Source organism: Elgaria multicarinata, chromosome 8 (assembly GCF_023053635.1).
Source record: "Elgaria multicarinata webbii isolate HBS135686 ecotype San Diego chromosome 8, rElgMul1.1.pri, whole genome shotgun sequence".
NCBI lineage: Eukaryota > Metazoa > Chordata > Lepidosauria > Squamata > Anguidae > Elgaria > Elgaria multicarinata.
In genome coordinates this window covers 105261640-105505614 of record NC_086178.1, presented here as the reverse complement: position 1 = coordinate 105505614, position 243975 = coordinate 105261640, and the positions used below count along the sequence as shown (strand labels likewise).

General features: G+C 43.9%; 1 protein-coding gene across 1 annotated transcript; it reads left to right on the top strand.

Moving 5' to 3' along the window:
• Positions 1–66728: 66728 nt before the first annotated feature.
• SH2D4B (SH2 domain containing 4B) lies at positions 66729–202450 on the top strand. The gene is made up of 8 exons (XM_063131661.1): positions 66729–67002; positions 107713–107872; positions 108901–109048; positions 126514–126661; positions 142500–142710; positions 153047–153174; positions 193320–193540; positions 202190–202450. Exons 1-8 carry the CDS (start codon positions 66819–66821, stop codon positions 202280–202282), a joined length of 1293 nt encoding a protein of 430 aa, XP_062987731.1. The 5' UTR covers positions 66729–66818; the 3' UTR covers positions 202283–202450.
• Positions 202451–243975: the final 41525 nt, after the last annotated feature.

Sequence of the window (243975 nt, the reverse complement as noted above, 5' to 3'; positions counted from 1 at the left end):
CCAATCTTTAATTAACCTGTAAATTGGATTAACTGCCCATGCATTTCTTGGACTTCTTAAAAGTAATCTGCCTCTTCCTGGCTCAGTTAAAAACTGGCCAGCCTGCTTGGCATGTTCAATGACACTATCAGGCATTCAAAGGGCTCTAAAGGTTTCCCTGTGCCATGTGCTTGTCATATCCAAACTGGGGCCCCTTTATTGCCCGCCCCCACCACTCAAGTACTGTGAACTGGGATGGCAATTGATTTAGTGGAGTAGGGTGCAGGCTACATGGAGCCCCGTATGTTCCTTCAACTGGCCACTGATGTTATTAGGCATGCAAAGGGGCCTTAAAGAGACCTGGCCAGATCTACACTAAGCCGGATATAACACTTTGAAAATGTTTTGAAGACAGTATAGGGAGTGTGTCCTGGGCCTAGACAGTTGTCACTACTGTTATAAACCATTATGAAGCAGTAGTGTAGATCCTGCCCTGAACTGTTTCAGATCTTTTGAGGCTAATTTCAAGGAGTGGGCATTTTTGCCTGTTCTACAAAATGGGTTAGAACTAGGGGTGTGCACGGACCCCCCACTCCGCTTCACTTTAAGATCCGCCATTTTCGGATCGGCCCGCTCCGCCCCGCCCCCACTCCGCCTGTGCCCACTCTGCTCCGCTCGGAGCTCCGGATCCGGATCGGAGCTCCGCCCCCCCATAGGGGGGGTTACCGGGCCCTGCCACCATCACCGCCCATGCGGCGACGGCGGCAGAGCCCGGTAAGGGACCAAGGGGGAGGGGGCCTTACCTGCCTCCATCTGCGGTCCATCGCCATCTTCAATTGAGCCCGTGGTTCCACCAGGAAGTCTGGGCCGCAAGTGCGGCCCAGACTTCCTGCTGGAACCACGGGCTCAATTGGAGACGCTGCCGGACCGCGGATGGAGGCAGGTAAGGGAGAGGAGGGCGGGGGGGTTACCGGGCCCTGCTGCCATCGCCGCCCATGCGGCGACGGCGGCAGAGCCCGGTAAGGGACCAAGGGGGAGGGGGCCTTACCTGCCTCCGTCCGCGGTCCATCACCGTCTTCAATTGAGCCCGTGGTTCCACCAGGAAGTCTGGGCCGCAAGTGTGGCCCAGACTTCCTGCTGGAACCACGGGCTCAATTGGAGACGCTGACGGACCACGGATGGAGGCAGGTAAGGGAGAGGAGGGCGGGGGGCGTTACCGGGCCCTGCTGCTGTCGCCGCATGGGCGACAGCGACAGCGGCAGGGCCCGGTAAACCCCACTTACCTTTCCGGCGGAGCTCTGGATCGAGGCGAAGGATCCGCCTTCACCTTGATCCTCTTCGCCACGCTCCGCCGGCCCCCCAATCCTCTTCGCCTCCGCCTTAAGGGCAGGCAAAGCCCCCCGCTCCACTACTGCTTCTCCGGTCCGATTAGAAGCGGAGCACATCCCTAGTTAGAACCCCACCACCACCACCACCTCATATTCAATGCCAAGACCACTAATTGTGGGATTTGGCACTACCTTTAATTTTAATTGAACCTACATGGGGAAATGGGGTCTTGCAAAGAGCTTGGGTTTGACTCTGCAGCTCAGACATTTCTCTTGCTTACAAATAACATCGTTCAGGAAATGTCTAGCAAGGAATCAACATCTTGAAACACTTTTGGTGACTCTGATTGAAGCCAAACCTAGGTCCTGCCTTAACATGCAGCATCCTGGGGCCTTAGTTCCCTGGTAGAGCCCACCACACTGATGCTTTGGGGGCTTTCCTTGAGGAAATTGAGCGCCAGATGCCATTGTTTGTCGGGCAGCCACCATTTTGTTTTTCTCAGACCTCCTCAGAAGTTGCATCAGTCTGGGGTATTGATCAGGGGTGGGGAATGTGAGGAAAACCATTGCCAGTCAGGTGGCTGCCATTTTGTTTTCCCCACAGGCCAACAAAACATCTGTGCCATTGTGGGGAAATGGCTCTGCTGACCCTGACAGTTTTTAAAAGCCTAAAGTACTATAAAATAAGCTCTCTGCTGGTGAACTCCAGGGAGGGGCATTCACATAATGTAGTGTGTGTGTGTGTGTGTGTGTGTGTGTGTGTGTGTGTGTTAAACCACGAGCCATCTAGCTGCAAATGCATAGCTAGAATATAGGAGAATAGTTTGGTTCCCTTCAATGGCAGCCTGTCATCTCTGAGGAAGTGCAAGCAGGTCTGAAAGGCAACTGTAAGCTTCACAGAAACAGTGCTAATGAACAGATTGCTACATTGTAGGTGTCTGGGAATCCTGAACAATCAATTCCCTTTCCTAAATGTCATGCCACATACCATTTTTAGCTATCTCTGCCAGCACCTGGGCTGCCTTTACTGCATAAAGTGGGTTGCTTTGCAGAAGTCTGGCTATAGCTGGCAAAATATCGCTTTCAGCAAGAAGGCTGGAGGTTCTGTGCTCTGCAACAATAAAGGACACAATTGGGTTAAAGGGTAGGGGAATTGGGAAATTAGGAAACCAAGGCTGCCAGGTGGTGATGTGGAGGATAGATGACCAAGCTGTGACCTGGCAAGTCTAATTTTCAATAATGGATTGAAACAACCTGGCTGACATGTTAAGAGGTGTGTGTTGAAGGACTCTTCTTTAGACTTTATCATTTAGTATTGCTACCCATTCACTCAGAGTCAGGCAATAGGTGCTGGGGGTACCACCACACATTGACAAAGCTTTCAGGGTTTCAGGCAGTCTTCCCCAACCCTACCTGCCAATGCCAGGGATTGAACTTGGGACCTTCTACATAGAAAGCATGTGCTCTATCACTGAGCTAGAATCCTTGTAAGGAATGGGGGAAGCAGGATTGCGGTAGCAGACGCCAACCTGACTTATGTGCATTCAGTGGAAAGCCTGATGAAAGCCTACAAGTGTACGACTCCTTGTGTCCTGGTCTCTTTCCACATGATTGAGAGCCCTGCAGAAATAGGGGTTTGTGTACCCAGGGAGAGCCCTACATGTGTGTGCATAGGCTGGGGACTCTTGTCCAACCTTCAGATGAACACATGCTGCAATTCCACTCTTCTCCCAGAGGCATGTGTTTATTTACATGTAAATGACATCCGAGAAGCGCCATAATAAGTCATCAGTTACGCCACTGCAGCATGGGAACGGGCAAGTCACGCATGACTTGTTCTCATGCGTGCATGTTTACATAAATATACATTAAAGATTAAATGTATCTGCCTCCCTTTCCTCACCTGCTCTAGCAGGGGTAGAAACCTAAAGAACAGCAATTCACAATAATAAAATGTTTAAAGGGTGTAACCAAAATGCAAAATAGAGAGCCGTTTACCAGGGACAGGTACCAGAACATGGAGCTTTATCACACCAGCGTTATACTGTGCAATCACTGCGAATTGCATGCAAAGGACTCGGAAGTTTTCCACCTTATAATCTGCTTTGATTGTGAAGTACTCCCGTGCATCCTGCCTTAATTGTGCAATAAAGCCAAAAGATTCGCCCTATTTAGCCCCTACTTTTTGAGCATATCTTCTGAGCCGCCATTGGGGTGCAGGAGCAGGATTTTAATGAAATGCTTACATCTGCGTAAGCTTTAAAGATAAAGACACCAAAATTGGCACAGCAATAGATATTAGGGAGAGCTTTAAGCGTACCAAATTTAAATTGAATTGGGTCATCCATTGATTTTTTTAATGATTTTTTACATTTCACCCCTTAAACTCACTTCCTGGTATGCAAAGGATCGCTGTCGCCCAGTAGCAAAAACAACAACAACCGCGAAAGCTTAGCGCTATGGGGATAATCCGAGGGAAGCAGGTACATGGGATGAAGCTTATAGGGTCTGTCCTTGGTAAAAGGGACAGCTACAGCACATGCAGGAAGCCTTAGGTTCAGCAATATATCCTAAGTTCCTGCTGTCTTGTTAAGTCTACAACTCTCATCCAGTTACTGGAACCGCGAGAGGGTGGTCACCTGGACCTGGATAGGCTGCCTTTGAAATTCGTATAAAAGCTCCCATGTCTCCTTCCCTTCTTTAGAATTCTCTCTCCCATTTGCTTTTAGGGAGGGGCAACTTTTTTCATCATCTGCTTCTTTCAGTCAGTTTCAGTTGCCTCTGCAGTAAACAGCTTCCATCACTTACACGTTTGCTTATTAGAAAGGAAGGCTGAATTGGATTAGGTGTGCATGTGTAAGTAATTGATGAACTGGGTGTCACCCGTGATGAATTTCCATGATCGTTTCTTGCCACTTCACTGCACTTCTGTGTCTGAGGAGGAACTGGGGCAGATGGAGAGGACTACGGAACTTGTGGCATTCACCTGAAGCCAACACTGTGACGTGCATGTATCATTCTTTCTAATAGCAAACTCAGCTGGTATGTGCCAAAAAATTTATAGCCAAAATGGAGCCACAGAGAGAGAAAAAACGGGAGGTATTGTTATGTTTAGGAAAACTCCATGGTTTGCATAAGTGCAAAAAATAAAAAAATAATTTAAAAAATTCCTGCCCCCAATAGCCTGATCAGGATTGAGTATGCTCAGTGACTACAGACTGCTGAGAGTTGTTGTTGTAGAGTGGGGAGAGAATGAAAATCCAGAGGGTGGATTACAATGGGATATCCTGGAGGAAGGCACAGTTAGTTGGCTGCATGAGCAGTATTATATGAGGCACGCCCCCCCACATTTCCCTTCTTGTTGCTGTGCCCAACTCTCCCTTCCAAGCTCAGTAGCCTTGCAGCAACTAGGTAACCTTAGGACACACTCCCTTAGCAGGACTCAGCCATCTCACCTCATAAAGTTAATGTATATACAACCCTCCCATACCATCACAAGTAGGGATGCCATATTCTGAATCCACAAAACCGGGACAATTTTTGGGGGGGCGGTAGGATTTTTTTTATTAAAAAAACTGAGCAATATATAAAGGTCTAGGGAAAGCCCAAGTCTTGCAAAGCCCAATTTTTCAATTAAAACAACAACTGTAGAACGAGACATTTTAAATTCACTGCAACTTACTTCCAATTAACAGATTTGAGGCTTGCAACCCAAATCCAAGGAGGTGGGTTTTTGAAGGGCAATTTTTGGGGGAGTGACTTTCCTTTCCTTTCTCCTCTCTCTCCTTCACCCCCTCGTCCCCCATCCACTCCCTCCCTCCTGTCCCCCCACAAAACTCTCTTTCTTCCCCCACAAATAACCCAGCACCTCTGCCCCAAACTTACCCTAAAGGTCTGACCACAACCAGCCAAGCTCACCAAACTCCTTTGCATTGCCTGGGACTCAGGTAGCCTGAGGAGAGCACGTGCGCCTTTCCTCGCTGATGTTCCTCTTCTATGCAGCCACAGGAGCAACAAGGTGAGTCACGGTGAGTGACTCAGATGAGCCTGTGGAGGAGCGGAGATGCTCTGGAAAAGGCGCCAGATTGATGCGTCTTTTTTCCTGCTGCCGCTGTTCCACTGAGCAAGCTCAAGGCACCATTTTGGAGGTCACAATTTCTCCGGCCAGCTGGACCAGGAATCCAGGATTCTTGCCCAGCCGGTCAGGACATTTCAGAATCTCCTGGAAATTGAGACATTCCTGGTTTTCCGGGACATATGGCAACCCTAATCCCAAACCCAATTCTTCTGAAGTGGTAACCCCTGAGAAGAGACATTTGACTTGGGGAATTCTCTCCCTTCGTCCTCCATTTCCAATAATCATTCTTCTTTTAATCTTCTTCCCCCACCTCCCTGTCTCCTGATCTTCCTTTCTCTTCTTTATTCCATTCAGAGCAAGTCTTGGGGGATTCTGGAGAGGGGAGAGGGGTGGGTAACAGAAGTTCTGAACTGTCGTTGACTTCATACAAACAGCCAAGAGAACTAGTTTTTCTCCTCTTCCGTGAGACTTCATGAGCCATCAAGGGATTTGTGACAAGATTTCCTGAAGGAAGAGAGATGTAACCCTTCCTCTGTGCCATTTTCCCAAACTTAATTGTTCCCCTACCTGCAAAGATACTTCACTCAGGAGGGAAATCATATAAATGGTTTCTGTATACTCCCCCATGTAGGGTGATTAGGGGATTTAGATTAGGAAAATGGCATTGGTGAAAGAGTTAAACCACCACCACTCCCCCAAATTGAATTGAGGATCTCCACAACTTAAAATCATGGCAGATCCAATCACAGATCTCTGGATGTCTCATCTAGTTTAGATCTCAGGCTCACAAGCACAGGGTCCTCCTGTGTTCATTTCTTACCCTGGTGATGAAATCATGCAATTCCCCCCTGTTGCAGCTTTCAACTTGGAAAGAGGGCTTCATCTTAATGCCATCTATGGAATGCCATCAAACTCCAGTGCCATATTCTCAGTGGAAGCCTGATGGATATGGGGCTCCTCTTCCTGGATACTCATCCAAACCCGAGCCATTTTCAAAAGTGTTGTAAAAAATTAACTGTTTGGAATGGCTCTTTGGTGAGGGATCAGGGTTAAGTTGAAAGATCATTGCATTTTTTTTTATTTATTTTTTACAAAAAAGGTACATCTATTTCAGTCTTGTTGAATTTTATTTTTTTGCATTTCAGTAGAATTTTAGAATATATAACTACATATGCTTTCTTTATTGTTTCTTTATTGTTTCCTTCGGATGGAGCTTTGTATGTCCAATGGGGCTTTTATGTTTTTCAAACACCACACCGGTACGTATCCAGCAAACATCTTGTGAATGGTGCAGGAGCTGCGTTTCTGAGTGGTGGTGTTTTGGGGAACCAGAAGTCCCACGGTGCAGGTACAGGCCCCTTGGAAGCAGATTTTGGAATCAGTGCTTGAATTCTGTGTGTGTTTAGAGGGGCCCTTAATCAAATCTACAAGCCCCACTAAATACTCTATAACTTTAGGCAAATTGTGGCCTCCGATAGCCTTCTAAACAACACGGAAGGTAAAGAGGGCCAGGTGCCTTCAGGCCTCCTTACCATTCAAGCAATAATTTGAGCTCATGTATGGTGGGCCGCATGACAGCTCTTTATATCTACATGGAGGCTTCTAGTAATGAGCACAGAACGATGGTATCAACGGTTTGTTTCTGAGCTTATGGGTAGAATCCCCTGTGCTGACATGGTGTTGCAACCCAGCCTCCATCCTTGGTTGTTGGTAAGGAGCAGGGCCTCCCTTGGGGGCCAGAAGGGCTTCTGAGTGGTGGCTGAGAAGAAGGGCAGTGCTTTGTGTCAATGCTGGTGTCAAGAGTAGGCAGAGGCCCACACTCCAGCAGCGGCTCACTGACAAGAATCCCTTGGAGCTGCTCCTCATTACCGTTGCAACTTGCTTGTTCACCTGCCTGTCATTCTGGACCAGACAGTGGTGGTGATGAGAAGCAGCAGGACATGACGCTGCCTACTTGCACACTTGCTCAACGGCTCTCTGCCTGTCAAGTAAGCAAGTGGTAGCAATGTTGAGGAAGACAGTGAGGAGCAACAGCAGCTAGTGACAATGGCAGTGAGAAGGCAGGCTCACTGAGGGAAGGGACCCATTGAAGATGTCTTGCCCAAGGGTGTCTTACCTCAAAAGCCTGGAGCTGGCACTCCTTTGCTTCATCTTGTCTGTTCAGTGGCCTCCAGCTACTAGTATGGGCTCACACTAATGACATCATCTTCTGGTGCTAACTATTGAGGTCACTCACAGCATGGGTGTAGGTCAACCTTTGTGAGTATTTAGACACTGGAAAGAGGCAGAGCTTCCCAGCTTTGACCCCAGTGCAAAAGGGATGGTATGTATCCACCACATCTGCAATGGCAGCAGTATAGTTCAAATTGGGCCTGCTATGAGTGGCACATCCTTACATAACACTTGTCAAATGTTGCTCTTGGGTGGGGCAAGGAATGCTTTGTCACCTTCAATGCCAAGTTATTTCATTATGGCACCTCCCTCCTCTGAAGAGCAGATGCCAGTTGCTTAGTGAGAGTTGACAGGTAAAATAACCTGCTGCCACCTCAGTGAAGCATACCTGGTGCTGCAGTTAACAATAAGTCATTGAACTGCCTCAGCAAAGCTTCCCTACTAACTAGCTACAGTGGTATATTATTTTATTCTATTGTGTTTTCCAAGGATCAAAGGCAAAATAGGGGCATGTACTACTACACCTAATGGTAGCTTAAATTCTTAGTCATTGTAGCTTTCAGATTAGCTGACATGATTATGGGGCTAACATGGGCCAAAAGTTAAGTTTAGAAAAAGTGGGCAATTATACATCTTCTATTTCTTTGGGGGCTGGATAATTGAGTAAAGGGGCAATGCTTGATAAATGGGGACCACTGCTGTGAATGATATAGGGGTAAACAGGAGGTAATGCTTTCAGTTTAAATTTAATTTCAGTTTTCCATTGCCTTTTATGAGAACAACTGCATCCTTTTCCAAGTTGGCTTTCTAATGTTCTCCTGTCCTCCAGTGATGTCTGCTAACTGTATAGTGACTCCTATTTATTAAGACAAATCTACACCTTGTGTCAAATGATTACGAATGTGGAATAAAAAGCAGGAAATAACACTATGAATGAAAGCGGTATATGGAATGGGCCCCAACAGTTATCAGTGCACTTAAGTACCACTATAAAGCTGTAGTGTAGATCTAGCCTTAGAGTGCAAATATGCAACCTGGTGCCTTCTATTAAGTCCCAACTAGCATGACCAATGGTTAGGGATTCTAGGAATTGCAGTCCCAACCAGGTTCGCTGCATGAGAAAAATGCCTAGAAGGCAGAAAGTGGAGCGAGCACAGGTCTGAGCTTTGATGGGCAGTGGTGTTTGCCTGAGGACAGACGTACATTCAGGAGTAAGCAAGAAAGGTCCTCTCTGGTCCAGAATACAAAGGCTGGCAAGATGTGGTGGTGGTGGGGCAGTCTCTGTCTCTTTCAGATGACCACAGTCAGCATGAGATCACAATGGCTAGTCTGCCTCCCCTTCCTCTCTGAGATGGGCACAGACTTTCTTCCTTGTATTGCTGTGGCTAAGAGCAGTGTGTGGCCACAGTGGCCACAGTGTCTCTTACTGAAATGGACAGGAGCCAGTGAGCATAGGAACAGCAGGCAACGAGAACAGGAGAACTGGCAGAGAGGCCCCTCTGCCATAACAGGGTTTCTACTTCCAGCACGTACCACAGAGGACCAAGGCCCCCAAAACAGGTAAAAATAACAGCGGTGGGCACCAGAATGTTAGCAGTACCCCAGATATCATAGGGAGACTCTTCCAGAGATGAGCACAATTTGAGAGTCAAAGGGTCAGGTTGCAGGTGGGGAGAATAGCAGTCATTAGAAGGACACCCTAGATACAGGCTTAAAGTTTCAGCATGTCTCCAGGTGGCTGTTTAGGAAGGGGCGAAAGAGAGAGCAGAGGGTCATAGCAGGAAGTGAAGATGAGATGGGAGAAGGACAAAGGCAGGGAGAAATCACAGGGGACCTCAGAGAGGCCCACCAAGGGCTGGTTAGCCCTCAGGAAAAACAGCTGCTCCACCATCCCAAATGTCATCTGTGAATGGTGCATGGCTCATTTGTTACACTGGCTAGAGAACAAGACAGGAACAAAAGAAATTATTTCTACCAGGTCATACTAGCTGTCCATCCAGCCCAGCATTGTTTACACCAGCCTTTCCCAATCTGGTGCCCGCCAGATGTTTTTGGACTACAACTTCCAGCATTCCTGACTGCTGTCCATGCTGGCTAGGGCTAATGGGAAGGCCCCAGTTTGGGGAAGGTATGGTCTGTGCTTATTAGCAGTGACTCTCCAGTGTGTAAGATCGAAATCATTCACATTGCCTGCTGCATGGTCCTTTGGAGATGACACAGATTTAATATCACTGTTTGGGAGGCATGTAAAGCCTTTCTCTGAGGCCAATTTATCCCCATAGCATTCCCCCCCCCCGTCCCCCTTTGAGGAAGAGACGAGATACAGAGATTCCAGAACTGATGAAAATAATGCCTGAGTTAGAACAAAAGTATACGGTTATGGTTCAAATGGGAGTGCATAATGAATCAGTAGCAAACAGGAAGATGCTGGGATTAAAAGAAAAAGTGAGAATCTACAATGTATAGTAAACATTGTGAGTGTGAGCACGGGTTTTCAGAAACGTGATAAGTTTTTCTGCCTGTGACTAGAACTATGCAAGTGGGGAACCATTCTCACTCAACCCTAATGCAATTGAATCAATGCCAAGCTAGTTGTTCCAATGAACAGATGGTTGTCACCAAAACCTGCAACTGGATATCTAATCTGGCTTCCCTCCATGTCCAGCATAATTTACCCATGTCCTGATGTCATGAACCTCTTCCCCATTTCACAACATGAGCTGTTGCAGGTAGGGCTAAGAACACATACAGCCTCGTGATGCCATGACAGTTGCAGAAGACATTATGAAGGTTGGGCGGAACTGGACCTGTGCTGATGGCAGCCACTTGCTCATTGCAATGTCTACTTGGCTTCTCACATATTCTAGACCAGTAGTTTTCAACCTTTTCATACATATTATCCACCCATTCTCCAAACATGCACTATGGTACCCACTTCTTAATTTGTTTTACATAGATATTTATGGAACCCACATTAGATCAGGCTGCAAACTGATTCTTAGTCCTAACCTACTAGCCAAATATCTCAGCTTTGAATACAGTATGTTGGGAGGTAAATAATACTTTATGCTATTGCCTTCATTTATTTGTATTTATTTTTTATTTTTGCATTTATATCCTGCCTGTCTTCCTCCAAGGAACCGAAGGCGGCATACACAATCCTCCTCATTTTTATCCTCACAACAACAACCCTGTGAGGTGGGTTGGGCTGAGAGTCTGTGACTGGCCCAAAGTCACCCAGTGGGTTTCCATGGCCGAGTGGGGACTAGAACACGGACCTCCCAACTCCCAGTCTGACACTTTAGCCACTACTGAACACTTCATCGGCAAAAAAAATTCTGAAGCACCACATCTCCCATCATCCCCAAACCATTCATTATGCTGGCTAGGGCTGATGAGAGCTGTTGGCCAAAACATCTGGAGAGCCAAAAGTTGCCCACCCCTGCTTTATGGAAAGGAACCAAAGAGGGTTTTGAGGGCGAACAGATTTGCAAAATAAAAACCGTATTTTAAAGATGACATGAGATATTGCTATAGAGCATATTTTGTGAATTTGAGTTCAGGCTGGGCCAGTAGAAACTATATTTCAACAATACTTAACTGTCTTCAGCCAGAGCTTCAAGAATTCCATTCAGACTTCGGATAATCTGATCTTCACCTTCGGTGTCCCCTCCACCAAAGCGAAGACATTCCAGGTGTAGATTCAGGGCCTCTGTTCAGAAGGCAAATGCAAATGATGACGATATTCATTTACAAAGTTAGTCCTTTATTAAAGATGTATGGGATGTTGCTGTAGGCGGGACTTTGAAAAAATAATGTATTTTCATTTAATGCCCAATCATTTATAAAGCTACTGACAATTTAATTCCCCTTCCTATTTCACCAGTAATTAAACAAAAAACCTGCACGTGTGTTCATCATTGGGGGGGGGGCAGGTAAGTCCAAATTTTATGCCAATCCTATGCGTGTTTATAAAGAAAAAAGTCCTATAACTGGCTGGATGAGGAATGCTGGAAGTTGTAGGACTTTTTTCTGTATAAACATGCACAGGATTGTGCAAACTATAAATAATACAAACATAGACGATTTGCATAATTTTGCTCCACCTGAGATCCAAATCCATGCACTTACCTGGATTTCTGCTTCCATTTTTTGATTTAGGAAAATATGGCAATTGTCTCTTGACTCAAATGACGTTGTTGTTTTAAAATAGCAAGGCAGAGAAGAAATAAGACCTTGGAATAGTTGTAAAATGTAGATGGTGTTAATTTAAGGGGGAAATCCAGGTGTTTCGTTATTTCCCTAGTGATTGGATCAGTGAAATAACACCATATGCACAGTGGTTTTCAAAGACCTTGAAAGACATTGACCAGATGGAAGAGTGTCTTACGATGGTAAGAAAATGGAGAAATACAGAGGAGAATATAATAATTGGTAGAGTGAAAGTTGATTGAAGAAAGATTTGTCTATACATGCATAGAACTGTATAGATTTTAAGCCAACCACTTTCCTCAGAAATTGCAGTTATGATTACAAAATGTTGATAGTAAACCAGGGTTTCCAATAGTGGAACAGGAAGGAATTATATTTGTCTCCTGAAATATAGACAAATGATGTTTAGTTGCTTGTTCAAAATCCTTGTTAAGTAAAGAATCATATATCTATTCGTACCCTCCCTGGGTTCAGATAATCTTGCATGCTTGAACAAAGTTACACAATGCCCCTTCTCCTAAACATCCGTGAATTGTGTCTCTTAACAATATCATCCGACCAGAGTGTCTCAATCTGAAGGCCCCAATATGTAGGGTGAGTGCTTCCAAATGCTATAGAGAAGAGAGTCATTAGTCCACAGGAAAGCCAGCTCTATGGAAAAAATAATGTGTACCGAACACAAGGGCATCCATACTGAATTTGTAGAGTAAATAGGAGTGTTTCCAGATTAGCACAAGTTGTGTGGAGCCTTGTAGTCTCCAGGTTGGAGACAGGAGAAAGGGCATAAAGTATGTGGAGGGTAGAAGTTCACCTAAGGCAGGGCTGGAGAGCTGCTCTGAGGAAGGCATTGGAGCAGGGCCGGTGCCAGACTATTTTGCGCCCTAGGCAAGACGAGCTACTTGCACCCCCCCCCAAATTGCGCGGAAGTCCGAATGTGTGCTCCGAGTGGAGAGCTGGGACTGGCTCACTTCGATTTGGGACCGAGCCGTCTGGAATTCACCGGGACTTACTTCCGTGCGAATGCAATCCATTATGCAGCCTGGCATCCCGATCCCCTCCACACGTTTACTCAGGGGAATAAGGCTTCTGAGTAAAGAGGCATAGGCAGATCAGGCTGCACTGGTGCCTCCCGGTGCAACGCTTTCTCAATGCAAGTCCCATTGTTCCACGCACGCAGGATCGGGAAGCAGGAGAGTTTGCCTTACGAGGAGTCCACAAGTCCCTAGCTTTCCTGGGGGAAGGGAGAGGGAGTCCCACTTGCACGCCTGCCTGGACATCACGGCCTATTTGAGGAGAGAGGCGAGGTGACCCAGTGCCCTTTCCTCGGGATTAAGGCAGAGGCTGGCATGGGCCAGGGTCGAGCCCGCCACGTGCTCTGGGAGGGCAGCTTCCGGGTGGAAGTCCGAACGTGAAGCCGCCCTCCCACCCCAGCGTCCCTGGCTTTGCTTCGGCTGGGCGGGCATGGGGCACCATCTCGGCTGTCCAGGCTCAGCTGAATCCTTGGGCTGGGCCGGCTCACAGCCAACAACGCGTGTGAGTGCTGCGCTGCACGGCGCACGGCGCCCCTCTTAGCTTGGTGCTCTAGGTGGCTGCCTGAGTGGCCTCTATGGTAGCGCCAGCCCTGCATTGGAGTGGAAGATTGATAGTCAAGGAGGAATGCCAAACAGCTCATGAGAGACAACTGTAGTGTGAAACTCGTCCAGTCTGAATGTACACATTCTACTTCCCTAAGGCTCTGACTGAATTGTGAGAACATAATGAGAACAGGTAGCCTATGGAACTCTGAAATAGTTCCAAGTACTATGGAAGTTGAAGGCCATATGCAGGCAGATGAACATAAAAGATAAAATTGACAGTCCCTTTGTAACTGGTATAATGAGGCTAAAAATGTATTGCTATAGCAATAATGGCTTTACAGCAGTCCTTGTACAAAGGAGCCAGCTTAACCGCTTCAACTTGCAAATACAGAATCGTTAAACAAAGTTAGATGGCTTCATCTGGAAACTCATCCCTTTCAGCTCTTTCGTAACAGAAGTCAATAGCTAGCCAGTGGCAGCTGTCACTCGGATATCTGAGAGGAGTGACATATAATTTAAGTTTTGGATTTTCAGGGGATGGTAAGTTGGTTTTCAAAGGAGCCCACTGGAATTCGCTGGAAGTCAAGGGCCTAACTGCTACTACCTAAAATTAGGGCTGACTATAACTGTAGTTGATAAATTATCAGCATGTTAACTATTAAATGAAAACCTCAGTATAGGAAGGACAGTGAGTATGCTGACCTTCTGAAGGAATCAGGAAAGGCCCAACAAGTCAAATTGGGTGCAGAATTCAGAGGATAAACTCTAGAAATATGGACAAAGGACTCAAATTATCTGCTAATTTTTGTTTTTCTGCCATTATGAACAAATACCTGAATTGTGCCCATGGCTTTTTTTGCCATTAAGCAACATAGCATTAGACTATGTACTATATAAAAAAGGGGTGGATGTAATATTTTGGAGGGTACAAAAGTATTAGCATTTGAATATACACAATGTGTATCTTTATCATTCAGGAGTCATGGGGAAAATAATGCATCTCTCGTGGAAGGAACTAAGATTTGCTAGTGATTAGCGTTTGAATGAATTGTTTTCAAATGTTTCCTCTGAGGCTTTTGATGTAATCTCTCCATAGGATATCCTCTTTCAGTATTTGAATACTGGTTGAATACTTATTGAAGATCCAAAATTGATCTTTTGACATATGAAGATATTTCATATCAATTTTGCTTCAGTATTTGGTATTTGAAAGCTGATAATATGTAGTCATATTTATTATTTGATGGTATATGGCAGTACATTAGGTGGTGTTAATAGTATTTAATGATTATGAGAATTCTTATTTGAAACCCACCCAAATCAAAGTGAATCAAGAGATGCTGGCAAGTTTTAAGGCGTTGAGGTAAAACTTCCACATTCAAAATTTCCCATTTGAAACTTGAATTAAGAAACGTGCAATTTTGTCATATTTTGATTTTTTGCAGACCCTTATTTCAGGTGTAGACACCATAACAATGTATCACAACATGTCATCAGGTTTTGTCAGCTTTTCCTGGCACTCTGCATGATGCTTGGGTCGGTATGTCCTGCTAGGGATACCCTCCCACTGCCATCCAGTTTGAATTCATGAGTGCTCCTTCATATGTAGAAGCTGTTCATTATGCTGTTGTAAACAGCCCCAAAGAACTTGAATATTATGTGAACAGATGTCTCAACCAGAGAAGACTAGTATTTATAGACAGTATAAGAACCTACCTGTGTGCTGAGATTTTCATCAGAGGCCTTCCTGAAACTGTCCCTACCATCAGATGCAGGGTAACCAGTGAGAGGGCCTTCTCTGTGTTAGCCCTTAGACTAGTAATGTTATTTTGACCTCCTCCTTTCTCTCTTTCTCTCTTTCCAATGACAGGTAAAAACAATTTTATATAATTGAGGAAGGGAGGAGGACAATGCTTTCTAAGATATAGGATGTAAAAAACCACTTCCTTACCGGGGTTTCTTCTTCTGGAGCCTTTCCGCATTTGCGACTGGCTTCTTTAGACAGTGACCATGTGATTTGGAACTGAAAACTTTCCCTCTCTCAGCAATGCTAATCTGTTAAATGAAGCAGTGCCATCTAGTGGTGAAATTATAACACTACTCCGGTTTTACATGCTGGAGAAATCCTGTGATAATTTAAATACTGCATTATCTCAGTTTTTTTTTTTTTTAGAAAAATGAGATTATTGGGGGAAAGCATGGGAGACATCCTGGAAATTGATGGCATCAGGTAAAGGACCCACAAACTTCTGTGAGTAGCCAATCATGAGTGTGGAATATATCACTCTTGTACAGGAGCTCATGGTCTGATGTTATTTGATCCAATATTCCTTATTGTTTGGAACTTTGTATTTTTATAGTTTTAAATTGTTTTTAGTGTTGTCCTGTATATTTGATAGAGAAGTAGGGCATACATAATTTAAATAAATATACTATACAGAAGAAATTTACATAATACTGAAGTTGCTATCATAAATCAGAATCAACAACAACAAAAAAAGATATGTGTTAATTGAGCCAAAATGTAAATCATCTCTACGACAATACTATTTGTATAGTCTAGACAAAAATTAGGAGCCCATAATTCATCCTTGCTTAGATGCTAAATTTGGGGGATAATTAAGATAAAGTGCATAAAGAATGACCAGAACATTTACATGCAGCAATTGGTACAGCAAGATGTTTTTCCTCAGCTGCTTAGTGGTCCGTTTGTGCTATGCACAAAATATGTGCATCGGCAGTAAATCTCGGCTCCTGAACGGTCTGCACGGTGCTTCTGAAAACACCGTTGGCATGAAATGATGTGAGCTGACAGGACTGCATTAATTTGGAATTTCAGGCCATCCTGGAGTCCATACTGCTGCCTTTAAAGCTTATTTAAACGTAGCTGATTACTTTGCAATTGCGTTTAAGTGACCAGCTGCGTTTTGTGTTTTAGGGAAATTATAGCTGGGATCACTGTGACTAGTATTCCTAATTTTAGGCTCCCTTGTTGATTTTTCTGAGTGTGTGTATGAGAGAGGGGTGGGAGGGGAGAGAGAAATATCTTTGTCAGGCAGACTGTGACTATCTGTCTTTTTAACATGCAGCCCAATCATATGCATGTTTATTTGGAAGTAGGTAACATTGAGCCCTGTGGAACTTACTTTCAAGTAAGTGTATTGGATTGCATCCATATGCAGGTGTCTTGCAAAGCAATTAAACAATGCAGTTATTCAGGTAGGCGTCAATCACAACATTATATACACACACGCACACACACACACACACACACACACACAGTTGAAATAAAATGGAGAGGCTTAAAATTACTTAGTTAAATATTTGAGCTTTCATTTTTTTCGGCAATACAGTTGGATTTTCGAAACAAGTATTCAGGAGCCAAGGTGACAATTTAAAAAATGGCGATGGGCAGAATTCTCACAATGTTGACATCTGCTATGCAAGTGCAAGAGAGGTTTAAGAGAGAATTAAAAGCAGAGTCTAAGTATTATCCTATAAGTAAAAGCAATGAGTGTTTGGGTGTTCAGTTCGTATCCAGACATTCTCTGTATCCAGACATGTTTCTAGGGTTGGAGTTTCTAGGATTTTTTGTTTTTTGTAATAGGAAAGATTATGATCTATGTTAAAATATCTTGCAATAGGCAATTCAAAGTTTTTGTTTTTTAGGGTTGTGACCCCCTCCCAAAATAGATACAAAGGTCTGTAGTCTTCCCAATATTCTACAGGCGACATCCAGGATACTTTCTTCTATTTCATAGATTTCATTGCTGGACTTGGAAGGTGATATTCTGTTTAATATGATGGGTCTTGCCAGTCATTCTACTTCTGAACATGACAGTGCAAGCTTTGATCAGTAGATTAATCAGCAACAGCATTAGCTGATTAATGGATAGGGCTGAAAGTTAAGGACACACTTGTTCAAAACTATCTTGGGTCTAGTGTGCTACTGTAGACAGAAATGAAAACAAAAATGTTTTAAAAATACATTCTCTTTCTACAATGAATGATATGTTTTGTTTACTAAATTGAGAGGTATCTCACTTTTTATTCAATTTCTTAAAAAGATGCCTGTATAGCCGATTTGGTAATAGGCAATTTTTAAAAAGTGTAATCGATTTAAAGATGGATGATTAATCAACTAATAATTTGATCTGTGGCAGCCTTTCTCTCTATAAAACTATATAAGGGTATATATAAGAATGGGTTTTGTTTAAAATACAGACACGCGTACACACACACACCCCACAATAAATTTTGCACCTTCTACAATATGAAGAAAAATGATCTCCCTTATATGAAATGCCCATTTACTGTCTATATTTAGCATGAGTTTTACTCACCCATGGACGCTGCTGCTTTCCAGTCTGGAGATAATAAGGAACACACAGTCTGTGAGGCTCTCTCCTTTACAGCTACCAAGCTGTGAGCAAGGAGAATTTTTTATAACTCTCCAGCAGCCTGGCAGCCCACAGCTTCTCTTTCCCCCCTCACCTCTTTCCCCCTGTGACCCTGGGCTTCAAATGCTTCTAATACTGCTTAATTACTTAATCTTCGGCACTGCTTGTGTTTCCCGTTTAGATGTCATTAATAGAAAAGGAGACATAGTAGTAAGGATCATACTAAGTGTGTGTGTGTGGCTTTATGGCGTTTTCAATTGGATTTACTGAAATTCTCATCTTGGGGATAGACAAACTTCCCAGACTATCTAAGCATCTACGAGTGCATCTACAGGCAGGTTCAGTTCTGCCTGCTCAAGTTGACCTTGGCTTCCACTTAATACTTTGCTTGACACAGGGGAGCTAGTGTTTGGACCAGGGCAGACCTGAGTCAAGCGTGGCCTTTAAGAACAGTACACTGAAGGATGTCCAACTGTGTGGCTCTCTAGGCTGCCACCTGCCACGTTAGGTGGCAGCCTGGATCACTTTGAATAGAACTGAACTAAGCGCATGAAACACCGGTTGCATAAGGGGATGATCTAACAGTTTACCGAGAGAGACTTCTCCAGTGTATTATGTTGTAAAATATTGGAACAGGTACCAGGGATGAGGCAGAAGGAGTTGTAAAATTAAAATACTTTACAAACTTTTGACATCCAGGGATTGTGAACATTTATGATGACTTTGTTTCAGTCCTTAAATGAAAGGTACTTTGGGCCTTGAATTGGGGATTTTGGTGGTGGGGGTTTATATCCTGCATTTATATCCTGCCTTTTTCCTTCAAGGAACCCAAGGCAGCATACATTATTATTAATATTATTAATATTTATTTATATAGCACCATCAATGTGCATGGTGCTGTACAGATAACACAGTAAATAGCCAGACCCTGCCGCATAGGCTTACAATCTAATAAGTTGTAGTAAACAATAAAGAGGGAAGGAGAATGCAAACAGGCACAGGGAAATCCTCCTCCTCCTCCTCCTCCTCCATTTTTATTTAATTATTAAATTTATATACCGCCCCATAGCCAAAGCCAAATTTTTTATCCTCACAACAACAACCCTGTGAGGTAGGTTGGGCTGAGAGTCAGTGACTGACCTGAAGTCACCCTGTGAGCTTCCATGGCCAAGTGGGGATTAGAACCTGGATCTCCCGAATCCCAGTCCAACACTCTAACCACTACACCACACTGGCTCTCTTGTTCCCTGTACTACTGTGGTGGCTTGCTGGTGCAGCGCCAACTCAGGCTCTTCTCTCAGGTGCAGGCTGAACGGCTTGTCCACCTGCTTGAAAGCACTTGCTTCCAGGTCATAATTCCTAGCCCTGAAGAGGAAATATGTCAACATATGAAGCTACCTTATACCACATCGAACTGTTGGCTCATGTAATGCGATATGGACTACTATGATCAGGAGCACATTTTCAGAGTGTCAGGGCCTGTCTCCAGCCCTCGGCTCTTGAGTATATTGACATTCTGGGTTCAGTGCTGATTATCTGTCACAACAGTTTTACTGGTTAAGATAGTAAAGCACTGACTGGTAGCAACCTGAGTATAGGTGCAGGTTCAGATAGAACTGTTTCTAAGGGGATGGTGGAACATTTTATTGTAGTTTGTGAATTGTATTTGTGCCACTTTGCCAAACTATGAACATAGGAACTTCCTTGCTAGGCTAGACCAGTAGTCCATCTAGTCCAGCATTTTGTTTTCAATATTTGCTGGCCTGATGATTTGGGGAAAGTTCACAAGGAGGGCATGAAGCTATTGGCACCCCCTCTGTTTGTCTGCAACATGTGTGCTGAATGTGGAGAATCCATTTAGCTACCGTGGTTAATAGTTGTTGGGAGACTGATCTGTCCTCCATGAATTTGTTGAAAGAATATTAGAAACTTTAATTTGATACATTTGCTTCAAAACTTCCCCCAGGTCAGAATAGTCTATCACTGCGCCCCACCTTTGAAAAGCTAGCCCCAGTGAAACCACCTCTAGGCACGGTAAAGAATAAAACCAAAAGCAGCAGGCATAATAAAATTCTATGGTCAGTTTAAAAAATTAGCAGAAAACCATAAAAACAAGCCTTAAGTACCTGTAAACAAGTTACAGTTGGTGTTATATGAGGTGGTGTGTGTGTGTGTGTGTGATTTAACAGCCCCAGAATATAGTGACACTAATCCAATTGACTACAAGGAGGACTGGATTAGGTAGAAGGCGATCTGTATAAACAGAACAATTTGTTCTTTGCAAAAGGCTGCAGAAGCAACAAAATGAAATACTGAGTTTATGGGTAAAGACAAAGAGGAGAATGGATGCGATAAACTCATCTTCTGCACTATAGATCATTGTGCATGTGCTGTGAATGCCAATGACAAACTCAAAGTTGCTTTGCAAAGTATGGGCAGGCCGGCAACGAATGTCTGAGGGAAACAATCTCCATTAAAAAAAAAGCAATGTCAAAATCAGCTGCAAAGATCATTGCCCCAAAAGATTGGAGGGTAGCGGTAGTTTTGAACCTACTATGAAGGGCTGGTCTATGCATAAATGTTCATGGCAGTGACTGCGACATCAGGTTATGAGTTGTACGTGAAAATTGACCATCACAGGTAGAAATTTGTATCAGGTCACATCAACTCAAAAGCAATGCTTTCCCCAGAAGTCAGTCTACACCTTCAACAGCCGGTTATCAATATAGTAACCAAGAAATCTAGTGATGGATATGCATGTATGAGATGGCAATGAGCTCCTATAGGTGTATCTACATTTATTCAATGCTTGTTTGTGCAAGAAAACTATGAATGTCACTTGATGACAGCAACATGTACTAGTTACATGTGTCTATAGGTCTTCGCAGAGAAAACACAACAGGTAGACCTCTTATAGCAGCTTACAGCATCTCAAACAAGTGTTTTTCATTGGAAACCATTCCCTTCCAAATGACTGCTGGCTTTTTATATTTTGAAATGGAAAAAAGCTGTTGCTTTTATTTAAAAAAAATTTTTTTTTACCAGCATGCTGTGGTAGAACCTGAGGCACATTGACCCACTTAATCTGCAAAAAAAGCTTTCTGAATGGGGTTTCTACCATGCCATTTACCTACAGCAGTGTAGTTAGTGCTGGACTTTGGGTGCACAGTTCAGGACCCCCCAGAGGATGGCCTAGAGAGTGACAGGTGATGTGGGCCATGCAAACAGGCCTGGCTTCAGCACTAGGGCTGGCACGAGCATATCAAGGGCCCCCCAGGGCTGAAGCTGCAAAGCTCAGCATCCTTTCTTACTTTCATTTTTTTGAAAAACCAAACATATTATAGTCAGGGGATGACCAGGCAAGGATGATGATGATGATGATGATGATGATGATGTTGATGATGATTTGTATCCCGCCTTTTGCCCAATACTGGGCCTCAAGGCGGTCTTACAAAGTTTAAAACATACATTGTAAAACCTAGGAAAAGAAATGTAAAAAAGCAAAAAAAAAAAAAACCCATTTAAAATACACAACAAAATTATAAGTCATTAACATAGATGGAGGACCAAATTACTCTCCAAAGGCCTGCTGGAACAAACAAGTTTTAGCCTGCTTCCGAAAGCCCATCAAGGAGGGAGCCAGCCTAGCTTCGCCGGGAGGAGACTTCCAAAGCACTGGAGCAGCCACCGAGAAGGCCCTCTCCCATGTTTCCACCAAGCGCACCTGTGAAGATGGCGGGACAGAAAGAAGGGCTTCTCCAGAAGATCTCAAAGCACGGGCAGGGTCATAAGGGAGAATACGGTCTTTCAAATAACCTGGACCCGAGTCATATAGGGCTTTATAGGTCATAACCAGCACTTTGAATTGTGCCCGGAAACAGACTGGAAGCCAGTGGAGCTGTTTTAACAGGGGAGTTGTGTGCTCCCTGTAACCAGCCCTGGTCAACACTCTGGCTGCAGCTCTTTGAACCAGCTGGAGTTTCCGAACACTCTTCAAAGGCAGCCCCACGTAGAGCGCGTTACAGTAATCCAATCGGGATGTAACTAAGGCATGTGTCACCGTGGCCAGGTCCACTATCTCTAGGAATGGGCGCAGCTGGCGCACTAGCTTTAACTGTGCAAATGCACATCCAGGCTCAGGGCTGAATCCAGAAGTACACCCAAGCTGCGGACCTGTGTCTTCAGGGGGAGTGTAACCCCATCCAACACAAGCTGAATCCCTATTCCCTGATCTGCCTTTCAACTGACCAGGAACACCTCTGTCTTATCTGGATTAAGCTTCAATTTGTTCGCCCTCATCCAATCCATTACTGCCAACAGACACCGGTTTAGCACAGAAACCGCTTCCTTGGAATTGGGTGGAAAGGAGTAGTAGAGTTGGGTGTCATCAGCGTACTGGTGGAACCACACCCCACAACTCCGGACAACCTCTCCCAATGGTTTCATGTATATGTTAAATAGCATGGGGGACAAAACAGAGCTCCGAGGGACTTCACAGGCCAAGGAGTCAAACAGGAGTCCCCCAGTACCACCTTCTGGGTCCATCCATCCAGGAAGGAATGGAGCCACTGTAAAACAGTGCCTCCAAGTCCCATCCCAGCATGGTGGCCCAGAAGGATACCATGGACGATGGTATCGAACGCCGCTGAGAGGTCCAGCAGAACCAGCAGGGACACACTCCCCTTGTCCAGTTCCCGGCGAAGATCATCCACCAAAGCGACCAAAGCTGTTTCTGTCCCATAACCAGGCCTGAAGCCAGATTGAAATGGATCAAGATAATCTGTCTCATCCAGGAATCCCTGGAGTACACCCAAGCTGCGGACGGGAAGCCACCACACACTCCAATACCTTGCCCAAAAATGGAATGCTGGAAACTGGATGGTAGTTATCCAATACTGTGGGGGTCAAGGAGGGCTTTTTCAATGTGGGTCTTACCACTGCCTCCTTCAAGCAGGCTGGCACCCTACCTTGGTGAAGGGAGGCATTGATCACTCCGCTTACCCACTCGGCCAGTCCCCCTCTGGCAGCTTTTATAAGCCAGGAAGGGCAAGGATCTAGTATACACGTGGTGGCTCTCACCAATCCAAGGACCATGTCCACATCATCGGACTGTACAAACTGAAAGGAATCCAATAATACTGGACAAGCAGGTGCCAAAGTTACCTCCACTGGGACTGTATCAACAATAGCATGCATGTCAGTATGGATCCGAGCGATTTTGTCTGCAAAGTGCTGGGCAAATTGGTCACAGCGGTCTGTTGAAAGGTCTGAAATCTCCTCTTGGGGGCCAGAGTGTAGAAGGCCCCTGACCACCCTAAACAGCTCCGCTGGACGGCTCTTTGCAGACGCAATAATGGCAGAGAAAAAAAGTTTTTTCGCTGCCCGAAGTGCCACAGAGTAGGCCTTCAAACAGGCTCTAGCCCGTGTTCGATCAGATTCACTCCGAGTTTTCTGCCAACGTCGCTCTAGCCTCCGTCTCACTCGTTTCATTGCTGCCAGCTCACTGGAAAACCAGGGGGCTGGTGTGGCTCCACAACGTGAGAGAGGGCGCTCAGGAGCAATCGTGTCCACTGCCCTGGCCATCTCTGTATTCCAGAGATCAGCCAGGGCATCGACAGAATCACCTGCTGAGGCAACAGGAAAATCCCCAAGAGTCATCAGGAAACCATTCAGATCCATCAGCCTCCTGGGGCGGACCATCTTAATCGGTCCTCCACCCCTGCAGAGGTTCTGAGTGCCAGCAAGTCTAAACCCCACCAGGTAGTGATCTGTCCATGACAACGGAGCTATATAAAGTTCCTCCACTCTCAGATCCCTGTCACCCCATCCAGCACAGAAAACAAGGTCCAAACTGTGCCCAGCAACATGGGTGGCGACAGATAGTATTTGGGACAGACCCATAGTTGTCATGGCGGCCATGAAGTCCTGAGCCGCTCCCGACAGGGCAGCCTCAGCATGGATATTGAAATCCCCCAGAACAACAAGCTGGGTGGATTCCAACCCCAACGCCGAGACTACCCCAGCTAGCTCAGGAAGGGAGACTGTTGAACAGAGGGGTGGACGGTACACCAACAGAATCCCTATTCTATCCCGGGCACCCACCTTCAGATACACACATTCGAACCCTGCAGACTGTGGGACAGGGCACCTGGTCAGGGGGATGGAATCCCGATAGACCACAGCCACTTCACCTCCCCGCCCTCCAGGCCTTGCTTGCTGCTGGACAGAGAACCTTGGTGGGCAAAGCTGAGAGAGATTAACTCCCCCCCCCAGCTTCATCCAACCAGGTCTCTGTGATACAGGCCAGGTCGGCATGCTCATCCAGGATCAAGTCCTGGGTAGCCGTTGATTTCCCATTAACTGACCTGGCGTTCACCAGCAGCAATTTCAACCCAGGAGGTCTGTTGCCAGAGTCATCCAGGTTATTTGAATTGGGGGAAAGTTTGGGGATAACCAACACCCTGTCGTTCCACCCTCTCTTATTACAGTGCAACTCCCCCCCCCATCTCCCTCTGCCCTGTCTAACTGTGATGGCTGCTCCTGGACTCCCATCACCTCCTCCACTCCCAGGAAAGCAGATATTCATGACAGGCTGGCAGAAACCTCACACGATATAAAAGGAGGCAGTCCAGAAGGCGCAAACCCCTTTGATGTCGCCCCTTTGGCAGCGACCCCACCGGTAGTGGACCCACCCAAAGGAGCCTGCCTCTTAAGCTCCCAGTCCCCAAAAGATGTTGCAGCTGGGAGATGAGATGGTTCTTTTTTACTTTACTTTTACTCTAAAAAACATATCATCCCTTTCTACACCAAAATGGTGCTTTTTCCCAGGTAAAAACGTGTATCGTCATGGAAGCAAAAGCAAACTCCATTTTATTCCTGGGTTCAAGATGACGCTGGCAAATTTAAGCAGTTGTAATGGTGGTAGGGTGACCCTATGAAAAGGGGGACAGGGCTCCTGTATCTTTTAACAGTTCTATTGAAAAGGGAATTTCAGCAGGTGTCATTTGTACATATGGAGAACCTGGTGAAATTTCCTCTTTATCACCACAGTTAGAGCTGCAGGAGCCCTGCCCTCTTTTAAATCTGGTCACTCTGGTATAGCTCCTGCAGCTTTAACTGTTGTGATGAAGAGGGAATTTCACCAGGTTCTACATATATACAAATGACACCTGCTGAAATTCCCTTTTCTATGCGACCGTTAAAGATACAGGAGCCCTGTCCTCCTTTTCATAGGGTCACCCTAAATGGTGGGGGAGGAGGAGAGCACTACCAACTTTAGATCAATTACAAATGCTGGGGTCTAAAACTACCCCGCCACACGTCCACCTTTTTGTTTAGGGAAAGAGCTCCCAGTTAATAGGACTGCAGCCTGCACTTTTTGGTCTGTGCAAACCTTGAGCTGCTATTCATTAAGAGCAGCACAATCAAGTGACTTTCATGTATGCATGTATGAACCAGACCCATTCTCTTTGACGGGATGGATATATTATTATTATTATTACTAGCTGTACCCTGCCACGCGTTGCTGTGGCTCAGTCTGGTTAAATTGAAAAGAAAGAAAAGACAAAGCGGATGTTTCTAATATGTTTAATTTCACAATGCTTGTGGATATACAATATTTTTAGTTGTTCCATTGTCTGTGTAGATATAGAGATTGTCTGGTTTGCCGACTCTAGAACACACAACATATAATTGTCCATGTGAGAAGCAATCTGTGTCTAGATCTAAACCGCACAATTCTAAAGATTGGCCCTGAGCTTTGTTGATGGTGATTGCAAACGCCAATCGAATTGGGAATTGCAATCTCTTAAATTGAAATGGCATATCTGTTGTGGAATCATAGGAATGCGAGGAATGAGGACATCTTCACCTTTGAAAGGTCCTGTCAAGATTGATCTCCGACTATAACAATTGCCACTTCGTCTATAGTTGGAGCATTGAATCTTCGCACATGTTCTCCAGCAGGCGTTTTGTCAGCATGAATAACAATCTTGTGTGTATCAGATGGCATCATGTCAATTGCTGTTTTGAACAAATGTACTAAATTGTTTTTTTTGTGAAGTAGCTGTTGCAGTTTTGAAACGACGGACCTTTTTATGCCGGTATAAATTCCGCAGCGTGCATTCAATTCATCATTGCCATCACCAATGAAATACATTTGTAGGAATTTATGTTGACTATCTTGAAACGGAAGGAAGGAGCCGGCTTTATGATAAATTTGTCCTTTGACTTTGAAAGTTGGCATAAATGGAGCTGTGATGATTTCTGCACCGAACGACATCATTTGGAAGCATGAGTTGTATTTCCTGATGTTAGATAGGAAATGCTTTGATTCTGCGGTATATCCGGCAAGCAAAGTTTGTAATGGCTCTGGTGGTTCTCCAAGTTGAGGCAGTTTAATTTTTCCAGCAGCGCAACATATTCCTTTTGTTTCTCCATTAAATTTAAGAGCCTTGCAATAAGGACACACTTCAGTCATAGTGCCAATGAGAACATGCTGCCTCAAACTATAATCATCAGCTGGGTTGTACCGGAATGCAAGACGATTGTAATCGTGTGATTGTTTACCACGGAGTCGTGTTTGACATTGATGTGCTGTTTCTCGTTGACGTCTTTCAGCCCCTCTCAGCCTTTCGCGTTCATTCTGTTGAGAACAAAGCAGATCTGTAGCTGTAGTACGCGATTGCCGTGCTCGCAACCGTGCATCCTCAAGTCTGGCTGAACGTTGCTTGGTTGATTCCTTGGCACGTATTTGAGCCATTTTTTCTTCTTTTTTTCTCATTTGCTGAAGCCCATTCTTCCTGAGTCTGATATGCAATTTCTCGTCGCAGTGCTTCCGCTCCGCGAGTACGATGACCTTCTGCGAGGCATTATTTGGATGAAGTAAAGCAGTTTGTTTGGTTTTTAAAAAAGGGTTTTTTTACGTTGAGGAGGTTAGTGGAAACTCCTGGCAGTTACCTTTCTTCAGAACGTGTAACTGTCACAGATGTGACATCTATATTCACTCAGCCAATTGCGAGAGTACGTGCAAATAGGAGAGGAGGCAGAGGGAGCGGATTGGCCTACTGGTTGGTGATGTCACAATGATCAGCAGGACTGGTTTTGAGGAGGCCTATTTCTTCGATTTTAAGACAAACCTTTGACCCCATAGAGAACATAGTTACATAACAACGTTCGCGTATTCGAACGCAACGCTGTGTCAAAATTTCAAAGCAATTGGTGAAGAACTTTCGGAGATATAAAAGCATGTTTTTACGGTGAGGAGGTTACTGGAAACTCCTGGCAGTTACCTTTCTTCAGAACGTGTAACTGTCACAGGTGTGACATCTATATTCACTCAGCCAATTGCGAGAGTACATGCAAATAGGAGAGGAGGCAGAGGCAGCGGATTGGCCTACTGGTTGGTGATGTCACAATGATCAGCAGGACTGGTTTTGAGGAGGCCTATTTCTTCGTTTTAAGACAAACCTTTGACCCCATAGAGAACATAGTTACATAACAACGCTCGCATATTCGAACGCAACGCTGTGTCAAAATTTCAAAGCAATTGGTGAAGAACTTTCGGAGATATAAAAGCATGTTTTTACGGTGAGGAGGTTACTGGAAACTCCTGGTAGTTACCTTTCTTCAGAACGTGTAACTGTCACAGGTGTGACATCTATATTCACTCAGCCAATTGCGAGAGTACATGCAAATAGGAGAGGAGGCAGAGGCAGCAGATTGGCCTACTGGTTGGTGATGTCACAATGATCAGCAGGACTGGTTTTGAGGAGGCCTATTTCTTCGATTTTAAGACAAACCTTTGACCCCATAGAGAACATAGTTACATAACAACGCTCGCATATTCGAACGCAACGCTGTGTCAAAATTTCAAAGCAATCGGTGAAGAACTTTCGGAGATATAACGACAGTAACGAACGGTCTTTTTCATTTTTATTTATATAGATTATTATTATTATTATTATTATTATTATTATTATTATTTTAGTTTTTACATTTATATCCTGCCTTTTTTTCCTCCAAAGAATCCAAGGCAGCGTACATAATCCTCCTCCTCTCCATTTCATCCTTACAACAACAACCCTGTGGGTAGGCTGGGCTGAGAGTCTGTAACTGGCCCAAAGTCACCCAGTGGGTTTCCATGGCCGTGTGGGGACTAGAACCCGGATCTCCTGACTCCCAGTCCAACACCTTAGCCACTACACCAGTGTATTCTGGGTATATTCCCAAGTGGCAATGGTACTATTTAAAGAAACAGGAGCCGAAACAAATAATCAGAATTCAGAATATCCAAATTCAGTGAAATTTCCAATTTTACCACTAACATTTTGAATGTGAATTGCCTTTTGAATGTGAAACTGAATGTAAATCCATTCTGGGTTTCAGTCAGAACCAACCACAACACTAAAGGAGATATCTAAGGTTATGAAACTATTTTGGAGTGGGGTGGGTGGGGTGGGGGTTAGGGTTCAGCACCTTCGATAGGTCCTTTAGGTTCTGACTGAAACTCAGAATGGATTCACAACCCCATCAAAGTAAAAGCCTCCACCAGAGGAAATGGTTTGGGAGCCGTTTCATTTTTGCTCTAAGGGAAGTGAAGGACTTTGTGCAAGCACCCCTTGTATGCCCATTCAGTAAGCATGATGTTCATGCCAAAGGGTCTTAAATAAATAAATAAATAAATACGAATAGGAGGCCAAGACTCATAAGAATGGGAGCAGAAAGGAGTGATTAGAGGATGGAACCAGAGTACTTGATCATACTTTGAGGCCTGCATTAAGGAGGAATGTTTATTCTATTGATGCCCCCAGAGAGAGATTTCATCTTTCTAATGAATGTAATATGAGCCTCATGTGGTGCAGAGCGGTAAAGCAGCAGTTTCTGCAGCTGAAACTCTCCCCCCTGGCCTGAGTTCGATCCCAGCGGAAGCTGGTTTCAGGCAGCCGGCTCGGGTCGACTCAGCCTTCCATCCTCTCGAGGTCAGTAAAATGAGGACCCACTTAGCTGGGGGAAAGGGAATCATGGCCGGGGAAGGCAACAGCAAACCACCCCGCTATAAGACCTGCCAAGAAAACGTCAGCAAAAGCTGGCGTCCCTCCAAGAGTCAGTAATGATTCAGTGCTTGCACAAGAGGTTCCTTTCCTTTCCCAATGAATGTAATATGCCAAGGGTTAAAGATGGCTTCTCTGCCAAAGGTGGCTACAGGTGGCTACATGCCAGATTTGCATTCCTTAATGGTGGACATTGTGAAGGACATGGGGCCTTGCTGGTTTGTGGGCTGTACTGGCTCTTTAATTGTACTGGCATTTTAATTGTATTACTCTTTCTGCTTTGTATCCGTTCTGGTATGTGTTGTGTAGCTATGATGGTATGTTAAGTGGAGGTGGGAGTGTGGAACTCTCGGCACCGATACTCCAAGGTCAGATTGGGCCTCTCACCTGCAGGTTATCTCCATGGTCGTTAGGATAATTGGGTTTAGTTGTGAGAGAAAGGGTGAAGCCCTCCCTAAGAGGGGAGGGTTGGTAAGAGCCAGGCCGAGCTGGGGGTTGGTTCAGTGAGGTCATGGGGCCCTAAATTCAAAAGGGGATAAAAAGGGTATCCTGTTTGGGATGAGAATCTTCTGTTCTGGTTTTGGAGAAGAACACCCAAGTCAGCCTGGGATGGCCGCTCGGAGTAAACTAGGGTCTTTCGTTTATTTTAAATGTCTGGATTTCCTGAGACAAGGCTAGCCGCTTTTATGGCTGGGGGGTGGGTTGTGTGTTTGAAGGTTTTAGATGGAGCCGTGGCTTCTAGTACATTACCCTTTTGTGATCCCTCCTTTAACTCTCCTTCCTTCCCGTCCCCTTCTCCCATTCTTCCCCATTTGCTGCTACCTCTGGCCAAAACCTTACGTGTTAGTTTTAGCTGAATGGTATTAAACTTGTTTTGGCCCTTAAGCTGCGTGTGTGTGATTTATTCCAGGAATCTCTGGCTCATCCCGGTTGGGAAGAGCGCTAGGGCGAGGGGTGGCCGGGGACAACAGGACGTTTGGTGTAGGGCCTACCTTTCAGGAAGGCTGGATCGACTCCAACCTTTGTCTACGGACATCATGTCCTAGCAGACAAAGGGAAAAACTTTCAACCAATAGAGCATTGAATGTAACCTATGACTCGTTGAGATTGTGCACCTTAACTTGAAAATTGAATGTAACTTAATTTGCTAATCCAGAACTGACCAATAGAAGGGTTAGAAAGAGACTAGCACCCTCTTGTAGTCAGGGCCTATATATACTGTGAGATTCCTTTGTTCTGGGTGCCTCCATTGTGTGGAACCGGAGAGCACCCCCATACTGCAGTATTGAAAGTAAATGGATTGAGTGTATTCTCCAGCCTCATATGTTTGATTGGCTATTAACGCGCCGGGGAAGCGGGCCTTTAAATCCCTGGTTAAGGGACAACGCTATGAGATCTGCTTTCTTCTTTTCTTGTCTTTTTTTTTGCTCCTTGCTGCCATATGGCAGAGAGCACTGGCAGGCAGAATGCAAAGCTATTCCTGTCTAAGCAATTGAAAGTCACTGTGAATAACACCTCAAACATGTTTGCTGTCTAGATTTTGTATGCCCAGAGATTGTGAATGCTGCAGTAGCTCAGGACCATCTTTCTCCCTTTGAGCCCTGATTAATCAGGGTGAAATAATTCTGCTTGAAGATCGGTAATGGAAGTTAAAAGTTGGTTAAATTGAGTCAAATTGAGTCCTCCCCACAATGCATTTTGTAGGATACCTAGTGTGATGGTATCATTAACTGACAGAAGACAATATAAACTCATTTTCACCCCTTGTTTAAAGCATAAAACTTAGTGTTGACTCGCTCTTATTTTCACGCTTTGTGTATGAGAGACCTGGATAGCTAAAAAGACGCGATACTTGATACTTGTTGGGAGAAATAATAACACATTCTGTTGAAGAGGCGAGAATCATTCCTGTCGAAGGAAAATTGTAATGTCCTATCAAGAAGAAAACAAGTGTTTTCAGGGGCAAACAAGGAATCTGAGCTTTTTTTTTTTTTAAAAAAAAAATCTGTCTTGAAGTTAGCTCTTTTCAGGATGGGTGCAATACTGCAAACTGCTCAGCCTCTGTTGATTTCTCAGCTCTGGTGAATCATTTCTTTACGAGGTCCTCATGCTGCCATTTTTTCAGAGTTGTCACAACATTATTCTTAGCCTGAGTTGCTGTTTATGGAGGATTTCACTGAAGACGCTTGGAGACTCTTTATTAAAGGCAGTCACCCCGGCATGTTGGGCAAACTCCCATTTTGAGAACACTTTCTCTGGTGTATTATATTTGCAGGCCTCATTTTCTCTCTCCCAACTTTAAAGCTCTGCGGGGTAGTTTTTCCAAGGCAGCCTAGTAGCTGCAATTTCTTTGTGCAACTTGTTGGTTTCCTTTGTTCTCCACAACCACTCCTAGCAGTACTAAAAGGGACCCCGCAGTATTCTGAGGGACTCCTGTGTGACACTGTCATTACCCCGATGTCCTGAGATAGAGCTGCAAAGGGCCATAATTTACACTGCAAGTACATTTGCTTTTTCTTGATGCATTGTGAGTTGAATAAATTTAATCCAATTTGGTATCACAGAATATTTGCAACTAGCTGGCTCCTGCTCCCAGTGCTGCTGTGTTGAAATTGTATCCTGTTCTGAGACAACTGGGCTGTCCTTTGGGATGTATGGCCATGGTCTTTGATTTCTGTCATATCTATTTCTTTTCATTTATTACATATCTATACCACCCAACAGTCAAAGTTCTCTGAGCAGTTTGTGAAGTTTAAAATATTAAAAATACAATATAATCCTGTATTATTGTCCCCTTGGAATGCTGTTAGTAATTTCACCTGCTATGTTTTCTGTTCCTCAGATTCCCACGACTGAATTGTGCAAAGTATGATTGGCGAAGAAGAGCAAATGGCAACCATAAAGCAGCCTTCTCTAACTTGTTGCCCTCCAGATGTGTTGGGCTACAGCCAAACTACAATAAAAGTATTTGGTCAATAGAACTGAATGATACAAAAGATGTTAAAAGAAAATAGAAGTTGCAAAAATACATGTTCTTTTACCCTAAGCTGTTTCTTTCTGCTCATTCCTTATGGCCCTGTCTTTCTCTGGCTTTGATCTGGCTCTGGTCTGGTTCCTAGCTGCCTCATCCACTTTGAGAAAATGAACCATAACTGGAGAAATGAAACTAGTGCTCTCAGGGATACCCCTTCCCAACAGAAAACTCTAGGTCTAAGGCCTGACTTTACTACCTTTCCTCAGTAGGCCTCAAACTCACAGCCTTACATTAATGGACCTTAAGTTCACTGTTTCTGAATCCTATTTCATTGTTTTCCAGTGGGACACAGTTGCTAGTAACTTCTGCTTGCTTGCACTCCCTATGTTTGAGGAGTGAGCAAGAATGATTATCCAACTAATAGCTGAATTGCTGGATTTTGGAAATTTTCCTTGACACACATTTTAGCAGCAGCATACTTTGAGGAATGTAAAGTTGACAGTAAACCAAGTACAGTCCCCAGTGTGGTAATGCTGTGCTATGCCTTGCCTTCACCAATTTCCCATATGTTGTCATTGCAGCTTATACAGGTCAGGTCCCTCGTGGGATTTGAGTGAAGCATGTCAAATCAAATAGATGTTTACTGATGTCTCAGAATACATGCGAGAGTAGATATATCTAAAGAAGCCACTGCATAGTGACTGAGTAGTCTGTAGGATCAGGGAATAGTCTGAGGAACATGTGGCCTTCCTGAGGTGTTGTTGAACTAAAACATCCTTCATCTCTCACCATCAGGCATGCTGACTGAGGATGATGGGAGTTGAAGTGGGATACTTGGCTCAGCAATACTACAAATGAGAAGGATCTTGGAATTGTTAGATCACAAGCTGAATATGAGCCAACAGTTCGATACGGCTGCAAGAAAGGCAAATGCTATTTGGGGCTGTATTAATAGAAATATAGCTTCCAAATCATGTGAGGTACTGGTTCCTGTCTATTCGGCCCTGGTTAGGTCTCATCTAGAGTATTGCGTCCAGTTCTGGGCTCCACAATTCAAGAAGGACACAGACAAGCTGGAACATGTTCAGAGGAGGGCAACCAGGATGATCAGGGGTCTGGAAACAAAGCCCTATGAAGATAGACTGAAAGAACTGGGCATGTTTAGCCTGGAGAAGAGAAGATTGAGGGGAGACATGATAGCACTCTTCAAATACTTGAAAGGTTGTCACGCAGAGGAGGGCCAGGATCTCTTCTCGATCCTCCCAGAGTGCAGGACACGGAATAACGGGCTCAAGTTACAGGAAGCCAGGTTCCAGCTGGACATCAGGAAAAACTTCCTACCTGTTAGAGCAGTACAACAATGGAACCAGTTACCTCAGGAGGTTGTGGGCTCTCCCACACTAGAGGCATTCAAGAGGCAGCTGGACAACCATCTGTCAGGGATGCTTTAGGGTGGATTCCTGCATTGAGCAGGGGGTTGGACTCGATGGCCTTATAGGCCCAACTCTGCTATTCTATGATTCTATAAGGTAAACAAGAAACAAACATGAACAAATCCAGTTATGTGGATTGTTTTGGAATGAGAACTGAACACAGGTTAAGCAAAAAGCTGCTATGAAGCAGGGCACTGCAGAGAGCTTGAGTGGATTTTATTCCCAAATGCCTAGGTTTGTAACAGCAAGCATATCAGGGAAAAAAGAAAGATAAATTCTGCTTCTTGGCAATTAGCCCACTTATAGCTCAAGGGGAAAGTAGCAGCGCGAATGTCAGTTTCTATTGGTTCCCATTTATCTCTATCAGGTTCTTCACAGTCGTATTTGGCACTCTGGATGTCAGATTCAATTTATTACGATGTCTCTCCAAAGATTCCTTCTAGTGATTTGGTGTCCTTTATGTAATCTATTAATTACATTTTTGGAGAGGAAAACAGCAGCAACAGCCCTGCCTACATTTCTTTCTGTTGCACTTTTCTTCTTCAAATAGAAATCATCTGTTTTTCCCCCCATGCTGTCCACACGGAGAATGTGTATCACAGTGGCAACAGAACAGTAGCTGCATGTGGATGATCATACTGTGAGGCTGCTGAGGAGCCTTTTCCCTGACATGCACATGTTGTTTGTATGAGGGAGCATTAAAATGCTTGAGATCCCCACTTGCAGTCTAAGATGACAGAGCCCAGCAATACATATCATAGAATCATAGAATAGTAGAGATGGAAGGGGCCTATGAGGCCATCGAGTCCAACCCCCTGCTCAATGCAGGAATTATTATTAATAATATTTATTTATATAGCACCATCAATTTTCATGGTGCTGTACAGAACAAAATAAAACAAAATACAAAACACACTAAAGCAGGGGTCCCCAACCCCCGGGGCCACGGACCAGTCCCAGTCTGTGGCCTGTTAGGAACTGGGCTGTGCAGGTGAGCTGCTTTCACCCCCCACCCCCACCCCAGCATACCTGGGCACAGGGCGCCATCTCGCCTGTCCAGCCGAAGCGAAGCCAGGATGCTGGGGTGGGGTGGGGCGGCTTCGGAACGGCGCGCCCGGCCGGAATCTGCTCTGGGAGAACAACTTCCGGGCGTGCTGTTCCAAAGCCGCCCGCCCCAGCATCCTGGCTTCACTGCGGCTGGGTGCCCACCCAGCCGAAGCGAAGCCAGGACGCTGGGGCAGGGGACGCTTCCCAAAACCATCCCCTCAACACCCCCTCCCTGGTCTGTGGAAAAATTGTCTTCCACGAAACCGGTCCCTGGTGCCAAAAAGGTTGGGGACCACTGCCCGAAAGCATCCCTGACAGATGGTTGTCCACCTGCCTCTTGAATGCCTCCAGTGTGGGAGAGCCCACAACCTCCCTAGGTAACTGGTTCCATTGTCGTACTGCTCTAACAGTCAGGAAGTTTTTCCTGACGTCCACCTGGAATCTGGCTTCCTGTAACTTGAGCCCATTATTCCGTGTCCTGCACTCTGGGAGGATCGAGAAGAGATCCTGGCCCTCCTCTGTGTGACAACCTTTGAAGTATTTGAAGAGTGCCATCATGTCTCTTCTCTTCTCCAGGCTAAACATGCCCAGTTCTTTCAGTCTCTCTTCATAGGTTTGCCTCCCAGTGTTGGACTTCTCTGAAGCTGGACCGTGGAGGTGGTGGCTCCAATTTTGGTGGGGCTGTGAATCCTCTCTGGTTTCAGCCAGAACTAAGCAGAACTCTAAAGGAGCTATTCAAAGTGCTGAAGCTAATTTTGTGTGTGGGGTGGGGTGGGGGGTTTCAGAACCTTGGATAACTCCTTTAGAGTTCTGGCTGTTTCTGGCCAAAACCCAGAATGGATTCACTGCCCAACCAAAATGGAGACACCAATCTCTTCTGCATCTGCTGCACGGCTCTGCAACAGTTGCCTGATCCACCAAGTCACCCCTAAATTCCGTCTACATCTGCATGGTGTTCCATTTCAGGTTTTAAAGGACTGACAAATATCCTTACCAGGATGAGCTATGCAGCAGCGAAGGCCCTATCATGTCTACAGTTCTTCGGCATCTCTCAAGTAAGTCTGCAGTCTGGTTCAGAAGTGCCTGTTCATCACTCGATCAGTGCAGCATCACGTGGTTGACGTCTGGGATGACTTTAGCCACAGAAGAAGGAAGGAGAAGGAAAAAAGCACCTCCGACCCAGCCACAGCCAGGTCAGGAGACCTGCAGTGGTGCACAATAAGTGACCTGTTCTCTCTAGAGGGAGGGAGAGAGAGAGAGAGAGAGAGAATGGGTTCTGGTGGGAGGGCACCCCCCTCTGCCTGTGCTCCAGGTTCTTCCCCCCTTCCACAAGACACATACACTGCTTGTGGACCAATTTTGTCAGGGTGCAAGAGGTCTCTCGCATGGCTTTGGGAACCTTATGACAGGAGATGTGTAGGTAGCCCTCGCCCCACTCTGTTCCCCACATCCCCCCACTGGCCCATTGCATAGTATTTCTGGACCATTATGAAGCTTCAGCCCAGGGCTAGCACTGATGGTAGCTGCTCTCAGCACCAGCGTTGTTATGGTCTAGCAGAGCATTTGATGGTCCAACACGCAATGTATTTTATTGATTCCACCCCACCACCCACCCCGGTACTATGAATCGTTTTCTTTCACAACCTTCATTCTTTCACCCCCTATTCCTATGACTTCATCCCTCACTGTGGCCAAGGCTAAGTTCGTGTAACTGCATCTGGTCACATTTCCACCTTTCTCCTTTTCCCTTTCCTCCCGCGTTTGATTGTAAGCTCCTCAGAGCAGGGACCTGGTTCTCCATTTTTGCTCATGATTTGCCATAAAGTTCCGCTGATGGTGACGTGCCTCTGAAAATAATGCAAGGCATTTGACCAAGAAAGGCTGCTTGAAACAAGTAAAGATGGTCCAATAATAGAAAGCATCCTAGTGTTTATTTTTAGCCATCTCCTGAATTTCACAGCCTTTCTTATCAACCATCTGCCAGGCTGCAGCTTAAACCTTTAACTGGCCTATATAACATAGACTGCATGGAGGGAAAATGGAAGCAATGCTAAGTCCGTCCCCCCCTCCGCCCTACACACACACACACACACACACACACACACACACACACACAAACACAAACACACACTGTGCTGCAATTTCTGGTTTTGGAAATCCACAGCATCGTGTAACATTTTTGAAACACAGTTGAATAGCTTCTGAAACGCAGGCCCCTCTGAATGCTTCTAGACATGAACAGTGCAGTTCTGTTAAAATTAATGGATGCAAATCAAGCCTGGTGTCCACAGTTGGCATGACTGGGCAAATAGCAACATCTCTGAGCCCCCCCTCCCACAACAAAGGAGCACCATGGGGGGCATTTGGGGTAAAGAAGATTGCAGCCAGTTTAGCTGCCTGACCCTCCACCATTTCCACTGGAAGGAGAAAAAGTTGTGCTGGGCTAGGTGGGATTCTCATCCACGCATCCAGTAAGCTTGCCGGGGGGGGGGTCCTGGGTGGTGTTTTGAGGTGGGGGATGGCCTCCCCAGTGACCCACTCTGGGTCCTCTGGCAGTCTTCCCAGGGGTGATGATCCTTCCTGTCCGGCTGGCATGATTTTCACCCCCTTTCAATGGTCTGGCACTGAAATAAGGTGGCCATATGTCCTCTTTTACAGGGCTCAATGCTCTCTTTGAAGGGATTCCAGAGGACTGTCCACTGATGGCATCCTATATTTGAAGGGCTGTTCAATTCCACTTCCAAGATAAAGAACCCTAAGAACAGTCGCCCATCCACAGTACAGCCTTTTTCACTATGGTGGAATGTCCTGTATTTCTCTCTAAATCATAACACATATTTGTAAATGTGCATCTATACATGTAAATCAGCCTATGCAGTCTTTCTTCAAATAGACTTCTTCTTTTTTCTGCATTTCTTTTCCTGCATTTTTGGGTTGTCGTAAGTGCCACCTTATGCTGAAAAGGGAAGGGCTGGGCTGGGCAGCTGCAGTGCCCACTCCTGGTTGTCTCCATCACATGGTCAGCTCACGGGGCTGGAGGGGAGGCTGCCCAGGAAGCCCACGGCAGGAGGGCCACCTTGGAGGAACTTGGGCAGGAAGAAGGCATCTTGGCCAGGGCCTCTTCAAACTTGGTGCAGGTTTGGTATGAATCGTTCTTGGTTCAGTCATCTAGAGTGGTGTGATAGCTAAAATTGGAAGGATGTTATGTTGATACCCATGCTTAGTTCGATTGATTATTATTTGTTGTGGCTTATAGCTTTTACAAATACGTCTCTTAATTAGCAAGAAATCAGGGGTTTCTCTCCCAGCAAATTCTCTCTCTCTCTCTCTCTCTCTCTCTCTCTCTCTCTCTCTCTCTCTCATAGCACTTGAATTTGAGGTCAACCAATAAAATGGATTAGGAGTAGATTCAGGTCAAATGACAGTACTTTTTCATACATCACGCAATTAATTCAATGCCACAAGCAACTAGGTTGCACCTCTCATAATTCCCAGCCAGCATAGTGGAGGCCAGCGGCTCCATTGTCAACGGGGTGGTGCATCTGCTCTGTGTTTCAGTCAGAACTCTAAAGGAGCTATGTAAGGGTGTGTAGCACTCTGGATAACTCCTTTAGAGTTTTGACTGATGCTTCTGATTGAAACCTGGCATGGATTCACTGCCCCACTGATATCAGAGCCACCAGCCTCTACTGCGGTTGGGGAAGGTTAGATTAGCGAAAGTCATATAGGTCTTTCAAATGGCTACTGGCCATGAAGTTAGATGGAATCTCCTTGTTCAGGAGAAATATGAACCTGAATACAAATTGCTGGAAGACAAGCAATGTGGGAGGCCTATTGCCTTCATCCCGGGCTCCTGGGCTTCCTGGAAGCACCCTTCTGGCTGCAGTGGAAAATATGATGCTGGTCTAGATGGACCTGTGCTATGATCCAGCAGGGCTCTTGTTATGTGATGTGCAAAATAGCCTGGTTGCTCAGATTCTGATTTCTACAGGCCTCCAGACTTACTGATGTCGAACAATCTCACTGGTGTTACGAAACGGCAAAGAACGCGCAGAGCTCAACATGAGCCAAGTTGACCTGCATTCCACCCACAGTCCATACCTTATTTTTATTATTCTCCAACTGTGACAGAAGGTGCAGAAGGAATGTGCTGATGCTGACCAAGCTGCAGGCAAATCTGATGCATCGTAAACTGCCTTGTTTCCATTCCTATAACTGATATTGCGATGACGATGAGCCTTATCTTTTTATGGGACCAAAATAAAAACGAAACAAAATTACCAACCCAAGACTATTGCATTATCTCCGTGCCTCCTGGCAGCTATTTGCCTTGTAGTGATGGCAATTGTGTTGTTTGGTGACATCCCATTTGGAAACAGCCTGCCTGGCTTCCGTGGGAGCTCATTATATTAGGCTAGAGCTGGAATATATCAATGCTATAGTCGCCCCCTTAGGTTCTTGAGGCTGGAATCGAACCCCTGGAGTTTCTGGGGCTTAGAGTCGAGCTCACACAGTTCATATTCAAAGCCACCAGTTGTGATGTCAGGAAGAAGGGCATGTGATGACGCAGTTGAGGAAAAGGAATGAACGAGATGGGTGGCATGGACATTTGGGGCTGTTCTTGTGCTTGGTTCCCTATCTTTTCAATGGGGGTTGTACAGCAGAAATTCCTGGTGAACTCTGCCCATAGGTTACATCAACTGAGGGCCAGAAAAGCCATTTCGTTTAAATCCATATCCAGCAAAGATGTCTTACACCCCCACACACACTTTTACTCTAGAGCAGACACAGGGCCCCAATCCAGATTGGGATTCTAGCGTGGGGGATAGGGAGGCTTTTAAGAGTTTAAGATCCCTGTGTCTACTCTCAAAATGAAAAGAAGGCATTGCTCTTAATATTTATTTATTTATTTCATTTCATTTCATTTCTATCCTGCCCAATAGCCGGAGCTCTCTGGGCGGTTCACAAAAATTAAAAACATTCAGACTATAAAACAACAGTATAAAACCATAATATAAAATACAATATGAAAGCTCAACCAGATAAAAACAGCAGCAATGCAAAATTACAAATTTAAAACACCAAGTTAAAATTTATTTATAGACTGTTAAAATGCTGGGAGAATAAAAAGGTCTTCACCTGGCGTCTAAAAGCATATAACGTAGGTGCCAAGCGAACCTCCTTAGGGAGCTCATTCCACAGCCGAGGTGCCACAGCAGAGAAGGCCCTGCTCCTCCTGGTAGCCACCTGCCTCACTTCCTTTGGCAGGGGCTCACGGAGAAGGACCCCTGAGGATGACCTTAGGGTCCGGGCAGGTACATATAGGAGGAGGCGTTCCTTCAGATAACCTGGCCCCAAGCCGTTTAGGGCTTTAAATGTTAATACCAGCACTTTGAATCGGGCCGGACCTGGACTATCAGCCAATGAAGCTGGAAAAGGACTGGCGTAATGTGGTCTCGTCAGCCAGTCTCTGTTAGTAAATATGCTGCCCTATTTTGTACCAGCTGAAGCTTCCGGACCGTTTTCAAAGGCAGCCCCACATATAATGCATTGCAGTAATCCAAACGAGAGGTTATCAGAGCATGGATAACTGTAGCTAAGCTATCTCCGTCCAGATAAGGGCGCAGATAGTGTATCAGCCTAATAAGGATTTAAAGTAATGTCTGTTTTGACCCTAAATCCACAGGTTTCAGTCATGTTTTATTATTTCTCTATATAGTGCCCTCAATGTACACAAGACTGGCAAAACAAAACAGAGACAGATCCATGCCCAAAATAGAGACAGGTTATTATTCTGCAGGCCGTCCATTCCAATTACATGTCAAGAAAAGCTGGGGGTTAACTCCAGTGTGGAGTGAGTGGGCTTTTGCTCAGGCAACAAAGCTTCTCCTTGCTCTCCTTCCCAGTAGAGCTTCCTGTGCACTCCACAAAATCTACTCCAGAATGTCCCCTAACCCTCTAGAGCAAATTTGGGGCAGGAGCTGCAGGGGATTTGCACCAGTGATTTGCCTTCTACTGACAAAAGGACACCATCGGAACCATTTCTGAATTCTGCAGCCTATATAAATTATGAAGATTAAACAAACCCTCCTATTTTGCATAATACATTCTGTTTTTCTATGCAGGGCACTGAAGTCCCATCCTACCTCCTAGCCCATCAGTAGACTTTATTTATTTATTTATTTATTTATTTATTTATTTATTTAAAGTAGTTTTATCCCGCTCCTCAGTGAAAAGAAATCTCCCAGAGTGGTTTACGATTAATTATCAAGAAAGAATCTGTGCCCGCAGGCTTACGATTGAAGAAGATGATACACATAGAAAAAGGGATGGGCAGAGAAGAGGAAAAAATTAAGTAGACTGTCTGCAGGGCTGCTGGAATGACTCCGCTTCCTGTTTCATCTGGGTGGGTCAAAGTGGCAGTCCAATTGAAGTCAGCCCTGTGATGGGGGGGAGGGGTGGAATAGGGGAATCCAAGTGGAGCAGGCCATTATATTTCCTTTGCTTGCTTCTGTCTCCCTCGCTAATTCTTATTTTACTAGTGCAAATCCCATGTCACCACAAGGGCTAATAGTTGCAAGGGAAATGTCTGCCTATTTTCCTTGAGACTGGAACAACTTTACACTTTTAAAATAAATGTACTACAAATACACCAGCAAAGGTAAAAACAACAACAACAAAGGATGTTGTTGTTGGTGTTTTTAAAATAATTGAGGCCAAAAACATGTGATGTAAGTTTTTCTCTCTCTCTTTCCTACTGGTGTCCTTTCAGTTCTTTCTTCTTTGCTTTTCCTCCTCCTACTCCAACTATCAGCAACTGTCTTTTCTTCAGTCCCTTTCCCAACATTCTGTGTGTGTCCTTTCATTGGCCCAGCTCATGAGAGTAAGCACACACGGTGTCACATGTTGCATTAGAATCATAGGATCATAGAATAGCAGAGTTGGAAGGGACCTACAAGGCCATCAAGTCCAACCCCCTGCTCAATGCAGGAATCCACCCTAAAGCATCCCTGACAGATGGTTGTCTCTTGAATGCCTCTAGTGTGGGAGAGCCCACCACCTCCCTAGGTAACTGATTCTATTGTCCTACTGCTCTAATGTCCAGCTGGAATCTGGCTTCCTTTAACTTGAGCCCGTTATTCCATGTCCTGCACTCTGGGAGGATCAAGAAGAGATCCTGGCCCTCCTCTGTGTGACAACCTTTGAAGTATTTGAAGAGTGCTATCATGTCTCCCCTCCATCTTCTCTTCTCCAGGCTAAATGTGCCCAGTTCTTTCAGTCTCTCTTCATAGGACTTTGTTTCCAGACTCCTGATCAACCTGGTTGCCCTCCTCTGAACACACTCCAGCTTGTCTGCGTCCTTCTTGAATTGTGGAGCCCAGAACTGGATGCAATACTCTAGATGAGGCCTAACCAGGGCCGAATAGAGAGGAACCAGTACCTCACATGATTTGGAAGCTATACTTCTATTAATGCAGCCCAAAATAGCATTTGCCTTTCTTGCAGCCATATCGCACTGTTGGCTCATATTCAGCTTGTGATCTACAACATGCATAGTGTGGGGCATATACATTAATCTACATTTTGCCTCATCCCTCTCCCTTCCTCAGCTGCCCAAAGCTCAAGCTTTGAACTTTTTCAAAGTTTCAAATTTTTCTGCACATCTACACTGCTTAAAACAAAAACGAGCAGAATCGATGTGGTAGAACTCTAGTAATAAGCCTTATACTACTGTATGATTTTATAAGATCCACACAGCCTTTTGACTTCTGAGATCACAATAATTGCTGATACCTTTTCAAAAATGTATTTGCAAATGTAATGGTTAAAACTTGATTTAAAAAGAATAAAAGCTGCAGTAGCAGTTGAAATAATCAAGGGATGGAATTCTGTGATGCTGTAGAATCTTTCTATGATGATGATAGAATTCTGTGATGCAAACACAGTTTCCTGACATTCGGTGGCTGAGGATGGTTGGGGGAGCAAATGTCTTGGGTCAGAGGTCTAAGAAGAAGGAAGCAGACATGCCTCAAGTCATAGTTCCGATCAACCTTAAGAGGATGTACTCTTCAAGAGCAAGACTACTATATAACCAAATTTTCATTGGCAAGATGGCTTAGGTGGGGGAAATATTATGTACAGAAAAGCAGCAGGCACACAACTAATTCAGTAAACGTCTTCCATAAAACTGCTGGGTCATCTTGATTATTAACTTTACCCCCCTATCGGTGGCCTCTAATTACACCAGTAATCAGTTCAGCTGCCTAACGTGATGTGATGCTAATGCAACATGACTGCTGCATTATATATAATGTAGCCAAAGTGTTCTAGAGACTGTATTAAAGGAAATTAGTGCTTGCATAATGTACAAGTTGACACAGCTAGAGGGAGAAGAAAGTTTGCATATACCTATCCAAAAGCAAGTTAATTCAGGTAACTTGCTCTGCTTGGACTTGTATTGAAAATGATCTGGAAAATTCTGCACGGCTTTGTGAAGCAGTTCAGAAGGATGACATGCACAGACTTGGGAGACATCTGGAACAACATTATGGAGCATGTCTGTTGGTATGGTGGGAAGAAGGACAGAGGAAGTGCCCCTGGTGGGAATCTACACTGATGTTATTCTAACGTTTTGAATGGGTTACTGTGACGCACAGCGTCACATGACCCTGGGTCTCCAACGTTGTAAATGAGTTGTACTTACTGGTTCTATTTCTTAGTTGCAGCGCGGCTACAGATTCATGTGCCTCCTTCTACCGGTAATTTTCCTCTTCCTCTTCTCTGAGAGTAGCAGAGCTGCTGGGTTTGTTCCGCCCACTTCCTGTTCTCTTTCCTTCGCCCCGTTTGCTATCTTATCTGCTACAGCAGATAAATCACACCAGCGTTATACCGTGCAATCACTGACAATTGCATGCAAAGGACTCAGAAGTTTTCCACCTTAGAATCTGCTTTTATTGTGAAGTACTCCTATGCATCCTGCCTTAATTGTGCTCCTTTTGCAAAAGATTCGCCCGAGCCGCTGCTGTGGGCGCAGGATTTTAAACAAATGCTTACATCTGCATAAGCTTTATAGATAAAGACACCAAAATTGGCACAGTAATTCAAATACCAAATTTGAATCGAATTGGGTCATTGGTTGATTTTTTATGATTTTTTTAAAAACATTTCCCCCCTCTTTGCAAAGAAGCTGAGGAGCGCTCAAAGGATCACTGTAGCTCCGTGTAGGAAAATTAACAAGGTCTCTGCTCCCAGTCCAAAACTCATGACCAGCGGGGCTTAAATGGTGTGTTTTGAAATAATCTCAACAGCTGGGGCTGCTGCTAAAACTTTTCAATTTGGTCACCCATCCAAACCCTGACCAGACCCAGCCCATCTTAGCTTCAGCAAAGTGGCTGACTCCTATGCATTCAAGCTATTTTCTAGGACTTGTATTAAGATGTTTTGTGAGGGAGTTTGTGTGTGCTTATGACTATTGCTGGCTAGGAAGGAGGCAGGAAGTGGGCGGAGCAAACTGAGCAGCTCTGCTTACTCTCAGAGAAGAGGAAGAACGGAAAGGATTGAACAGTGTGTCCTGAAGTACCGTTGCAGCTAAACATAAGTAACGCTAGTGTGCCCCATGATACAGAGAACCGATACAGAGAACCGATACAGAGTTAGAAAGGGACACTAGCAACGTTCTAAGACTAGTGTAGATCCGGCCCTGGAGAGCAAAGCTATTAGTAGAAACTGGGGGCGTTACTAGACGAGGCTCTAGCGCGCGTTACCTTCCGCAGTCACGTCGAGGCTTCCAGATGACGTTCACGAGGATCCGCCGTTATCCTGCGGTGAAGCCTCTTTCTCCCGACTTTAAAAAAATGAGTTTTAGGGCGCCTTTTCCTGCCGTCCCGCGGTAATTCGGAGTACGTGTGGGAGGATGTGAGGTCACTGCGGTCCGCACTGGGCAGGAAAAGGCGTGCTAAGGGGGAGTGGTCAGCGGCTTCGGTCAAGCCGCCTCCGCCATTTGCGCGCAGTCCGCCAGCTGGGGCAGCGCGGCGGAGCGGCTTTTTTTTTTTACTCCCCCAGTGACAGTTTGCGCAGGAACGGAGGAACGGAAAAGTGGCTAGTGTGCTGCTGGGGTATTTGGGGGATGGGTGGGGGATGTGCGCCTGTTCTAGTGGTTTTTTTTTTATTTCCCCAGTGACAGTTTGTGCAGGACCGGAGGACCGGAAAAGTGGCTGGTGACTCCTTGTGGTGGGCAGCTACCGTGGCCGCATAATGGCGGTGCTGTACGCTGCCTGTTAGTGTGGGTACCAGGCTGGCAGAGGGCAGAGCTGTTTGTGGGCTGCTGCCATGGCTACGGCCAGATGTGGGTTGGCTCCTTGGGATGGGGCACAGGGCACAGAGGCGATCATCGCTGCCGACACCTCAGAGGCATGATGGGAGATGTAGGCACAGAGTGGCCATGCAGACGATTGACCTCAGGTCATATGACACCCGCCACGACCCCCATCAGGAAGTGAGCGCATCAATGTTGACCCTCAACAGCACCAGCAGCACTTCAGCTGGCACTGGCACTGCCGCCGCTGCCGCTGCCAGGGCCGGCGGCGGCATCGCTGACGGCTGCGCAAGTTTGCGGTCTTTCGGACGTGCGCAAACCGTGCAGCGAGCGAAAAAAAAAGCCGCGGCAATCAGGCCGGTGTGGCTGCGCAACCGTGCTCGCGGCGGCAGCAGCACAACCGGCGCAAACTTCCGCCACAAATCGAAGGCAGGTGTGGATCATGTGGCGTCACGGCTGAACGGGAAAATCCGCTTTCACCGCTCTTCAATGACGGAACACCCGGTAGGTCTAGCAACGGCCTGGGTCTCCCCCAAGCAACGCTACTGCTTTAGAACAGTTGATAATGGTTTTGATAACTGTTGGGGCCCAGGACACTCTCCATACACCATTCTGTGCTGCTTGGTGTAGATTTGGGCTGTGCCTTCGACAAGTGTACCTTTTTCCCCCATAAGATTAAATGGCTCCCATTCACTTGGATGAGATAAAGTACAAGAGTGCAGATAGGAACATCTTTGTGGTAGAGGCAAAACCTGTCATCAAAGATTCTTGGTACGTTTCCTTTCCACTTCAGTTTGGGTTGCTGTGTGCAGTTTGTTTATTTTAACCCATAGAACTCAATAGGAGCCATTGATAACTGAGTCTGCCTGTATTGGCAGAGCTTCACCACTTAATGTACATTGCCTTGCCATGGTTCAATTTCCTGCCTGTTTCTTGGACTAGGGCCAGATCTACACGTCGTTGCGAAGGCGCTTCTGTGCGCCTTTTTTAAAGACGTACCTAAAAGAAGCGCCTCTTTCTTTACTGTGTGTACTGTAAGCTAGGCAGCGCCGCCTGCGGAAGAATCTCTACCCCATTCGAAGACACTGCTCTGGCCGCTTCCCCCTCGCATGTTCTTCCATCCGAATAATCCCCCCTCCCACCCAGCGGCTCTTCTGGCGCGTCCCGGCGGCAGCTCCTCCTGCAAAACACTTTTCTCCCTCGGTGTGTTTGTATTTGCATTTGCGTGTGCGTCTGCGAGCACACACCGAAGAGAGTCCCGGGGAGATAACACCGCGGGGGAGAGTGAGAGGCAGGAGCTGAACTCGTCCGCCGCACGCAAACGCAAATACAAACACACCGAGGGAGAAAAGTGTTTTGCAGGAGGAGCCGCCGCCGCCGGGATGCGCCAGATGAGCTGCCGGGTGGGAGGGGGGATTATTCGGATGGAAGAACACGCGAGGGGGAAGCGGCCAGAGCAGAGCAGCGTCTTTGAATGGGGTAGAGATTCTTCCGCAGGCGGCGCTGCCTAGCTCACAGTACACACAGTAAAGAAAGAGGCGCTTCTTTTAGGTTACGTCTTTAAAAAAGGACCACAGAAGTGCCTTCGCAATGACGTGAAGATATGGCCCAGGTTGTGACAGATAGAACCTGGGCATTTAACAAGACTAGAGAAAGGCCTGAGACATTCCATGGGCAGGTGAGCATGGAGAGTTTCAATCCTCCCTCAAAGATACCTTCTCAGTCTTTCCCATCCCCCACTCTTTCTTACTGCCCAATATTTCGCGATATCCTTTGTATTCCTGTCACTGCCACTGCCGCCGCACATAGCCAACATGGCATCCCTGGTAAGGCTTGCCTGGGCTTCCCTCCTGCTGCTGAGGACAGCCTGGGGCAACACGGTTCTTGGCCAGAAAGGGGCTCCCCCCCTCTGAAGAGAAGCCCTATCCTCATGCTGTCTTTGCTTGTGCAGGTGCAGCAGCATCAGTGCATCCTCCCCAACCCTGCTCAGGCTCATCCCGGGTCTATGCTGAAGCCCTGAGCACAGCTGGGTTCAGAGACGAAGTCCCCCAAGAAACCATCCACCACAGAAGAGCCACAGCCAGAGGAGAAGCTGGTGGTGCACTACAATTTGGCCAGCCCCATTGACAAGAGGCTGAGGTAAAGCTGTCAGTGTGAGTGAGGGAGCACAAAGCACTCTGGGAATTGTAGTTTATAGTGGGGAGGCTTATGAAAGGGGAAAACGAGCCTCAACCCCCCACCCATCCCAAAAACTATTTATATTCATAATCCTCTGCCAAGGGACATACAGAGAGTTCTGGGAATTGTGGTTCTAGAGTTTAAACTTTCTACTTAAAGAAATGGTAAATGTTCTTTTAAAAAGTAACGACTTTTTCGTTTTCACCTTTGCCAGTTTAGTTGTAGTAGATTTATTTTAAAAGTGAACAGTTCTTCCAGTCACAATGGAAACAAGTGAACATATTTTTATCCAATCACTCTCAGGCCTTAGCTAGACCTAGGGTTTATCCTGGGATCATCCTGGGGTCATTCCTGTTCATGTCAATGACACACAGGCGATCCCGGGAGCAGGCAGGGACGACCCCAGGATAAACCTTAGGTCTAGCTAAGGCCTCACATTACTAACCCTTGCGGCAACGTGAGGTTTAACCTAGTACAATAATAGCAACAGATTTAGGAAAAATATATAAACATAGTTAAATCAAATAGCCCCTAAAAGTAGGTAAGGTTGAATTCAGTTCTGGTTCAATTCTTTTATAAAATTATTATCTATCCACCACCCTTCTCTAATTGAAGTTACATTCATTTGTTTCATGATAAAGGCCATTTCCTCAAACCTTATACATCAGTTATTGATTGTAGGTGGGAAGACACTCTTCCATCCATAACTAATTGCCACATGTGCATCTGCCAGCTGCAACTATGCCCTTAATATATCCAAATTAAAATTATTATTAATTAATTTACTTATTTATATAGCACCATCAATGTTCCAATGGATCTAAAAGAAGCTCCATAGCTTTGTGTGCTTAGCAGAGTGGATAAAGACTTATTTTGTAACATACAGAAGTTTCTGAAACATGCACAAGTTTCACAAAGAAGTTTGTAAAGTAGCATAGGTATCTGCTGTCCCCCACCCTCAAATGAATTGACTAGACAGGTGCAAGGCTGAACGTAGCTCTCTGGATGTTGCCGCATGAGCGTGAAACGATGACATCTATGCTTTCCAAAGTATCTGAAAAATAAACCCCATTGTGCAACCCTGAATAAGCCTAATAGCAAGGTATGCCCCATATAATATTAAAGTGGAGTCCATCTATCTTGCTATAGAAAAAGAGAAAATTACTGGAAGTGGGTAAACTACAGTTAGAAAAGTTCACCTAGTTGTATTAGCCTCCGCCCTTTGTAATATGGGTCAGATTTTCAAACACCATCCGCCAATTGAAACAAAAATTGGAGTCGTGCCCTTTCTGACCAGCTTGTCAAAGCTTTAAGAAATTCTGCTGAACTATGCAGGCCTTGCCAGACTCCAAAGTAATCATATGTAGTACAAGGGCAGCAAGGGACAGAAATGGACAATCTGAAAAACTGTTTAGTCTGGCCCAGGTGCCAGGCTGCATGGTGAAACGACGGGGGCCTTTAAACGTGATGCTGGCGCTTCATCCCACAACGTTAGTTTGGTTTTTGCAGGCCTCTCATGATGTTCACAGAGTCCTTCCTCTGGAGTTGCCCCCGCCCCGCCAAAGTTGGCAAGGTCAAACTTCATTTCTGGGAACCCAAGGGAGGTGCGATGGAGCTGATTAGTATAAAGCTGCCCCTCCCAGTGAGGAATGTTTATAAAAGTAGAAATGCTCTCATGTACTTGTAACTCTTCTACATCATAATGCCTGAATGTTCCTCTACCCCACTATTTAAAAAAACAAATCAACGTTTAAAAACCCCCAACATATGCTATGCAGTATTAAAAGGTCTTATTAAAAACGGGCAAAGAAATCTGACAAAAGCCAAATAAAGTATCATATCAACAACAATAACATTGGCCAATTGCAACCAATTGCAAGTCCTGGCCAATTGCAAGTCCAGGTAATTTTTGGAACTTCTTGTATCACATTTTCATCTAGTCTTAGTGTATTCTAGTATCAAAACGTAAATAACCGTTTTCCAAAGAAGCTTTACGTGCTGATGAAGGCTTTTGACTTGGCCGATACTTCCTCCGCGTGCTCTGCAACAGACCATCCAGCATTGGCTTCGAAATCTACAACAAATTAAGAATGTCTAATAGATTGTTTAAACTTAGAATAGATCTTGTTGTACTTAGGACAGAATAGCAGTTGCGGAATGTGGAGTGTGGAAATAACGAGGCGACACAAAATAGCTGGGTTTAAAAACTGGGCCACATTTTATTAAATATAAATATCTCTCTCTGCAGAGGGTTGAACCTAAGCGGACATCAGAACATGAGCGGCCTCCAGCCGCTAACTGCTAGGGCAAGCTATTCCTGGCCTTAGGGTGGCGGCAGTGAAGTCTCCACCCCCTGGTACCCCCTTTTGGGGTGGGAGACCTTCCGGTGTCACTCCTCCCCATGACGCTAGCTTCCGGGTGAGTGAGAAAGGTCGGCCTCAAGGGTAACCCTTATCTCGCCAGCTGGGCCGCTAGGTTCACAGCTGGTGAGCCTCAGGCGTTTACCCCTCACCGTTAGGTGCCTTGGAATGCTCACCAATCCTCGTGATGTGAAGATGTCCGCTTCCCTGCCCACAAATGTGACCAAATTGGAATAATTAAATTGAAATAACCTATCAACTTATTTAATACTACCCACCTGTCTTGCAGTGTGAAATAGGCGAAAAAACTCACTACCTTAACAGTAGGTCTTCAGTAAAAAATTCCTACTTGGTCTCCTAATGATGACCAGATAACTCACACTGCCTACAGGGAAAGGAGGGAGGGAGCCGCTTTTCGAAGCAGGGCGAGGGAGGGGGTGCACATTCTTACATAGGCTCCCCCTCCCCTCGCTCCAGTGGCACCGCATGAGGCCAGCCAATAGGTGGCCTCCACGCCTCTCCTCCGCCCCCACCCACAACAGCCGTACCACGGCCAAGCTTTGCTGGGTATTGGTTTTAAGGCGTTTGTTATAAACTTGGGCTACGTGTTACACTCATCACGTGAATGGTAGTTATGTGTAAGCCAGGCTCTGACAACTAAGAATTTGGAAGGTTGCCTTTTTCTATCCATTGTTAGCAGCTACTTTTTGCTAGGGGTTTATGGGGTGGGCTGGGGTGGGAAAAACAGGGCTTTCTAAGGAAAGGTAAGAGAAGCCTAGTTTTGTCTGCTGGGTGCTCAGCCGGACATGGCTGGATGAAAAGCAGTGAGAGCCTGCGACCTTGATACCTACCCAACACATATCAAAGCCACACATGATGGCATCTTATGAATCGCCAAAGAAAGAGAACAAAAGAGGAAAGCGATTTGCATAAAATTTGCACATGCTCATTTATATGTATAAATGCGAATTTAGACCTAATTATAATTTAAATATAAATACAGTTCATCTCTCCATGGTGTGGAAGATGGTAACCCAGTGATCTGTGTGCCTGCCCGCTTTTAGTCTGCTTCCTGGGTGCGAACTGTGGATGGGCAGCAGTTCTGATGGTTCTTTATCTTTAAACTGGGATTTGACTGGACAGCCCTTCAAATAGAGGACAGTCCTCTGTAAAAGTGGACACATTGGGGGGGGGCGTTAACAGACTGGCTGGCAGATAAGAAAATCATACAATTGGAAGGAACCTCAAAATGTATCTAGTCCATCCCCTGCCTATGAAAGGAGATACACTACCACAGCATCCCTGCTAGGTAGCCACCCAGCCTTGGCTTTGACCTCTGCCGAAGACCTCTTCTGATGCAGTCTGTTCTACTGTCAAATGGCTTCTGCCATCTGGAAGCTCTTCATAATGTTTAGTCTAAACCCTTTCCCCTTATAATTTGAACCTATTAGTTAGGGTCCTGCCCTCTGGAGCAACAGAAAACAAATTTGCTCCATCACCTGTGCGATCAAAAGATTTGGAGATGGCCACCATATTGCCTTTTAATCATGGCGGACCTTGTCAAAAAGCCTTGCTGAAATCTGGACATTCTATGTCCACAGAATTCCATGCTGGTAACAGTATCAGAAAAGGAGGTAAGGTTGGTTTGGCATGTGATCACAGCTGCAGGTTACCCTAGGGTGCCATTTGTCATGCCCTGAAAACCTGGATTCATTCAGAGTCACGAGGTGCTTCCAAAGGGAAGTGCTGCAACTCCATCTATTGTTGACTCTATGTTTGCTTGGGCGGGCAAAGCTTCCCTTGCGGGGGAAGACTGAGGCAAAGTAGGGCTGAACAGTTTCCCCTGCTGAAGCCAGAGGGGTTGTGTTCCCAAAAAGCAGCAGGAGAGCAAATAAAAATCCCAACACTCATTTAAAATATTTATGCCCCTTCTCTTAAAGTCACTATTTCCAAGACAGCTTACACCATATCAACTGTGGAGCCACAATTTTAATAATGCTTCTGAACTACAGCCGAAGAGCCTAAAGGGCCTTAGTGTGGAATTGGCTTTCGTGTGAAAATGGCTTTCGTGTGGAAAATGGCTTTCGTGTGGAAATGGCTTTCGTGTGAAAATGGCTTTCATGTGGAAATAGCTTTTGTGTGAAAATGGCTTTCGTGTGGAAATGGCTTTCGTGTGGAAATGGCTTTCGTGTGGAAATGGCTTTCGTGTGGAAAATGGCTTTCGTGTGGAAATGGCTTTCGTGTGGAAAATGGCTTTCGTGTGGAAAATGGCTTTCGTGTGGAAAATGGCTTTCGTGTGGGAAATGGCTTTCGTGTGGAAATGGCTTTCGTGTGGAAATGGCTTTCGTGTGGAAAATGGTTTTCGTGTGGAAAATGGCTTTCGTGTGGAAAATGGCTTTCGTGTGGAAATGGCTTTCGTGTGGAAATGGCTTTCGTGTGGAAAATGGCTTTCGTGTGGAAATGGCTTTCGTGTGGAAAATGGCTTTCGTGTGGAAAATGGCTTTCGTGTGGAAAATGGCTTTCGTGTGGAAATGGCTTTCCTGTGGAAAATGGCTTTCGTGTGGAAATGGCTTTCGTGTGGAAATGGCTTTCGTGTGGAAAATGGCTTTCGTGTGGAAAATGGCTTTCGTGTGGAAAATGGCTTTCGTGTGGAAAATGGCTTTCGTGTGGAAAATGGCTTTCGTGTGGAAATGGCTTTCGTGTGTAAATGGCTTTCGTGTGGAAAATGGCTTTCGTGTGGAAAATGGCTTTCATGTGAAAATGGCTTTCGTGTGAAAATGGCTTTCGTGTGGAAAATGGCTTTCGTGTGGAAATGGGCTTTCGTGTGGAAATGGCCTTTCGTGTGGAAAATGGCTTTCGTGTGGAAAATGGCTTTCGTGTGGAAAATGGCTTTCGTGTGGAAAATGGCTTTCGTGTGGAAATGGCTTTCGTGTCCTCCCTTTCCCCTCTTTGCCAACACAATCTAGTCTAACCATTAGAGGGCACCATAGACTTAATTTTGTTCTTCGATGGGGGGGGGGGAATGAAATTGAAAAAGAACGAATGAGGCAAACAAAACATCCATAATTAAGCGGGGAAACAGGGTTTAGGTATTCCATTTTTTAAAAATCGACAGTAACGTTTGTGCAGATCAGACGCAGAAAAGGTTTGTTTTGATGAATGCTCCCCTGCATTTCCCCCCTTCCTATTGGCACTTCTCTGTGTGGGAAGACAACCTCAAATAAAACATTAACCACCAGCCCCTCCCTGTACTATCAGTGTACGGTTTCTGAGAGCTCAGTCATATTTAATGTTTTGTCTGTGTTTAGCCTGTAATAAAATGGAAGCAATTTGAGGGGGGAAATCTGGACTTTTTGTACACGTGGGTGCTGCACATCTTTATTGCTGTTTAAGCCTGGGTAATTCATCTATCTCAGAAAAATGTCCAGCATTATACTAAAGAACTCTGTTTATATAAAAACATTTCCGGCCATTTGAGTGCTTTGGGCCGAGCTGTACACTGTTCCCCCCCTCCCCTTCCACACACATAGAATCATAGAATAGCAGAGTTGGGCCTACAAGGCCATCAAGTCCAACCCTCTGCTCAATGCAGGAATCCACCTTAAAGCATCCCTGACAGATGGTTGTCCAGCTTCCTCTTGAATGCCTCCAGTGTGGGAGAGCCCACAACCTCCCTAGGTAACTGGTTCCATTGTCATACTGCTCTAACAGTCAGGAAGTTTTTCTTGATGTCCAGCTGGAATCTGGCTTCCTTTAACTTGAGCCCGTTATTCCATGTCCTGCACTCTGGGAGGATCGAGAAGAGATCCTGGCCCTCCTCTGTGTGACAACCTTTCAAGTATTTGAAGAGTGCTATCATGTCTCCCCTCAGCCTTCTCTTCTCCAGGCTAAACATGCCCAGTTCTTTCAGTCTCTCTTCATAGGGCTTTGTTTCCAGACCCCTGATCATGCCGGTTGCCCTCCTCTGAACACGCTCCAGCTTGTCTGCGTCCTTCTTGAATTGTGGAGCATTTTCCCTTCCTCTCAGGAAAGCTTTTCAACATATCTACCAAGAAACACCTTTGCATTTCAAAGGATCATAGGGCATATTTTCTCAATGAGGATCCATTAATAAAGTGACCAGGACAGGCAGGTGTGAGGGGTGCCTCTGGTGCCCCCCCCAAAGGGCTTGCAATGGGGTGGCAGCAACCGTTGCAGCACTCCAAGCACTGTGGCAGTGGTGTCCCTGCAAGCATCACGAAGGGTGTTCCAAGTGTGGAAACAGCATAGTGTGGCCAACAGCACTCTATGCCTGCAGGCAGCACCAGCTGCAGTTGGGAGCAGGTCAGGCAGCGGCAGTTGTCACACTCTAAAGGCCCAGTCTGCCAGCATTTTAATTTCCTGCAGTTTCCTGGAGTAGCTTTCCTCCAGAAACAACAGTATATCCAGAGAACTGTAAGTAGTTAAAATGGTGGTCAACAGGCCATGTGTAAGGGGACCATATGAAAAGGAGGACAGGGCTCTTGTAACTTTAACAGTTACATAGAAAAGGGAATTTCAGCAGGTGTCATTTGTATGCATGCAGCACCTGGTGAAATCCCCTCTTCATCACAACAGTTAAAGCTTCAGGAGCCCTGCCCTCTTGACCAGAAACACAAGAGAACAGGGCTCCTGCAGCTTTAACTGTTGTGATGAAGAGGGGATTTCACCAGGTGCTTTATGCATACAAATAATACCTGCTGAAATCTCCTTTTCAATACAACTGTTAAAGATACAAGAGCCCTGTCCTCTTTTTCATATGGTCACCTTAGCCATGTGGAACTTGAATTGCCAGGAACAAACAAATAAAGGAGAGAAAAACACACACCAAGGGGGGGGGTATTTTAAAGGAGGACCCACTGCCAGCATTCACAGTGGGCAGTGCCTCTACACCAGGGCACCTGCAATTGGCCAAGGATGCCACATGGTGGTGCTGTGTGTGCACAAGGAACACTGAACCCCCATAACTACTGTTTATTACAGCAAATAGGGATAATTCATTTTATTTGTATGTGCCTCATGTCTTTTCCAGAGAGCCTGGAGAACATTCCTTAGAAGCCTTTTGCAATAGGTATGAATTGTCCTTGAGACAAAAGATATCGCAATCACAGGCGTAGCTCAGTATAAGCAGTCCAAGACCAAACTCAGTTCAGACTAGAGTCCAGGTAAAATCATTCACCCGGTTTCCAGTTTCTTTTGGATTTCAGTTCTGCAGTTAGCAAGTTTGTTCATTCTGGGCAAATGTTTTAATTGTGTGAACTTTAGTCAATATTATGATGCCATTAAACCATGAATGAATATGTTAAACAGCATCTCCCAGCCTAGCATTCTCCAGATACATTGGAATACAATTCATAGCATGCACCAGTGAGCATGGCTAGGGCATGCTGGGAACTGTGGTCTAACACATCTGGATAGCACCACGTTGGGGAAAGCTGATGTAAAGCTGTCACAGGCCTTTGCTAGACCAGGGGTTATCCTGGGCTGATACCCGGGATCGACCCTGTGTGTCTAGATGACGCACAGGGGATCCCGGGCTCAGGGAGGGATCATCCTGCCCTGGCCCTGGGATAAAGCCCTAAACTTTGGGCCTGTTTTTTCTACCTCAGAAAACACTGAGGTAGAACAGGCATGTGGCCTGTTTCCGTGGCTTTCCCCATCTCTGTGCGATTACTCTTGCGGAGCCAAGAGCTGCGCCCATCAGGGCTAGGGTGGGGGAAGAGGGGGAAGTTGGTAAAATAAATAAAAAAAAACCAAACCACTTACCTTTGCGCAGGTTCGATGGACCGCTCCTGCCTCTTTAAGAATAATTAAAAAAATGGCGGGCGCAACAACTCTCTTCTTGAGCTCATCGCACCGCGCATGTAAATGAGAGCAAGATCTCATGTTATTTATAATGCAAGGCCTCCCCTCCTCTCCCCCAGATTTTCACTTAGGTCTAGCAAAGGCCACATTCACTGTGGGATATATGACCCGCTATGCCAAAGGACCATCAGATGGTTTGCTTGTTCAAGTTCAGTGATGTCACAATGTCAGTGCCATTACACACTGACAGCCACCTTCTATGCCTGCTAGTCTTGAGGGGGCCCTGTGATCAACACATCACATGATGACTGGACTAAAAGAGGTTAGAAACAGAGCATGAAGAGAATTGCTGAACAATGGTACAAAGAGGTGTCAAACCAAATACCGATATTTTCAGAAAATTGAGCTACCAATTTGGCAGATGTTTCAAAAGTACAGATTTCAATGCAAAAATGGGGGAAACGCTGAAAGATCAGAATGGTTTTAATTTCTCTACAATAACAAAACACCACAATTAGTAAAGTGATAATTTTAATCCAGAGCAATAATTGTAAATAGAAAACAAGGGGTGGTAGCAATTCCAAGCTGTTAAAGCCTGGAATCTCTCCCTTCCAGCAAGCTTTTAATTCTGTTGCTGTTTCAGTTTTTAAGTGTTATTTATAGAATGGCTTTCTAAGTATTATTAATTGCATAGCTTTCTAAGCTTTTTTTCCTTATGCTGTTTGAACTGGTTGTGTTATGTATTTTGTGATTTTAATGATGTGGATTACTATTATTTTAATTCTAATTGTTTTCCTGATTCTGTTAGCCTTATTATCATCATCATCATCATCAACATCATCATCATCATCATCATCTTATATGTGTCATATAGATTAGTGATAAACTGTATACAAAAAGAACATAGTCTGGGATGTATTATTATTATTCCCGACCCACCCCAGTCTTGAATTCCATCTGCTTGAAGAAGTCTTTTTCATCCTTAACATCTTCCACACCTCAGAGTTTTTATATAAATTTCACAGCTGAGGTGGGTGCCAACTATATCATAAACTCTGAATGAAAATCCTTTTCTGCTGCCTCAGCACTCTTCCGTTTTAACCAGAGAGCTGTTTAGTTCAGGAATAGGACATCAAGTGCTGGATGGATTCTAAGAAAAAGCAAGATGAGAGAATCTGGCAGATAACCAGTTAAATGCATTGTACTTCTCTCTCTCTCTCTCTCTCTCTCTCTCTCTCTCTCTCTCTCTCTCTCTCTCTCTCTCTCTCTCTCTCCCCACATTATATTCTTGTCACTTTATTTATTTATTCATTTATTACAATACAAAGACTATTGAGCATGCGATACCAGTCTTATGCTCTCTGAATGATCTGGAAATGTGCTGACCATAGCATATCAGTGACTCAAATCTCCTGTAAAGCTGCGGCATTAGGAATGTTATCCTGAGATGTGGACTGAGGTGTCATCAATATGCAGATGATACCCAGCTCTACCTTTCCTTTTCATCAAACCCAGGTGAGGCAGTGGCTGTTCTGAACCAGTGCCTGAGCATGGTAATGGACTGGATGAGGACTAACAAACTGAGACTCAATCCAGACAAGATGGAAGTACTGTTAGTGGGTGGTTCATCTCTCTGGCGAGGTGATGTTTACCCTGTCCTGGACGGGGTTGCACTCTCCCTAAAGCATTGGGTCCATAGTTTAGGGGTGCTCTTGGATCCAGAACTCTCACTTGAGGCGCAGGTGAACTCAGTGGCAAAGAGCACCTTTTATCAGCTTAGGCTGATATACCAACTGCGCCCTTATTTGGACAGAGATAGCCTAGCTGCAGTTATCCATGCTCTGATAACCTCTCGTTTGGATTACTGCAATGTGTTATACGTGGGGCTGCCTTTGAAAACGGTCCGGAAACTTCAACTGGTACAAAACAGGGCAGCACGGTTACTAACAGGGACTGGCCGACGAGACCATATTACGCCAGTCCTTTTCCAGCTTCATTGGCTGCCAGTCCAGGTCCGGGCCTGATTCAAAGTGCTGATATTAACATTTAAAGCCCTAAATGGCTTGGGGCCAGGCTATCTGAAGGAACGCCTCCTCCCGTATGTACCGTAAGGTCATCCTCAGGAGTCGTTCTCCGTGAGTCCCTGCCAAAGGAAGTGAGGCAGGTGGCTACCAGGAGGAGGGCCTTCTCTGCTGTGGCACCCCGGCTGTGGAATGAGCTCCCTAAGGAGGTTCGCTTGACACCTACGTTATATGCTTTTAGACGCCAGGTGAAGACCTTTTTATTCTCCCAGTATTTTAACAGTCTATAAATTAATTTGAACTTGCTGTTTTAAATTTGTATCTGTATTTTTGCACTGCTGCTGTTTTTATCTTGGTTGTGCTTTTATATTGTATTTTATATTATGGTTTTATACTGTTGTTTTATTCTTGAATTGTCTTAATTTTGTAAACTGCCCAGAGAGCTTCAGCTATTGGGTGGCATAGAAATGCAAAAAATAAATAAATGTTGATAAAAACTGATATAATCAACTATATAGAGCAATGGCCTTAGGATCAGGAGCCCTGGGTCTAAGGTCCTGCCAATACTGTGGACTCATGGTGCTATCTTGGAGAAATTATTGTCCCTTAGCATCTGATCTCCTCTTCTATAAAATGGGAGTAAAAGTGTGACCATCACAAAGGCTGCCAGATACAGTGTCACTATGGCAGGATCTACACTACTGCTTATAATGGTTTATAAGGGTTATGACAACTGTTCAGGTCGAGGACACATTACATATACTGTTTTCATACCATTTTAAAAGTGTTATATCCTGCTTGGTGTAGATCGGCCCTCAGTGGAAAGGAAGTCTCTGTCCAAAAACTCACTGAATATTATCAGACAAGCCGCTATCTCTTAGCCTCAGCTTCCCTATCTGTAACATGGACAGCTGTAATATGGACAGCAATAAAGCATTACTGAAACAATTACAATGATAATGTATGCATAGTATATGACTAGACATTAAAAATGCTATGTAAATGCTTATCATCGTCATCATCATCATCATCCACGTAGATCTGTGTCCCCAGTAAAGGATGTCTATGAAAGTCCACATTAAGCCAAATCTGGCCACAACACTATGATGGCTACTGGGACAGGGTCAGAAATGCATTGGGCTAGATCCAGACTAGATCCAGTGCAAACCTAATAGAAATCTACTCAAAATTAAGTCCTATTCATTTAAATGGGACTTACTCCGAGGTAAGTGGGAACAGGGTTGTAGCCTGTTAGTTGCACTTAATTCCCATTGAAATCAGTGGATCTTAAATTAAGTCAGTCCATTGATTTTAATGGGATCCAAATGCAGTTAACTTATTCTGGATCCAACGCATCACCTTCTGGATGGCCTGGAAAAACAATATTAGCTAGGGGACTAAATTGTGTCTTTGAAATGCTATTTTTTTTACTGATGCTTGAAGAGCTTGGCTGTAGCTAGACCTAAGGTTTATCCCTGGATCGTCCATGAGTCAAACCTGTTCATCTAGGTGACACACAGAGGATCCAGTGCTCAGGCAGGGGCGGACCCTGGATGATCCCAGGATAAACCTTAGGTCTAGCTGTGGCCCTTGTGTCACTGATTTTCTACAGTGTCCGGTTTTACTGTCTAACCTTGCCAAAGCCTGCCTTATAAGTTCATGCTTGAGGTGAAGTTGAGCTCACAAACAGCATCAGCTACTACATTTCACCCTCTTTCGCTTGGAAGAGTTGTGCTTAGGCATACAACCATCTGGTGCCAAGCTGGAAAGAATGGTGGTGTATATCTGCTACCTTTCTTGAAACATTTTGATTTGAAAGCATGATGAGTTTAGGGGAGTTGCAGTGGTTCCTCTAACACTTGTCTCTCAGACATATGCATTTGTATTCTATTTCCTGAAGTTACTAGGTAGTGTGTATATATGGCTGAAGTCTCAACAGCTCAACTTGCAGCCAGTGAAAAGTGGCATATAAACAACTGCATTCTAAGTGAGACGTGCAGTGACAGCAGCCGAGTGAATATAACATTCCTAAATATTGCTCCAGAAAGAAAGAAAGAAAGAAAGAAAGAAATTTTATAGCAAAGGCTTATCAAATGCTGAGTGATGACAGCATAGTAGCAAATAGCAGCTAGAGGCCTAAAGTCAAAGAATTGACTGGCTGTTTCAAATTGACATCTGAGCTTCAGCTTTCATCCCTTCTATGGCTCCTGGGTTCATGCAGCTCTCCTTTCTGCCCTGTCTCTCTTCCTTCCTCTGGAATTCTCTTCCTCCCTAATTCTTTGGACCAGCCTTTCCCCCTCCAAATGTGTTGGACTGCATCCCCTATAATCCACAGCCAGCAGGCCAGGCCATTCTCTCTGCCCTGCCTTTGTGTTGGATCACAGAAGATACTTCCAGAGATTCTTCCACCTGTGTTGCTGCTCTATGCCATGAGGGCTACCAGGGGCTTCACTGCTTCAGTTGTCACCACCAACATGAAATTGTTCAGTGCAATTCAAGAAAGACAAGGGCAGACCTCCCATGACATGCTTTCACAGAGTGGTGAGTGCCTGAAAGCAGTCTGGATCAACCAGTAGGTACATATGCATGTGATGACGTTTTTCTTTTTTTGTAAAGAGATACATATGTTTGTCCAGCAAAAACGTGTTTTCTCCCTCAGTTTGGCATTTCTGCCTGTTCAGCTTAAATCACATTCTGTGGCAAAATTGGGGACAAAAATGGGTTGACACTTGACTTAGCCCAACCTTTTGAAGCTTGAGCTTCATTGGCATTACTGAAATGCTGATAAAGAGGTTTAAACAGCAGGTAAGTCAGAATCCTTGCGACCTTCCATTGACTTTCGGATGCTTCCAGTGGAGAGATCTAAATCGTTGCATTCCAAAGAATTTGCAGAGGAACTGCCTGTGTGACATGTGTGTCATTGAGCAAGAAATGTGTGTGCATTTGTGTGTATATGTGAGAGTGAGTGAGGGAGTGTAAAGTATGAATGTCTCTTTATAGAGGCATCAGATTAAAGATTCACCTGTTGTCTCCTCAAATGGCTTGCGGGGAAAACTGTTTCACTTGCACTGGTTGAATCTGGGAGTTACGATCTCAACGTTACTCAAAAAATTAATGAATTCTGCCTAGCAGGATAATGGAGGCTCTCAACATCAAAGACTGGGGGTTACAATTTGGGGCCCAATGAAGGACCTTGCTGCCAGGGGAAAAGGCACCCAGATACTGGCTGACAACATTTATACTGTTGTTTTTATATTTTTGATGGTTTTAAATTTTGTATACTTTTTTTTACTGTTCACTGTTTTTAACTTTTGTAAACCGCCCAGAGAGCTTCGGCTATGGGGCAGCATATTAATTAATTAATATGCATGCATGTGAAAAGATTGCCTTTCCACCAATGGTGTCCTCATGCTGTCAGTGAATATTAGTGGCAAAAGTCTCAGGGAGAGCACACAGTGTGGAAGAGACTAGCCACACTGGGGCATTTGCCGTGGTAATAGAATTTCCAAAGTGTGCATCCATGAACAGCTTCTTCCTATCCTCGTCTCTACTGGATAAGTAGTTTTCTAGTGGCACAAACTGGCTGTTGGATTATACCAAGAAAGCTTTTGCCCCCAAAATGTCCTTGACAGGACAGAGTCATTTGGAAGCAATTTTCCCCTTGAATAATCATCAGTAAACATCCACCTCTTGAAACAAACAAGCTGTTTTATGGAATTTACACAGATCTTGGGAAGAATATGTGAAGGTGGGGAAGTATAGGTGGAGAGTTTCTGTCATGGAAAGAGTTCTATTAGTGGCTGCTAGCTGTGATCAGTGATGTGGGTGTTCTGGAAAATTTTGAATTGGATATTTTTCTGATGCATAGGGACATTTTCATTTTAAAATATTCAGTTTGCATTGGAAGATCTCTAGGCAGTGATCTAATTTAGCATGTTTACTAAATACAAGTAAAATAAATAGTCTAAAAAAGTACTCCCCTTTCTTTCTTTCTTTCTTTCTTTCTTTCTTTCTTTCTTTCTTTCTTTCTAATACATCACAAGTATGTAACCAGACTTACCTAATATGATTTAAATGTTATATTAAGTAGACATTTTAATTGGAATACTTATAAAAAAAAATTAAGACAAAACATATACTTCCTGTTTAAATATAAGAGAGAAACAAAGATACTGAAAATTCTTGCCACTCTGGGCTTGTTCAGAAGACACCTTAAACCCTGCTAGTTAAGGCTTTTCGTTAAAGCAGCAGCATTTAAGGTGTTGTGTTCAATGCGTTCTGCTAAGCCCTGGTCACTTTCTAACCCCAGTCAGACCATGTGCAGCAGGGTTTGCAGCTCTAACCATGGCTTAAAGTGTTGTGTGCGACAGCACAGCTTATGGTTAGTGCTAACCCCAGAGAACCACAGTTAAGCTAAACCCAGAGCCTGAAGTATCATCTGAACACGGCCTCTAATTCAACCTTCACCAAGCTAGTGCTCTCCAGACTACAATTCCCAGCATCCTTCAGTCAGCAGCATGGAGGACACCAGTTGGAGAAGGGTGCACTAATTAATTTTAGCAACCCAAACAACTGTGTAAGATATGCTCAAATCCACTCACCTATTTCAACAGAGTTCAACTCTCTTCCACTAAGACTGTTGAGACACCTTCAGTTTTGCTGTCAATACTTATTAGTTCCATTTCACACAGAGATACACATCTATTTCAGTGACATATATGCATTCTCTCACATGCTTGCTAGGGATAATCACATGAAAAAATATTAATTACAACTTTGAAACTTCCAAGCTTGTCTAATATTGTTTTTGTGATTGGCCCCTTTTCATTGTTACTAATGAACTTATGAAATGAAAAAAAATGTGGAAAAAAACAGTACTGGGGAAATTTAAACCCTACATTATTGGCTATGATAACTAAATGGAACCTCCAAGTCAGGAAATGATTATCAGGTAATGGAGGCAAACCGGGGTAGTGAGTACATCCTTGTCATATCTTCTGTTGCACATGGCAGATATTTTGGCTAATTTATGGGTTAGAATAGCTGTGCTCTTCAACTATGCTTCTCAGTTTGCTCAGAAGATATGATAGTTTGTTTTTAAAATGGAAGTTAGAGTATAAGTGGGAACTGCTGTTACAACGTTGTATTTACCTTCTTGATCAGGGTGGGCAACCGGTGGCCTCTCAGATGTTTTGGCCTACAACCACCATTAGCCCTAGCCAGTATATCTGATGGAGAGGGGCGAGGGGAGTTATAGGCCAAAACATCTGGAGGGCCTCAAGTTGTCCCGCCCAGTTCTAGGTGGCTGGCTGGCTAGCTGGGACCCTGAACAAGTCCACTCTGCTTAGATGTGGATACAGTGCAACATTTGGTCTTTATCCCCATTATGGGGACCTATCCCTGGGGACCCCTCCTTAGGTGATGGAGAGGCCTGGATCTTCATCCCCAGTGTGCCACAATGTAAAAGTGGTAGGGTTACAGGAAGGGGATATTCCTTGCCAGAAGAACTTTGCAGGCCAGATTGGGGAGCCTTGTAGGACGTTCCCCATGGCTGCTATAAGCTGAAAACAGCTTATACAAATAGTTGAATTCACTCTTTCCCAACTCTGGCTTTACATTTTCATTTTCCAATTGACAGTGAACATTGACAATGGATACAGAGCAAGCTCAGTGCTCACTGGGGTCTTTTTAACTTTTTTTGGGGGGGGGGGGTCCTCGTAGGTTTTCCGTTTTAAAGATTGTTTTTGTATCGTTCCGCAAATCTCACAGTTCAAACATGTTAATACCTCCGTGTTGTTTCTTGATGGTCCTGTTTGGCTCCAATCTTCTTGGCATTTATCACTTGTGTTGGCCATTAGAGGGAGTGAAGTTAAACTGAAAAGGTTTTGCTCAGTGGAAAAGATCAAGGTACTGAGAGATACAAATGTCAGAGAAATCTGCAATGGAATCAAATAAGTTCAGATTTTTAGGACTCCAGATCGCAGATTCTGCAGTGGACCAGCCTTTTCCCTGTCAGGCATATTCCATGGATGTGTGGACCATTTTTCCCACCTGTGGAATTTTGTGCACATTTCATCATAGAAAAAATTATGCATTTTTTAAAAATGCCATCCGAAAATGTGCATTTTGGGGAAATTTGCACATTGGGGGATTGCACTTTTTACACTTGCAAATTTGCACAAATTCACATTTGCATAAATTCAGAAACTAAAAAAAAATATGATCCTATTGATGGGCGGATGATGGAACAAAAAGCGCTTGACAATCTGAAACACATGGAATGGATTTTATACAATCCATACATGCTTACTGAGAGACACTGGAATTGTTCCAACCTAAAGGTTAAATGTGGTTAAGGTGTCACTCCACTACTAGATGCACAGTGGATTCAGATACAAGATGACCAATGATGTGGTACGAGCTGATGGAGATCGTATGTCAGCAAGCTAATGTTAACACCTTATGGCCTTTTCAATTGCTGGTTATCTTGATTTTCCAGCACCCCCCTTCAAGGCAGTTCTTTAAAATGTCTGTGGGTTCAACAATGGACTAGACGCTTGGATTCACTTACAATTATATATTCAGCCAAAGAATTTGTTCTTTCTGCATTCAATTTAATCTGTGTAACTTCCCTTTGTGAAAATTTTAGTCACCTAGAAACTGAAGATATTGGATTGCTCATTCAGATCAATACACTTTGTTTTCCCCTTCTTACTGAAATTATGCTAAAAGTGGTAGGATATCTTAAACCTGTATCATCATTGTTGGAGCAGAAGATTCTGGATACCAAAGCAGCATTGAAACGTATTGACTATATTGGGAGGGTTGCAAGAAATCCAAAATGATACTGTTTTCAACAACATTGTTGAAGCAGCCAGAAAAGCATGAGAATCTGCTGACTGCACACCATCCAAATGTCTACATAAACTCCCTTGGGCTTCAGGAAAGCTGATTTTAATAAACTCAGAGCACTGATTCTGTAGCATTCCATGGAGTGAAAACTCAAGGGGAAAAGAAGTTCCAGAGATGGGAGGGGCAGACGCTTATCACATTTGCAGATAACACAAAATTGGGTGGGATAATTAATACCTTAAACGTCAGAAACAAAATTCAAAACAATCTTGAGAGGATAGATGGCTAGGCAGAAAATAAAAGAATGGAGTTTAACAGAGACAAATGCAAAGGTGTTTTTTTTTTAAGAAAAAGAAATAAAATGCACAGGTATAAGATGAGGGATACCTAGCTTGTTAATAGTATGTGTAAAAAGGATTTTAGAGTTGTAGACAGTCACAACCTGAATATGAGTTAGCAGAATGATGTGGCTGCAAAAAGGGTAAATGCAATTTTAGGTTGCATCAATAGAAGTATAGCTCCAAAATCACTGGAGGTGGTCATACCTCACCTCAAATATTGTGTCCAGTTCTAGACACCACATGTTAAGGAGGATTTAGATAAATTGGAATGAGTTCTCAGAAGGGCAGCAATGATGATCAGGGGACAAGAAACTAAGCTCTACAACAGTGGTTCTCAACCTGGGGCACTCCAGATGTGTTGGACTGCATCTCCCAGAATGCCCCAGCTGGCTGGGGCATTCTGGGAGTTGTAGTCCAACACGTCTGGAGCGCCCCAGGTTGAGAAAGGCTGCTCTACAAGGAAAGATTGAAGGAACTGGGTATGTTTAGCCTTGATAAGACTTAGGCCGTAGCTAGACCAGGCTTATATCCCAGGATCATCCCTGTACAAATGACACACAGGGGATCCCAGGAGCAGGCAGGGACGACCCCTCCATTTGCCTGGGATAATCCTTAGGTCTAGCTAAGGCCTGACGGGGGATATGGTGGAACTTTTCAAATACCAAAAGGGTTACGACACAGGAGAGGGACACAACCTGTTTTCTGTCATCCAAGATTGTAGGATATGAAATAACGGGCTTAAGTTACAGAATGTCAGATTTTTGTTGAACATCAGAAAAAAAAGTGTTCTAACAACAGAATCAACTGTTTGATTCTGGAGACGGTGGGCTCTCTGTCACTGGAGGTATTCAAGCAGAGACTTGATAGCCGTCTGCCAGGGATGCTTTAAACTGGATCCCTGTATTGAACAGGGCCTAAATAGACCCTTCCAACTCTAGGATTCTATGAGAAGAATATTCCTGTTGTAGCTTATTCTTGATTTTCTACTAGTACCTTATTCTTGATTTTTTTTTAAAAAAAACTTTTTATTAATCGGTGGCAAAACTTGTAACTTGTTGAAGTGAAATTTTTTGAATGTACATAAATTGCAGTATAGCTACAAAAACAAGGGCTAAATAAAAACAGAACCTTCTCACCTTGCCTGGCCTCCTGCTAGCAGGGCATAGGGTAGGCAGAGGGCTCGCAATCCATAGCATTGTGGCCTAAATTCATGTTTACTTGAATTATAACAGGTATGCTGGAGACAGCTATAGGTAAAAGCTGGGCTTAATGTTTTCCAAAGTGGGAGTCAGCCATTGCCTCTTGTCTTAGAATCTTGGGTGTAACCTTATACTTGCACCACCTAGCACTGACTAATTCATTCAGTGCATTCTCCATCTTGAGGCTGCATCTAAATGCAGACCTCATAGCCACAATATCTAACCTAAGTTTTGTATTTCATTCTCCCCCGCCCCCACCTCCCCTGCTTTTTGTCCCAACCAGCCTGAGGACATGTTCTGGAGAAGCTGAACACTCAATCTTTTGTGACATTCTGATCTGTCCTAATAAAGGCCCAACTGTGGATTTTGGAGTTTTAAATCTGTTGTTATGCATCCAGGACCTTTGGGATTGGACTGGGCTATGATTATTTACATATAAATTATCTCAATGGAAACCTTAAAGAGCTAACAATTGTGTTTCATAGGGAGCAGGAAAATGCCAGTAAACAGCAAAAGGTCACAATTTGCTTAAAAAGCAATCTCCTCTCTTCCCACTGCTGAATGGAAAATACATTGATGGCAAGAGGGGTTAATACAGTCTGCTTGAACTGCCGAGGACAGACTTTTGCTTAATTAATATTAATGAGCTGCCTTAAGAGGTTTCTCGTGACAGCTTTAGGCTGCCCTTCCATTCCTTTTTTTGCAAGTTTGAAAAAACACACACCCTTTAATCAGTTACTGCTGAATCACCATGTCTGTTGGCAGTAACTAAACATGACCCTGGATAGAGCTGGGTGGTGGTGTGTGCTCCACTGACCGACTAAAGTAAGCAGAGCTGGAGTTAATGTGTAAATGTGTTTTGCCTCTTATCAGAGATCAGTTCCCAAAGGTCACTGGAATGATATAGATATCACTGGTGTAGTTGTTACTTTTAACCATGACATCACAGATTTAAAAATAAGCCAGAGACACGCATTCTCAACACTACATCCGGAGTATATCAACGGGAACACATTGTCATGGGTATGAGAATTCAGGAAGCAGGAACACCGTGCCATAATCAGATTGTTTTTTTAAAAAAATACTGAGTTATTTTCTGGTATTTAGGTGGCAGCTGTCAAGAGTTACCTCTCCCATTTTGGGGGGCTCATTTGCTTTTAATATTACCCAGCTGGCCCATCCTCGTTTGTATGCCTCCATCCTGCTGGTCTCCTGTTCCATCTTTCCTATTGAACACCTGTTGATCGGTGACTCAACAAGGTATTATTTTTGTGGTCATTAAGGGTAAGCGATCAGACCATGAAAGAGAAGCCAGCCTCTCAGAAGAAGGACCGTTTCTTTTGCTTCAAGTTGTTTTGAGAAGTGCTGAAGTTGTTATTTTGCTGGCTTAGGCAGAACTTTTTTTTAAAAAAAACAGTAATCTTCATTTATTTATTTTTTGCAACTGCGTGTGTGGGTGCTTTGTTTACCAATTTGAAATGCTGCAACAAATTCTGCGGGATATGTATATTGATCCGGAGTTACTGGCTGAACTGAATGAAGAACAAAAGCATGTCCTCTTCTACAAGATGAGGGAAGAACAGGTCAGGAGATGGAGGGAACGGGAGGAAAAAGCCCATGAGGGAGAGGCTGTGCTGAAGAGGACAGCAAGACTCAAGCAGAGTAAGATTCAGAGGCTTTTCTGACCATTACTGCTCAGTTCCACAGTAATTTTAACGTGTGAATGTCTGTCTATTATATTCTTTATGCTGTTTGCTCCTGATATTGTCCCATAAATCTCAGAGAAGGTGGATGGATGTATTGGTCTTGAACCCAGGCTGCCTAAGTTTAAGCTTAGCTCTCTGGTCGATGCATCACAATGGCTCCAGTCCAGAGAACACAAGAATGGAAATTAAGTTAGCCGTGATTAATTTCTTTCACCTCAATGGGCTTAAGCATGACTCCATCCCATTCCTTGTTTCTAATACTAGACCAGAAACATGGGAGGCTACTGAGCAATAACCACATATAATATAAAATACCAGCATGGGGAGAAACTGGACTCAGGGTGGAAGTTAATTCCCCCACCTCCTTAAATGGTGCCACAAATCCCTCAACATCGTCAAGAACATGATTTCACCTTAATACAAGGAGTTACAGTCCTTACCCAGCAATAAACATAGGAAAGTCTATGAAATTATCAAATGCTTTAGAAAAGTGGGGTAAGAACCAGCAACATGTTAGGGAGGTCGCTACGACCACAGATGTGATATTAAACAGGGTGACCCTATGGAAAGGAGGACAGGGCTCTTGTATCTTTAACAGTTGTATTGAAAAAGAAATTTCAGCAGGTGTCATTTGTATATATGGGGAACCTGGGGAAAATGCCTCTTCATCACAACAGTTAAAGCTGCAGGTGCCCTGCCCTCTTTTAAATCTGGTCACTCTGGTATAGCTCCTGCAGCTTTAATTGTGGTGATGAAGAGGGAATTTCGCCAGGTTCCCCATATATACAAATGACACCTGTTGAAATTCCCTTTTCTATGCAACTGTTAAAGATACAGGAGCCCTGTCCTCCTTCTCATAGGGTCACCCTATATTAAAACACACAGGGAAAATGTTCAGAGAAATGCAGACCCAGCCTATAGATCTCGGCAAGAGTCTAAAATGGCCTATTCACACTAGGACTTGAAGACCTTCCTATATTTCATTCGCAGTGTGAAGGGTATCCCCTGAGAAGAACTTTTGCAGCATTTTTTGCAGTCCCTCCCCAATACTCAAATAAAAGCCTCATTCAGGTGGGTTGATTGGTAGATTTTTGGGGCAGGGGGTACAACGTTGTGAATGCAGCTCTTCTCTGTGTACCAAAACAACATTAAGAGGATGGAAATTGTCTTGTGCTGAAGAGGAACTTAATGCACGCTAACTCCAAGAAATGTAACTGCAACATTTTTATATAGTAATTTGTCACCCTTTTGACAGCTGCATTTCCATATATAAATTATACATTAAACCTATTCTGCTTTTTAGTGCACGGAATTGTTTTCCGGGTAATTAATTTTCTGGTTTACAAAGAATGATGAAAAAGAGGAGAAAATGATCACAAGAAACTCTATACTGTCTGTCTTTCTAATTCTGGATCCATGCACTTCACCTGTGTGCAGTGTTTTATGACAGTTTGCTGCTTCCAAGTTTAGCTATAAGATTTTTTTGCATATGAAAAGTCTTATGGGAGGGTGAATAAAATTAAAAAAAAGCAACAACAATAACCATCCACATTATGATACACATTGTCCCTGTTCAGACAACACGCTAAATCATGAGGATTAAGTGTTTTGATCTAAACATTATGGCTTAGTGTGTTGTATGAACCATTCCTAACCATGGTGGCTACATAACCACAGTTTAAACATGCTCACTAACCACTTGCTGCAAAAGGGTTAGTGGCCTAACCATGGCTTAGTGTGTTGTCTGAACAGGCCCATTCAAGCCAGCCAGATAAACTAGAAAAAGATACTTCTTTGGAGGAAAAATGGGATATATATCTAATTTAAAATACTCAAATAATCCTGGTGACTATCAAGAGTTTTTGGAATGTCACAGGGCCGGTATTATTTTATATGTGTGTTGGAGCCATCACAGGTTACACACCACAGTTGACAAACCTAATTTTTTTGTCCTAGGATATACATCCAGAAAGTATTTCTGCCACCTGAGTTTTGGCAACTGGTTACCGGATCTAGGGTCTTCCTATGAAACTCTCTGGCTCTAATCCAGCTGTAATCACATTTAAACAAGTTACCAATATATGATTAGTAGCATAAGAATGTAGTTCGGAGTGCACATTTCAATACACATTGCAATGTGCTTCCCAATTCAAAGCAATGCTGTGTAAATAGATTCTCTTTGTACTGCACCTGATTTTGGCCTGTTATTCCCAATCAATCAAGTGATGCATATGTCAGACTGTTTACACAAGTAGAGTCCCTTAGCTGGATCAGACTATCTATCTACCCAGAGGCACTGGCTTGGACAAGTATCTCCTGAAATTTAAGAAGTTTGCTTAAACCTTTTGATTTAGACATTGGGGACAATGGGATATTGCCTAGGACCAGGCTTTAAATTAGTTGAATTGTTGGACTCTACTATGCTGTTCCACTATTGTGATTTATATTTTATAACTTTTTAGATGTTTTGCATTTTTCTTCCCAACCCCCCTTTTAAAGTGAATTCCACATCACAACAAAAAACCTAGTGTCCTGGGAGGTAGAATTGAAATTTTAGATATTTATAAAATGAATAATGTATATTTTTAGTGCTTTTGGTAGCCAAATACTATGTTATTGATCAAAGCCTCTGCTTTAACCACATCTCCATTCACTGTCTTCTTAGAAAATTTCTACATCCGTTTCCCCCCAAATATACCTGAATTCTAAATCATGTTTTTATTCTCTATTAAACTGGAAGAAACTTCACTTGTACACCCACATTTTAAGAGTGGGTGAGAGTAAGAATTACCCACCCTCAATGAAGTCCACCCCTGTTTCTTCATGAGATACTGTTCTAAGCATACATCCTAGCCCCCATCTTTACGGTGGTGCTTTGGCGCCGTGAGACGCCTTGCACCCGCACTTGCGTTCCTTCCTGGCATCTGCCTAGGAAGGAAGGCAAGTGCGAATTTTCCAGCCCTGCGCCTCTGGAAAAGTAAAAAAAAAATTTAAAAAAGGGAGGCGAATGGAGCTGTTCCTTCCCCCTTTTAAATTTTTTTATAATCTGTATCTGCAGAGCTTCACCGATACAGATAATAATAATAAAAAATAGGGGGTAGAGAACAAGGCAGCGAAAGGAGAATGCAAGAGGGACTGGGTGAACCACGTCTCCACCCTCTGGCGGCCCGTTCCTCCCCACTCACCCTCATTTCTTTTTATTTTTATTAACTGTATCTGCGGAGCTCTGTAGATATAGATAATAAAAAATTTAAAAGGGAGGGGAGGAATGGTCCATTCCTCTCCTCCCCACTTTTTTTAAAAAAACTTTTCCAGAGGTGTGACCAATCAGGGGGCGCCATGGGCTCCGCTGTCAAAAAAGTCAGGGTAAGTGCCCAAATTTTTTGGAGTGGAGTTTCCAGGGTTTGCCTCCAGATGGCTTCGCAATGGCAGCTGCATCATATGAATGATGTGCCGCTACGTGAAGCCACCCTGGGGCAAACCCTTCAAGCAGACATGCCCGTAATTGGATGAGCAACAGACAGCTTGCTCTCATTCTGCCTCAGGAGAAACTGAATGTCCCCATTAAACCTGATGAAGAGACGGGGCAGAATTAACTGCCCCCTACAAATTGGAAAGAGGCAGGACCTGTACTCTCAGTGAATCATGTTGAGGTGGAGTGGGCAACCTCTTCCATGGATGAGAACTTTGGATCAAGGGAGTCTTTAATTGTTTTATTTATTTATTGTGGCAAATGAGTGTTACATATTCGATATGATCTCAGTAAGCTGTATCACTTTCCCATTTAACAGAAGAAGGGAATAGGATAGAACTTGGCTTCCCAGGATCTCCAGTTTAGGAGCCATCTAAATCACAAGGGTGAGAAGAGCAAGCTGAGAAATTGGCCACACATTATGATCAAAGGTTGATGACAGAGCAAATAGGATCAATAGAGTAGTATCTTTTCCCACAAGGCCACAAGTAGAGCAGCAGCACTGTCCCCAGGTTGCAAAATTACTAGCATCCCCCACACTTGGCTAAAGCTATAAAGTCTAAATGTGCCTGAAGATACGTACAATAGCTACCATACATGAAACAGCTGCTCTTGTTTCATGGGGGCTATCACATGCTGGCCCCAAGGACGTTGTAGAACCATCTGAGGTTCACTGTAATATATTTACTAGGCACTTCCAGAATAAAATCTCTTGCATCCTCCAGGACTTAGACTCAGGCAAGGTATCCAGAGCACAACCTTGTCCAGTTTTTTTGAATGAATTTCAGTTGGTATAGCTCGAGGATGTTGACAAGGTGCTCGGACAGGTTCGTGCAACCAGCTCGGTATTGGATCTTGGCCCCTCTTGGCTAATAAAAGCTAGCAGGGAGGGAACAGCTGGCTGGGCCAGGGAAGTGATTAAGGCTTCTTTGCGAGAGGGAGTAGTCCTGGGCCACCTGAAAGAGGAGGTAGCGAGACCACTCTTGAAGAAATCTTCCCTAGACCTGGAAATTCTTAATAACTATAGGCTGGTGGCAAAAGTTCCATTCCTGGGCAAGGTCCTTGAGTGGGTGGTTAGATGAGACTGATTATCTGGATCCATTTCAGGTGGGTTTCAGGCCCGGTTTTGGCATGGAAAGAGCCTTGGTTGCTCTATATAATGTTCTATGTAAGGAGAAAGACAGGGGGAGTGTGACTTTGTTGATTCTCCTTGATCTCTCTGTGGCTTTCGATGCCATCGACCGTGGTATCCTTCTGGGATGACTGTCTGAGTTGGGAGTGGGAGGTACTGCTCCGCTCCTACTTGGTGGGTCAATTCCAGAAGGTGGTGCTTGGGGAACATTGCTCGGCCCTGTGGATTCTCCAATATGGGGTTCCGCAGGGGTCAGTTTTGTTCCCCATGCTGTTCAACATCTACATGAAACCATTAAGTGTGGTCATCCAGAGTTTTGGAGTGTTGTCATCAGTACGCTGATGACACATTCTCTTTCTCATATTCATCAGGTGAGGCTGAGGATGTGCTGAACCATTGTCTGGCTGCGACAATGGACTGGATGAGGGCTAATAAACTGAAGCTCAATCCAGAGAAGACTACGATGCTGTTAGTGGGTGGTTCTTCTGGCTGGATAGAGGGTGTTCATCCTGTTCTGAATGGGGTTGCACTCCCCCTTGAAGGAGCAGGTTCATAGCTTGGGGGTTCTCCTAGTACCATCTCTGTCCCTTGAGGCTCAGGTGGCCTCGGTGGCATGGAGTGCCTTCTACCAACTTCATTTGGTGGCCCATAGGGTGACCATATTTGGGAAACCAAAAAAGAGGACACCTAGTGTGTGTGGGGGGGGAGCAGCTTTCTGAGTCCTGCAGAAACTACGTTATTCCCCCGCCACCTTAAAGAACCCGATTGGAGTGGAGGAGGGGAAAGGATTTCATTCTGCACCACCACCATCCACTCCAATTGGGGCCTTTTCTATAACGTCCACGAATGACCCACTTTCCCCTTTAAGACCTCAACTGGAGCTCGGGGTGGGGGAATGATGTGCCTCAAGAAAGCATGTCATTCCCTCCTGCCATGCTAATGGCAGCCTTAAAGGGGAAGGTGTGTCATTCCAGGACATTATTGAAAATTATAGAAAATCCCCCCTGACACCATGGAAAGAACAAAAACCAGGACAAATCCGGGGAAATCCTGACAGTTGGTCACCCTAGTGGCCCAGCTATGCCCCTGTCCGGAGAGGGATAACCTGGCTTCAGTTGTCTATGCTCTGGTAACCTCCAAGTTAGATAACTGCAATTCACTCTATGTGGGGCTGCCTTTGAAGATGGTTCAGAAGCTGCAGCTGGTGAAAAATGTGGTGGCCAGATTGATAATGGGGACCAGGTTTGAACATATAAGACTGACGTTGCATTGGCTGCCTGCATGTTTCTGAGCTGGATTCAAGGTGCTGGTTCTAACCTATAAAGCTTTACACAGCTTGGGACCACAATACCTGATGGAACGCCTCTCCCGACATGAACCTACCTATATACTATGCTCAACATCTAAGGTCCTCCTCTGGGTGCCTACTCCGAGGGAGGCTTGGAAGTCAGCAAAAAGGGAGAGGGCCTTCTCGGTGGTGCCCCCCCTCCCATTATGGAATGATCTCCCCGATGCAGCCTGCCTGGTGCCAACATTGCTATCTTTTCAGTGCTAGGTCAAGACTTTTCTCTTCTCCCAGGCATTTAACAGCATGTGTTGAGTTTTAATCGATCCCATATATGTTTTTAGATTTGGCTGGCAGCTCACTGTTGTTTCTAGATGTACTTTGTGTATATTGTCTGTTTTACGTTTTTATGGTTTTAAGTTTTGTATATCATTTTTAATGTTTTAAACTTTTGTAAACCGCCCGGAGAGCTTTGGCTATGGGGCTGTATAGAAATGCTAATAATAATAATAATAATAATAATAATAATAATAATAATAATATCACCACTGTGCAGGAGCTATTGGCTTAAGACACTGACGTGACATTCAGTTGTACATGACCTGGACGCTTGTGCCAAAATAGCAGAATCGTCAAGAATTAGCCACTTGCCTCTGTCATCAGAGCATTTGTGTTATTCAATTATGGATAATGCATTCTTTCATCAACTGTAAAAAAAACACCCACCTGACCCTAAGTAGTGATAATGTAAAATCCCACTTCCAAGAGGATCAAAACACCTTGATTGATGTGAAGAGAACTACTGTTCTGGAAAATAATCTTGTGGAATTTAGCAGCATCTGGCTGTGCTCCTTTGATTACCTAAAAGGTGGAAGCTGTCTGAGAGAACATCTTCCCTCTATATGAATGTTTCCATTATATGTAGTCACGGGTGGGAGACCATTTCAGAACACATGTCGAGCAGTGTTGCAGACCACACATGATTATGCCTCAGAAATTTTTAAATTTGGATCTCAACATTGGTATGTATTTAAATTTCGGTGCAAAAATACGGTTTAGTTTGTGGGATTTGTGACCTAGTTTGTAATCTACATAGTGGTCTGCACAGTGAATGCCACCTGTTAGGCCACAAGCATTAGCAATTTTAGGAATGTAGGAAGCCGCCTTATACATAGTCAGGCTATTTGTCCATCAGTATTGTCTATTCTGGCTGGCTGCAGCCTTCCACATCCCTGGCAGAAGATCTCCTGGTGCCCCGATCTTTTTTAACTGGAGAAGCCAGGGATTAGGCCAGGGATCTTCTACATGCAATGCCGATGATCTATCCTTGATATATGGTCCTCCCCAATTTTCTGTTCTTATTCTTCTAATTATGTATTCATCACATTGGTATCCTACCTTTCTTCCAATGATCTCAGGAAAAGGTACCCAGGGTGATCCCTTTTTATGATCACAACAGCATTGTGAGGTAGGCTAGGCTAAGAGGTAGTGGCTGGCTCAAGACCACTCAGGGTGTTTCATAGATGAGTGGTGTATGCCACCTCCCTCTACTCCAGGGGTGCTGAACCTCTGGCCCGTGGGTCAAATCTCTCCCCCCCCCCAAATTCCCAATTGGCCCACAGCAGCAGCTTGCAGCAGAGTGAGGATATTATTATTATTATTATTATTATTATTATTATTATAGCACCAACAATGTACTTGGTGCTGTACAGAATATACAAATAAAACAACAATACTCTGCCTAGACGCTTACAGTCTAAAATCACATTAAAACATATGAAGGGGGGAAGGGGTTACACAAAACAGAAATAAAGGAATAATCATAGCAATGAGAACAGTAAATCGGGCTAAAATACCAAAAGCGATGGAAATCAGATGAGTTTTCAAACGCGTTTTAAAAACTAAGATGGAACTCGTAGTTCGTAGATAAAAGGATAGAATCAGAAAAAAATATGTGAGAGAAGAGACTGTATCACACAGAGTATAGCAAAAGCTACAAAAGTAGGAGTGAGAGAAGTTAATTTCAGATACATTGAATGTCTCACTTGTTCTTTATTTCAGTGATTTTAACAGTAAGCTGTTGTGTAGAACAGGTTTGTCTTAATTGTGTGCTGTAAAACCAGACATGGGACCAAGGCTATGTTTGGGTGGTCAGCCCCCCTTGGTGCTGGACACGGCCCCTGGGGTTGGACATATTGGTGGGCACACCCCCTTGGGGGCCGACCATATTGTCCTCCTTTTTGGTTTCCAAAATATGGTCATCCCACCATTGGGCCTTCTCTAGAGGCCCATCTGCCCTTCCACTGGCCTCACCCCTTTTCCCCTGGTGGGCAGATTTTTGGTGGTTTCTTGGCTTTTGCAGGCTGTCCTTCTTCCGCCCCAGTCTGAAAGGTTGAAATGCCACTCCAAAGGGATTGGCAGTAAGAGCTATAAGTTGGTATTTTGGACACGCTGCTTTTGCCTTCAGCCCTGCTCATCCCTGGAATGCAGCCCGCAAGAGCTTCTTCAAAGTTTGTTGGCTGCCTCTCATGCTCAAAGAGGTTAACCCTGAATTCATCCAAGTCTAATGCTCTGTACCACAGAGGCCTAAACACAGAAATCTTGAGTCTATGGTCTTTGCCACTGGTCTTACTTTATCCTCTGACTCACTGGGTTGCAAAAGTGCACATTTTGAACTCCAATTAGACCCACTGGATTAACAGGCATTAGGACAAGTCCCGTTTTCTTTTAAAACAGAAGGACAAAGGTCTTTCCTTGTTCATTCATTTCAAGTCTGCTGTGGTGCCATCGTTGCCAGCATCAATGTTGTCCTTTCCCAACCTGAATGTTATTTATTATTGTTTATAAAGCTTGTTAGCATTTCCTCTATAAAATGCCCCAAAAGATGTACAATGAAACAAAGAATTAAAACGACGTATCTCTTAAAAACAAACATTTCAAGCCAGCAGCAGTTTAAAACCAGAATCTATAAAACAGTGATATAAAATCAGCCTCAACTCCATCTGACAATACTCTTAAAAGCCTTTGCTGAATAAACCTCTTTTTACTTGCTGGGGAAAATAGTACAAGCATGGACCCAGGCACATTAGGAGTCTGTTCCATGGCAGGGTGGACCAGAAAGCTCTACTCTGTGCCCTCATAGTACTAACTTTGAGCAAGGCCCCAGTTGCTGATCTGTTTTTGGTCTCCCAGATCTTTTTTGTCGTTATAACCCTAAAATTGTTAGCAGCAAAAGAAATGAACAATGAATGCAAGACTGAGGAAGAAGTGTGTGTCCATATCATAGGGCTGCCTTTGAAAACGGTCCGGCAGCTTCAACTTGTACAAAACAGGGCAGCCCGTTTACTACCAGGGACTGGCCAACAAGATCACATTATGCCAGTCCTTTTACAACTTCATTGGCTGCCAGTCCAGGTACGGGCCTGATTCAAAGTGCTGGTATTGACATTTAAAGCCCTAAACGGTTTGGGGCCAGGTTATTTGAAGGAACGCCTCCTCCCGTATGTACCTGCCTGGACCTTAAGATCATCTACAGGGGCCCTTCTCCATGAGCCCCTGCCAAAGGAAGTGAGGCAGGTGGCTACTAGGAGGAGGGCTTTCTCCGCTGTGGCACCCTGGTTGTGGAATGATCTCCCCAGAGAGGTCCGCCTGGCTCCTACACTGTACTCCTTTCGTCGCCAGCTGAAGACTTTATTTTCTCAGTATTTTAACACTTAATTTTAACTTAAATTTAAATTTTATTGTTCTAACTCTGTATTTTAATCATATATCAATTTTGCTGCGTGGTTTTATCCTGGTTGCGCTTTTTATACTGTATTTTGTATTTGTGCTTTTAACCTGTTGGTTGTTTTATTATGGTTTTAATTTTTGTGAACCGCCCAGAGAGCTTCGGCTATTGGGCGGCATAAAAATGTAATAAATAAATAAATATCCTAACAACAGCCACCTGGCACTCTTAGGCCTAATCTATACCAAGCAGGATATTCCATTATCAAAGCGGTATGAAAGCAGTATATATATAAGGCAGGAGCCACACTACTGCTTTATAGTGGTACTGAAGTGTTCTGACAACTGTCGGGGCCCATTGACACATCTACACCAAGCAGGATATAGCACTATGAAAGTGGTATGAAAGCATTATATGATAAGTGTCGTGGGCCCCAACTGTTGTCAGTGCACTTCAATACCCCTATAAAGCAGTAGTGTGGCTCCTGCCTTTTATATACTGCTTTCATACTGCTTTCATAGTGAGTAACCTGCTGGGAATACATCATACTTTGGTACATTCTCTACAGGGAGATCCAACAGTTTGTTTATATATTGATTATTCAATTGCACCCTGCTTTCCTGACAGTTACTGGCCCATCGACAATCCCCGTTGGAGGGCCCCTGGCCAGCACTCACTTCCCAGTCTTGCCCCCTGGGCTTAATCTGCACCACTTCCCAGAGGGAGGAGACAAGGCATGTAGAGGTTGCAACTTCTCCTTGCACCTCTCATGGGCTGCTCACTAGTTGGAGGCAGCAGGAGAAGATGCACCAACAGAAAGGGCCAAGGCCAGGAAGCTCTAGCCTCAGACACCAGTCCTGCTCCTTGGCTTACAATCAAGATTAATAGCACCAAAAAACTAGTTCCTCCTAGGTGAAGACTTTCCTTTTTTTAAAGACCATTGACAGCAGTTTGTTTATTTGTTATTTATTTATTTATTGCATTTGTATACCGCCCCATAGCCGAAGCTCTCTGGGTGGTTCACATAAGATAAAACATTTATGAACTACTAATACTAAATTCTGAGGTCTCTAATATTTTCACTATATATTTAAAATTTCACATTCTTCAATAAGAACTAGGAATACGTTGACATATATTTAAAACAGGACCATTATTGGGGTTTCTTTCTTTTGCCTATAGAAGACCATTAAGATAATCATTTCACTATTGTTTGGTGCCAGGAAAAATACTAACTGGTACTAAGAAGCAAAACCAAATGAAAGAAGTAGGCCACGTCATATTGAAATAGCACTTGTTTGTGACTAGATATGAGAATAATAATCATTCTTGTGTAAGGACAATAATTTTATCACATTCAGATTTATATTGATTTTTATATTGGATGTTACTCTTCTGAGTTTTTATCATTTGATTTTACATTACTTCGATTTTTAGCAGAATATTAGATTCATTAACGAATCCAATTAAGGTATTTCCCCCATGCCCTGGATTTTCATCAGGATTTGTGTCTGTTTTCCATTTCTTTTTTTATTTTATGAGATCATTTTTCAACTATGATTTTGAAAATGTTGTTTAATGCTCTTCAGATGGAAGCGGACATGTGATTTTTCATTCTCCCGGTAGTCCATTTATTAGTTTGGTTGAAATAGGATGACATGAGGTACTTTCTAGTTGGCATGCAGACATCTCTGAAATATACAAAACCAGGTCTTGGAGCTGACAGCATAGCAGCAATGAGATTTCAGAATGTTTGGGGCCCTGAAGAGCTGAAATTGAAGGACAAGTTGTAGGATGCAAGAGAACATCGGAGTGCAATTGCTTGCTCTGATACTTATTTGTTGTGAGCTGCTGCACTTAGGGTTAAAATGGAAATTGTGTGTTGTCTTTATCCTTGAAACTCTTGATGGAAACAACAACATTAAATAACATCTGCCATTGCGCCAATGGGGCACTTATGCCATAGCTAGACGGGGTGATATCCCAGGGATCCCAGGAGCAGGGAGGGATGATCCCTCCTTTTCCCTGGGATATGGCCCTACAGTTGTAGCCCTCTTTTTCTGTGGTCTTGGGATGATCCCAAGACTGTCGAACATGTGGGCAAGCATCACAATTTGTCCTGGCTCCTTGTGGTTACTTGTGAGGAGCTGGGAACCGTGCACGGGGCACAGAGCTACTCAGGAGCTCTGTGGCCATCGGGGGTGGGGAGCAGAGAAACTATGTTTTTTAAAGAAACCTACTTTTCAGTGCACGAGCACTCGTGTACTCCTTCTGTTTTTTTAAAAAAACCAAAACGGTGGGCGTGACATCCTCTCTCTCCAAGATCATTGCACGTTGCGTGTAAACAGAGGGGGAGATCTTGTGATAACAATATCGTGAGATCCTCACCCCTCCGTCATGCCAGACCCATAGATCTAGCTGAAACCTTATCTTATTTTATTTATTACATTTTTATACCACCCAATAGCCGAAGCTCTCTGGGCGTTTCACAAAAATTAAAACCATAATAAAACCAGTCTAAAAACACAAATACAAAATACAGTATGAGAAGCACAACCAAGATAAAACCACGCAGCAGAAATTGATATAAGATTAAAATACAGAGTTAGAACAGTAAAATTTAAATTTAAGTTAAAATTAAGTGTTAAAATACGGAGAGAATAAAAAGGTCTTCAGCTGGCGACGAAAGGTCTTCAGCTGGCGACCTCTCTGGGGAGCTGATTCCACAGCCGGGGTGCCACAGTGGAGAAAGCTCTCTTCCTAGTAGCCACCTGCCTCACTTCCTTTGGCAGCCACCAAGACGGTCCTCTCTTGTGTTGTCATAAAACATGCTTCTCATGCCAGGACAAACCCCACTTCAAGTGACGCCCTGAAGTATGTGGAACCTCTGGCTCGCATCCTATCACCAGTTTCCTGTACTGAGGAGATTGCATTATCTTCATCCTTGGATTCTGAGGACTCCACCCCAGAAACCTTAGTTGAACTTCAATCTCCCCCCCCCCCCCCCATGTCATTGGTGCCAACACTTACTAAAACGGTCAACATACTGCCACTGGGAGCTGTCCAAGGTCCTGCACATGACTGAATTCCTGGTTGCTCTGGACCTTCTGCTTAGGCCTGAACTCTTAATTGAATGCCAACTCAGGCCTGGAGTCCAACCTGGTCATACCTCCAGGAGCGAGATAGAGATAGTCCCTGATGCTGCCTCCATCAACAGCTATGAAATCTGGTGAAAAACAGCTTTCTTTCCTAATAATTCCAGACAGTCAGAGAATACCCAGATTTACATTTTCCCAGCCACTTGCTTCACATTGACATGTAAAGCAAATAGAAAGGTTCGAACAACTGGAATCTGAGAAATGGCTGAAGGAACTTGGTGGCAAAGGGGGACAGAAAAGTCAGTATAGCAGCTGGAGAGAGTTGAACCTACTGGGTGAAGAACCTGGCCAGTGCTCCTTTCATTTCCCAACGGCTGGGTGCCTGCAAAGTAAGAAATAGTACCTCAGGTTTGTTATGTGGTAGAAGCTAAGTGCAGGGGTTGAATTCACTTGTTGGCTATCTGGATTATAGAAATGTCAAAGCAGAGTGACACACTGAGGAGATGAGATAAGATTTTCTGGAGCCATGTTTATTCATTCTTTTTTAGTTATTACATGTCTATATCTCCCAATAGCTGAAGTTCTCTGGGTGATTCACAAAGCAATACTTAAAAATCATACAATACAATAACATAGTAAAACATGATATAAAAGCCTTCCATTTCAAACAGACTAAAACCAAAGAAGTAACCAAGATAAAAGCCAGCAGCAGTGTAAGATCTAAAAATGCACCGACACAATTTTTAAAACAGAAGGACCAAAAAGCCTAGGAAGTTGGAGAGGTCTTCACCTGTCACCTAAAAAACCACAATATAGGTGCCAGTTGAACCTGTCTGAGGAGAGCATTCCACAACGGGAGTGCTACCACTGAAAAAGGCCCTCTCCTTTTTTCTTTTCTTTTTTTTTACTTTTAATATAATTTTTATTATTTAACAACAACACATAATAAATCATATACATACATAACACAACATTCCTCTTATTTCTTAGCTATACATTCTACTTCTTAACTAATTCACATTAATAAGTGCCCCCTCCCCCACCCTCGGGATCTTATTCTAGTTTCCAAAATTACATTGAATCTTCTGGCAGTGTTCTTCCTCTCCCTTTTAACAATACATGTTCTAGGAACAATTTCCATATCTCTTCAAAATCATTGTTTTTTATTATCTCCCTTCTAAATCTAATATTACATGTTAATTTATCATTTATAGCAATATCCCATATTTCTTTATACCAATCTTCTATATCATAATCTTGAACCTTCCAATTTCTGGATATCATTAACCTTGCAGCTGTTAACAGGTTCATTATTAATTCTTTTTCCATCTGGTTACATTTAAGATTTCTATACATTGATAACAATGCTACACTTGGTGTTTCTTCTAAATCCATTCCAGTTATTTCATTTATTTCTTTATACACCATTTTCCATAATTTTTGTACATGTTCACAATTCCACCACATATGTATATACGTTCCTTTCTCCTGACATCCTCTCCAACAAAGTAACGAGTTCTCTTTATTTATTAAGTTTAATTTTATTGGAGTTAGATACCATCTCCAAATTATCTTATAATATTTTTCTTTTATCCTTACATATTTTTCAACACTCTTTGTTTCCATATCCTCCCCCAGTACGGTTGCTTTATTTTCTCATTCAAATCTGTTTCCCATACCATCCTAACAGAATCTTCTTGAGTTTCCATTTCCAATAATATCTTATATATTTCACTCATTAATCCTTTTATCGATTTATTTTCTTCTTTTTCTTTCTCTTTTTGTAAGATCAAATCCTCAAATTTAGTATTCTTTCTGCAATCTCTATTATCCTTTAGCCATTTTTTGGTCCATTGTTCCATTTGGATACAATTGAACCATGATATATTTCCCCCTTTTAATTTTTCTTTTATTTCTTCCTTAGTTCCCATCTTCTCCATCCAATCTCTTATTTGAAGTACTTTCTCACCTTTTAATTTCTTTACCAATCCCTCTTTTAAATTTTCAGGAAACTCCCTCATTACCACCACCGGTGTTATTGGGGAAATGACTGGAACCAATTTCCTTTTAGGAAAGGCCCTCTCCTAAGTAGCCATGTACCTTACCTCATTCTGGGAATCACCTCAAAAAGGGCCTCTGAGGATGAGCTTAGGATCCAGATAAGTATACATGGAAAGAGACAATACTTCATGTTGGGCCCATCAAAGAAGGCACACAGAACAAGTGAGAGTATCTGTTATTATATAGGTGGGCAGCCTCTGGTCCATGGGCCTAATTTGTCTCATGGAAGTTGCCCATCTGGCTTGTGGAAGGAGGTGTGGGCTCCTTCTCAAGCCATGCCCCCCTTGTCTGGAGACTATGAGAGGCTTGAGAAGAGGAGGGGAGAGAGCCTTTGATCTGTGACTGGAGGTTTGTCTGCCCTGCATCCTCTCCCCAATGCAGAAGGTAAGGGGCAGGTGAACAACCCCTATGGCCAATGTGCCAGGTGGATGATCCATCCAGTGTTTTGGTCAGGGTTGTCTTTGCTGTGCTTGTGCTTTCAATCTGCTTACATTGGCCCCAGTTCCCAGCCAATCATCCACTTTGAATGTCGGCTGGAAACCAAATGACGTTGGGTGTGTGGCTATACCCCCCTGACATCATTTGGCCCATGGAGGGTCAGGGTGGAGAATCATCTAGCTCCCCTTGATTTATTACAACCACTTCTTTTTTGCAAATGCTGGAAGGAAATTTGGGAGTTTTAATATTGGGTGCCTTTGTCTTCTGTCTGACAAAACGAGGAACCAAGAAGTTAAAACAGACATATGGTCATCATTCTCTGCCTCCCTTCTGTTTGGAATGAATGACATCCATTAAGCTCTGAAAATCTGTGAGGCCATATACTACAGGGCCATTCCATGTGTTATTTTGGAACCTATTCCCGGCCATGTTAATAGCGTTATTTATGAATGGCATGCATGTATACAAATTGCACTTTCCCAGGAAAAGCCTTGTAAGCAAGACCAGAGCTTTTTCCAGGGCACTGCTTTGCAGGTATTTTACCAGCAAGGGTCATAATTTATACATGTGTGAGTCGATCTTCAATAATGCTGTGTGTACTTTGTACACAGAAATAGGTTCCCTGATAGGGAAAATAAAAATGAATTAGCCCTAAGACATGTCTTTTATAATACAACTCACCTAGCAACCTTAACTCCAAAGGTTCCATAGGCTGCAATGGGATGATTTTGCAAGTATTCATAAATGTTTTCTATTGAAAGAAAATGTTATAGGCAAAATGTTGGGCAAAAATGAATGGCCAAACCTATAAGAGAGGGGTAAGCAACTTGGTGTCCTTCAAATGTTCTCCCATAATCCCCAATAACTGGTAAATTTAGCTGGGGCTTATGGGACTTGTAATTTGAAAACATCTGCCCACAACTGCTGTAGGAGTTGGAAAAAAGGCATTTTGAATCAGGAGCAAAAAACCCCTAACTGAATTTCCAGCGAGGAGGAATGAGGTGGGGTGGGGATTATTACTTTTTTCTTCTTTTTTGGAGTATCTGGGGTGTTACAAACTGAACAAGGTGCAACATTGACATTAAATGTCATGTAAAATGTCAAACATTATTAAAATCATGTTCAATTATGTAGTATTATCAAGATGGAGAGCCAGATACATCCAGGAACTCAAATTCGGATTTGAGCACAGTTTTTTGGGGGGAAAGTTTCATGTTCCTGAACTTGTGTTCAGGACCATGTTCGCTTTTACACTTCAGTCTGTGGCAGGGGTGAGTGCACATCTGGGCGCACACTTCTAAAAAAGGTGCACCCAAATGCACACTTTCCCTGCTCAAACAAACAAAAAAGCTCACAGTCGAACATGAAAACGGGACAAAGTAAGCTACGATGGGTCTGAAAATCCGTCCCTAACTATTACTGCTGATGGTGGTGGGAAATAAAATTGCAAACCAGACACGTGACATTGGAAGCAACATCTGACACTTTTCCCCTCTTCAGAGTGGGAATACCTTGGACAGTGAGAACTTTAATTTCATCAACAACTCTCTTAAACTCACTATTGGTTTATTGGGAGGAGGGAGATCTATCGAAGCAGCGAAGCTCACATCCATTTCGCACATAAGCCCTATTCAGGTGTTATATTGTGTCAAAATTCACCACAAGAGCTGGAATAGGGCTGTGCTGGTTAGCCCTGTCCATACAGTGCTAACCATGTACATTGATGGTGCTATATAAATAAATAATAATAATAAGTGCGTAGGCTTCCACACAGTTTGGAAGACTGCGTGATCAGGGTTCCAAATCATGTGGAAACCTATGCACATAGAGCCCTAGGCACAAAGCCTTTCCCCTACTGCCGGTGATAGCAGGGCCGGGCAAAGCTGGTAGTAGGCCCGGGCCAGATGGGAAATGTAGGCCCCATTTTAAACTGCTCATTAAGTATTTTTAATCAGTTCTAAATACATATGAACTAGAACGATTTATATATAAAAAAGGTAGTGGCAAGCACTTTTATTCAAGATGTATATAAGACATCACTTCTTCACATTCAGAAATGCTTTACATGCTTTTCTTTGGGCAAATTCATCATCAACAACAGAATTTGTGCCCAGGGGGACTCGGAGTAGGCCCCCTCAAAATCATCGGCCCATGCCAACTGGCCCCACTGCCCCCTCCCTCTGCCCAGCCCTGGGTGATAGTGCTGCACTTGCGAATGCCTATAGGGCATCAGGAGCAGGCCTGTTTCACCACTGAGTATCATGCCTGAATAAGGCTTTTCATATAAATCATTCTTCAACTTCATTGATAATACAACCTGAACTGCAAACTAATAAAAGCAGAGAATCAAATGCTAACTTGTCTGTGGAAGCAGGATAAATGGCATGTTTAAGCAGGTTGAAATAAAATAAAGGATTGGGATGAGAGGAAAAAGCAATGCAAGGCCTGGCCTACCACCAGGCTGCAACTTAGGATGGCAGAAAACCATGCTACAGGAAGGCTTTGTTTCTACTGAGAAAAAAACTGGTCTAAAGAGGACTAAACATTCTTCCTAGGACAAAACAATCAGGGCATGATAACAGATAGTCAGGCCTGATGAGTGAAGGAAAAATAAAGCTGTTCTAAACACAGAGACTAGGGAACAATATAACAATATAATAAATGACACTATATCCAGTTGGGAGGGGGAAGGGGGCATACAAGTGGGTAGTTAGGGCACTGCTACTTTTCTTTATAGGCAGGGAAGATTAAGGGCTTGTTTCACAGCAGCCAGATGAGAAGGGACTGCTTTTGCCTATGGTAGTTTGACTTGGGTTAAATGGCGACAGAGGCCTTAGCTAGACCTTCCTCATAGTCCACGCGGAGGAGGGAAGATCTCACATTGTGATTAAGGTGAGATCCCACCTCCATTTACACATGAGGCACAATGACCTCAGGAGGAGAGGCGTCACGCCCGCCATTTTTTATAAAGAAGAAGGAGCGCACAAACGCTCATGCGCTAAGTTTTTTTAAATTTTAATTACTTTTCCCACTCCCCCAAACGTGTGCGGCTCCGTGTAAGGAATCGCGTGGAGCTGGGTCAAACTGCAGCAATGGGCCCCATGTTCCGTGGTCTCGGGCTCAGCCCAGGACTGTGGAAAAAGTGGGCCCAAAGGGGAGGGCAAGATCCCGGGGGAAGGGAGGGATCATCCCTCCCTGATCCCGGGATCCCCTGTGCATCATGTGGATGCACAAGGACGATTCCAGGGTTCGCCCTGGGATTTCACCCAGTCTAGCTAAGGCCACAGTTTTTTTAAAAAATATATATGTCAAAGCTACCCATCGATTATTAGTATTTGTGACAATTGTGCATATTGCACATGTAGGTAAATATGGTGGTGGCAAATAAGCTAACTGCAAAACTGGAGCCATTGGAATTTAGCAAAATGGGATGGAGCCAGCATGACTAACAATGTCCTGCATGACTAACAAAAGAGTCGTAATGAAGATGCCCAACTCTGAATCCCAGAAGTCAGAGGCAGAACCAAAATACTCTTTCTTTTGGTTTTCCAAGGAAGGCTAGCAGGGATAACCTAACACAAAGCTTCAGCTCTTTCAAATCTTTGCATGTAGTACATTTTTTGTTTAATCTGATTTTTTTTAAAATTAGGAGTTGCATTATGAAACTGAGGGCCTTGCTAGACCAGGCGTTAGACCAGGTGATGCACAGGGGAATCCGGGGTCAGGCCGCGCTGAAACCTGCCTTAAGCCGGCATAAGCGAATTCGCTTATGGCCCAGCTTTTCCGCAGCCCCGGCCTCAGGCCGGGACTGCGGAATGTCTAGCAGAGTCCGTGGCTTTTTACGGCTGCTCGCTTACTCGCGAGTAGCAGGGGAAAACCACGGACTGGGCACAGCGCTCATACGAGCACTGTGCCCATCGGGCCAGGGGGGGAGAGGGGGGGAAGGCCGGACCCAGCAGGAGAGAGGGGGGGAAGGCAGGACATTGGGGACAGGGGCGAGGGAAGGAGAGCCGGGGACAAGGCATCGAGGATGGCGCGGGGGGGGAAGCCGGGCATCGGGGATGGAGGGAGGACGGGCGAGCAAGGGGGGAGGGGGTCATCGGGCATTGGGGGGGAATCAGGGGCAGGGGAAGGGGGGCTTTATTGTTTTAAAAAGAAGCACTTACCTTCTCCGGCGCACATGGTCCCTTAAAAAAAAAATGGCCGACGCTATGGGGCTTCCCGTTGCCCCGTCACGTCGTGCGTGTAGAAGCCAGTGACGGCATGTGCTAGCTCTAGCGTGCCGTTGCCCCTCCTCCCTGCCGTCTTATCCGGCAGGTCTAGCAAGGCCCTGAATGTGAATAGTATTTATCCTGCAGATTTTCCAAAACCAGGCGAGAACCTTTAAGAAGATGTAAAAATTCATCAACCGTGAGAAGTGATTGGAAATTTAAGTGGCAGTTAAGCCCGTTGCCCAGCTCCTATGCCAAACCGCTACGTTTTAACTCAAGAAGCATCAGGCTGCTAAATGGGGTTTTGGGTGGGGGGGGGGGAGAAGGGGAGGGAAGAAAAGAATCCTTCAGAAGCTGTAGTTCGTCTGAAAACTACAAAGAGGAATGATTAGGTCTGTGCTGGATCACTGAATGCTGATGGAGCGTATTTCAAACACACACAACAGCTGCAAGAGAATGTAGCAGAACAAAAAAGAAAAAGCAGCAGCTTAAAATCTTTTAAACAGCAAGGATGAGAACACAGTTTTCTAAATATGAGGTCAGGCAGCTTGTTTGACTAGCTCATTTATTTGGGCTTCTAGCCCATCCATCCTCAGGGCTCAGCTTGGGTTAAACACAAGCTATGATAAAAAATGCATTATTTGCTGGAATGACTGATATCCCAGCAAGTGTGCCTGTCTTTATTTACCTCCTGAACTGTTTTGCTATCTGAAAGGGAGGGGGAGGAACTAGCCTGGGTTTGGGGAGCCTGCAAGGTTTCCTCTGGGAGATCCTCAACTCCCCCTTTTTCCTAAGGACTATATAAAGCAGGGCTAATAAACGGCGCGCAGCCGTCATCCATTCCTGTGCAGCCTGCAGGAGCTCAGGGGAGCCCAACCCATGTTTCCCCATGGCACAGCTGGGCTGTGGGCAAAAGACAGCTGTTCCAGCACTTCTATTAGCACCACCAAGACAGCAGTCCTGACTTGAGCTGCCAGGAAAGAAGGAGACTTTAGCCTCTCTCTCCCTCAGCAACCTCCAAACAGCCAAGACCACTGCTTCTACATTGCTAATGGATAGGTGGTATGGAGAAGGCTAGCTGGATCGCTGGAATGAAGTGAGGTTAAAGTCTCCCCTCCCATCCCAGCAATTTTGAGCAGGATCATTGGGATGGGGTTAAGGTGTGCGCACGCATATGTGTGCACACATGGATGTGGCCCCCAACCCACCACCTGCCATTGCATGTGGCCCTCAGCACCAAAAAGGAGTGCACCCCTGTTATACAAGAATAGGACTGGTTGCCATTGTGATGTTGGCCATTACACAAATCTCCAAACTTGTGCCTACCTGATAACCAGGCACCATGAAGGAAAGGAGCAAAGTCCTCCTAGAGAAGAGTGGGGATTGGTTTATTGGCTGTTTATAGTACACAAAGGTACAGCTTTCCCCTCTAACATGGCTGCAGGGATGAGCTACAATAGAAGAGAACTGAAGAGTCCAAGGAAGCAAAGAAGCTGAGGCAAGGCTGCACTGTCCTAAAAGACAGTGAGAGGCAAGGTGTCCATGAGCAGGCAGCTGAAGGTAATGGCTTGAAGGGATCTTCCAGGCAGCAAAGGCCTGAGAGAAGATGGAGGGCTTATATGCGCACTGCTAAGGAGAAAGGGTCTTCTGGCAGCCAGGCAGGCACTCCAGTGGCTTGGTCTGCCACTGCCTGTGCTCTGGAGAGCTATGGGATGAGGGCAGAGAGTCAGGAACTCAAGATGGGGGTCAAAGAAATTCTGTGGAACCCAAGGCAAGGCATCCCTGTGACAGGACTCTTCAGGCTGTCCTGTGTCTTTTCTGGGAGTGGAGTTTGTGGTGGAATACCAGTCCTCCTCCTCCTCTTGAGCTTGGTTCGGCCTAATTCCAGATATCTTTGGTTGTTAAAGGCAGCCTTAACAGAATTCTGTGCTTCTGAATGGAACTCCAGGAGGAGCAGGAGATCCCTTACTGTAGAACAAGCTGCCGAGGGCAAATCTAAACATTTTACAAATTTAAGAACATAAGAAGAGTCGTGCTGGATTAGACCAAGGGCCCATCTGATCCAGCACTCTGTTCACACAGAGGCCAACCAGCTAACAACCAAGGACCCACAAGCAAGACATGGTGCAACAAAAAGAGATGGTAGAATTTTGGACTGTACCACTTTGGGTGGCAGGCGTGTGTATGTGTGTCATATTTTTTAAAGCTTCCCCATATTAAAACAAAGAAACAAACACTCTCTGCATGTAGCAGACTGGCATGTCAGGAGAAAATGTCTAGGGTAGCCCTCTTTCTGATGTACGAGTTTAATGCATCAAGAGAGCTTTATTTGTGGAGGACCTTTGATTTATCAGGAAATTGGGTTAAGTAAGCAGAGTTTGGAAGTATTTTCATGTCTCTAAGATTCCAAAGCAATGATCCACTAAAACTATAATTAAATTAGCTATTAATCTGCCACACAATAGAGTGACTGAGAGGTACCTGAATAATGTGGTAGGCTGAGCATGATACAACTCTTGTCTAAAAATGGTTTATCTCTGAGATTTGATATCCAGTTGGGTTTGCAATGGACTTTGGAGTAGCTTCCATGCAAAAATGAATCAATTTCTAAAGGCTGTGGTGATGGCTAGCAATTGGAAATTGTCGAGGGTGCCATAATTGCTAAAAACAATGATAAATGAGCCTGCATGCAATGAGCTGATGCCAGCAATATCCCATCAACTGCAGCCCCAGTTATTTTAAATAGCTTTTAATTAGCAGCACAAATGCAAATGACTTAGGCGTCAAATGAGTGATACACACCTGTACCTGCCTGAATTTTTATTAGCGATAGATATGTGGTTTCCTATGTATATTCCTATATTGGTTATATGACTATATCGGTGTATGTAATTTGCACCCTTAATTCCAATAATCAAAGCTGATGGGTCGCAAAGTATCTATTACAAGCTCTCACAAAGAAATCTCGGAGTCATGTTGGACAACCAGACCCAAGAACTTTACCTTGTGTATGCTCAGTCATCAAATGGTGGACATACATATGTGAATGTATGTCCCTTGATGCCTCACAGGTGAATGTCCAAACTGCTGCTATTGAAAAGCATTGTTCTTGAAATAATATCAGGTATTTAATTTGTGATGGCTCTGATATGTGATATTTTATTTGTGACATGCAAGTTATCACTTAATGCTACAGCCATGAGCATGCATGTGTGAACCAGCGCTCAGTCAAACAATTTCTGCCCCATGTCCTGTTGAGACCTGGCCCCTGCCTCTTCCTCTACAATTGCTATAGCCTTGCACTTTTCCGTTCTTTCCCCCCACTGGTTGTCATTGCCTTACTCCTTGCTACTATGGTTCCTTATAATTACAGTCGATATGTGACATTCACGTTATGTATGGAATCATGCCAGCCAGCGCTCCATTCACATTATGTATGGAGTGCTGGCAGCCAGTGAGAACAGGTGTATGGGGGACCTGTAAGATATAAAAGAAGCTAGGAATACATGCTGTGCTACTACTAGAGAGATTGATAGAGGTCACTCCAGATTGCATGCTAAGAATGTTCTACATAAGTTTGTCACAACCAGTAAAATCACTTATCATGTCATGTAGTCCAAGAACTGCATTCGAAACACCAAATACTATAGCAGAAGCAGTTTGGCTAATATCAGTGTACTTTGTTGTATAGTTGTAACCCAGGCTCCTGAATGACAGGAAGGTGCAACTGTGTTGTGACTCTTAGCTTTGTTGTGACACTGATTCTTAGGACTATTAAATCTCCTCACAGACAATACTGATTGCCTTGTAGTCTACTATGGGTGTGTATTGGGCATGAAGCAGTGGTCTAGTATGTGCTTCTCCCTGATTTGATAGAAGTATTGTGAGTTCTCCAACATTGTCCCGAGTAATTTGTTAGCAGTAAATCTCATATGCAACTGATACGATTTTCCCTTGTATTTTTGGTTTCCATTCTCCAAATGGGAAGGTTATAGGATTTGTGTTCTTGAATGATCCTGATAAGAATCTTCACCTCTGCTGTATACTAAAATGTACTTGAACTGTGAAGCACCATTACCACATCTGTATATTTGTCATCCTGCATTCTTTATTGATACAGTCCAGTGTTCCTCAAAATACAACGTCGATCCTTTTTCTCTTGATGGACAGAAGCCTTCCAAACACATTGACTGCTACATCACAAAATGTGACATGGTCACAGTTTGTTTTTTGTATGATGCTCGTGCAATTAAATAAACCTGCTGAACCTTCTGGAAGAAAAATCAGCAAGTTGTGCTAGATTCTCAAATTCAGCAGCTAAGGTAGATTGCGTTGTTTTTTTTTCTGAGTTAACCGTCACATGTTGCAAATGACCAAGACACTGACCTAAGCAGATGTTCCAGGACATCTCTCATTAAAAAATCACAGCTCTGCCCAGAGGCCTGTTGACTTTCAGCATAAGGTCCTTTCTCTTAGCTACAACTTGTACTGTTCTTAAGGATAAATTTTTTTTTTAGTTGTAATATGGGAATCCTGTCATTCCATTCTCTGACAGTCTTTCTGCTTGAAACTTGCGGCAAGCTTCTTCTCCAAATTTCTTTGCGTTTAAAAAGTCACTTGCATCTGGCGGGGGCAAGCTGGCCAGTGGCCACGCTACTCAGTTCTTGCTTTTTGGAAATGAATGGATATATTTTGCCAAGTGTTTTGGAAATGTCTATTATGCATGTCACATCTGCTTCATCACATTCGATTCTGGACCTTATGAGATCTGGATGAGAAAACCTTTTCTTCATAACATCAATCATCTAATGTTGACAAATGCATGCACTTTTGTAGTCTATTGCAATGTAATATCAGGTGACTGTTCTTTTATGCATACTGAAATTCTTTGTCCCACTTGGTGTCTATGTGACTTTATTAACTGTTTCCTTAGTGGCTTGGCCCAAAGTTATTATGTTGTTTAATTTGTGCAGAGAATCTACCATTTCAAAGTGCTCACAAAAGTTTGGGTGATGTGATGATAAGTTGAACATATTTCAAATACCGTATTTCTTTGATTGTAAGACGCCATCGATTGTACGACGCACACTAATTTCAGTACCACCAACAGAAACAACAACAACCCTAAGACACACCCACGATTCTAAGATGCACCCCATTTTTAGAGATGTTTATATGGGGAAAAAAGTGCGTCTTAGAATTGAAGAAATACAGTACCATGAAAGGTCATTAGAGTAGTTGGTCCTGTTATATGCACAAAGCCAGGGAATATATGTGCATTTTGAATGTTTTTGTGGTTTTTATTTTTTGTATATATATTTTAATGTGTTTATCTTATGTGAACCACCCAGAGAGCTTTGGCTATGGGGCAGTATACAAATGCAATAAATAAATAAATAAAAATAAAAATACAGACTTTATGGTTTCAAGGTACACGTTCCAATTCCTTTCCCTTAATGCACAAATGATTTTAAATAGGTTTGCCAGGTCAAAATATGATACCCAAAATGAAGATGTTATGGTTGTTTTCTTGCATTGCTGCAAGTACTATTCAAACAAACTGTTCACACAGTTTAATGTGTAGCTGCACTTTTGTAATTGTTTTCAGACATATTGCTCTTTAGGCTTCTGATCATTGTCATTAAGTCTTCAACAGCTTCCATGTCTTGCCTACGTGTTTCCTGAACCCAAATGAGAAATCCATCCTATAGCAATTTCATGCAGGCTTAATTCATCAATTAAGTAATGTAGTAATCTCCTGGCAAAAACTCCAGATTTAGGGCAGGCATCTCTAAGGCCATAGGTAGACCTAAGGTTTATCCCTGGATCGTCCAGGGGTCAAACCTGTTCATCTAGGTGACACACAGGGGATCCAGTGCTCAGGCAGGGGCGAACCCTGGATGATCCCAGGATAAACCTTAGGTCTAGCTGTGGCCTGTGTTTTGGCATCCGCAAAATGCTTGCCTATTATGCTCCCCCAACCTTAGTATATATCTTTAAACTGGTTTGGGCTCTTCCTATATTTTTAGAAGCATTACTCGATTGAAGACTAGTACTACATCCAGACATGGCTCATCCTAATTAGAGCCTGCAAAGCACTTCATGCACAGTAGACATTGACGTTGCAGGAGCATCAATTGTAGGAATGTAGCCAACATTGTCTGGTATAACATTAACATCACTTCTCACCTATATGTTAAACTCAAACCAGCTACTTGTTGTCTGGTGTCCAGTGTCCAGTTGATGTAATAAGATGCATTTAGATTCCTACATAAATCTTCCTGCATTGCAGTTTCATTGTTTATATTTGAAATTGCCAATATGGAAGGCTTTGGTCAATCGTTATATGAGGGAAGAATGAAGGGCTCCATTCAAGAATGTACTTCTTGGTTTTATAAATGAAAGAGCATCATCACACAAGGGAAAATTGCTTTTCCTTACTGTTGCTTCTCCACCCATACATTTGTCCCTCATTACTTCCTCTTTTGAAAGAGGACGTAAACAACTTGCATGTGGCCCATTCAGTGGGCTGTTTTGATTGCGTTGCTTCTCCTGCACACAGCAGGAGATAGTGACCACTTCCATCTTTAAAAATAAGTTGGACTTACTAGAGTGTTTTTTTCTCTCGAAGGAGGAGGCTAGAAGGGATGGGAGGCACGTGGGAGGCAGACGATGTCATGAGAGGGACCTGCAAAAATCCGTGAATGCCCAGTAACAAGCATGCAATAAAATGCTTATCTGATGGAGCTCTTAGGGCCTTGCTAGACGAGGCCTTAGGGCGCTTTGTGGGCCGGTTTCCCTGCTGTACGTCCACATGACGCACAGGGGAATCCGGCGGCAGGCCGCGCTGAGGCCTCGTCTAACACGCCATAAGCGAATTTGCTTATGGCGCGCCTTTTCCCCAGCTCCGGCCTCAGGCCGGGGCTGGGGGAAGTCTAGCTACTTCCGTGGCTTTTTGCGGCTACTCGCTTACTCGTGCCAAGGGGGTGTGTGATCCGGGGGAGGGGAGATGGCAGAGGGCGACGAAGGAGACGGGGGGGAGATGGTGGAGGGCGACGAAGGAGACAGGGAGGGGATGGCGGAGGGCGACGAAGGAGACGGGGGAGATGGCTGAGGGAGATGAAGGAGACGGGGAGGGGATGGCGGAGGGCGACGAAGGAGCCGGGGAGGGGATGGCGGAGAGCGCGAACGGTAGACGGAGATGGAGAGGGGGGCGGATGGGGGGGCTTAAATAAAAAAAACCCCTTACCTTCTCCGGCGGCTTCGGGGCGCACGCGGCCCCTTTAAAAATAAAAAAATGGCGGACGCTGCAGGGATCCGACGTCCCTGCGCGTCCAGCGTCTGGAAGCTGCGGCGGCGCGCGCTAACGACAGCGCGCTGCCGCCCCGCCTCCCTGCCGGCATAAGCCGGCAGGTCTAGCAAAGCCCCTAGTCTTTGGATTTTCTTCTTCCGGCCCAATAATTTTTGGCTGCACTATTCCATTTTCTCTCTTATCTATCAAAGTTGTCAAATACAAGGCTTGTTGTTGTATGTGGGTGAACGTTTTCAGGTAGCACAATGGCACTGTCTACAACTATAGAAAGTTCTTCAATGGCTAGTGAAAAAATCTATTTCCATAAGTTTCAAAACAAGACATAACGCGTCTCAATCAATTCAAGATATGTATCAATTGCACATTTTCTGTAAACAACATCACTGCTGTGGATAAAACCACATTGACTCAATAGATAAGATCTTGAATGAAGAATTGGATCTTTTGTGCTGTTACTTCCGATGGGATCACTCCTCCAGTATTGCTGGTTAACATATACTCCATAAATGAAGATAGTAGAGGAGAGCGTATGGCACCTTCAGCCACTTCTGATAGCTTGGGTGGCCATGAAAAGAATGCTGGGTAAACGTTGTTGTTAATGACAAGATGGTTTAGGCCTATGTATTTATTTAATTTATTTATTATACTTATATACCGCCCCCATAGCCAGGGCTTTCTGGGCAGTTTACAGAAATTCTAAAATTAAGATAAAAATGAGTATACAAAATTTTAAATTCTAAAACACAAAACATATACACATAAACCATTAAAACTGTTAAAAAACTAAACACGTGGGTGATTAAGATGTGCTGCCATATGCCTGGCCAAAGAGGAAAGTCTTAATCTGGTGCCAGAAAGATAGCAGCATTGGTGCCAGGTGAGCCTCGTCAGAGAGATCGTTCCACAGTCTGGGGGCCACCACCGAAAAGGCCCTGTCCCTCGTTGCCACACTCCAAGCCTGTTTGTGACTGTTCAGAAACTGAACTGTTTGTGACAGTTCAGAAACATAACAGGACTGGTTATAATCCTGAGAGAGTAGATCAGGGAATCGGACTTATTTGTGTATTGAAAATGTTAATATCATCACCATAGAGCAGTATTATTCAGTTGTTTCCCCCTAATGGTCTCATTTAAAAAAAAAAAAATTCTTGTGCTGGCACTAGAAAATAATATATGAGGGGCACAGATAGGACAAGTTACATTTTTGAAAAAGAAATAATTTATTTCATATCAATGACATTATTATTATTATTATTATTATTATTATTATTATTATTATTATCATTTGTATGCCGCCCCATGGCCGAGGCTCTCTGGGCGGTTTACATAGGATAAAAACACTTAAAAACAATATACAAAAATTTTAAATCACAAAAACATACAGAAACAAACCCAGGCTACTTACATATTGCTAAATGCCTGGGAGAAGAGAAAAGTCTTAACCTTGGTGCCGAAAAGATAACAATGTCGGTGCCAGGTGGGCCTCGTCAGGGAGTTTGTTCCACAATTGGGGGGCCACCACAGAAAAGGCCATGTTTTCTCTGAAGTAAGTCCTTTTGATTTTGATGGAGTTAACTTTCCAGTAAGCATGTAGAGGATTGCAGCCTGATTTTAACTTCCAGTTTGTGATTCTGTTATAATTTCCCAAAATTCCAAAGGCAGCAAATGAAACATTTTAACCTGTTGGGTGTTTTACTGTGGTTTTAATTTTTGTGAACTGCCCAGAGAGCTTCGGCTATTGGGCGGTATAAAAATGTAATAAATAAATAAATAAATAAATAAAATAAATAAAAACATCCTAATTAAAAAAGCCGAATGTCACAAAATATATTGAGTCATTCTTTCATAAAGCTTCGAATCAGCCAGATTAAAATCAAAACATTTATGAAATGATGCCTCCACCCCTTTTACTTGAACATTTCTACCATTTCTCCTCCTTCTTTCCCCTGGATTCTTGCAACTCCAGCAGAAATTTACTCAGTCTGAAACAGAGGAACGGAAATTATGGTGGAAGCCTCGAAAGGATTCTTCACCAAAAAAGGGAAATGAGAGCCAAAGATAAGTGGTATGGAGGGAGTGCTACAGGTCCTATTTGCTATTGTCCATTCGAGAGTTCCCTTCATATGAGCCCATGGGGAACATTGCTTTATATATACTGGCGATAGTAACGAAAACTCCTGCCCAATTACTATGATCAACTTCAGAGGCTCTTCTCCAGATGCCACTGGCCACAATGGTTCAACATGTGGCTACCAGGGAAAGTGCCTTCTCTGCTGTGGCCCCCAGTCTGGGGAATACCCTTCCCAAGGCAGGCTTCTCTGTTTACATTTAGATGCCAGGTAAAGCCCTTCCTCTTCCTGCAGGCATTTAATCTTTGTTGCTCTGATTCTTTACTTTATTTCTGGCTCTTTAATATCTTAATCTTTTAATATTTTCATTGTTCTATTTATTGTTCTGGTGCTTATGTTGTTCTTGTTTTATTTTCATGATTGTAAACCACCTTAAAGGTATTTGCCAGTTATAAATTTAAATTACAAATTTAATAAATGATAAAGTATGTGAACCGGCCAGAGAGCTTCAGCTATTGGGCGGTATAAAAATATAATAAATAAATAAATAAATAAATAAATAAATAAATAAATAAAATAAAAGTGCATTTTCTTCAAGTAATCACAGGGGTCCACATATGGGTGGATGAGGTGCACCATTTATTTTTGGCTGGGAACAGGGCTTCCCTCCTTACCCTCCGTATACAAGACTCAGCAGACAGCATGGCTGCCATGATATTGTTTTCACTTTAATCCATAAATTAGCAAGTCAGGGGTCTTCTTATCAAAAATTTTATGTGTTGTCCTCCCCCACTTTTTTTGCATAACGAACTGGGTTTTTTGTTTTTTAAAAAATTTCTGGCCTTTTGAAAGCAAGAGGTTGGGAACAAACACTCCAACCCATCGTATATATTAGACTGGCATTGCAGATCATTGGGGACTAATGATTCTTACAGGCCAGAGTCCTAAGCTTGGAATTGCTCTCTAAGGCCTTGTTCCCTGAGTTCATTGCTGTGAACCTCAGCCAGAAGCGGTTTCTATTAATCTGTCATAGAAGGCACTGGAAAAGCACAAGCAAATATTATGGTTCCAGTGCTAGCTCAGTGTGTGTTTACGAGTGATAATAAGTATACATTTTCAATGTTATATTAGTCACAGCCTTCTGCCTCTTGGAAAGCTGCCATTGAAGCCATTTCGTGCTGCAAAGGTAGATTGTACTTACGTCAAGGACATTGTTTCAAAGCATTTGCATTGGGAGTGTAATTGGCGCAATCCTTAGGCAATAATAAGTAATATCCATTGGACTTTCTTCCTTATTTAACAGTGCAATCATATACTATGTCAACTCAAAAATAAGTTCCATCAAATTCAGTGAGACTTACTCCCTAGTAAGTGGGTAAAGGACTGAAGCCTTAGTTGAATACATTTTAAAGTGTACAACTTCAAAACTTCTTTGAAGTGTACCTTCATATTTGAAGTGTACCTTCTAGCTCATTCTCCTTTCTTTACAAGGGTGTTTGCAACAGCTGGATTTTTAAACCATCAAAAGATTACAGTCTTGGACATACCACATAGTATTGTCTGTGAACAAAACCAAGTTCGGATCAATGCAATCCAAATGTATTGCATTTGACCCTGACATTTGTTGATTGTCAAAGCAAAGGCAACACTTTTTAGAAATGGTCAACTTTACATTTTGAAAGAGAGAGACATTTCTGAAGTTATTAAGTCTATTCAAGGAGGTAGTATTATTACTGGCTGGTGCTCATGTAATAATTTTGAGATCTAAACTGAACTTGTAGTCAAGTTTCATCCAAGTTTGATGTGAATTTTCCTTAATGATATTACAACCAGTAGCCGCTGGTGCCCACTGGAAGTGATGGGGCAAAGGGCAAGGTCATCAGAGGCAGAATCACTAGAGGTGGAACCAACCACATCATTTGCTACCCAACTTCTTTCTTACAAAGACCTCAAGGATACTAGAACAACAAATTATAGAGTAATTAGCATCAAAGTAAACTGAAAAAATAGTTCCTTACCTTGGCCAGAAGGATTGCACGTTATCATATTTGCTTTTGTCCTGGGAGAAAATACGTGTGGCCTCTACCTCCCCATACAACCATCCCTGACCTCTAGGTCTCAAACCCCAATGCTAACCCCCAAAACATTAATAGAGGGATCAAACCCCAATGCTAACCCCCAAAACATTAATAGAGGGATCAAACCCCAATGTAAACCACTGCTCTGGCACACATGCACACACTTCAAAAATGTTTTTCAATACACTCATGGACTGATGGTCTACATAAACACTGGAAGTGAAATTAATGTTGCTCAGCTCTGCTGCTCATAAAATGGGATCTGAACCAAATAATCAATATCATCATTATCATCCACAAAGGAGATTAAAATAGCCCCCTTCCTCACAAAAATAGCCAAAAATAATATTTAAAAAACCTGCATTAGGGCAAAAAAATCCCAGCTTCAAGTATAAGCTGATGGGATCTGAGCTAACCGTGACTGACCAAGAAAGATCTTGGGATTGTGGTGGACAGCTCAATGAAAATATCAACATAGTATGTGTTGGGGGGAAGGCAAACTCCATGTTACCCATAATTGGGAAAGGAACTGAGAATAAAACTGCCAATATTATTCTGCCCTGTGGTGCAACCATACTTAGAATACTGTGTACAGTTCTGGTCACTGCACCTGAAAAGGGGCATTGTAAAGTTGGGAAAAGTGCAGAAAAGAGCAACTAAAATGATCAAGGAGCTGGAACAACTCCCCTTTGAGGAAAGGTTACAACAGCTGGGATTGTTTAGCTCAATGAAACCGCCAAGTTAGGGGAGACATGATAGAGGTGTTTGACATCATGCATGTGTGCCAAAAGCATAAAGCGAGACATTTTTCTCCCTCTCCCTTAATACTAGGGTCATCTTATGAAGCTGATTGGTGGGTGATTCAGGACAGCTAAAAGGAAGTATTTCTTCACACAGAGCATAGCTAAACTATGGAATTTACTACCACAAGATGCAGTAAGGGCCATCAATTTGGATGGCTTGAGAAGGACAGGGAGAAAAATTCCCGGAGAAGGCTATCCCTGGTTAGTAGTCCAGATTGCTATGTGCTTCCTACATTATCAGAGGCAGTATGGCTATGTACACCAGTTGCTGGGGAACATAGGCAGGAGGGTGCTGTTGGACTTATGTCCTGCTTGTCATTTTTCCTGTGGTTTGGCCACTATGTGAACAGAATGCTGGGCTAGATAGACCCTTGATCTGATGCAACATGGCTCTTATGTTCTTACCTTCCTTGTTTTCCCAAAATCTAGATCGAAGAGCTGGCTTGTGACTGGCTACCACCCTGTTGTTCTCTCTCACACACACATATAGACACATACACTCACATTCATTTTCTTTGCTCTCAGATTGCTGCAAATTTCAGAAATAAAGAGATGCTGACTAGAGAAAAAAAGGCTGTTCAGGCTGGAGCTTCTTCTGAACCACCATGATGCTCAGGAAAAATGTGGTCTGCTGCGTGTCCTTGTGGAAGAGAAAGAAAGGGAGGAGAACAGCAGCCAGCTATCTTTTTCTGATTGTGTCATGTTCATGCCTGTTCCCTCTGGCGTTCACACATGCTGGCAAGCTGATACGAGACATTCACACCAGTGAGACTTCTTTTATTGAGGAAATCACATGGTAGACAAGCTTAATGGTTACAGAGTTTCCAAAACACACTTAAAGTTGAATGATGGTTAGAAAGCTTTAGGCTCCTTTTCGTGAAATTATCCCCAATAACAGCTTTGAGCTTCTCCAGATGCCACATATGTTGGCACCTCAAAGGGACATGGCCGATCTCCTAAAACGAAGTCCCAGGAAAGGTTGCTCTGAGCCACCAGAGCCAGACAGAGAGATCCGTCTCGCACTTGTCAATCTCAGCCTACCACTACTGAGCTGACCCTGTTACCATGACTTCAGGAAAGGTTAAGCCTCAAGCCCAGGAGTCCCATCTGCTAAGGACTGGGACCTCCCCGCCACCTGAGCCTGGACACAAACACAGAATCTACAGCATACACAAGTCCAAGTCTACGAAAAGCCTCACTACTTTTCATGGCACAGTTCTTAGACATCCAAAGTCCATATAGCAAAGTGTCCATGTGCAGAGTGGTTTCAAAGTCCCAAGTGGAGATGGAATCCAAAGCAGGAGGGAGGTCAGGCGTTGCATCGAGAGTTTTGCACCAGCCTTTAAATCCTATTCAAAGCCACTTGACAGACAGGTCCTCTGACCTGTAAACCATGCCCACGTGCCTAGAGGGCGGGATGTTACAACCCACTTCGCTGCCCCCCCTTTTCCAAACCACTCTGAAGTTCCCAGAGAACTAGCTGCTTCAAGGCTGAGATAAAGGACTGACCAAGTTACTTCTATGGGAACTTATTACAGAGATAAGCTTGCAAGAGAACATCTGACATTCTCAAACTATTTCCTAATAAATCTAACCGCTAGGTACAAGACCGGCCTTGTACCTAAACCTGACAGATTGGCTGTGAATGGGCTGTAGTAGTGCCCATTTCCCCACTTAAATATTCAGTTTCCTGTGCAGGAGAATTTAACAAACTGTCTGACATTCCAGAGAGATTTAGAATAAGCAGAGGATGAGAAAGAAGCACGCTGAACTCTGCTTGCTCCAGAATATGAACACCAAACACCTGAGAGGCTGGCGTATACACAGCCACTCTCTCATTGGGCACTGTGGTACAAAGGAGAAAAAGGAGAGCTCTTTGTCAGCTGGTGTGTGTGAGGGGGTGTCCTTTGCCCTAATGAATGGATTACCTCTGATGCAATAGCTTTCTTTTTCTATGCGAGCTCATGTAATGGGCTACATCCAAAGTATTGAGAAATTCTACTGGGCATTTTATTCGTTCACCGACATACTCTATCGTGATTTGGTCTCCATTGTTGTAACAGATTTCTCTTTGTTCCTCCATTTTTAAAATGAAATTGTTGTTAATGCTGCCAAGGCGCGTGTACTTATGAGACCGAGGATTACCAGACGTGGAGTGAGGAAGAACAGATTCTTCAGAGAATTCTGTTTCATGCACTGCAATTGTTATATGTTAAACACATATCAGCAACACTTATTGCACTAAGTAGATCTGCGTATAGACGCGGTTCTATTGGCAAGGGTGTCTTTTGCCGTTCTTGAACATGCTCTCAAATTTGAAAGCTGAAGTACACCATAAGCGAACAGTGCTGCATTTTCTAGGTACTTTGTTTCAGCACTGTTGAGAGGCAATGAAGAGATGGGGGTTTCTGTAAACATAAGAGGAAACATAAATCGTCCCAAAAGTATATTTATCGAAGTTGATTGACGAACATGCACATATAAATCTGCTGCATCCAAAAATATGAAGTCAAAAACTTAAGAGAAGTCATGCTGGATCAGACCAAAGGCCTATCTAGTCCAGGAGTCTGTTTGCACGTTGGTGAAACAGATGCCTCTTGGAAACGTGCAAGCAAGATATGACGGCAAAAATCCTCAGCTAGAGAGTATTTTGCATTGCAATAATGGCAGTCAACTGCATAAAAGATTTCCATTACCATTTGCACCTGTGCTTTTATAGGCAGTCCAATGCATAGTTTGGCTCCTTGGAGCTATTTCCTCTTCTATTAATCTGATTAAATTTTGTGGGCTGCAGAACCCTCACAGACTTATTTGTGAAACAACATGGTCCCCAAATATCACTTAGCTTTTGAGACTGTAGTCAAAACCAAAACTTTTGTGGGTGTGTAGGTGGAATACTCATATATTTCATTTTTAAACATTTCCCGCACAGGTCACTTGCAATATATGGTTGCTTAGATGTCCAGATGCAGGCAAATATATGCCTTAATAGGAAATGTGTTCTGGAAGATGCTGCTTGCTCCATCTTTCACAGCCTTTTCCCATTCAGGGCCATGCTCCAAACCTCTTTTTATAGCAGTGTCTTTAAATGTTCCACACAGTTGTCCCTTACAGTTCTCGGGCTTCAAATGGTTTTACTTCTGAAACTTGCAGTAAAATACATTTGGAGTAAAAGTGCTCAGTATCTGTTGGAGAGATAGGCCTTAGCTAGAATGGGTGAAATCCCGGGGCGAAACTTGGGATCGTCCCTGTGTGTCCACATGGGATCCCAGGATCAGGGAGGGATGATCCCTTCCTTGCCCCGGGATCTTGCCCTCCCCTTTGGGCCCACTTTTTCCATGGTCCTGGGCTGAACCCGAGACCACGGAACATGTGGCCAGGGCTGGTGCTACCATAGAGGCCACTCAGGCGGCTGCCTAGAGTGCCAAGCTAAGAGGGGCGCTGGCCACAGAGCAGCACTCACGCGCGTTGGCTGTGAGCCGGCCTGAGAATTCAGCTGGGCCTGGGCGGGCGAGATGGCACCCTGAGCCCACCCAGCCAAAGCAAAGCCAGGGACGCTGGGGTGGGGGTGGGGCGGCTCCACGTTCAGACTTCCGGAATACGCCCGGAAGAGAGAGAGAGAATGTATGGGTGAATGGGGTGCATGGGGTCTTTGAGTGAATGCATGTGTTCATGTGTGTGTTTGTTTGGAGTGAGTGATGCTGAGTGTGTGTGTGTGTGCGTGCGTGTGAGTTGGGGGGGATGATTTGGAGGTGATATTCCTATTAAATAATGCATTTTAGACCCATAGACATTCCTTTCCAATTTGTTTGCTATAATTGGCATGACGTATTTCTTGCACTTTAAAATAAATTTAGCAGTTTCAAGTTTTGTGCCTCTTATTTTTTCCAGGAAACATCTGTTCTTAAAAATCAAAGTTGGCATTTTTGGTGGGGTGGAAGTAGCTCACCTTGCCTAGGGCGCAAAATAGTCTGGCACTGGTCCTGCGTGTGGCCCATTGCCGCGGTTTGACCCGGCTCCGTGCGATTCCTTGCGCGGAGCTGGGAGCCACACACATCTCAGGAGCGCTGAGTCTGTCGGGGTAGGGTGGGAAAATGGAAAAAGTAATTAAAATTAAAAAACCTTACCTTTAGTGCACGAGCGTTTGTGTGCTCATTCCTCTTTTTTTTTAAAAAATGGCGGGCGCGATGCCTCTCCTCCTGAGGTTGTCGTGTCTCATGTGTAAATGGAGGAGGGATCTCATGTTAATCACAACACGAGATCTGCCCTCCTCCATCGCGGACTATGAGGAAGGTCTAGCTAAGGCCACCGTGTACAACTTTCCAATTATTGTGCCTGTGTTTGACCCTTCTTTTCTCATTTTTGTAGCTGCACCATTCCATGTGTAATGTTTGGATATTTCTGGGTACAGATAATCCCTTAGAATGTCATAGCATCTTCTGCCTCAAATTCCCCTGCCCTTTCCTGCCTGACCTACTCCTTTTTCTTGATTACTTTTGAACCATGTGGTTTATATGGATCCAAGAGTATAAACATGGAATGATGACTGGCATAAAACACAACTTTAATTGACAGAGAGTCAACAGTTCATACAGCAGCCTCATTAGTTCTTCCTGTGCTCCAACAAACTCATGTGACCTTAAGGCACGCCCATAAATTACCAGATTCTAAAAAAGAATCTACTAGTGTCCGAAATAAGGGAATATCTCTACACCGCAAACTGTAACTATACATGATGTTTGTATGATTCCTAAAGCCCAGGTCCTCAGTACCTTCTCTGAAAACAATTTGCTCTTCCACTGGAACATAGGTAGGGAGTCTAACTACTGTATATGGATTGCCATATAATGGGTATTTGGATATTATTGCCGTTAAGATGCCAAATTAAAACAATTCTGTTTCAGAAGAGCTTTGGTCAGCCATTTGATTACTGTTGCTGATGTGTTATCCTGGTGTTGTTGGCTGTTGTATTGGATTTCTGTTTTTGTTTTAATTTTGTGATAGCTTATGATAATTTAAAAGAAGAACAAAACTTATTTAAAAGATAGCTGGTAGAGGCTGCTCTTCAGAATACAAGTTTGTTAAGATAAACTTGTTTCCTGTATCTGAAAACAATATTCTCCATGTCCGTATAGAGTTTTTAAATTGGCGTCCAGAAAAAGTGCACTGTTATCACTATCTTTGCTTTATTGTTTCTGCCTTTTGGGGGATACATGAACAACTTTGCTTATACTTTGCTGACATGTGGATTTTCCCCATGATTTTAATATTATACATGATACTTGTTCCTACTTTCTCTCACCTTACCTTCTACATTGTTGTTAGTATAGTTTCAAACATTTACATAGTATTTTCCCTCTTAGATCCCCCTGCAAAACAGGCACACACATAGATTGCTTTATGTGGGTTTTTTTTGGGGGGGGGGCTGGTCTTCTTGTTTGAGTCCTCGGGCTCAGTTGAAGCCGCCGCCAGACTACGGACGGAGGCAGGTAATGGGGGAGGAGGAGGGAGGGGGCCTTACCTGGCGCTGCTGGTGCCACTGCAGAACTCTGATTCGGATCCGGAGCTTCCCAGTGAAGCAAAGCGGACCACTGGCGAATCGGCGCAGAGCAGACCCGATCTGGAAGTTGCGGATCGGGGTCCGAAGCGGATCTGGGGTGTGTGTCTGTGCACAGCCCTAGCTGGAACTGCTGTCAACTCCCCTTCCCCCACCACATATAGTGGATTTTTTGTTTAATCACTCCAGAGTTGGTTCTTTCATTTCTTCTTATGTCCCCCCTTTTTCTTTACTATTTATAATTGTTATTCTCCTTGGACGCCATTATTTGTAGTTTTCTAACTCCTAGTTCCTTCCACCTCCATCACCCCGTTAAATGTACAATATTTCTTCTTTAGTGTTTTTTTTTTTAAAAAAATTGCTCCCTGTATTTTTCTATTTGTATGATTTCCCCCTCCCCCAACATAGACTGCTGCCTGTCTTATATCACTATGTTATATTTCCCCCCTCAGTCTCAGAAATTGGTCTCTGGTTCAGTCTGTAATCATCTTTCCTCACAAAGTCTGCAGTGGTTGTGAAGGGTTAGTTGCACTTCCCCCCCCCCCAAATTTATATGCCTTTCAAACCAACTGTCACTTCCCCAACATTCTAATCTTTGCCCAAACTTTCCTGCCACCATTTTTCTTTCTGCCGATGTTCCCATATTTAATTTTCCCGTATCCAACACTGACAACTTTATTTATCCCTCTGTGTGTGTTCCGAAATACAGGCATGCAGACTCCCAGTGTCCTGATAATTTGTCTATTTTCCATTTTAAAGAATTCTGCAAACTCTGTAGGCATTATTCTCAAGTGACAGTCTAACTTTCATGGACTATAGTTCTGGACAATATATTCTGGACTATATATTGACAGAGATGGGAAAGGTCAGAGACCGATTTTCGAACATCAAATGGGTTTGAAATGATCCATTCTGCAATATAAGTTAAGTGTAGGATCAGCAGGACATACATTCACTTCGTCACGGTAACGGACCCCAAAACTGTGATCACAAATTTCAGAGCACAATTGAATACATGTCCTGTAGTGCAGATACTCCCTGTGATACTGTGCTTAAGGGTGGGATCACATGAAGAAACAAGGTAATTATTATTGTGAAAACACTCATTTCATCACATTCTTCACCCGTCGTCTACTTGTGGCAGCAGTTTTGCCATAGCACCACCTCATACCCCTCTGAACCTCCACCATTGTATAGCTAAGGCCAAAGCAGATGGGTTTTTAAGATCTGGAACAGGGGGCCCTGCATCTACTCTATACCTGATGGAACGCCTCTCCCGACATGAACCTACCCATACACTGCGCTCAACATCTAAGGTCCTCCTCCGAGTGCCTACTCCGAGGGAAGCTCAGAGGATGGCAACAAGAGAGAGGGCCTTTTCGGTAGTGGTCCCCCGACTGTGGAATGATCTCGCTGATGAGGCTCACCTGACGCCAATACAGTTATCTTTCAGGCGCCAGGTCAAGACTTTTGTCTTCTCCCAGGCATTTAACAGCTTTTAACAACGCTAAATTTGTTTTTTAATGGACCCCCAGAACTGTTGTTTTTAAATGGATATTTTTTTATACTGTTGTTCTTATGTTTTAAATTTTGTATACTTTTAATGTTTACTGTTTTTAACTTTTGTAAACCGCCCAGAGAGCTTCAGCTATGGGGCGGTATATAAATATAACAAATAAATAAATATAAATAAATAATACTCTAGAGTAACCAGTAAAAAAAGACCTAGCTGCTAGGCACATATTTAAATAATATCTGTTTTCTGCTACCTTAGTGGAGTCAACAGGATGAGGAGAAAAAGAAAAAGCGTAACACATTCTGACAAAGCATACCCCCTCTCAGCATTTTCTCCGCTCCCCTCAGTTCCTAGGCCAAGCAGAGAGAGGCAGCAAATTCTGAGGAAGAAAAACAGTCCGTGTCAGCCCGTGTATGGAGCTGATCTTAATCCCACAAAGAATCCAGAGCAGAAGCCCCAGTAAACTGAAGGATAAAAAACCTGATGTGGTGAAGCCCTATGCCATCCTTCCAGGCTCGTCTTCTGCAATGCGCTCTGAATAGGGCTACATTTGTGCCTAGTCCGGAAACTTCAACGAGTTCAAAACATGGCAACCAGATTGGTCACTGGTACATCTAGGGGTGACCACATTACACCAGTTTTAAAATCTCTTCACTGGCTGCCAATTAGTTTCAGGCGAAGTATAAAGTGTTGGTTATCACCTTTAAAGCCCTAAATGGTTTGGGTCCAGGTTACCTGTGGGATCGCCTTCTCCCATACAATCCGCTTCACACACTCAGGTCCTCTGGGAAGAATGTACTTCAGTCAGCCAAAACTGGGCTGACAACCATTACCCAGAGGACCTTCTCTTCTGCCGCTCCCAGACTGTGGGAGAAATTTGTCAACTTAACCATCTTTCTGAGTTTAAAAAAAGCTATAAAGACTGATTTCTTCCGGCAGACCTACCCAGTCGAATGTTAAGATGTCTGGCTGTTATTTTAATAATGTATTAGTTTTATATGTTTTTAATCAGTTTTATGTATTTCATAGTATTTTTGTATTTGATGTTGTTCCCAGCCTCGATCCAGAGGGAGAGGCGGGTAAGAAACTTCTACTTCTTCTTCTTCTTCTTCTTCTTCTTCTTCTTCTTATCTTGAAAAGTGTGTAAGGGGATTTTTTTAACCACACATCAAGTGAAGATGGGTGGTAACAGAAATGGTAAAGTAGTTATCTATACTCACCTTCAATCTCTTCCGCATGAAGGTGTAAATTCATACCTCAAAGATGATAATTTTGACCTTCACCTATGTATTGTGATGTCATTCTGACTGATCAAAACCACCATTATGAAGTCAGCAGAGTAGTGCTTTGTGGCACAAGACTGAGGGCACATCTACACCTAGCAGGATATTCCACTATGAAAGCGGTATATAAAAGGCAGGAGCCACACCAAGCAGCATATAGCAGTATGGAAGTGGTATATAGAACGTCTCAATGGGCCCCAACAGTTGTCAGTGCACTTCAATACCGCTATAAACCAGTAGTGTGGCTCCTGCCTTTTATATACTGCTTTCATAGTGGAATATCCTGTTTGGTGTAAATGAGCCCTAAGTCTGACAGCAGGAAGAGGATATTTCCATGGGAACAGGAAAAGGTGATAACCCATCATTACATAGAGGAGTGGGTGGTGCAAAGCAGAGAGCTGATAATGCAGTGATGGCTCAGGAAATGAGGCAGCAGCTTTGCTTCCATAAGGTCAGTGGCTGGTCCTGATGCTTATTCAGTGTATCACATGAGCTGCCACAAGCAAGCATAAGGTTGGTGCAACATGTTGTGGTTGGGCTCCTTTCCTTGAAACAGCTCATGTGCTCAGGTCTGTGGTTTGTATTTGATATGAACTTTTGTCTCTATTTTGGTGGCTGTTACAGATAATGGGAAGCAAGTACAATGGCTCAGTGGGACTGACGGCGAAGTCTGGGTTTGGATTATGGGAGAAGCTGATGGGGACAAGGCATATGAGCAGATTTCAGAGGAACTTATTTCAGAAAGAGCCAGACATCAAGCCCAGAAAGAAGCAGAAGAATTATGGTGAGTGTGAAGGTTTGAGGCCTATAGAGGCAAAGTAAAAAGTCAGGCCTTGGAAGCCTGGGGTTTTTTTTTCCTGTTGGGAGGGTTATCCCTGAGAGAAGTAGCTTCATTTCTCCAGTTAAGTTTCATTTCTCCAGTTAAGTTTCATTTCTTCAAAGTTCAAACATTAGTTTCTGTTTTGGGGGAAGAGGGTATAAGAAGAGAGGAGAAAGAGCATGAGGAGAGAGCAGGAAAAGATGAGAGCAGCTGGAAAAGCCTAAATGCAGCAAGGGTAAAAGAACTTGTGTTTTGCAACTTATATTTTCTTTTAATGCTTTTGTATCAGTCAGCTCTATTGAATAAATACTTTTAATTGTAATTTGCTCATTTTAATATATTAGTAAACTGTTGGGTTATATATAAAGTGTCCAGTGTGTCAATCACCCCACATCTACAGCTTAAACCTCACATTACTGGAAGGGAAAAGTTAAAAAAAAAAAAAAAGGAAGGTGGGATTCTTATAGAGGAAAGAGATCCTTAAAAGAGTTGCTCAAGGGGTCTAGGACATAAAAGGAATCCTGGCAGTAAATTCTAGAAATCACTGATATAGGTGGTGTGTTGGATGAGGATTTTCAAAGTTCAGTAACCTTTTCTATTAAAAACATAGGGCAATGCTTTCCTTTCAAAGCAATTTTCAATTTTAATACCAGAAATATGTAGTATATTTCTGCTTTTTTATTTATCTTGTTTTATGAAGTAACTCATTTTTTAGGTCCGAAATGTTAGAATTTTCCAAAAGGAAACAATTTTAAAAATAAAAACAAGTATGACTATTCAATTTGTATTTGAAATGGGAAAAAATACGTGAGAATATTATGTCTTACTTAATCAGGAAATCTCACTTGTTCCAGTGCACAGTCTCTGATCGGTATAGATGGGGGGTAGCTGGAAGTAAATAGTCCACAAAAACTTACGCTATAATAAATCTTTGAGTCTTTAGGTTGCCATAAACCTCTTTATTGTTTTTCCATTCTCTCTTTTTAATAAAGGAAGCAAAAAGAAGCTGAAATTACAAAGAAGTTCCGGGATGCTATGGCTAAGGAGAAAGCTCGAATAGTGGCAGAGAAGTGGAAAACAGAGATAGATGATCGCAAAGCAGCCAAATTGATGGAGGAGAAAATCCAGGAGGAATTAAAGGTTTGCCAATTCCTTTTCACTTATCCATTTGCATTCTACTGTTGAGCTGCTAGAGAACAGAGTAGCTGCCTGCCCCTGGGAAGACAGGATGCAATTATATGCTGTCCATCCCTTAAATGTTTCATTGAAAAAAGATGGCTGGTGCCATGTAGGGAGGGGGGGGGGAAGGCCAAAAGGAAAATTGTTAAGCTAGAAGCTGTTTTTCAAAGGAAGTGTTCTGTTTGGCCTCTGTCATGGCAAAGGTTTAGAGTTGTTGGGCATGAGTGACATCTGGGTTTTACTATTCATCTGGAGTTCACCAAGGTTTTGAGCTAGTCAGGTTTCTCAGGAAGGCAGGAATAGGAACAGAACAGCACCATAGAAAGCATCAAGTGGAGCTGGGGCTGGAAGCCAGGCAAGCTTGTCTATATCATGTTCCAACAAGCAGCAGGTCAAGACTGAGCCTTAAGTAGGGGATTTTGCTTTCTTTAAGCTGGTTGGCCCTGTCTCCACATTGGCAGCAGCCTTTTCACTTAAAGGGGCCTGTTTAGCAGCCTTGGGCTGTGCTGATGCAGGAGTGGCTATTACATGCTAGTTAGAGTCTTTATGGCTGGAATCCTCAGAGTCTGTGGATGACAATGTGAACTCCTCTGGACATAGGGGACGGATCCCTGGGTTTTGGGAGATGGAAGCCTTCTGATGCATTTCTGTGAGGTCAGGCCCTGATCCATGACAGGAAGGAAGGCAAGTTTAAAAATGTGGACTGAATCTCAATCCCAACTTTCACACAGGTCCAGGAGGTGTGATCAAGCACAGTTCATTCCAATATACAGAGCAAACAAATTCCTTCCCATCCCCGATTGTAAGGTCCTAATTCTAAGTAGTTCCTACTGAATCTCAAATAGGTGGATAAACATTATACTTGTGTGCTTTATCTAGTTGGCTGCATTTAAATGCCTTTGTCGTCTGTTTCAGTTCAGTTTCTACAGCTTTCTTTGGAAATGTGGATTTGGGATTTCCTTCTGTTGCAACAAAGCTGCAGCTTTGGGGTGAAGGCAGAAGGAGAGGACATTACAGTGTGGTTGGGAAGTGGCAGCAAAAAGAATGTGGGAAATGGCAGGGCTGCCAGAGTGAATCCAGGTTCTGAAGGTTTCCCTAGTGTAGCTTTAAATGTGCCACTCAGCCAAGAATTCCATGTGCTTCTCTCACCCACCGGCAGTGTGGCATCAGCCTTACTTGCTATTTCAGGCATTGGAGCAGGTGTGGCTGAAAGAGCTGGAGTGGGTGGGGAACAGACAGAAGCTGCAGCTGCCTCTTCTAATTAAGTGTAGGTGTAATTAAGGCAGATGTAAGAGTAGAAGGGGAATCTCTAGGTTGCAACCTAACAACCCTCTCCATTTGTTAGAAAGTGCTGTTGGGTAGTTAGAAAGTGTTGCTAGTCTCCTGTTTCCTAGGACTTAACCAATAGAAACCTAAGTCTGGCTGGATGACATACGCGGAACAACAGTGTCTTTATCTGTTCCTTTTTGCATGACTGGTCCGTTCAATGAATCTGCAATTATTCTTCCTGTGCTTACTGAAATAAGGTGCTCTGTACCTTTTTTCTTTCTTTCTGTAGACGAGAAAAGAGTGCCATTATACGTATTCAGTGGCTTCTTAAAAACTGTACTTCAGACGTACTGAACATTTACTATCAGTACTACACCTCTGCTCCCTAAAGTGCAAAAGGCTCTTTATGTTTGACCCAGTGTACCCTTAAGGGTCGGGTGACCCTATGAAAAGGAGGAGAGGGCTCCTGAATCTTTAACGGTTGTATTGAAAGGGGAATTTCAGCAGGAGCGTGTCTACGTGAAGGGTTTGCCCCGGGGTGGATTTGCAGTAGCGGCAAGTCATTTATATGATGCAGCCACCATTGTGGAGCTATCCAGTGGCAAACCTAGAATCTCCGCTGAAAAAGCGCCGGGCACTTACCCTGACTTTTTGTGCAGCGGAGGCTTGTCACAGCCCATGGCACCCCCTGATTGGACACCACACCTCTGTAAAAGTAAAAAAAAAAAAAGGGGGGGGGGGAAGGAGAGAAATCAGGCCATTCCCCCCCTATTTTTTAAAATATTATTTGTATCTGTGCAGCTGGGCAGGTACTGATAATTAAAAAAAATTAAAAGGGGGGGAGGAACAGGCAGCCAGAGGGAGGTCAGAGGGAGGAGAGGTGGTTTGCCCAGAGTCCCTCTCCTTGCGTCCTCCTCTGGCTGCCTCGTTCCTTTCCCCCTTTAATTTTTTTTAATTATCTGTATCTGCGCAGCTGTGCAGATACAGATAATACATGTTTAAAAAGGGGGAGGAATGGCCCCATTCCTTTCCTCCCCACATTTTTCTTTTTGTTTGTTTGTAGAGTTCACACTTGCGTTCCTTCCCGTGCAGATGCTGGGAAGGAACGCTAGTGCAGGAGCCAGGGGCCTCGTGGTGCCTAAGTGACGCCGTGAAGATGGGGGGCAGGTGTCCTTTGGATGCATGCAGCACCTGATGAAATTCCCTCTTCATCATAACAGTTAAAGCTGCAGGTGACCTGTCCTCTTGACTAGATACAAAAGAGGGCAGGGCTCCTGCAGCTTTAATTATTGTAATGAAGAGGGAATTTCACTAGGTGCTGCATGCATCCAAAGGACACCTGCTGAAATTCGCTTTTCAGTACAACTGTTAAAGATACAGGCGCCCTGTCCTCCTTTCCATATGACCACCCTACTTAAGGGCAGCTGCTCTATCTGTATACTAGAATCAAAACGCACTCTCACCTCAAGCACGGTCGATAGAAACTTTTCATACTTATCCATCTTGCAGCATCTTGTTGCAGCATCTTGCAACATTTTTTTGTGTCATGCCTTTTAGACTGTAAGACTAAGGCCAGGAACTGACTTATTATTCAGCTGGTACAAAACAGGGCAGCCCGTTTACTAACAGGGACTGGCCGATGAGACCACATCTGCTGCAAGATGTTCAGCAGGAAACCACACACCAATTCCCTTGCCTCCAAATGTGGAGTGGTCAAAGGCCACCATCCACAAACGTCGCTATAACTTCTGACATCAAGGGAGTTCTTTCAGGTTTACCCTAGGGCCATTGGCCTTACAGGTATTTTGCAATCCTCATTTACAAATGTCCAGTTGCAGCTTTTCCCTTTGGATGGTGTGGGGAAGGAGGGGAGTTCCTGATTCTTCTCTTCATGATTAATACAAAAAAAAGAGCTATAAGGAGGTTTACCTTTCAGTACAAAACTTCTTGGATTTTGCCTTTTAGGATTGCCACCCCTTTCTGGGTATGCTTTAACAGAACATATAGAAATTTGGAGAGTGCTCAAGAGGTGGTGGTGACAACGATGATAATTTTTACCCTGCTCTTTGGCAGAAACGGCTCCCAGAGGCTTAGAAAGATTATTTATTTATTTATTTATTTATTTATGACATTTCTATACTGCCCAATTGCCGGAGCTCTCTGGGCGGTTCACAAAAATTAAAACCATTCAAAGTAAAAACAATAGTATCAAGCTATAATATAAAATACAATATAAAAGCTCAACCAGATAAAAACAGCAGCAATGCAAAATTACAAATTTAAAACACCGAGTTAAAATTTATTTATAGACTGTTAAAATGCTGGGAGAATAAAAAGGTCTTCACCTGGCGTCTAAAAGCATATAATGTAGGTGCCAAGCGAACCTCCTTAGGGCGCTCATTCCACAGCCGAGGTGCCACAGCAGAGAAGGCCCTCCTCCTGGTAGCCACCTGCCTCACTTCCTTTGGCAGGGGCTCACGGAGAAGGACCCCTGAAGATGACCTTAGGGTCCAGGCAGGTACATACGGGAGGAGGTGTTCCTTCAGATAGCCTGGCCCCAAGCCGTTTAGGGCTTTAAATGTTAATACCAGCACTTTGAATCGGGCCGGACCTGGACTGGCAGCCAATGAAGCTGGAAAAGGACTGGTGTGATGTGGTCTCATCGGCCAGTCCCTGTTAGTAAATGGGCTGCCCTGTTTTGTAACAGCTGAATAATAAGGCAGTTCCTGGCCTTAGTCTTACAATCTAAAAGGCATGACACAAAAAGAAAAAGGATTGGGAGGAAGGGGGGGGGGATAAAAACTCACGCACCATTTTTGCATTTTGAATATTTCATAGATGTTCTTTCTGGCAGGGAAGAGTGAAAAGAGGTAATGAAAATTGTAAAATAGATTATATCAATAAGATAAAATGGTGAAACTTCATTAAAGACAGATCACTTTGGAAGGCTGGCTTAGATTGATATATATCTCAGCCACCTCCTGCACCCCAAACCTTCCATGTATGTACTTACCTCACTGCGGTCAATACCTTGCATTAGGAACATTAAGCAATGACTGTGAACAAAGAATTTATTAGCTGAACCTTGAATCCTACTTTACCAGGAGGGTCAAGGTGTGACTGCTCAAGTTGTGACCTACTAAGTCAAACGCAGCTCACTAACCATGTATTGTGACTCTTAGCTTCATCCTACGTACCTGTTTCCCTCGAATTATCCCCTACAGCGCTAAGCTATTGGCGTTGTTGCTGCTAAATCACACCCTGGGCAGCAGCGCTCCTAAGATCTTTTGCAAAGGGTTTAAGGGGGGAAATGTAAAAAAAAAAAGTTGTTAAAAATCAACGGATGACACAATCTGATTCAAATTTGGTATGCTTAAAGCTCTCCTTAATATCTATTACTGTGCTGATTTTGAATTCTTTATCTTTAAAGCTTACGCAGATGTAAGCATTTGTTTAATTCATATCAAATCCTGCTCCTGCGCCCCAGTGGCCGCTTGGAAAACACGCTCGGAAACTAGTAGCAAAATGGGGCCAGGGCCGGTGCCAAACTATTTTGTGCCCTAGGCAAAGTGAGCTACTTGCAACCCCCTCAAATTGTGCGGAAGTCCGAACGTGTGCGCTGAGTGGAGAGCTGGGACTGGCTCACTTCAATTTGGGACCAAGCCGTCTGGAATTCACCGGGACTTACTTCCGTGCAAACACAACCCGCTATGCAGCCTGGCATCCCGATCCCCTCCACACGTTTACTCGGGGGAATAAGGCTTCCGAGTAAGGAGGCATAGGCAGATCGGGCCACACTGGTGCCTCCTGGTGCAACACTTTCTCAGATGCAAGTCCTGTTGATCCATGCGCGCAGGATCGGGAAGCAGGAGAGCTTGTCTTGCGAGGAGTCCAGAAGTCCCTAGCTTTCCTGGGGGAAGGAAGAGGGAGTCTTGCTTGCCCGCCTGCCTGGACATTGCAGCCTGTTTGAAGAGAGAGGCGAGGCGACACGGTGCCCTTTCCTTGGGAGTAAGGCAGAGGTTGGCTTGGGCCAGGGTCGAGCTCACCACATGCTTTTTCTTCTTCTGGCGGTGGTGGCCTCCCGGCTCTGGGAGGGTGACTTCTGGGCAGCTAGAGCGGCTCTGGGAGGGCGGCTTCGAGCCAGAAGTCCAGACGTGGAGCCTCCACCCTAACCCAGCGTCCCTGGATTCGCTTTGGCTGGGCGGGTGTGGGGCCCAGGCCCAGCTGAATCCTTGGGCCAGGCTGGGCTGGCTCACAGCCAACAACTCGCATGAGTCCTGCCCGGCGCCCCTCTTAGCTTGGCGCTCTAGGCGGCCGCCTGAGTGGCCTTTATGGTAGCACCAGCCCTGAATGGGGCGGGTCTTTTCCCTTTATAGCACAATTAAGCAGGATACATGGGTGTACTTCACAGTCAAAGCAGATTATAAACTGGAAAACTTCCGAGTACTTCACAATAAAAACTGATTATAAGCTGGAAAACTTCGGAGTCCTTTGCACGCAATTCACAGTGATTGCACAGTATAACGCTGGTGTGATAAAGCTCAGTATTTAGGAAGCCTCTGGCCGTCAGTTAACTACTTACAGCTGATCAATACATTTTAAACAAAGCATAAGCCAAAATTGTTTTAGATGGATTCAATTTTGGGTTTGTTGTAACAAGAATTGTAAGGTCTTTTGATCCATTTTTTTTTTAAATTGAAATATACTTGTAACATCACATTAAAATATAATGCATAAAATAAAATAAAAATTCTTGTTGTTAAACATGGCACTGCTAAAGATTCTTAGATTTTAATAGCTCAACAGGAAATAGAATTCCCTAAACATTTCTTGTTCTAGTCCTAGTAGCTTATAAAGGAGAGATCTCATCCTAAGTACCAAGTTAACAATTCAATTCTGAATTGGCTATTCAGGTGGCACAGGCCTGGTGAGCTTTTAATAAGAAGCTCCTTCATTCCAGAATCAGCACATATTGATACCATTTTGTATAGAAATTTCAACATAGCTAACATTATCTACTGTACCATAATTTAGGATTTACAGTCGAGCAGGGGGTTAGACTTGATGGCCTTATAGGCCCCTTCCAACTCTACTATTCTATGACTCTATGAATTATATTATTGTTACTAAACAATCCTTAAAAAATTAAACATTAAAAAGGCTTTCATGTACACCTTTTAGGCCAATTAAACGAGTCTAATTCCTCCCCATAGACATTGGTATATCAAGCTCTTTGATGTGTATGACTTACACATTTATTTATTTTTATCATTCATTGATAAGCGAAAAAACTTACATACAGTTTTGACCTGAAATAAAAGTCATACATCTGTTCATTACTCAAATAATTCTTTGGCCCAAATGATAGGATTTCAACTCAGCAGTATCCATTTGGATACCATCCAGGTTGTCTTGACAACTGTTTTTTGATGCCAGTTACCAGAATTCATTGTGAGCCTGCTTGTGTTTGTGTATTTTTCTTTTAATACAATTATTACTTTTTACCCATTTACATTTCAAAATTCTTAATCATTTATCATTAAACATGTTGTATTTGCATTTCATAATAAGACATCTATTTTTTAAAGAGAGGTGAGATAGCAGTTTTTCAGTAGCCTTCCCAGCAAGTCCAATAAAGCAAAATCCAGACACAAGCATATGCAGGAACCCCTGGTCCTCATGATCACCAGTAGGTGAGTATTTCAACTCCTTCTAGAATCATGCCAGATTGAGGACTCATCTACACCTATGAGCCTTCCAGGACTCAGGGTGGGGTAGATGGGAAGATCTCAGGCTTTACTGCTTCCAGGATCCTTTCCCTGGATCCATATGCCAGTTGTCGTCCGGGAAGCCAACAGGGACGTTCTGGCATGGCGTGGATTTTTTAAAATAAAAATTTAAGGAGAGCCATTGCAATCCTGTGCAACAGTAAGTGAACGAAACAAACAAAATAGGGAACTCAGTGCTGCCATCCAAAAGATGCACCCCTTCATAGAGTCGGAAGTCCTAAGGACAGTAGTGCATGCACTGGTAACTTTGAGGCTCGACTTCTGCAATGCGCTGCACATAGGGCTACCTTTGTGCCTAGTCCGGAAACTTCAACTAGTTCAAAATATGGCAGCCAGGTTGGTCACTGGTACAGCTAGGAGGAACCATATCACATCGACTTTAAAATCAGTACACTGGCCGCCAATTAGTTTCCAGGTGAAGTATAAAGTGTTGGTTATTACCTTTAAAGCCCTACACGGTTTGGGTCCAGGTTACCTGCGGGATCGCCTTCTCCCGTAAAATCTGCACTGCACACTCAGGTCCTCTGGGAAGAATTTACTTCAGTCAGCCAAAATTAGGTTGACAACATTACCAAGAGGACCTTTTCTTCTGCCACTCCCAGACTGTGGAATGGCCTGCCGGGAGAGATCTGCCAGCTTAATAGTCTTTCTGAATTTAAAAAATGCTTAAAATCAAGAGATGAACCAATCTGATTCAAACTTGGGTTGGCTAAAGCCTTCCTTAAGAACTATCACTGTGCCAATTTTGATCTCTTCATCTTTAAAAATGAGGGAGCTGTGGGCAAGGGGGTTGCATTTTCCGCATTTCTTTTAAGGTGAAAATGCCTACTCTGGAGTAAGAACATAGAGTTAAATGGGACCTCTCTCCCTCCATGGTTAAGTAGAGAACCACCCTGCTCTCTTCTTTTGTTAGCAAGACCGCCCTTAGACACACATGCCCCCAACAAAGAACAGGATGGTCAGATAGAATGCAATGACACCAGGGAGGGAGGAGCACATTTATTTCACAGGGAGGGGAAATAATCCAGACTTCCCCTGCTCCAAAAAGAAACCAAACATGGAGGGGAAGAGGCAAAATGAGTGCAGAGTGTGGATGATGTTATGTGAGTACCGGGCTGAAAAACTGCATTCCAGGCATGGCAAGTGTGCAATAAATCGCTGGTGTGATGGAGCTCTAAAAGCCACCAGTCTTGAAGCACTTGAGATGGTTTTTACTTCTCCTGGAATGGATGCTAATAAAGGGACATGCACAGGTACTTCAGCTAAAAATAGTTTCATGTTTGACTGAAGTCATTGAAGCCCTGAAGAAATGTAACTTTTATGAATGATTCAGGGGGATGGAAATAGATGTAGACCAGTTAACAAGCTCACTTTACCAAGTTTAAAATATTTAACACATCATTAATTATTATTTTTTTCCTGGGAAGATGACTGGGCAATATTTGAAACAGTCTTGGCAAGAGTGAGAAAACTGTGAACTCCATTAAAGTTTCATTATCTGGAAGCATTTTGATTTGGGAAATTAAAGTATGCTATCCATTTTGCTGATGTGCCTAACCTTTAATCATAAAAGCGTCACCAGGCTCCACTTATAAAAATAACTTTTATTCCTTTTGACTCACATCAGGACTCCATAGGTGGCCAGTTCAGGAAAAAAAGTAGTTTCACTTATCAGAGTGAATAGTGATTCCTTCTTCCTTCTGCCAAAACTAGGCCCTGTCTACATGCCGTACTGAAGGCGCATGCATGCGCCCCCAGTACAACCCCAAGACGATGGTGTAGATGGCAGCCCAGAAGAGACGGAGGAGGCGGCGGCTGGGGACCCGGCCGTGTCCTTGCCGCCGCCTCCCCGCCGGCCTCCTGCTGCCGGGGTAAGAGTGACCCAGATCTGAGAGCTTGGCTTCTGCTTCCGCCGAGCTCTCCGACCTGGGTGGCTCTTACCCCGGCAGCAGGAGGCCAGCGGGGAGGCGGCGGCGGCAAGGACACGGCTGGTTCCCCAGCCGCCTCCTCCTCCGTCTCTTCTGGGCTGCCGTCTACACCATCGTTTTGGGGTCGTACTGGGGGCGCATGCATGCGCCTTCAGTACGGTGTGTAGACAGGGCCCAAATCTATCCCTGGCATTTCTTAAAATGAGACGTATTTAATTACGATGCCAGGTTAAGTGGGGCAGGCTCTAAATTTGGTGTTACTTTTATGCTTTTTTTGTATTTTTGCTGTGAGTACGTAAGCAAGGTCTTTGCTTACAAAATGTTCTGCTAATTCATTGAATCAGTGGGAGACCCTGCACTGCTTCTGCAACTGATAGGTTGCTATAGCTTTTCTTGCTGGCAATTTTCAACGTGCATGTAGAGTAGGTAAAACTGATGGGGCATTCAAACTGGGTCAGTGATACAGCTGAATCAACATTCTCTTCTTTTTCTTTTTTACATAAGCAGGGAAACCTCAAGGTTACATATTTCCAGGTGTACTTTTCGTCTTGGATCAGATTGTTCTGCTTAACATTCATACTTTCGATCACATTTGGATAATAGTATATTATTTCATGGCATCCTCACAACAATGATGAAAGAGAGGGAGAGGGAATGACTGAGAGGTACTTGCCTAAGGCCCAGAGACCTCATGGCTAAGTAGGGATTTGAACCCAGGACTTCTGAGTCCACGTTAAGCACTCTATCCAATACAATACACTTTCTGTCTTTCTGTAACTTTAATGGATGTGGAGAAGTATGTTGTCTTGGTGCAGGGACAGCAGAGGCATCTCCCCATGAGACAAATGTGTGATTTCTCTTTTTATATGCATGACCATCTTCCTGCTTCCATACTTCATAGATGTCTAAATCTAAGAAGTTCTCTAGACACACAGCTTATCATGGGGTAAAACTGTTCCTAGATTCAGTCTCACTTCAGTCTGTCAGGTGGAGGTCACATGACTGAATGCTTCCCCACATGTAGGAGGCTACCAAGCTACTGACAAGGACGAAATAGAATCCAGTTCTTTTTTATTTATTGGTTCATGAATTCCCCCCCCCCAAACTACAAATTCCTCCTTCTCTTGTCTGAACGGTGGCCATGTGTCCTCTTTTACAGAGGATAGTCCTCTATTTAAAAGGCTGCCAAAGGATCATCCTCCATTTGAAGGCCTTCTCTATTTGAAAGGCTGTTCTGTTCCATTTCAATTTAAAGGTAAACTTTAAGAACTGCTGCCCACCAACAGTTGGCCCTGAACAACATACAGGCCACCTGGACACAGTCGTCCACAAGATAGTGAGATGAACTGTATTTCTCTGTAAATTATAATTTGTAAATTTACACCTGCACATATAAATTACCATATGCAATGTTTGGCAAATTGATGTCATCTTTTGTCCTATTTTGGTGATGCATTTCCTCCCCCCCCCCATTTTTTTTTTAGTTCTTAACTGGCCATCCAGTCATAAAGACGTACAGTCCAGACACAGTTTTACCATTAGACTCTCTGTTCAGGCAGAGGCTAGAGTCCAATGACAAAGGAATGCTAGACATATCTGTGTGCAATGCTTAATTTCTTTGATGGTTGTACACCTGATGACACACGGAGGGACTGTACTGAAATGCATTGTGGGTGAGGGGATATAAAAGTTGGATTTGTGATTTGAACTACTATGACATATTCACACACACTGGCACAGTCACCAAGTGATGAACATGTGTGTGCGAACCAGCCCAAAGAATTTGGGGGAGGACTCAGCGAGTCCAGTTACCTCAGTGGATTGAATGTGCGTTCACAGGTGTTTGCTACGCTAAAGGAGGCGCAAGAAACAATTTCTTACAGCATCAGAATGGAGTTGCACATTATAAAGGATAAAGGTTTTTTTTAAAGAAGTATTATTATTGTACACATTTCTCCTTTGACTTTAATTAAAACTCTCTCCATGCTTGAAAAAAGGCAAACAGTTTTCTCGCTAGGAAAGAATTATTTTCCAGGCCCCCTCAGGACTCTGCGGTAGTTTTTATAGCTGTATTGTTACTTGATTAACATAACAAATATAAGAGGAGCCTGCAGAGACATGTCTATAATGTGACAGGTCTTGTCTCCACGTGTAGCAGATTGCATCTGTTTTATGACTGTAAAATGGGCATAATGCTCTCACTACAGGAGTATTAATGTCCTGGCGACTGAAACAGAACTACCTTTCATTGTTGATTTTCTTTGGTGCCTAGAATGAATAATTTATCTTGCTGAAATATAAAATCCAATGCTGTTGTTTTCTCTCCCAGTGTGTGTGTTCTGTTCCTTAAAAATGAGCAGTACCTTTGCCATAACAAGTTTTGTTGTTGTTGTTAAAAAGAAAACTGTGATCATTTGTCTTGTTACCCATTCTCACATCTGCAACCCTGTTCTAGCATGGGGAGAGGCATACGCATTCAGTCAGAGATGCTTTTGAATAAAGCCAGTCATGGGATATATCCAGATCAGGTCTGAATTTGCCCACTGAGGATCCATTTTTTGAGCCTTTTTTCCAGGCAGGATCTACACTATTCATTACACCATTGTTTAAGTGCATTGTTGCGTCCTCCCTTGCTACGTTACAAAATGCAACTTGAGCCCAGTCAATCGAAATACCTTTTCTTCTATCGTTTTACCCCGGCACACTCTTCTTTAGAACGTTCTTCATTATGCTCATACCGGCTCTGAAGTAAACCTCCTTCTTCCGGTGACTCTGAGCTAGACCTGCCGGGATAAGCCGGCAGGGAGGCGGGGCGACGCGTAGGGACGAGGGAAGCCCTGCAGCGTCTTAAAGGGGCCACGTGCGCCCCGAAAGTTAAGCGGTTTTTTAAAAAAATTAAGCCTCTGTCCCCTCTTTCACCGCCCTCCCTCCCCCTCCTCCTCATCGCGTTGTGCCAGCTCTCCCTCCCCTAGAAAAGCCCTCACTTGTCCTAATCAGGAAGCAAAGACCATGGTCACGAGACATGACTTTGAAAGACGGCATTGAATACAACGAAAGGTTGGGGCACATTGTTAGTTTTAAAACGATTTTAACAGAAAGTGGAACGGTTTTAAAAGTCAGAAGAAACGTAACAACAACAGCATCACGTGACTGCTGACGTCATCTCTGCCAACTTGTTACGTTTCATCTAGACAAGTGTAGACGGGCTCCCGAATTTGGGTGTAGGGTGTGCACTTTGAGATGGGGCTGAAATAACTGAAATAACAGCGTGTGACTCTTCCAGCTCAGTGGGAAAGAGGCCTGTCCAGATTGGGAACTATGCAGGCTACAGAAAGGTTATGGACATGATATAAAATTCTTACACTGTAGGGTGACCCTATGAAAAGGAGGACAGGGCTCCTGTATCTTTAACTGTTGTATTGAAAAGGAAATTTCAGCAGGTGTCATTTGTATATATGGAGAACCTGGTGAAATGTCCTCTTCGTCACACCAGTTAAAGCTGCAGGAGCTCTGCCCTCTTTTAAATCTGGTCACTCTAGTGTAGCTCCTGCACTTTAACTGTGGTGATGAAGAGGGAATTTCACCAGGTTCTCCATATATACAAATGACACCTGCTGAAATTCCCTTTTCTATGCAACTGTTAAAGATACAGGACAGGAGCCCTGTCCTCCTTTTCATATGGTCATCCTATTACACTGGTATCAATGGACACCCAGGGCTCTGTGGAATAGATTCGGGCTTAGAGACCCGAGGGCCCAGAAGTAACATTACCCTTAATAACCATTAAGGTGAGTCCCACTCTAAACAGGTTGTTTTTTTAAAAGAGATGATCACCAAATTGGCAAGATTTCTAATCTTGCCAGTTTGGAGTTCATCCATTTTTTCAACCAGCAGCACAACACTCTGCTTGGTTTTAAATCTCCATTGGACATCATCTAAAATGCTAAATAAACGAGACCATTTGTTTTGGATCCAATCCACACTGGAAGGGCAGGTGTGGGGCAGCAGCAGAAGCTGCAGTCCTGGCTCATTGCTACGTTTTACGGCAGCTAATCACCTGGCATTGTGGGCCAGGCACTTTCAAATCAGCTTGTCTGTTCATTTGGGTGAGCAGCTGCAGTTAACGTGTTCAAAAGCCACAAAGTTGCGTGCACGCTTCTCCCTCGCCTGCGTTATGACTGTCTGGCATTGCCGCCCCTGTTGTCTTCCGCCGTTCTTTAATTTTCCGAGGAAGAAAGAAATATCCAGCCTTAAACCAGATAAGACCACCATTAATTTCCCCAAGGCTTTCCGATGGAAGAAACTGATATTGCTGGCATTATTCTGTTGTATCATTCTTAGCTGATGTATTATTTTTAAACTGACAACTTAACCACAGAACTGAATCTGTTTAAAATGAAAGGACTGAAGTAGGGCTAGAAATACAGGGACCCCCTGTCATTAACATGTACAATGAATATTACATTAGCTGGTTATCAGCATGCAAAGAGCCCTACTGTACCATGCACAGGCACACAATTGCCTTATGCTAGCAAAATGCCCCTTATAATGACAGTGATGTCTTTTTGTGTGAGGAAAGGGAACCTGTATCCTACCCCCACCAGAGTGCATGCGCTTTTACAAATGGCACGGCAGGCAGAAATGTAATAGGTACAGCAATTCCCAACACTATAATCTATCGGCAGCTGCGTTTATATTATGCCTATCACACTGCTTTTGAAGGCACATCAGCCTGTTTTTTAAAGGCAGCAACCCTAATTCCAGGGACCCTTGGGTGGATACAATCTGCTCCTATTGCATCTCCTCCTTGAGTCCCTGTTAGTGGAGACAGGGCCAAGGGTGATTGGAGGCTTTGGTTCCCACTGCAACATTTTATTTATTTCTATATCTTATTTTAGGGTTTATATCCTGCCTTTAAAAAAAAAAAACCTAAAAGAAGTTTTGCGGTCGTTGACAACAGAATAATAAAACAATAAACAGCATTACAAAAAATAAAGTAAAAAAATAAAAAAAGCAATGGCAGCACAAAATAGGTTTGATTAAAATGACACAAAGACACAGACAAAAAAAGAAAAGAAAAAGCAGGTCAGATACCAAGAATGCTGGACGGATTTCTCCTGGTGCCCAAAATGTATTATTTAAAGCATTTCTATTCCGCTTTTCAGCCAAAAAAGCTCCAAAGCCCTGTTGACAGGCTTGCAATGAAATAGCAGGGTTCTTCCAGGCGGAGGGGTCCTAGTGATGACCATTGGAAGGCTTTGTGAAGCTGTTCCGTCTTTTCTTCCTTAATGGGTTTTCCACCGTAAGAAAATGATGGAGGAGGCAGTGGAAAATATGGGAGGGTGGTGACAGGAAGATGACGATGTCTCTCTCCCCCCCCCCCCTATAAAATTCGAAGCGTGAGCAAGGGCAAGGCATTGTACAATAAACGTCTTTTGTAGAAGCACTCATATGAATTAAGGTGTCGGGCACGCATCTTTAGGACTTTCCCCTCAAGTGTAATGATTGGTTCTCTCCCACTCCCCTCAGTGAGGGGATGTCAGCCATTCTGCCGTATAGGAACACCATGGTGGCAATGGTGGGGAGGTAAACCTTTTGTCCTTGGTGACTTCAATGTTTGAGGTGTGGGTGAATGTCAGGTTTTCCTGCCTCTCAGCTCTATCCCAAATTGCAACGGAGTCTATTTTGTCCCATAGAACTCAATGGGAGCTACTGGCCCATCTCTTTGGCTGATTATCCCTGCTCCGGGTCTTGTTTCTTGATGTTACCCTAAACTTGAGTGTGACAGAACCCGAACTCTCTTTTCTATTGATGGTTTCTGAGGTAAAGGGTTTGAATTGAAGGTTTCTAACTACAGCTCTCTGGAAGGACAATGTTCTTGTCCTTTTCAGGCATATTATTATTCTATAATTTATTACATTTATCTACATCCCCATAGCTGAAGCTCTTTGGGTGGTTTACAAAGATTAAAACATGGATATGTTGAAGGGAAGTGTCTACCCAGGGCTGACAAATCTTACCATTTAAGCAACTCTTAAAGCACTAAACAGTGTGTCAGGGTACACTGGAGTGTTGTAAGAGGAGCCTTGAATCATAGAATCATAGAATAGCAGAGTTGGAAGGGGCCTGCAAGGCCATTGAGTCCAACCCCCTGCTTAATGCAGGAATCCACCCTAAAGCATCCCTGACAGATGGTTGTCCAGCTGCCTCTTGAAGGCCTCTAGTGTGGGAGAGCCCACAACCTCGCTAGGTAACTGATTCCATTGTCGTACTGCTCTAACAGTCAGGAAGTTTTTCCTGACGTCCAGCTGGAATCTGGCTTCCTTTAACTTGAGCCCATTAAAGGAAAATGAAGCTGCCATGGTGGTTGCATCCACCACTGTTGGGGTGAGGAAACCACATGCGGCATCGATTTCCACCCTTAATATAAGGACAGTGACATCATGCCGAGGGAGAGATAGACAGGGGATTTCTTGGCACAACTGATTCTCTCCGAGGCCTGCCTGACTGGGCAGAAGCAGGGTGAGATGCTAGGCTAGAATGCATTGAAGAGGGTGTATTGACTTTGGGGGACCTGAGTTACTTAGGTCCCAATCAAACCAGATTTCTGAGTGCCAAAGGGACATCACGAATTGGTCAGCCCACTGCCGTGAGCGATCACACAGTTACAAGGAAGAGGCCTTGCTTGCCAATCGTTCTCAGAGCGGATCAAGTATATATAGCTTAGGATTTGGATGTGGCAACCCTGCAGAGACTTATTAACTTTTGTGGGCCTCTTGCACCAAAATCCTTTGAAAAACAACTCAATGAGTTCCCACCTGGTGTCAACAGCAAGCATGGAATTTAGCAATAACTGCTCAAGCTGCAGCTGAGTGAGATGTTGCCCTTATAAAAGATTTTCCCCCCCCAAACCACCTGGCAAAGCACCTTGATTACTTGCCAAAGGTAGAAACCTGCATTCGCTCCAATTTTATATTCCCTGACTATGATAATTGCCTGTAATTAGCAAATTGCTTACTTTATCCCAATCATTTTTGAAATGTCAATGGACAGAAAGCATTTAGAAGATCGTCAGCTGGCGGGGGTAGCACGAAGCAAACCATGCTTGTGAAGCCCAAGACACCTGTCCTTGTTTATTTACACTTGACAAAGTATGTCTGTTCTTCCCCTCTCCTTGCTAATAGGAGGTGCCAGTTCTCCCTGCCCATATCCTTTCTTTAAAAGTGTTTCTTGCCTCCGAGCAGTCAAGCAACCTCAGTCCTTACTGGTATCTTAAAGGTCATGAAGAAACATTGGAGAATCTTCCTCTGAAAGATCTTCAAATTTTGACAGTATGAAAACTCCCACTATGCACCCTAGCATTTCTCAAGGTGCAATGAGGCTGAGTACAAAGCTGTTTGGAAACAAAGAGGCAAAGCAGCTCACGGAAGCAACATGATTCCCTAAGTCTCATGGGGAGCCTCCTGTATTTTTTCTGCTGTCAACAGTTCATCTGGGTTGCTTGAGAATAACAGTGATTTGCAGAAACTTCTATGACAAAATGGGCAAAGAGTTAGGGTGCACTCCTGACACTACACTTACCAAGTGATAGCACAGATCAAATGTAGCCCATTTATTTGTCTGTTAGAAAACGTGTTGGGCACGGATCTGGGGGCCCTTTGGATCAGTCTTTACTCAGTGTACGGCATGCCCCATCTTGTTGATTGTAGGGTGACCCTATGGAAAGGAGGACAGGGCTCCTGTATCTTTAACAGTTGCATAGAAAAAGGAATTTCAGCAGGTCTCATTTGTACATATGGAGAACCTGGTGAAATTCCCTCTTCATCACCACAGTTAAAGCTGGAGGTGCCCTGCCCTCTTTTAAATCTGGTCACTCTAGAATAGCTCCTGCACCTTTAACTGTTGTGATGAAGAGGGAATTTCACCAGGTTCTCCATATATACAAATGACACCTGCTGAACTTCCCTTTTCTATGCAACTGTTAAAGATACAGGAGCTCTGTCCTCCTTTCCATAGGGTCACCCTATTTAATTGGACTTACTTCCAATTACATGTAGATAGGTTTGCAACCATAGAGTCAAACTGTGCTTTATTCATTCTTTCTGGAATGTCTTTGACAAATGGTTCTCTCTCCGATGCAGTTGTTCCCAGTTTTGCCATATGACTCACTAAGGGAGCAGGCCTGTGAAAGTTATCTTGCCCAAGGGAGCCCAAAAACTGACTCACACCTGGGATCAATTGGGACACCAGCAACCTGGGCTCTTTTGAATTTCCAGATGTGTCATCTATCATAGTGCAGGGTGGTTTGGCTGCCACAGTACAATCTTCAGGAATCTTGCCAATAAAATGATTTGGGCAGTTGCATCCCATGGCATAAGAGGTTTCCTTATATGCTGTTTCCTCCCAGTGTTGACACCCTCCTCAACTTTGTTTTGTTTAGAAAAGAGAGGAGGAAGAGAGGCAAAGAGGTGAAGAGCAGATACGGCTCCAGGAAGAACGCAGAGCTCAGGAGCTGTACCTGAGCCTCAAGCAAGACGAGCAGGATAGCCAACATAATGAAAAAGAGGACCATGAATGGGAAGCACAGCGTGAGTGAACTTTAACCTATCAAGGCTTTTCAATTATGCCAAGGTCTTGAATTTAGCCTGAGCAATCTGCAGCACGAGGCTGTAGGATGTGTGAGCTGGGCTGTCCTTGACTGAAAGCATTCCTCTCTGGAGAAATGAATAAATTGACGAAGGGAAGAGGCCTTGTGCCTTCCTAAGTGACTCAACAGGGGTGGGGGGAACCTTTCATGGTTTGTATTTTATATAGTTCCAGAACATGCATTGGATACTGATCAGGTCTGACCAAGATACATTTCTCAAGCCATATTGATGCCGTTTATCCATATTTTATTTGGTCATCAGAAGTATTCCAGAAACCTAATAGTAAGATTATGTGTCTGAAGCACAGAGGCCTAGATCCTAGCCAAGGGACAGATGTGGGTAGAAACTGCCTTCTGTACAAGTATCTCTGGCTGGATGAGGAATCCTGCATGCAGCACCTAATTGCACAGGTGGTTCCCAGCCCAATGAAACAGCCAAGGTGGAGAACGGTGGTGCCAATTAATTGTTTGGGAGCATGGCAGGATGCTTGTTTAGTGCGCCCATTCCCCTCACTCCCCAATCCAGCTTGACTGCTGGTTTTCTGGCAAGGTCACACGTGCATACAGTGTTTAACATCTCGGCAGAGAGACAGGAATGCAAGTTTCACCTGCACAACCACCGTCAATATAACATTATAAACTATTAACTTTTCAGGGGGTAAAACCACCAAGACCATTAAAATCCAACCCCAAATGTCAACTAAAGCCAGTGTCACCAATATACTGGAAAACTCAGATCTTCTTCAAAATGTAAGATCTTGCCTTTCCCCCCCGCTAAAAGCCATTTCATGTAGCACGGGAAAGGGAATTCCACAACACAGAGGTAATAATTGTGTAAAAATCCCAGCCCTATCTGACGAAATCTCTCTAAAAGAGGGGACCCCTTCCTGCTGATCATAATAGACAGGAATCTCTGAGAGTTTTGCACACACTTTACTCCACTATTTGAGCTTTTTGTTGTTGTCAGGCTTCTGTGATTTATTGTGTTTTCCACATATTTTCCTGTTTTCTTTGGGGTGAGTTGGCTTTGCTTATGAATTTTATGTTAGGGAATTGCTACTTACTGCTTCAGCCTCAAAGAATACAAAACAAATTAGTTGACCCAGTAAAAGATACCACCTTACCTAGTTTCATTTTCTTTATTTGGTTTATAAAGAACGTTGGTAAAAAGCACAAGAAAACACAATACGAAAGTGAATTTTATCTACATTATTATTAGGTGCCCTGTTTTAGACCAGAAAGGGCAACATATTGTTATATTGAGAATCTCATTCAAAGATATATTGCAAGCCCAGCTGAACTAGTTGCAATAATTGGGACTTGCTGCCTTGCAACCTTAATCTGTGGTCTAGTAGCAGAAGAAGTGATAAACTTGTACCAGGTCTCTACAACTTGTCACTGCAAATGGAAGCTCAAATGACTGAATTCTTCTGCCTAGAAAACTTCTCCCTGACCTGTTCAATGTTTATGTGCAAGACCGGATCTTTTTTGAGCATTCAGCTAGGTGGGCCCCCACCGGTAGTATCAAGTGGTACAGCCCTGTCCAAAGTTTAACTATCTGCTGTTTCTGAAAACTAGGCTGAAGTTCCATTTGCAGTTTTTTTTGTGGAGCTGGAAATCAAGACAGCCAGTGTGGCGCAGTGGTTAGAGTGTTGGAGATCTGGGTTCTATTCCCCCCTTGGCCATGATACTCACTGGGTGACTTTGGGCCAGTTACTGACTCTCAGCCTAACCTACCTCAAAGAGGTGTTGTGACGATAAAATGGAGAGGAGGAGGACTTTGGCCCTTTCTGCACCAGCTGTTTTTCCAGGGATCATCCCAGAATCATCCCTGGGCTTTGCTAGACGTGCCGGCTTACGCCGGCAGGGAGGCGGGGCTGAGGCGCGCTAACGTTAGCGCGCCTCCCCCACACTTCCAGACGGCGGAGCTGCAGGGAGGACGGAAGCCCTGCGGCGTCCGCCATTTTTTTTGTTTGTTTAAAGGGGCCGCGGGTGGCCCGAAGACACCGGGAAGGTAAGGGTTTTTTTAAAAAACCGGGGGGGGGGGGGAGGATGGCAGGGTGGGTGGCAAGGGGGGGCGGGTGACAGAGGGAGCGCCACGCGCCGCCGCCGCCGCTCCCAAGCAGGCGAGTGGCGCTTGCCCGGGCAAGCCCCTCCCCTCTCTTTCCCCTCCGCCCCCGGGCCGATGGGCACAGCGCTCATACGAGTGCTGTGCCAGGCCGGTCCGTGGCTTTTCGCGGAAGTCTCCACACTTCCCCCAGCCCCGGCCTGAGGCTGGATTCCCCTGTGTGTCATCTGGACGCACAGCAGGGAAACCGGGTTGGAAGGCGCGCTAAGGCCTGGTCTAGCAACGCCCCCTGTGTCCAAATGATGCACAGGGGATCCTGGGACCAGGGAGGGATGATCCCTCTATTTTCCCGGGATAACTGAGACCTCAGTTATCCCGGTTTTATATGCGGTCCCGGGATGATTTCGAGGACCACAGGCAGTGTGGGTGCCCGTGCTGGCTTCTCCCCTCTTCTCTGTAAGTAGTGGGGGTCATCAGAGAGAAGGAGCCAGGACGGGGGGAGTCCAGTGCCCTTGGGGGTGGGGTCAGGGCTTTTCATTTTTTTCCTTACCTTTTAATTTTCGCTGGCGCACAAGTGCGCTCCAGCTCTGACCCTTTAAAAAAAATGGTGGCCGCAACAGGCACGATGCCTGTGATGTCGTGCGGCCTGTTTAGATTGGGGGCAATGATCCCAGAAGCAGGTATGTCAGGGATCACCCCCTCTCCCTCCCTCTACACCCATAGGTGTAGAAAGGGCCCATGTGTGCTTCCTTGGGTTCCTTGCAGGAGGAAAAAAAGGTGGGATATAAGTGCAATAATAAATATGTCAATAGCTATGAGAACAGCACACCTTGACCTCCCTTTCCCTGTGTTAGGGACAGTCCAGATATTTCTCATAAAAGCAAATAAAATGTTTTAATTCAATATATACTAGGGTGAAAAATGCCTGTTGTCTTTTAAAATACTGGCATTATACTACAGAGAATATATAAATGTACATAGAGTTTGTATGTACATTTATATCAACATTGTAAAATAAGCCCATGACAAACCTGCAGGGTTTTTATTTGTTTGTTTTACTAGCCTGCTAGGAGTAGCCTTTGTTTCCATGTGGACTTCAGAGGAGGGGAATGATTCCCCGGGGGCAAGTACAAGGACATATGGAGTGTTCTTAATAATTTTAAAATGGGAGGGGGTAATTGGAGTGTCTATTCTGATCCCCTCCTCCCTATTTCCCTTTTGTGTCTCTGGAGAAAAAGCACGCCCCCTCCCTTTCATCAGCAATACCACCCCTTTAACACACGCCCTCAGAGCGTCGGATTGGGTACGATCGGATAAAAATACATGTTGAGGGTTGAGCGCATTGCCGGAAAAACGGTTCTTTCCCTGCACCAAGAAACCTTGCAAAGATGGGGTGGGGGGAGAGTTGAGATCACGGCAGGACATGGACGACGACGACATGTGACATCACAGGAAGCAACGCACGACAAAAGTGGGCTACAATGCTGGTGTGATGGAGCTTTCAGTCAGCATTCAGTCCTCACTGGGCTGTTTTGAATCCCTGCCCACTTAGGATATTTTTTTCCCCTAAAGAATTTTTGTATATCTGCAAGCTTCAGGTTTCTCTGAGCTTGCTGATAACTTCCTGTGCATGGATGGTGCCATTTTGGCGACGTAAACAACAGCATTTGGCTCTGGACATCAGAAGCAGAAGGAGTGATAACACTGCCTTGGTTTGTGTGCCATTGTGGATTTCACTCGTCTTGGAGCAGGGGCCATGCGTTACATTAATATATCCTTATTCATAGAATTCAGAAGAATTTCTTGAATGTCAATTACCCAGAGTCTGTGACCTGCCATTCATATGAGACCAGGTCACTTTGCACCAAATTAATTTTGCATGTGACAAATGATATTCCCACTAACTATGATTGTACCTGGCCTCTAATGTTTCTGATAAAGTAAAATCCTGAATAATTAACTTTCAGTGAAAAGAGGGGGAAATAATAATTCTCTGTAGAGGAATGATAAGCCCTGTCTTATTTTTTCAAATGAAAAAGGAGACATGACCCCCGATGCACGGGAGGAGCAGTAATATAGGAATACACCCTGATATCTGTAATTGGTTTTCTACTGTTTTCTACTGTTTTTATTTTGGTTTTTTTTGTTAACAACTTTCTATGTGATATGATGGACACAGAAGAAATTGGTGCCCACGATGTCAGAAAAGAAGAACTTCAATTATAGCAACAAGCCTTATTTGGGTACTTGAGAGCAGTGGTGTGTTTGGGGTCACCTGTAAGCAAGACCTGGCCCCAAATGCCTTGTTTAGTGGAGACATTGGGACACTGCTAACTCATGTCTCCCTGGTAAGTGCATCTGTCACTGTGCACCATTTTTGTGCTAGTATTTCCCCACTAACCTGCTGTTACTCATTGGCAGGTGCTCGCAGGGTGCGGGGAAATGCTAAGATGAAGATCTCATAGAATCATAGAATAGCAGAGTTCGAAGGGGCCTGCAAGGTCATCGAGTCTAACCCCCTGCTCAATGCAGGAATCCACCCTAAAGCATCCCTGACAGATGGTTGTCCAGCTGCCTCTTGAAGGCCTCTAGTGTGGGACAGCCCACAACCTCGCTAGGTAACTGATTCCATTGTCGTACTGCTCTAACAGTCAGGAAGTTTTTCCTGATGTCTAGCTGGAATCTGGCTTCCTTTAACTTGAGCCCGTTATTCCTGTTGACCTTCAAAGCTTTTCACGGTCTAGCTCCTGCCTATCTCTCCTCTCTCATCTCACACTATTGCCCCACTCGTGCTCTCCGCTCCTCTGATGCCATGCTTCTCGCCTGCCCAAGGGCCTCTACTTCCCTTACTCGGCTTCGTCCTTTTTCTTCTGCTGCCCCTTACGCCTGGAAAGCTCTTCCAGAACACTTGAGAACTACAAACTCAATCACAGCTTTTAAAACTCAGCTAAAAACTTTTCTTTTCCCTATAGCTTTTAAACATTGAGTTTTTTCTGACCCTATACTGTCAGCTTCACCCTACCCGGTGCCTGTTTACACTTCCCTGTGCCTGTTTGCATTCTCTTTCCCTCCTTATTGTTTACTACAACTTTATTAGATTGTAAGCCTATGCGGCAGGGTCTTGCTATTTAGTGTGTAATCTGTACAGCACCATGTACATTGATGGTGCTATATAAATAAATTAATAATAATAATAATAATAATAATAATAATAATAATAATAATAATAATAATATTCCGTGTCCTGCACTCTGGGAGGATCGAGAAGAGATCCTGGCCCTCCTCTGTGCGACAACCTTTTAAGTATTTGCAGAGTGCTATCATGTCTCCCCTCAATCTTCTCTTCTCCAGGCTAAACATGCCCGGTTCTTTCAGTCTCTCTTCATAGGGCTTTGTTTCCAGACCCCTGATCATACCATGCTTCTTTCCAGCTACAGCAGGCAACATTTTTTGTTCTGTCAAGGACCACATTCCTTCATGCGCAACCTGTTGGAGACTGCATGCTGGCAGTGAGCAGAGCCCAAGTCTGTAATGGGCAGAGCCAGAGCCAGAAGTGGATGGGTCATCCCTTTTCTCTTTCTGCCACCAACTGTTCTTTTCTTTTCCCTTCCCATGCAGTGGGCTACCAGGGGAGGGACATGTTGCTCTTGCCAGAGTTCTGCACTAATCTCGAAATGGGGCTGAGGAATGCAGGTTGATCATCCCTGAACTCGACATTACTAGGGAGAAGTGTGGGGAGATGGGGTTTGGTGATGCTCAGGCACCTCCCTAAAACATGGAATTCAGACTTAAAGCTAAAGTAGACCATGCTCCGATGTGCACACTCTACATGTGTGCATCAAAAAATGAGATCAAATTTGTCTGTCAAGAACAAGTCCTGTCAGACAAATTTGATCTCATTTTTTGATAAGGTAACCTCCCTTGTGGGCCGTGGGAATGCTGTGGACGTCATATATCTTGACTTCAGCAAAGCTTTTGACAAAGTACCACATGACATTCTGATTAACAAGCTAGCTAAAAGTGGGCTAGATGGAACAACTATTAAGTGGATTCGCAGTTGGCTACAGAATCGGACTCAAAGAGGCAACGAGTGGGGTACTGCAGGGCTCAGTCCTGGGCCCAGTGCTCTTCAACATTTTTATTAATGATTTGGACGAGGAGGTGCAGGGAACGTTTATCAAATTTGCAGATGACACAAAATTGGGTGGGATAGCTAATACCCTGGAAGACAGAAACAAACTTCAAAGTGATCTTGATAGGCTGGAGTGCTGGGCTGAAAACAGCATGAAATTTAATAGGGATAAATGCCAAGTTCTACATTTAGGAAATAGAAACCAAATGCACAGTTACAAGATGGGGGATACTTGGCTCAGCAATACTAGAAACGAGAAGGATCTTGGAATTGTTGTAGATTGCAAGCTGAATATGAGCCAACAGTGTGATATGGCTGCAAGAAAGGCCAATGATATTTTGGGCTGCATTAATAGAAGTATAGCTTCCAAATCACGTGAGGTACTGGATCCTCTCTATTCGGCCCTGGTTAGGCCTCATCTAGAGTATTGCGTCCAGTTCTGGGCTCCACAATTCAAGAAGGACGCAGACAAGCTGGAGCATGTTCAGAGGAGGGCAACCAGGATGATCAGAGGTCTAGAAACAAAGTCCTATGAAGAGAGACTGAAAGAACTGGACATGTTTAGCCTGGAGAAGAGAAGATTGAGGGGAGACATGATAGTACTCTTCAAATACTTAAAAGGTTGTCACACAGAGGAGGGCCAGGATCTCTTCTCGATCCTCCCAGAGTGCAGGACACGGAATAACAGGCTGAAGTTAAAGGAAGCCAGATTCCAGCTGGACATCAGAAAAAACTTCCTGACTGTTAGCGCAGTACGACAATGGAACCAGTGACCTAGGGAGGTTGTGGGCTCTCCCACACTAGAGGCCTTCAAGAGGCAGCTGGACAAGCATCTGTCAGGGATGCTTTAGAGTGGATTCCTGCATTGAGCAGGGGATTGTACTCGATGACCTTGTAGGCCCCTTCCAACTCTGATATTCTCTGATTCTATGTGGTAGGTGTGGCATGAATGAGCTGAAGTCTTCCATGGTCTCCTCACAGTGCGAATAATGTCATGTATGATTTGGTTACAGTCTGGGGCATGGGGCAGAGTTCTGAGGAAGGGGTCCAGGTAGATACTTGGTGATCTCAGGTGGAGCAGCATCTAAATTGAAATAAAATTTTGGTTTGCAGCACAAGGGAGAAAACAAAGATATATTAGACAACATACTAAGCCCATACGGACATCCAATCCGTCTTTAAACAATTGTATTGATTACTGTTCTAATGTTGTTCTCCACCTCGATCCAAAGGGAGAGGTTGGTAAAAAATAAAATTATTATTATTATTATTATTATTATTATTATTATTATTATTATTTAGGTATACATGTAGTCCGACCTGCCATTGACCATGCATTTAAGGTCCTATCTGCCCAGGAGCTGTGTGTGTACAATCCAGTGCACGTGGGCTCTATGCATAGTACTTGTAGCTTCCAGTTTTGCAGGTCACAGATTGCCTAATCACGAGTTACACACATTGGCCCCTGTGCAGAAGGGGTCTTGAATGTTTGGAGGTCAGGGACAGGCACAATCTATTCCCTGTGTTCTGTACATCCCCACATACTTTGGAGTGTTATATATATATATATATATATATATATATATATATATATATATAATGTAAAATCACCAGGTTATTTGGGAAGACATTTTGAATTTGTGGGAAGGATCCGGTGGAGGAAGGAAGTCTGGCCAGTGGGTTTGAAAGATTTTCCAGGGAGCAAGAAGAAATCCCCAAGAGGATGAGAGGAAAGGATCCTTCTCTCTCTCTCTCTCTGGCCATGGCTAGACCAGGCGATATCCTGGGGATTGTCCCGGCTCCGTCCCTGTGCATCCACATGAGACACAGGGCATCCCGGGAGCAGGGAGGGATGATCCCTCCCTTGCACTGGGATATCTCCCTACCCTTTCCCCCTGCTTTTTCCTGCAGTCCCAGGATGATCCTGGCACCATGGGATGTGTGGCTTTCCGTTGTGGTTTTGTCCTGGCTCCTCGCGAGTAAACGCGAGGAGACGGGAACCGGGCCTGGGGCACAGAGCCCCTCAGGAGCTCTGTGCCCATTGAGGGTGGGGTGGGGTGAGCGCAAGGTTTTTTTTAAAAAAAAATACTTACAGTTTGCGCAGGAGCACTCCTGTGTTCCTCTCCGATTAAAACAACAAAACAAAATGGCGGGCACGATGTCCTCTTCCTCCTGGGATGCTGCACACCACATGTAGACGAGGGGGACGATCTCGTGATTATAAAACTGCGAGATCACCCCCCCAAAAAACCCTCATCTAGCCATGCCCCCCCCTCTCTCTCTCTCTCTGTGTGTGTGTGTGTGTGTGTGTGTGTGTGTGTGTGTGTATATATATATATATTATATATATGACAACATTGCTATAGTTATTCGGAGATAGCAAAAGAAAGAAAGAAAGCGAATAACCACAAACTATCTCAAATCAATTGCTTTTCAAAAATTCATTCTTGAGTTTCCAAGTGTGCGCTTGGAACCTTAGTGTGACTTTCCCCTCATCTATTGGAATTCACAACTGTGCGGCTTGTGCATCTTAGGCTTGTGCATTCACATGGTCCAAGAGCGTGTGGACAAATGCTGCCCCATTGTTACTCCTCAACTGTATGGTAATGATAACCTGGCTTCTCTCTACCAGCATCAGAAGCCAGGAAGGTGCAGAGATGTCATTTTGGTATTATGTGCTGGCTGCAGAAGCCAAATTATCCATTAGGAGCAGAGCCAGGTCCCATCATGTCTTGCCATCACTGAGTCAGCCGCTGTGTTGACCAGTGCCAAGGGTCGGTGGGGTCGAAGAGGCGCATTGCTAGCACAGCTGCTGTGGGGGGTGAATGTTGCAGTGATATTGATGACACTACTAATTTATTTAGTAGATGGAATTTCCAACTGAATGAGGATTCATCTCATCACCCCACTGCTATTTATTGCCAAGTCAATAGGCGAAGCGTTACTAATTTTAGTGTTCGGCTTAATTCACTGCTGTGCTTCCTTTCGTCGAGCTAAACAAATAACAACACTCTCCTGTAGGTAATTGAGATACGGTGCTTTTAAAAGAAACATATGACGTTAATGTTTCTCAAATGTGGACACTGGGGTGTCATTGAATTGCCACATGAGAATTACACTTCTGGGTCAAAACAAGATCCGTCTAGTTCAGCATTCTTTCAGTGGCCCAGGCAGATATTTCTGATTCCCGCAAGCAGGGCATGGTGGTATTAGAACATAAGGACCTAAGAAGAGCCCTGCTGGATCAGACCAAGGGTCCGTCTTGTCCAGCACTCTGTTCACACAGTGGCCAACCAGCCATCGGCCAGGGATGAACAAGCAGGACATGGTGCAACAGCACCCTCCCACCCATGTTCCCCAGCAACTGGTGCCCACAGGCTTGTTGCCTCGAATACTGGAGATAGCACACAACCATCAGGGCTAGTAGCCTTTGATGCAACCTCCTTTTAAAGCCATCCAGATTGGTAGCCATCACTACATCTTGTGGTAGTGAGTTCCATAATTTAACTATGCGCTGTGTGAAGAAGTCCTTCCTTTTATTTGTCCTGGATCTCCCACCAGTTTCATGGGATGACCCCGGGTTCTAGTATTTTGAGAGAGGTATTGGCTTTCCTCTGTGGTCTTCTATTCTTTTTTTTCTTTTTCTTTTTTGTACATGTGGATTCCATTTAGTTGTCCTGAATATTAGCCTCCTGGGGTGCCATTTTTCTTGGTAAAAAATGGGGTACAAATCAAAACAAATCAATCAATCATGCCTACCAGATACATTGGACTATAACTCCCACTATCCTCCAACCAACATAGTTGGGATGCTGGGATTTGTAGTTCAACACAGGTTGTGGAAGCCTGGTTTAACCCTTAAAAAACAGACAAGCTCCAGTGTTATGGGAGAGGGAGGAAAAATTGTCTCGGCCCCACGTTATTCACAATTATCTAAATGACTGTTATACCCCCTGGACCTCTCTCATTCTTTTTTCTAAGCCAAAAAGCCCCCTACATTGTAACCTTTTTTTCCCCTTTGTGGAGAAGGTGCTCCTTCAGCGGCAGCCTTGTGTTGTACATTGACTGGATGTGGGAGTGCTTGAATCTGTTCTGAAAGAATAACCTAGTGAACTGAGTTCAGCCTATCATAAGCTTGCAACAAGGATGGGGAATGTGTCGCTCCCCAGACATTGTTGGACTTCATTGGTGAGGTCTGATGGGAGTTGTAGTCCACCAACATCTGGAGGGCCACATGTTCTCCCACCCTGGCCTCCAATATCTGTGCTAAAAAATTCTGGAGAATTTTTTGTAGGCATAGGGTGGTCAGTTCCCAGGCTCTAGCCTCCTAGTCTTCAGGGGTTATATATTGGGGTTATATGTCAGGCTGAGGAGCCAGAAGCAAGGGGCCAAGCTATTTTCCATATTGCCCATTCTCTTCTCCCAGTTCAAACATATTATTCTATTCCTTGTATCTTTCGTATCAGTGTGATTTGAGAGGTGGATACCAAGACCTCTATCAAAATTATGCATTTTGCAAGCGTATGGAAAAGAGGACAGTCATCCTGCACAGGAGATCCATTTGAAGGAGAGGCTGGAGGTATCCTTTTAAAAATGCCACCCTGCTCTTAGGCTCTCCCCTCTGCAACAAATATCAACCTTCCAGAGACTGAGATTCAGGAAACCAGAGGAATGCTTTAGAAAAGGAATGTTCAACCTCTTTCATCCCAAGGGCTGAATTTCATTTTGTAGAAGCAATTGGGGGGGGGGGGCTGCATTTCATTAGTGGGCGGGGTCAAAGGAAAAAGGGGAGGGCCCCCATTGGCACATTAAAAGGGCCTTTAAGAACCGCATCAGCGTGGTGGTGAGGAGACACATGCTTTCCAGGGCCTCCGGAAAGTGCTCATTTCCCCCTGCTGAGCTAATGATGACCGGCATTAATGCGTTGGGGGGAAATGGGCACTTTCTGGAGGCTTCAGACAGGGCGTGTCTCCCTCCTGCATCGATGGGGGCCTTGTCTTCAGAATAATAGATTTACTTGTGACACCATGTTTGGTACTGCTTCCCTAGCCCATGGAAGACAGAGGCCTACTTGCTGTGATTAAAGCTTTATTCAGAATGAGACAGGATTTGCTGAACATTTCAATAATAGCACTATCCCTAGATAGAACCAGACTTGATCTTTTATGGCTGAATCACTAGTGCTGGCAAAAGGTTTAGTTCCTACCCATTCCCAAGTATTCCTCTCTACTTTCCCCTGTAAGTGAATGACTGCCATTAATGGTTACCATACATTCCTATGGAGAAACATAAAGTGCTGCATTTGGACACACTGTTGTGATGTGGGCAAAACCTGCCTTCCACACCTGACATGAGATCTCACCTGCCCTCACTAACAGAGGTTGTGCTGGTGTGTGTCTCCGCTGAAAGAGGACACATACACAGAATTCTAGTCTCTACAACATACAAGCCGCCCCCACCCCCCACCCCCCGGGCTGCACACACTCCACTTTTCATAATTGTGGCTATTTTACTAGTTGTTGGATATTAGCCACATGATACTCACACTTTCATTGATGTGATCTTGTGTTGCATATCTTCCAAAAGTCATTCCCCCCCTCAGCTGAAGAACAGAAACATATCATGCAATGTTTGCAGTCAAATATCATTTGAATCTTGATTATTTGTTGTGAGTTTGTTCCCAAATTAGCTGCAGACCAAGGACTATTAAGAAGCACGCAGCTGGAGCAAATCATTTAAAAACAACAACACTGTGATACATATTCATGGGACATTCTTAGAACATGCATCCAAACCTAGCCCTATGACTCACAGCTTTTCAAAAGAGACTATAAAATATGGAGATCTCTTAATCTATCCCAAGTGATGTGACTTGCTCAAGTTCATTCCTAATGCAGGAGGAATTCATTCTTATCTTTATCAAAGAACTCGCAGTTAGAAATCCCACCAGAGAAGACAATATGTTTTGCTGTCACAATAGAATTACTCTGCATGTTTATTTTCTAGGCCAATACTTCATCCTGGACCACTGTCATCTCTAACCTATAAAGCAGAAAGTCTGTGTGTGCAGTGTATGTTCGGAAATGTTTACCCACTTCTATATGAATTCGAAACTTGAAATTTGGCACACTGATAGGTCTGGCTGTACAATGTACTAGAAAAATCTAAAAACATGAAATTTGGGGGTTCAATTAATAATTGAATTCATAATTTAATAAAAACTTAGGCTTATGCCTTGGGTGGAACTCCCAGCATGCCTTGGGCAGGAGGCCAGATTTACCAGCCTTTGGCAGCCATGGTGATTGTGCAGGTGGGTGGCCGCTGCTTGGCTTTCACAACCCAGACCCCTTGAGTAGTCAACCCAATTCCGCGTAAAAGGAAACAACCCACATTAATAGGCTGCATCCATTTGCAGTGTCTCCTCTTGCCTGCCATGCATGGTTTTAAAGCCATAACTAGATACAACAGTGTGACTTTGAGAGGCCAAACGCTGAACATACTCAAAGGCACCCTGTCCTGATATAGCTGTTTTCTCAGAATCTGGGGAGCCTTTGCCCTTAAGATGGGGGGAGGAAGGGGAGGGACTCTGTGCATGCCCAGAAACAGGACCGATGAAGGGGGGCAAGTGCTCAGCCTGGCCCCAGCCCTTCAGTACAGACTCCTAATGGAACACTTGGTGGATGAGAAGAGCAAGCTGAGGCAGTCTCAGCAGGACATGGCCAGAGCTGGGCATGTCCACTGACAGCCACTTACCTTCCCTTCTTGGCGATGCTACTCCTCAATGCTCTATCGAGGAGCAACATGGGCAATGAGAGGAGGCAATCACCTATCAGAGGACATGGACACCTGCAGGCTGCCAAAGGCATGCTGGGAGGTGTAGTACTGGCATGTAGAGTGGCTGATTTTAAATAAAGCATAGGTTAGCAAACCAGGTCACTATATGCTAACCAGGTCACTATCTCTTAATCCTAACTCCACTCTGCCTGTGGGAAATCCAGAAGCAGGGCATGAGGGCAATGGCACCGTCCTGCTTGTGTCGCCCAGCAACTGGTGATGCACAAAGGCATATGCTGCCTTTAGACAGCATTCAGCCTTCATGACTAGTACAGCCATGTACTATCAGCCACTGATAGCTGTATTGTTGGGCCTGGCTGCCTCGCAACGACAGTACCCAAACATGTGTTAAAGAAACAGTGAACTCCTTTATTATTACAGCAGACAAAACCAGAGGCACTTCACCAGAGTCTACGGATCAGAGTGCTTCATGAGCTCAAGTTTAAATAGACTCAGATAGTCCAAACAGGAGCTAGGAACAGGGATTTAAAGTTCAGCGGAATAATCCAAGACAGGGTCTTAAGGCATGAGATTCAAAGCATGAAATAGTTTAGGGTTTAAGAGTAGTCCAGCAAAGAAGTGTCTGGAATTACCAACATTGTAGCCTCAAACCTCTTTTGGCTGGGCTTCACCTTTTATGTGGGGGTGTGCAAGGTGACTAGAGTTCTTCACTTATTAATTCAGTCCTACAGCAACACTTAGACTGGAGTCAAGAACTTTGCCTGACTGTTTTCCCCCCTCTCACCTTTTCAGCCACTGGTGTTGCCTAGGAGACATGCCTAGACCATGCTCCTTCCTCAGCTGAGACTACCTCCTGGCCTCTTATCAAAAATGTTCCTCATCCTGGGGTGATTCAGATACTTTTTCCCAGGCTAGTTCTGGATGTGGTTGATGAGGAGTAGCTGGCTTCCCCTGACTGCAATCTGCTATGAAATCAGACAGAGATGAGTTCCCAGAACCCTGACAGTCCATAGTTTGACTAGGCCCTAAATCAGATTCTTCTGTCACTGAATCAGACTCTTCTTCTGAAACCACAGCATCAAGGGAAGGCATGAGACTTAGGGCCTGTCTACACCTAAGGGTATAGAGGGAGGGAGCAGGGAGGATTGCAGACATACCTGCTTCCGTGATCCTCCCCCAGCATCTAGATGGCTGTGTGACATCCCAGAAGTAAGGTGGCCACCATTTTAAAAATCTATTTTTAAAGAAGAGAAGCCGTATGCACGTGCGGAAAAAAAGGCAAAAACAAAAAAAACCATGCCTGCCCACCCCATCTCAGGGCTGGTGAAATTGCTGCCCCCCACTGATTCAGGCCCCGGGACTGCACACCAGCTGCGGTCCCCGATTTTCCCAGGACTGCTGGCAAAATCAGGATAACTGGGCAACAAGTTATCTTGCAAAAATGGAGGGGTCATCCCTGCCTGCCCCCAGGATCCAAAGCAGGTCTTAAAGTTACTCCCTTGCTCAGGGCCATTTAGAGGTTCTGTTAAAAAATTACATGTGCATACCCCATCCTGCATTGAGCAGGGGGTTGGACTTGATGGCCTTATAGCCCCCTTCCAACTCTACTGTTCTGTGATTCTGAAAGGATGATCCAGGTATGACCCTGGGGGGAAAAAACCTGGTTTAGACACGCCCTTATTCTCCATGAATTTGACCAGTCCTCTTTGAAAGCCATCCAAATTGGTGACCATCACTACATTTTGTGGTTGTCAATTACGTAGTTTAACTATGCACTGTGTGAAGAAGTATTTCATTTTATCTGTCCTGAGTCTCCCACTGATGGGATGATCCCGGGTTCTAATATGAGAGAGGGAGAAAAATATCTCCCTATCCACTTTCTCTATGCCATGCATAATTCTGTCCACCTCTATCATGTCTCCTCTTACTCACCTTTTTTCTAAGCTAAATAGTCCCAGACATTGTAACCTTTCCTGATATGTTTCTACCGCCTTTTCTCCCCCATGTGGATATGTATGATTTGCGACTCACTTTTGTTTTTCAAGACAGCAAGAATGACATATATAGAGTTCATCCAATTTCCACATCCCAATAAACCTATGAGGAAGGTTTAACCTAAGTGATAGACATTTGAACACGGTTCTCCCTATCCAGGTTCAACACTATGTCCGTTGCATTGCACTGGCTGTTGGTGTTAACATATGGAGGAGAGGTGAATATGTGAACCAACCTGGATTAAAATATATTAATATAGTTGAAGGAAAGGAAGGCATTTTAATCATTCACCTACAAAGGAAGAATGCAAATCTTTTAAGAATACCTATTAATTCTTCCAAAGGGTTGTTGTTGTTTTGCCTTAATATTTATTTATATTTATTCATTATAAATGAATAATGTTGTCAACTGCTCTCTGGGCGGTCCACAACACTCACCATCCACTATCTCACTCTGAACCCACAATTGTAAACAAACAAGATTATATACAGAAAAGGAGCAAACCTGATAAAGTGAGGTTAAGATGTCATTGTGGCGTAGCTGTATCTATTTTGAAAGGTTCCAAGAACGCCAGCAAAATGCTATAGAATTGTTGGGTTCCATCAATGGCATCTTCAGTATGTTCTTGGACTGCTAGGTCCACCAGCTGCCAACCTTATCTTGGTGTGTGGGTTCTGGATTGCTCTAGTTGTTGCAGTATTCCTATCATGGTAGCTCTCAAGGACTACATATACTAGAATGGAGAAAAAATAAATGCACTTATGATTCTCTACTTTATCTTTCTTGCAGTACGGCGTTCCAAAGCTGCTGATGAAGAAAGGAGCCATAAAGCACAGCGTGCACGGGATGAGTATCAGCGGCAATCCTTGCGGGCCATTCAAAAAGGAAAAGTGGCTGGTCTAAGTCACCTGTTCCAGGCAGCTGGTCTGAATATTGAGCAAGAAGCAAAGTTGACCAACATCTGTCCCATCCAGCCATTGACTGTGATGGTCCCAACGAGGTTTGTTCATATTGATAAGGTGACTCAAACCTAGGACGTTGCCAAAATCCACAATGGCATCAATTGAGATGGATTTCTGTGAATCTGTGAATTGCTCAGCAGACCGTTTTCTCCTGGGTTGCACAGATTCTGTGGACTTGTGGACTGGTTTTATTACTTTCTGAAAATTCACGCAAATTTAGTTGCAGAAATGTATGTGAAATAAAAAAGACCTGCCACAAACATGCATTCCCCCCCCCCTTAGGTTAAAGCATGAAAATGGGCATTTTGGGGGGATTTGCCCAATTTGGGAAGGATTAGTGCATTTGGGGGGATTTGTGAATTTGCGCAAGGACGAATTTGCACAAGTGCTAATTTGCACAAATTTGGGAAGTTGGAAAAATCAGTTCTGCCAATGAGTGAACAACAGAACAAACAGCACCTGACAATCTGAAATGCAGACGGAATGGGTTTTACAAAATCCGTACATCCCCACTCAGACCTGATCTTTTTGTTGCCAGAAGCTTCCTTTCAGATTTCACTGGGATAGTGGGGTAAGCAGGGAGATTCTCTTGAATATATTGATAATGAAATTTCAAAAAACCCACCTTTTTTTTTTAAAAAAAAGGTGCATCTTAAGAGCACTGTTACTTTTTGATGTCTCATGACAACTATAACTACCTGGTCAATACAAATCAAACACTCTTGCTTGTGTATGGAGTTTTCTGGTTTTCACATTCATGCCTAGCAAAATAGATTTATTTCGGGCACAATCCTATGCATGTTTAGACAGAAAAAAGTAGCTGGTTGGGCAATCATGGGAGCTGTATGACTTCCCCCCCAATCTAAACATGTACAGGATTGCACTCTTAATTGTTTCTAACAGAAGTCATGTAGTGTGTCAAACCAATGAGTTGTCCAGAAACATAGAACCATATTCCTGGGGATAATGCCATGTGATCTGAAATGTGGGGCGCAAGGGGTACACAGTCCCTATGAGAGGCCTTAAGCTGAAACATGCAGTGTTGCTGACCACATATCTTCTTTTCTTTTTTTTAAATTTTATTTATTAAACTCCATTTAACAAAGCAGTTTTTAAAAAAGTTAAAAATACATATAAAAACTTACAAGTCAGACAGCGTTTCTAATAAATACACAAACACGATTTCTGTAGTTGCCGAACCGAGCTTGTTTCCTTCAATTTACTGTGTTCAGAGGAAGATCTGTTAAACCAGAGTTGGATGCCACATCTATACCATTGATGTAATTGAGAAAAGGAGACCATATTTCATTGAATGGGTCATAGCTAAGTTGACCCGACGAGACTCTGCGGTGGTAGGTTAATTTTTCAGAGCAGGCTATATCCCACACTTTCCCTTTCCATCCAGTGAGTGTAGGGCCCTTCGGATCCTTCCAGTGTTCGGCTATTTCTAAACGAGCTGCCGTAAGGAGGATAAATACCAATTCTTTATGGGTAAGGGAGGGGTTTAGAGCGTTGGGCAGGGACAGCAGCGCCAGGCTTGGTTCTGGGAAGATTATCTGATCAGTGGCCTTAGAAATTATATTGAAGATAGTTTCCCAGAACTGCTTCAGGGCCTTACACTCCCACCACATATGTAAGTAAAAGCCCTTTTCATCGCATCCTCTCCAACACAGTGGGGAGATTGAAGTCGTTGCATGCGAGAGTTGAATTGGAGTTATATCTTCTTAATGCATGGAGAATTTCCACATATGTAGATCACATTTCTAGCAGCTCGTACTATTGCTGAGATTCTCCATGCAATATAGAGACTCTGGGTAGTAAGCCATGCTATGAGATTTTCTGCAGCAAGCATTTATTGTTATTCCATACTGACAATTGTTTATGGGTTCTTTAGACAATGTCATGACTCTCCAGTTTTGTTTCTGTTTTTAAAGAGCAGTTTCTGCAAAAAAAAAAAAAAGGGCAGGAAAAATGTGGTATTATTTATGAAGGTGAACAAAAATGCCTTTGTCACTTGTGTATTTCCACTATTCTGCTATACCACAGTGCCACCTAGATGTTATATGGCAGAAAAGCAGGAAAGGAACCCTCTCTGTGTAGTTCTTGGATCCCAATTCTGTGATGAGACTGAAAGTCGATATAGCAGATTAGCAGCCTCATGTAGAAAAGCCCTTCATATTACAGCTCCCATTTGGAGCTGCTGTCATTGCATTTTCATGACTCCCACATAGGAGGCTAAAAAATATGTGTATTCTCTGACCGCTAGTGGTGTATTGCCACTGTTGTTTTTATTTTGCATTTCTCACCCATGGATTCAGCTTCCTCTCAGTGTTGTTCTCCGTTGCTACAATCAAAACATATTTGAAAACTGATTTATTTGGGCTAAGCAAAGTCAACTTTGTAAAAGCCGAACTGCTAGATGGTACCAGAATTCTTTGCAAGAGCTCCCTACTGGGTAAACATAATTTAGAAAGCTGTCTTAATGTTTGCAGTCTTTATAAAACATAGCAGCACAATAACCACAATTATTCTAATCTATCCTTTTGTTCTTCCCCGCCTCGATCCAAAGGGAGAGGCGGGTAAGAAATATATTATTATTATTATTATTATTATTATTATTATTATTATTATTATTATTATTATTATATATTCATATTATCAGCAACAGAGCCAGTGTGGTGTAGCAGCTAAAGTGTTGGACTGGGTCAGGAGATCTGGGTTCTAGTCCCCACTTGGCCATGGAAACTGACTGGGTGACTTTGGGCCATTCACAGACTCTCAGCCCAACCTACCTTACAGGGTTGTTGTTGTGAGGCTAAAATGAGGATTGTGGCCTCGATGGCCTTGTAGGCCCCTTCCAACTCTGCTATTCTATGCTATTCTATGTATGCTGCCTTGGGTTCCTTGGAGGAAAAAAGGCAGGATATAAATGGGATAATAAATAATAGATAATAACAACAGATGAAATCCATCGGTGTCTGCCTGCCAGCAGAACAGGCACCATTGGTGGAAAAGATTCTCCTCCTTTACAGCATCCCACATGTTTCCAAAAAAAATTCTGGAGTTGGGGGACCCTCAGGGGCAGATTTGAGGGAATGCTGGGGGAAGAGAAGTCAGTTGCATAAATGTAGGTCTGCTTGCATGATGATGGATGCTGCCCTATGGATAAGTTTTAAAATCATTGTGCAAGTAGAAGTCCCCTTGCACAACACTGGATGCACACTATAGATATACTTGACAACAATATAACCAAAAGACACATTCATGCATCAAAGAGCTTACAAAGACAATGTAGGCCGTTGGCCATGGGGAATGACTGGTACGAAAGACGTGTCGCTATGGATGCCTAGACTTCGTCTTCGTTGAGAATTAGGACTGTGGGGTTCAACCAGATGGGCAATGGAGAAGTCGCTTTGGGGCTGAGATTTGGAGGAAGAACAAAAGGTGGCACCATATCCGTGTTCCAGAGAGTTCCACAAATAAGGGGAAACACATAGAATCATTAAATGGATAATCAGATCGTCAGGAAGCTGAGGGAGATAGAGATGGAGGCATGAGCAAATTGGTTTATAGTCAGAGTCACTTTTGCATTGTTGACTCATTCTCTCCCATGTCCTCATTAATCTGTAGATTTGTTTTAATCCACGTGAAAATATACATTGAAATAATATTTTATGATGCATTTTCTCCCAAAATACTCATTTTGACACTTTCTTAAGCTGAGGACTACATTGGAACATTCTGGAAATGCAAAAACTGGTGGAGAACTAAGTTCCAATCTGCACATTAGTTTGGGATGTGCTGATCGTGTCCGTTTGTATTGGAATCAACAGATAATGAATTCTTCAAGCATCCCTAACAAGGATGTGAAGGTAGAAACATGAATAGGTTTTGAGAATAGAGAGTTTTAATTGTAAGGAGAAAAGGCAGTATCATGGTGTCATTCCACAATGTTGTCGAAAAAGCTGTTTTTTAGCATTTAGCATTATGGGGAAAGGAATTTGTTGTTGGTCTTGCTTTTAATAAGCAAATACACAAATGTCTGGAGATCCATGTAGCTCAGCTTTCTGTATTCCAATAGTAACCAGCTCCCATAGCTCAGATGCAGAGAGAAGCTCATAAAGAGAGCATAATAATGTCAGTATATCTTTAGTTTTAAGTCAGACATGAATCTGGTTGTGCTTCTAGCTATTATGGCTAGCAGGTACTGACAAACCTGTCCTCCATCTATTTTTCTAATCTTTCTAAAAGCATTTTTGCTCTCGGCCATCACAATATCCTGTGGCAATGAATTCCCATCAGCTGATAATGTGTGTTGGTATGAATGAATACTTCCTTTTATTTTTCACAAACCTGCTGCCTCTTTCACTAGATGATCTCCTGACTGAGTAATTTAAGGAGAGTGAGCAAGAGTTAATCATATTCCTCTGTTATTTGCTGTCTCCACACCTTACATAATCTTCAAAATCTCCCTCCAGTTCTTTTCTTTTTGAATATAAGACACCCCAAGTACTTAAAGAACCTCCACAGATGCAGGACATTCTGTGTGGAGACTTTGACCCCAGGGGGCATCAGGCCAGTCAGGGTAACATGTTTCTAAGCCTTCCTGCTGCCGTTTGAGACAATAAAGAGGTCTTCCAAGTAATCTACAAAGCTTTATTCAGCAAATAAACATCTCTTCGCACCTAAAGAGAGCATAAATACTAGCAACTTTTTTCTATGCAAAACTTGGCTAACTAAGCGAGACAGTTCTCCCTTCAACAAAAGGGAAGGTTTTTCCCTGAGACCCTTTAACTTAAGGGAGGATTCCTCTGAAGAAGCCTTTGGTGAGAAGCTAGCCGAGCTGATCACCTCTTGGCTATGTTTAGCTCTGCCCGTTTGAATCTGCAGTGGACTCTGGGATCAGCCAACTAAGAAGCCCTTTCCCCCTTTGAGGACTGCTGAGTTCCCACAGACTCTGAGTTGTTAACATTTTCACTGATACGGTCCAGTGAAGATTCATCCCTGGTGGGTGAATAGGCTGTGAGAATCACCGCTCCCGCTTCCTGTGTAGGCTGATATATTTCTAGTCCTGTTTCTTCAGCTTCAGAATCTGATTCTGATTGATAGGCTGAAACTCCTTCCCCCATACCAAGGGGAACAGGCCTGATCATGACACAGGGGTGAATGACAGGTTTTGCCATCAACCGCAACAGTGTCCCTTAGTGCAACACTTTACTTCATAACAACTAGTGCCGAGCCAAAGTATTTTTGTAAGTTATTGGGGATAGGGCATGAAAATATCCCCCAAGATTGAATAAACCTTCAGGAGGTTGTCAAATTTTAACCCTGGGGGTGGGGAATCTTATCTTTAAAGATGAGTTAGTCAAAGATCCAACTTACACACCCTCTTGCACTCAGTCACCTTTTCTTTAAAGACCCTTCTGAACATTCTTCGAATTCACCCATCCTCAAAAGTTGCTGAATGTTCCCCCCACCCCACCCCACCCCACCCCACCCCACCCCACTTCACTTACACAGGTAACAAATGGCCTCATAAAGTGAATAGAAGACGTTCAGCCCAGCTTTACTAAGAATATAAGACATCCCAGCATAATCAGAGCAAAAAAGCTTCACCTAGTCCCATGTTCTCATTCCCACCATGGCCAAACAGATGTTTCCAAGCAGCCTACCAGCAGGACGGGAAATGCAGCAGCTTTCTTCCCACTGATTGTCCACCAGCAGCTGATATTCATAAGCATAATGTCTCTGAACCTGGAGATCCCATATAATATATGGCCACAACTGGCAACCTGGTGCCCTCCAAATCTTTTGGACTATACCTCCCAGCATTCCTGACCATTGGCTGCCACGGAGGCCAATTGGGGTCCTTGAGGGGGCTCTCCTCTTCCTCCTTCCAATTAAACATTATGCACTAGAATGAGATGGAGACTTTGTGGACCTCACCTCCTCATCCCACTCCACATTGTCCACGCAAAGCCTCACCCCAATCGGTTCACCAGGTAGGCAAATTCCAATAGGCTCACTTGGTCCTTGGATTGGGATTGGTCTCAGGATTTATTCTTGGAGACATATTTTTTCCTGAATTCTCTGCAAGCTACATTAACAATTTTCACCCCTGATGGAGGCCCAGAAATATATGGTACAGGGCCAAAATGTATTATTATTATTATTATTATTATTATTATTATTATTATTATTATTATTATTAATAGCATTTATATCCTGCCTTTTTTCCTCCAAGGAACCCAAGGTGGCATACACAATCCTCAAAGGAATAAAACTACTCTGAGGAATAAAACTATTTTTTTTTACATCCTGAGATGTTGTCTCTCCTTTTCACTGCCTCCCTGTTCCAGCCACCTTGCATCTTATGAGCAGCAGGTCTCCTGATACCTCAACGCTGAAGCCTCTTGTTGTAGCCCAGATAACAGCAACCACCACCCTGCTAAAACAAATAATAAGGCAAAGCTAGGAAGGCCCCGTGGAGAATGAGCAACTACTCCAGAGAGAGAGAGAGAGAGAGGTGTGGAGAGCCCCACTTGAGCTGATTGGGAGCCACCAATGGCTTTCGGACCTTGCAGTGCAGAACACTGTGGTAGGGTATGATGGAATTTTTGAGAAGTGCTTTTTCGATACATAGAGTTCAGATTCTTAGAATAGACCCATTGGAATCAATGGGACAAGTGAACATAAGAAGAGCCCTGCTGGATCAGACCAAAGGTTTATCTAGTCCATCTTTCTGTTCACACAGTGGCCCATGGGGAAGCCCACAAGCAGTGCAACAGAACCATTCTGCTCATGTTCCCCAGTAACTGGTGAATCATGACTAATGTATGTCCCATTGATTTCAGTGAGTCTTCTTGAACTAAGACTAAGGCTAGATCTACACTACTGCTTTATAGCGGTATTGAAATGCACCGATAACTGTTGGGGCAGAATCCAAAGTCCATATACCGCTTTCTTAGTGTTATTTTCTGCTTTTATATTCCACATTCATAAGGATTTGACACAAGGCGCGTCATCAGATGAGCGTTTTATCGCACGCTCGATACTGGCCTCTCACGGGTTTTCGTGGGTCCTTTTGACAATGCCGTCCACCTCCTGCACATCTCCCTCTCCTTCTGGTCTTTTTTCTGCAACAAAATAAGACCCAGTAAGTCTGGTGTTTTTTTAAAAAAATTAAACTTGCCTCCATTTCCTGCTGTGTGCAGGAAAAGCAGCGTGATAAAAATGCCCACATGGTCATTGCTACTTCCTCTTTCTTCCCTGTGTGAAGGAAAAGTTGCTCATTCCTATTGTGGGACAGCAGCAGGAGGCGAAAGCGATGATAGGGAAACACAATTTTCCTTCTGTCTGATGATGCTCAAGGTATAGATCTGGCCCAAGTCTAGATTCAACCCATTGTGTTTATTTTAATATCAACATTGCAATATGCAAAACAAATATTGTTATCTATCACATGCATTCCCCCCCCCATTCCCATTTAATTTCCCAACCTCCATTTCTCTCTTGCCCTTCAAAACTTTCCTTAACAATGTCAAACTTCCATAAAAATGTCCTCCCTATTAAAAAGTTTGGGTCTTGTTGGCAGCCCATTATATTTGCAATCACACTTCCAGACCATTGGTCCAGTTTGCATTGCAAGATAAAACCACACTTTTTTTAAAAAAAAACCCGAGGATTACTGTGAGCGAGGCAGCTGGCTGGTGCGTGCTGCCTAATTGCTCCTGCTGTAAAATGGAATGGCTGAACAATCCACAGATTTCCCATACATAATTTGTTTAGTGTTACAGGTGAACCAGGAGCCAGGTTTATGTCTCTCCCAACAAGCCAGGAAATGGAACAAATTAGGAGCTCTGTTTCAAGCAAAACCAAATTGGCAGATTTTGGTTGAGAATTTCCTCCCAATGTTCATTTTCAACTCTAGTTGTGTGAGTTTTCTTTGGACAAAATTAATGCCTTCTTGATGTGTTTTTATTGATCCCTTGCCTGTCTGGTAAATTCCGTAAATTTCCAACAGTGGAAAAGAAACCCAGCACAGCATATGGAATTAGGCAAAGTTTTATCAGTGGCTCCTCCTGGGTTTACATGGCACCATATGATATTATTAATTAGTCTTGGGGTTATGAACAAGCTAGTGTGAACTATAACATGCTGTTCGTTTATTTTTTAAAATTTACAACCACAAAAAATGTCCTACTAAGTACAAGCAGGTCTCTTTGCGTCGATATGTATTTTCATTTTTAATGCCAAGAATTGTGATTGTCAGTCTTTGCTCTTGTGAAGTCTGGCAACCCAGCAGGACAAAAGGAACCCAACTCCCTTCCTGCTCAGCGTTTTGTGCTCTGCTTTGACAAGCAATCTCTCTGACTCGCTGCGTTTTGATACAGAATCTTGCCTCTAATGACTGCTGGCATTCCCAGCGTGATTAGGGAATTTAAAAAAAGTCTCTAAAAGGCAGAGGATTCGCTATGTTTTGCTTGTGAGTTGCACTACTCTCATTATTTTCTGATTGTAAATAAAGGAGACTCCTCAATAAACACTGATAAATTTGAAAGACTGTGGAATATAATTAATCTTCGAGTTCTTAATCTTCTAAAGTGTTGCCCTTTAGTGTAGAATTTAGCAGTAGTAGTTAATTCTTAAGTGAGGCCAAAAAGATATTTTAAAGGGGATGACAATTATTCTGTACTTATCCAAAGCTGTTTGTCTGTCTGTAAGTGATATTACGATATGATCCCAGAAGCAGGTAGGATGCTTAATCTGATTCTTGTCCGGAGCTGAATATTGAATCTGTTTGGATGCTCACAAAGGGAAAGGTGGATTAACAGTCCACTTAAATAATGTGTCGATCATCTGAGTGGTAATTCAGGATTGATGAAGATTAAGTATTTCCTTTATCGTAATATGTTGCATGGGAATGATTTCTGACCACACTTCTGCCAAGGCACCAAACATGTCGATGAACGTTCCGGTTCCACCATACCATTGTGGAGAGGGTGAACCTGGAATAGGGATGTACAAAAATTTCGTTACTGTTCGCAAATCATACAAACATCTCCCGTTCACAACCCTGAACATGAGCAGGAGCAGGAGCGCTTGTGTTCAAAAGTTCACACTTGTGCAAATGTGCACTCTTAAGTAATGCGCTTTCCTCCCCTGCCCACAAGCTCTATTTTTGTGATTTAGCATATGGGGTGGGGAAGTGCACATTTAGGGGGGATGCTTGGAAAACTGCACATTTTTTATGTTAGAAAATTTGCAGTTTTCCTGCTCAGAAAAAAAGGCTCCTGCATTTGGAAGTGAGAACAAGGTGAGAAACATTTGGGTGGAAAACAGAGAACTTTGATGAGCTCAAACATTGCTTGTTCTACCACCTTTAACCTGGACATCACCTCAGTGTGCTATTTCCATGAAATATAGGTACAATTTAAAATTACTCTCCACTTAGCATAGTGGCTAAGTTGTTAAACCAATACCTGACTGGGGCATTAAAGGTAGAGCTGTATCTCAATCAAAGGCTTTTAAGTTGATCAATTGCTTGGTTTCTAACTGATTAATTGATTAAACATGTTTACCTATTGCAAACCTTTAATGAGGAAGGACATTTTCTCATAATTGTAAAGGTGAGTACAGCCAACAGTTGACTAAGTGGCCACTTACTGCAGTGAACTCGTAAGTACTTGGGGTAGTATCCAACGTTAGTCCTACATAAAGTAAACTCATTGAAGTGGATACTGCCCTTGGTTCCAAATGGAGAAGAAAATTCTACCACCTCTCTTGTTTCTTAGATTTCTGACTGGGAGCAGATGTGAGGTGTTATTTTCTTTATCCTTAGCAGGATGTTACGGATGATCAGCTTAGTACATGGTTTAATGTGTAGTGTGTGTAAGTTATTATTTGGTAAATGGTAAGATAAATTTACAATGTAATAAATGTGAACCACTAGAGAAACCTGTCTTGCCAGGTACAATGGCTTGTAAAAGTTATCAGAAAGGCAGCAACCATTTCCCACAGGAAAGTCATTTTTGGACAGCATTCCTGTGGTTACTGTACTATGTCTGCCAAATGTGCTCCATAAGCAGATACATAAAACCTTTCGTGAAAACTACTCCAGAGAGGTTCTCAATATATTCTCAGAGAGATCCCTAATTTACTTCATTTTTAGACATAATACCCAGTTACAACTTTATTTTGCCTCACAGACTAGAGGAGTCATGTAGAAGGTTGGGAAATAGTATTTATAAGCAATAATTGCCTTTTTTTTTTAAGAGGGGAAAAACTCTTTTCTTTTGTAGCTAGAGTACCTTTTTTTCTTGTGCAGTAATCTCTGCATGGCTTTAACCTCCTTTTCTTTTTAATTTAATACAGCAAAGCCTGGGAACGGCCTTCAAGGCCTTTCTCCAGAGAAGTCATAATTCAGTGGTTCAAAGAAGAACAGCTTCCACGCCGTGCTGGATTTGAAAGGAACTCTAATACTGTTGCTCCTTGGTTTCATGGTAAAGCTGATCTCTACTGGCATTCTTAAGTGTGAAGTGTGTTTTCAGGAAGCTCTTGGTGGCAGTGGGTTCTTGGAGAGGTTTGTTTTCTGAAGGGAACTGGAACATTTGAGATGTGCTCAACCTAAGACTGAAAGCATAACTGTCTGTCTATAAAAATAATATGAAATGGATACATCTCTCTCAAAATGGTACTTATCAATCTCTGAGGTATTTATTAGCTTGATGCAGCATACTGTCTAAGGCCCAGGAATGGCTGAGGTGGTATACCTGTGGCAGGGCTGTACCACTTCACACTGTGCAGGCTCTTACTTACATACTTACTCACTGCATTTATATGAAGATGCCAAATATCATTGTCTTCTGGGTCGCTAAGAGCACAAAATTATACGATATAATTTAAAAACAAAATAAAACACATAAAATAACACTGATCACAAGTTATAGTGTAGTGGGGAGAGTGTTGGACTGGACCTGGGTGCTTGTTCCCACTGGGCATGAAGCTTACTGGGACTGGGTGGCTTTGGGCACAAGCACTGATTCTCAGTTGAATCTACCTCACAGGGTTGTTGTGAGGATAAAATGGAGAGGAGGGAAAAGGCGGGATATCGTTTTATGAACTGTTGTAAACTGCCCAGACAGCTTCAGCTCTGGGGTGGTATAGAAAAGAAATTAATAAATAACAACAACAACAACAACAAGAATAACAACAATATAAATAAATCTAATACTAAATAAATAAATAAATAAGAATTTGGAGTTTAAAAATTGCCACAGGAAATAAAAAAGAGGTAACTACAGATATTCACACCCACAATGACTGAGAATATTAAAAATACATATTTTGTTAGAAGTCTGGGAGAATAAAAAAGTCTTCACCGGGCACAGAAATGACCATAAAGAAGGTGTTAAATGAGCCAATTAGGTTTGTCTATTTGATGTTGTCACGAGACTGAGGAAGGGACAGTGAAAGCAGCATGAATAAATAAGCAAACATTTTCACTAAGATGAATAAATAAGCAAACATTTTCACCAAGATAGAGGCATTTTGCAACAAATAAATACATGAGTTGTTTCAGCTTAGCTCTAGCTTGATTGCATTTGAGGCAGATATGTGCAGATTGCGTAGGGCAGGGTTACATTATTATTTTATTTCATTTATATCCCGCCTTTATCCAGCATACATAATCCTCCTCTGCTCCATTTTATCCTCACAACAACAACCCTGTGAGGTAGGTTGGGCTGAGAGTCTGTGACTGGCCTAAAGTCACCCAGTGGGTTTCCATGGCCAAGTGGGACTAGAACCCAGATCTCCCAACTCCCAGTTCAACACTTTAGAAAGCTTTGTTGGCAAGGCTTGGGTGAAATTCCCTTGTTCGTGAAACTACTGAGTGATTCTCTTTTTAAGATGAAATTTGTGGAGCATTTGACCCTAAGTAGCTCTACTTCTGCACTTGAACTGTTCAGTCTCTATTGATTGCATACAATTGTTGGCTCTGTCTCAACAAAGCATAAGAAATTCCTTCATCCATGGCTTGAACTTGGCTCCCAGTGGGTCTCAGCTTAAATTAAGCCCTTCAGCCCTGAGTTTATGTTGGAGGCATTTATGGGGATGTGTAGTGGAATTATGCTTCTAGAATTTCTCTCTTTAGAGTCCCCTGTAGAAATGAAGGTTAAGTATGTATAGTATTAACATAAACAGCCAACTAGGACTTTTGTTATATTCGAAATAAAGGTAAATTCAGTTACAACCTGCTCACATAAACATTTGCCGCACGCAACAAAAAATTGCACAAAACAGGGAATAGACCAACATTAAGAATAGGTAAACTATGCCTTGTGCTTGCATATAACTATGATAACAAGGAGAAATCGATTAATACAGGGTCAAGGAATCAATAGAAGTGTTCTTGGTGACTTGTAAGGACTTTGAGTGGAGTTTGTTTGAATTGGTGAACAGAACAGCACAGAATACTTGAATCAAGTATCCATTGTGTGTACTAGTAGCTGACATGCATTATCTAAAAAAGAAAAGTACACCTGTGTGTACCTAGAAGACATTTGTGAATGTCACGATAAGACATCAGGGGGGAAAAGAACATCAGAGGAAGACTCCTTATAGTCAATAGTGTCATTGACAAGGTGTCATGTGCTTGTCCACACTGACGTTCCTTTCTGTGCCCTCCATATTGAAGTCAGTCACTACACATCATGGGTAGTTCAGATAAAAGAGCTGTTCTAATATGCTACAGCTACATAGACAGAACTATCTTCTCAAACTTAGTAGTGTATTCTTTTTTTTAGGGTGGGAGGGTTTCCCCCGCCCCACGATCATCCTTCTCCTCTGAAAGTCCTATGCATGAGTTCTCACTTAAATAGGAGTTATTGGTGGACTGTACCTTAAATGTCCAGAGTAAGAATGGGATATAAGCTAGGGATGGAGAAGAAGTTTAAAACTCGTATTTAAATGCTAAGCTATCTAATATGCACTTTCCCAACCAATATGCAAAGACAGGCCAGATCTACATCAAGTAGGATATTGCACTACGAAAGCGGTATGAAAGCGGTATATGGCATGTGTCAATAGGTCCCAACAGTTGTCAGCGCACTTCAATACTGCTATAAAGCAGTCGTGTGGCTCCTGCCTCTTATATATTGCTTTCATACTGCTTTCATAGTGCTATATCCTGCTTGGTGTAGATCTGGTCCTAGCCATCCTTCCATTTTTGTACTTCGAGTTTTGCGATCTCCCATCAAAAAAATGCATACAAAATTCATATGTTAGGGAAAGTGCATGCAAGAATGCATATATTAGGGAAAATAATGTACAAAATACACTATATTGGAGGAAATTGCTTGCAAAAATGTACATATTAGACAAAAATGTTTACAAAATGCATATATTAGGAGAAATGAATCAAAGTTTTATACAGGATCTTTTTAGAAGTGCAAACTGATGCAGAGACAGGATGGCATAGGCTAAACATCTGGAAAAAGAGCACTTGGGCAAGACCCCAGTTGACAGATGTGTCCATTCCTAATGCAAACATCCACAATGAATTTGATTCTTAGAGCTGCTGTGTCGAGCTCTTGTGGGACCTGGACGAGTTCTCGCAAGAGTCCTGCAGCTGCTTTTCCAGCCATGCGGCTCCCCATAGAGCTGATGCGGTGGGAGCATCAAAAGTAGGGGGGCATGCACAATGAGGGAAACAGAGGGCAGGTGGCTGCTCCAGTGAGCCCCATCTGTTACTCTGTCACTGCAACTCATGCCACAGCAAGAGAACAGCTAACGGGGCTCTCCAGAACACCTTCTTTTGTGGCAGCAGACCTTCCTGAAGGGGAGCAGGAGCAGCACGATTTGGCACTCATCCCCTTGCACCACCTGATGCAGGGGCCTCACCCTGCTTCATGCGAGGGCCAGCCCGGATTCTCAACGCCTTTCAGGAGTGGGGAAAAGGGAGGACAAAAATGAGCGCAGGAGAAAATTGAACAGTTTTCAAGGGAAGGCGCTTACTAGAGAAGCTGTGGCAGCTGTTTTGGTGTGTGTGTGTGTCTGTGTGTGTGTGTAAACTTTAAACCATTCCCCCCCCCCCGGTATGCTTCAAGCATCACAGAGCTGCTGCAATCTGTGCCCAAGCTGGCCAACCTATTCCTCAGTGATGCCTTTGAAACGATACTACATCATGACAGTGTGTCATCTTGACTGAGGCATTTCTGGGGGAAAAAATATGGCAGCAGGCCGTCTTTTCCCCCAACTATGCCTCAGTTGGAATGGCACTATATCATAACACAGTGTCATTCCAGAGGCATTTGAATGAAACATGGCAACACACCTGGTTGCAAATGGTAGCAGCTCTGCATGGCTTGAAGCCACCAGAAAGAATTGTTTTAAACTTTAAAAGATCAAAAGATAAGAGAAGAAAAAGAAACCGCCACCATAGCCAAAAATGCCCTCCTACCTTTTAGGCTGCTCCTGGGCTGTGAAATGGGGATGGGGTGGGGTTTCCCAGCAATAGGATTCCACCCTACCATTGTTCTGAAGTGGTAAAGTCCGGCAATGGATTCATTATGTGCATCTGCTGGTACTGAGATCATCCAGACTTCCCCTCCGGCCCCTAAAAGTGCAACATTCTTTCTAAACCTGCTAATGGGATGTCCCAACAGGGACAGTAAATTAGGGTTGTACTGAAAACTCTGTCATTTTAATATTCATTTTTAAAACAATACATACAACCCAGTGAAACAAGTTACAGCTCGGTGAAACAAATCCACCTTGCTGAGCCCTTCCCCCCCATTTCTGTGCCATTTTACTTATCCTTCTTTGAATTCATTGTCCTTAGAGCATTTCTACAGGAGGTTTTTTATTACATGCTCATGATTGATGACTCATGAATGTTTGCAGGTCTTTTACACAACATCATCAACGTCCAGGGCATCGCCTGCACTTTCTGTCCTTTATTGCACTTTTAAAAGGATAATGCAGTAATAAATGTGAATCCTCTTTAATGGCCGAGTGAAACTGTACAGTTCTGCTGTAACCACAGTGTCATCTAGTGGCTGTAAAATGAAAAATACAGAACTTGCCAAGAAAGGAACCTGATTCAAAGCATGTGTCCACCCATGTAAAAGGAGCTAATCTTAATCCCGCAAAGAATCCAGAAACAGAAGCCCTGGTAAGGATGAGGGATTTTAGCCTCATGTGCTGAAGCTCGTAGGTGAAGCTTCATTTGGTAAAGCTTCATTTGTGTACACTGCTGTGAAATCTGATTGGATTCACTGTGTCATCTTCTCCGTGAGCACCCAAGATACAGCACTGCAATGTCCTTGATAAATCACGTGTTATCACAGCCAATAGGATTAAACATCTATCTGGGCAAATGAGTCTGAGGACTTGATGGTGAAGAAGGAAGTAACTGGTCTTAACAACGTCACTGGAACAATTCAAATGTGTATGCAGTGAGTGCCAAGAATCACAGATAAGGTGAGGTGTTTTTTTTTTTTTGACACTTAAGAAAATGCATACAAAACCAAGGCCAAATCTACACCAAGCAGGATATGACACTTTGAAGACTGCATAGGGAGTGTGTCCTGGGCCCCAACAGTTGTCACTACTGTTATAAACCATTTTAAAGCAGTATTGTAGATCCTGCACAGGTAAGGAGTTTCAACTATGCCTTAGCAGCCATCCTCTAAGGTGAATGAGTGCAAAAATAAGGAAGCATTTGGTTAACAGTTCCCCACACACCTGTAATCAGTGTCTCTGTGGCTGTAGAATACACCCAGCAATATCACAACGTTTGGTGATGTATGATGCTATCTGCAGATGCTTATGGCCATTTTCTAAGTCAGTCAGTCTTCAGTAGTACAAAGAAAAGCTGATTATCTTGTTGACTCCAATTCTGTTCCCCTGGGAAGCCACTGGGATGGTTCCCTCCTCCTCTTCTGTTCTCACAAATAATTTGAGCCTTCAAACTACACATCCCTTCGCTTTAGTTTTAATAATTGTTTAAGCTCTCCATCCTTTTGAAGGCCCAGTGATTGTTGTTCTAGGGCCATTGTAGTTGCGAAGTGTCTGCTTCAAGGCGTTATTAGCAAACATGATAAATGTTTCAGAGCCATGGCCTCCCAGAGGAAGAAAGTAGAGTATCCAAGTTAGGTAACATGAGCTGGGGCATATGGCAAGGAGAAAGGAAGCAAAAAAGGCCAGCCCTGCTATTGCTCTGAAACCGGAGAGCCAGCAAGCTGAATAATTCATGCCAACGGTCTAATCGCTAACGTGAAAATAGGCTTCACTAACCCCCCACAATGCGCCAAACATCTTTGCTTTGTGTTTAAGTGGGAGTCAAGTGCTTATATACACCAAGGCTGTAGATGATGGATGGAAAAAGATTGCTTTATTGGACAGCTGTTACTGATTCAAAAGGTTGGAAATGTGATTACACCGTGTGTTAGCACAGATGTGGAGAAAGACTTGCTTGCTAAATCAGGATGAAGGCTTACGAACTAGAAGCAGGCCCTGTATTTTGGATACAAGTTGACCAGGGCATGGCGATTTTCAGTTTCAATGTCAAATCATAATCTAATCTTAAGGTTTAAGCAATATAGGACTGTCACTAATTAAGGATATGTACCAGTGCTGGGGCATGTGGATTTGCAGATGCTTTACTTTTTATTCCCATTTTGTTCTCATCTGACTAGTGGGGAATCAGAGCAACAAGTCATGGATGTGTGCAAGAGCCTCTCCCGTCTGTTGTGGCCTAATAAAGGGGCAAAATGGATATTTCTCAGTCTGATTGGTGGAGCACAATTAAACCCCCCCACTAAGGCTTGGTTGGAATCCCTCCCCTATCCTGCTTGCTCACCCATCATGGCAGTGCAGAGCTATGGGTTCATGCCCCTGAACTCATCTTAATTATGCAAACCCTGTCACCCACATGCATATGTAGTTTGGAGGACAGCTCACATAATTAAAGGCCGGGGTGATTAGCAGGGCCGGCGCCAGACTCCACTGTGCCAATGGCATAGTACTGCCAGTGTCCCCCTGCTGCTGCCATGCCCCATATCACCAAAGCCTCCCAGCTGCCCATCCCCTGCTCACCAAAGCCCCCCACTTCAGGGAGAAAATGGCCAGTTCTGAGGGTGGTCATAATAAGAAACATTTGTGTGTGCGTGCTGGGGAGTGCTTTGATAGTGAAGACATTCACCTTTCTTTTCAGTGCTATTGTGTTCCCTAGGTGCTACTGCAGGATGGGGGCAACTTGTGGACCTCCAGGCATTTTGCCCTACAACTACCATCAGTTCTAGCCACTATAACCAATGCAGAGGGATCATGGGAGTTGAAGGCTACAACTTGCCAACTCCTGTACTACTTCTTTGGAATCTGCCCCTCCCATCTTTTTCCTGGCTATTGCTTCTTCCTGGATTAGTGAGATGGGGCATCCAAGCCAATCAGGGATCACATCATGAACAGGTTGATGTTATACTGCTTCAGACCCAACCATTGCTGAACAATCATTTAAAAGGGTTTTTTTTTAAAAAAAACAAAAAACGTTGAAAAGGTTTTCCCCAAAATACTGAATGCTTTTGCCTCAGTTCTATAAATGAGTGCTCGTTATCAAGTATAACAGATGTCAATGTTCACTTTCTTACGTACTGAAGTTTAATTAGTTATTTTTGTATTTCTCATTTCATCCAAAGAGGAATGCTGTGAATATTATGGAAAAATGTTAAACCTACAGGCAAGTCTTTTGCAAATGGCCTTCTTACTGACCCGTGTTCTCACTGTGTTAAGTACAGAGACTACTGCCTTATTGATTCAGGCTCTAGGCGGAAGCCACTGAAGCTGTCAATCTGAAAACTCTGGAATTATGATATTTCTGGGGCTTGTCAAGGCAAAATTATGCTCACAGATGGGCTCTCACTGAGGTTGCAGTCATACGAGAGAAAAGGATGTGATTATACTGAAATTCGTAGAGAGATCAGACGGCAAAATTTTGTCACTCAGGAAGCAGCGGGGGGCAAGACTTAACCTACTGACATTACAACAGAGAAACAGCAGAGTGAGTTCAGAAAATAAAGCAGGCTTTTTTGGGGGGGATGGGGGAACTTTCTATTAGCTCTGACAAAACTTATGAGTTTATTTCTCTGGCTTTGAGCAGGAGTGGATGGAAGGCAAATCTCCAGATGTTTTGGATTTTGACTCATGGCATTCCTGACTGCTGGCCATGCTGGCAGGGGTGCCTGTAAGTTGAAGTTCAAAACATCTGGAGATTTACCTTCTGCCCATCCCTGGACTAGATGGCTCTGAAAAGGAAATGTAGGCCAGTGATAAATAGAAATGAGTGAACTCTCTTTATGGCATTTCTCACAGGCTTCAGAGACCTCAACACCATTCCCAATAGGGCTATGCTCCGCTCTGATTCGGATCCCCAAATCGGGAGCGGAGCAACCCAATCCAGACCCGCTAAATTTGGATCGGAATCAGGTCTAGGGACCTTTGGATCAAAGCAAAGTGGTTCACCTCATTTTGGATTGTTTCGCCTCGATCCAGAGCTCTGGACACCATTTTGAGCATTTTTCCCATTGATTTTTATTGGGCGAAAAAATGCTTATAACTTCCTTATTTTTAGAGATAGAGCCCTGAAAATTACTGAGCTTAGAGATTGCTCATTGGGGGTCATTTGTGTAGATTTTCAGAAATATCTGTTTAGCGGTTGGGTTACAATGAATTTTTTTTAATGGTAAGCGGGAGGGGGAAATAAGCCTTTTTCAGCGTTGATAGACAGCTTCATCTCCCAATCATTCTGATAAGTGATCACCCCATGTGAAGCATCCTCCAATACCAATGTTGGAGGAGGGACTAAGCCAGAGGCATACAGAGACACTTTTCTTTCTGTCTTTGTGGGGTAGGACTTCGGTCAGTGAGGACTGAAATTTTCTGGAGCTGTGTTTAGAGGCATTAGTTGGAAATATTTTTTTAAATCCCCAGAAATCAGGGGATGATCCCATTTCCTTCAAAGTGGCCATGACTAAGGATCTATTTAGAAGCTATCATGGTGCCCATTTTCATGTTTGTAACTTAAAAACTAAAAAAGTTATAGGCATTTTACATTTGCAATGCAAGTCTAGGGGGGGGGGGAAATGGAGCTCAGGATCCGGATCTGCAGCGGAGCGGAGGCGGATTGATCCGAAGCGGACGCGATCTGGAAGGTGTGGAACTGGATCCAGAGTGGATCGGGGGGTCCGTGCACAGCCCTAATTCCCACCATTGTCTATTCTATGGCTAGCATTTTTAACTACAGTGGAAGTTCATGCAACATGCTGCAACGTCCGAATAAAAGGTAACAGAAAACCAGCTCACACACAGGGACAGCACAGGCCTGGAGGGATCTTCAGACTCATGCAACCCCTTGACTGTGAGCATAGTCCATGGACCCAATTTAAAGAGGGCCAGGGCATAATCTCCCCATGTTCCAGACCACCTGTAATTATTCTTCAGCGGGAAGAATCACAGGAACCACGTGTCTGTGCAACTGGGCATTTGTATTTAGCACACCTTTCCACAAATTGTGCTCAAGGCAGCTTACAAAAACACATTTAAAACGCATCACAGAAATAGTGTCAATAAGCTAGTAGGCTAGCAACAAAGAAAATGAAAGACATGTGAGAGCTGGGCCATGGGCGGCAGCCTGTAGGGTGTCAGGAGCTATGGACAAAGCCCATAGTCAGGTCCGAAGAATAAGTTGGAACCACAAACCAGGAGGCAGGATTGAAGAGCAAGCTGGAACCAAAGGATGGCTAAAGGATACAGGAACTTAGGATAACTGAGGAAGACCTTGTTCCTCAAGCAAACCTTAATTAGAATAGGAAGACCTCCTATATGTCATTTTATCCAGCAGGGTCCAATAGCACAGCGAGGCTTGGTGAGGAGGGTCAGTCTAGGGCCTGAAGATACCAAACTGCTTAGGCCAGTCTTTCCCAACCTGGTGCCCTCCCATTGTGTTTAACTACAATTCCCATCACCTTCAAGCAAAATGGCCTGGAGGGCACCAGGTTGGGAAAGGCTGGCCAAGGCAAATGCGGCAATGCAGTTCAGTGGCTCTCCACATGGGAAAGCCACACACAAACCCGAAGACTCCCAGTTAGAAGAGGGTGAATAAACTGAGATTAAATCCAGGAAAGCCAGAACAGCTGTTGGGAAGTAAAAAGCCTGACTCGAGGGCTTGGAGTCATTCTGCTTTGGATGCAGTCGCCCTCCCCCTGAAAGATTAGGAGGGGATCTACAGTAGTATATGAAACGTTTTTATAGTCATTGAACGTTTTGTTTTTGTACAATTTAAAACGTAGCAGTTTTTAAAACGTTTACTTTTCTCTTTCTGTGGGAATGCATTCCTTTTAGCAACACTAAGAAAAGAAATCCGTTTGTTCTTTTTCCCCCATCTGCCAATTTCCCCTCCCACTTCCTCTTCTCTCTGAGAATCCTCCACTTACAAACGATCCAGCCAGCAGCCTCCCAAAAGTGAAACTAAAAGTGTCTGCAAAAAAGAGGCTTGAAAGAAAAAAAGATGGCTCCAACTTTGGGCGCGGAAATTACATAAACATGCCCCCCAGGAATGCGTTTGGCTAATTAAGAACTACAGGAAACCCATTTAATACGATGAAATCAGCCACATCATACCAAATAGAACGACTTATTTCAGAGAAGTTCAAAATAAAAACTGGAGAACAGACAACAATAAAATGTCACAAACTGAACGACATGTGGCGAAATACTACCAAACGCACACTTAAAAATGGTAAGACACATTCTAACTTGTCTAGTGTAGATCCCTTCCAGGTTTGCAGCTTGCTGGATCCTACACTGTCCCTGAATCTCCAGGACTCAGCAGTGGCACACAGTGCATTTGCACAGCTACGTCTAGTGCTTCAGCTGTGGCTGTTCCTGAGTCAGTCTGATCTGGCAACAGTTATCCAGGCCTTGGTTACATCATGGTTAGACGATTGCATTGCGCGCTATGTGGGGTTACCCTTGAAGAATGTTGGGAAACTTTGAGATACTGTTGAGGGCACCACCACAAAATGCCTAACCAGTAGATTGCCACTTTGGTACTTACCTGTCATGTCTATGGATCTTAGGCTGCATCTTATTCAGCACAAATGTTTGTTTCATGTCTATTGGGTGCCACAACATCTCTTTAATAGGAGATTGTCTAATTTGGTTAGTTGCTGGTGATGCAATCCCCATAGGCCACCTCATCTCATGGTTCTTGTGCATAGGTTTTAGCTGTGCTTTCTTGGGTGCAGCTTAATGTTCTTGGCTTCAAAAGAAATGCCATTGTAGAGGGGGGAGTGGATAGCACATCCCTCCTGGGTCTGCTTACACGTCACACTGCAAATGGTAGCAGTGCTGGAAGTGAGAGGAGGGGTTGCTTGTTTGAGTGCTCCTCATATTAAAAGCCCCCGTTACCTGCCAACCCAGAACCTCAGGGGAGATGGATTCTAGGCCAGCCCTCTCCCAGGCATGCTAGTGTTCTATATCCCGAAGTAATACCATCCCAAGGGGACTGCTCCACATGCATTTCCTGAACGTTTGAAATGACTCTTTGTCTTATGCCTTTATTTTAAAGCATGTCCAGTTCTTAATGTCAAACATAGGCACATATTTAGGCTTGGGACTCATTTGCTGTCTCCCTGACACCCAGGCTGAGACTAACTCTCACTGGCTTCTACAAAGAACAGTTCGTTATTTTCACATTAACAACAAATTGCAATTAAGCAGGGCAGACACAGTTCAATGTAAGTTGCCACCAACAGAAAAGCAGCGAAGGGTAAAAAATAGGTATCAGCATCTCTAGTAAATGAGTAACTTGTCAATGACGGTAATATGATATTTTGTCTTCTTCCAGGCTGCCCAATTAACCTTTAGATGATTCAATACCCATAAGCCAGTCCAATCTTTTTACTCTTCCATCACTAAATAATTGAAATTATGTCAAGAAAGTGTATCATTGAATAACTGAAGTTGTCAACGAAATATTTACACTCTGTTGACAGTAAACTCAGAATGGAAAAGAAACAAAGCCAATCAAATCAACCATATTCCTCCCCTTAATTATTGATGTTGGACACTGCTTTAGGACTGACTTCACACAGTGCATTCATAACAATGGGAACTATTAACACAAGAGGTGCTGATGGATTTTGGAAAGGATTAGACAAACTAAGAGAAGATACAAGTAGCAATGGAAGGAAAGAATGTGGGGAAATGGTGAAGCCTGGTTCAAAGGAAGCCTCACACTGCCCAGATCTTTCTTTCACTAGGAAACCTAGAATTTGTACTCTTCTGATAATCTGAGTAGTGATTTGGAGGATTTGGCTGGACAGGGCTGGACCAGATTTTGCTACTTGAGACAAAAGGAGAAGATGACACCAATCCCAAGTCCACGTACAGAAGCTGACTAGACCGCAGTTCAAACACGCTGCAGCACTAGCGATAGGGTTAGACGAATCTGTCAGTTTTGCTTTTTCCCTACGTTTAGCCCCCACACATCCCACAACCATTAAGTTCTTTTAGTTCTAAATAATAAGAAATTTGCAAATTTTGGTAAATTCTTATAAGACGGAAAGGAAAGGAACCTCTCGTGCAAGTACTGACTCTTGGAGGGACGCCAGCTTTAGCAGACATTTTCTTGGCAGGTCTTATAGCAGGTTGGTTTGCCGTTGCCTTCCCTGGCCGTTATTACCTTTCCCCCAGCTAAGTGGGTACTCATTTTACCGACCTCAGAAGGATAGAAGGCTGAGTCGACCTGAGCTGTCTGTCTGAAACCAGCTTCCGCTAGGATCGAACTCAGGCTGTGGGGAGAGTTTCAGCTGCAGAAACTGCTGCTTTACCGCTCTGTGCCACACGAGGCTGTCTTATAAGAACTGAACTGAAATTCTCACCCAGCTGCACAGGCACAGCTGTTTCCAGCATGGAGAGGACTATGGGCTTCTCTACATTAAGCAAAAATCCCACATCCTTACTGGGGCTTTGTCTTCTGGAGGCTTTGTGGGTTTTGTAGAAGGCATTCTGCACCGGTGGAACCATTAGAGTTAAGCAACCCCTTTCAGCTTCTGGAGAATGAGACTGAAGGACAGTTTGCAGAGGAAGAAGTACAGGAGACACCATGCAACAGTGACCAAGAGGCAGAAGGTAGGTCAACCAAGAAGAAGAGAAGAGTAGTCATTGTGGGAGACTCCCTGCTGCGTGGGATTGAAACCCAAGTATGTCGTGAAGACCCATGGACTCGCCAGGTGTGCTGTCTCCCTAGAGCACAGATTAGAGATGTGACTGAAGGGTTACCAAAGCTCATAAAGCCCACGGACACATACCCCTTTCTTCTCATCCATGTGGGAACAAATAATGTTGCCAAGCAGAGCTACGAAGAAATCATTTCAGACTTTGAAGCTCTGGGAAGGAAACTGAAGAACTTTGGGGCCCAGGTAGTTTTCTCATCCATCCTCCCGGTTCTTGGAAGAGGATTAGAAAGGGAAAGAAAAATACTCCGGATGAACGACTGGCTTCGAAGGTGGTGCCGTCATGAGAGTTTTGAATCCTGGGACCACGGGCTACGCTACTTGGAACATGGACTGCTGGCAAGGGATGGGTTGCACCTCACAAGGGCTGGAAAGAATGAGTTCGGCCACAGCATGAAGAACTTGATCAGGAGGGCTTTAAACTGAATCTTACGGGGGCGGGAGACATAAATTTCGAGGCAACAATGGATGAAGGCCAATGCACCACAGTACAGAGAACAGATCCAATAGTATCCCAAAATAGTGTCTGCAACAAGGTAGGAACAAAGCCAGACTATAAAACACATGGTCTTTGATGTCTATATACTAATGCCCAGAGCATGGGAAACAAACAGAATGAACTTGAACTCTTATTACATGAAGGCAAATACAACTTGATAGGTATAACTAAAACTTGGTGGGATGACTCCCATGACTGGAATATAGCAATTGAAGGATATAACTTGTTCAAAAAGAACAGAAGAAATAGAAAGGGAGGTGGAGTTGTACTATATGTTAAAAATACCTATCCCTGCACAGAAATACAGGCGGATGAGACTGGGAGCCCCGTCGAGAGCGTCTGGATTAAAATAAATGGGGCTAGGAATAAAAAGAATATGATAATCAGAGTCTACTACCGACCACCCAATCAAGGAGAAGACAAGGACGAAACTTTTGAGAAACAAATTGCCAGTGTTTCAAGGAAGTGTGATGTAGTAGTGATGGGGGACTTCAATTACCCTGATATCTGTTGGGAGACCATTACTGCCAAAAGCGGCCCTTCCAAGAAATTCCTGACATGTATGGGTGATAACTTTCTCCTACAGAAAGTGGAGGAAGGAACTAGAGGATCAGCAATCCTTGACTTGTTATTGACCAATAGGGATGACTTAGTGAATAAAGTGGCAGTTACGGGAACTCTAGGGGAAAGTGACCACGTCATACTTGAATTCTTGATTATGAAGGAGACAAAAGTTGAGCGTAGCCATACACGTACTCTGGATTTTAGGAAAGCTGATTTTAATAAACTCAGAACTATAATAAGTAAGGTCCCGTGGCAAGTGAGCCTAATGAGAAAAGGAGTGCAGGATGGGTGGGAGTATTTAAAAAAGGAAATTTTAAAGGCACAGTTACAAACAATTCCAACAAGGAGAAAAGATAGAAGACAACAGAGGAAACCAATGTGGCTCCACAAAAAGCTTAGAGATGACCTGAAAACAAAAAAGGATACATATAGGAAGTGGAAGGAAGGCCAGGCTACAAAAGAAGAGTACAGACATGTGGCTCAGAAGTGCCGAAATGGCGTCAGGAAGGCTAAAGCTGTGAATGAGCTGAGATTAGCGAGGGATGCTAAAAACAATAAAAAGGCTTTCTTCAGATATGTGAGTAGTAAAGGACAGAGGAAAGAAATGGTGGTTCAACTGCTTAATGAGGATGGCAAATTGATAACAGACGACAAAGAAAAGGCTGAAGTGCTCAGTTCCTACTTTGCCTCGGTCTTCTCCCAAAAGCGGGTCTATGACCCCCCTGGAAAAAGTGAAGCAGAAGTTGAGGGGGCAGGATTGCAGTTTGAGATTGATAAACAAATGGTCAAAGAACACCTAATTTCCTTGAATGAGTTTAAATCTCCAGGGCCCGATGAACTGCATCCTAGAGTAATGGAGGAGCTAGCAGAAGAACTCTCAGAACCTTTGTCTATTATCTTTGCAAAATCATAGAAGACGGGTGAGGTGCTGGACGACTGGAGGAGGGCTAATGTTGTCCCTATCTTCAAAAAGGGCAAAAAGGAAGAACCTGGGAACTACAGACCAGTCAGTCTGACATCCAACCCTGGGAAAATTCTGGATCAGATTATAAAGAAGTCAATCTGTAAACACCTTGAAATCAATGCAGTGATTACTAGAAGCCAACATGGATTTGTCAGGAACAAATCCTGTCAGACTAATTTGATCTCATTTTTTGATAGGGTAACCTCCCTTCTGGACTGTGGGAATGCTGTGGACGTCATATATCTTGACTTCAGCAAAGCTTTTGACAAAGTACCACATGACGTCCTGATTAACAAACTAGCTAAAAGTGGGCTAGATGGAACAGCTATTAGGTGGATTCACAGTTGACTACAGAATCGGACTCAAAGAGTACTTATTAGGGGTGTGCACGGACCCCCCGCTCTGCCCCGTGGGCCGATCCAAAAATTTCGGATCGGCCCGCTCCACTCCGCCCATACTCCGCTCCTCTTCGCTGCAGAGCTCCGGCTCCGAATCGGAGCTCCGCAGTGGAGGGGAGTGGTGCCAGGTAAGGCTGGGAGAGGAGGGCGGGGGGGTTACCGGGCCCTGCCGCTGTCGCCGCCCATGCGGCGACGGTGGCAGAGCCCGATAAGGGACCAAGGGGGAGGGGGGCCTTACCTGCCTCCGTCCATGTTCCGTCAGCTTCTTCAATTGAGCCCGCGGTTCAACCAGGAAGTCTGGGCCGCAAGTGCGGCCTAGACTTTCTGGTTGAACCGCGGGCTCAATTGAAGAAGCCAACGGACCGCGGATGGAGGCAGGTAAGGGAGAGGAGGGGGGGTTTACTGGGCCCTGCCGCTGTCACCGCATGGGCGACAGCGACAGCGGCAGGGCCCGGTAAACCCCACTTACCTTTCCGGCGGAGCTCCGGATCGAGGCGAAGGATCCGCCTTCACCTCGATCCTCTTCACCACGCTCCACCGGCCCCCCAATCCTCTTCGCCTCCGCCTTAAGGGGAGGCGAAGCACCCCGCTCCGCTTGTAATTCGCCGGTCCGATTAGAAGCAGAGCACATCCCTAGTATTTATCAATGGAACCTTCTCAAACTGGGGAGAGGCAACGAGTGGGGTTCCGCAGAGCTCAGTCCTGGGCCCAGTGCTCTTCGACATTTTTATTAATGATTTGGACGAGGAGGTGCAGGGAACGCTGATCAAATTTGCAGATGACACAAAATTGGGTGGGATAGCTAATACCCTGGAAGACAGAAACAAACTTCAAAGTGATCTTGATAGGCTGGAGTGCTAGGCTGAAAACAACAGAATGAAATTTAATAGGGATAAATGCCAAGTTCTACATTTAGGGAATAGAAACCAAATGCACAGTTACAAGATGGGGGACACTTGGCTCAGCAATACTACAAACAAGAAAGATCTTGGAATTGTTGTAGATCACAAGCTGAATATGAGCCAACAGTGCGATATGGCTGCAAGAAAGGCCAATGCTATTTTGGGCTGCATTAATAGAAGTATATCTTCCAAATCATGTGAGGTACTGGTTCCTCTCTATTCGGCCCTGGTTAGGCCTCATCAAGAGTATTGTGTCCAGTTCTGGGCTCCACAATTCAAGAAGGATGCAGATAAGCTGGAGCGTGTTCAGAGGAGGGCAACCAGGATGATCAGGGGTCTAGAAACAAAGCCCTATGAAGAGAGACTGAAAGAACTGGGCATGTTTAGCCTGGAGAAGAGAAGATTGAGGGGAGATATGATATCAGTCTTCAAATACTTAAAAGGTTGTCACACAGAGGAGGGCCAGGATCTCTTCTCGATCCTCCCAGAGTGCAGGACACGGAATAACGGGCTCAAGTTAAAGGAAGCCAGATTCCAGCTGGACATCAGGAAAAACTTCCTGACTTTTAGAGCAGTGCGACGGTGGAATCAGTTACCTAGGGAGGTTGTGGGCTCTCCCACGCTAGAGGCATTCAAGAGGCAGCTGGACAAGCATCTGTCAGGGATGCTTTAGGGTGGATTCCTGCATTGAGCAGGGGGTTGGACTCGATGGCCTTGTAGGCCCCTTCCAACTCTGCTATTCTTTGATTCTATGCAGTTGGCAACCCTAATTCAGGACTAACGTGAATACACAGGAATTCAAGCTACATAATATAAATCCTGGGTCTGGATGAACAAAACTATTTCTATCTTGAACATGAAGAAATTTGCTGATGTCGGTAAATTCATATAAAAAAATAATTGAAACAAAATCCCCCGCCCCCAACCGGCGATGGCATAGCATCCTCTACCACACCTGAAGCAGCAAGCTAGTTTAGGAGGCCCAGGACAGGTTGCATAACGTAAACAGCTCTGCCCTCCAACAGAAGGGAACAGCTGGAAAGTTCATGAAGAATAGCTGGAATGCTGCTACCACCAGCGGCCCTCAGCATCTCTACACTTCATAAAGTTAGTGTCAGGAATTTTCTTCTGGATTAGGCTATCACATTGTCCTTGGAGTGTGAAATAGAAAAGGCAATGTTGCATTAGGTTGGCACCTGCCTAGATCACCATGTGGCCATGTGAAGTCTTAGGGAAAGCTGCTTATTAGACTAGTGTAATTCCTCTTGATATTTATGGTTGTTTAATTATCACAAAATGCCCCTTGGGATTTACATTTCAATGAAATTAAACTGATGGGGACCATTTTTACTAGTATTGGCTGGGTAAGTGTTAGTGGAGTATATGTGCAGGGTTTTTGCAGGTTACTATCTCAAAGTTTACATGGTTCCCACCCTATTAGCTATGCTTGCTAGGACTTTTGGGAGTTGTAGGCTAAAACACCCAGAGGGCCACAAGTTACCCAGCCCTGTCTTAGTGTGAGGGCATATATAAATATTTAAGGTAGGCTTTTTCAAGGGAAGCATCTGAAAACATGTGGCCAAGTATTTGATTTAATGCACTCTGTTACTCTGCTCTTTGATGTTTCCCTTCTATGTCTAAATGTAGAATCTAAGATGGCTGCATTTTTTTTGTTACTCTGTAAGGTACAATATGCATTGCTAGTGCTATATAAATAATAAATAATATTTAGTTCAAGTATCTGAAGAAATTAGCACAATGTCCTCTTGTTATAGCTGCCTCTTCACATGCCCTAATAATGAGTGTTATGAAAAGCAGAGCAGGTATGACTGCATATGTATTTAGCGTCAACAGTATTCTAGGCACAGTACAGAGCATAGAAATGTTGTGATCCCTGTCCAGAATATTTAGAATTCCAACATAATTTTTTTAAAAAATAATTAATATGCATCATGCATCCTAATTTAAATTGAATTTGAGGAAATTATTTATCAGTGACTAAAATAGAAGAAAGGCTTTGTAAGGTAAATAAAATGGCAAGGCCCAGGTGTACAGGACAAGACATGAGATCTGTTCATTCTTTAGGATTTTTCCTTTCTTATCCTTTCTTCTTCAAAACATTTCAGCATGGGAATCAGTTCATTTGAAATGACTTGCAAATCAAAGCAAAATGCTGAACAGACTTTAAATTTAAATGCAGTCTTATTAATTCAAAAATGGAAGATTTACATTGGAATGGGGTCAGAAACCAAGGAACTCCTTTTTAGTTGTGTCTATGAGTGATCGTGAAATCTATGACATCCCTTGGGGGTTATTTCAAAATCCCTTGAAGACCTTTCAGGGGAAAGATCAATGAGTCAATATGTGGTGACTCAGGTTATATCACAGAACATACAGTTCTGTTGAGTTAATCCATCATGGTGGTACACCGCTGAGCAGTAACGCAACCCTGCAGTGTAAGGAGACAGCCACCGAGACATACATTCATAATACTTTAATATGTGCCAAGGGTGATTTTTTTTGGATGTGTACTGCTCTCAGCAGGGTTTCCTAGATGAAACTTCTCAGAGTTTTTAAGAGTGAAGGCGTTGTTTTCATATACACTTGGTTTGAGGCTAAGGAGATTTTCTTTTGCTAATAGTATATTAGTAGTACTTTGAGGTGTTTGGTGATAAGGAAAAATGAGAGGTACAGACTCTGTTGTAAACCAAGTTGGAGCTCACTGATGTGGTTTTTTTTTTTAATAATCCAGGCCTGCAGAACCCATAGAAACTAGGCTCACGTTATGTGGTGGTGGCTAGGATGTGCGGTGATGCAATTCATTTTCCAATTGTCATTCTTTAGGTATGATCTGCTAATGTTTGTTTATTATTTTATATACTTAGAAAAAAATCTCATGATTTTGGTCCTAAAGGACCACTGCCCTGCAAGGCAGCTTGCAAGATAAATTAAAACAGCAAGATATATATATATATATATATATATATATATATATATATAAAAAATTCAAAAACCATATCAAATCCGTATAACTAAACCCAATCCCTTCCATAGGGACAAATTACAGTGCTAAAAGTGGCAGTCTTCCTGCAAAGAGAGTTCCATGGAGAGGTTACCACCGGTGAAAAAGTGTATATAATACCTAACACTTTTACTGTTCATGCATCTGGTGAAGGAGGCTCTAGTAGTCTGTGAAACTTCATGCCACTATATATTTTTTATTAATCTCTAAGAACAACCAGATGTCTTGTGGCACCATAAAGACAAATTTATTATAGCATAACTTTTCATGGACTATAGTCTATAAAGGTTTATGCCATAGTAAATTCATTAGTCTTTAAGGTGCCGCAAGAATCTTTGTTGTTTTTGCTGGAAGAGAATAACACGGCTGTCCTTCGGGGAATTGTTAATTTTTAAGGTGCTGCAGGACTTTTCAAAAGACTGATATGACTGTTCTTCTGGAATTTGTCCTTACAGATAATTACAACTCCAACTCCCCCGTACACTTTTTATTCAAGACTCCATCTCAAAGTCTTTGTCAAGTATCTTTCAACTTTTGACATGGGAATGATTCACACCTGATACAGAAGCAGAAAACATTGTGTACAACTGACCCAACAACAGCTTTCTTAATTATGAAATGCAGATAGAAGCTTTGCAACACACCCATGTTTATATCCTTCTCACATAGACATTTTTCATCTTTGGATGCTGCAATCCTAAACATGTACTCAGAAGGAAGCCCCAGCACATTCAATGGGAGTTTAGGACTTCCACCTATGGCAACAATCCTAAGCATGTTTAACTGGGAATAAATCCCATTGAACTCAGTGGGGGTTACTTCTGAAGTCGTATGTGTAGGGATTGCTTTATACGTTTGCTAAAATCCCAGATACCCAATCTACCTGTTCATGATGCAATCTCAGGTATGACTTCTACACTCAGTCAAAAATAAGGTGCTGTAGCGACTGGGAACTGAAGGGGGGGGGAAACATTCATTTTTTAGGCTACAATTCTAAACACAATTCCTAGGGAGTAAACACTAGTGAATAAAAATGGGGCTTACTTCTGATTAAGCATGCATGTATTGTTCTGTTAATCTCATGGCATTACAGTTAAGGACAACAGTAACCATGCATCACATTTAAGTAGGGGTATACATTCAGTTATTTTTACAGAGCTGGAACTTGGAAGTCACAATTAAATCTATAGTCAAATTCTATTGGCTTCAAGGATCTTAGGTTTCATCCAAAGCAATTTGAGTAACCTTAAGCAAATTAATGGAATTTACTTAGACAAAACAAATGGACTGTTTTGTTTTGGCATTACTTACGTCAAGCATTTATTTATTTATTTATTTATTTATTTATTTATTTATTTATTTATTTTATATGAGCACTTAAAAAGTAATCAACTAATTTAAAACAGAGGTTATCTACATGGCAACAGAATCAGAAGTGCTTCCTGGTTATTATGGGTTTTCTTGAAATCGCTTTGTTCCATCCGTGGCACAAGAGTACACAGGACTTGAAACTTTGGGGTTGGGTGGGCACAGTCAGGGAGGAGTGCTGAATGTCATCGCCACTCAGCAGATGGGAGGGGTTTGTTTCCCACTGCTGTCCAGGCTCCACACACACACACACACACACCCGCTGCTGTGTTCCTCTGTATGGGAACTGCAGTCTAGATTCTCCGACTGGGAAAGCAACTACTTCACAATTCTGGAGGCTTTATGAATGAATAGGGCAGGGTAGATACTCTGCCGGATAAAAGCTAGAACTGCACAATTGTGGAGGCTAGGGATTAGGCTGACCATATGAGAAGGAGGACAGGGCTCCTGTATCTTTAACAGTTGTATTGAAAAGGGAATTTCTGCAGGTGTCATTTGTATATATGGGGAACCTGGTGAAATTCCCTCTTCATCACAACGTTAAAGCTGCAGGTGCCCTGTCCTCTTTTAAAATGGTCACTCTAGTATAGCTCCTGCAGCTTTAGCTGTGAAGATGAAGAGGAAATTTCACCAGGTTCTCCATATGTACAAAGGACAACTGCAGAAATTCCCTTTACTATGCAACTGTTAAAGATACAGGAGCCCTGTCCTCCTTTTCATATGGTCATCCTACTAGGGATAGCGCTCTAGCACTTTTATGAATTATAAATGCGGGCTAGATACCCTCCATGGGGAAAGCAGCGACTGCTCAATTGTGGAGGGTAGGATAGAGCTGTAGCAGTTTCATGAATTGGAAGGGCAGGCAAGTTAAGCTGAGTGGCAACAGTAGTGCCATAGGGAAAAGAGTGAATGGGGGGGGGAAGGGGTGGCCCCATCCCTTGACCACTTCACTGCCAGGTCACAGCCAGGTCACAGAGGCATGCCTAGGATTTAATGTGGAGGGATGGGGTGCACTGCAGTGGAACTGCCTGGGAGCCACTTCTAAGTGAAAAATATAGACTAAAAGGACTTTCAGAAAATGTGGCTTTCCAAGAGGAAAGCTGCTGGTTGGCTGTGGATTGACAACAATGTCATGCGTCAGAAAGGACCTCAAAATGCTCACACTAAATTGCTGGTGTGGATTGGCTTGCAAACTTGTCACTCCCATGACACATAGTTATTTCAGAACAACTAGAAGATATTGGGGCAAAAGTGGAAGGCCAGACTTCTAGCTTTTATACCAGCCTTCTTATTGCCTGCCAACCACCAAAGCTGATGTCTCTAATATCAATAGATATTAGAAACATCAATAATATCTCACAGTATTATTACAGTATATATCTCACTTATATCTCACAGTATCTCCAATATCTCACAGAGGAATCAAGGGGCCCTGCCATGAGGAGTGGTGTGTGGTAACCCAGAGGGCAGGTCCAGGGTTTGAAGAATTGCAAGTTAGGGTCCAAACAATCCAGACACAATAACGTCTAGATCTACTAGATGAAACAACTGCAGCATGTATCCACTCACTTGGAAATTAAGGAGAAGAGATTAAGAAAAAGAAAGCAGTACAAAATTCAAGTATTGCCCCAAGTTAGTCTGGTGCCTCCTTCAGATTCTAACTGAAGTGTCTCACCCAAAGGTGAGACTGTGGGCTTTGCTAGACCTACTGCCTAATCCGGGCGGGAGTAGCGGTGAGCCCGTGCTACAAGTAGCACGGGTTGTCACACCTTGCTAGACGTGGACGCGACAGGGGAAAGCAAAGCCCTGTCTCGTCCGCCATTTTTTTATTTTTTAAAGGGGCCGGACCCAGGAACGCTCCTGCGCTTAGGTAAGGATATATATATATATATATATATATATATATATATATATATATACCTTCTCCCTGCTCCCCCCTCCCTGGCCATGAGTTCCCCCCTCCCCCCGGGTTTGTTTCCCCCCCATCCCCCTCAGCTCTGTCGCCCGTCTGCCAGCCCCCTTCCCCCCCTGCCTCCAGTCTTTCCCCCACCTCCCCCTGGCTCCGCCGCTTGTCCCAGCTACTCGCGAGTAAGCATGGTAGCCAGGAAAAGCGGCAGAATGAGCTAGACGCCCACAGTCTCGGGCTCAGCCCAAGGCCGCGGGTAATACTGGGCCAAAAGAGGTTCCGGTTAGCCCGGGCCGAAGGAAGTTTCAGCTCCTGAATGACCCCAGCATCTGGACGCACAGAGGTGAGCCCGGGGTCAGCCCGGGCTGAAACCTCCATCTAGCAAAGCCCTGTGACCACCAGTACTTGAGCCAGCAAGTAGAAGGAGCTTCAATCCATCTAACATCTCCCTCTCCCCATAGTTCTGGGGCACCCCCTGACCTTATCCTATATTTTGTTCCCCCACAACCCAGGGGATTCCCTCTGCAATTACAGAGACTATCACAACTCCATACGTACATATCAGACTACACACCTTCCATGGCCTCTTCTTTGGCCGTTTTTACACCTACAGGTGTAGAAGGAGGGAGAGGGGGCAATCCCAGACTTACTTGCTTCCAGGATCATCATCCTCAGTCTAAATGGGCCGCACGATGTCATAGGTGTCACACCAATCGCGGCTGCCTTTTTTTTTAAAAAAGGGACAGAGCTGGAGTGCACTCGTGTTCCAATGAAAATGGAAAGGTTGGGGAAAAAGCCCAAATCCCACTCCCCACCCAACCCCCAATGGCCCTGGACTCCCCCATCCCAGCTCCTTCCCTCTGATGACACCCGCTACTCACAGGAAAGAGGGAAGAAGCCGGGACGGGTGCCCACACCGCCCGCAGTCCTTGGGATCGTCCTGGGACCACATGTAAAACCAGGATAACTGAGGTCTCAGTTATCCCAGTTAAATGGAGGGATCATCTCTCCCTGATCCCAGGATCCCCTGTGCATCATTTGGACACGAAGGGATGATCCTGGGATGATCCCTCCAAAAAACGTTTGTGTAGAAAGGGCCTTTCACTCAGATACAGCAATCCTTCCCTCCTGAATGATCTCTCCTTTGTACTCCTCCTGTCCCTTTCTTAGAATTCATAGAGTCTCTACAAATAGGGGATGAGTGGAAAGGAGAAAGCAGGCAAGTTCCTCTACATCCCCATCTTACAGCCACCTAAAGACCGTAATGTCTCATCCTTGAAGGCCTGCAGTGTAGAGTCTGATCTATCAAGAGAGAGCGGGAGAGCAACTTTCTCACCTTAAGAAACTGACAAAAATCTGAGACTTGCAAATCCACAGCAAAGCTATCAAGGAAAACTGGGAAGAAAACAGCTCTAACCTCTCTCCAACTGTAGCTGGAGGAGCAGACCAGTGATGTCATAATAGTCATATCAGCCACTCAAGAGATGTCTTTCATGTTTCTCTAGGTCAGCAGTGGGAGAGCGTTTGGTCCTCCAGATATTATTAGACTGCAACTCCCATTATCCCCTGCCAAGATGGCCACTAGTAAGGATGATGGAACTTGTAGCCCAACACCACATTCCCCATTCTTACTCTGGGTGTCAACTATGTAAATGGGACTGGCAACCATTTTTGAGATTTAGGAACACTCCCGCTCAGGCCAAGCTCTGCCATTTTGCCTGGGGTGGGAAGAAACAAGGAGGAAGAGGAGGAGGAGGAAGAAAACATGTTGTAATTGAGACATAATATCCAGCCTTCTCTATGGCAGGCTTGAAGAGAGTCTGCAGAAACAGCAATCCAGTTAAGGTAAAGGAGAAATGGAGAGTCAAGTTGGGTTGGCAAAAATCCAGGGCTAATGCCAAGCATAGAAAGCTTCATCCCACATACCTACTTCCTTCAAATTATCCCCGTAGCGCTAAGCTTTTGCCGTTGTTGTTGTTTTTGCTACCCGGAGGCAGCGATCCTTTGCATACCAGGAAGTGAGTTTAAGGGGGGAAATGTAAAAAAATCATAAAAATCAACGGATGACCCAATTCAAATCAAATTTGGTATGCTTATAGCTCTCCCTAATATTTATTATTGTGTCAATTTTGGTGTCTCTATCTTTAAAGCTTATGCAGATGTAAGCATTTGTTTAAAATCCTGCTCCTGCGCCCCAGCGGTGGCTCGGAAGATACGCTAAAAAAGTAGGGGCTAAATAGGGCGAATCCTTTTGCTTTATTGCACAATTAAGGCAGGATGCATGGGAGTACTTCACAATCAAAGCAGATTATAAGGTGGAAAACTTCTGAGTCCTTTTTATGCAAATCACAGTGATTGCACAGTATAACGCTGGTGTGATAATGCTAAGAATGACAGAAATGAAGGAATGCATAATTCTGTCTATCTAGAACAGCCTCTTCTAACTTGGTTCCCCCAGACGTGTTGGAATACAGCTCCCATCATCCCTATCACTTACGGCCAATAGCCATGCTGGTCAGAGATGACTGGGGTCATGCCACACATCTGGGGGGTGCCAGATTGGGGGAGGCTGATCTAGAACAGGAGTCAACAGTAAGTAGATCTCCTGATATTTTGGACATCAATTTCCAGCATTCCCGATCATGGGCCATGCTGGAAGGGGCTTCTGGGAACTGAAGTCCAAAACATCTGAAGTTCTCCCTTCTGACTACCCTTGTTCTCCTGTATACATGCAACAGCCAAAATCAAATCCTGTTGACTGAATGCAGAATAGAGGAGGGATGCGTTGCAATCTCTCTTGGCATTGCACCAAATGTATGAGCATCTGAAGGAAATAAAATTGTCTTTTTTCCTTTCCACAAATGAATTAACTGGAACCAAGGCTCTGACAGCTTCACGCGAAGCATAATAAAGGTAGCATCACAAATTACATATTTTTCTTTACAAGCGTGCATAACACAGTCTGTACAATGGGACACATGTTTAGGTTAATAACCGGTTCCACACTTAGGAAAGAGCTGTGAAATGAAACACAATCTTGTTTGCTTGTTCTGTGTATTGTTCTATACGTGCCAAAGGATGGTTCTCTCGGTTGCTTGAAATGGAGATTGGTTTAATTTCCTTGGCCAGGAGACTGTCTGAGTCTCTTTCTCTGCCTCTTTCAAAACTTCAAGCAATTTTCTGGTTTTTATGAATGAAACTGAGAAAATATTTAACCAATCCTCATTAAAATCTAGTAGGGTCATTAGGGGCCAGAGAACATTACCTCGTGCACTGGATTGGATGCACAGGCTGCCAGTTGGAGCTCTCTTTCTACACAGATGACATTTATATTCATTCATGTACCTTTTTTGCTGATTTGGGATCCATATTTTACATTAAGTATAATTATGAGATGCCATAACCTTTGTACCGAGTAAAATTAGTATAATTGTTATGGTGCAGTTCTCATTCACTTCAGTAGCATTTTTACACTCATTCCCATTTGATTGTACCTAGTGTTTTAGGAGAGCTATACCTGCAGCACAGGAAATTGGTAATAATAATAATAATAATAATAATAATAATAATAATAATAATAATAATATTTATTACCTGCCTCTCCCTCTGGATCGAGGCAGGGAACAAGATGTTACACTATTCTTGTGCTCCATTATTCCAATGAAATCTAACACAAATTATGTCCTTTTTTATTTTTGCTTTTTGCCAACCCATCGTGATACCCATAAAAGAGATCTGTAAGATATAGGTAAATGGCATCATTTCATTTCTTTAGAAAAAATATATTGGCAAAGATTTCTATTTTTCTTTTTCCTGTTTCAGGCCATTTTCTCCAGTAATGAGACAAATCTAAAAAAGAAAAAGAAAAAAAGGCAATTTCCTATGAATGCGGATGAAATGCATAGGTGCTTTAGAAAGAGCTGAATAAATGAGGCTACATTTTCAGTGTGGAAGTGGTTAGCGGCCCACCCACCCCTGGAATGATTTAATGTAGACATGCTTCTTGATACTGCTGGAACAATGCCACTGAGTGCAGCCAGTTCTAGGTATGGTGGGACCCGAAACCACGGGTCCCTGTGGTTCGCTGAGTGGTGGTCACAGACTCTCAAGACACAACTTCTCTCTCTTTAGAAGGTTTATTACAAGCAGCGCTGCAGGGTGACAGTCTCAGAAGACCTGAGGAACTGCCCAAGAATTTCAGGAAAGGCTAACATATTTATATGGTCAGTTCCCCCTAGATACAATGGCAGAACTTTCCCACCAATCATAATACATCCCTGAAATACAAGAACCAATGAGAAGCCAAGCATTTAGGCATGTACAGAGTTTGAATACTTCTCTGACTAGAAGACACCACATATATGGGTATTGCAACAGTTACAGGAAAAACATCTCTTTCTGTTTCCTTTTTCGGTTATCTTGCCTTGCAGACACCTTACTCCACCCTCTAACTGCCGGAGTGGACTCCGCCTGTCTTGTGACACAATTTCAGCATCAACTTAATTGTGAAAGCAATTTCAGCATTAAAAATAAGAGCAGGAAGCCATGAACTTTATGGTTTATATAGCTAATGATTTATAGAGCCATTTTCTTATACCTATGGGCATAGTAAAATAGGGTGACCAACTGTCAGGATTTCCCCGGATTTGTCCTGGTTTTTGTTCTTTCCGTGGTGTCAGGGGGGATTTTCTATAATTTTCAATAATGTCCTGGAATGACACACCTTCCTCTTTAAGGCTGCCATTAGCATGGCAGGAGGGAGTGACATGCTTTCTTGAGGCACATCATTCCCCCACCCCGAGCTCCAACTGAGGTCTTAAAGGGGAAAGTGGGTCATTCGTGGACATTATAGAAAAGGCCCCTCTTGGAGTGGATGGTGGTGGTGCAGAATGAAATCCTTTCCCCTCCTCCACTCCAATTGGGTTCTTTAAGGTGGCGGGGGAATAACGTACTTTCTGCAGGACTCAGAAAGCTGCTCCCCCCCACTAGGTGTCCTCTTTTTTGGTTTCCCAAATATGGTCACCCTAAGTAAAAGAACCACCCAGCTTGATTTCCTCGACATAGGGCATCCGCTTTTGACCAGAGCCCCCTTTTCTTAGGAACACCCTGTATGCAACTTATTATTACAGAACCTAAAATGGGTGCAGAACCTCAGATCTTGGGGTCCAAATCCAATCCCCAGACAGCCACAAGCCCTTTCCTTCTCCTACCAGGTTTTTTTTTTTTTTTTTTGGTTTCATGGCTTTTGCACAACTTCCCCCCATTCTAAAATGCTGTGATGCTTCTCCTAAGTCTTAGATTCTCGCGGTAATTGCTTTAAGCTAAAGCACGTTGGCTTTCCTCCCCCTTTACATTTTGTTCCCCCACTTTTTTGCCTTTGGCCCTGCTGGAATCCCAGGAGTCTCTCTGAAATGGAATTTGGGCATTGGGCTGGACTAGATCCAGCGCTCCTGGCTTACAATGTGGTGTTCTTAAAGGACACAGGGCCTATCAAAATGCAGGGGCAGCTTCAGATGGAAGATTGTGGGTGTCAGTCTAAGCAACAGAGTCAAAGGGCATGGCTAGACAAGAGGGATGATCTCACGATTTTATGATCATGAGATTGCCCCCCTCATCTACACGCGGCACGCAACATCGCAGCCGCCATTTTGGATTTTTTTTTAAAAGGAAAAAGAGTGCACGAGCGCTCGAACAACACGTAAGGGGGGTTGTTGTTTTTTTAAAAAGCCTTGCCCTCACCCCACCCCACCTCTGATGGGCACAGAGCTCCTGAGGAGCTATGTGCCCCGTGCCCAGCGGGCCACACGTTCTGTGGTCTCGGGATCATCCCAGGACTGCAGAAAAATCAGAATTAATCTGTAGGGCGATATCCCAGGCCAAGGGAGAGATCTTCCCTTCCTGCTCCCAGGATGCCCTGTGCATCATGTGGACGCACAGGGATGATCCAAGGACAATCACTGGCATATCGCCCTGTCTAGACATGCCCAAAGAGATCTATAATGCACCAGGAGGTGCTCTTGTGCAAGCAACACTGAAATGAAACACAACTTGTGCAGCTCGTACCCAATGTTACAGTCAGAGTATCCATGGCACTTTTCGGTGTTTATTTTTTCAGTTATAAATAGGTGCATGTGGGAAGCTCAGGATCAGAACTGCGGTACGTGAGAAGAAAGGGTTAACTCTTTTCTTCCCTGCCATGGTCCTGACAAAAATCTCCCTGTGCTATTAGCCCTGGGTGGAATCCCCCATTGACATTCAATGACCAGGTTCGCATGATCTCCACAGCCCACCATGGCTTATTTAAGCTACAGTGGGATGGACGCGTGACGGTGGCCATTCTGAACATTCAACATGGTTTGCTGTGTTGTCTGAACCCAAGTGGTAGAGGTTGTTGGAGGGGGAAACAACCCTTAAATAACCATAAAACAGATCACCCACCGTTGCTTAAATAAGCATGAGAATGGTTGAGACTTTGGTTTTTCTTTTCTCTTTTTAAAATGAACTATCCATGATTCACAAATGTCTTCATAAACAGGACAGAATTGAACTTGGGATTCCTTTTTAGAAAAGAAGGTGGGGAAAAGTGAAACTGACAGATCTATCGTACAGGCCGAAGGCTTTAGTGCTTAGCTCTTAAAAAGTCTGGATTTGAACCCCCTGTGTATTGAGCCATGTTTGTGGAGCTGAATTAGGGTTGTCACCTCTTTTTTTCTGACAGGCTCCTCATCTTCAACAGCCAGATGGCAGGCAGGTACAACATGGTCTTCTCCATACTGGGAAAAGCTGTACCTATTGAATGTGGCTGGTGCAGATGGGTGAGAATATTATTCGGTTCATTTATTGCTAAGAACTTGCCACATTCACAATGCTTTTTTTCCATAAAGAGGACAATAAGAACTTGAGATGTTAAAAAAACATCAACTGAATATGGGGGGAAATGAAACTACCAGATTCACCCATCTCCAGCACTTACTATCAGACACAGGAAGAGAAGGGACCCGTCTTGTAGCAGTATGAACTGAAAGACGTGTGTGTGTGTGTGTGTGTGTGTGTGTGTGTGTGTGTGTGTGTTTCTATAATATATATAGATATGGAATATAGATATGGTGGATAAATTTTAAAGTATAAAAAAGAGCTGCATTTCCTACATTTCTTGTTTTGATCAGTGACTGATACAATAAAACAAATTATGGGTTTGAGATCTTTGAATCATTTTGTTATTTTGCCTAAACTGAAACGGGATAAAAGAAGGCAAGAATAAAAGGAACCAACAGTGTAATTCAAAGAAGCTTTAATTTGCAGCTCCACTTTACAAGGAGTAATGCCACAGCCTACCTTGTTTGTGTAGTGCATCTTGTTAGCAAACGCAGGGAAAATATTTTGACTGCAATTTGAAAAAAAAACTGGTTTACAGTACTTGATAAGAGGTTCAAGGAGAGAACAAAGATATTAACCATGAGACACAGCAGTGGGCGTAGAGCAGCTAATTCTCAGGGAAAATGCTAGAAAATACATTCCTTAGCTACAGATGCATTTTCAGAGAGGGACTCTGGTAATCAGCTTCTACTGAAATTTCAAAATGATTTGGGCAGCTAATTCCTTATAGGTTTTAGTAGTTTAAGAAAGCCTTTTGGAAAATGTTGTGACCCAAAGTGTGGACAGGGCCACAGTGCTAGTGCAACAAATACTGATCAGTAGAGGACAGAACAAAGCCATGATGACTGATGTAGAATGGATGCTAAAAATGGCATCCCAACAGCAAGTTCCTACCCCCACCACAAATTCAGTTTAGTCTGATTTATCTGTGCTATTTCCTCCCATAACCCCTTTCCCTGCCTCCAGCCCACATCATTGTCATGGTGGAAACAACACGGGGTTGGTCACATCTAGGGAGGATCTGGGGCTCAGTGGCAGAGCAGTTGCTCTGCATGTAGGAAGTCGCAGGTTTGCTCCTCAGCATCTTCAGGTAGGGCTGGAAAAACTAAGAACATAAGAAGAGCCATGCTGGGTCTGATGAAGAATCCACTTAGCCTAGTATTCTGTTCACACAGTGGCGAACCAGTTGTCGGACAGGGACTCACATGCAGGATACGGTGCAACAGCACCCTCCCACCCAGCAGCTGGTATATATAGGCATACTGCCTCTGATATTGGAGGTAGCACAGAGCCATCAGGACTAATAACCATTCATAGCCTTCTCCTCCAGGAATTTATCTAACACTTTTTAAAGCCATCCAAATTGGTGGCCATCACTACGTTTTGCAGTAGCAAATTCCATGGTTTAACTATGAGCTGGGTGAAGAAGTCCTTGTTTTTATCTGTCCTGAATCTCTTACCAATCAGTTTCATGGGATGACCCTGGGTTCAGTATTAGGAAAGAGGGAGGAAAAGGCCTCCCTATCCACTTTCTACACAAAATGCATAATTTCGACGCCGCTATCATGTCTCCCCTTACTCGCCTTTTCTCCCAGCTGTGTAACCTTCCCTTTTAGGGGAGATGCTCCAACCCCTTGATCATTTTTCTTGCCCTAAAGCCCAGGAGAGGCTGCTGCCAGTCAGTGTCAACAATACTGGGCTAGATGGACCAGTGGTCTGACTCAGTAGAAGGCAGCTTCCTATGTTCCTCTCTTAGGACAGTGTGCAGCCAGTTGAGCAGCTTGTCATTTCAATCAGGCACAAGATTTGGGGCGCCCCTGCATCCAGGGGGAATCGTCTTGGAAGCTCCCTTTCTGTTCTGTTTCTTCCTCCAGACTCATCATTACGATTTCCAAGCAAATAGACCTGGAAAGAGAGACTTGTGTCTAAGACGCCAGGAAGTACTCAGCCACTATCTAGCCTGCACTTCTCTTCCATGCCTCCAGTCAGAGCCCATTGACGTTCCTGAATTGTTGAAACTCAAAATCTTGAGTTTCAACAATTTTATTATTTTCTACAGAGAGCAAAGCACAGGGAAGAGGGGGAGAAGGAGGAAAAAAAACATTACAAAACATCACATACTTTAATAATAGGATACACTACATCTAATAAAACCACATATACAAAACTTAGAAGGCCATATTCCATTTGAGGCAATCTTCATGTCAGACATATAGAATGTCCATTACTTCCCTTTCGCCAGCCCAATGTTATGTAAAAACCACAGATTATATATAGAATCCACAAACAAATAGATCATTCTTTTATAACTTTTGTATATACTTTCTCAGAGGTTTCAGTCCAGTACAAATGAGGTTGTGGATTTTTCTCTTACTAACGCCGTAAGTTTTGCCATCACCACCTTGAGCAGCCATTCCTCCATTGGTGGTACTTGAGTTCCCCCCCGCCCCCAGTATTGTGTGTATAGTAGTCTAGCAGCTGTTGTCACATACAGAAACAACAGTCCTCCTTTTTCTTTACGTTGATCATCCATAAGTCCCAGCAAAAATGCTTCTGGTTTCATTTGTATATTTATCTTTAAAAAAAAGCATTAATAAGTGAATCTGAGACCAGAAAGATTTTGCTTTTTTACATAACTGTCACATATGGTAAAAGGTTCCTTCTTGTTCTTCACATTTCCAACGGTCTCCCAAACAACCCCTGTACATTTTAGCTAGTTTTGAAGGAGACATATACCATCTATACATCATCTTATAAAAATTCTCCTTAAGTCTGGTACTTAACGTATATTTTAAACCTTTTACCCTACCCTTCCCATCTTCGATAAGCTAGCTATCCCTACTTTTGATGTACAATGCATACCTTGGTACTTCCTCTCTTGTTGAGCCTCTCCAAGCTCTCTGAAGTCAGGGAAAGGTCACTGCTCTTGAGGGCCAAACTAGATGCTAAGTGTGTGGTTACATTTAAGATGCCTGGGTCTCTCCCCCAATTTATATAATCACCATTGTGAGTCTGGGGGTGGTATTGGGGTCAGGGTCATGACTGTGTTGAGGGTGAATTAAAACACTTCCCCTTCCCTAGAAGGGAAGCTACTATTGATACAAATGGCAGCTTCCGTCCTGAGGCAAATAGGATGTTGTGTTCATGCCTGTTCCCCCTGGCATTCACATGTGCTAGAAAGCTGACACGAGACACTCACATCAGTGAAACTTCTTTTATTGAGGAAATCACATGGTAGACAAGCTTAAAGCTGAATGATGGTTAGAAAGCTTTAGGCTCTTTTTTCTGAAATGATCCTTAAGGCAAACACTCGGAGAGGGGCGTGTGTGAATAGGGTACACCAGTAACAGCTTTGAGCTTCTCCAGACGCCGCAGATGCTGGCACCTCAAAGGGACATGGCCAATCTCCTAAAATGAAGTCCCAGGAAAGGTTGCTCTGAGTCACCAGAGATGGGCAGAGAGATCCGTTTCGCACTTGTCAATCTCAGCCTACCACCACTGAGCTGACCCCATTACCATGACTTCAGGAAAGGTTAAGCCTCAGGCCCAGAAGTCCCATCCTTCTGCTAAGGACTGGGGACTCCTTGCCACCTGAGTCTGGGCACAAACACAGAATCCACAGCGTATGCAAGTCCAAGTCTATGAAAAGCCTCACTACTTTTCATGGCACAGTTCTTAGAAATCCAAAGTCCAAATAGCAAAGCGTCCATGTGCAGAGTGCTTTCAAAGTCCCAGGCGGAGATGGAATCCAAAGCAGGAGGGAGGTCAGGTGTTGTGTCGAGAAATGCAACCTAGCAAAGCTTTTTCAGCTTTGCACCAGCATATAAGGCCTATTCAAAGCCACTTGACAGACAGGTCCTCTGACCTGTAAACCATGCCCACGTGCCTAGAGGGTGGGATGTTACAACCCACTTTGAAGAGCAGCCCCCACCTTTTCCAAAACACTCTGAAGTTCCCAGAGAACCAATAGCTTCAAGGCTGAGACAAAGGAGTGAACCAGCTACTCCCATGGGAAGTTCTTACATAGATAAGCTTGCAAAGAACACCTGACAGTCTCAAACCATTTCCTAATAAATCTAACCACTCCTGACACAGGATATTTGGGAGGGTGTGATTTTTCTTGGGTCTGGGGCAGTGAGAAAAAAGGGATGAATCCTGTGTGCCGCCATCCCAGTCCTACCCCTTCCCGGGGGAAGTGGGGAATAAGTACATCAAATACAGCCATGGCATTTAATGTATCATCTGGTTCTAGTTTGTCCCGAACATTTTGCACGGTACGTGTCCATGAGGAGTTTGTGTCCTGCTAGGAACCTCCCACACCTCTCTTGGGAGGTCTGGTTCTCATTTCAAGGACTGTTGAAGTTATCCTTGAACATATAGCTAACAACTCTCTCTTTTTTCCTGGGGTCTCTCTCTCATTTATATGTTTGACCGCCTGAGAGGATTTGTTTTCTTTTACCTTTTATTCATGTCCGTTAATCCGTAATGCTTGTTCCCAGCTGCAAATTGTGCTTCTGCTACCAGCAGTACAAGCACGTCTGCTGCTCTTTCTTGCTAGTGAGTCTGTGAATTCAGCCTTCAGTATCAGCAGATGGTGAATCCCTCCAGCAGTTGAGTTTCCAGCTCCAGCTGTCTTTGATTTATTTTGTACTGCCTCTCTCTCTCTCTCTCTCTCTCTCTCTCTCTCTCTCTGTGTATGTGTGTGTTTAAATGCTTCAAGTTAAACAATCATAGCCTAGTCATAGTAATATTTATAGCCATAGTCATTCATAGAATGTTGGACTTGGATCAGGAAGACCTGAATTCAAATTCCCACTCGTCTGTCATTGTCTTAGCTGAAACACACAATCAGGAGATCACATGGTGTAGCTTTTGCTGGGTTGTTATCACTTCAGCAGGGCTGGTGCCAGACTATTTTGTGCCCTAGGCAAGGTGAGCTACTTTCTCCCCCTTCCCCAAATGCCAACTTTGATTTTTAAGAACACATGTTTCCTGGAAAAAATAAGAAGCACAAAACTTGAAACTGCTAAATTTATTTTAAAGTGCAAGAAATACGTCATGCCAATTATAGCAAACAAATTGGAAAGGAACGTCTATGGGTCTAAAATGCATTATTTAATAGGAATATCACCTCCAGATCATCCCCCCCAACTCACACGTGCACACACACACACACTCAGCATCACTCATTCCAAACAAACACACACATTCACTCAAAGACTCCATGCACCCCATTCACCCATACATTCTCTCTCTCTCTCTCTCTCTCTCTCTCTCTCTCTCTCTCTCTCTCTCTCTTCCGGGCGTGTTCTGGAAGTCCAAACGTGGAGTCGCCCCACCCCCACCCCAGCGTCCCTGGCTTCACTTCAGCTGGGCGGGCGCGGGGCACCATCTCCCCCGCCCAGGCCCAGCTGAATCCTCGGGCCAGCCCGGCTCACAGCCGATGCGCGTGAGTGCTGCGCTGTGCCCGGTGCCCCTCTTAGCTTGGCGCTCTAAGCGGCCGCCTGAGTGGCCTCTATGGTAGCACCGGCCCTGCACTTCAGACAACAATGGGGTGGGGAGACATATTTGAAAGCTCCACCATTAAAAACAACAACATTTCTCTCTAAGTATATACCAATCTAGCATGTCAGGTATAAGGATAAGCTATGCCTTTCCCCTCTAATATGCTAGTTTTGAATGTCGAGGGAGAGCATTCAATCCTGTGATTTCCCCACTTACAGTCTGAAATGGCCTGGTTTGGCCAGATAAGTTCAGGGATTGTTCCCAAAGCTCAGGAACTTCTCTGAACTGTTTGCAGTGGGCCAGTTACTCAAAGGCCATTTCCACACCTGCCTTTTTTTCCCAGGGATCATCCCTGTGCATGCAAATGACACACAGGGGATCCCAGGAGCAGGCAGGGACGATCCCTCCATTTTCCTGGGATAATCCTTAGATGGGCCAAAGACTGTACAATTCTCCATAGCCTTTGTTCTCCTAGTGTTCAGAGCTTCAAGAATGGTAAACAAAATAACAAAGGGGGTGGGGCAACTGAAAACATACCAAAATAGAGATAAGTTTTCACAATGAACATCTGAATGAAACTAAAAACACTTGTTGCTCAGCTCTTGGTATGAACACAAACCTTCTGCTCTTCAAACCAATTGCATACATGGAAAACCAAAGGATTAAAGAAATCAGTAGGAACAATGGAAGGGGAAAAGGTCAGTGCTGCAGATCTCTGCTAATAACACATCCTAAATAACACTAGTGAAAGCATCAGTGATTCAGAACAGGAAGCCTCAGGAGGCAGAGAGAGAGAGGAAGCCAGCTCACTTGACTTGAATTCAAACTGTTTCAAATGTTCAAGGAGGATTTCCACAGATGTTGTTTATTTTTCAATAACCATTCCGAAGTGAGCGGCAATACTTCTGTGAGTTTCCCCCTCCTCTCTGTTTGCTTTCTTGTTGTCATGAGAACCGTACCTGGGGGCTGGGAGGAACCTGAAGCAGGGAAGATGAAGTTTCCCTTGCTGTAATTAACACATGCTTGGTGAAGGACTGGTAGACGCAAAAATACAGAGGGGGCGAAAACTGAAAAGGAGAGGGGGAGGAGTATTCTCTGAGAGCTGTTGAAGGTATTGGGAGACCTCCACCCCAAAAAAACAAGAAATAGCAAGAAAGATGCCTGAGAAATTGTTCCAGTTCATTTGGAGGGGTGGGTGCGGGTGGAGGCAAGGAAGAGAATGAAAATGAATACGAGAGTTGCTCTAAGCTAGAGCCTTTCTTAACCACAAATTAACACCAGGGCCTAGGAATGAAAGATATACTCTGGCATGAAGGACATACTCTACTGAAGCTTGCAATGTTTTTCTTCCAGTGGTGGGAATAATAATTATTATTATTATTATTATTATTATTATTATTATTATTATTATTATCCCACCTTTTCCCAAAAACAGCTTGCATGGAACAGTACAACCAGTTTTTGACCACATGTGGTGGTGTTTACCTGATAAGGTGGGCCAATGAAGACCTGGATGACTGCCAACTTAGTCTTCAAATTTTGATAGGCAAGTTCCAGTCCGCAATCCAGCTGGAACCATGTTTGCTCCGGTCGTGTTAGTCTTGACAATATTTTGAGAAGAGTGGCATTGCTAAGGACATAAAACCAGAGAGCCTGTGTGGTGAAGTACGCAGAGCCTTGGATCTGTGCTGGGAAGGCTCAGGTTCATATCTCCATTTGGCCACGGAACTTTCTAGATGTTCACCGTCTTTCTGCCTAACCTACGTCTTAGAGCTCTTGAGACGATGAATCAGGCAAACCTCTTGAGTTCTTTGATGGAAGGGCAAGCTGCAAATTTAACTGACAAATAAAATACATCTTAAAATGCACAATCATAGTTGCTTCTACAGGATAGTCATTTTAAGCAACTAGGGCTGTTTCTACACCTGCCTTTGCCCCAGGATCATCCCTGGATCATTCCTGTGCATCCAAAGGATCCTGGGAGCAGGTAGGGACAATCCCTCCATTTTCCTGGGATAACCCTTAGGAGTAGAAAGGGCCTATGAGAAGCTGCCAGATCAATGGTCCATATAGCCCAGTATTGATTGTTCTCATGGGCAACAGATCTTCAATGCCTCAGGCAAAGGTCTTCACCACCTGTGCTACCTGATGAGCTTTGAATTGATGCCAATGAGTGAACCTCAAATCGTATATATACACACAGAGCAGGTATTCCACTATTGAGCTGTGGCATAATATGCATTAAAACTGAGTCAGACTACTTGCCTACTTGTTTGTTTTTACAAATCTTGAAAAGTGCCTCCTGTTTTTGATTTCAACACTCCTTGGGACTACATTCATGTTGTTCCAGTTGCTGTTCTCTTTGCCCTCTCTGTTCTTGACTGTATTGTCTGCACCGCCGTGGAATCTCATCCATTGTAGCAACCCGTGTTTCGTTAATGATGTCGTGATGTCTGCTATGATGACATCTTGGACTGTCATCAACAAAATCACCTGGAAATCAAGTTGTGCAAATGAAACCAAGGGCAGTGTGGGCAAAGGAGAAGGGGAAAGGCCCACAAGGAACAGATGCAAAAAGGCACAAAAGAACTTTGCAAATTTTGGTAAATTCTTATTGAAAATTAATTGTACAAAACCCCCACTTTCTGTAATAGTTGTGATTTCAATAGCTGCTTGGCGTTAGCCCTATATGGTCAGCAGTGCATGCTGTTTTAATGCTGTTTGCTTGATGGACAGGTAAAGGCCCCCTTGTAGAAGCATCACCGTTAGAGAATAACAAGGTTGCCAAGCAGAATGCCAATCATTGCAAAATCTCAGCAGCTCTCTTGGAACTGATGGCATTACGCTGGCCAATGCAATACTCTAGACTCAAGACAAATATGCCTGATCCATCTGTGTTTATTAGTGGAGCAACTGTCAGTTAAAGGCAACATTCTATAACCACTGTCAGCTCTAATATTTGCTAATTCAGAGAAAGAGAGAGAGATAATCCAAACTGTGAAAGAGGCAAGGACTTGACATCTCACAGTCACAAACGAAGAGCTTATTTCCAGTATGATTCTTCTTGGCGTGTGGCGCCTTGTAGTAGAGATCTAATGATGCCGCTTCACGCAGCCTGTGTCACACGGGGGGTTCGCTAGCAGTTTGTTCCCGCCTGCCTTGCAAATGTGCAACCAGAATTATGCAGATCTAAATACTTCCTGTGCACTTCTGGAATGTTTAATAATTGACTGCTTTGGCTGATCCTTCAACTAGCAATTCTGTATTTACATGCATGGATGGAGAGAAGGCTGGCTGTTGTATTTTTCCCTTGCTGGGAAAAAAATGACAAATTGAACTAATTGGGTGCTTAATATGAATGTAATTTGCAGGTGATACAAACTGCCAGGCCTGGTGCTGCCATAGAGGCAACTCAGGCGGCCGCCTAGAGCGCCAAGCAAACGAGGGCGCTGAACAGCGTACCCGGAAGCTGCTCTCCTAGAGCGGCTTCCGGGTCTGCTGTTCCAAAGCCGCCACCCCAGCCTCTGCGCCACTCCAGCCTCCGCCCAACCCCAGCGTCCTGGCTTCTTCGAAGCCAGGATGCTGGGGTTGGAGGCAGAGGGAGCAGCAGCAGCAGGGGCAGCTGGGCGGGGGGCAGCCTCGGCGGCCCCTCAGCAGCGGCGGCGGCAGCTCCTCATGTCCAGGAGGCGGCGGCGGCTGTGAGGGGGTTGGTGGGCCAGCCTGCGTCGTCGGCGTCCCCACCCTGCGTTGTCAGCGTCTCGCCCCGGCCCAGCTCTCGCCCGTGACGCGCTCCGGCTCCGCGACCCAGGCGCGCCGCTTCAAAGCCTCTGCCCCGCCCCCCAACCCCAGCGTCCTGGCTTCAAAGCCGGGAGCGGGAGGGAGTGGGCGGGAGAGCGGGCGGGGGGGGAGCAGTGAGCGAGCGAGCGGGGGGGGGCTTCAAAACGCGCCTGCCTAGGGCGCAATATAGTCTGGCGCCGGCCCTGCACACTGCACTTTCTGGGAGGGCCACCCTACTACACTTCCAGCCAGCATGGCCATTGGGAATGATGGGCATTGCAGTCCAGCACATCTGGAGGGCAACAGGTTGGGGAAGGCTGCTGTAGGTCCATAATTTGGACCTCTGATATCCTGCCTCTGCCAAGGCCAAAGCAGCAATTTCAGAGTTGCAATTCAAGGGTTTCTGCCTTACTAGGATGTTAGAAAGGACAGAGAAGAAGGCAGCAGGGCTCTGAGACTTGAACCAGAAACCTGAAGCTGGGGTCTAGCATATTGACCTATTTGGATCTGCAAGTTCTCAGGCCTCCGATGCAGAAAGGAAAAGAGGCTTGCAGCACCAGCCTTTGATAGGCAACAAGGGAGAGTGCCTTTTCAGTGGTGGCCCCCCAATTATGGAATGATCTCCCCTGGCACCAACATTGTTATCTTTTCGACACCAGGTTGACCTTTCTCTTCTCCCAGGCATTTAACAGCATTTAACAACATGAGCTGAGTTTGTTTGTTTTTAACAGAGCCCAGAATAGCTGTTTTTATAAGGATACTGTTGTTTTTATGCTTTTTATGTTTTTAAACTTTGTATATTTGTTTTTAATATTTACTGTTTTTAACTTTTGTAAACCACCCAGAGAGCTTCGGCTATGGGGCGGTATATAAATGCAATAAATATATATGAAGCCTCTTGATTGGCACGGCCTCACATAAATGCGGCAAGCCCAGACTTCTGCCTAGCCCCACTTGTAAGTTGCCAAAAAAAAAAAAAAGATGACAGAAGGGGGCTTTGATTTGCATAAAATGTGCATATGCTAATTTCTATGTATAAATTACAAATAATTATTATAATTTAAAGAGAAATGCAGCCTGTCTCACCATCGTGTGAAGGACTGTGGCCCAGACCTGTGTGCCTGTCTGTTCTGCAAAATATTGATGGGCAAGATTGAGGGTTCTTATGGTTCTTTATCTTAACTGGAATTGAACAGGGCAGCCTTCAAGTAGAGAACGGTCCTCTATAAAAGAGGATACACGGCCACCCTATCAGCAGAGCATGACCTCCTGTCTTCTAATCTCCTGGCAAAATCCCAGCCAGTGGTCTCAAGGACTCTGAGCTGGAGAACACACAGTCTAGATCTGGATATGGTAACCCACAGTCCTGAATGGTCCAGACATTCAGAAGTTCAGAAATGAAAAGGGTTGTATGAAGACAAGATCCTGTGCAGTGACTCAAAGGCTAAGGCATTTGCTGCATTATAAACATTTGTCGGCAACAGCCTGCTTCCTCCAATGCCACTTACATTTACAAATCCTTTAGGACTGCTAGCTGCTTGACACCATTTTTTGCTCTCTTTTTGGCAGGCATTATTAGTCGCCAAGAGGCAGAAGAGCTGCTGATGAACAGGTCTGAAGGAGCGTTCTTGGTGCGGGTCAGCGAGAAAATCTGGGGATACGCCTTGTCCTACCGCCATCAGAGTGGCTTCAAGCATTTCCTGGTGGATGCGTCTGGAGATTTCTACAGCTTCTTAGGGGTGGATCCTAACCGCCATGCCACACTCACAGACCTTATTGATTTCCACAAGGTATTATTTGCTCTGCACAGATTAATCACTGAACTTGAGAGATGAATAGTTCAAATGAAAGGAGGAGCGTGCCTGAGTATTATAATACACAAGAACAGTCTTTACAGGCAAGACCATCTTCAAGTTTGAGGAAGGCATAGGCAAAGCAGTGCTCTCACCATCACCAGATGGTCAGCTACCATTTTAATTTCCAATAATGCTCCAGAGTGATGTTCTGGCAGGGACATTCTGGGATATTAATATGGCAGCTGGACTGAGTAACCCATCATCGCTCAATCTGCTGTACCATCATTATTTTTCAATGGAGAGCCCATAGAAGGCATTGCCCAAGGATACCAGGTGCTACTTCTGGCTAGCTCAGGGCACCAGAACAGGAGAGAATGAGGAAGAGGGTGAGAAGTTAAAATGATGCAACTTCTGTTTCCTCTCAGGAAGGTCATTCCCTCTTGCCTTTATGGGATAGGTGAGGCAAAAGGAGGGCTCACTTAGCCTTGCAATTTGTAGAGAGCTGTTTTCCATTCAGATGTAATGTTTCTGGAAGAAGAAGATGGGGAAGTGGTTGTAATATCCACAGGAGCTTTGTATTCTTTGCACTAATCCACCCCACCTCAGCATCCCCTTCTGAAAGTTCTGTGCCCAGGCAAACCAGATTCCGTACCAGGAGAAGCTGAACTGATCAGACTGGCACAATGGCATCAATTGAGTAAATTTATATTATTTATTTATTTTATTATAAAATAATAAAATAACAGACATTCTCTGGGTGGATTACAAAAAGCTAAAAGTATGAAATTCTATACAAAACTTTTTCTCATACTTTATAATGCAGAATTCTCCCTTCCTCATTTTGCATAATATATTATGGTTTCATTTATAATGAGGGGTAAGGACTCTCTAACCACGTCCCCGGTTGCTGGAAGACTCTTTCAGACACTCCCTCTGGTTTCTGAGAGCCAAATTTGATATGTTGATGTTCATGTAGTGCGGTGGTGACTGATATTTTTAATAAATAGATGGCATGGGAGGGCTGGACTGGGAAAACCAGATGGATACCCTAATATAGAAGGATGGGGTTCTTTGACCCTTTGACCCACCATTGTCCCACTCAGAATCAGCCCTCTGCACCTGCTAATTGGTGCTAATGTGATCTTTCCTCCCATTGCAAATAGAAGGTTGAGGGGCAATTCTAATCAAGACCATGGCAGGGGCAATTCCAATCAGGATCATGGGGCAATCCCAATCAGGACCAAGGCAGGGGCAAAGGGGTAACCTCCTATTCTATGGTCCCAATCCATTTCAGCTCTCCCCAATGCCAGATATTTATTTATTTTTTGTTTTTTAAAAGACACAAGGCCAAATTTCAGGACCGAAACATCTAGTTTGGACCTGAGATTTCACTAGGTGTTGCCCACACACTTTCAAGCTTATAAGTGCAGCCAGAAAGGCTAGAATCTGTTTGTAATCTTATTGAACAGATTAGAAATGGAATAAATAAACAATCAACACAAATAAATCAATAGAACCTTGCCTTAAAAAAGGAATGAAAAGCAAGGAAGCTGAAATAGTTGGGAAGCTGAATTCTGGGATCCACCCTGCTGTCTGCACTCCTGCAGAATTACAGCCCTGGTTGTATTTCTAGGACCGACCACAATAAACCCTTCAGGTATCAGATTCTCTCTGTGTGTGCGTGTGTGTGTGTGTGTGTGTGCACGTGTGCGCTCTGTTGTGGTGCTGCATTGTTTAAATGATGCAGCCGCCAACTCACAACCACATTGGTATTCCACCCACCCACCCCCAAAACTGTGCACTTTCAAAGTCCTGATTTACAGCGACTTTTACATTTGCTCTGAGTTATCCAGTGGGCATTGCAAAAAAACTCCAGTTGGCTACTGGAGAGAGAGGCTGAATCTTTTGTTGTTGTTGATGGGGAAGAACGGAAACACAGGACAGGGGGCAGGGCGGCTTTTTCCAGCTGAGTAGCCCGCACTCTTTCCTGCCCTGTATAACTTTATCGATTTAGCTTTGCAGGAGTGATTCTGTGGGCTTTTGAGCTGACGCCCTTCCAAAATGGCCTCCTATAGACACCCTCCGGGAGCACCAGATGTCCGTGCTCACTTCTGTCTCCAGCGGATCTCAGCTTTGAAATAAAAGTTTTGTATCTCCCGTGCTCTCTGCTTGCTCATCGTCGGCACTAAGAGCACGCGAAAAGCCCATCCATCTAGGGAGGGAGCACGGGGACACCTGTCAGGAGCAAAATGTCCATTAGCCTCTGACATTCAAAATAAAATAGTTTGGGATGTCCCCTGATGAGAAAAATCAATGGCTGCAGCAATGACAAGCTTGTTAGAAGACCCGCTTTGCCCCTGACATGAGCCGGCAGTTCTCTCTTAATTGTCTGTGGCCAAATGGGAGACAGATTAAACAGCGTCGTCTTGGGATATGGCCCCTCCCTCGTATTCCCAGGCACTCGCTCCGGTGTCTTTTCCGTCTGAGTGCACCGTAACGATAAATAAAGAAAAAAGTCAGAGCCGGCAGTGGCAATGGCGGAAGACTGCAGCCGGTGCTGGCTCCAGTCAGTCTAGCTTCTATTATTAAATCCACTTTGCTTATTTTTTGAAAAACGTGTTTCCAAAAGAGAAGACGATCTTTAAATGCATGGAATTGCAGCGTGGAAAGTGATACAGGCGGCTGTCCTGACCAAGCAAGCTGTATGCAGATGCATTGGTTTTCTACGGAGATCCCCTCTAGATGTGCCCGCAGAAGGTTGTTATCCTGTGAGCGGGTTCTTGATCTGGGCTGTAGTTTTACTGATAAGCATATAGCCATCACTGCCAAGACTAGGAGATCTCGGCCCTCTCACCCTCACCCTGCCTGCCACAGAATGCGGGAAGAGAGAACAACTCTTAAACCACTGGGCCACGACTTCGTTACAGCTTATTATAGCTATCTTTGGGTTTGAACCCAGATCTGAAGGTGATCCCTCATTTTACCTGACCCCTGATTTGCTCAGGTGAAAGATGGGCGTCATTAGGAGTGAAGGAGAACTGCCTGGAAGGAGAGCCAAGCTCTTATGGATAGTTAATCGGTTAATCGGTGGTGTGCTGATGGATCTGCTTCCAGTAATCTTAGTAATGGCTTCTTTGGGAGCCATTCCTCTTCCATGCCACTCCACAGGCACACCTGTATTATAGGGTTGCCACCTTCTTAATTTGTATGAATGGTTTCTATTTCAGGATCTCTGCCCATAAGTAGAAAAGTTATAATGGGCAGAGTTCATCATTTTGTGTTGGTGGAGGCAGAATGAAGTGTCTGAACAAATTTCATTTTGTCTTGTCTTTGGTCCCCCCTGCCCTCCCCCAGAATTGAGAAAATATGGCTTATAAGGCAGCAAAGAGCAGCAATAAAGTCTGCTTAAAAATACTAATATGGGCAAGTTGTTTCATAGAAATACAAGACACCGTCTCATTTTGCTGCTTACATGTTTTCTCAGTACTAGGCTTCCCCATCCTGGTGCCCTCCAGATGTTCTCGGTTACAACTCCCAGAATTCCTGACCGTTACCCATGCTGGCTGGGGATGATGGGAACTGAAGTCCAAAACATCTGGAGGGCACTGAGTTGGGGAAGGCTGCTGTACGGTAATAAGGGTATAAGGACACAATTCAATACATTTAATTTCAGAAGTAATTCCCATTGAGTTTGATGGGATTTACTCTCAGGTTAGTGGCAATAGGATTTCAGCCTTAGATCCGCTTCCAACTCTGTTTTTACAAATGAAAATAAAATGAATAGATACTTGTGCTCACATTGTCATTGCAATAATCCCCTTGATGGTTGACTTGTTTTGCCCTGCTGATGTGTCAATGCACTCGGCTGTCCTTAATCCTCCGGCTTTACAAAGTGACGGCCTCACTGTACCAATGGCTGGTGCTGGTAGTGCTCTTCAGTCTTTCTTTTGGAAGCTTAAGGGAGTTCATTGTGAGGATCCATATTCGTCTTGTGCATTGGATTTACACATGGGGGATGCTCATAGAGCCACTGTTCCAGGCTGGGGCCAAGCATGAGATCCAGATTGCCAGTGATATAGGACTTCATCCCACATACCCGTTACCCTTGAATTATCCCCATAGTGTAAAGCTGTCCTTGTTGTTTATTTTTTATTTATTTATTTAAGGATTTTTATGCCGCCATTCAGCCAAAAAAGGCTCTCACGGCGGCTTACAAAAGTATTTCTTGACAGTCCCTGCCCACAGGCTTACAATCTAAAAGACATGACACAAAAGGAAAGGGGATTGGGAGAGAGGAGGAGGAGGAGGGGGAAAAGGAAAGCAAATTCAGGCACTACAATCTTAGTTGCAAAGTTCAGCAGTTACAGTTGACAGCAGGAGGGAGGGGGCTCTGAGCTGGAGCTGGACCCAGGCACGGTGGAGAGGTGCCTGGCTGCTGCTTCTTCCCTCACTGGTGGCCTCTGCAGAGACAGTTGGTAGCAGGAGGGAGGGGGCTCTCAGCTGGAGCTGGACCCAGGCACGGTGGAGAGGTGCCTGGCTGCTGCTTCCTCCCTCACTGGTGGCCTCTGCAGAGACAGTTGGTAGCAGGAGGGAGGGGGCTCTCAGCTGGAGCTGGACCCAGGCACGGTGGAGAGGTGCCTGGCTGCTGCTTCCTCCCTCACTGGTGGCCTCTGCAGTGACAGTTGACAGCAGGAGGGAGGGGGCTCTCAGCTGGAGCTGGACCCAGGCACGGTGGAGAGGTGCCTGGCTGCTGCTTCCTCCCTCACTGGTGGCTTCTGCAGAGACAGTTGGTAGCAGGAGGGAGGGGGCTCTCAGCTGGAGCTGGACCCAGACACGGTGGAGAGGTGCCTGGCTGCTGCTTCCTCCCTCACTGGTCTACAACTCCCTCATTTGTTGTTGTTGTTGTTGTTGATGATGATGATGATGTTGGCTAAATCACACCCCGGGCAGCAGCACTCCTAAGATCCTTTGCATACCATGAAAAGGGTTTAAGGGAAAGAAATGTAAAAAAATCATAAAAAATCAACGGATGACCTAATCTGATTCAAATTTGGTATGCTTAAAGCCCTCCTTAATATCTATTACTGTGCCAATTTTGATGTCTTTATCTTTAAAACTTATGCAGATGTTTATTTTGTACTTTAAACATATCAAATCCTCCTCTTGCGCCCCCAGTGGCCGCTCGGGGAACAACAAATGATTCGCTCCTAAACAAGTAAAATATGTCAGGTCTTTTGGCTTTAAAGCACAATTAAAGCAGGATGCATGGGAGCACTTCACAGTCAAAGCAGATTATAAGCAATTCGCACGCAATTCGCAGTGATTGCACAGTATCACCCTGGTGTGATGAAGCTAATAGTGGAGCGGGGGCTCACTGGCCCAAAGCACCAGGACATTTTGATTAGCAGGGGCGCTGATGTCATCTGCCACACCACCCTCAGTATTCCCTGTTCTCCCTGAGCTTCGCTGCAATGCTCACAGAAGCTTTGGGGAAATGGGTTCCCACCACCACAATATAGCATGGTAAGCTATTCCTGATGTAGTGTAAAGTATTTTAGGGTGGCTTGATCTTGTATGTGCAATTAGCTTCACAAAAGACCTGATCCTAAGAACATAAGAAGTGCCCTGATGCTGGATCAGACCGAGGGTCCATCTAGTCCAGCACTCTGTTCACACAGTGGCCAACCAGCTGTCGACCAGGGACCCACGAGCAGGATATGCAACAGCTTGCTATTTATATCAAGCTGCTTTTCCTACACACAGCAGGAAATGATGGCACATTCTGTTTTCTTTTGGGTCTTTTTTTAAAAAAAGATGGATTAAACGAGGTATATTTTGTGGTGGCCCCCCAATCGTGGAACAATCTCCCTGACAAGGCCTGCCTGGCGCCGACATTGTTATCTTTTTGGACCCAGGTCAAGACTTTTCTCTTCTCCCAGGCATTTAGCCTGGGTTTGTTTTTGTATGTTTTTGTGGTTTTAGATTGTATGTTTTTGTGATTTTAAATCTTTGTATATTGTTTTTCAGTGTTTTTATCCTATGTAAACCACCTAGAGAGCTTCGGCTACGGGGCAGTATACAAATGATAATAATAATAATAATAATAATAATAATAATAATAATAATAATAATAATAATGCAGAAGGAGTGGGAGGTGCGTGGGAGGTGGACAATATTGTCTAAAGGATGCTCGAACGTCCGTAAGTGGGCAGTAGCAAGCGGGCGATAAAATGGTCGTCTGATGGTGCTTCACCTTTCCTCCTATTACATAGAAGCTTATAGTAGGAGAGGCTCTTACATGGTTCTTGACATCATTTGAGATCTCTTGCCATGAGATGCCCTCTTTCTCCATGAAAGCCAATTAGAGTTTTGCTATTGATTTCAATAGGTTTGCACCCTTTTGACTTGTTTTTTCTGATCTCTGGATTTGGCTTTGTAAAGGTTTTTTTAAAACAACAACAACAACAATGAACAAACAAACGAACTAAAGGAGAAACACCCGCTCCTTTTTAGTTCCCTTGAGGGATCCTAATGTGCCAGGCATGGCAAGAAATCATTCCTTCATTGAGTAATGGCCTGTAAGCGAAAGCTGAAGAAAATAAATCAATTTTAATGGTGGGTTTTTTTCATGTTTTGAATGATTGCTGTTTATGTATAAGCACCAGATGATCCAGATACAAGTTAATCAGTGAGAACAGGCAAGAGGCAAGGCAGCTTATGGGCATGGCTAGACGAGGGGGTTGGAGGGGGTATGATCTCATGATTTTGTTTACACATTGTCCCCCTTGTTTACACATTTTATGATCGTGAGATCGTCCCCCTTGTCTACACATTTTATGATCGCGAGATTGTCCCCCTCGTCTACACGTGGCGCACGATGTCCCAAGAGAAAGAGGATGTCGCGGCCGCCATTTTGTGTGGGGTTTTTCCAATTGGAGAAGAGCACAGGAGCGCTCCTGTGCAAAATGTGAGTTGTTTAAACAAACAACAACAAAAACTCCCGCTCCACCCCACCCCACCGCTGATGGACACAGAGGTCCCGAGGAGCTCTGTGTCCTGTGCCCAGCTCCTTGCGGTTACTCGTGAGGAGTTGGGATGAAAATAGGATGGCGGGCCACTCATTCCACGGTCTTGGGAACATCCAAAAACGGTGGAAAAATTAGAATTTATTGGTAGGGCGATATCCCGGGCCAAGGGAGGGATCGTTCCTCCCTGCTCTCGGGATGCCCTGTGCATCATGTGGTTGCACAGGGACGATCCCGGGATGATCACTGGGATATCCCCCCATCTAGCCATGCCCCAGATTAACAAGATGAGGGGCTGGTAGAGGAAAAAGAAGTCGCTATCCAAGGCAAGAAAACATGGGAATGGGTTAATAATATGTTCTTTTTGGTATGTGTGTGATTACTTGGTGCCATTTCCTACATGAACAAATAGAAGAACTGCTATTTCCTAGTGTAGGTTTGTGTTTCCCACACAAATTGAAAAATGGAATGTATGTATGTATGTGAGCAGCAGCCTCTTTTCATTGAGACAATTTGAGCTTGAATGGTTAAGCGTCCCCCATTGCCCTACCCAATTTCCATATTTATTTGTCTATTTGTTATATTTTCACATGAATGTTAAGAGCTGAGCTCCATGATCAGCAATCCCAAATGACATGCATGGTGCTGGACTGAACTACCTGAAGCAATAAATGGGTTATTATTAAATACTTGAATGCTCCCTTACATAAAAAAAACAAACAAACATGCATGAGTAAGCTGCCAGTTAAGCCTTCTCCCTGTCTTGCTAGCTTTGTATGAGCGATTTTAAGATGGGAGTTCATTCAAACATTCCACCCCTCTGCCAGAAGTGGTACACTCTGCAGATCCTTTATATGAATCTCCTGATCACATAGTTCAGCTACGAATCTGGGTATTCCTCCCTCCCTCCCTCCTTGGATATAATTTTTCCTTATCTGTTGGAGAGCAGATGAAGATGCCTGATTATGAAGTTCCCCTTTTTCCCCCAAATATTAAAAATCATGATAATTCCCCTCCTTTCCACTGGTTTAATCCAAACTACCAAAATGCATTCAAACTCTGCTTCACCCAAGACAGCAAGTTCAGACTAGGATTATGCTCAACTTCTGGGAATTGCTGGGAGTTGTGGGGTTTTTTTCTTTCTAAATGTGCATATGATTGCTATCTAAGATTGCAATTACTGCGAGGCAAGTCCAAACTCTGTGAGTACTGATTAAGAAAAGATCCGGGCATCAAAGTGCTGTTGACTTTTATGTAGATGAATCCAAAAGACAAATCTGAGACCCAACCTGGGAGGAGGAGGTGGCTGCAGAGACGGAGCTCCAAACATAGCCTCCCAAAGATAAGAGTTTTTAACTTTAACTTTATACGGACATTTTAACTTATTTCTATCTCATTTACTCAATTTCGTTGGTTCATCAAACAGTGAATCTGTTTTGCACTTATGTGTATTTTTACTACAATTTTTTATAACTTAAAATGGCAGTGGGAGCCCAAGAATGTCAACTGAGGAGGAAGTTCAAGTGACTTAGGAAGTGTGCTTAGAATTGTAACCTTGTAGTCATAATTGACATGGATATTTTTCGTGTTGCTGATTCAATTTATTTTATCTTTCCAGGAAGAAATCATCACCTCTTCCGGTGGGGAGCTTCTCCAAGAGCCTTGCAGACAGACAAAGAACCCGCCTGACTACAGTCCCCTTTTTGAATGACTGCTCTTGTTGTTTTTAATTTTAGGACCATCGCAAATTTTTCTGGAGAGCAGAAATAATTAGTGAAATAACCCCACCTTGAGAAATAAGATAAGAATGATCACCAGCTAATGGCCATCAAACTTTAATCAATAAAAGTCTTACATAGACTATCCCTTTTAAAATAAATTGCAGTCATTATTTCTGTCATTAGACATGCAAAAGCTAGAAGAACAGAAAAATAATCCCTTGACAGCTGTCTTTTCAAAATATGGTTAAAGTAAGGATCAAAAAACAGACTTTAGTTTTTCAATTACAAATGGGACAATTGGTACTTGGTCTATGAACTTAGGTAGCATACAGTGAAATTTGAAATTTGCAAAATGGTAGTATTTGAGAGTTAGATGTATAGGGCTGGAAAATATACAGATTTGAGGTATGGAAATGTAGCAATAGGTGTTTTCTGAGCTTCAAGTTACACATGATGATAATAGACCCATTTGTTTAAGCCGGGGTCTTCCCCCATTATGTATAACGTGAAGGTGTGGAGGTCTGATTTTTAGAACATGGTGAGAACAGAATGGAGAACAGAAGACTCCTTATACCATCACTTTTCTCCCTATAGCCTTTTCTGCCAGCTAACCTCCCTTCTGGGATCCCAAGGTTGCCTGAGAAGAAATGTGGGGTTTTCTTCAGGGGGGTTGACCTGGACCCTCCACTTCTGTATCCCTTATGTTCCAAAAGTCAGACCCCTTCCTTTATACATCATTGGGGTAGATCCAGGTTTAAGTAAATGGCTTTGCTCCTGTTATATGTAGTTTCAGGCCACAGTTAGACCTAAGGTTTATCCTGGGATCATCCAGGGTTCGCCCCTGCCTGAGCACTGGATCCCCTGTGTGTCACCTAGATGAACAGGTTTGACCCCTGGATGATCCAGGGATAAACCTTAGGTCTAGCTATGGCCCCAGTCTATGTAAATAGGAAAAAGTGAAGTTTATCGATTCCACAAAGGGGTGTGGCCTCTTCCCTGTTCCCAGAAGTGGTTTCCTCACATTGCTTTTACACTATCCCATTATGAAGAGGGACTTGCTTACAATGGGTCTTAGGCATCCTTAAACTGTATGCCAGATTGAACTGTTAAGAGTAGAAATATACTTGTATTAGAGGATATCAAAACATACCTACTTCTAAGAGCAAGTGTGGTATAGCAGTTAAAGCGTTGGACTGGGAGTTGGGAGTTCTGGGTTCTAGTTCCCACTTGGCCATGAAACTCACTGGGTGACTTTGGGACTGTCACTGACTCTCAGCCTAATCTACCTCACAGGGTTGTTGTGAGGATAAAATGGAGAGGACAAGGAGGATTATGTGTATACCACCTTGGATTCCTTGCAAAAGGGACAAAGGTGGGATATAAATGTAACAAGAAATAAATAAAACAAATGAGCCACGTTAATTACCAACTTTTTATAAGGAGCAATAAACACTTGTGAGACATTTGACATATAGTGGATATTTTTGTTCTTGTGTTTATTTATCTGAGGAACACCCCCCCCCCTTACACACAACTCCCCGACCCTCCAACAGACTGTTTCCCATTTCAAGCCTATATGGACGACTGTACATATGTGTTTAGATTTTGTACCAAGCCTCATGTACAGCAGACAACTTTATTAGTGTTTGATCCTTTGTTGAGTTTTCCATGGAATATAAAAGGGAGTTATTTATTTCCATTCCTCCCTGTCAGTTGTACTCTAGCTGTTTACCCAAAGAGCCTCAAAACCTGGCATGGAAAAACCTGGATTAGGGTTAGATCCAGACTTAAGCATACTTCGAATAGACCCATTGAAATCAATGTGGCTGTGTGCTGTGCTGTATACAGTCATGTGCACATGCACACTAGCAGGCACACAAATACAAACTCTCAAGTGTACACTCTCTCTCACACACACACACTCCTCTACCAGCCTAGTGATCTTCATAAGGAGAAGCTCCAATAGTTGCAGAGTAAAAGCGATCTTGGTGAGGAATCCTAGGAGGAGGGAGAGGCCTTTTCCTCCCCCCTCCCCCCAGTGATCCTGCTCAAAATGGCTGCTTCTCCACAGCCATTGGCAGCAGGGAAACCACAATCTTCATTAGTATTGCTTGAGGTCTAGGTTTGAGCCTCTTCCTAATCAGGAACATTGTTTCTTGCCACCCAGATGATTGCTATTAATCTGGACAGTGGGGGGAAATGGGAAGGGTACCCCAGGTGTTATGCAGGCCACATAGAAAATGGCTCAGGGCTGTGTGCAGCATAAGAATTTAAGAAGTGCCATGGTGGATCAGACCCAGGGTCCATCTAGTCCAGCACTCTGTTCAAACAGTGGCCAACCAGCTGTCGGCCAGGGATGAACAAGCAGGACATGGTGCAACAGCACCCCCCCACCCAAGGTGATACTGGAGGTAGCCTCTGGATGCCCATATGTGCTGTAAGATATCCTGGACCATTTTGAACTCAAAAAGACAACCTTGGTAATTTGTATTAGACCAGTGAAGGGGACCTAGAGTCAAAATGTAATTGGTTACTTTCGATATTGAATGACATGATTGTACATTATGCTTTTTGCATTGTATGCTATGTTTTCACTACATTAACAGGCTTTTTTGGATAATGCTCATTTTCACCACTTTACTTATCCCAGTTGATTTACTGCTTCTTGGTTTGGGGTTGGGATACATTTCCCATTAGGTCTAATAACTGGGCCTCCACATTCTGGATGCTCTTCAGAGATGGCTTCATGGAGAGCACTTTAGAGTAATCCAATCAGGAAGGAACCCAAGCATGTATGATGGTGGCCAGATGGTTTATCCTCCAAGAGAAGGCACAGTTGATCACCCAGCTGAAGGTGGTAAAAGGTATTCCTAGCAATAGATACTACTGAGCTCCCAGGATCAGAGCAGGGCTCAAGAGTAACCCCCAAATTGGGAACAGCTTGCAGGACAGTACATAAATGTCAGGTAGAGGCAAGTTTGGTTTTCATCCCAACTTCCTTGCTATTCCCTAATGAACAAATATGGGACAACAGAATGATTTTTCATCCAAACCCATTTTCATTCCCCCCCCCCCTTTCAGTCTGCATTTCACGCATGCCTCATATTTTAGGTTTTACCTGGCTTTAAAATAAATTCCTTGTAAATTCCCCAGCAAATGAAATTACCGGCTGGAAAACTGCAATTTCATCTTGAGAGTTTTATTATGCTAATAAATGTCAGGATTCTCAAATAAAGGAATTGCTTTTTTTTTTTTTCACAGAGTCCCACAGAAATAATGAAAAACAGCCAGCCAACTCATAGAGTACCAGCAAGGAAAACCTCGACAATATATAACCAGAAGCAGCAGCCATATAATAGAGTAGAACTTAACTTGAAGATAAATTTCAAAGGAAACAAAGAGAGATCACGGCAGGGAGGGATTTAAAAGAGCAAAAGCCTTACAGGGGAAAGATACACAGCTATTACCAATTCTCTGGAGGGATGGGGAGAAAATAAAAGTGGAGGGGGTGCCTTTCCCATAAATGCATATTGTTGAACCTGTGAAAACAAGCAGATGATTAAAAGATCAACAGTGTGCGGGTGATGCATGACAAAGGTGATCTTGCAAAGTTTTACTCAAGTTCACTAGAGATTTAATTTTATGTCTATATGTATGTGTGTTTGATGATCCCCCCCTTGCCCCGGGATCTCACCCTACCCTTTGAGCTTGGTTTTTCCACGGTCCCAGGCTGAGCCCAAGACCATGGAATGTGTGGCCAGGCATTGCAGTTTGTCCCGGTTTCTCACGAGGAACCGGGATCTGTGCACGGGCCGCAAAGCTCCTCAGGAGCACTGCGCCCATTGGGGGTGGGGTGAACGGGGAACTTTTTTTAAAAAAAAACGACACCCTACGCTTGAGTGCATGAGTGCTTGTGCGCGTCTTCTGTTTCCTTTTTTAAAAAGGACCTCAGAGGGAGAGACGACCTCTCCCTCTGAGGTTGTCGCGTGCTGCATGAAAACAGAGGGGGAGATCTCTCGATAAAAAATATTGTGAGATCTTCACCCCTCCATCGTGCTAGACCTGTAGGTCTAGCTGAGGCCTAAGTGACATGCATTAACTCAGGGTTGGGTAACACATACTCCCACTGTCCCCTACTGCCCACCCCCCTGCACTCTGGAATGCAAAAATTATTCCACAGAAGTGACAGAGCCTGAAAACAGAGTAATTTGGTTATTGTCCATTTTAGCTCTGAGTGCTGTAGTGTGGTTTGCCACCACATTTCGGTGGCAAACCAGCAATTGTCCCCACTTCTAAAGTGGCCTATGAAGGAAGGAAGGTCCAGCGGCTCAAATGGCCCCATAGACCTTCCAGAGTTGCTGACCTCTGGAGGTGTTGAGGATCATACATGGGCCATTAGGTGTACAGGACATTATCCCTCCCTCTAAGAGCAAACTCAGATGTTGAATGATGACAGAAGTCGAGGCCAAATAGAAGAGATGACAGTATGTTCAGGAGGGAATCCTGATGTTCGGAGAAGTACAAACATTTATTTAATTATTTTTGATCCTGTAAAGGAGCAAAACTAACCAACCAACCAAATTACAGCCTAATGAGTCCTGAGCATGCCCAGTAGCCACAGAATATTGATTGTACATTGGAAAAGAAATTTGGAAACTGCAGAAGGAGGGGAGGAATTGAAGTAGGCCAGTTAAAGCACCACGCAGCTTACAGTATCCCGGAGAACGGCATGGCTGGCTGGTTGACTGCAACCCTGAACAGACACTTTCTTGTTAGAAGTTGAGGATGCACTGCAACTTTTTGTTGCAGGTCCCACTTGGATCCTCTACTACCAATATATCCCCTTCTTTCTTTCTTTCTTTCTTTCTTTCTTTCTTTCTTTCTTTCTTTCTTTCTTTCTTTCTTCTCACTACAGTATCCTCTATAATATCTTCCTGGGCTGAACAGCTTCTGAAGATTACATGTGAAAGTAACCTGAGTGACCTATGGCTGCACTCCATCCACTGTTCCTTTGTAGTAGACCATAGATTTCAATGGCGCTTCAATGAGATTAGTATGGCTTGTGGATGCCAACTCCTGCCAGATTTTTCAAAGCGTGACTTCAAAACCACGGCCTTCAAGAATTTGCCTCAGAATTCAGTCAGCAGTTGTGTTCAAATTCTTAGCAACCTAACTGCCCATTGAATTTTCATTTTCTTCAGTGCCTGGATTAATGATATTACAGCCAGCACCTTCGCATCCAGAGTTATAATTTACTATTCAAGTTATTGTTAGCACTGTGTTAGAGGAGCTTTAAATTCTCCATTTCTCCATTAGACAAGCCTTCCTGCCAATAATTTTTTAAAAAATGGAAATTAAATTATGTATTTCTATTTTTACAGGAAAACAGCCCTCAGTCCTAAAAGAAAATGTGTTAATTCTTATAGGCCTGGACCATTCACTTCCAATTTTATTTGTGTAATAGGAAGCTGATAAATATAAAAATTCGGGGTGCACCATTGAGAAGTGCAAGCGACCTGCCTTTGCTAGGGTTACAGCAACAGACAGGCAATTGCTTTCTAGCTTTATTTATTGTGAACTGCTGACGGATTGTATTATTCAGCGGTATACAAATGTCACAAATAAATAAATAAGCTTGCCTCAGAGAAATGACCTCTAATCACAAATCCTGCATTTGTGTCACTTACTGTGGGGGAATGTGTGGAGTTTGTTAAATCTGTTTTATGGATTATCAGGCATCTTTCATTCCATTGTCTGCTCATTGGTAGTATCAGATTGCAAATCCCAGCCAAATCATCATCATCATCAGCAGCAGCATGGTCTGCAGAATCAGCACAACTCAGGAAAAGCTGGTCTGCTGCAGTCCATCACACCAGCGTTATACTGTGCAGTCACTGCGAATTGCATGCAAAGGACTCCAAAGTTTTCCATCTTATAATCTGCTTTGTCTGTGAAGCACTCCCATGCATCCTGCTTTAATTGTGCTTCTTAGCCAAAAGAACCAACGTATTTTACCACCCCTTTAGGAGCGAATCTTTTGTTGTTCTCCGAGCGGCCACTGGGGGTGCAGGAGGAGGATGTGATATGTTTATTAGGGCTGTGCATGGACTGCCCGAGCCGCTTCGTGGCCCGATCCGGAAAATCTGGATCAGGCCCAATCCTCTTCGGGCCGATCCGCCTGTCCCCCGCTCCGCTCTTCTGAGCAAGATATGGCTTCGCCGCCATCGCCACATGGATGCTGCCCCTGCCACCGGCGCCAGGTAAGCCACCCCCCCTTACCTGTGTCTTGTTGTCGTGGGCTTCGATTGAGGCCTCAGCTCGAAGCCAGAAGAGGCCTTGGCCTTTACTTCCGGCTTCAACCGAGGCCTCAATTGACACCATCGACGGACCGTGACAGATGCAGGTAAGCCTCCCTCCTCCTTGCCCCCTTACCTGGCTCTGCTGCCGCCGCCACTGCATGGACGGCAGCGCCAGCGGCGCCAGGTAGATCAACCCCCCTGCCCCCTTATCTGCATCCATTGCGGGCTTCAATTGAGGCCCCAGCTTAAAGCTGGAAGAGGCCTCGAAGTTCACTTCTGGCTTCAAATGGGGCCTCAACTGAAGCCTGCGATGGACGCAGGTAAGCCTCCCTCCTCCCTGCCCACTTACCTGGCTCCATCGCCATCACTGCAGGGATTGCAGTGGCAGTGCCAGCACCAGATGAGTCCCCCTCCCTGCCACTTACCTGCGTCCGGAGCTCCGGAATGAGGTGATCCTCTTCGCCTCGATCCACAGCCCCCTCCGACTCTCTTCGCCTCCACCTTTTCCGGAGGTGAATCAGGCTGCCTCGCTACTGCTTCTCTGAACTGAAGAGAAGCGGAGCACATCCCTAATGTTTAAACTACTAATTAAACAAATGCTCACATCTGCATAAGTTTTAAAGATGAAGACGTCAAAATTGGCACAGTAATAAATATTAAGGAGGGCTTTCAGCATACCAAATTTGAATCAGATTGGGTCATCCGTTGATTTGTTACATTTCTCCCCCCTTAAACCCTTTTCTTAGTATGCAAAAGATCTTAGGAGCACTGCCGCTCGGGGTGAGATTTAGCTAACAACAACAACAACAGCTTTATGCTATGGGGATAATTTGAGGGAAACGGGTACATGGGATGAAGCTACTGAACTCAGTTGCAGATTTCTCCGACATTCCTACCTACCATGCTAAGGGGCATCTTTTGCACCTGTGGCACACTAGCTGCTTGGGCTAGAAAGTGGAGAAAGTGTTGCACTAACCTCCTCTACTTAAATCCATTCTTTGTGCCTGATTTACAGCCAAGGCATTCAGCTTAAATCAGCTAGCCAAACCATTTAACTTCCTATGTAAAAGCCTCTTGCCAATGTTCTGTCACAATCCAGGATAACCACGAATCAGAACTGAGAGCAGGCCTGTGTCGACAGGGACTTCCCATTGCATTCCAAAGCCTGGCTGTTACCAGTAATGGCCACGCTGGTGGGCTGGAACGCTCTTTCTCCTGTTTCTGGAGGCAGCATAACACTTCCTTGTTGCCTCTTGTTTCTTGGCTCTGAACACAGTTTCTGCATTTGGGGACAAGGATCTTTATTTATTTACTTGCCACCACCATTATCACCATGTGCATGGCATTTTACAGAGAATAGGTCTCTGCCCTGAGGAATTTACAGTCTAGAATTCGACACCTAGGACACATCAGGTAACATGGAGGCAGGGGTAAAGGAAAAAGCAGTATGCACTTTTCCCCACTTGCACACATTTAGGCAAGCTCTTCTTTTCTAGGCAGTGGTCTCAGCCAGATGTAGTTCTTCTAGCTTGATAGAGGAGTGCACGTGCTAGGCACAAGTTTGGGTTCTGGTGAGGGAACCAAGGTAAAGTCAGGCAAACCCAAATCTGATAAGGCAAAATCAAGCAAAGTGGAGGTCAGGTTTTTCACAGACTTTGAGTTTCAATTCCTCCCCCTGTCCCAACCGCTTCACAGCTGCCATGGAAAGAATCATGGTGGCTGCCTCCTGACGTGTCAAAAGCAATTATCGGGAGGTAAAACAGGGGGGCATTCCAATGGGCAGGGAGGAGAGGGGAGAGGAGAAGCTGGGGCCTGCAATATCCAGGGGTCTCTCCAACCCCACTCTTGCCCCCCAACAGCATGACCTCTCTAGATGAGATCAGACAAAAAAAAAAAAAAAAGGATTGAGGCAAAACGAGTGTCAGAACCTGAGCCCAAACTGTTTACCTGAAGATTGTCCAATGGGAAATTCAGCTTGCATGCTGCCACAAAGCTCTGTAGAGAACTGCAAAGAGACCATCCACTAAGGAAGCTCTTTGCATCAGTAAGCCAAATATTCCCTCATGTGTGAACATCTTGGAGGGAGGGTGGAATACAAATATGAGTGACGGTGTGGGTGCAGCACTGAATTTAAACCAGGGAGACCTGCATTCAAATTCTTGCTTAGCTACAAAGCTTACTGGGTTATCTTTAGGGCTGCATGAATCTATGAGTTTTGTTTTCTCCCACATTCAGATAGTTTAAATTTCAAGTTCTTTCCACCCCAAATATTGGTGAATTCTGGTAAATTCTTATCAAACCTGAACTGACATGAAAATCCCACCCATCCCCACTGGCCAAATTGAACTGCATATTATTATTATTATTATTATTATTATTATTATTATTATTATATCCCACCTTTGTCCAATGCTGGGCCTCAAGGCTGCATTACAAAATTTTAAACATATGCATTTAAAACCTATAAATAGAAATATACAAAGTTTTTTAAAAATCCAATATATTCCAATATTTAAACTTTACGGTTTTAAAAGACCTTGGAACATAGAGGGGATTATGTTCTACATGCCAACCAAATAGCTATTAAAGACTAAGGTCTTAGCTAGACCTACCTGTTATCCTGCGATGGAGGAGTAAAGATCTCGTGTTGTGTTTAACATGAGATCCCTCCTCTGTTTACACATGACGCACGACGACCTGAGAAGAAGAGGCGTCGTGCCCACCATTTTTTTATTTTTTAAAGGCGTAGCAGCGCAGGAACGCTTGTGCGCAAAAGGTAAGCATTTTTTTAAAAAAATAATTCCCCCCCACACTCCCCTCATCCTACCCCCAATGGGCACAGCGCTCCTGAGGAGCGCTGCACCCCATGCGTGGCTCCTGTCTCCTCACGAGGAATCAAGCGGAGCCTGGTTAACCCATGGCACCCTGCCACACGTTCCACGGTCTCAGGCTCAGCCCGGGACCATGGAAAAACCGGGGCCAAAGGCGAGGGCGAGATCCTGGGGCAAGGAAGGGATCATCCCTCCCTGATCTTGGGATCCCCTGTGCGTCATGTGGATGCACAGGGACGATCCCGGGGTTCGCCCCGGGATAAAGCCCCATCTAGCTATGGCCTAAGAGTGTGCTTGGAAAAAGAGGTGGAAATCCGAAGGCAGCACTAACATAGTTGAATATACATGGATTCAAACCCAGTTTTTTAAGAGCTGAGCATTCAAAGCCCTGGGCCTGGATGGATGAATCTATCAGTTAGAATTTTTCTCACATTCAATTAAACAGCAACAAACAACAACCCACCTTAAGTTCTTTCCATCTGGTAAGAAATCTGGTAAGTTTTGATCAAAAATGAACTGTAATGAAAATTTCGTCCACCCCGGTTACCTTTGTTGAGGTGCCATTTCTCAGCCTAACCCACCTCACAGTGGTGTGAAGAATATAAAAGAATATAAAAGCAGAAGGGAGCCATCTACACTATCATGAGCTTTTGGGAAGATGGGGGAGAATAAAAAAGAACTAAACCAACGAACGAATGAATGAATGCACTAACATTTCTTTTCTTGATTTAATTTTGTGTGTGAACAGCCTCAGGCTGATGGAGATGTGGGATCCATGTTTTAAACAGATTCGTTTGGCACAGTGCTGAAGTGCATGAAGCGCCTGCAGTTCACCAAAGTTGTTCAGAGTCTAATGGACTAAAATTATTCTAGAGAGTCAAGGTGGATTGGAAAGGCTCGATTGCATTATCCGCAGGTTACACTTTGCAGATAAATTAAGAATCATCCTTTCTCTCTCTCTCTCTCCCACCCTTCCTATCTGATGATAATTAAAGACATTCACAACTATCAAAGAAAAATATGCCTGCTGGCTAATATTCTGTTTGTAAATGTAATATTGTCTTTGATCGCTGTGATGGCTATAAGCATATCTATAAGCATATCTTGACATAAGAGCACCTACGACTTGACATAAGAGATTCATAGAATCAAAGTAGAGTTGGAAGGGGCCATCGAGTCCAACCCTCTTTAGGGGAATCCACCCTAAAGCATACCTGACAGATGGTTGTCCAGCTGCCTCTTGAAGGCCTCTAGTGTGGGAGAGCCCACAACCTCCCTAGGTAACTGGTTCCATTGTCATACTGCTCTAACAGTCAGGAAGTTTTTCCTGATGTCCAGCCGGAATCTGGCTTCCTGTAACTTGAGCCCATTATTCCATGTCCTGCACTCTGGGAGGATCGAGAAGAGAGCCTGGCGCTCCTCTGTGTGACAACCTTTCAAGTATTTGAAGAGTGCCATCATGTCTCCCCTCAATCTTCTCTTCTCCAGGCTAAACATGCCCAGTTCTTTCGGTCTCTCTTCATAGGGCTTTGTTTCCAGACCCCTGAACTTCCTGGTTGCCCTCCTCTGAACACGCTCCAGCTTGTCTGCATCCTTCTTGAATTGTGGAGCCCAGAACTGGACGCATTACTCTAGCTGAGGCCTAACCAGGGCCGAATAGAGAGGAACCAGTACCTCACGTGATTTGGAAGCTGTACTTCTATTAATGCAGCCCAAAATAGCATTTGCCTTTCTTGATCAAGCCATGTTTGATCAATCTGATTAATAAAGGTCAGACGTTGGGCATTGCTAAACAGCTGAGCAGCATCTTTTAGAAACTGTCTGCATTTTACAAGATCCCCCACCCACCAACCTGTATCTTACTTATGCAACCCGAGAGAGCCAACATGAAAGCTAGACTTCCCCCTTTTCCCTAGTCACCTTGGTTACAGGCCTGCTGCAAGAAAGTTGTGGTCAGCTAGATTTTCCGTTTTGGTAAAGAAGCTTTCTGCTCATGCTCTAGTTGCTCCTCCCAAACTGGCTAATAAAACAGCTGACAAACCCAGCAAGCCTCAGAGAAGGGTATTCCTTGGCAGAGGTACATCTTCTCTCCATTGCAATGTGAATTCCTTTCTATCAATACACGTGCGTTGGACCATAAGAAGCATCTTCATAATGTTTGGGCCACAACATCGCCCACCTGAGAAACACTTCTATTCTACTGTTTTCTCCTCTCTTTTCACTCCCTAGAAACTAAGGAACACAAATTTTTTTTTTAAAAAAAATCAGTTTCCTGGTACCATTTTATGTCCAAGGGTGAATCAATAAAAAGTTTATCTCAATTAAGGCTGCTGCTTCTACCGAGATTAATGACCCCTTTTCCTGTTTTAGTCCAAAATCCACGATTCAAACTCTGGCAGGAACAAGAGCCTTTATATTCTTCCCTTTAGACTGTGTTCTTCCTCTTTGTCTTGAAACAATGGCTTAATCTACACCAAGCAGGATATTGCACTAAGAAAGCAGTATGAAAGCGGTATATAAAAGGCAGGAGCCACACTAGTGCTTTATAGTGGCGTTGAAGTGCACTGACAGCTGTTGGGGCCCATTGACACACACCATATACCGCTTTCATACCGCTATATGCTGCTTGGTGTGGCTACTGCATTTTATATATCACTTTCATACCGCTTTCATAGTGCAATATCCTGCTTGGTGTCGACTAGGCCAATGTCAAAGTTTTCAGAGCTGGCTGTAGCAATATTCATAAGGGTCAATGAGGTTTGTTTAATGATGTCATTATCATCCTCTGTCACAATAGGATGAAATGGAAGACGGGGGCCAATAGGCACTCAGAAAAAGTAACAGTTTAGAAACTTCAAGGTGTGAACTGGGGAAAGTTACTACAAGCATATGCTTCCTGAGTTTTCACACAAACCAAGGCCAATATACACAGATCAAAAAGGAAGCTCTGACCTTAGTATACAGCTATGAAAAGTTTCATTGACGGAAGGCTGATGGTTGCAGCACTGACTCACAAGCCTCTGGTATCCAGGATTCAGAGATTCTTTATCTCGCTTATGCTATATGTCTCAGCAGTGGTGCAAGAAGATGACCCACTCCCTGAAGCAGAAGGATGTGTACCAACATTGCTGGCACCTTCACCACCACCATGGTCACCTCCTCCCGCAATGAAAGATCATGTCAACAGCCTCTCCTGAGAGGTGACTAGGCCCAAATGCTTTGAGGGGTTCTTCTGGCATTGTGAAGGGGTCCCTGAAGACTGTCTGTATGGGCAACCTCTCTACAGGCAGTCTCCAGGACCACCTCACAATGTGGACTTTGAGGAAGGACTCCTGAAAGTGTGGCATTCTGGCTTGGGCACCTCTCAGGAGAGGCTTCTCGCCCAATCCCTCAATGCTGGAGAGGGCACCTGCCCACTTGATCTCCTGCTCTGGGAGAGCCTCCTGAATGAAAGATTGTGTAGGAGGCCTCTCCAGCAGTACTTTGGCTGCTTTGTGTGACTGATACAGCTCTCCAGAGAGGCTGCTTGCCCACCTAATCTCTTCTTTGGGGTGTGTGTGTCCCAGAGTGAGAAATTGGGCAGGCAAGAAGATGGGTGGGCAACCTCTCCAGAGAGCCCACCCACCACAACCCTTGCTCTGAGACCTCTTCCAAAATGACAGGTCAAGTGGGCATCCTCTCTGAAGAACCTGCCCACCTGATCACTTGCGTTTGGGCTCAAAGTGAGAAATGGTGTGTGCATGAGCGGGTAGCCACTCCTTTCAAGGAGCTGTGCTTGCTGCTCTCCTGCTGTGGCATTTTCCACAGTGGGTGAGTGCAGCCAGTGCAGTGGCAGTGGTCACAGGGGTCATCCAGGTTGAGGATGGGGTCCACCACTGCTTCCAACCCAATACCTCAGCAGGGCTTTTACCCTGCCTCATGGGAGAGCTTTCCCTAATATGACATAACTATTACATGTGCTAGGAAAAGATCTGGTGGTAACAGGCACATTACCCAGGATATTTCTGATAGAGAAAATGATGGAGACTTTGACATTTTCCATGTCAGCTTGATAAAGGTAAGCTGCACAGCATCAGTAAAATATGTGGCAGGACTTTGCAAAAGCCAAAAGCAAACACCATCTCCCTGCAGCAAATAAAATGGCCAGACTGATACCAACCTGTCCCGAAATTCTAATTTAAAGTAGGGCTATTTATAGTTTTTAGGTTGTTGTTCAGAGGCCATTGGCTGGCTCTCCATTTGCTGGATGTGAATTTAAAACATTTGCCAGGGACTATAGCTTTCACTAGGTCACATCAAGTTTAAATTATCTGTAATCAAATGTCATTCTGGAAAATGGGATCAAGATGATAAAAGGCTACTAAAATAATAACCACAACACAAACTATGAACACAGAGACAGATTCTTACCCAGCAATACTGAACATGAAACCACTGTCCTTGACACATGGAAAGTCTCCAGTTTAAATACTGCTCCTGAGGGAAGTGAAAACATGACTTCCATACTTAGAGGATGTGGCTGAGAGAGAGGGCATGGATTTGTATGCAGATAAAAGAAAGCGGGGTGGGGAAAACAATTATGGCAGAGGATCACAAATGTTGAAGCCGATGAAGGCTAATGAGAAATTAAGTGTGCATGTTTTTGCATATTGGAGACTGAAGCACACATAGTTAGAATAGTTGTTCAATGTGGCTCAGTGGTAGAGCACACACTTTGCATTCAGAAGGACCCAGGTCCAGGTAGGTCTGGGAAAATACCTGCCTGGGCTAGATGGATCACCGGCCTCACTTACTATAAAGCAGCTTCCTATGTTCTTAATTTCCTGAAGGTCGCGTTTTCAGAATATCACCTTCAGTTTGTCCCAGATAGCGGGGAGGAAGAGGAAAGAAAGGTTGGGGTGGAATAACAGAAGATGTCAAGAGAATTCTGAGCAGTCTATAGATCTGGGGTGGGTGGGGAAACTGACCCTCTGGGATTCCCTAGATGATCATGCATTTGATATTGTAGAACTGAGACTGGACCATGTAGATAACGAGACAGCGAAGAGGTCCACAAAGACTAATTGAACAACGTTAACATATGTATATCCTTTAATGCTTTGCTTTATAATGTAGTATTACTTTTCATGACGCTACACAATAGCTAAATTATTCATTTGAGAAGGGAGATATTGGGAGTGCACGCTGTCCCTAAATGAAAGACAGTTTATCTTCCCACACAGAACTGGTTGCAGCCAGTTCCAGTCACCAGCAGAGCTGGGAGAAGGTGAAGACGATTTACAAGAGACATTTATTTTGTACACGGAATAAGCCATTTTGAAGTCTGCGTTGAGTTAAATTAATCATATAGCAGATTAATGAAGCTCTGCTACACAGCTTTTTGTCACTGAAATGGTAAATCTGGGTTGGAGTGTACCACTTCAAATGGCAGGTATGGACTCACATGGGCGAATGCTCCTTTGTAGAAATATATTCCCTACAGACCTACAAGTAGCACGCTAGGGAAACAACGTTCTCTTCCCTTTCTTATTGATTTATTATGATGTTATTAGAATGTAAGCCTATGTGGCAGGGTGTTGCTGTTTTATTCTTTTACTATGTACAGCACCATGTACAATAATAATAATAATAATAATAATAATAATAATAATAATAATAATAATAATAATAATAATAATAATAATAATTTTCTATGTCGACTGAAATTCCAGCGGGATAGCAGTGTTAGTCTATTGCACCAAGGACTTTATTGCGGCACCTTGAAGAAAACCCATATATTTTGGGCTAAGCTTTCCTGGCCCAGAGCCACTTCACCAAGTGACCACCCAGAGGAGGTTAATGGCCATAGCTGCCATGTGATGGAATTATGGTGGCAGGGGACCACACCAAAATGGGTGCAAGCTAATGGTTAATTTGTTCTTAGAGTTTTAAAGACCGTTGGCAGGTACAATAACAAGGGTCACTCAGGGTGCAGAGCTAATTAACAGTTCTGGATGCATCAGAGAGTCTTGGGTGCGAAAGGGGGTCCAAAGAGGGGAGTGTCCTGTTGCCTAGCAGCCAGGTGGAGCCAAGTAAGTTTCCATTTTTGCCTAAGCTTCCTGAGTATAAAAAGACTCAATGTGTTCACTATATTTTCTAGCAGTAGGAGTTTCATTCCGTTCGAAGCCTGACCTGATTTGCTCTGCTGTTTTGTACTTCTGGTTGTTGAGCCAGGGGACTATCTGTTTATGATTCAGTAAAGTTTGCCAAGTGCTTTCTGGATTCAGTGTGCTTTATTCCGCCACTTCTGCAAAAGCAAGGTGGTGAGGCTTTGATGCAAGGAGACTTCCTGGGCAAATGTTATTCAGTACACCACAGAACCAGATGATTATGAGTACAGGTCCGTTGCAGTACCTTGTGGGACGATAAGATTTGTAGCCCTTTCCTCATCTTCGCCACACGTTTGGTCAACACATAGAAGGGGAACAGGATTTTGTTGGATGATTATTTTCCTGACCCTTGTATTTCCCCTGATCCCATCTTCATCTACTAGACCTGCAGGTGAAAAGTATGTATGATCAGTGGCTTCAGCTAGACCTACCGGTCTAGCGTGATGGAGTGGTGAAGATCTCACAATATTTTTATTGTGAGATCTCTCCCTCTGTTTAAATGCATGTGATGACCTCAGAGGGAGAGGATGTTGCGCCCGCCGTTTTGGTGTGTTTGTGTTTTTTTTAAAGAGGAAGGAACGCACGAGTGTTCTTGTGCAAAAAGTAAGTGGTTTTTTAATTTTTTAAAAAAATTCCCACTCCCCCCACCCCACCCTCAATGGGCACAGAGTTCCTGAGGAGGTCTGAGCCCTGTGAATGGGTCCCAAGCTCCTCACGAGTAACCGCTAGGAGCTTGGACAAACCGTGACGGTGGACCACACTTTCCGTGGTCTCGAGATCATCCCAAGACCGTAGAAAAAGCGGGCCTAAAGTGTACGGCCATATCCTGGACAAGGGAAGGATCATCTCTCCCTGATCCCAGGATCCCCTGTGCGTCATGTGAATGCACAGGGATGATCCCAGGAATCACCCCGAGTTAAAGCTCCGTCTAACTATGGCCAGTATGTAGGGTGGCTATGTGTCCTCTTTTCCAGAGGACTGTCCTCTGTTTGAGGGCATCCTGTATTTGCAGAACTCTCCTGCCCAAGTCTGGTTATTATAGTTTCAACAGAAATTGTATTTCTATTTAAACTATAATAATTATTTCTAAATTTGTACTTACCTAAGTAAATTAGCAAATGCAAATTTTATGTAAATTGTCCTCTTTTGGGGTGCTACATTTACTCTTTTGTGGACCGGGGATGGACTGGGGATGCTTAAGCTGCCACTCTATCTGTATATCTGAACAGGAACCCAGAGTTCCTGATGCGTGGACCAAAATAGTGATTTTTAATTTGAAAATCGAAACTTGAGACCTTACAGCCCTGATTATAACCTGCAGCAGCCTTCCCCCACCTGGCACCTCCTGACTACAATGCCCATCATTCTTGATCACTGGCTACACTGCCTGGGGCTGATGGGAGCTGAAGTCCAAAACAACTGAAGAACACCAGCTGATCTATGGAGTTCTTCTACTACCTTCTCTCAGTTGTGCTCAAATAAGTTTGATGCATTTGCGACCTAACCAAAAAACAAGCAAACAAAAAAAAACCATAAAATGAAGAAAATGTCATCGGATTCCTTCCTACAGGTCTATGGAGCAATTTTGCTAGACTCAAGAGGCTCCTACGTTTTAGAAAAGTTCCCTAGAAGCATCTGTACTCTTGTATGAATAAATGAACCCCTGAACTTTTGGAGATTAACCAGACTCTAATAAAAAAAAAGTCCTTATATCATTTTTAATCTACTCTGGCAGAAGTGTGGCATGAAGATGTTAAGTTCTTAATATCTCTCGGGGAAACATTCAAATGTCAGGTTGTACGATATAGTGCCTTTCTTTGCAAAACCAGGAAACCTAGTTTACAAAAAAGAAGAATGTAATACAGGCAGAGATCATAGTGGATTAAAGAGCAGCTTCTGAAAATGTCAGTGGTAAATAACCAGCAAATCCCTTATTATCAATATCGTGGCACTGATATACAGTCAAAAGGTATATATGATACTTGCAAATCCATATCACTGCAAACATTGGAGTCTGTAGGAATCCCATCAGACCCAAGCAAAACACAGTGGGATCTTGGGCTTTATGAATGGCTGAGAAACTTGTATTAAGTTCTAAGGACTCCTGGTGAACTAATGGACGATTTTAATTGAGTTCCACAGAAATGTGTTTATGTCTCCACCCCTGCATCCACTCCCTCATTTTGTAACAGAAAAGATCATAAACCCCCATGTGTTTGCTCACAGCTGGGAAAGGAGCTTCCAAAAGAAGGGATTGAACTGCTTCCAGCTTGGCTTTTGTGCATCTCTTGAAGTGGAAAGTCTCACCCCGTTAGTGCAATGTGGTTATTCACTCCAACGTGTTGACTAATTATTATGTTACCTTTGCTACATAGGAACTACTTGTACATGGCGTGGTCCAATGCTGTTCTCATCAAATGTATTGTATCAGAAATTAGGGCTGTGCATGGACCCCCTGATCCGCTCCATTCCCGATCCGCAAATTGCGAATTGGGCCTGCTCCACCCCGCCTTGATCCGCCTAGGGTCTGCTCTGCTCCACTGCGGAGCTCTGGCTCCGAATCGGAGCTCTGCAGCAGCGGGGGGCGGTGCCAGGTAAGGCCCCCTCCCTCCTCCCCCTTACCTGCTTCTGTCCCAGCCCGTTGCCAGCTTCATTAGAGCCCGTGGCTCAACCAGGAACTGTAGGCCCCGCTTGCGGCCTACACATCCGGGTTGAGCCATGGGCTCTAGTGAAGCCGGCAGCGGGCTGCGACGGACCAGGTAAGACCCCCCCTCCCCACTTACCTGGCTCTGCCACCATCGCCGCATGGGTGGCGGCGGCAGCGGCAGGGCCAAGTAAACCCCCTTACCTTTTTTGTGGAGCTCCAGGTCGAGGCGAAGGATCCACCTTCACCTCGATCCACTCCGCGACGCTCCGCTGCTCCCCTGATCCTCTTCGCCTCCTCCTTAAGGGGAGGTGAAGCACCCTGATCCGCTCCTGCTTCTCCGGTCCAAGGAGAAGCGGAGTACAGCCCTATCAGAAATGCCTCACACTGATTGTTGGCTAGCTAATGAGCACTCATGGTCACAGTTGATGATTTTAGAATTGGGGAGGTTTCTTGATTTTGGATGGACCGGGGATGTTTATTCAATGAAAATTGATGGTGATCACTTCTGAGCTAGGATACACCCTATGTGCTGATGTGAGGAATGGAGAAGAGATCTGGAATTTTAATATAGGCAGTGGGGAAGAAACAAATTTCATTTCATTTCATTTATTGCATTTTTTATAACATCCAATAGCCAAAGCTATCTGGGCGGTTTACAAAAATTAAAACTACAACAATATTTAACAATATATAATATTTAACAATATAAAACTACAACAACATCACAATAATATTAAAAAATATACTAAATACAAGTGTACAGCAAAACAAACCGGATAAGATTAAAAAAAAAATCTGAATTTTGCAAATGCCTGGAAAGAAGGAGCTTGGATGAGTGATCTAAGAGGATGTTGTTTGTTTTGGGGAGAACTGATGCTTTATATACTAGCAATGTCTGCCTGACTGATGTCATAAAAACACCATACATGGAGTTCCATTGTCTTGTTAACATACCTAGGGAAACATATTTTTCCATGTGTAATAAATTTAGGAATAGGGAGAACTTTACCAGAGGTGTGGCATGCATGTAGCAGATTTATGTAGCACTGCAAGGCACAAAAAATGGAAGCAAGAGGTTTATACATGGCATGTTATATATAAAACCCAACTTTGGACTTAGTGGGTCCTGAAAGAACAACTGGATCTCTTTAGCAAATGAGGCATTGAAGGGGCTCAAGAAAAGAATGGAAGATTCCTGGAAATGTGGGATAGGTACCAGAGCAGAGCAGAGGATAATGCTAGGAAAGGATTATAAGTAACCCTGTCAGAGCAACCATCTTGTTTCTAGTTGCCCTCTACAGGTGTGAATCTCCTACTTCTTCCAGATGAAAATGGATTCATGAGCCAAGACGTCAGCATAATATCAACAAAAATACTAAGCACAACTACACACAGCCAGTTTCTTTGAACTCCTCCATAATAGTTCTAACAGTACCTAAGACCCTAGCACAGGTAATAATGTATGATGTTCATTATATTTGGATCCAGATAGGGTCAGAAAGCTGGAGATTTTTGAGCTGGAATTTAACTAAACTAGAAACGGCATTTCTTTGAGAAGTTGAGACAAAGTTAGCTGTTGTTCTGTTTGCTGTTTGTTTCCAGCTTTGCTTACATATTTGTTAAAACAACAGCAACTCAATTATAAAGCCACCATAAGCCTCCAACACTCATCCATAGAAAATTAGACTCAGTAGCGCTTTCTCTGAACATCTCACTGCTCAGGGAAATGGGGAATTCCATGACAATGGGTGTGTTAAAGAGTTTAGAATTTCAGACTGTGCTAAAGCATAAGAAACAGAGTTGGTACTAGCTTTAGGGTGGATTATATAACTCCTAACCAACTCACAATATATCATCCTACAGCTGTTGCCTTTACGAGAGTCAATAAGTGCCCCACTGGGTTATACAGCCCTGTAGAAGCATGAAAGCGCAGCTTACCTTAGAATTTTCCTCAGCCTTAATGGATACGAAGTCCCTGGTTCAAATCTTAGCCATGAACTTCATAAGGGACCTTAGGCAAGCCTCTCTCTCTCTCTCTCTCTCTGAATCTCACCCCATCCTCCCAGCCCCATCGCTGTTATTTGAACTTGAGTTTCTGTTTCACAGCTAAGTTCCCCCGCACATCACAGTCATTACACTACACAGAGAGAAAAGCATTCATGTGAAAATATTACTTCCGACGAACATGGGACACTGGGTGGGCATCAGAGGTCACTGCTCATCATGCCACCTTCACTGATAGGCCTGCTATGTTGGAAGTGCTCCTTCAAGTCTGATGTCACCAAACCCATACTTCTGAGCTTAGAGGTACATGCTCCTCCCTCCCTCCCTCCCTCTCTCTCTCTCTCTCTCTCTCTCTCTCCCTCTCTCTCCCTCTCTCTCTGGGCATGTCTAAACCTCCCAGCATTCTGGGAGGGAGGGGAAGGATCTCACATTATTCTGCTCATGAGATCCTCCCCCTCAGTCCACACGCGGTGCATGACATCCCGGGAGGACGGAGGACATCGTGCTCACCATTTTGTTTTTGTTTTTAAGTGAAGATGAGTGCACGAGCACTCCATCGAAAAGGTTGTTATGGTTTTAAAAAGATCCTGCTCCCCCCTTTCAGGAGCTCCATGCCCCATGCCCAGTTCCCAGCTCCTCATGTTTACTCACGAGGAGCTGGGACGAGGCTGGGACAACCACCCATACATCCAGTGGTCTCGGGACAATCCCAAGACTGTGGGAAAAGTTGGGATTAAAGCCATCCCGGCTATCCCAGGGCAAGGGAGGGATTATCCCCCCTGCCCCCGGGATCCCCTGTGCATCATGTGGATGCACAAGGATGATCCCGGGGCCATCCCCAGGTTAACAACTCATCTAGACATGCCCTCTGTGTATGTAATATTTGCCTCATCTATGAGTATTACGGCTCCCAAATTCTTCTCCAATTTGGATTAACATCTGAGTTGAATTCCCTGACTATCTCCAGATGTGTATGATACATGCTTATAGGTTTTACCCTCTGCAGCTAATACTGCCTGCTCTGCCTGGCTTGAATCAGGAGTGTACCAGAGGAAGAAATAGTCAATATGCCCTCTCAGCCCACATTAAAGGCCTGATTCAACCTGGGAGGTGAGGAGGTGAATTCAGGCATCTCCAATGCAATGCCTAGTTTGGTCTTCAGATTGTAAGCCTAAGGAGATATTGTGGTCATAGCTACACTATATCTCCTCTCTCCCCGGAGCCATAAAAACTGTTGCTTTGTGATGTCTAGCAACAAATTCTACAACAAATTCTACAATTGCTAAGATCTTTCTTTCTTTCTTTCTTTCTTTCTTTCTTTCTTTCTTTCTTTCTTTCTTTCCTTCCTTCCTTCCTTCCTTCCTTCCTTCCTTCCTTCCTTCCTTCCTTCCTCAACTCATAAAATATATACAAAAAACAAAGAGACAAACGTTAACTTTTTTCTACAAATATAACATGATTAGTATAAATAGAAGCCAACTATAGTTGGTTCTTCAGAAATAAATTCATCACCACAAATATACATTGGCAAGTAAAATATTTTGCAACTTCAATGTCACACTCTTTTAACAACATACTTAGTAAAGTTTGCTACTTAAGTGTAAAAAACCCACATACCAATCTTCCATTGCCTAGAAAAGTCCATATGTGCAGCCGTACTTATTTAATCCATTAAATCATTTTTTCAAAGTCTGAAATAACTTCTCCAAACATTGAAAATGATGAAAGACCACATATTGTGAGAAGGGAATGAGTTTGAGGGGATAAGAACTCCAGGGACTATAAAACTGAACTTTTGAAGAAATTGTCCATTCTCAAAATGTCGTCTACTTGATATTAAAAGCAGGAACAGCACTTTTGAAGATAGAATACTTACTACTAAAAAGGCAACATTGTTATTTTGGTTCTCTTTTAAACACCAATCCCTTTTTAAATAGATATTTGGAAAGAAAGCTATTATGTTATTTCCAGAAATATTGTTAGACACACGATTACACACATTTTGTTTTAATTACTCGTGAAAGTTAAATCTTTATTCGTTTAGCTGTTTTCATTTTTTCATCTTGGCATACAATAAAAATGTGTGGTTTTCTAGAGAGGCAGGGTGCTAGAGGTTTCAGGAAAAGTATATGCCTTGTTGTGAATGGTTGGGAGGAAAACTCCTCTTTCCATGGTTTAAGAAACTCCAGCACTTCGGTGAATGGGTTCCCCATTTTTTCAATTCCCCTCAGATTTAAAATATAGATTTAAAATGCAAAGTTAAAACAGCAGAGTTAAAAGACTAGGATATGAAATTGCTAAAATATTGGGAAAATAAAAAGGATTTCCCCTGGTGCTGGAAAGAGTATAATGTAGGTGCCAGGTGAACCTCTCTAGGGAGCTCATTCCACAGCTGGGGTGCCACAGCAGAAAAGGCCCTCCTCCTAGTAGCCACCTGCCTCACTTCCTTTGGCAGAGGCTCATAGGAGAAGGCTCCCTGAGGATGATCATAGGATCTGGGCAGGTGCATAGGTTTTGTTTTGAGTATTTCACACTGAAAAATTTGGCTCAGAATTTTCTATGGCTGAATGACCCAACTGTGGAATCCCCTCCAAAGGGACCCCTCCCCGCAAGAGACAGACTAGATTCCAAGTCCAGGATGTAAAGAAGTGTGCATCATAAGCCATAGGCTTATGATTCTCAAATGGCAGCACCTCTCATGGCAAACTGTATCAAAAACCGATGGGACTTTCAAAAGCAGCTGGCAATACGGCATGGGGTCTGCTATTGAACCAAAACCAAGCCAAAAAATAATCATATTCTGTATGCCTGGGGTGTTGGGCATACTTAAAGTAGTTCTTTGAATCCTGCTTTAAATATTTGTGATGGTGCCATATGTTCCCTCTCTTCCCATATGTGGATTGGAGCTAGAATAATTTACAGACATAACCAGGATATGGTCATTAGGGTCGTTTCCTCATCTCATGTCCTCCTCAGCTGTGAAGGGGTTAGTCAGCATTTATGGCTGCACACTCAGCCATGCAATTTTGCGTAATTAATTCCGACTCCCAAGCCTGAAGGAAAAAGAAGTTATTGAGCCATTATTCACTCCAAATCATGCTTTATTGCAATTAGACAATTGCATAAAAAATGGTAATTTTGGTGAAAAAGCATATATTTTTAGGTTAATTGATGAGGCTCATCAATTGAAAGCAGAGATTGATGAATGCTGTTCGGAGGTCTTATTAATCAACCCCACATCATTATTATTATTATTATTATTATTATTATTATTATTATTATTATTATCATCTTCTCCTAACGGTAAGAAAGCACAGTCACCTCCAGACAGTTCATTTGCCATCAAACATAGAGAAAATATTGCTGCAATAACTAAATGGAAATAATAAAAATGCACTAAAGAGCAGAAAGGGGAATTCCCACAGAATCTTCTAGAATTAGCTGTTGCTTTCAAATTTAAAAGACACCAGTAGATAAATACAATATAATATGATATAATAATAATAATAATAATAATAATAATATCATTGCAGACAATGATTTAATGATTCATGGGAATTAACTCTTCATCAGGCTATGTGGTACTATCCTCCTCCTCCTCCTCCTCCTCCTCCTCTTTCTTATCCCATCCCCTGCTTTTTATATCAGCTAGCCTGATGAAGAGTTTTGTAGAGCTCAAAAGCTTGCACATTCCTTGATGGCATTTTGGTTGGTCTTAATAAAGGTAGAGCCCAACTGTAGACTTTGGATTCTTTTCTCATGGACCAGCACAGCTGTGATTTATTTATTTATTTATTTATTGCATTTTTATGCTGCCCAATAGCCGAAGCTATCTTCACTTTTTATTTTATTTATTTATTTATTTACAATATTTTTATACTGCTCCACAACTAAGCAGATTTCTGAGCGGTGTACAACGAGAGATAAAATGATAGAAAGATAAACTGAGATATAAAATGATGCAAACATGATACTATAAGTATATAACAGTGCCAATTAAACTGTGGCTGTGGAACCAAGGAAGGCTTCCTTGAAAAGAGCTGTTTTCAGAAGGTACCAATAACAACACACTGCTGGCACCTGCCTGACCTCCAGGGGCAAGGAGTTCCATAGAGAGAGGGCCACAAGAGAGGGTCTCTTCTTCTGGGGGACTCCAATTGGGCCATAGGTCTATGTGGAACCACTTGGATCTTGCCCTCTGATGAGCTCAGTGATTGGGCAGATTGGTAAAGGAGAAGGCACTCTCTCAGGGATCCTGATCCCAAGTGGTTTAGGGCTTTGTACACAAGTACCAAAACTTTAAAGCTGACCCGGTGGTGAATAGGCAGCCAATGCAGTTCACTTAAAGGAATTACGTGCTGAAAAGGGACAGCTCCTGATAACAGCATTTTATAGGTCTTACAAGATAGCACATTTTAGATGTTCAGGGTGGAATCCACCACCAGAACATGATTTTCTTCCATCTGAAGGGGGTCTTTGCATTTTGAATGTTCCATGCCCTCCAACCACTAGCTAGGACTACACAATTTGGCTTCAATTGACTTTTTTTTATTTTAATCTAGTGCACCATCTAAAATCATTCTCCGTCTTTACAAATATAAAGGCTTTCTCTTGTGTCACTCCCAAACTATGGTATGCACTCCATCAAGAACTACACATGACTCCCCCACTCCCTTGGTTTTTAGAAAGGGCATAAGACACAATCTTTTTAATTCTACTTTTTGAATGACGTCTTTGTTTTAATAATTTAATGTTTTGCTCTTTTACAGTTCTTGGTCTTTTTTTAAAAAAGTTTTAATGTTTTATTGTTTTAAATTGTTTTGATGGCTTTTTAGCATATATGGTGATATGAGATGTTAATAATAAATAAAAAACAGATATTGTCAAGTTTCTCTTTGCTTCTGCTCTCTGCCTACCCAAGAACCTTTGTTTCAACCAAAGCAAGATACATATCTGGGTCTTGCAGGATACCGTATTTAGATGTTTTCGGAAGGAGAGATCAGCCAGTGCTTTTTTGTTCCAAAATACTAGGTGTAATTTGATACCAGTGACTCGTTCATTCATTTTGCAGTCATCCTGAGATTGCAGGTCTCTTGGCCACAACACCTGGCCTAGTTTATGGACTTTTCTGTTTCTTCTTCCATCCCCTGCCTGGTTATACCACCTAGTCAGATGAAGAGTTCTAAAGAGCTCAGGAGGTTGCACCATCTTTTGTGACATCTTGGGTGGTCATCCAAAGTGGTCCATTTGTAAGTGCTTTGCTGCTGCCAGGAGCATTTTTTTTTTTGCCTTTGTGATGCATTTTCCCCACTTTGTACTATTAACATGGGAGTTGATGAAGAGATGGTGAAAATTCAGCAGGAAAAAGGGAGCTCTACTAATGAGGGGAGGAGGTGGGACATTTACCAACCTGTATAGAGAGAATGGAGCAGATGTAACACTGCAGATTGCTTAATCATGGCTAACAAGAGGGTCTGTAACTCAGTGATAGAGTGTATTCTTTGCACGCCACAGGCCCTAAATTCAATCCCCGACATCTCCATGCAGGGCTAGGAAAGAATCCTGTCTGAAACCATAGAGAACTGCTGCCACTCAGTGTTGACAGTAATGATGGACTAGATCAGGGGTGGGCTAATTTTTTGAGCCCTGGGCAGATTTGGCAGATTGATAAGCTGTCCTGGGCACCACCACAAAATGGCTGCCATGGAAGCTGTGGCAAAGGATAAGCAACCTGCTCAAAAGACTGAGTAGAAGGCAGAGGTGGGGTCTGAGCCCCAACATACTAAACAACTTATTTGTGTTGGGAATACTGCAACCTCATCTACAAGTTACAAGAAGGGGGCAGTTAGCTAGTTCATGCAAAGGAATTTTGGGCATAGCTAGCCTTAAGATCTTTATAGCATACAGAGTGGTTTCATGCTACTCCTCCACCCCACACTGTCCTCCATTGCTGGGAGCACATGATTTCTCTCTCTCTCTCTCTCTCTCTCCTTCCTGCTGACATTATAGAACACAAAGAAATGGACTGATCAAACTCCTTTTTGAAACTATGCTGTATCTGCATTTTAATGCAAGAAACTATGAGTAAACCATTTTACCTTTTTCTTCAGCAACAGAAAGGTGTAATCCCTCTCTTCTTTTTTGTAACCTTGTGGCTTGTGCATGCATGTTGGGCTGGTAAACACTCATTCTGCCTTTTGTTTTTACTCTCCTAACTGCCTTCTTAGGAGGCAACAATACCAGTTAATCCCATCAATTTGTACCCACAGTTTTCAGCACCATCAGAAACCTATTCCACAGCAATCCCAGCTAATGGTAAGAAAAATGTGTTAATTAAAAAAAGGAGGAGTAGGGTACCTTAGGGGGTACCGAGAAAGTTGTCTGGGGCACACTGGTGCCCGTAGGGACCATGTAGCCTTCCCCTAGACTAGATGGACCAGTGTTTTGTCCTGATTCCTAATTAGAAGATATTTGTGGGAGCAGAGCATGAGATTATGCCATCGCTCTTGGAATGTGAATTTTCCAGCTTGAAGGTGGATTAAAATCCTGGTTTAAGGAGAAATCCTGGTTAGCTGTAACTCTGGTTAACTTGCTTGCTGATATAATGGTCAAATGCAGTTAGGGTGGGGAAGGGGGTCATGCAGCCCCCTCCAGATGTTGTTACACTGTGGCCATTGCTAGACCAGGGTTTAGCCCAGTGCGAGGCCCGGGCTCGTCCCTGTGCATCCAGATGATGCACAGGGGATCCCGGGCTCAGGCAGGGGTCAAACAACCCTGGCCCCGGGGTAACCAGCACCGCTTATGGCCCAATATTTCTAAAGTGGGCGTGTAGACTGGTCCACCGCTTTTCCCAGCTACTGCAATTACTCCTGAGTAGCTGGGATGGCGTGCAGCACTCCGCAGGAGCGCTGCGGCCATCAGGGCAGGGTGGGGAGATGGGGGGGGGGAACCGGAGCCATGGGGGATGGGGGAAAATGGAGATCGCGAGGGATGGGGGGATTCAGAGCCATGGGGGATGGGGGAAACCAGAGATCATGGGGGGGGGGGACCAGAGATTGGGGGGAGAATCACAGCCAGGGTGGGGAAATCGGGGGCAGGGGGTGGGGAACCCTGTTTTTAACTTTAAAAAAACCTACCTTTGCTGCTGGTGCCCTCCTGCGCACCCAGTCCTTTAAGTCTCGAACAAAATGGCTTTCCTTTACCCCATCGCATCTGACGTGTGGAAAGGAGTGACAGCCCACACTACTTCTAGCATGGGCTGGCCCCTCCTCACCACCGGATTTTAAGGTAGGTCTAGCAAAGCCCTATGCTAAGCAATCAGCAATGTTATATTTATTTATTTATTTATTTATTTATTTATTTATTTATTTATTTACATTTATATACCGCCCCCCAGCCGAAGCTCACTGGGCGGATTACAACAATTAAAAATAGTAAACATTAAAAGTATACAATTTTTTTAAAAAAACATAAAAACAGTATAAAAACAACAACATCACGGCCAGGGTGATGCAGTTTATATACATGGTATATTCCTGCAGTTTATATACATGGTAACCCCAAAAGAATCTGTATGTTTTCAGCAAGGTACACACTGTCATGTGACAAAAACAGGAAACGAAACAGATTATGAGATCTAGGATTGTATCTAATGAGGCTGCATCCAATCTTAGTCTAATGTAAGTCCCATTAATTTCAGTGGGTCTACTCTAAGCAGGTCTAACATTACATACAACCCACACCACCTGTTTTGTATGATTATCTGTAGCAGCTTACTCGAAAAACTGCCACCCGGGATGTAAGCTTAGCATGAGGCTGTAAATTAAGCAGAATTCTTTGCTTTAGCACGTAGATATGAGTACTGGCAATTATTTGGGGTGGGGGAAGGTGGTCTCTGTTGATACAACTTCAGTCAATTAAAAAAAAAGTAGAATGAATTATTAGGGATGCAGTTAATTTGGCTTCTCTGTGACTGTGTAGATAAACTCCTTGAATCTCATTAATTGTTTTCCTGTGGTGAACAGGAAAATGTATTCCCAAAGAATTGAGCTGAAATTGGTATCTCATATTCTTAAAATTAACTGCTGGGGTGAAAAGAAAGAAAGAAAAGAAATGTATAACCTGGCGGATAATGTTAGTGTTTAATACAGATGGGAAATGGTCTGTGTATAAAATTCCTGGTATTGAATTAATATAAAAAGTGGCAGTTCTCTGCTTTAGCATGCTGCAGCCCCTTAGATTTTGTTTCTTACACCTTGCTGAGCACCCATTCAATATGAGTAATCATTCAGAATGATACCTATGGACTAATAATGCTCAACAGCCCTCTGGTTAATTTTGTGGTTAGTGAGTTGGGAAATTGTGGTGATGCACCATGAAAACACTGAAAGGGAGTAAATTATGCTAGACTCAGCTGCTGGTAAAGACCCCGAATCAAAGCACATAGTATACAGAGACAGAACTTAAGCACGCCATGCTAGACCAAAGGTTTTCACCCTGGGGTCTGTGGAACCCTGGTGTTCTTCAATGAGAACAACAGAAATGGTGGACAAACACAGCTTATCAAATTTCCCTTGGAGGGGTGCGATAGCAGGGGTCTGAGTGCACTCTTGGTTCCTGTGGGCTGAAAGTGAAGCCCAACAGGTCTGGCCAATGCCCTCTGTGAACTGTACACACTAGAACAATTCCTAGAACTGGTGGACAGTATTGATTCCAGAGCAGACAAGTTGACAAGGGAAGGGTTCCCTGAAGCTAGACAGTTCAAAAATCACTGGAATAGGCCTTACAATGGTGTAAAGGGTATTGGGGCCCTAAACTAGCCCTCTCCAGATGTTCTAAATCCAAGGATGATCAACACACATGGAGGAGTAGCATAGACGCCTGGCTTCCTTCACTCCCACCCTGTGCACATGTGATGAGGAGAGACTTCTCTATCTGTAGGGGATCTCCATGCGACCTGGAACACTGGAAAACCAATATTCCGAGGTTTATAGAGTGCTTCTATGAACAGAGCAGGCTCTCCACTCAGCAGAGTCACTCTCCACATGTAGAGGATGAAGAAAGAGACAGCGGAGGTGGGACAGGGCTAGCACTTCACATGTTGATTAACCTCAGATACACAACGCCTGAACAGTGATACTATTATCATTGATTCAAGGGGTGGAGATCATAGTTAAGAGCTAGTGGCACGATTGCTTAAAAACTAATAACAGGTCCCCGTAGCTAGTGAGCATGAAGCTAAGATGAGACCTAACAAGTAGGCAGATGCCACACAAGAAAGGTATTATCGTGCCTCCCACAGACCCAACTGCGGCACGATGACATTCTCTCAGTGTTGCAAGTTATTGGCTGCCTCTATTTCTGCCTAACACTTGGAATATGAACCACATCCTGGGGCTCACAGTCCTGTGACCAATTTGTTGCACTCTCTCCTCTGCCTCTGCTCACTTGGCTATGTTCGACTTTTGTTTCATATATTCTACCTCTTAACAGTATGCACGAAATCTGTTCTTTGCATGAGGTCATGCTGCCATCGTTTTATATTTCTTTTCAGTGGCCGGTGTGGCCACTGCTCTCTTATCAAGTCGTGTGGGACCAAACATTGTTGCCTGAGCTGAGGAAAATGTTAAGGGATCTCAGCAGGTCGAGAGGAATAGGCCTGAGAAACTGTCCATCACTGAACATGTCAGTCAATTCTCTGCAATATGACCACATGCCATTGATGAAAGGTTTCTGACTTGTACAATATAGCAGACACACAATATAGTACTTACGCGGCCGCTTTAAGGTAGGGATTTCTTTTAAAAGAATTGATCTTGTGGATGGACACACACCGCTGTGAATGGACAAGCAAGCAGTAAGGAAAGGAAATCAGCATTTGTGCTTTCATAGCTTTTGATATGAAATAACCTAGCAGATTACAAATTGTGTGTTAATTTGTGACGTCTACCACAACATGCATAGATATTTCCTAGGGGGCTCTGTCATCTGTCCGTGAATTGCTTTATTCTGCTGGCTACTGAAACCTAGGCTTTTCAATGCATTCCCCAGCTCTGCATATAGCGGAATCAAGGAAGCAGCACCATCTGATAGCCTAAAAGAACTGCCACTTCTTCTTTTTCAAAGTGCCAATGGCCTGGTTCAGACAACATGCCAAACCATGCTGCTTAACCACAAAATGGTTAAGGAAATGCATTAAGGTTAATACATTCCCTTAACCATTTTGTGGTTAAGAATAGGGCTGAGCACCCGCTCCCCGAACCGCTTCGGATCCCGATCCGGACCTTCCGGATCAGGCCTGAACTGGTTCGGGTCGATCCAAACCTCCACTGATCCAATCCAGAGCAAGATCCAGAGGTCCGGATCGATATTCGGCCCCCATTTTGCCCCCCTCCCCACTTGCCTCCATGGCAGACAGTGGAGGCAGGTAAGTGGGGAAGGGGGGGACAAAATGGGGGCCGAATAAGTCTCCTTACCTGGCTCTGCCACTGGCCGCCACACGGACTGTAGCGGTGGCAGTGCCTGGTAAGCCCCCCTCTCCCTTGCCCCCTTACCTGCGTCCGTAGCAGTCTGGGCGGTGGCTTCAACTGTGGCCCAGGCCTCAAGCTGGAAACAGGCTGTTTCCAGCTTGAGACCTGGGCCGCAGTTGAAGCCGCCGCCCGGATCGCTACAGATGCAGGTAAGCCCCCTCCCCTCTGCCCCCTTACCTGGCTCTGCTGCCGCCGCCGCATAGATTGTGGCGGTGGTGGCACCAGGCAAGCCCCCCTCCCCCACTTAACTGGGTCCGGAACTTCAGAACGGTCTGAATTGTTTCGGACCATTCCAAATCACTTCGAGCCAATCCGGACCTCCCCCGATCCGATCCGGAACCGACTTCGGATGTCCAGATCGGCTCACTCCGCTTGGGATCCGGGGATCTGCAATGGAGCGGAGCACAACCCTAGTTAAGAAGCATGATTTAGCATGTTGTCCAAACCAGACCACAGTAAAGTACTGGGGAATGTGTAAATGCACAGCATTTCAAGGCTGAATGCTTTAACATATACATAAGACATGCTACAACTATCTATTTCACTATTTAGATTTATATATCAATATCAATTTTTACCTATCTGTCTGAATATTTATCGTCTAATTTTTACTGTATAAAGTGCTTACAGAATAATATAAGGGAGGGGGAGAAGTCCGGGCCCTAATCTAGATTTATTTTCCAATCTGAATTTCAACAGGAGGAGACAACAAAGAAATGGGAAGCAATGAAAAGGAGACACAGGGTAGTGGGAGAGGGGGGGCACGGAATATGTGTGAATGCAGTTGCACGTGCTGAGGCTCCAATCCTCTGCATATTTACATGGCATCCTGATTGAACTCCAAGGGATTTACCTCTGAGCAGATATCCACCGGATTTATTTACAGCAGCATCATTAGACCTCCCTATAACAAAAAGTTTTCCCAGCAGCTTATGATACAAAAACAAAACAAGTTAAACATTTATTGACAGTAAAATAAAAGGTAACAAGAAAAGAAAAGAAAAGAATGCAGCCTAAACCAAAAGAAGCAGAGAATAAAAGAATAAGGCTAAAACAGAGTTAAAAACCAGGTCAGGTTTAAAATTAAAAGGCCTGGGAAAATAAGAAGGTCTTTGTCTGGCACTGGAAAGATGGTATGGGCGTCTGGCGAGCCTCTCTGGGGATGGCATTCCACGCCCGGGGGGCCACCACTGAAAAGAGTGACGGGATTTGAAGGAAGAGGGAGAGATTTGAAGGACAGAGCTGATCGGGGAAGGCGTTCCAGGCATAAGGTTAGCAAGGGGAAATGGGCAGAGTCATTTAAGGCAACAGGAAAACTTAACTCCTGATCGTTGGCTGTGCTGGCAGGGGGTGGTGAGAGTTCTAGAGTTGAAAAGATCTGGAAGGCACTAGGTTAGGAAAGGCTGCCTTACTGGAACATTCCCAGGGTACAACACTTAGAAACGTTCTCAGGGTGACTTTTTCTACCACAGACAAACTCACCGAAGGAGCAGTGACCTTGCTCTTTAGAAAGCAAAGCACAGAAGAATGTTGGACATCAACCCAGGATTCCCCTTGGGGCATGGCAAACAGCAGGCGCGTGTGTGAACAATGCAGACATAAAACTTTTACAGCAGGACCTCCGGAGTGTTTACCTTTCTTCTTCGGAACACAGCCCCTGTAATGGATTTTTCAGGACAGAAAAACATGGCACAAAACCGGGTGCAGCAACTTCAGATTTTTAACACTGGTTTATGAGCGACTTGCCTTCCTACTTAGAATGCGGAACATGTAAGCTTCAGCATCTATAATGCCACACAACAGATTTCAGGCCAAGCCTTTAAAAACATAATGTTTTCCCCTTGAAGCTAAAGGAGGAATGATAGGTAAGCAGAATTTAATAATCACTCAAGTAGGGATTTGTACAGAAAGAAGCATTTTTGTCATCCCGTTGGTATTTCAGTGTTTCTGCTGCCAGAAGATTAGTTACCCTGTTCTGTTTGTTTGATATTATGGGTTGTTTATTGTGGGGTGGGGGGAATGGGGGTGAGTGGTGTAGGCTGTGATCAAATCAGGAAGGAATGATCCTTCACTTGTTTGAAAGTGCTCAGAACCGCGTTAAACAAAAGCCTTCGGCAACAGCCCCTTTCAGTTACTAAAATGCAGGAGATCAGCATAAGCGTCTCAAATCTGTGACTTGCACAGCATTTCCAGATATCTCCTGTCCCCATTAGGTCACTCAGTGTTTATGATCAGAGCAACAGCGCGGCAGGAGTTTGGCAGAGTTTGGCTGAAACTGCTTGTTCTGTTAACTGACGAAAGAGCATCCTTCTCTTTAGGGTTTACTCTGGTTTCATTCCCCCCCCCCCCGCCCCCAACCTCCACGGGGAACCAAGGGCAGATTAAATTCAAAGCTGTAAGAACATGTCCAATGCATTAATTGGGATGGCAGAAATAATCAGATATTTTCAATTAATTTAGGTGCCAATCTGAGGTTAATTATGAGTAGACAGGCACTTGTTGACATATATCAGAGCCTAGGTGCTTCTGGTCAGGCGACGCGCTAAATGCCACTGGGCTGCAAAACTGTTAACTGGGGCCATTGCTAGACCAGGCTATATCCTGGGCTGATACCCGGGTTCACCCCTGTGCGTCCAGATGATGCATTAATTGGGGGCAGGGTGGGGGGGAGCGAGGAAATCTTTTTTAAACAACAACAACAACAACTACTACTACCTTTTGTCGTTCGTGCGCTCCTGCGCAGCTGGCCCTTTAAATCTTAAAAAAAAATGGCGGACGCAATGGGTCTTTCCTTTAGCTCGTCGCACCTGACGTGAAGACTAGGGCAACAGTCTGCAACTATCGCGGGCTCTCCCCTCCTCTCACCCAGATTTTAAGGTTGGCCTAGCAAAAGCCTGGGACTGGCCAATTCATAGATTTTGTTGTGTTGGAAGGCATCTCATCTAGTCCAACTCCCTGCTGTTGCAAGAAACCCAATTCTACAGCCTTCCTAATAAATGGCCAGCCAACCTCTAATGAAGGAAAACCAACCATCTTCTACTTCCAGATTTTGCCTGCACTCTGCCAGCAGGACTGGCTTCTGGGTCCAATTCAAAGTGCTGGTATACTGGTATTAAACTTTAAAGCCCTGAATTTCTTGGAGCAAGGTGACCTAAAGGATTGTAGCCTCCCATATGCATCTACCTAGGCCTTAAGATTACCTTCAGAGGCCGTTCTCCAGATGGCCCTGCAAAATGATGTGCGGGAAAAGCCTACTAGATAAAGGGTCTTTTTGGTGGTGGTGCCCCCTTTGTAGAACACCCAATCCAGAGAGCCTCACCTGGTGCCTATCTTGTGGACTTTTTGGCACCAGTTGACCTTTTTACTTTCTCAGACCCTTAAATCCTAATACTTTTTAGGGCCAAAACAGAAATTACTTTAAATATGCATCTAGCAGCTAAGTCATTTCCCCCTTTTTACTCTAGAATAAGTGCAGAGGCCCCAATCTGGATCAGGACCATATTGTGGGGGAGTAGTAGTAGGCCTTTTCAAGATCTAGATCACCTCCTTGTGCCTACAGAACAAAATGAAAAGTGAACATAGCTGCTAGCTATACATTTAAAAGCCCAATGCTATGCATGTTTAGACAGAAAAAAAGTTGGACAACTCCTAGCATTCCCCAACCAGCCATACTCTCCATGGTTTCCAGAATAGACACAATATCATAGGAATTAACTGCAAGCAGTTATTTAGAGTGACCCTATGAAAAGGAGGACAGGGCTCCTGAATCTTTAACAGTTGCATAGAAAAGGGAATTTCAGCAGGTGTCATTTGTATATATGTGGAACCTGGGGAAATTGCCTCTTCATCACAACAGTTAAAGGTGCAGGTGCCCTGCCCTCTTTTAAATCTGGTCACTCTAGTATAGCTCCTGCAGATTTAACTGTTGTGATGAAGAAGGAATTTCACCAGGTTCTCCATATATACAAATGACACCTGGTAAAATTCCCTTTTCCATGCAACTGTTAAAGATACAGCAGCCCTGTCCTCCTTTTCATAGGGTCACCCTACTCTACATGGGCCTTGAGTATGACAGGGAAGGCTTAGTCCCACTGTGCAGACCACAGACAGGTAGACTAGTATGCCAGTGATGATATCATTGGCTTGCTTAAAGGTTTTCAGTATGCTGACCATGCCAAGGCTGATTTGGACTCATCCCAGGCTCTCAGCATGCTCTAGTAATTAACATATCCTATTGGGTTGCCCTTATACAAATCTATAGTGCGACCACACTTTGTGTACAAATAACTGTGTACAGTTCTGGTCACCACACCTAAAAAAGGATATTGTAAAGTTGGAGAAAGTGCAGAAAATGGTGACTAAAATATTCAAGGGGCTGGAGCAACTCTCCTAAGGAAACTTGGGATTGTTTACCTTGGGGGGGGGGAAGATGAGTAAGGGGAGACAGAGGTGTACAAAATTAAGCATGGTGAGGAGAAAGTGGATAGGGAGATATTTTTCTCCCTCTCTCATAATAGGAAAAGGAAGTAGTTCTTCACACAGTGCATAGTTAAACTATGGAATTCACCGGGGTTGGATAATTTCATGAAGGAGAAGGCTATCAATGGCCATCGGTCCTACTTCACAGAAGACAGTCCTCTATTTGAAGGACTGCTCAGATCAAGTGCAGCTTAAAGATCAAAATCCGTAAGAAGGGAGAGCAGGGGCCTTGAAGTTGCCCATCAACAGTTATCACCTGAATGAAGTATTGTAACTGTCTTGAATGTTTTTACCGGGAAACAAAATAAAAATGTAAACCGTGATCACCTGGACAGTGCAGGGCAGGCAGAAACACAGGTCACGTGGTCACAATTTGGCGAGATGAACTGAATTTCTATTTAAATTATAATAATAATAATTTCTAAATTTGCATCTAGGGATATATGCAAAATAGCATGTTTGTAATGCCTGCCTCTAAGGGCCTTGGAACATGCTTTGTATAAAGCGGGAGGGGGTGGAACAGAAGGAGAGAGCAAAATGCCTGTTGGAAAAGGGGTTAGTGGAGGCAGCAAGAGAGGGAAGGAGGAGAGCTAAGGAGGAGTTTCAGGGAAACCAGCAGTGTGGTGAAGAAGGGAAGGAAACAGATAAAGCAGCCTTCAGGTAGAAGAAAAGTTAACCTCCACAACGGTAGGGTGACCCTATGAAAAGGAGGACAGGGCTCCTGTATCTTTAACAGTTGCATAGAAAAGGGAATTTCAGCAGGTGTCAGTTGTATATATGGAGAGCCTGGTGAAATTCCCTCTTCATCACAACAGTTCAAGCTGCAGGAGCCCTGCCCTCTTTTAAATCTGGTCACTCCAGTATAGCTCCTGCAGCTTAAACTGTTGTGATGAAGAGGGAACTTCAGCAGGTGCTGAATGCAAACAAATGACTCCTGCTAAAATTCTCTTTTCTATACAACTGTTAAAGGTACAGGAGCCCTGTCCTCCTTTTTATATGGTCACCCTACACAACGGAGACTGGCAGCAAAAGACTAAAGGAAATGGGAGAAGGAACTGTTGTTGGTCTAGGAAGAGTAGCACTTCGCTTTACAGTGAACTGTGGCCTAAAGTTAGAATCGTTGGTTTATCATTTTCTTAATATTGTTATTTACCAAACATTCTAAACTGAAGTAAATACTATTTGGCTCTAGAGTGAATGTAGTCTGCCCCTCCTCACCGTAGTGAAAGAAACCTGAAACATCACATTTCCCTTCTCTTTGGCCTTTTTTCAGCAATGTGTAAGTGGTCACCCTAGAGTCACAAAATGGATCTGGGACTGGAGGGATGGAGGGACCTGCAATCTGCCATCAAGTGTGGCCTCTCTAATTGCTTTCTTTACAAATCAATATTAGGGTTGACAGGATTATGTTGATTTGGTGCCTACTTACTTATGGACTTTGCTTCCTTGAAAGACGAGCTTCATTTTCTCATTATATTCTTTAAAATAATGTATTAGTTTTATATGTTTTTAATCAGTTTTATATATTTTATAGTATTTTTATATTTGATGTTGTTCCCCGCCTCGATCCAGAGGGAGAAGTGGGTAGGAAAATAATAATAATAATAATAATAATAATAATAATAATAATAATAATAATTTTCCTTTAAGAGTTTTGTTTTGTTTTTAAAACAAAGTATTTCAGAAAGCTGTCACTAATATTTTGAGTCTCTTTTGAAGGGGATCTTCTCGGTATATGACTCCCCTGTTCATAGAATCATAGAATAGCAGAGTTGGAAGGGGCCTACAAGGCCATCGAGTCCAACCCCCTGCTCAATGCAGGAATCCACCCTAAAGCATCCCTGACAGATGGTTGTCCAGCTGCCTCTTGAAGGCCTCTAGTGTGGGAGAGCCCACAACCTCCCTAGGTAACTGATTCCATTGTCGTACTGCTCTAACGGTCAGGAAGTTTTTCCTGATGTCCAGCTGGAATCTGGCTTCCTTTAACTTGAGCCCGTTATTCCGTGTTGATTTTGCTGGTCTGTTTTTAAAAACTGAATTGTCGTTGTTATGTCTTTAACTATACAGCAGCCTCTTTTTGATATTAGAAAAGTGACTCCCATCAGTTTTACCAATAAATAAAAAATTAAACCCCCCAAAATTTAGCAGGAACTTCATGCATGCAGTTCTTGGGGCTTTCTACTGTGAAATATCTGAGGGGAAAACATGGATAACAAGAAGATGGCAACCTCCAACCTTTCCCCTTAATGTGAGATTTCACTCCCCTTGGCCCTTTGTGACCTTGAAATCTGTTTTTTCATAGTTTGGGGTTGGAGGGGTATTGAGGGTGGGGGTAAGGTGCTACAAAGATTACAAACATGTATTTCAAGACAGCTTGGAAGCTGAACAGGGTTTGGAGAGGCAAACCCTTTTGACATGAAAAGGACAACATCTGAGGCACTTGCTTGGAGCATGTTTTAATTCTGTATATCTTGTGGTTGTTTCCATTTTCCGAGCTTGGCAGGGTGCAACGCTCTTAGCTGTGTGTCTGCTTCCCTTCCTCTCTTTCGCTCCCTCCATACTGCAGCTCTCTCTCTCTTGTCTCTCAAGTGCCTTGGTTTTGTGGGCTGTGGTGACGGAAGAGACAGCATATTCCTGGAGCCATTGGCGTTTACTAATGGGAGATGACAGAAGTCAGAGAGGGAGGCCTTCTCGCCAATAAATAAAAAATGATCTGTAGCTTGATCACTTCAGCCCTTCTTTGCAATGCGAGAAAGAAAGAAGAAAAAAGGATGAGATAGTGTCTTATAAAAGCAGGTGGGAATCTACACTGGTGTTATTTTAACGCTTTGAATGGGTTACTGTGACGCATAGCGTCACGTGACCCTGGGTCTCCAACGTTGTAAATGAGTCATACTTACAGGTTCTGTTTCTTAGTTCCAGCGCAGCTACAGATTCATGTGCCTCGTTCTACCGGTAATTTTCCTCTCCCTCTTCTCTGAGAGTAGCTGAGCTACTGGGTTTGCTCCGCCCACTTCCTGTTCTCCTTCCTTCGCCCCGTTTGCTATCTTATCTGCTACAGCAGATAAATCACACCAGCCTTATACTGTGCAGTCACTGACAATTGTATGCAAAGGACTCAGAAGTTTTCCACCTTAGAATCTGCTTTTATTGTGAAGTACTCCCATGCATACTGCCTTAAAATTTGAATCAAATTGGGTCATTGGTTGATTTTTTTATGATTTTTTAAAAAACATTTCCCCCCTCTTTGCAAAGGAACTGTATCTCCCTGCAGGAAAATTAACAAGGGTCCAAAGCCCCAAACTCATGACCAGCGGGGCTTAAATGCGGCTGCTGCTAAAACTTTTCAATTTGGTCTCCCATCCAAATTCTGACCAGACCCGACCCTGCTTTGCTTCAGCAAAGTGGCTGGCTCTTGTGTGTTCAGACAATTCCCTGGGACTTGTGTTAAGATGTTTTGGGAGGGAGGGATTTGTGTGTGCTTATGACTTAATTGCTAGCTAGGAATGAGGCAGGCAGTGGGCGGAGCAAACCCAGCAATGAAAGGATTTAACAATGTGCCCTGCAGTAACGTTACAGCTACAGAGAACTGATACAGAGAACCACGTTAGAAAGGGACACTAGCAACGTTATAAGACTAGTGTAGATCCGGCCCAGGACTTCTCTTCTTTTACATTCCCCCAAACGTATTTAGCAGGCAGCCTTTAACCTGGTGTTCTGCTGCTGGAGCTAGCCAACAATATAAATGATTACAGGATGAGAGTTTTCCGTCTGTGTGGTGTGTATTATGCAAGGCAAGATGAGGAGTGAGGCGCGGCTGCTGCAAACCACACAGGCAGTGCAAAACACGACATTCGGCATAAGATGAATGAATGTCTGCTAAGGATGGGCTGCCATGTGCTTTTGACCCAGCGGGTGGTGCAATTGAGCTAACCTTCCCAACAGAGGTTTTATTGCAAGAGACACCTTATTAAATTAAAAAATAGCACAAAATAATAATAAAGACCCATATTACAAATTGCAGGTCATTATTTGCCACAGCTGCAACACTGCTTTAAGAAAGGGTGGCAGCAGGAACATCAAAAGGGAATACCACTGCTGAACTTGCTCTGGCTAATTTGCTGCTCATTAGCTTGTTTCCATACTCTTCACAAACATGAATTATGGCTAAATTTTCCATGATTAATATTTTTACGGAACTGGAAGTTTGTACTCAGGTGCAGTATATGTAATGGTTTGTGGGTTTTTTTTGGTAGAATCAGGAATAGTTCCCCAACCCCTTCCTTCTGAATCCTGTAGTAGGTATGCATATTGTTCTGGGAGTTCTTACTCATGTTTGCATAGGTTCTGAGGGCCTATCTACATGGCAGACTTACATTGGGAATATTATTATTATTATTATTATTATTTATTTATTTATATAGCACCATCAATGTACATGGTGCTGTACAGAGTAAAACAGTAAATAGCAAGACTCTGCCGCAAAGGCTTACAATCTAATAAAATCATAGTAAAATAATAAGGAGGGGAAGAGAATGCAAACAGGCACAGGGTAGGGTAAGCAGGCACAGGGTAGGGTAAACTAACAGTATAAAGTCTGCAGAGCTCCATCCGACGAGCATTTTATTGCACATTCATTACTGGGCACTCACGGATTCCTCGGAGGTCCCTCATATGACGTTGTCTGCCTCTCTCTTGCTTTCCACCCCTTCTGGCCTTCCTTGCGCCGCAAAAACCCCCAGGAAAACACCAAAATATTTTTAAAACCGAAGTTGCTGCTCTCTTCTGCTGTGTGTGGGAGAAGCAGCGTGTTCACAGCGAGGGACTGAATGGCCCTCCTGCACCTTGTTTACTTCCTGTTTGAAAACAGGAAGTAACTGAGTGTCCACGGAGAAGCGATAGTAGCCAGCGTTTCTTCCAAAGTGTGATGCAGCTTTCAGTCTCCCGAGGAAACACTAGGAAATATAGTTCAGTGTGTGTATTACCGGAGGTGGTGGTTGGTTGGAAGAGAGGTTAGGAATCTCCCACAGAGAATTGTTGGAGATCACTCCATCCTCCAACAGATCCCAACTTATGGATGGGATCTCCAAATGATTCTTTGATTCTTTGTGGGAACATATGACAGTTAAATATGGCCTAAAACTGATTTCAGCAAACTGTGTAAATATAGTCTGAATTGTGTTACATGGGCATATTATCCATCAAATTATATGGGATTGTTAAAGTTTAGCTTAGGATCTGGGAAATTAAAGGCCAATTAGCTTAATGCCTATTCCAGATAAATTGGTGGAAAGGATTATTAAACATAAAATTATAAGCATAGAAGGACTAGTCCTTGTGAAAAAGAATCAACATAGCTTCCAACCAGACATTACCAATATGATATTGTCCTTATACAAATCTATTGTATGACCACACTGGGAATATTGTATGTGTACAGTTGTGGTTGGTGCACCCCAAACGGATATTGTGGGATTGGGAAAATTGCAGAAAATGACAACTAAAATGAACAAGGGGCTGAAACAACTCCCTTATGAGGAAACGCTAGAGGGATATTTAGTTTAGAGAAAAGGCAAGTATGGAGAGTACAAATTGAGTGAGGCAAATTCTAAGGTGTTTAAAAAGAGAGCTGACAATTTAATGGTCCCATAGGGTTTAGGGTTTAAACTAATGTACATCTAGTGAGAGTGGTTTGGAGTAATGAGTTTTGACGGGGTAGATAGGTTAGGACTAAGTATAAGAAGATTAAATAGTACTCACTATAAACCTTCTTGTATATAATACAATGTTATTTGTTTTATTATTTATATAATTCCATGTGTAAGCTTGATTTGTTAACACTACCAAATAGAGAAACCTATTTTCCTGTTAGTATACCTCGTATAAGTTGAAGGAGGTCTGCAGTTTAGATAGTAGACTCACTCTCAAAACTGAGGTTTGCAGTCTGAATGAATTAGTCAGTGGCAGGGATGGAAACAAGAAGTTTTTCTATGATCTGAAGAGAAACATCCTATTAAGGTTACAGGGTGACCATATGGAAAGGAGGACATGGCTCCTGTATCTTTAACAGTTGCATAGAAAAGGGAATGTCAGCAGGTGTCATTTGTATATATGGAGAACCTGATGAAATTCCCTCTTCAACACAACAGTTAAAGCTGCAGGAGCTATGCTAGAGTAGCCAGATTTAAAAGAGGGCAGGGCACCTGCAGCTTTAACTGGTGTGATGAAGAGGGAATTTCACCAGGTTCTCCATATATACAAATGACACCTGCTGAAATTCCCTCTTCATTACAACAGTTAAAGCTACAGGAGCCCTGTCCTCCTTTTCATAGGGTCACCCTATGATAATAATACTTAAAAAATATGAAGCAATAGCTCAAATTGCTGCAGTGAAAATTACTTGGGTGGAACTCTCCATAGATATTATGGATTCACAGGTCCCTAGTTTTATAACTATCTCTATCTCCATTTATTAGCTACTCATGCACGCAGGCACACACAAGCACAAACATGAGCCAGTTCTGTTTCCTATGAAAGGTCATTTTGCCTTAGGTGTTTCTTGATTTCTTGAGCAGCTGAAAAATAATCATGCACTTAGCTGGGATGTGATACTTGTAAGATGAGATTTCCAAAGGTGGTTGTGATGATTGGAGCTGGTCTCTCCCAGGCATTTTGCACATATCAAGCCTCTGTGCAGCCACAGCTAAGCATCGAGTTAGTACACAAAGGAAGAGAAAAAACCCAA

Bases quoted from the DNA above. Each gene is read 5' to 3' on its own strand.
- SH2D4B (XM_063131661.1), top strand. From the start codon at position 66,819: ATGCTGCAACAAATTCTGCGGGATATGTATATTGATCCGGAGTTACTG. The intron at 126,662-142,499 runs GTGAGTGAACTT...TCTTTCTTGCAG, and splicing joins CCATGAATGGGAAGCACAGC to TACGGCGTTCCAAAGCTGCT. The intron at 193,541-202,189 runs GTATTATTTGCT...TTATCTTTCCAG, and splicing joins ACCTTATTGATTTCCACAAG to GAAGAAATCATCACCTCTTC.